The 248539-nt window shown below is 42.2% G+C and overlaps 1 protein-coding gene across 1 annotated transcript; it reads left to right on the top strand.

Moving 5' to 3' along the window:
- Window positions 1-51483: 51483 nt before the first annotated feature.
- LOC132397848 (leucine-rich repeat-containing G-protein coupled receptor 5-like) lies at window positions 51484-232704 on the top strand. Its single transcript, XM_059976598.1, has 18 exons — window positions 51484-51683; window positions 105154-105225; window positions 129006-129077; window positions 140078-140149; window positions 178995-179210; window positions 182286-182357; window positions 189323-189391; window positions 192185-192256; window positions 201538-201609; window positions 201716-201784; window positions 201892-201963; window positions 204794-204859; window positions 205694-205765; window positions 219840-219911; window positions 223955-224080; window positions 229977-230119; window positions 230700-230780; window positions 231611-232704. The coding sequence occupies exons 1-18, from the start codon at window positions 51484-51486 to the stop codon at window positions 232702-232704; spliced, it is 2712 nt and encodes a 903-aa protein (XP_059832581.1).
- The last annotated feature ends 15835 nt before the right edge of the window (window positions 232705-248539 follow it).

Raw genomic sequence — 248539 nt, 5'->3', positions numbered from 1 at the left:
TAAGAATCAAGAAGAAATAGCTCTATCATTGTCTAGGGGATAATGTATTGTATGATGGAAATATAAAAGTCACTGTTAGTTCGTTCAAGCTGTAGCATTTTGGGTTTGAGAGAAAGACGGGTTAAACTTGCCCAGTTCTTTTATGATGCCAATCCTTCGAGTCGTTGGGAGTTGGTTTCCCCGTTGTTAGCTAAAGGCCATTTTTCCATGGTAAAGGGCACCGGTTCACAGGGCAAATGGAACCGAACGCACGTGGCCTCCCCACCCATAATTCTCCACCTTCCTCCTAGCCCATTTCCCTCCAGCCTATCACTTCCCAGCTCTCTACTTTATCCCTCCCCCCACTTCTTATCCCCCCTTGACCATCCCATGTTACTTCACTCCTGATGAAGGGTTTCAGCCTGAAACATCGTTATTACCTCCTCCCATAGATGCTGTCTGGCCTGCTGAGTTCTACCAGCATTTTGTGTTTTTTACAACCAATTCTCTATTCATCTGAACATTACCTACTGCTCTTTGTAGCCACATATTTGAGGTAAACAGTTAGCAAAACACTTTACAGTACCAGCAACCAAGATTCAATTCCCACTGCTGCCTGTAAGGAGTTTGTACGTCCTCATCATAACTACTCGGGTTTCCTCCGAGTGCTCTGGTTTCCTCCTACAGTCCAAAGACGTACCAGTCAATAGGCTAATTCAGGGGTCGGCAACATTTACCACTGAAAGAGCCAATATGCACCCATTTCCCACAGAAAAGAAAACACTGGGAGCCACAAAACCCGTTTGACATTTAAAATGAAATAACACTGCATACAATGGTTTTTTTGCCTTTATGCTATGTATAAACAAACGATAATGTGTTGCATTTATGAAATTGATGAACTCCTGCAGAGAAAACGAAATTACATTTCTGCATGCAACAAAAACATTTTGAACTCCGAAAAAAAGACGTTGGGTTGAAGGTTACTCCATAGTTAGCCTACCTTGGATCGAAGAATTAAAAGAAAGCGCACACTGTCGGGTGTCAGGCATTGGCAGTGGTGATGTATATTAATAGCGATAAAAAACACGGTGTAGCGGTGTGCTACACGCAACGCTAAAATAAAGACACTGCAGTCAAAGGTAACTTTATTCAAACTAAACAGCCTTGCTTTAAAGCCTCCCTCAACCCGTCCCCGTGGGCGCGGATGCTCCAAAAGACATGTACTCACAAACCCCCATAGGCTATCTCCCTTAGCCGGAATGGTGGCTAATTGTGAGCCGGTTCGGATGTTCGGTTCTTTTTTGGAACAGGACAGCGAGGCTTGAGAGGAAATGTGGCGGCGGCCATTTTCAAATTGTCCAATTGCTTCTCAGATCGGAGTTCTGAGAGGCAGGACTGCGCAGACGCGTGAAGGAGGCCCGGGAAGGAGGGAAGATATATAAAGAACGCCGCCTTAAGAAGCAGGCAGCTTCATTTGCGGGCAGCGGAGTGAGCCGGGCGCAGAGTGTAGGGCTTGGGCTCAGAGGGCTTAGGCGGAAGAGGGCACAGTAGGCTTATCTTTTAGTTCTTGTATTTTCAGTTATTTGGGAGGTATGAGTGTGAGGGCAGCTTGTTGTTCTCGGTGTCGGATGTGGGAGATCCTGGAGTCTCCGAGCCTCCCGGACGTCCACATCTGCGCCAGGTGCGCCGAACTGCAGCTCCTGAGGGACCGAGTTAGGGAACTGAAGCTGCAGCTCGATGACCTTCGCCTGGTCAGGGAGAGTGAGGAGGTGATAGAGAGGAGTTACAGGCAGGTGGTCACTCCGGGACCACGGGAGGCAGATAGGTGGGTTACAGTCAGGAAGGGGAAGAGGCAGGTACTAGAGAGTACCCCAGTGGCTGTACCCCTTGACAATAAGTACTCATGTTTGAGAACTGCTGGGGGGGACAGCCTACCTGGTGGGAGTGACAGTGGCCGAGCCTCCGGCACAGAGGACGGCCCTGTAGCTCAGAAGGGTAGGGTTAGAAGAAAGAGGTCCATAGTAATAGGGGACTCAATAGTCAGGGGCTCAGACAGGCGTTTCTGTGGAGGTGACCGGGAGTCCCGGATGGTAATTTGCCTCCCTGGTGCCAGGGTTCGGGACGTTTCTGATCGCGTCCAAGATATCCTGAAGTGGGAGGGTGAAGAGCCAGAGGTCGTGGTACATGTAGGTACCAATGACATAGGAAGGAAAGGGGAAGAGGTCCTGAAACGAGAGTATAGGGAGTTAGGAAGGCAGTTAAGAAGAAGGACCGCAAAGGTAGTAATCTCAGGATTACTGCCTGTGCCACGCGACAGTGAGAGTAGGAATAGAATTAGGTGGAGGATGAATGCGTGGCTGTGGGATTGGAGCAGGGGGCAGGGATTCAAGTTTCTGGATCATTGGGACCTCTTCTGGGGCAGGAGTGACCTGTTCAAGAAGGACGGGTTACACTTGAATCATGGGGGGACCAATATCCTAGCGGGGAGATTTGCTAGGGCTACAGGGCGGGCTTTAAACTAGTAAGATGGGGGGGCGGGAGACTATTTGAGGAGACTATGGGAGAGGAGGTTAGTTCACCAGTGGAGCAAGTAAATAGACAATGTGTGAGGGAGGAAAGGCAGGTGATGGAGAAGGGATGAGCTCAGCCCGAAGATGTAGGGGAGAAGAAAGAAAAGGATAATAAATTTGAATGCATTGTTAGGGATGGAAAGAGAGGAGGAGATGGAGAGTATCTTAAATGTATCTATTTTAATGCTAGGAGCATTGTAAGAAGGGTGGATGAGCTTAAAGCGTGGATTGATACCTGGAATTATGATGTTGTAGCTATTAGTGAAACATGGTTGCAGGAAGGGTGTGATTGGCAACTAAATATTCCTGGATTTAGTTGCTTCAGGTGTGATAGAGTAGGAGGGGCCAGAGGAGGAGGTGTTACATTGCTTGTCCGAGAAAATCTTATGGCGGTGCTTTGGAAGGATAGATTAGAGAGCTCCTCTAGGGAGGCCATTTGGGTGGAATTGAAGAATGGGAAAGGTGCAGTAACACTGATAGGAGTGTATTATAGGCCACCTAATGGGGCGCGTGAGTTGGAAGAGCAGATGTGTAAGGAGATAGCAGATATTTGTAGTAAACACAAGGTGGTGATTGTGGGAGATTTTAATTTTCCATACGTAGACTGGGAAGCTCATTCTGTAAAAGGGCTGGATGGTTTAGAGTTTGTGAAATGTGTGCAGGATAGTTTTTTGCAACAATACATAGAAGTACCGACTAGAGATGGGGCAGTGTTGTATCTCCTGTTAGGGAATGCGATAGGTCAGCTGACAGATGTATGTGTTGGGGAGCACTTCGGGTCCAGTGATCACAATAGCATTAGCTTCAATATAATTATGGAGAAGGACTGGACTGGACCTAGAGTTGAGATTTTTGATTGGAGAAAGGCTAACTTTGAGGGGATGCGAAGGGATTTAGAGAGAGTGGATTGGGTCAAGTTGTTTTATGGGAAGGATGTAACAGAGAAATGGAGGTCATTTAAGGGTGAAATTATGAGGGTACAGAATCTTTATGTTCCTGTTAGGGTGAAAGGAAAGGTTAAAGGTTTGAGAGCACCATGGTTTTCAAGGGATATTAGAAATTTGGTTCAGAAAAAGAGGGATGTCTACAATAGATATAGGCAGCATGGAGTAAAGGAATTGCTCGAGGAATATAAAGAATGTAAAAGGAATCTTAAGAAAGAGATTAGAAAAGCTAAAAGTGGATACGAGGTTGGTTTGGCAAATAAGGTGAAAGTAAATCCAAAAGGTTTCTACAGTTATATTAAAAGCAAGAGGATAGTGAGGGATAAAATTGGCCCCTTAGAGAATCAGAGTGGTCAGCTATGTGTGGAACCGAAGGAGATGGGAGAGATTTTGAATGATTTCTTCTCTTCGGTATTCACTAAGGAGAAGGATATTGAATTGTCTGTGTGGGAAACAAGCAAGGAAGTTATGGAACCTATGACAATTAAAGAGGTGGAGGTACTGGCGCTTTTAAGAAATTTAAAAGTGGATAAATCTCCGGGTCCTGACAGGATATTCCCCAGGACCTTGAGGGAAGTTTGTGTAGAAATAGCAGGAGCTCTGACGGAGATCTTTAATATGTCATTAGAAACGGGGATTGTGCCGGAGGATTGGCGTATTGCTCATGTGGTTCCATTGTTTAAAAAGGGTTCTAGAAGGAAGCCTAGCAATTATAGACCTGTCAGTTTGACATCAGTGGTGGGTAAATTAATGGAAAGTATTCTTAGAGATAGTATTTATAATTATCTGGATAGACGGGATCTGATTAGAAGTAGTCAGCATGGATTTGTGTGTGGAAGGTCATGTTTGACAAACCTTATTGAATTTTTTGAAGAAGTTACGAGGAATGTTGACGAGGGTAAGGCAGTGGATGTAGTCTATATGGACTTCAGCAAAGCCTTTGACAAAGTTCCACATGGAAGGTTAGTTAAGAAGGTTCAGTCGTTAGGTATTAATGCTGGAGTAATAAAATGGATTCAACAGTGGCTAGATGGGAGATGCCAGAGAGTAGTGGTGGATAATTGTTTATCGGGATGGAGGCCGGTGACTAGCGGGGTGCCTCAGGGATCTGTTTTGGGCCCAATGTTGTTTGTAATATACATAAATGATCTGGATGATGGGGTGGTAAATTGGATTAGTAAGTATGCCGATGATACTAAGGTAGGAGGTGTTGTGGATAATGAGGTGGATTTTCAAAGCTTGCAGGGAGATTTATGCCAGTTAGAAGAATGGGCTGAACGTTGGCAGATGGAGTTTAATGCTGAGAAGTGTGAGGTTCTACATTTTGGCAGGAATAATCCAAATAGAACATACAGAGTAAATGGTAGGGCATTGAGGAATGCAGAGGAACAGAGAGATCTAGGAATAACTGTGCATAGTTCCCTGAAAGTGGAGTCTCATGTAGATAGGGTGGTGAAGAGGGCTTTTGGAACGCTGGCCTTTATAAATCAAAGCATTGAGTACAGAAGTTGAGATGTAATGCTAAAGTTGTACAAGGCATTGGTAAGGCCAAATTTGGAATATTGTGTGCAGTTCTGGTCACTGAATTATAGGAAAGATATCAATAAATTAGAGAGAGCGCAGAGACGATTTACTAGGATGTTACCTGGGTTTCAGCAATTAAGTTACAGAGAAAGGTTGAACAAGTTAGGTCTCTATTCATTGGAGCGTAGAAGGTTGAGGGGGGATTTGATCGAGGTATTTAAAATTTTGAGAGGGATAGATAGAGTTGACGTGAACAGGCTGTTTCCATTGAGAGTAGGGGAGATTCAAACTAGAGGACATGATTTGAGAGTTAGGGGGCAGAAGTTTAAGGGAAACACGAGAGGGTATTTCTTTACTCAGAGAGTGATAGCTGTGTGGAATGAGCTTCCTGTAGAAGTAGTAGAGGCCAGTTCAGTTGTGTCATTTAAGGTAAAATTGGATAGATATATGGACAGGAAAGGAGTGGAGGGTTATGGGCTGAGTGCGGGTAGGTGGTACTAGGTGAGATTAAGGGTTCAGCACGGACTAGGAGGGCCAAGATGGCCTGTTTCCGTGCTGTGATTGTTATATGATTATATGTGCCAGGAAATGGGGTCTCCACAACGTTTTTAGATTGTACAAGATCTCCATAATCTTCAAATTTCGAATTACATTTCAAAAACTAACAAACCACGGGGAGCCGCAGCACAGAGATGAAAGAGTCGCATGTGGCTCCGGAGCCGCGGGTTGCCGACCCCTGGGCTAATTGGTCATTGTAAATTGTCCCGTGATTAGCCAAGGATTAAATCCAGGGCTTGGTGGGCTGAAAGGGATTATTCCACGCTGTATCTCAATAGATAAATTAAATAAATAACGATCAGCACTCCATCAAACATTTTGATAGTTTTGATTATTCTGCTCCTTGTGAACTTGTGATTCCAAATGTTCTTACTACTCCACACTCAGACTGGCATGATTCTTGGCCTGTATCACAGTTGAAAAGATTGTGGGGCAGTATCCAAACAAAATGAGGATGAAGTTGCAAAATATTTGAATTTTTTTTTATTTTATCACACAAATACTATTAATACAGTAGACCAAATGCCACAAATAATGAAGAACGTCACATCTGTATTTAACATGCAATATCAAGATCACTTAGCCAAGGACCGTTTAGTAGCTTACTTGTGTTGGTGCATGGCCAAGTTAAGACATTCATCTAGAGATCTGAAGGTCGCTAGTTTGAGCCTTGGCTGAGACTGCGTGTATGTCCTTGAGCAAGGCACTTAACCACACATTGCTCTGCGATGACACCGGTGCCAAACTGTATGGGTCCTAATGCCCTTCCCTTGGACAACATTGGTGGTGTGGAGAGGGGAGACTTGCAGCTTGGGCAACTGCCGGACTTCCATTAAACAAAACCTTGCCCAGACTTGCGCCCTGGAAACTTCCTAAGGTGCAAATCCATGGTCTATCGAGACTAATGGAGGCCTAAACATACACTACCTAGTAGCTTACTTGCATTTAGTAGGTTTAAAACAACTTCTAGTGGTACAACGTGAAAATATTTATCTAACATAATGCTATCCACACCAATCTGAGAATTCTAGAGCTCCATTAAGGAGCAAATTTAACACAGAAAGCTAGATGGTGCGAAACTAAATACAGTTGGCGTCACAACTGGTAATATTTGTGTTGAAGCTGTTGACAGCCTGCTTGGAACACGTAGTAGAACAATAATTCCAGGTTAAATTTTTTTCTTCTGTCTTCTTGAGTCAATGCTAATTTATTAAAACCAACACGATATTTATGTGGCACCTTTAATGTGGTTAGATATCACAGGGCATGTCACAGCAGTATCATCAAACAAAACTTAACATTCAATCACATAAAGAGATTGGCCAGTGAAAAACATAATGTGCACCATGGAAACATTGGATTTGGTGACACCAAGAAACTACAGGGGGTTATAGACACAGCTCAACACACCACAAGAACCAGACTCCCCTCTGTGGACTCTGTTTATACTTCTCACAGCCTTAGTAAAGTAGTCAGCATAATCAAAGACCTTGCCCACACAGACATTCCCCTTGGGCAGAAGATCTATCACTGGGCCCAAGGACAGCTTCCATCCCACTGTTATCAGGCTCTTGAATGTACCTCTTGGCCTCACAATCCACCTCATTATGATCTTGCACTTTACAGTATTGTTTATCTGCTTACTTACTTACTGCTTGTTATGCCACTGGCTTTCAGGGCAGCAATGAGGGTCCTCTGTCTCTGGTGCTGTTCAGGGCTTCTGTCATCATGTCAGTAGCTTGGTTTTCACCACTGTCAGTCAGGGGAGTCCCTGGTGGAGACTCGGGAATACTGTTGCACACAGATGTAGAAGGATTTTTCATTGCTGTTTCCATAACAATTTTGTTTTACCGTTCAGGATCGTTAGCCCTGAGCTGAATCCCTGAACCTGGAGGACAGGTGGACCACTCTTAGTCTGGCCTCTACCCTTTGACCTGTTCGGCATGGGTGACCCTACCAAGAGCCAAAGCACAAGGTCCTGACTCCAGCCGACATGGCTCTCCGGGTCGTTGAGGCACAAAAGCCCCCAAACTTAATGGTAAGGCTGTGGTCCTCTTGGAGGTGTTTGCCCACATTGCATTTTTGTTTTTCGTAGCTTTTACACTTTATTCTGCATCATTATTGTTTTAGCTTTATTCCAACTCAATGGCCTGGGCAATAACTTAATCTGTATAAGCAGTATATAGGATAAGCTTTTCACTGTATTTTCACACATGTGACAATAAAAACCAATGCTAATACCAGTGATATAGATTTTATAGAAAGTTTTTCAAGGAGAGCCCGGCTGGCAGCCAATGGGGTAACATTTTTTAAAATTTTGCTTCTACCTTACCTATCTTTTATTTCCTACCAGTTTTTTGAAACATTATAAATCTGAATATTGCTCTAATACGTCTTTGAGAAAGACAAGAGCCTCTGCAAAAGAAAAAGAAAAAGACTCTCCAACTATTTTGGAATCAATTGGAGAGTTCCTTAAAAAGCAAAGAACAGAACTCTCTGAGGAATTTCAACATCCTAATGTTAAGTTGGACGCTATTCAACAAACTTTAATCAAACATGAAAAGTGAATTAAAGAGAATAAAGAAGCTTTGTCATTACTGGAAGTGGACTTAGAAGACATGAGCAAACACGAGGAAATCTGCAGATGCTGGAAATTCAAGCAACACACACAAAATGCTGGTGGAACACAGCAGGCCAGGCAGCATCTATAGGGAGAAGCACTGTCGACATTTCGGGCCGAGACCCTTCATCAGGACTAACCGAAAAGAAAGATATTAAGAGATGTGAAAGTAGTGGGAGGAGAGTGAAATGCGAAATGATAGGAGAAGACCGGAGGCGGTGGGATGAAGCTGAGAGCTGGAAAGGTGATTGGCGAAAGTGATACAGGGCTGGAGAAGGGAAAGGAACATGGGACAGGAGGCCTTGGGAGAAAGAAAGGAGGGGGGAAGTACCAGAGAGAGATGGAGAACAGGCAAACAACTAAAAATATCAGGGATGGGGTAAGAAGGGGAAGAGGGGCATTAACGGAAGTTAGTGAAGTCAATGTTCATGCCATCAGGTTGGAGGCTACCCAGCCGGTATATAAGGTGTTGTTGCTCCAGCCTGAGTTTGAATTCATTTTGACAGTAGAGGAGGTTATGGATAGACATATCAGAATGGGAATGGGACATGGAATTAAAACGTGTGGCCACTGGGAGATCCTGCTTTTTCTGGCGGACCGAATGTAGGTGTTCAGCAAATCGGTCTCCCACTCTGTGTCGGGTCTCACCAATATATAAAAGGCCACACCGGGAGCACCGGACGCAGTATACCACACCAGCCGACTCACAGGTGAAGTGTCGCATTGACTTCTCTATCTTCCATTAATGCCCCTCCTCCCCTTCTTACCCCGTCCCTGACATGTTTAGTTATTTGCCTGTTCTCCATCTCCCTCTGGTGCTTCCCCCACCACCTTTCTTTCTCCCTAGGCCTCCCATCCCATGATCCTTTCCCTTCTCCAGCTCTGTATCACTTTCGCCAATCACCTTTCCAGCTCTCAGCTTCATCCCACCCCCTCCAGTCTTCTCCTATCATTTTGCATTTCCCCCTCCCCCCACTACTTTCAAATCTCTTACTATCTTTCCTTTCAGTTAGTCCTAATGAAGGGTCTCAGCCCGAAACATCAACAGCGCTTCTCCCTATCGATGCTGCCTGGCCTGTTGTGTTCCACCAGTATTTTAAAATACTATATGGTAAAGTACTCTTTTTTTTCACTTGTTTTTTTTACCAGCCAGCTTTGTCTTGGTAGGGGGTATAGATTATCTTTATAATATACTTAACCATATTATTGTATTTCTTCATTCAATTTATTTAATTTGTTTGATCATCATTATGGGATACCATCATTGTATCAGTCTGATTTATATACAGAGTATTTTGTGCTATTTTATTTTGATTTATAATAAGTATCCTAATGAATTCTGTGTTTGTGTATATCAAACTTAATTTTAAAAATTGGGGAAAAAAAAGAAAAAAAATGTTTTTTAGAGAAGGTGGGGACTTTGTCAGCTGAATAGTGGAATGTTAAGTTATTTCTGATCAAGGGCATGCTATTAGAGGAACACAGCTACCTGTACCAAGAAAAGTATTGAGACAACAAAAAATGTTGTTATGGGTTTTCCTGTATTGTGTGTGGCCTCCATCAGTTGTGGTCAGCCATGGGTACTGCACCTCTGGTAGTCACTGGTTTGTCATGCAGCGTTGACTGTGGTTATTGAGGCCGATTCTGGAACAGCAGGCTCTGCCGCAGTTGCTGCAAGTGTAGGGCGTTGTGGAATTGTTATCTGCTGTCCGCTGTGCTCTCTGTTTAGCTCTCTGCTCCTCAAACTGACTCAGGATCACTCTTTCACCTTGCTCTAAGTGTTGCTGAAGAGTAGTTCGCCATTTGTTGCAGTCATCTGCTGTGTCCTCCCAGCACTCTTTGTTTCCTGTAATGACGTAGTTATTATTAGTTCAGATAAAGTCTGGAGTATCACTTGCAGCTTCCTGTTTCATGAAGTTATCTATACCTTGCTGATTACTGTATTTATCTTTCAATCATGTTTCCACTCCTTTAGAAGAGTTCTGGGAGTTTTTTCATACTTTAATAAACTTAGTAAGTTAGCAGTTAGTTTTATTATTGTCATATGCACCAAGTTACAGTGAAACCTTGTCTTGGATACCATTCATACGGATCAGTTCATTACAGGGAAAAACAATATCAGCGTGCAGAACAAGGTCTTGCCATTATGGATAAAGTACACTGCAGGTAGACAAAGGGCAAGATCATAACGAGAAAGATTGTGAGATCCAAAGTCCATCTTATCATATTAGGGAATCGTTGGGGAGGAGAAGGGAGGCAGTAGGGGTATGAGGAGGGGAGGGGGAGGGAGAGGGAAGAGGGGAGGACAGACAGGTGGAGTTTGAGTGAGAGAGAGAGAGAGATTGAGATTAAGAGTGAGGGAGAAAGAGAGAGAGTGAGAGGAAGTGAGTGTGAGAGAGTGAGAATGTGAGAGTGTTAGAGAGACTGAGAGAGTGAGAGTGAGTGAGTGAGACTGAGATTGAGAGCGAGAGAGACTGTAAGTGCAAGTGCGGGTGAGAGTGAGAGGGAGTGTGAGTGTGAGCGTGCAAGTGTGAGTGCAGGTGAGAGTGAGAGGGAGTGTGAGTGTGAGAGAGTGTAGGTGAGAGTGAGAGGGAGTGTGAGTGTGAGAGAGTGCAAGTGCAGCTGTAGATAAGAATGAAAGAGTGTGTGCAAATGCAGGTGAGACTTGCGATTGAGAGTGAGAGAGAGTGTAAGTGTGGTCACTGCGACAGGTTACACCTGGTGCCTGATCAGCAAGGCCATTCATTTCACTAGATCCCACAGCTGCAGACAGAGAAGGGAAAGAGAAAGCTTCTGTTTCACTTACTTATATTTGCTGTTATGATATTATGGAGACTTCAAGTAGGCAAGGTAGCAAAATACCTGGTACTTCTTCCTCCCCCACATCGCACCTTATTCTGCCTTCTTCCCCCTTCCTTTCCAGGATCTCAGCCTGAAGCATCGACTGCTTATTCCCATCCATAGGCGCTGCCTGACCTGCTGAGCTCTGCCAGCACACTGTGTGTATTGCTTTCGATTTCCAGCATCTGCAGTATCTCTTGAATGTAAGATTTTTATATTGTTTATATTTTAATAAAGGCATTCACAACTTTAGATTTAAATTCAGCCAAATTTCACGAATTGTATTATCTGTATTTTGGTAGAGTGTGTTCTAATGGGCAATGAGCAGTGAGGAGCAGGTGTTTAAGCCATTCAGCCCTTCAAACCTGCTTTCCCATTCAATATCAACATGGCCTCAACTCCTTTTCTGTGCCACTTCTTCATCACCTGCAATTACTTACCTTCACGTTAAAGATCTATAATTTAGAGGAGCAAGATATACCAGCTAGTTGAGTGCTGTCGCAGCAACAACCTTGCATTCAACGTCAGTAAGACCAAGGAACACATACCAATCTTCATAGAGGGATTAGAAGTGGGGGGAGTGAGCAATTTCAAGTTCCTGGGTTCAATGACTCTGAGGATCTATCCTGGGCACAACGTATTGTTGCAGCTATAAAGAAGGCAAGACAGTGGCTATATTTCATTAGGAGTTTGGGGAGATTTGGTATGCCACCAAAAACACCTGCAAATTTTTACAGATGTACCATGGAGCATATTCTAACTTGCTGCATCACCATCTGGTATACGAGAGGAGGGGGTGGCTATTGCACAGAATTGAAGTAAGCTATGGAGTGTTGTAAATTTAGTCAGCTCCATCATGGGCACTAGCCTCACCAGCATCCAGGACATCTTCAAGGAGCGCTGCCTCAGGAAACCAATGCCCATCATTAAGGATCTCCACCATCCAGGACATGCCCTCTTCTCAATGCTACCATCAGGAAGGAGGTACAGAAGCCTGAAGGCAGACTGTCAACAATTCAGGAACAATTTCTTCCCCTCTGCCATCCAATTTCTGAATGGACATTGAACCAATGAACACTACCTCACTACTTTTTTCTATTTTCTATTTCATATTTTTTGCACATTCAATTTAACTATATATATATATTATATATAGTTCCATTGGTGCGTGGCCAGGTGGTTAAGGCATTCGTCTAGTGATCCAAAGGTCGCTAGTTCAAGCCTTGGCTGATGCTGTGTGTGTGTCCTTGAGCAAGGCACTTAACCACATGTTGCTCTGCGACGACACCGGTGCCAAGCTGTATGGGTCCTATTGCCCTTCCCTTGGACAACATCGGTGGTGTGGAGAGGGGAGACTTGCAGCTTGGGCAACTGCCAGTCTTCCATAAATAAAACCTCGAAGGTGCACAATTTTCCAAGGTGCACATCCATGGTCTATCGAGAATAACACATATTGTTAGTTACATTTACAGTTTATATATTATTCAATTCACAGTTTTCTTTATCTCTCTATTATCATGTATTGCAATGTACTGCTGTCACAAAGTGAACAAATTTCATGACATGTGCCGATGATATTAAACCCAATTCTGATTCTGATTTTAATTCTGATTCTTGATATGATCTCGTGTATAGAATTTTAGTGATTCTTCACCATCTTTAAAAAGAAATTTCCATGCGCCTTCTGTTTAAATGACTAACTCCATGAATGATATCTATGCCCCCTCATTCGGGCCTTCCTTTCAAGCATCTCAACATCTACACTGACATGCTTCCTCAAGACCTTATCTCTAAAAGATTACGCTGTTCATCATAGCAATAGAGCCTCATTCTGTGATGTGGGTTTCTATAATTCAATGAAGATCATTAATAATTTCTCAAATCATTTTGATCCAAAAGACTCTCTGTTTAAAACTGCTCAAACTTTGTAAAGTGTGTGTCCTCTATTCAAAACCACTTCCATGACAGATTCAATCATGATGGTTGCCATAGTGATGTGATCTCTAGTTCGGCTAAGTCTTTCAAAATGATCTTATATTGCTGGTGACAAATTTGTAATTATTTTAACATGACATTGATTTCTATATGGAGCTGAGTTATAAATGCCTGCAAATTTTCTTCCATTCAGCTGCACATTCTGAGACGCTGCAACCTGTAGAGTGAGAGCCTGCCATGACATCTAGTGGCCACATGGTCTTAGTCAGGTGTGTCAGACATGGCTTTAATTCAACAGAAACAGTTTAAAGATAAAAAGGAAACTACACTAAGAGGCCACTCTAGTTACATGCACGTGCAGTTCAACCCTTTGAGTAATTATGCAGAAAGTTTGCAGTTAATAACTCATCTCCTTCTACCCAAGGCCACGAACTTATCAATTACCCATCTGTGGACACTTTCTGGAGGTCCAAGATCCGTATGCTCCACGACTGCTGGACTAAGAGTGTAAATGCAGGAGGGGGCTTTGTTTTGAAAAATAAATGTGCTAGGTTTTCTAAAATTGACTCCTTCTACCTTAGGCCACAGATTTATCAACCACCCCTCGTAGTTGGCACACAGTGTTGAACTCAACATAAGACTACCTTAAGGACATGAGGTCCAGATTTTTCCCTCAGTGTTTACTCCTGAAGCCTCCCTGTGTGTAGGCATAGCTGCAAGGCAGCGGAGAGTTGAGATCAGAATTTTCTTACTCCTGAGTGAGCTTCCAACCATGGCTGACAAGCTCCATCTGCCCAAAGCAACTAGTTTTAAGGTGCCAGTAACCCACATTTACTCCTTCTCCTGTCAGTAGAAGTGGTTCTGCTGGGCTTAGTAGCTAAGCCATCCGTGAAGGCCAGGAGCTGGGCTTGGTTGTCAGAGGCTATTTGAAGTGCATGGTATTGGGAGCATTTGATAGATATTGAGGTTTTGTCCCCATTACTTTCCCCAGTTATAACAACCTTAAGGAATCTAAGAGCAAATTAAATGAAAAGAGAGCAAAATAAGTGAGAAAATTACAGACTTATACAAGTCACTAACTTAATAGTTCAATATCTATACATAAGAAATTATTAAGTGCAAACATTTGGACAATTCCAGCATTCATTAACAGTGATTAAGTTAGTTGTAGTTTGGGAGTAATTTCTCATCTTAACTGTAGATCACAAACTCAAATCTACATCCTCTTGCAACCACGGCGACATCTCCCATTACTATTATTGGTAGATCTAAGTGCAAGAGTCTTGGGATCCATATGCAGGGATTGATCAGAAAGGCTCTGGACTTGTTTTGGTGGACTTTGGGGTTCTTGTTACGTGTGTTCCTGGATTCTGGTTACTTCTGTTTGCAGTTTTTGAGCAGTTTGATCGGGGCGATTGAAGCAATTGGGGGCACTTCAGCAAAGAATGCTTTGCCCTGCGGCCTGCAGTGGGCTAGCAGCGCGAAGTGGAACTGAGCTAAGCTCCTGAAGTATTACTGGAGTCCTGGTTTGATGCTTGATATTCTGCTTGCTCCTTCCATTTGCGCAATGTGTTCTTTATTTTGTATGTTGGGAGTTCAGCATTTTCTTGAATGTGTTTCATGGTGTTATGAATGTACCACAGCTCTAAGGGGCCGAAGGGTGCAGGGTAGCCCCCTCCTTTGTGAGAATCGCAAGATCACTATTGAGTCCATTCAGGAGACCCAGGAAATGGGAGAGAGAGACGTGCCGAATATCTCGTTCCACTGCAAAATAATGCGACATTGACCATTGTCTCCTGGAGACCACGTTTGTGGATTGGGGACTATGCTACATGCAAGCCCTCGGGTAAAGTGGGCTGGTTGAGAGAGAGATTGCATCATCCCAACCTGATTGACACCTGCGATCCCGTGAGGAATTATAAAAGAGGGTCTGGGGGAACACCCCCTTCAGACGCACCAGAAGGAACGCTAACGAACCCGTAGTAGCGGGAAGCCATTTGAAGGCAGTCACGTGCGTTCGATTCTGTTGCTGGAATCGGTGACTGGAACCACGGAAACCAGCTTTCAGCTAACAACGGGGAAGCCTGCTCCCCTGATTCAATGGATTCGCTTCATAAAAGACCCGGGCAAGTTTCTTTTCTCACCAATCTCTCTCTCTCTCTCTCTCTCTCTCTCCAACAAGTGAAAGCCCAGCGGTCCCCCAAAATGCTGAACTGAGTGACTTTTATATTCCATCGGACAATATATTATCCCCTAGACAAATGATCAAGCTGTTTCTTATTGATGGTTATTATTAGACCTGAGTAGATTGAGTAGTGACGACATATATTATCTGAATGTTTGTATTAATCTTATTTTTGTGACCCTTCATAAATAAAGACTTTTAAAAATAGTACCATCAGACTTCAACAGACCTCTCTATCTTTGCTGGTAAGTGATCAAGTTACGGGATTTTGTAACAGTGTTTCCTTGTTCTGTGGCTGCTGGCAGGAGAATGAATCTCAGATTTGTATACTTTCATAATAAGTGTACTTTGAATCTTTGATACATACCATAGCGAAACAGGATTAAATTAATGGGCTCTGAGATGATTAACTTCAGTACGCAATGTAATGTATAAGTGTATGATTAAAATCTCATTTCTGGTCAAGCTATATCATCCTTCCTGTGACCTCTGCACAAGACATCCGAAGCTCCAAGGGCTACAACCAGGAGTGTAGATGAGGGATCACAAGTAAAGAAGGGAATAATAAACACAAGGTTCCTTAAGGTTGTTATAGCCAGCGGTAGTAATGGGGATAAGCTCCCACTACCTATTAAATGCTCCCAATGGTGCGTTTCTCAAATAGCCTCTGACAACCATATCCAGCTTCTGGTCTTCATTTGTGGCTTGGCTACTAAGCCTAGCGGAATTGCTTCCACTGACAGGAGGAGGGGCAAAGATGGGTTACTGGTGTCTCAGAACCAGCACGGGGCAGACAGGGCTTGTCAGCCGTGGTTGGCAGCTCACCTAGAGAAGGAAAACTCTGATCTCAAGCATCCGCTGCCTTGCGGCTGTACCCACTCATGGGAAGGCTTCGGGAAGAAACACCAAGGAAAATCCAGAGCTGGTGTCCCTAAGGCCGTCCTACGTTGAGTTCAAAGCTGACTGGAAACTCAGGCGACACCTCTCTGCTGCCAATATCGATCTCTGCCGTTCCTTTGGATTCATCAGCTGCGTGGAGAGGGGGAGCCTGCCACTTGTGTGACAGCTTGTACTGCCCTGGCTTGTATTCCGGCTGGTGTGTCACATAGACATCCATGGGCAACGAAGGGTCTCGAAAGCAAATACGTGATCCAGAATCTGAACGTCGTGCTAATGTGTCAGCAATTTCCCATGTAATAACTTCCTAGTCTCTGGTTTGTTAGTGGGAAAGGTGCCAAGCAGAAGTTGCATCTTTCAATATCTGTTCAATTTAGGACCAGTTCCAAGAAAAGAAGTTGTCACACACAAACCACTGGAGCAATAGATGAAGATATTAAGGGCAATGCACTGGTCAAGGAAACTGGCTTTTAGGCCCGATACACTGAGCTATGATACTTCTTGTGACCCAGCTATTGACTCTTCTCCTATCATCCATTTACAGCTGCCTGCATTGAAGCTCCAGACACTGGATACTGAGACACAAACAAGAGAAAACATGCAGATGCTAGAAATCAAAGTAACACACACAAAATGCTGGAGGAACTCAGCAGCCCAGGCAGCGTCTATGGAAAAGAGTAAACTTCCAATGTTTCAGGCTGAGACCCTTCATCAGAACTGGAAAAAAAAGAGATGAGAAGTCGGAGTAAGAAGGTGGCGGGAGGGAAGGAAGCACGAGGTAAGAGGTGATGTGTGAAACCGGGAGAGGGGGGTGGGTGAAGTAAAGAGCTGAGAAGTCGATTGGTGAAAGAGATACAGGGCTGGAGAAGGGGGAGTCTGATAGGAGAGGACAGAAGGCCATGGAAGAAAGGAAAGGGGAGGAGCACCAGAGGGAGGTGATGGGCAGGTAAGGAGATAAGATGAGCGAGGGAAATGGGAATAGGGAATGGTGAAGGTGGGGGGGGCATTACCAGAAGTTCCAGTTATCAATGTTCATGCCATTAGGTTGCAGGTTGGAGGCTATCCAGACGGAATATAAGGTGTTGCTTCTCTAACCTGAGAGTGGCCTCATCACACCACTTGACTCAAGAGCAGTTACTGTGCCCAAGCTATCAGGCTGATCAATACCTCCAATTCATTAACCCACCCCACCAACCCCAACACCACCACATACACATCACCTAGCGGCACTTTATGTACATACAAGCAGTCTATGTATATAAGTCATTTGTACATTGTGTTTTATAGGATTGGTATTATTTTATATTTACTATATATTTTTGTTTCCTACTGTGATTGTTATGCTGCATCAGGTCCAGAGTAACAGTCAGTTCGGTTTTCCTTTACAGTAATGATAAACAATACTAAATATACAATTGAATATATAAAATGTTTCAGTCCGAAACATCTGTTTACTCTTTTCCATAGATGCTGCCTGGCCTGCTGAGTTCCTCCAGCATTTTGTGTGTGTCTCTTTGAGTGTGTGTCGCTTTGATTTCCAGCATCTGCCGATTTACTCTTGGATATATTTGGGAAACCTGCAGATTTTTTCACCTTGCACAGCAGGCGGCAGCACTGTTGCAGAAAGTGGTCTGTTACAATCACTGCAATGGGAACCTTTGGTTTATACCAGCATTTGGATGAGTACAGCACCCAGCCAAAACATGAGGAATAAAAATTTTGTAATTCAATGTGTAACCCTATCATGTTGTTGACTGTGTACTGCACATCTATAAGAGAGGAATTTTGCAACAAAAGTTGGAGTTACAATTTCAACTTTCCCATTTCATAAATCTAACAATAAAATCACATGAATGAAAGCATACACGAGGAAATCTGCAGATGCTGGAAATTCAAACAACACACACACAAAATGCTGGTGGAACACAGCAGGCCAGGCAGCATCTATAGGGAGAAGCGCTGTCGACGTTTCGGGCCAAGACCCTTCGTCATTCCACCAGCATTATGTGTGTGTTGAATGAAAGCATGATAGCATTAGTTGGTTAGTAAGTTTCATAAAGTATACTTGTGTGACTAGATGATTTATACTAAAAGTTCTTTTTTAAGTAAACTTCTTAATAAAATCAAACTTAACAGACAGGATACAGTGATTCCCGGAGACGGAAACCTCAGAGGGACAGTGCCTGCTTTGTTCTAAACATCAAAAACAGACGGTGGATACTTTTGGTGGCTGTTTTACAATATTTATCAGTAATCAGAGGGCTTCTGGAAATGAATAACAGAAGCAAGAACGTGATACTCTTTGCCAACTTTGCCAGCCCCACCTCACTTTGTTCAACTGTAAACAACGTGGAGTGGAATGAAAAGCAACAAAGGAAAGAGGGGGGAAAAGACATTTGTGTGCAGGAGCAAGAGGTCCAAACGATGCATTCCGATTGATTGAGTTTATTAGATAGAAGCGTACAGCACAGAAAGTGATTCTTTCATCCCAACTCGTCCTTGTCATGTGATGTATATCTAGAGTAACCCCATTTGTCTACATTAGGCCCACATCCTCTCTCTCCATTCCTGTCCAAGTACCCGTCCAAATGCCTTTTAAATACTGTAATTGTACCTGCCACTATCACTTCTTCTGAAAACTCATTCCATAGATCAGCACCCTCTGTGTGGAAATATACCCTTCAGATCTCCTTTGGATTTCTTTCCTCTCACTTTAAACTTATGCCCTCTAGTCTTAGATACCTCCACCCCAGAAAACATTACTGTTCTATCTATGCCCTCCTCCAAGAGGACCACAACCTTGTCATAGGGTTTGGCTCCTGTACCTTAGTGATCTGGAGAACTATGTTGGCTGGAGTCAGGGCTTTATGCCTTGTCTCTTTGTAGGGTCACCCATGCCAAATAGGTCAAAGGGTAGAGGCCAGACTAAGAGTGGTCCACCAAACCTCCAGGTTCAGGGGTTCAGCTCAGGGCTAACAACCCTGACTTGTAAATCAAAGTTGTAACAGAAACAGCAATGAATATCCTTCTACATCTGAGTCTGACAGTTTTCCTGAGTCTCCACCTGGGAGTTGCATGACTGACAGTTGAAAACTGAGAGGAAGCTACGGACAAGATGAAGGAAGCCCTGAACACCACAGCTGCTAGTCTTAGATACCTCCACCCCAGAAAACATTACTGTTCTATCTATGCCCTCCTCCAAGAGGAGTATTACTGTCCTGAACACCAGCGTGTAACTGGCAACTTATTTATCTATGCTCTGTGTAATTTTATAAACCTCTATAAGGACGTAAACCAGCCTCCTATATTCCAGTGAGAATAAACTCAACCTACACATGCTCTCCTTATAAATCAGGCTCTCTATTCCAGGGAGAATCCTGGTGAATATTTTCTACATTCCACCTTTTGCTGCTGTATACCTTCTGTACTACAATGACCAAAACTGGACACAATATTCCAAGTGTGGCCGGACCAATGTTTTGTAGAGATGCAACAGGACATCCAACTCTTATACCCAATGCCACAGCCTATGAAGGCAAGCCAGCTGAATGCCTTCTTCACTACCAAATCCATCTTTGTCGCTATTTACAAAGATCTATGGACTTTCATCTATTAGGTTTCTCTTGAAGTACCTTCCTTTTACTGTACTATGTGTGTATACATATATATACATACATTCACACACATACATGCCTAAGAAATTTGCACAGTACTGTATATGACAGACAATAGTCCCCAGCACTGATCCTTGCAGTACCCCACTGCTAATGATTCATCAGAAAAACACCCACCCTCTACTACCATCTGCCAATTCTGTATCCAGTTTACCCACACACTTTGGATCCTATGTGCTCTAACCTTCTGGATGAGCCTACTGTGTGGGACTTCGTCAAAAGCCTTGCTGAAGTCTATGTGAACCCTACCTACTGCACTTAGTTACCTCCTCAGAAGATGCAATCAGATTTGAGAAATAGGTTTTCCTCCGCACAACTCCACATTGACTCCTTCTAATCAGTCCCTACCTTTCCGAGACATAAATCCTGTCTCTTTAATGTTTTTTCCAGTAATTTCCTGCTATTGATGCTTGGCTTGCTAGTCTATAATTCGGTGGCTTATCCCTACTGTCGTCTATGAAAACGGGAACAACATTAGCTACATTAGAGCATAGAATATCGATGACCATTGGAGTTCATCGATGTTTCTGCAATCTATTGTATCCACTGTACAGGGTTTGGCCTATAAAACTTCACCAGAGCCCTGTTGGCCGGCCTTAGCCATTTCCACTTCTCACGATGGGGGTGTACAATTAACATATGCTTGCTTCCTTCTTATTTCTGATCAAACCTTCGATTACCTTTACACGAGAAATTCTTCAGATGCTGGAAATCCAAAGCAACTCACACAAAATGCTGGCGGAACTTGGCAGATCAAACAGCTTCTATGGAAATGAATAAATGGTCGATGTTTCAGGTCAAGACTCTTCTTCAGGAAATTTGCCTTTCAAATTTCCTTAGTTAATTAAGATTCTCTAATGATGCCATCTTTGCTTCTGCCATATTGACTCTGAACTCTTACAACCATGCCATTAAACGCCACCCACTTCTCAGATGTTCTTTTTCTCCCCTCTAGCAGCTGCTCCCAATCTTGTTTACAAGATCATACATTACACAGTCAGTCAATTTAGTTATTTATTTAATGAGATACTGCGTGGCATTGGCTTTTTCAGCCCTTCGAGTTGCACCGCCCAGCAGTCCCCCAATTTAATCCCAGCCTAATCAGGGGACAATTTACAACGACCAATTAATCTACCAACCGGTCTGTTCTTGGGCTGTGGGAGGAAACCAGAGCACCCAGAGGAAACCCACACAGTCACAGGGAGAACATATACCTCCTTACAGACAGAAGTGGGAATTGAACCCGGGTCACTAGTACTGTAAAGTGTTGTGCTAACCACTACGCTACTGTGCCACCCTAATACTTAATATCTTTATTCCAGAATCAGCCTTTGTACTTCTCCATGACTACCTTGAAGGTTAGTGAATTTTGGTCACTGTTTCCAAGTGATCATTCCCAAAGGTAACACTGAATACAACCCTTTCCAGTAGGGGTCTCTGTATTCTGCTTTAAAAAACCCTCTTTAATCCACTTCATGATTTCCTCCTTATATTCCTCCTATGCCCCTTATATTAAGGCAATTCTAGTCAATATTGGAAGAGTTAAAATCACTCACCATTGCAACCCTATTTCTTTTATACAGTACCTTGCTGCACTTTGCTTACGTACATCAGAATCAGAATCAGGTTTAATATCACTGGCATATGTCATGAAATCTGTTGTCTTTGAGGCAGCAGTAAAATGCAATACATAATAATAGAGAAAAAATGAATTACGGTAAGGATATACATAATAGTTAAATAAGTAGTACAAATAAAAGGTAGTGAGGTTGTGTGCATGGGTTCAATGTCCATTCAGAAATCTGATGGTAGAGGGGAAGAAATTATTCCTGAATCGTTGAGTGCGTGCCTTCAGACTTCTGTACCTCCTTCCCGATGGTAACAATGAGAATAAGGCATGACCTGGGTGATGGGGGTCCTTAATGATGGATGCCGACTTTTTGAGGCATTGCTCATTGAAGATATCCTGGATACTACGGAGGCTAGAGCCCATGATGGAGCTGACTGAGTTTAAAACTCTGTGCAGCTTATTTTGATCCTGTGCAATCACCCCCATCCCTGTATCCTATCTGTTTTAACTCCATCTTAATATTGGGAGGCCTACAGTATAACAGTATCAAAGTTATTACTCCTTTCTTATTTCTAAGTTATCTCCATGTAGCCCCATATCCCTCCAGGATATCTTCCCTGAATGCTGCCATGATGTTCTCCCTAACCAGCAGTGCAATGGCCCATTCCTTTTATACCTCCCTCTATCATGTCTAAAAACTTCTGTACCCAAGCTACCAGCCCTACCCTCCAAAGAGAAAAGCCCAAGCTCACTCAAACTTCCCTCGTAAGACATGCTCTCTAATCTAGGCAGCATCCTGGTGAATCTCCTCTGCATCCTCTCTAAAGCTTCCACATCCTTCCTACAATGAGGTAACCAGAACCGAACACAAAGCTCTGAGCGTGGTCGAACCAGAGATTTATAGAGCTGCAACATTACCCTGTGGTTCTTGAACTCAGTCCCCTGACTAAAGAAGGCCAACACACTAAGTGCCTTTTAACCACCATGTTAACCTGTGCTGCAACTTGAGAGATCCACGGACACAGCTGAGAAACCTCCATTAACAATGTATTCTACCTTCAAGATTGACCTTCTAAAGCGAATCACATCAAACTTCTTCGGATTGAACTCCTTCTGAAAATCCTCAGCCCAGCTCTGCATCCTGTCCATGCCCCATTGTAACCTACACCAACATTCTACACTATTCACAACACCACCAACCTTCAGGACTTCCTCATCTCAGTGACTTCTAAGTCACAAAGAGCAGGATACAAGAACAGATCCTTGTGGACCAGCAGTAGTCATGGACTTCCGGGCGGAATACCATCGCCAGCCTCTGCCTTCTGTGGGCAAGCCGCTTCTGAATCCACAAAGGTAAATTTCCCTGGATACCAAATAATGGTCATCATTGTAGGGATGCCAGGCAAAGGTGTCCCTGAGGAAAATATATCAGCCATAATGGTCTTATTGTAATTCTAAAGGTTCTTCCTTTGAACTTTCTTCTAAAGTCCCAAGTTTTCTTTGTAGGATGTCATTTTTCTTCTGCACTGTGATTATTACCAACTTGCACCATGTCCTCTGGTTTATTACGCCTCCCCCTCCCCTCTGAGTTGATGTGTACCCTGTCCAAGACAGCTCGACCGTGGCACAAGAGAGGCAACATACCATCCTAGAGTCAGTGAAATGCCTGTCTGGCCCCCTGTCTGGAGTCTCCAATTACTACCGCTCATCCAGATCCTGTCCTTTCCTGCTGTACCAGACAGCTGGTCATGGGGTGGAAGGAGCTAAAGATGGCGCCAGAGGTTTTTGCGGACCTGGGCAATTTCTTCCAGTTCATCCACGAAATAGTTTAAATCTCTTGTTCTCTTGTCTCTTTTTCCCTTTTCAAGGTGGCTGGGGTCCTGTTGGAATCGATGATCTACATCAGAGAGGGGAAAAGCCACAGGACTCTTTGCCTTCCCATCCTGACCATCACCCACCAACATCTGGCTGAACTTGTGGTGTCTCCACCTCCTTGGAGATCCCACCTATTGCACTTCCTGCATCTTGTACACTCCACTGTGAGGCCAAACATCACTCCACTGACTGATGCAGTTTGAGGGACACAATTCCTGCATACGTAATAAGAATGAATTGGGTGAAATTGTTATGGGAAACAGAGAAATGGCAGAAGAATGTAATAAGTACTTTAGATCTGTCTTCACTAGGGAAGACACAAGCAATCTCCCAGATGTGTGGATGGGCCAAGGACATAGGGTAACAGAGGAAATGAAACAGATTGACATTAGGAAGGAAATGGTAATGAGTAGACTGATGGGACTGAAGGCTGACAAATTCCCAGGTCCAGATGGTCTGCATCCTAGGGTACTAAAGGAGGTTGCCCTGGAAATTGTGGATGCATTGGTAATCATTTTCCAATGTTCCTTAGATTCAGGATCAGTTCCTGAGGATTGGAGAATGACTAATGTTATCCCACTTTTTAAGAAAGGAGGGAGGGAGAAAACAGAGAACTATCAACCTGTCAGCCTAACATCAGTAGTGGGGAAGATGTTAGAGTCCATTATTAAAGATGAAATAGTGGCATATCTAGATAGCAGTGATAGGATTGGGCTGAGCCAGCATGGATTTACCAAGGGTAAATCATGCTTGACAAATCTGTTGGAGTTTTTCGAGGATGTAACCAGGAAGTTAGACAAGGGAGATCCAGTGGATGTAGTGTACCTCAATTTTCAGAAGGCACTTGATAAGGTCCCATATAGGAGATTGGTGGGTAAAATCAAAGCTCATGGCATTGGGGGGAAGACACTGACATGGATAGAAAACTGGTTGGCAGATAGAAAGCAAAGGGTAGCGGTGAATGGGTGTTTCTCGGAATGGCAGGTGGTGACTACTGGGGTGCCACAGGGCTCAGTATTGGGAACACAGCTGTTTACGATTTACGCCAACAATTTAGATGAAGGCATTGAGAATAACATCAGCAAGTTTTCTGATGATACTAAGCTGGGTGGCAGTGTGACATGTGATGAGGGTGTTAGGAGAATTCAGGGTGACTTGGATAGGCTGGGTGAGTGGGCAGATACTTGGCAGATGACGTTTAATGTGAATAAGTGTGAGGTTATCCACTTTGGGAGTAAGAACAGGAAGGCAGATTACTTGAACGGTGTAGAGTTAGGTATGGGAGAAATACAAAGAGATCTAGGAGTCCTTGTTCATCAGTCACTGAAGGTGAATGAGCAAGTGCGGCAGGCAGTGAAGAAGGCTAATGGAATGTTGGCCTTTATTACAAAGGGAATTGAGTACAAGAGCAAGGAAATCCTCTTGCATTTGTACAGGGCCCTGGTGAGACCACACCTGGAGTATTGTGTACAGTTTTGGTCTCCAGGGTTAAGGAAGGACATCCTGGCTGTAGAGGAAGTGCAGCGTAGGTTCACAAGGTTAATTCCTGGGATGTGTGGACTGTCTTACGCAGAGAGGTTAGAGAGACTGGGCTTGTACACGCTGGAATTAAGGAGATTAAGAGGGGATCTGATTGCAACATATAAGATTATTAAGGGATTGGACAAGATAGAGGCAGGAAATATGTTCCAGATGCTGGGAGAGTCCAGTACCAGAGGGCATGGTTTGAGAATAAGGGGTAGGTCACTTAGGACAGAGTTAAGGAAAAACTTCTTCTCCCAGAGAGTTGTGGGGGTCTGGAATGCACTGCCTCGGAAGGCGGTGGAGGCCAATTCTCTGGATGCTTTTAAGAAGGAGCTAGATAGGTATCTTATGGATAGGGGAATCAAGGGATATGGGGACAAGGAAGGAACCAGGTATTGATAGTAGATGATCAGCCATGATCTCAAAATGGCAGTGCAGACTCGAAGGGCCAAATGGTCTACTTCTGCACCTATTGTCTATTGTCTATTGTAGTTGACAGAGACGCTGGACTTCTACCTGATGTCCATAGAAGGATCATACTACTGCACTGCATTTCCATGCTGTTCTGCTGAACGTTGTGGGCGTGCTCAGTTTGCACTGCAATGTCATGGCGACACAATGCACCATGTTGGTGTGTTGGCTGTTAACACAAATGACACAGTTCACTGTATGGTTTCGATGTATCTGTGATAAATAAATCTAAATTTGAATCTGAATCTACCTGCTATTTCCACTCCCCATGTTGCCTTAAAAGAAACTTGTTTTTAAAATGCCTTAAATGAAAACGATAGCTCTTACCTTACTGTTCAGACTCCCCACCCAGGCTTCAACGACAAATCAGCTTCAACGACCCACCCAGGCTTCAACGACAAATCAGCTTCAACGACCCACCGAGGCTTCAACGACAAATCAGCCTTCAAATCAGCCCAGGCTTCAACGACAAATCAGCTTCAACGACCCACCCAGGCTTCAACGACAAATCAGCCTTCAAATCAGCCCAGGCTTCAACGACAAATCAGCTTCAACGACCCACCCAGGCTTCAACGACAAATCAGCCCAGGCTTCAACGACAAATCAGCTTCAATGACCCACCCAGGCTTCAACGACAAATCAGCCTTTCTCAAAATGGCCACTCCAAAATGTCCTCTCAGTCTAAGCCTCAGAGTCTACAGCTTGTTGTTCTTTTATATGGTGTCGCTTAATTAAGCTAAAGCTTAATTACTTATATACGGTTCACAGACAGAAAAATAACTGGAAAGCTTCTGTGTGGAATACCAAATGGCCATAAAGATAGGAATTAGTAAGAAAAGACTGGTAATCATTTTGCTGGTGTAATAGTACAGGCAGGTCGAGTGGAGGTTTGTCTCTACAAAAGGAGGTGAAAGGTACTCCTTCCCTCCACTAGTCTGCAGGTTACCCTTGGGCAAGGAGTGGCATTTGCTTAGGCCCCTTATGATCACATGAAGCCTTGGGAGCAGGTGGTGGACGGTCGCTTGAGCGGCTGGTGCATATCGCAAGTCCTGGTTATGCAATCATTGACGCCAGGCCGACAATCTCTGAAGAGTATTGATAATGATGGGGTCTTGTTAAGGTATTCCCAGAGGAAGACAATGACAAATCACCTCTTTTCAAGGGAGAGTTAGCAAAAATTCAAGGACAGCATATCCTAGGGTCATTATTTTGCGACTTCACAGAACACTGATTTTGCCATATTTGGGGTACTGTGTGTACAGTGTTAATGCCCTCACTATCGGGAGGATATGATCCTACTGGAGAGAGTGGAGAGAAGATTCACCAGGCTGTTGCTTGAATTGGTGGATTTTAGTTATTGGGGAGATTGGATGGGTGAAGCTTCTTTTCCCTGGAGCAAAGGAGTCTCAAGGGGGTGACCTGATGGAGGCATATAAGATCATTAGAGGCATTCATAGGGTCAAAACTTTTTTTAATGGCAGGGGATTTAAAAACAAGAGGACAATGGTTTGATGTGTTGGGCTGATGGGCCCAGTTCTGTGCAACTCTATGTCTCTAAATGAACTCCGGATGTAAAGCCCTAAGTGTTATTATCTCTGTGGATTCTGCTGTTTGGCAAATGTGGGGTTTAATAAATGTAGTGGTGTTGAAAGTATTTTATATGTATAGTTGCAGATCTAATTTTTAAAATTGTGAATGTAATATCCTATATATTATACGGTTCCTTAAGATTGTTATAACCGGGGGGGGGGGGGGTAGTAATGGGGACAATCTCCCACTACCTATTAAATGCTCCTAATGGTATGTGTCTCAAATAGCCTCTTACAACCAAATCCATCTCCTGGCCTTCACATGTGGCTGAGCTACTAAGCCCAGCGGAACCGTTTCTACAGACGGGGAAGGGGAAAGGTGGGTTACTGGCACCTTAAAATCAGTTGCTTCAGGCAGATGGGGTTAGTCAGCTATGAGAAGGAAAACTCTGATTTCAAACCTTCGCTGCCTTGCAGCTATACCCACTCATGAGGAGGGCTTTGGGAGTAAACCCTGAGGGAAAAATCCAGAGCTAGAGTCCCTAAGACAGTCTTACGTTGAGTTCATGCTGACCGGCAACTCCTGCGATGGTGATGCAGCCAGTTGGAATGCTGCCTATGGTATATCTGCAATAATACATTGTCAGAGTTGGGATGAGACATCAAACCCAAATCCTGGTCAACTCTCACAGGTAGATGTAAAATACCCCATGCTCCAAAGCTGAAAACATCCTTGGTGACCTGTCCAATACTTATTTCTATTCTGTCATTGCCAAAATATCCAACACACTTCTTTTCTTATGATTTCTTTAGCTTTTGAAGCACTTTCTGTCATTCTTGGAGATTTCTTTGGATTGATTCGCTGACCTTATATTCCATCATGGGGACTTACTAATTCGCCTGAAAAAGCAAAAAAAAAAATTGTAAATTCTGAAAATATGAAATAAAAGAAAATAATATGCCAGAATTATTCACATGAGAAAGTCTGCAGATGCTGGAAATCCAAAGCAACTCACACAAATGCTGGAGGAACTCAGCAGGTCGGGCAGCATCTATGGAAATGAATAAAAAGTCCATGTTTTGGATCGAGACCCTTCTTCAAGACTGAGAAAGAAGGAGGAAGTTGCCTGAATAAAAAGGGTTGGCAGGGTGGGGGGCTGGAGGAGGCTAGCTGGAAGGTGATAGGTGAAGCCAGGTTGGTGGGAAACTGAAGGGATGGAGAAGAAGGAATCTGATAAGAGAGGAGAGTGGACCATGGGTGAAAGGGAAGGAGGAAGAGACACAGGGGGAGGTGACAGGCAGATGAGAAAGGTAAAGGGTCAGAGTGGGGAATAGAGGAAGAGGGAATGGTTATGCAATGGGTCAGTCAGCATTTTTGGAGACAGAAACCAAATTAACATTTCAGTTCAATGACCTTTTAGCACTTCATGGCCTTACTAGTTCTGAATCTTTGTGTTTTCCACTGCATAACAAATCTTATCTGTTCTCTATGATGTCAGATTTGTTTCTGGAAAAAATATTTTCTCACACTCCCCAGTCTGTAGTTTCAAGCACAAATCTGTCACTGAGTATTTCTTCCACATAAAATTCACAACTTCAATTATTTTTGCAATGTTATTCTACAGGGATCTTACAGTTCTCCTGTAAATTCAAAGCTCTCAAAGGAATTTTGTTTTTGCAGTTGTCTGCACTGAGAAAATTTCCTCTTTTTTGGTCTGATTCATCAAAGTAGTAAAAACATCACGTTTCCCGTCCTAACCCATGGACTTTTTCCATTTCCAACCCCATCAACACAACGTACACTCATGTACCTCCTGCACCTAATAAAGAGGTTACTGAGTGTATATTTGTGGTTATCTGCTGGCCATTCTCCTCTGACCTCTCCCACTAACAAGGCATTTTTGCCCACAAATCTACTGCTCACTGAAGATTGATTTGGTTCTCTCACCATTCTCTGTAAACTCTGGAGGCTGTTGTGTGTGAAAATCCCAGGAGATCAAGTTTCTGAGATTCAAACCACCCCATCTGGTATCAACAATCATTCCACGGTTAATGTCACTTAGATCACATTCTAACCCATTCTTACATTTGGTCTGAACAACAACTGAACCTCTTGACCATGTCTACATGTTTTTATATATTACGCTGCTGCCATATGATTGGTTGATTAGATATTTGCATTAATAAGCAGGTATACACTGAGTGCAATTTTGGTAAAACTACCTTGAGTATCCTGCACCTTTCTACAACAACTATGTTTTTGAAAACTTGTTGGGCTGGTAGTGCACATCTTGGAACCATCATGCACACAATTAAGAGTTCAATTAATTTTAAAATATCACGACTGACTCCAAGATATTTAACAAATCAATATTGTCCACAATGCATCATTTCCTCTTGAATTATAGTTTCAGCCAAGATTTGTCACAAAGAGAAACTGGCTAAAGTTGTGTAACTTCATTATTTTTGGACAGTTTAGACTGCTGATTTCACTGGGACAATGCAAGTGTACAAATTTACTCTGACCTCACTGCAGTAGGACTTACTTAGTGAGGACATATCATTTTTTAAATTATTTATTTGTTTTTGTTTTGAGACATCAGAGTAACATGCCCTTTGGGCCCAAGTTACACCCGTGTGACCAATTAACCCACTGACCTCTGTGTCACTGGGATGTGGGAGGAAATCAGAGCACCCAGAGGAAATCCGCATGGTCACGGGGAGAACATATAAACTCCTTACAGGCCGTGGTGCAATCTGAACCCCAGTTGCTGGCGTGGTAAAACATTACACTAAGCACTACACTGCCAGACAGACAGACAGACAGACATACTTTATTGATCCCGAGGGAAATTGGGTTTCGTTACAGCCACACCAACCAAGAATAGTGAAGAAATGTAGCAATATAAAACCATAAATAATTAAATAATAATAAGTTAATCGTGCCTCTGGCTGAATGTACTCCTGTGCCTAACCAGTACATTATGGAGTGGATGGGAGTCATTGTCCAAGATGGCATGCAACTTGGACAGCATCCTCTTTTCAGACACCACCATCAGAGAGTCCAGTTCCACCCCCACAACATCACTGGCCTTACGAATGAGTTTGTTGATTCTGTTGGTGTCTGCTACCCTCAGCCTGCTGCCCCAGCACACAACAGCAAACACGATAGCACTGGCCACCACAGCCTCATAGAACATCCTCAGCATCGTCCAGCAGATGTTAAAGGACCTCAGTCTCCTCAGGAAATAGAGACGGCTCTGACCCTTCTTGTAGACAGCCTCAGTGTTCTTTGAGTAAGCAAGTTATACATTATAGCTGGGGACGCTTTATATGAAAGCTTTATTATATCTGATTTGCATGCAGCAAGACTCCACAAAAAGCGATAAGATAATGACTTGAAATTGCTTTTGGAAGCTGGCCCAGGGATGGATGGCGTCCTTAATACTATCAAGATCTCCTCGAGTTTTCTTCACATAATGTCATGGGAGCTTTGATTTGCAGCTGAGAAATTTGAAGGGGCCAAGGTTTAAAGTGTCATCCAAAAGAAAACAGATTTGCTAGTAAAGGATTCCTTCTGCACTGTGCTTGAAGTGCCAACTTGGTTTGAGTTCGGGCCAATAAATAAATTCAAGGCATAGTTATTAGTTTTTGAACCACCACCTAGCTGCTCACCCATTCCTGCCAAGCAGAGGCCCTGACCAAGTCTCCTTTCTGAAGCTCCTACTATCTCCGTGTCCACTGTCTGCCATGAATTCCAATAGACTGAGTGATGCACTGTCCTGGAGATAAACCAGGGAAGCGATTTGTTGAATTATTCTCACTCCCACAGATCTTCTTCTAAATAGTGCACTCTGTGTCACTCTCTGTGGGTTCTTGGGGAATCCCACTGCAACTTTAATTCAGAATTCTTATAACCTGATCGCTGACTTTTCTCACATGTGATCCAAAACATGGATTGTACTTACTGTTGCAGTCCAGTTAAAGCCCAACTATGACAGTAATCTATCAATTTACTAAAGTTTATCATTTAAATTGTTTCCAGTTTCATAATGATTATCAACTATCTTCAAAGTTCAAAGTAAATTTATTCTCAACGTATACATTCTGTATCTCACAGTGTACCTGAGATTCATTTTATACAGGCATTCAAAGTAAATCAAGGAAATACAATGGGATCAATGAAAAACTAGACAAAGACTAACAAACTGTCAATGTTCCCCCCACCCCAGGAGAATCACAAACTGTTACTGTTACCACGCTGCTAATGAGAGAGAAAGAGATGGAACAAAAATATGCCAGAACATCTGCTACTGATAAAAGGGGGGAGAGAGACTTGTTGACCCACCATATTATGACTCCTGAAAGACTTATGACTCCGGAGAGGGCTGTTTACTTGGTACCAATCTGTTCATTAAAATTCCTCAGTGGACAGCCGGTGTGGGCTGGTTTGATGGACTAAGCCATTCAAAACTGATTGACACCTGAGACCCTGTGAGTGGGGTGTTATGAATGTACCACAGCTCTGAGGGGCCGAAGGGTGCGGGGTAGCCCCCTCCTTTGTGAGAATCGCAAGAGCATTATTGGGTTGGGTCAGAGGACCCAGGAAATGAGAGAGAGAGAGCCATGGCCATTGTCTCCTGGAGACAACATTTGTGGATTGGGGACTATGCTACGTGCAAGCCCTCGGGCAAAGTGGGCTGGTTGAGAGAGATTGCATCATCCCAACCTGATTGACATCTGAGACCCCGTGAGGAAGTATAAAAGAGGGTCTGGGGAACAACCCCCAGAAGCACCAGAAGAAACGCTAGCGATCCCGTAATAGCGGGAAGCCATTTGAAGGAAGCCACGTGCGTTCGGTTCCCTTGTCTGGGGGCTGGTGGCTGGTACCACAGAAAACGACTTGGAACTAACAACGGGGAACCAACTCCCTCGACTCAACGGATTGGCCTCATAAAAGACCCAGGTTTAAAACCGTCTCTCTTAAACCCAAAGAGCTGCAGCTTGAAAGGACAGTGACTTTTATCTTTCCATCGGACAATACAGTATCCCCTAGACAAACGATAGAGCTATTGCTTAACTGATGATTATTATTATACCCGCATTTTTAGATTGAGTATTGATGACGAATATTATCTGAATGTCTGTATTAATCTTGTTTTGTGCCCCTTTATAAATAAAGACTTTTAAAAATAGTACCATCAGACTTCAACGGACCTCTCTATCTTTGCTGGTAAGTGATCCAGTTATGGGAATTTCATAACAGGGGATAAAAGTGAGGTCTGGGGAGACACCCCTCAGACACACCAGGAGACACACTAGTGAGCACTGCTTGAGTGTTGGAACCCACGAGAAGGTGTGGGGCATCAGGGACCGAACAAAGAATTGGTCAGTTTAACTCACAGTGTTTATAGCAGGGCCGGTGGGGGCTTGTGTGTGTGTCCACCCTTGCCTGGGTGATGAGTCCACCACAGAAGAATGGTCCAGCTGAAGGACAGAGGGGTCGTTCCTGAATGGCCACAACAACACATCAACAGATCAAAAACGTAAAGGAAGGTTTGCCTGGCTGTAGCTGTTACTGTTTGCTCGCTCTCGCTCTCTCTCTCTCTCTCTCTCTCTCTCTCTCTCTCTCTCTCTCTCTCTCTCTCTCTCTCTCTCTCTCTCCAACAATTACAGCAAAACCACCAACAACTACCTCAGCCTGTATGAACTGAACTGAACTTTATATTCACCTATGACAATTCATTTTCCCCTAGACATCGATAGAGCTTGTTTATTATTGATTATTATTATACCCACACTTTTAGGTTGAGTATTGCTAATGTGTATTATCTATATATTTGCATTGTTGATATTGATTTGTATATTTTACTAATAAACAGTGTTTGAAAATAGTACCACCAGACTCCAACGGATTCTTCTATCTTTGCTGGTAAGGTACCCAGTTACGGGATACATAACAGTCTTGTCATGAAACATTGACCATTCCTTTTCCTCATTAATTCCTGTTTAACCCATTGAGTTCCTAAACTGTTTTATGTTCTGGCATAAAAGCATGCAGTCTCTTGTACCTTCGTTTGCAAAGAAAATTAGTTCTCTTACACCCATCTTAATTTTACTTCGATTTCTATGCTATTTAAAAGCCTCCTTCTCCTTCTCCTATAACTACACTTTTAATGTGTTTCCACATGGTTTATTGTGACTTTCATTTGGTTAACCTCACCCCAAACGTTTCACTCACAGGTTTTCAGGTCATTCCTTAAGCAACAGTCAGAAAAGGCCACATTTGAAGTTTTAATTCTTAAGTCCAAGGTGATAATTTTGGGAATAGTAAACAATACCCTCAATAATTTTAATACTTTTTGTCATAAACATGAAAATCTGACTTGAGTTTTGGCTCCTTTTGCTGGATATGTTCTAAATTATCGACCCTTACTTTTAGTACTTCTCAAGTTATTTCAATTCAACTCACTTCAAGTGTAACTGTCATCCAACCATACATGATTACTCATGAATACAGCCAAATGAGACACCGTTACTCCGGGGTCAAGGTACAAAACACAGAACCAACAGTCAAGCACAGCAGAAAGCACACACAAGGTAGCAAGCCCAAATGGTATCATAATCATGCAATAAGATTCTTAAAACCTGTGCGCACCATCAGTCTACAGTCGACCACAATAGAGGCTGTCTCCTGCTGAGCAAACTCAGTGTAATGCACCAGTCCCAATGCCCCCCCTCGCCCCACCGCTGGCCCCATGACTTGCGGCCTAGTCTTCGCACATACAAAGTAACAAGCGAGGCAGCAAGGCATAATATGTCTAAAGTTATTGGCTCTTATTTCTAATATTTCCTAAATTATTTCTAATACATTGTAAATTATCAACGCTTGTTTCTAATATGCTTTTAAATCCAACTAACATCAGTGGATCCGTTTTCCAATGGTATCGTGCATTTATTTATTTTTATTCCTCTTTATCGATTTTATGCTCCTCCTGTCACTGTTTAAATTAGACAGCAAACATTAGGAGACACAAGCCAGTTTTAAACCATCACATGGAGCAATCGACATGATCTTCACAATATGACAACTACAAGAAAAATGTCGTGAACAACTTCAAACTTTGTACATGGCATTCATTGACCTCACCAAAGCCTTTGACTTGGTATCAAGGGAACTCCTATGGGATGTCCTGTAAAGTACATTCGAATCCTGAGACTCCTCCATGATGGCATGCTTGCCACAGCCATGGTCAGCAATAGTAACTGTGAGCCTTTTCAAGTTAGATCAGGGGTAAAACAGGGATGTATGATTGCCCCAACTTTGTTCACCATCTTCATTATGACAATCATCCACATTATCAAGGACAACCTACACCCAGGAATTGAAATTGTCTACAGAACAGATGGCAGACTTTTCAATCTTGCCCATCTCAAGTCCAAAAACAAGACATCCACGAGTTCCCTCATCGAGTTCCAATATACAGATGACAACAGTGTTGCAGCTCTCTCAGAAAACCACCTACAACAGATTCTGACTGCCTTCAACCATACATACATGAAACTTGGACTTACCATCAATTCCAAAAAGACTCAGATCATCTACCAACCATCACCAACTGAGACAAATTGGATAGAACCAACAATTCAACTTGGCAAAACAACTCTGGAAAACGTGGACCACTTTCCGTATCTTGGAAGTCACCTCTCCTCCAATGTCGACCTTAATGATGAGATCCAACAATGTTACAAATGCGCTGGAACAGCTTTTGGATGTCTCTGAACAAGAGTCTTTCATGATCGTGACATCCGAACAGACACCAAAATGTTAGTGTACAAAGCAGTGGTGATCCCAACGCTTCTCTATGCATCAGAAACCTGGTCAACATACCAACGACATCGGAAGGCACTTGAAAAGTTCCATCAGTGCTGTCTTCCAAACATCTCAAATATCAGCTGGGAAGATAGAAGAACCAACGTCAGCATACTAAATGAAGCAAAAACAACAAGCATTGAAGCCTACGTCATCAAGAACCAACTAAGATGGAGCAGTCATGTTGTTCAGATGAAAGACGAATGTCTGCCGAAACAAATCTCCTACTCCCAGCTTAAAGAAGGCAAACGTAAAAGAGTCAGACAACAGAAGAGATTCAAAGACGTCTTAAGAGCCAACATGAAGAAATGTAACATTGACATCAACAAGTGGGAAACCAATGCCAAGGACAGGAAGCTCTGGCAAGCCATCATCCAAGAAGGAACAGCAACTTCCGAAGCCAACAGATGTGCAGAATTAGAAGAAAAGAGAAGAAAATGGAAAGAGAGACAGCAACAACCAAAGCCCGATCTGCCATCTGGAACTACCTGTCCTGAATGTGGAAGAACTTTCAAAACCACTTGAGCGTCCATAAATACAAACGTTTGTAGATCAATGGAACCAAAACCATCATAGTTGATCTTGAGGGATAGCCACGGCAACGACGATCTCCTTCTCCCATTCTGCCTCCTGATCCAATTTGTTTCCTCTTATCTACAACATACTGCAACAAAACAAAATGCATTATTAAGAAGTGTCCATCAGCAATTCTACAGAGAAAGAAAAGTAACTAAACTAGGTCTGGCAGAATTAATATTTTCCACCCCATTCCTTGTCTTGGAGCTCCAAGGCACAATTATTTATTGTGAGTTTCTCCTTCAAACTTCAAGGCTTCAAAACATTTCTATTCAATTATCCTGCCAAAACTTGCCCTGAATCATAAATAATGTTCATAGTGCACTAAACATATTTTTGGAATAAGATTAAAAGTTGAATAGAAAACTTCCCTGTTTGTCATATATAAAACTTGCATCTGGATGTATTTACCATCAGATTCCACAATAAATTCCAAACCCCAGTGTTATAAAAGAAACTAACTTTGTAAATTACTAATAGTGTAATTACAATTTCTCATTATTCACTGGTATTGCAGAGACATCAGTATGAATGATTCTTACAGCAACACATTTCCATTATGTCTATCAGACTTAGATTTATAATGGCAATTTAACTATCTGCAGAATACTTCACATTCAAATGAAGACACAGTTACACCTGAGCACCCTGTCTCAATTATTCAGCCAAGTACCAACATGAAATCCAGTACCTGGGCTGTTGAATTTGAATCCAACATCAGCAGCAGGAAAAATTAAGTTAAGTAAATAAATAAATAAATCTGTGATAGAATAATACATATCTGGCTGATATCAATTTATTTAACACTCTGTGTTATTGTAAAATTACCATTCAAATAATCAGAACTAATTGTTTTCCTAGCATCAAATATCATTGCCATAGAACGTATTAATTTATATCTTTGTGGGTTGAACTGTTTTCAAACTTTATTCTTGCAGGGCCTGGTTCTAATTAGTAAATCTTGCCATTAGTCAAAGAATCTATAAAGACCGTAGAAAAATCGCTCCTTTTGCAGTCCCTTACAGTCTCTCCCCTCCAAAAGGACCACAAACTTGTGGTGGTTTGGACATTTGCTTGCCTCATTAACCTAGAGAGCTTTGTTGCTTGGAGTCAGGGCTTTATGCTTTGGCTCTTGGTAAGGTCACCCATGCCAAACAGGTCAAAGGGTAGAGACCAGACTAAAAGTGGTCCATTGGTCTTCCAGGTTTGTTGGTTCAGTTCAGGGCTAACAACCCTGACTGGTAAAACAAAATTGCTACAGAAACAGCAATGGAATACCTTTCTACATCTGAGAGGCCAAGAACAGGCAGAGATGGAGGACCTTCACTGCTGCCCTAAATACCACAGTGTAGCTGGCAGTAAGTAAGTACAGTCTCTCCAACTTTCTTTTAGTTGTCCTCAATAAATTGAACACTTTGATCTTCATCTGTAACAATCTATTCTTTAGAGAATTCTGTAAGGGTTGCATTAGCTCTTATTTTCTGTGCCTTGGTCTCAAGTATTGCCATAATAAACCTTTCATCCAAAGTCAATATTTTCTGCCTTTCTTCACATTTCAAAAATGTGTTTTTGAACTGATGTAGTTATGTCCCATTTCCACTTTCCTTCATTAACTGTGTGTTCCTGTCAAATTTGGCAGCTTGAGAAGTAAATTTTCCAGGCCTATAAACACCACCTACAACAAATTGAAATCAGCCATTATGCCTTCCTTACCAGTCATAAAATCTGATTTCTTTTGTTAGCTCTCTATGAATCCCTCTAGCCCAGAGGCTCCCAACCTTTCTCATGGCATGGGCTAATGCCATTAAACAAGCTGTCCATGGATCCCAGGTTGGGAACTTGTGCTCCAGCCTTAAAAACTCATACCTTGCAAGATTGTTAGTGTCATTGAGCTGCGAGGTGAGATGTAGGTGAGGCTTTTGTACAGCTGTATGATAACTTTCACCCCTCCCCATGTAGTAAAGTAATGTTCCTTTGATCATATTGATTACTTTCTGTGTCTTTCTGTGACTTTGGGCATTATGGTAGCATAGTGGTTAGCCCAACGCTTTGCTGTACTGGCAACCCAGGTTCAATTTCTGCTGCCGCCTAGGTGGAGTTTGTACGTTCTTCTTGTGATCGTGTGGGATTCCTCAAAGTACTCCTGTTTCTTCCCATTGTCTAAAGAATTACTGGTTGGTAGTTTAATTGGTCATTGTAAATAATTATGTGATTAGGCTAGGGTTAAATTGGGAGATGGTCGGACAGTGTGACTCGAAGTGCACAAAGGGCCTGTTCCACACTGTATCTCAATACATTAATAAATCTTGCTGATCCATAGACATACTTTTTTTTAAATTTCTTTGGACTTGAACTATTCTTATCTTTTCTGATGGGCTTTCTCTTTAACCGAATGATAGAAAATAAAACTGATAGAATGATGGAGAAGGAATTGGGCTAAATTAGAGTCAAATTAGAATTAAGTGGAAAGAAAAAAGAAAGCAGTGGAGTGAAGAGAAAATAACAAGAAAGGAAAGCACCTTTTAAAAAGGACTAATTGAAAGAATATATTTTAATTCAATTGTGAGAGTTAAATGTTGTTATAGTCTATAAGAAACTAAGTGGAAGGCAGGATAGTTGTGCAAAATAAACCACGAGGTATTCTTGAGCCATGAGGTATTGAACTCTCCCAAGATAATTATGAACAGTATTTTACTAAAATAATGGAAATCCAACTGGAACAAAGGCAGAACCATTTTATTTACCCTCCAGCATGCTGCTGAATAGTGATATGGAGTTGTTGACTCATCACATCAATCAGTCTCAACTATTTATTTTACACTAGGCTCAGAAATGAGTGGGAAACCCCAGTTTTTGGGAATAGGGGTGAAGTCATCTGTTCCTCCCAAGCATATGACACCTATGTCTGAAATGTATGTATGTCTCAAATGACTCAAATAATGTAATTTTTTAAAGATACTGATTTTTAAAAAAAAAACTTTTAATGCTCTCCATTACTTCATTAATTTCTAGTTTTCTGGTCCCAGCCAGTTCATTTTCATCACAGACTTACAACACCCTGGTACTTCCATCCCAAATCAGGAGTGCGTGAAGGTGCTCTTCCTCTTTTTGAAGAGAGGCTCAACCATTTCCCATTCATCAGCACACATAATGGACTGGTTGAACTCATCTTTGCATTGAACAACTTCTCCTTCCACTGCAATGTTTTCCAAATCAAACACATGATTATGAGTACTCATCCGTTCCAGCTTTTTGTGAGACACATGGGAGGATCTTTGTTTCAGTCCTACATCATTAATGAATACACTGTCTCTGCTCCTGCACTCAAATGTGGTCACTTTCCTGCCCTGCCCTCACCTTCACCTGCTCCATCTCTGGTTCTTCCGTTCTGGGCCTTGCAGTCACCATCTCAAGGATGGCCATGAATATCTATAAAAAGCCCTCAAACTCCTCAACTGTCCTGACTACGCTTCCTCATACTCTTCCTAAAGAACATTTTTACAGTCCCTCCATTTCCATCACAGGTGCTCTGATGATGAAACATTTGACATGCCTTCTGTTGGCCAGAAGAAACTATAATCTAATCAAGGACAGGGGAGGCAGACAAACCAGTTGTCTTTGTTTCCCAATTGTGTGGACCCTGAACTGAATAGTGTTTCAGCATAATCTAATCAGAGCAATTGAATGTGGACACAAGAAGCTTCAGGTAATGGCCTGCTAAATCTGAGGCCATTCTCAGAGGAGTAGCTACTTATTACCTAAAATGCCAGACCCACCAAAGAAGCAATCTGTGATCTCATTTGACTTCAGCTGAGTTGCCTCATTTAACTGGTTTGGACCAGTCAGAGCGTAAAGGCACAAGTACAGAAGGCTGGGGTGGGCAGCACCATGAAGCAATGTTGGTTGTAGCCCTGTAAGAAGATGACCCAGGTAGGTCAGGTGACCTTCAGCCAATGGGATGGAGATCCACCAATTCAATTGATGAGGGACTCTATAAGAGTCAGGAGCTCCAAATACGCAGAGACGATAACTCTCCAGCAACCAACCATCGCGGATAAGGAGGACGCCACAGACCATGAGCAACACCTGGCCAGCACAGACTCCTTTCCCAGATAATACCTTTTCTCTTCATTGACTGTTCCTGGGGTGGTCAGGGATTCTGGTGGGGTGCACACAGGTAGTTAGTTTGTGAACCCATGTGCTTTTTTAGCTGGGACAACAAAAGTTACTCATTGGAAAATATGGAGTCTATCGATCTCACTGATCATTATTACAAGGGGCGATTCTTGTAACACTTCCTTCTTCCTGGACAATGCCTGCCCCTCTAACATAGCAACAGAGCTCTTGACTACATGTTTCTATTTTCTGCATGTATGCTCTTGCATTCTCCTTCTCAACAGAGCAGGAACAAACATACCATGGTCCTCATCTTGCACCTCACTGCACTCCAGTTTCAATGGATTACCATTCTCAGTTTTTGCCAGTTCCTCATTGCACACATATTCCTCTTCCTTTCCTTTCAGTGTTTTGAAGGGATCAAGCAAAAGGCCTCAAGGGATCAGCAGTATCTATGGAATAGGCGTCATTATGGAAATGAATAAACAGTCGTCATGTTAAGCCGAGACCCTTCATTAGGACTGGAAAGGAAGAGTACAGGTGCCAGAGTAACAAGGTGGGGGGGGGGGGGGGGAAGGGAGGAGATAGTAGGTGAGTGGAAAGGTGGTGAGTGAGAGTGTGGAGAATGAAGTAAGAATTTGGGAGGTGATAAGTGGAAGAGGTAAGGGCTGAAGAAGGAATCTAACAGGACAGGTCAGTGGACCATGAAAAGGAGGTGGGCAGGTGAGGAAAAGTGGGTGGGAATAGAAGAAGAGAGAAACAGGGAGGTGAAATTGATGTTCATACCAGCAGGTTTCGGTCTACCCAAACGGAATATGAGGTGTTGCTTCTTCAACTTGAGTTTGGCCTCATCATGGTGTTATATACCTCTAGGGTTCATCTTTACTGTGGACTGTCAGTTTAAAATGCCGATAGAATGAGACTGACTTTTAGACACTGTTGGATTTCCGCTGACTATGAAAATCGCTTGGTTACTACGGTGAGAGAGGTGGAGTTATTTGATGAACAATGAATGTTTATGGCTTCTCGCAGCTTGTTTTGAATAGACAAGGACACACAGGCACACACATTCAGAGTCAAATGCACTCAGTCAATGGAAGACACCGGTGAGTCTGTCGCTGGTTTAAACTTTCAGTAGGCCAAAGGGGTGAGTTGAGATCAATCCAGAGTATTGATAAATGTCTCTCACAAATTGCTGCAACTAGAAGCAGTTGCAGGAAGAAAGGGGAGGAGAGGAAGGTTTGAAACAGAAGAAACCTAGTGACAAAGAGATCACTGTTTGGACTCTCTCTCCAAGTAGCCCGTACGGGTGAGTTTGTTTCTGTTCGGATATGAAAGTGTGATTGTCACTTAGTTAATCCACAGAAGTGGGTTCTCTGGTGAGGGGAAAACCTTTGTGAATACCACATGTGTGTTTACCCTTTGTCTGGGCATGATTATTCACTGAAGAAAAGCACCCATGTGCCAAATCACTGTTGGAGTTATTTCGTATGTCGTGGAACTGGGTAAGTGGCTATCACATTGTGTGAGATTGGGGTAACCTTGTGGAATCTACCAGTGTGTTCACCCTTGCCTAGGTGGTGTTCCCTTGAAGATGGTCCCCTTTGTGATAAGCTGCTGTCGGTGATATTTTGTGTGCGGATTCAGAGGACAACGGAAGATCGAAGACACCTGTTTGTTTGGATTACAAATATCTCTCTCTCACCAAGTTCCATGGATTGAACTGAACTGAACTTTGTTACATACCATCGTAAGACTGTAACTCTTGCCACTCTTGAATAAGTTTGGGAACTTTATTTTTTTCACCTATATATGCACAACACTGCTAACCCTTGGTTCACCTGGTTTCAGTTACTGTATTACGTAGATACTAATAAAATAGTGTTTGTTAACAGCAAAACCAGACTCCAGGTGTGTTCTGTTGCTGCTGAAACTTTTTAGTGCTGCATGCATGTCAGAGGTACTTTCCTCAGGGTTGTGTGTACATAACAATGGCCAAGAACAGATCTGTCGGAAATGAAATGAGTAGCCACTGTGATGTCCTGTCCTTTGCAGTAGACAGAGGGAAGATGCTCAACAAAGCAGTTCCCCAATCTGTGTTGCGGCAGATCTATTATGCCACAATGAAGCCCAAAACAAGCCTGGAACATAATACTTAATCTTCTGTCTGTGCATGTTGCAGCCCTTCTGACAAAGTATTGAATTCTCTAGCTAAAGGTACCTCACTCTGTCCTTATGTATCAGAGCTGGTTGCTTCAATTTGTCATCATTTTGCCTCAATTTCACTAACTCCGTTAGTGAAGCTGGAGTATTGTGTTCAAGAGCTGTAAGGTAATGTTCCAACTCTTTAAAACTTGATGGAAGTGTACAAGATGATAAGAGGGATATATTGAGTGGATAGACAGAGACTTTTTCCACAAGGAAGAAGTGGCTAGTATGAGGAGGGCATAATTTAAGGCAAATGAAGGAAAGTATAGGAATGATGTCAGAGGATGTTATTGTGTGGTGAGTGGATGAAACGCCATGCCAGAGATAATGATGGAGGCAGAAACATCAGCAGCATTTAAGAAACTCTTAAATGAGACACATAGATGATAGAATAGGGAGGGCTATGTAGGGGGGAAGGATTAGGCTGATCAGAGAGTCGGTTAAAAGGTTGGCATAACATCTTTGGTGGAGGGGCCTGTACTGTTCTGTGAAGCTCGTGTCTGGCTTGCTGGCCACGTCCCACACTTGCTAGTTTTGCAGCACCTAATCTGATTCTAAGGGCAACATCAACTCCTTTGGTTTCGCCCTATTAGAGATATTCCCTTTGCTTGAACCCCATTTTCTCTGCTACTGAAAACTAACATGTTTTCTTTCTACCCGTCACTAAGGGGTCTATGACTTGACACATTAACAACTTTTCTTTCTAGAGATCCTGCGTGACTTCTACATTTCCAGCAATTTTTATGCTTGAAATATAACTATCTGGAAAAAGTCCACTTGCTTTGCATTTATGAGTTTCAACTTTACATCCTGAAAAATACTGTCATTCAACACTGAGGAGAATGAGTGGAAAAACTGATAAATAAAGCCAAGGGCAATAAAGCCATCTGGCAGCTGTTCATGACTTATAGGAGTTCTGAAGTTCAGTTGGGAGACTTGGGTGTGATTATATTTTCACGAGTGAAATTGTTTTACATAACGTGACATATTGGAACTCAGGCCAAAGCAGCTTCATAACTGCTCTCCAGAGAATATTGCAATTCTCCTCTACACTGGGGTGACTAAACATCTTTGGCAGCCCCTTGGAATTGAGGATTCCTTGCTTCCAACTCCAGTTGTGCCTCCATAATCTGTCATCTATGTGTCTTATCTAAGAGTCTTTCTAATGCCCCTAAAGTATCTGCCTCTGCCATTAATCCTAGCAGGGAATTCCATACACTCACTATTCTCTGTATAAAAACTTCCCTTGGACATCCCTCCAATCACCTTAAAATTATGCCCTCCCCATACTTGCCATTTCTGCCTTGTGGGAAAAAAACCTCTGCCCATACACTGAATTTGTTCCTCTTTTAATCTTGTGCCACAAAGACCAAGTGTGAACTGCGGGTTGTCTACTCGAGCATGAGGAGATGACTGACAGGGCAGGTGAATGGTAGTTTGGGAAGTGCTGTGTTCCTTCTACCACTTGTGTGTGGGTTCCTGAAACTGGGTCCCATAGCACCATCCCAAAAGCTCCATCGCCACTTCGAATGGTTATGACCAGAGATTCTCAGGAATCAATGGGGGGTGTGGATTTGTTGGAGGAAGCGTTGAACACAGCTTTGAAACTTTATCTCTTCTGTTGGTCTTCTCCCAGGGCAGTGCTGGGAACAGAGCAGTTTGTTTGGGAGTCTGGTGTCAGGCACGCAAGTAACTAATCAAAGGCAGGGCGCTCACCTTGCAGAACACCTCAGGTCAGTGAACCCATTCCTGCCCAATCTTACTCGGACCTGTCTCCCACCGGCCTCATACACTGTTCGAACGAAGTCGGCACACGTTAATTCTCTGACACAGCACGGTACAGCCTTACAGATTCGGCCTTAAGTCCAACAATTTATTTAAAAGAAAAAAAAGGATTAGCTTTATCTATCACGTGTACGTCGAAACATACAGCGAAATTCGTCGTTTGCGTCAAATCGAATCAGCGAGGATCATGCTGGGCGGCCCGCAAATGCCGCGTGCAGCCGGCGCCAACACTGCATGCCCACAACTCACTAACCCTAACCCGTACGTCTTTGGAATATGGGAGGAAAGCAGAGTAACTGGAGGAAGTCCCGAGTCTCGGGGGAAACGGCGGGACTCTCCCACATCCACCCCACCCCCGTCTCCGCATTTTTCACCTTGTGCTATTCCTGACGAGTCCCAGTTGAGATCGAAGTTAAGTTTATTGTTCTCCACACAATTGCTGGCTGAGCATTTGCAGCATTTTTGTGTTTTAGTTCAAATTTAAAACACTCGTGTTATTTTGATTTTATAGTTTGCTTCCTTACAGGTTGATGGATTCCGGATTGCCAAATTTTCTCCAGCTATTTTTTTTCGGGCAATGTGGTTACTTGGCCAAGGAATGTGAGTGGCAGTGAATAGTTTACAGGGTGTGTATGTGTGGGGGAAGGGGGTGACGGTTGATTGAATTGCTCTGAGAGCCTGCATAGACTTGATGGGTCGAGTGACCCCCCTACGTCCTGCCCCTCGCGACGGGATTGTATGAGAAGGACGAAAATGGGGGCGGGCGGGTGGGGGGGAAGCGTTTCTCATCCGTGGCTTCTATTGCCAACTGCATCTTAACACTTAAAGCCATCGTAATAACTTCAGCAAGGGGTGGGGGGGGGGGATGTTTTACATGAAATAGCCTGCCCACTACTTTGAAATTTTAACTGGGTTACGGCTGGGGTGTTACCGAGGTCGCCTGTAGGAATTAAAATCGCGGTTAATTTTATGAAATCATGATGATAATCTATTAAGTATTTCATTGCAGTTTAGGTTGAAAGCAATCCCGTTTGAAACAATAAATGCTGCAACTTAAAGGGATGCCATGAACGGCATTGGGCAAGGTTGCATTTCTAACATTAGTGGGTCCCACCAGGTGATTCTTAAATTTGAAGCCCTGTGAAAACAGAAGGGTTCTTTGACGTTCTGAAAAGGCAACTCACAAAGGAGGGGGGGGGCGGAATTGTACAAAAGAAAAACAAACTGCACAAAGCTGCAAGACCTTCCCATTATCTCAGCCCCAGGAATACATTCCACTGAAGTTCGGAACCTTCACTCCCTCCCTCCTGCTCGCTCTCAGCCTATTGCTCACTCAGTGTCCTTCCGTAGTAGGAATGTAAGTTATGTCATCTCCGGGACGGGAAGCAAATTACACACATTTTTTTTAAAAAAAGAGAGAGAAATAATGACTAATCCTGGAAACATTACACCAGGTGCGAGGCCTTTGTCTACCAAGAAGCTTATAATTAACAGAGCAGATCGCTGAATGCTCAGGGCATCAGTCATCCAATAGAGAAACGCTACCTCTTCCACTTCATAACTGGCGAGCTGCGGCCAATGTCTTGGAGCCAGCAGGGAACTGCAGGCTGCATTGTATCGTATCCAGCACCTGGATGTTATCACATTCCCACGAACGGAGTTACAAAGAAAATGTAAACTTCCATCTACATTCAGGACATTGTTTCCGGGGCTACGTTGTTGCAACTACGCGTCTAGATGACAGAGAAATACTTGATTGCGCGATGTCACAACCATTTCCTTCTCCTTTGCTCAGTTAGAAAATGATCGAAAGTAAAATTGTAAACACTATTGATACAAATTGATTAAATAACACATCTAATATATTCGGCCTAAGGCAGATTCGATATTTTCTAAGTGCCAATAATTCCCGCGGATTGTCGCATATGTGACAGTCCGGGTTAAATGGTGTGAATTAGGTGATGCAATTTAAATTTAAGAAAACTTGTATAGAACGTGCATTTAGTTAGCTGGGCACACAAAATGCTGGGGGAAACTCAGTAGATCCGGCAGCATCTATGGAAATTAATAAACTCGACGTTTCAGACCGGAACACCTCTTCAGGACTAGCTAGTTCGTTTTAATTTTGTTAGTCTTCGCTTTCTTTCTATACTGTATACTATTCACGTTTAAATATTTGAAAATAATTTTGTGATAGAGCAAAATGGACTGGCCTTCAGCGGTTAGTTTTAAGATAGAATCAATGGATTTTTGTTTCATTCTGTTAGACGGTTTGTTGCTCTGGTGTGCGTACATAAACAGTCGTGTTGCAAGCTCACGTGTTTTATATGAAGGAATAATATTAATGACATTAATCAAATCTATTGTCATAATTTTTAAACATTATTCCAATATAGTTTTACATGGGAAATTGGTAAAGCGAAGAACAAAAGCCCTTTTAAGTAACGATGTGGTGATTAATTTCACACATTGAGGTAGAAACTATTTTCCATGTGTTAATTTGGCTCCTCTTTTTCCGTAGTTTCTAATGCTCTTTCCTTACCTTTCCCTGCCTCTCATAGCTTGCCAGTCGCAGTGCCTGAGTCCCAAGATTTAAATGTTCCGGCATATCTACCAGTTTCTTGAGATTTAGAAGTGGCACCAATAACAACTTTCCAAAGTAGTGGAAATCTTGGTAGCTAAATGCTAAAAAGTTAAAAATGCTAAATGTTAAAAAAACTCTGAAAATGTAAACTTTATTTATTTGTTTATTTATCTGTCGAGATACAGAGCAGAATATGTCCTGCCAGCCTTTCGAGCCGTGCCTCCCAGCAATCTCCAATTTAACCCTAGCCTAATCACGGGGCGCTTCACAATGACCAATTAACCCCTGCTAAGTCTTTGGACTGTGGCAGGATATCGGAGTACCCGGAGAAATCTCACGCAGTCCACCGGCTCCACCGCTACCACCGCCATGCAGACGATGCCAAGATTGAACAACAAACTCCGGCGCCCCGAGCTGTAATAGTGTCGCAAACAAAACCTCCAAAAATTTAAACTTTAACTTCACATATCAAAGCGGGACTTTTGGCAAGATATCAACGAACACATAATTAACGGAGCAAAACACACAAAAATGCCGGAGGATCTCAGTAGGTCAGGCAGCATCTATGGAAACAGTCGACATTTCGGGCCGAGGTCCTTCATCAGGACTGGGAACAATAAAGTGCTTAATACAGGAAGGAAACGTACAGGGGGCTCTGGGGCATGTTCTGGGTGTGGGTGTAACTGGTGGCTCTAAAGCGACGACGAACAAAACGTTATGTTTAGTGCTGCGCACTATTTGGTTGTTATATACTTACAGAAGACTCTCTCCATTGAACCTTCTCAAAACATAGTCAAAGTAAAATTTATTATCGAAGTACGTACATTCTATGTTACCTTGATCTGCATCTTCTTGCAGGCGTCCACGGAAAATCAAAGGAATACTATAGAATTTACGAAAAAAACCATTTAAACAAAGACTGATAAATAACAAATAGGTTAATACTTTAAAAACTCGATTAAATCGTATTTAGAATGAATATATCTAAAATGCTTTTTTATTACTACCTTCTTGCCGCGGAAGCCTAATTAATCTCCGTAGTTTATTGGAAATTAAATAAGCTTTTTTTTCTCTCTTAGAATTCTGACGCGGATTAGGTTCTTGTCTGAGATTTTAAACAGACCCTCCGATTTGGAGTGGAACAGCTCCTTTTGTATATATCCAAGAAAAGAATTACTATGACTTCCAGAATTTTAAATACCGTGCACTCACATTAAATAAAAAGCTATGCAAACACGGCCACCGCAGCTGACATCTCAACTGCAGGATTTTCCTTCCCTCCCACTCTCAGAAGGAAATGTCAGCGCGGCATCATAATGCGAGTTTCACCCGCAGGCGGCTTGAAGTGGAAACGCGAAGTTACAGATTATTCACTGAGGAGACTACAAGGTTCCAGGATCACCGCGGTCCTGGGACCTTGTAGGTCGTGTAATGGAATTGTACCGCACGGGGTCGAATGTGCATTGAGGCAGCTATTAATGTAATGTATCCAACATGCGCAATGTATGCAGAGCGGTGCACGCTGGGTTAGGTACAATATGTATTTGGAAGGATATGCATTAAGACAGTTATGCGCTGTGGCTACATCACTGTGATGGATGTGCATTGGTGACTGTGCGCTCGGATGGGCATTCGCTGTCAGAAATCGGCCCCGCGACATTCACACGCAGTGATGGATATGTTGTGTGCCTGGAGCTTTGTAACTTAATCATCTGATTTTATGTAAATTTCGATTAGATTATGATTTATTGTTGTTATTATCATCATCATTATTATGTGTCGTGTCGCATGACGTGGACGATCATGGTCTATTATAAATTATAGATTTGGTTAAAATGTTACTTATTTCAATAGAGTCGCCTCTACTTCCTGAGGAGACTGGGGTTCTTTGGAGTGTGCAGGCCTCTCCTTCACGTGTTCTACCAGTCTGCTGTCGCCAGTACAATCTTCTATGCGGTGGTGTGCTGGGGCAATGGCATCAACACGGGTGATGCCAACTGGCTTAATAAACTGATTGGAAAGGCTGGCACTGTTATAGGAGTCAAACTGGAGGTTGTGATACAACAAAAGACTCTGCGGAAAATCCTGGCAATTCTGGACAGTGTTTCACACCCTCTGCATGCCACTTCGGCTGAACAGAGGAGCACTTTTAGTAATAGACTAAGACAACTGTGCTGCTCCAAAAAGCCCTATGAGAGGCAACTGTTACCCTCGGCCATTAAGCTCTATAAAAAGTCAACCTACAGAACTGATGACCCGCCCCCCCACCCCCACCCAACCTCCTGTTAGACTGAGGTAACTTATTGTTTATTCTTTCTTACTTCTCTTCCATTATTTGTATGTTTGTGCACTTGTAATTTCCACTGTGACACTGTAATTTCCTCGGGGATCAATAAATTATATATCATTCTGTCCGTCTTGAGTTATCAAATCGAAACAGTGAGATTATTGAATGTTTATCATCGACTTAGTTGGTTTTCAAGGTACTGTATTACTAAAGGATGAAATCCTGAGTATGCAATCAGGCAGGAGTTTGTCCCAAAAAGATCAGACTAGAGACCGGAATCTGAAACAACAGACAAGGTGCTGAAGGAAATTAGCGGGTCGAGCAGCATCTGTGAAGGGAAATGGACAGACAACCTTTTGCGCCAAGGCCCTTCACAGTTTCCATTGTCCATTTTCCTCCACAGATGTTGCGGGGCCCGCCGAGTTCCTCCAGCATCTTGCTCGTTGCTCGACTAACTCCGAGACGTTTTTTCCACCTCCCTGGAGTTGGTGCGCCTTTTTGAGACGAGCACATGTTGTGGTAAATCAACATTTTCCTGTTGATTTTCTGGGGATTTATTGGCGTGCTTATGACGAGTATCTAATGCCAGACGAGCGTCAGTCTTGATTCTATGAGATTCGCTCTTCGCCACCCCCGGCCGGGTCCCCAAGCCTTCCACGGCAAACTATGCCTTCCAACAATACCTTGAGATTGCTGACTTTCGTCGGAAGTGCCCGATTGTGCTTTGTTTCTCTTATCCATCCATGACATCTTCCTTTCCCTCCATTCGCTCCATCCCACCTTCATATACTCCACCCCCATCGCCACATTCATCCCTCATCCCAAAGTCACCAAGCTTCCATCCGGCTCCATGTTGCTTCACCACTTCAACCAGAATCTCAGTTTTTTTTACACAGAGAGTTCGCTCTATTAATATCTATCTAAAAATCTAGTGTACTAGGAGAAGTTTATAGCAAAGTGTGATGGTTATCCACCGTGCTCAACAACCTGTGTGGGAGAGTTTTTAACGTGGAAAGGCAGTTGTGCAGGGGCAGTTCCGCCCTCTCGACCTCAGAAATCCATTCCCAGTGGTACAAACAAGCGTCGCAAGGTCTCCTCCTTGGTTGTTGGGGATGACCATGACGCCTTCTGTACCTTGTCATGCCCTCAGCTCTCCACCGAGCGTTGGGTCTCACTGTAGATCTCATCCGCCGGAGGTGACAATATGTATGGTCAGATATTAACAAAAATGTATTTTACTTTCAAGACGCGACATTTCAACTCAAGTATATTTAACATTTAGCGTACAAAATACATTTAATTTTAAGAAGCACGAATACCATTGACCGTATAAGTTTGACGTATTGGAGTTGTAGTGCATATTTGCAATACAAGACCATTAGCCTTATTTTTAATTAATTTTATTACGTTGAATGCGACATTCGAGGATACCAAGTCCAAACGATTCGAGATCCTGTAAATGTTTATAAAAGTTCGGAAAGCAGTCCTGCCCATTTTCAAGCAGATCTTCAAATGCCTCCCCCCCACCCCCGCCGAGTAAACTGGATTTCATTCGTAAACGGAACAGCCGACCTCATTTTTAATGCGAGTGAGTTTCATTCGCACTGTTATAAGATAGCAATGGCCGAACGTTGGGAGCTTGCGGTAATGTGAAAATTAATGTGCGGTAATGCGGCAGGTCGGTTTGTTCACGAAGAAGAGTACTGGGGAGACGTTGATCAGAATCAGAATCGATTAATTATTGCCGGTATGCAAAACATACCAGAATTGATTGTGGTTCGGGGCCAAGCGTGAAACACCGGACAAAACCATAACGAACAACACACTAGCAACCAACAATTTATAAGACAATTGTGCAAGCAGCCCTGAGCAATCAGCAATTAACAGAACGGTCACATGCACAAACTTCAATAATCCGACTTAAATAAATGTGAACATGTGAATAGACTCAATAATTATCAACAGAACACGGAGAGCAGGGAAGACCATTTAACGGAAGTTGTGCAGGGACAGTCAGGATATTACACCTGAGTGAGTTACGTTGAGAAGTTGGCTAGCTAAAGGAAATAGGAGATACTGTAGTTTCGGAGATGTGTAGTCCTACTCAATTTTGCTGCGTGCCGTATGATTTATGTATTTGATGCCTTGTCGAGGCATGATTACCAATGGGTATTGCTTTAATGCCTGCGCTTTGGGATGGGATGTGTATGCATTTTCACTGTGCTTTAAGACGAAAAGGTAGAAGTTTGCGGTGACCTTTGCCCACGCCCCGATTCTCCGCCTCCATCCCCTTCAAAACACTTGTTATCCCACTATGTCTTAGAGACAACTCCGGTTAGTTCCGATTCCCTTTTTAAAATTCATTCCCTCTGCCTCAGCCGCTTAACGCTATATACTTGCAAGTGAAGTTTGATACTACGTGAGCGTTTGAGAGTTTCGACTGCACGGACAATACTTGTATGCATTGATAGAATCACATTTTTAAAATAAAGTTCGAAGTAGATTTTATTATCACAGTACATGCGTATATGTCATCATATGCGACCTTGCGATTCCTTTTCTTGTGGGTACACTCAACAAATCCGTAGTTATAACTATAACAAAACCAATGAAAGACCGCCCAGCTAGGACGTTCAACCAGAGGGAAAAGACAACAAACTGTGCAAATAAATGCAAAAAAAAGCAAAAAGAAAAAAAACAATAATATAAATACTGTATATGCACCAATAAATATCGAGGACATGAGCTGAAGACTCCTTGAAAGTGACTCCATAGGTTGTGGGAACAGTTCGGTGATGGGACAAGTGAAGTTGAGTGAAGTTATCCCCTCTGGTTCAAGAGCCTGATGGTTGAGGGGTTGTGACTGTTCCTAAGGCTCCTATACCTTATTCCTGACGGCAGCAGTGAGAAGCAAGCGTGTCCTGGGTGCTCAAGAATCGTTCACATTTTCCCAAGGTGGTTCATATTTTCTGGAAGGCATCCAGCGTGCTCAGGTTTGTATTAACAATCGAGTAACTCTTTTGAGTTAGCAGGGTGATTGACAACCTGTTATTGGTGTGGAAATGGGTGACTGACAGCTACCCCAGGGCCGGTGGGTGACACTGGGGCGCACTCACGCGTGTGCGCTGCTGCCCTTTGCCCAGGAGAGCGTGGATTGGGAAGTGGGACAGGGAATGGATGGGATGGGGACAGAGGTTTGGAGAAGAGCGCTCGCCTCTGTGTGATGTCAGAGATGGGCGGGGCGCTTATTTAAAGGGGCCATGCTACCACCGCTCTGGAACTTGAGGCTGGCGCCGGCGCGGCATGTGGCTGCGTGGCCGGAGTCCGAGCCCCTTCGCCGACTGCCCGTAGAGACATGAGGCGGCCGCGATTGCTTCACCTGTCCCTGCGCCTGTTGCTGGCTTTGCCGCTCTGCTTCCCCTCCTCCCAGCCAAGGAAAGGCGGCTGCCCGTCTCCCTGTCGGTGCGAAGAGGACGGCATTCTGGTACGAGTCGACTGCTCGGATAGTGGGCTGACGACGATTCCTGTAAACCTCAGCAGTTTTACCAGCTATCTGTAAGTGTGTTTGATACCCAACGTCGGCTGAGTCGGGGCTTGCAACGTAATTATGTCAGGCATTTAATGAATGAAGTAATAACTCAATGGCTCCTGTCCCGAAAGTAGTACTTTGCAGGTAACCCTTTGCAATAAAAGTAACTTGGACTCCTTGAACTGCATGGATTTATTTACAGCCACTGCGTTGAAATCAGCAGCATTCGCGGTCAAAGCAGCTTGGCGGGACGAAAATCCGTGACACCTGTAAGCAAGTGTGGGGTGCGAGAGAAGCGCATAGGGCAAGATCCCTGGTTTGCTCATTCAGAAGCTGTCGACGAACCGCGCGAGCAACCAAACGGGGAAGAAGAGCAAACTTCGCCCCAGTCTGCAGTTCGCCTCCCGCTACGGCCATTAGTTCCGCGCGTGTAAAACGGCGAGTCGATAACTGCTTAGCGAAGAATGCGCGTTGTGTAAAAAAAAATGTACTTTCAAAAGGAACTTACCTTGTCAATAACTGTGCTATTTTACACCAGAACTTATTGATTGTCGTGAAGGGAAGTTTGGTTGTAAGGTTGTGAACTGGGTTTGTTTGCTGGTGAACAGAAGACAAATAATTCATTCGCTGTTATTTGTACACGTTTCGATGCTTTGACGTGAGAGTAAAACCGAAAAAGTATTGAAGGCAGAAGGGGTAGTAACTTTCAACTCATCTTGAAAGGGCTATTGAAGTTGAAATGTTCTGTTAAAGAGCCAGGGCAGACCGCCGGCTGTAGATATCGACTGGTCTTTTGCAGCGCAGTCTAATGCTCCGATTCCGAGCGGCTTGTTCAGGCAAGCCACGGTTTTGCTGGGCGCTGTGAAGTGCGGACATGAAATGTCCCTCAACATTGTCTGATTTTTTTTTAAATCACGCTACCTGACAAAATGCCTGTGTGCTCGTGATCTGAGGCGTCCCTGCACCTGTTTGATGTCGGCATTCGTAATATAAGATTTACGGGACAATGTGTAACATTGGAAATCATCTGGAAATTCATGCGCTCAGCACCGAGACTCTGCAAAGCGGCAAGTTACTCGACTTACCCCGCGATGTTTAAGTGGGCGATTTCCCCGAACACGAATGAAAAAAACCGGAGAGGAAGGAGCGAAATCAAATAGAGCGAAAGCGACTTGAGGCTACGATGCGACTGTGAAATCTTGTCAGGTCAGGTTGCTGTTCTGAATATCACCGAGTAAACATACTTAGTGATTTAGATCAGCACTGAATGTGCATTTCATTATAAATTAAAACATCCACTTAGCAAGTTAGAACCAATTAATATTTAAACCTTTTCCGGTGGTCATTAAACTTAAAAGCTTATTTTTCTTTACAATAGTTTCCTTTTGTTGTTAATGAACGGAATATACTTTAAAAGTTATTCGCCGCTGAATGCTGCTTTCTCGAAGCAGCAGGGCTGAAGGGGATTCGGGAGCGCGCGGAGCCACCTCGCGGGTTCGTTCCTGATCTTTAGCTATCGCTTTCACCGAGACTGAGAGAGAAAGCGATCGGCCTGGGCTGAACAGTGGCTCAAAATAATCATCTTTCACACTTCACTGGAGGCATTCAAACGTGTCCTTCAGAGTTCGGCACCAGATACAAATGGCAACGTGGAACCCCTTTCTAAAATAAATCCTCGGTCAATTAATCGAAAGACAAAGAGCAGCCGGCGCGTAACATGCCACAAACTGAAGAATTGCGATGTTATGCACTGGAAAAGTCAAAGACCATGGAAAAGTTAACTGCCAACTGTTAGGTTGGAGACAACAATCGTTTTTCTATCTACATTGGGATTGAATTTTATCTGGAAAAATAGAAGTATCTAGTAAAGTCCTGCTGAAGGGTCTCGGACCGAAACATCGACGATTTACTTTTTTCCACAGAAGCAGCCTGGCTTGCTGCTTCTTCCAGCCTCTTGTGTGTGTTGCTTTGGATTTCCAGCATCGGCAGATTTTGTGTTTTGGTTAAAGTTAACTGTTCTTCAGATGATTTGGAAATTATTAAATTGATGCCTGTACAGTATTTAGTTCTCGTACGTTCTATGAGTGGTTAAGACGTAAATCGTAGGGCCTAATGTGACTGAATCCCGGGTTTCGTGTGATTTCTGTTGGTCCGCCGGGGTCAGTCCGTAATCATTCAAATCCAGCGCTGTCGAACCCACGGGTGGGCTTTTCAACCATATTTCCTATTAAATAACTTAACAGATTACCACTTTCTTTGAGAGGGATGCAGTTCCTTGTAAATAGCCTGACCCCTCAGTTTGCTATTTCTCTCGGAATGCAGAAATATTGGACATTAGTGTTAGTGTTCCAGGAATCTGAACGGTGACATTCATAATGTCTGTCCTCACGTGGGTGTGTGAATAGATCGAGTGATGGCAGATGCCTCGTTAACTTCATTTGAGAATACAAAAGGAGCGTTTTGAAAACAAACCAGACAATGAATGCTTATGGAATCAAATACCAATCGCGTATAATGGGCTAACCATGACTCATTCCATAGATTTCTGTGGTATAATGAACGGCTTTATATTTTCTAATACTCCTCTTTAACGGAGGCGCGCGGAAGAGTCGGTGCAATCTGATTCTGTCCGAAATATATCAACAGTTCGCCTGTGTACCTCAAGCACACGATGAAGTAGATATAAATGCGTCGGTTCCCTGGCGGGATAACATAAGCAGCCCATTGTTTTCTGTATTCTTGTTTAAGTGTGTTTTTTTTCGCGCACTGCAGTCTCGCGATATGGATTGCAGTGAAATTCCAGTCGGGGGTGGGGAGGTGTTTTCCCTTTCAGACCCTAACAATTAGGAATTCTCACCCAAGGAGTGGGTTGTTGCGATCATATGGTGAATAATGTCACACATTATCTCCTGCATCAGTTTGACGGACAGGCAGACAGGGAAAACATAAGGTTCTGTGCCGGGACCACACAATGGAAGGCTGCAAATTGGAGAGGATGGCGCTTTCGTTGGCTACTTGGAGCTCTGGTCGGAAGTGGGCTGTTGAAAGCAGCAGCCGACTCCAGCGGTGAAGGTGTGGCTCCTATTGAGCGGGAACCTAACGTGCTCGGCGACCTATTAGCAGCCATGAGCCAGCCGCAAAGGTCCTCTGAAACTCACGTATCCAGAAAGCCACGTTGTCACTTGTAGGCCCGTAAAAAAGAAGTTAGTGCAAGGGACAAAGGCTCTGCGATTGATATATCCGAGGATGAGAATCAATGCTGACTTATATTTAGAAAAGAATGGAGAGAAAAAAGTAAAACGGTTTACTAAACCCTTAAAAATAAACTGAGATATAACAAGATGGCTTTGTTCATTTCCCTCAATCTTCACCGTTTGGATAAACGTTAATCTTAGTCTACGCATTAGAATATGGAATGGGCTGGGTTATTAGACTCAGAAGTCCAGTTCGAGTGTCCACGAGATGTGGTAACCAGCGTACAAGAACAATAAAGTAACTTAAAAGTAAAAGAAGCTACAGAAAGTTGTAAAATGACGCAGCACCATCTTGGGTACTAGCCTCCGTAGTATACAAGAGATCTTCAAGGGCCGTGTCTCAGAAAGGCGGTGCCTACTATTTAGAACGATGATCACCCAGGACATGCCCTCTCCTCATTGCTGTCATCAGGAAGGAGGTGCAGAAGCCCGATGGCACACACTCAACGATTCGGGAACAGCTTCTTGCCCTCTGCTATTTGATTGCTAAATGGACATTGAACCCATGAACATTACCTCGCTCTTTAATATATATTATGTCTGTTTTGCACGATTTTAATCTATTCAGTATACATATATACAGTTACTGGAATTGATTTATTTATGCAATTTCTTTCTATATGATCATGTATTGCATTGTGCTGCCAAGTGAACAAATTTCACCACATGCCGGTGGTAATAAAGCTGAGACGGGTTTATTATCATAAAACAGAAAACATAAATATGCCACACAGAATACTACCTAGCAAGTTACAAAGATTTCAGAGCTCAGGTTCCTCAGCCGACACTTCATTGTCGCCTTTGCCGGGGGAAGCTCCGAATTCCGACATGTGAAATCACCCTGGGTCCGTCCTTCGGCACCTATCGAGCGGAATCTCTAGGCGAAGTCCCAAGAACTGAGTGAAAGGTGCTTCAGTAAATCAGGGCTCAATCCGCAAACACACAGAGATAAATATTTTGGTTTTTGGTTCTCCAGCCATTAGTGCCTGAGGCTAAGAAAGAATCCAGGGGCTGTTAGCAAATATTTAACAAAACCTATAGTGTAAGAATACAACAGCTATTAACAAAACATCTACAGTGTTTAACTTGTATAGACACTTTATATGCTGCAGGCTCACAAAGAGCTAAAGTGTCTCTTGGAATTGTTCAGACTTTCATCTAATATTTTTACAAAATTTAATACGACAATATCTGATGATATTCATTCACTTTGTTGTAAACATTAAAGAATGCATTTGGATTTTAGTACCTTTCACATTTAGGAGATTATGCACAGAGCTTTACAGCTGCAGAATTATTTCAGTAACTGGTTGCAATTGTAATTAGGCAAATGGAAATGCAAAATGCACAGAACAATATCCAACAGAGCAAGAAATAAATGGCCAGTTCAGTCTAACAAACCATCACAGAAGATCCTTCAAAGACACCCGCTCATCTCATCATCATCATCATCCATCTATTTAGACTAATCCTATAATTATTTATTTGAGTCATAGAAATGGTCCTGTTGGGCCATCACATCTATGCTGACCCTAATCCCATTTTCCTGCATTGGGTAACATCTTTCTGTGCCTTGCCTATTTGAAGTGTCTGCCTAAATGACTCCAAGATACATTAATTTTACTGACTCTACCATTTCCTCTTGGCAGGTGTTCCAGGTATCAGCAACTTTCTGTGCTAAAAATAATTACAACCAATCCCTTTAAAAATTCATTCCTCTCACCTTAAAACTATGTCTTCTAGTTTTTAATGCCTCTCATCATTATGTGCCTTGTCATATGACATGGACAATCAAGGCCTTCCATCTGTCTTTAATTTGAGAAGTTCTAATAAGCTCTACAAAACTTTTGCACGTCCAGCCCTTAATGTAACTCGGAATGTCATGATAACTCTACCGTGGGAAAAAGATTACGATTTTGTGTCCTTTCTATACCTTTTCAAATTTGATATTCCTCACTCACGTCATCCCTTAGTCTGCTTCTCTCAGGGAGAAAAAATCCAGCCTATTCCCTCTCTCCCCATAACTAAAGACTTTTAATCTAGGGATAATCCTGGTTTATCTCCTCCAGTTCTTCTTATACCATGGCAACTAGAACTGCACACAATACACTAAATCTGGTCTACCTAGCTTTCTGTAAAGTTGGAACATAACATCCCAACTTATATATACATTGTATGTGTCCTGAGAACAATCTCAATCTCAATGATCCACATCTCCTCCTGCACCGTCTCTTTAGCCACACATTCACCTACCTTATCCTCATCCTTCTACCCTCACAGGAAATAAGCCCAAAATTATGACCCTAAGACTCCTAGTTCTGTTGAACTCTGCAAACTCACTTTGTTGGACAGTATCCATCTTTCTTCCAATGTCTAATGTATACCATGACCTAAAGCTGTTCTCCCTTTCCCATTCACAATGTTTAGCATCCAGTCTGAAACATTCCCAACCATTCCCACAGTTTCAACAACTGTCCTCGAATCCCACTGCTCACATACAAACTGGGCTAGTTTTCCATGTGGCCAGTTTACAATCCATAAACCTTTGGGAGGCGAGAGGACTACATGTTCATAAGGGAAGTGTGCACATCCTATGCATACAGCATCCAAGGTCAGAACTGCAGCAGGGTCTTTCATTGTAAGTTAGCAGTTCAACTAGCTGCACTGTTGCACAGGCCATTATGTCCAGCTAAACAAGCTAAAATAGACCATAAATCACAGGAGCAGAATTAGGCCTGGGTTCCCAACCTTTTTATGTATGGACCCCTATTGTTAGGCAAGAGGTCCATGGACCCGGGTTGGGAACCCCTCAATTACACCATTCAGCCTATCAAAGCTGCTCCACTATTCCATCATGGCTGATTTATTATCCCTCTCAACCCCATACTCCTGCCTTTTCCCCATAACCTCTGACTTCCTGATCCTGATGAAGTGTCTCAGCCTGAAACGTCAACTGTTTCTTTGTCTCACAGACGCTGGCTAACCTACTGTGGGCTCCCCAGCACTTTGTGTGTGTTGACAGAAATGTCAATTGCTTTTCCACAAATGGCAATTGACATCAGGTCAATTTTAAATTTTGGAATTTGAGACTGAAAAAAATTGTTTAACTTCTTTGATAACCTGGAATGCTATGAGATAAAAGGTAAAGTTGCGGGATATGGGGCAATGGCAAACATCAGCCATGTTCCCATTCGATGGTGGAACAAGTTTAAATGACTAAATGGCTGGCTCCCACTGCATTGAACATCTGAGCATGGGAGAAGATTGGGAGGTCATTTGATTATTATTTTCAGAAATCCAAAGAAAACAGATACGGCAGGCCATGACAAGTTATCTTGTCCAGGGCAGTAGAACCAGAACACTGGGCCTCCACTTGAAGGGATACATTTAAAACAGATCTTTGGAGTTATGAACAAGTAAGACATCTGTGAACCAGACTCACAATGAAAGCATTGGAAGTAATTACATGGATCTGTTCAGAGCATATTATATACTTAATATTCAGGAAATGTCAATTGGAATAAACTATCTGAGTAATTTGGAGATGATAGGGTAAGTGTTTGGGATGAACAAATAAATCACTTGGTCCTGAAAACCTGTTATACTGAGGTCTTGGTGGTCCCTTTCTGGATCTGTGCAAATGAATGGAACGTAACTGATTACTAATTGAGCAATCATCCACATCTCATGGCTCTGCTAAGAAGGCAGAGGATGACCCAGCAGTTCTCATGTTTCAAATAATGTTTAAAGCTCAAACTAGAGAACATCTGCTGGAAATCCAAAGCAACACACACAAAATTCTGGAGGAACTCAGCAGGCCAGGCAGCATCTATGGAAAAGAGTAAACGGTCGACATTTCTGGCAAGACCCTTCTTCAGGATTAAGAGGGAAGGGGAGTGATGCCTGAATTAAAAGGAGGGGGGGGGGGTGTGGAGGATAGCTGGAAGATGGTAGGTGAAGCCAGGTAGCTGGGAAAGGTCAAGGGCTGGAGAAGAAGGAATCTGACAGGAGAGGAGAGTGGACCATAGGAGGAGCAGACCCAGGGGGAATTCATAGGCAGGTGAGAAGATTGTTGGCAGGTGAAAGCTGACTGTTATGCATAATAGTTCAGTCAGTGCCACATGCATCTTTGCTGGGCATGAATATAAAGCAGGGATATGTTCCAAGCTGAGCTGTAAGAGGAATGCTGAAGATATAGTAGCGGTTACCATGCCATTCACTGGTTTGTTTATTATGTGTCGTATCTTATGACATCACCATTATGTGCTCTGTTGTACAACACGGGCGATCGTAGACTTTCCATGACCATGATTGCTCTGGGTTAGTGGTCATATAACCAGGATTTGTGATATGCACCAGCCATTGGTACCAATGATTAAAAAAAACATTTCTAGTAAACTAGAAAGTTTTCAATTTAAATACAATCTGCCTTAATAATCATCAAATATAAACTTGTTACACTTTATAGATTGAGTATTAATGTGTTCTTCATCCATAACAGATGGGACATAGCAACCACGAATGATTGAATATTTTCAGATAATTTACATTTGTGGTTGAATTTTCTACAAGATAAACACAAAATTGTCTTAGTAAGCTAATTTTCAGCAAAGTAACAGCAAATTATTGTAACACACACAAAATGCTGATGGAACACAGCAGGCCAGGCATCATTTTGTGTGTGTTGCTTGAATTTCCAGCATCTGCAGATTTCCTCGTGTTAGCAAATTATTGCTAACACGAGGAATTAGTTTTCATCTTTGGGAGGAGTGAAAAAAGAATGCTTTCATGTAACTAAAGATGAAGGTTAGACCAAGATTGAATACCAATTAGAGGCCATTGTAGAACATCGAAGAGTACAGCACTGGGATAGACTCTTCAGCCTGTGATGTGCCAAACTATTTAAAGTAATGATGCCTAAGTAAACTAATCCCTTCAGCCTCCACGTGGTCACATCCTTCAGTCTCTGCAGATTCATCTGCCTATCTAACAGCTTCTTGAACTCTTTGTCATATCTACCTCCATGGTGGTGCATCCAGGTATCTACTACTCTGGGCAAATAAAAATCTCCTTTGAACTTAAATGCCTGCTCTCTGTTATTAGACATTTCAACCTTTGAAAAAAGATATCGATTATTGGCTAGAACCATACTGAGATCCCGGCACTGTTTAGAAATGTTCAAAGTAGTCAGGTGGCAGACCTGCCCCTGTGGACACCTGTTCCTAAAACAACGCCAGGAATCCTGCCTTTCGGCCGATGTAATTTTAGTGGGATGCATTGCCTGAAAATTCAACCCTTAAGAGTTCCTGACTTCAAGTGTTACTGTGTGCTATTAGTTTGCTTACTTGGAAGAACAGTTGGGGTGTTAATTAATAACCCCAACTAAGAAAAAGAGAAAACAAAGACAGCAGAATTCTTTGCTGAGACGCTGAGACTCATTTCATCAATTAGACAAAATAATCTGTCTGATTGCAGTCATATACCAAACAGCTTGCTGCTCCTCCCTGTCATTCTCATTGCTACCATCAGGGAGGAGATACAGGAACCTGAAGGCACAAACTCAACAATTCAGGAATAGCTTCTGCCCCTCTGCCACCAGATTTCTGAATGGACATTGAACCCATGAACACTACCTCTACTTTTTTTAAAATCTCTTTTTGCACTACTTATTTTATTTAACTATATATTATATATGTACTGTAATTTATTATGTATTGCAATGCATTGCTGCTGTAAAACAACAAATTTCATTACATATGCTGGTGATATTAAACCTGATTCTGAAAGACTGGCAAATGAAAATTATGGTTGTGCTAGGTATGAGATGATGGCCAGCCACTTCTGAAGTGAATTTCCATTTCAGAGAAGCATAGAGAAGATTAGAGAACAGAGAAGGACTGGGAGTGAGGTAGAGTGGGGCAGTAGAGGTAATGGTGAGGAGGAAGGGGATTATATGAAGCTCAAGGCTGATAATAGAATGGCTAGAATTATAAAACGGCACAAAGTAAAATGAAGATGGGGAACTGCATGTCTTCAAAAGTTGACATGGTTTATTGTTTCAAGAGACCAGCTTAATGAATCATACAGCAAGCTGTCTGTGGTCACTGATTTCATCCCCAGATTGGTGCATGTGTTTAAACTTCCACTGACCTGAACTAAGTTTTAGTGCATAAATGCCATTTCCAACAAACATAAAAACTATACATTCAAGGATTTAATGTATACATGTCAGATTTTCACTTTATATACAGTGGTGCTCTGTTTTTCTGAACTGAATATTGTTTGAATGGATCAGTATCATTAGAACTTTTGAACTGACAACAGCTTGTGTTCTTAATTTTCAACTGTAAAATTTCACTATGTAAACACACTGAAAGTTTGGCTTAATTACCATTTACATTACTGGGTGTAGTCCTGTGGCATCATTCCTTTATTAACCCAGCTACTTTGAAATGGTTAATAATTCTGCTGTAGAAAAGAACACTGGCTCAGTAACACTACTACTGAATGAGAGGGTTATGAGTCTGTGCTGTACTCCAAATAGCAAATAGAGACCTGAGTCTTTGTATATTGACTTGACACCCAGCAGATATTTGATATCGTTTGTGTAGTTTAAATTTTAAATAATGGTCAATGGTTACTAGCTTATCCAACAAGCAGTGCTTTACAGCACCAATGAACCGAGTTCAATTCCCACTGCTGCCTCTGGTTAAATCAGGGCATTGCTAGGTGGCATGGCTTGAAGGTCCCAAAGGGCTTATTCCACACTGCATCTCGAGAAAAAAGTAAGTAAATAAACAAATGAATGAAGGGAAGGGATTGCTGGGCATCACGGTTTGAATGGTCAGAAAGACCTGCGCCCTGCTGCACGTAAATAAAAATATAAGTTAAAGAAGGCTGGCCTGGGGACCAGGGTGGTATCTGGTCTATCCTGGGTAAACTGAGAATAGCATTAGGTGCTTTAGTCCCTGTGTGTTATGAAGAAGAGCTGCAAATTAGCAAATTGGCTGCAAATTAGTAGTGCCAGTAGGAATGGGTAAGTGCATAGGTTAGCATGGTGTTCATGGCTGTGCTTTGATTGATTAGCCTACAGCCACTGGTTGCCAAGATAAACAAGCTGTACTCTTCTTCTGTGAACTATAGCAGGAATCCTGTTGCATCAATCAGTTAACATCTCCTGAACATGTTGAGGAGTGGAGGTGGGAGGAGGTTGAAAAATGAATGTTGGAAATTTGGCAATTTGTGTCCTATTGGCTGATGAGGCTGAGTTAAAGAGATAGACTCTGCACAGCGAACACATGGTCACTGGAAACTCATTTATTTACTTAAGCGAGTTGGACTGAAATGTGCTGGAATCCTTCTCGCACTATGTCCTGGAAGACATTTAAACCTCCCTCCTGATCTTCGCAGGAGATAGCATGAGTACTGGCATATGGGGAGATTTGGCAGTTGTGCTGAGTATGATGGGCTTAAAAATTCTGCTAATCTTTAATCCACTTTGTATGTTTGAAGCTACATCCTTTTAATGTTAGCATGTAATTTGAGACAATATCCAAAAAAAAGCGCTATTCCCTCTAAGCTGTGTGGATGCACGGCCACACAACAACTGAAATGCTCCCACGCACATAGTCTTTGTTGCCATGCAGGCTGGAATGTTCTCTTATAGAATACTAATATAATTTTGAACTCTAAGTTAACATAATTATGAAATACCCTGTAGAAAATTAATTAGAATTAAAATTATTTTTTCTTAGTTTTAGAAACTTTTTCTTAATTCTAGAAAATTAACACATTATTAATTGTGTTAATGAATGTAATCCATAAATTTTCTAAATAATAAATGTACCACAACCTTTACTTCGACATGTTTTAGAGCTACAATGTATTTACATTGTGTTTCAAGTTACAACTCTGTAACAAATTGTAACAATATACACAGAATGGAAGTCGGTAGCTCTTTGTTAATAAACCGCCAGCCTGCTGACTTCTGAAGCTGTAACATACATTTTTTTTTTATAAATTTAAGTGCCGCGCAGTTTTCAGGTCATGCATAAATTTTCTGCTCAGAGCAATGGCTGGTCTGCAAAACTGTAAAAAAATAGAGGGACCATTGAAGAAGAGCATCTTCCTATCAAAACTTCCTTGTTTGTTTTTTTAACAACTATATAGAAGCTTATAAGAGTTGCATCAAAGAGAAAAATGGATATTGATGATGGCTAGGAAAAATCAAGAGGCAAGGGGTTAGCCTCAGATGTAGACCATTAGTGGTGGTTGCAAAGAAGCTTACAAGGCAGCCCTGTGGAATCTACAGTGACTCATTGGAATTTGTTTTCTGATCTTAATCTTAATGATTGCCTTTGATCATGATGATTTAATACTATTTATAAAAGCACAATAAATTATTCTAAACACACCATCTTGTTGTTAGTAAGTAATATTCACTGATTATCAAATAAAGCAATATGGGAAAATAAATACTTTACTTTTATTGCTTTGATAATTAAATATTCCAGTGTTATAGCTATATTTTTATGGAGCACAAATTGTACTTTGAACCCACAGCTTGGACTGATGAGGATACTTTGTGCACACCAGTACTTGGCAAATGATGTTGCTTACCGCCTCTAGATGGGAAGAGGGTAAAGAAGCAACTATCCTTTTTAAAGCAAGACCCATCAGTAAAACAAGAAGGAATGCACCAAAATTCAAGACATTTCATCTCCTCTTTATGTACGCACTGAACCAGATAAAATCCTGAGCAAAGTTCAAATGCTATTACTTTGGGGTTTGAGACTATCTTGCCAACAGGGATAATGCAATTTCTGCATGACATTCAGCACTGATAACTGAGGCTGAACCAGACTCAGTTAAAGTGTAGTCTTTGTGTTTCACAGAGCATTGAACTCTACAGTATGCCATAACCAACTCTGCCTCTCTTTCAGTTCAATTGTTGATCAAGCCTACATAAATGGCTCTGTTACCTCTGATTTGAGTACTCCAAAGCAACCTTAACCATTATTTCTCATTATATGTGCTTCTCCATTGGTTGTCACCTTGTCGTGGTGGAGAAGCTTATGTGGTCCTGAGATCCCGAGAGCGATGCCGTCTGGAGCTATGCTCCTGATAGGGTCACCCGTGGTGGTAAGGTCGAGGGTGAGGTCCCTGACAACGAACAATCCAACCAAGACCTCGACGGCGGAACAGGCAGACGAAGTTACTTTGAACTCAACGCCTGTGAAGACGGATGAAGGCTGCAACAAATCCATCAGCTCCAATCATCAATGGTTTCCATGCCATTGGAATCAGTTGGTTGTGTTGTGAAGTATCGTGTGCACGTTAAACAAATACACGCACAGGCGTCTTTGCTCTGTGGAAACGCAACAAAGACCATCATCCTCGACCTCAAGGGATAGCCACGATGCGCTTTAATTAATTTTCTCAAAGCTTCATTGCACATGTTTCAAGAGTGACTATATTCCATCCACCAGTCACTCCTGTGCTTAAGACCCAATTTGGATCCTAGTTCACAATACTCATAAAACCACAATTTTTTTTCAATTCCTTCCATGTCTCTCATATTTCTATACTTCCCTCTGGCCTCACAACTGTACAAATTACTTATTCTCCTGCTATTATGGAAGGAGAAATTGATATTCATGTCATCAGGTTGGAGGCTACCAAGATGAAATATACGGTTGGTACACCGCCTCATCTTGGCACAAGAAAAACCATATACTAACATGTCAGAATGGGAATGGGAATTTAAAAATTTGTCTACCGGGAATTTCCCTTTGATGGAGCTCAAAGCAGATGGAAGGTATCTTAAAAGGGCAATATAATACATATTGTGCTAACTTCCTATGTTTGTCACGATCATTTGAATTGATACATTTCTTTGATGTGTACTATATTTGATCTTCTGCTTAGTTTTACCATCTTTATGCATCACCTTGACGCACCAGCTAAACAACAGTTAGATTTGTTCCTCCAGCATCTTGTGTCTGTTACTCTGGCTTTCCAGCTTCTGCAGAATCTCTTGTGCTAACAATGATCTATATTTCAGTGCTCAGATCCAGTTCATTAACATTCTCTTTACATTGTGTCTCTAACTGCATTGGAAATTGATGAGTAATTTTGACGTTCAAAGTAAATTCATTATCAAAGAACATTTATATCACCATATACAACCCCTGAGATTCGTTTTTATTTTATTGAGATACTGCACAGATTAGGCATTCTGGCCCTTCAAGCCATGCCACCCAGCAATCCCCCAATTTAAGCATAGCCCAATCATGGGACAACTAACCTACCTTTGTTTGGACTTATGGGAGGAAACTGGAGCAACTGAAGGAAACCCACATCGTCATAGGAAAAACAGGCAGCAGGAAATAAGCCCAGGCCACTGGTACTTTAAAGCATTGTGACTAACCACTACACTACTGACATCCCAATTTTCTTGTGGGCATACTTAATAAATCCAAACAACGTAATAGAATCAATGAAAGACCACTCTAACAAGGCAGACAAGCAGTGTGCAAAAGACAACAAACTGCAAATACAAAAAGAAAAAAATAAATAAGCAATAAATATCGTGAAAAGAGTTGAAGAGACCTTGAAAGTGACAAAGAGTGTGGGAACGGTTCAGTGATGGTGCAAGTGAAGCTGAATAATAATATTAGGAGTCTAAAACCAGAATTCACAACCTTATTGGATTTTCAATGAGTGGGTTGAATGACAGTTAATTTAAGCATTTCTTACTTTATTTCCTTTTCTATTTAGAAAGTGATTTTGCTCTCTCTTGTTTCACACCATCACTAATCTTATTTGTTTATGTTCAGACTTGCAACATTCCAATTTGTTGAGATAATTAACTTGTTCCTCATCCTTAATCAGATACTTTAATAAGTCCTTCGTCTCATGGATTTAGGAGATCTCCTTGTGTGAACTGTTTGGAGAAATTGCTACTTGTTAGGAGGAATTTACACTTCAAGATGAAGTCGCATTGTTACCTCTTTAGGTTAAAATCTGGTCCTTTGGTGGTCAATTTCTAAATTGGATCAAGCACACAAATCAAAGCACTATTTGAGATCATAGAGATAACTTCTAATTAGCTATTTTAAAGTAATTAGAAAAGAATCCTATAACAAATAAAAAGACCATGCATTGGGCCAGGACCTTTTATCAGGTCAGGGAAGAAAGAGGTCATAAATCAGAATAAAAAGGGTGGGAAGAGGGGGAGGAGCTGGAGCTGGCAGGTGATAGGTGAATCCAGGTGAGAAGAGAAAGATGCTGGCAGATTGTACTCTGAAATCTCATTCTAGAATATTGGCTTCAGGCCATTGTAACACTCTTCATTGTCTCAGGTTACTGTAAAACTCCTCATTGTTTGATTACATTCTGCAATGACTCACGATTCAAGACTATTTGTTTTTCAATCTTCAGTACACTAGTGCAATGGAGAGCAAAATGATTGTTACTCTGGATCTGATGCTGTATAAAACAAATTGCATTTGTTCTAAGCTTACAAACAAAAATTAAAAAAACACAATAAATATAAAAGCAATCCTATAAAATGGTGTACAAGTAACCGTGGCAAACATAGACTGTATGTAGATAAAGTAACACCAGTTGATGTATGTATAGTGGTGGTGGTGGGGTGAGTTAGTGGGTGGATGTGTTGATCAGTCTGACAACTTGGGGGAAGTAACTGTTTTTGAGATCAATGTTCAAATTAATTAAAATTATTATATCATTTATACTATATTTTATTTTCAATTGTGTTTAGAAAATAGAACATAGAATAGTACAGCTGTGTATTAGCTATGTAAAAACAGGATACATGTGAACTCCATAAAACTATGTTACATTGTATTTAAATTCTAATATGTAATTTATCATCATTGTCATTAAGATTATGTCTATGCTTTCAAGACTGCTGTATACTGTATGTGAATAGGTAAGGGGGCAAACAGTTTGAGCATTAAATCGGTTCTGAAAAGACTGAGATGTAACTCCTTTTCAAGTCTCGGATTTTTAAGATTAAATTCTTCACTGGGCACACTGTTTCTACAGCTCATGAATTTTATTGAACACCACAGAAACGCAGTGATGTGTAGTCACCTAACTGTGTTTGTTTTACAGCTTAATAGTCTCTGCTGGTAGCCTTAGATGTGTATTCAATTCATTAACATTGAATCAACAATTAGAGCTTCTTTCTTCTTTTCTTTAGTGGGATTAATGGATATTGGCAGGGTTAGTACATCCACCAGTGCAACCTCTTGCTGGGAAAGCTAGCAAGCTTGACTAATTCCCAGCAGCACTAACTTCATGACTTTATTCTGTGCTTTTAAGTTTGACTGAGGGGTTTAAAGGTAATGCCATCATGCTGTTGCCTTTGTAAATGGGGCAGTTTGCTCAATAATGCATTGTGAACATTGTATAATCACTAAATGGGAACCGCACATTAAATTGCAATGTAAAGTACTTCTACATTGTATCAAAAAGAGACTGTAATGCAAGCTATCGTGTTAAATTTGGAATTTATTTCTGTACCAAGCACTAAATTTTTCAATTTCAATTCGATTTGTCTATTCAACAAATCTATCAACTAATCTGATGAAATTAAAACATCCTTACAGAGAAAAATTGCAAATAGTGTTTCCTTTTGACAAAACTGCCAAACAGCTATTGAGCAGAGTGGAATTAAATCCACACAAAAGACTGTGCCCAAACACTGGTGTGACAAATGACAATCCTGTCCATTTATTACGATTTATTTTCCTACTAAAAATGCAATTGCCAATGTGTAATTGCCAAAAGAAAAGTTCTGGCTGAATCGTATTCTCTGGTGCCTAATTAACAGCCTTGGTCTGAAAGAGAGACCCTATGACTATGCCATGAAATGTTGCAGCTGCATTGTTCTTCCGCTTCATCAGTTCTCTGAAAAGTCGGCTGGACATTGGCAGCGGTGTTAAAAGAAAATTCAATAGGTGTTTTGTATTGTGCCAACTGAAGTGAAAAAAGGCAGCGATTAAACTTTCAAATGGGCAGCTGCAATCTGCTCGTTAAATGGAGCTAAATATGAGATTTACAGTTAATTCATAGTAATTACATATAAATAAAAACAGCAACAATATCTTTATATATGCACGAGAGACTGGGGCAGTTTCTAAATGCAGGAAAACTGCATTTTAGTTTAAATGTTTATAATTTACTCCGTCATTTAACAAGGTATGATATTCTCAATTCCCAACAGTGAATAGTTATTATTTAAAAATACAAATTAAGAGTTTAATTCATGTCATAAACTCTTATAAAACGGGAGCATGCATTCAATTTAAAGTAGACTTTAATAATAGACTTTAAAATAGACTTTTATTAATCTCAGATTAAAATTGTACAAATATTGTGTTTGCTGCTTGTGGCCTTTTTAAAGCAACTTAAAACGTTCAAATGTCAACATCTTTTAAAAAGCGCCGTAATGACGGAATAAAGACGACATTTAACTTTGCCCAGATAGAGCTTCCATTTTAAAAATGCAATTAAAATGATTTAAATTTAAATGTTTGATGAAATGTTAGCAGAGAAGTTCGTAGCTCCCACTGCACAAAGGCTGAACTAAGGAACTTTGGTCACTGTATAAGAACCATTGTCCTGGTCGCTATGTCGGTTAGAAATAGAGTCCAGCCTGGTCGTGGGAAATACCTACATATCTGACACTAGACTCATTTCTTTGAGAAAAGGGGTGGAATAGAAAGTGTGGTAATATTACTGTTGCATTCCAATCAGCCATGGTCTGCCTAATTTTCTTTGATCTGTAAGATAAACTAATTTTCTTATAGGCTGGACAAAAGTAGTTAGCTATGTAATGCTTTTATGTTGCCTGAATGGTGTATAGAGAGAGGGCAGGAATAGTAATGGTGGGAGCACAACCTTTCTCTCAAACTCATCCGCAGTCACTACTGTTTTGAAATCAGAGCCACAAGCAAAAACTACTGGAATGGCATCAGCTGTGCAGTCTTCCCTGATTGGTAACTCGTAAAATAAAGAGCGGTTATATTAGCGTTGGCTGAAATGGAGTTTATTTAGCCAAATGTTTTCTGTTTGCCTCAAGAACTAACTGTGATAATTAGATTACATGTGTGAAAACACTCGCATTGAATTTCAGCAGTCTTTCTGCATTACAAGGCAGACAACTTGCTTCTTAATTTTTCTTTAGCGCAAGCGGGAAGAAATTTTCTAAAGCATGCAGACATTGCATTCTTTTTTTTTACGCACAAAGTAACAGAGAAGAGTTTTGTTTCAGGAAAGATTTAATCTAAGTGGATTGCTTTTCCTGTCAAAAGGCATAAAAGGAAGGGTTGACACAATGAATTGAGTAAAATACCGGATAGGAGATTAAAACTGGCCAGAGAATGGGTTTTGTGAAGAATCATACTCAATAGTGCATCCAACCAGGAGTTTAACAGATACGCCGGCACTTAGGTTTATTGTTCATTGTGTGGATCAAGTGCCTTTTAGACTCCTGAAAAAGTATCTTCTGTTGTGAAATTGAAGTTGAAGGTTACATTTGCCTTATTTCTGCAGAAATACCGAAATGTATATTCGAGTAGCACCTTTCTTTTTCCTTTCAGAATGATTGACCAACATTGCAATATCATTTTTGAAATGTAGTTATCCCAACATAGAAAATGTGAGGGTTTGTGCTAGTCTGCAAATGACTAGATCCCCTAAATAACAATTGTGCTAGTGAACAGAAGGAGCATTAAGTTCATGTATAACCAAGCGAGCAGAGATAACTTTTCCTCAAAGTAGAGCCGTGCCGTATTTTACATTCATCTGACAGTGGCATTTCATCTGAAGAGTGACACAGTATGCTTTCAGCATCATAGCAGTGTATTAAAAATCATAAATAAAGAACCAGGACGCTTACTCAGCTCTACGCTGAACTGAGTTTGTAGCTTTACGTCTGTCGACGACGACTCTCTTTCGTGTATTTTAAACTTTGAACCTCAACGTGTTATGGAGTTACGTTTGGGCAGAAACAAGTCCTTCAACCTGCAGGGGTGTGCTGGACATCATTCACTCCACTAAAACCATTTTATTCTAAGATTCAAAGTGCATTTATTATCAAAATATTTATAGTATACAGCCCTGAAATTCATCTTCCCCATGGACATTCATGAAACAAAGAACAAAAATACCATGCAACTCGTTCAAAGGAAAACATCAACCCCCCCTCCAACACGCAAATGGCAAAAAATGAGTGAAAGACACAGAATAGAAAACATCACACCACAGAGTCATTGAAACAGTCTAGGAACGTTCAGTTCATTTTAGTTCTGTGTCATTCATGGTCTGCAGGCCTCAGAGTAAGGATGCTCCAATCAAAGTCAAAATTCTTCCCACGTGCTCATAAACTCCCTGCAGACTCTACACCTGCCAGCACACTAGGGACAATTTATGGTAACTGACATTGGAGAGGATCCAGAGGAGATTCACAAGATTGATCCGAAGGTCGAAAGGGTTAATTTACGAGGAACGTTTAGTGGCTCTGGCCCTGTATTCATTGGAGTTTAGAAGAAGGAGGGTGAATCACATTGAAAGGCCTAGATAGAGTGGATGTGCAGAGGAAGTTTCCAATAGACAATAGACAATAGGTGCAGGAGTAGACCATTCGGCCCCTCGAGTCTGCACTGCCATTCTGAGATCATGGCTGATCATTCACTATCAATACCCAGTCCCTGCCTTGTCCCCATATCCCTTGATTCCCCTATCCATCAGATATCTATCCAGCTCCTTCTTGAAAGCATCCAGAGAATTGGCCTCCACCGTCTTCCGAGGCAGTGCATTCCACACCTCCACAACTCTCTGGGAGAAGAAGCTCTTCCTCAACTCTGTTTTAAATAACTGACCTCTTATTCTCAATCCATGCCCTCTGGTACTGGACTCTCCCAACATCTGGAACATATTTCCTGCCTCAATCCTATCAAATCCTTTAATTATCTTAAACGTTTCAATCAGATCCCCTCTCAATCTCCTCAATTCCAGCGTGTACAAGCCCAATCTCTCCAATCTCTCTGCGTAAGACAGCCCTGCCATCCCAGGAATCAACCTAGTGAATCTACGCTGCACTTCCTCAATTGCCAGAATGTCCTTCCTTAAACCTGGAGACCAAAACTGTACACAATATTCCAGGTGTGGTCTCATCAGGGCCCTGTACAAATGCAAAAGGACATCCTTGCTCTTGTATTCAATTCCCCTTATAACAAAGGCCAACATTCCATTTGCCCTCTTCACTGCCTGTTGCACTTGCTCATTCACCTGCATTGACTGGTGAACTAGGACTCCTAGGTCTCTTTGCATTTCTCCCTTACCTAACTCGACACCGTTCAGACAATACTCTGCCCTCTTGTTCCAGCTTCCAAAGTGGATAACTTCACATTTATTCACATTGAATGACATCTGCCAAGTATCTGCCCACTCACTCAGCCTATCCAAGTCTCCCTGTATTCTCCTAACGTCCTCCTCGCATGTCACACTGCCACCCAGTTTAGTATCGTCAGCAAACTTGCTGATATAGTTTTCAATGCCCTCATCTAAATCATTGACATAAATTGTAAAGAGCTGTGGTCCCAATACAGAGCCCTGTGGTACCCCACTAGTCACCTCCAGCCAGTCTGAGAAACACCCATTCACTGCTACCCTTTGCTTTCTATCTGCCAACCAGTTTTCAATCCATGTTGAAACCCTGCCCCCAATGCCATGAGCTCTGATTTTACTCACCAATCTCCTATGTGGCACCTTATCGAATGCCTTCTGAAAATCTAGGTACACAACATCTACTGACTTACCCTCGTCTAACATCCTTGTTACACCCTCAAAAAACTCCAACAGATTAGTCAAGCATGATTTGCCCTTGGTAAATCCATGCTGGCTCGGCCTAATCCTATTTCTGCCATCTAGATGTACCACTATTTCGTCCTTAGTAATGGACTCAAGCATCTTCCCCACGACTGACGTTAGGCTAACAGGGCGATAGTTCTCCGTTTTCTCCTTCCCTCCCTTCTTGAAAAGTGGGACGACATTAACCACTCTCCAATCTTCAGGAACTGATCCTGAATCTAAGGAACATTGGAAAATGATTACCAATGCATCCGCAATTTCCTGAGCCACCTCTTTTAGAACCCTCGGATGCAGACCATCTGGACCCGAGGATTTATTAGCCTTCAGTCCTACCAGTCTACTCATCACAGTTTCTTTCCTAATGTCAATCTGTCTCAATTCCTCTGATATCTTATGACCCTGGCCCATCCATACATCTGGGAGATTGCTTGTGTCCTCCCTGGTGAAGACAGATCTAAAGTATGCATTAAATTCTGTTGCCATTTCCCTGTTTCCCATAACAATTTATCCCAATTCATTCTTCAAGGGGCCAACATTGTTCTTAACTATCTTCTTTCTCTTCACATAGCTAAAAAAGCTTTTGCTATCCCCTTTTATATTCCTGGCTAGACTGAGCTCATACCTGATTTTTTCTCTCCGTATTGCTTTTTTAGTTAAGTGGGAGATAGTGGGAGAGTCTAGGACCAGAGGGCACAGCCTCAAAATACAAGGATGCCCCTTTAGAGCAGAGGTGAAGAGGAATTTCTTGAGCCAGAAGATGGTGAATCTGTGGAATTCATTGTCCCAGATGGCTGTGGAGGCCAAGCCATTTGGTATACTCAAAGTGAAGGTTGGTAGGCTCTTGATTAGTAAGGATGTCAAAGATTAAAGAGAGAAGGCAGGAGGATGGTGCTGAGAGGGATAATAAATCAGCTGTGATGGAATGAGGGAGCAGACTCGATGGGCTGAATGGTCTTATTCTGTTCCTATGATTTATGGTCTTATGGTAACTAATTAGGCAACTGAGGAGGATGTCTTTGGAAGGTGAGAGGAATTCAGGTAGAGCACAAGACCAGGTCACTGGAACTGTGAGTCTTTACTAGTTGTTACATTATTCTAGCCTAACATTTTCTGTCTCTGATGACTGCATCCAGCTGCAGCTTCTACCAATCTGTGCAAAGAAGTTGGAATGAGAATGGGATGAACTCTAGATCATTCAGGAGACTGAGGGGATGATAGGTAAGACATACAGAGAGCTAGTTACACTCAGGGTGCAGGACACAGGAAACTGGGTGACAGTCAGGAAGGAGAAAGGGGGTTAAGGATCCAGTGCGGGGTACCCCTGTGGCCACCCCCTCAACAACAGGGGATGACCTAATAGAAGAAAGTCACAGTGGTCAGGTCTCTGGCACTGAGTCTGCCTCTGTGACTCAGAAGGGAAGGGGGGGAGAAGAGGTGCACTGTGGTGATTGGGGAATTGTTAGTTAGGGGAAGGGACAAGAGGTTCTGAGGGTGAGAACGAGATTCCCGGATGATATGTTTCCTCCCAGGTGTCTGGGTCTGCAATATCTCGGATCAAGTCCTTAGCATTCTTAAGTGGGAGGGTGAACAGCCAGAAGTCATGATCATGACATGGGCAGGATGAGTGACAAGGTTCTGCACTGGGAATTCAGGGAGTTAGGTGCTAAGTTAAAGGGCAGGAACTCCAGGGTCATGACCTCAGGTTTGCTACACGTGCTAGTGAGGCTAGAGCTAGGAAGATTATACAGTTTAATACATGGCTAAGAAATTGATATAGGAGGGAGGGAGGTTTTTGGATCACTTGGCCCTCTTCCAGCGAAGGTGGGAACCGTACAGAAGGGATGAATGCACCTGAAGTGGGGGGGGGGGGGTATCTAATATCCTAGCAGGAGGTTTGTAAAGCTGCACGGTGGGGTTTAAACTACAGTTGCTGGGGGATGGGAACCACGGTGACACAACAGTTAGTGGAGAGGTTGTGGAGGCAAATGTTGGTAAGACCTCAGACAAAGTTAAGAATCGAAAGGTTGAGCGTGGTGTGACGAGTGTCCTGAGCTGCAAGAAGTATCACAGGAAAGGTGGACAATAGTGCTGAGGATGATGTAGCTGGTTTACAAACAGAGGCAGTGTGTAGCGAGGAGAGGCTTTTCAATGGGCCAAATGGTCTGGTTCTGTTCCTAGATCTTATGACCTTATAAACAGAATTGCTACCAACTAAGTCACAGCTGACAATTATACAGTACTACATTGCTTTCTGTCCATGAGTAAAAGTTGTAATCTCAGCATTAAATCTAGCTGACTTGTTGTGCATCAGTATTTACCACATTTACAATATTAAAGCTTTAATAATTTCCTTTTCCATGCAATAAATGGGTGTTTTCTTGTCTGAAACTGAAGATAATCTGTTTAACCTCAAGGCATCTTTTCCTTGTAAACAAGGTACTAGATACCTGGACCAGCTACAAAACTTGTTGAATGTTGAATCTATTGCAAAGCTGGAATGATGAAGAAGATGTTTAACATTAAGAATATTTTCTAAATGATTTTTTTTTAACTTTTTCTGCAATTTGCTTCAAATTTGTGGCTTTATATCCTTTATTAAACTGAAGCATCATGTGTTCATGGAAAAATACTGTGTTGTGCTTTCACAAACATGCAAAAGCCTGCAGATGCCGGAAATCCAGAGTTACACAGACAAAAAATGCTGGAGCAACTCAGCAGCTCAGGCAGCATCTGTGGAAATGAATAAACAGTCATGTTTCAGGCTGAGACCCTTCTTCAAAACTGAGAAGGAAGGGGGTCAAGAATAAAAAGGTGTGTGTGGGGGGGGGGGTGAAGGAGAATAGCTAGAAAGTGATAGGTGAAGCCAGGTTGGTGGGAAACGTCAAGGGCTGGAGGAGAACGAATCTGATAGGAGAGGAGAGTGAACCACAGAAAAATTCGAAGAACGAAGGGACCAGGGGTGGGGGGAGGGCGTGAAGAGGCAAGAGGCCAGAGTGGGGAATAGAGGAAGAGGGGAGGGGGAGGGACAAATTTTTTACTGGATGAAGAAATCAATATTCATGCCATCAAGTTGGAGGCTACTCAGACAGAATATAAGGTGTTGCCTCTTCACCCTGAGGTTGGCCTCATCTTGGCAGAAGAGTTGTACTTTCAGTTGCCAGGAAAGATCTATAAGGTTCAAGTTCATAGTTTCATACTTTTCAGCCTCCTCAATGCATCCTCTGCTAAAAAGTCAGCTGCTGACTGCACTGAATTTTATAGCAGAGGGAATGCATTTGCACTGGGAAAATGTGGAGAACCATAGAGACCTGTGGCACAAAGGGAAAGAATTTAGTCAATCTTGTCTGCCGACACAGAGAATGCTATTCACACTTCTTGTCTATTTGATTCAAATATCTGTCTATTCTCCCTTTGCACATTATTATAATTGCAAACAAGAGAAAATCTGTAGATGCTGGAAATCCAAGCAATTGGCTTTATGCCTCCTTAATGCACCAAAGTTTTAATGTAAATATATTTCTCCTCATCTTGCTGGTAACCTCATTGTTGTCCTTGTCTCATCCTCATTGAGTCTACAACCAGTAGAAATAGATATTGCTTGTTCACATGATAAACTCTTCATAATTTTGAATCCCACCCTATTATCTTTTGGTTTTGAGGCACATCACTGACTGCTTTGTAGACCACAAACATAATGCAAAAGATTAAAAGATTAAAAGAAACAGGTTTAATGTCACTGAAATTGTCACAAAAATTGTTGCCATGGCAGCAGTACAGTGCAATGCCTAAAATACTATACAGTGCCTATAAAAATATTCACCCTCCCCCCCCCCCAGGAAGTTTTCATGTTTTATTGTTCTACAACCTTGAATCAGAGTGGATTTAATTTGTTTTTTTGACACTGAAAGACTGTGTCCGTGTGTGTCTCTCTGGTGGATGCCTGGAACCTGGTTATGGTGGTAGAGGCTTTTCAGAGATGTTTGGATAGTTACATGGATGTAAGGAGCATTGAGGAATATAGATATGGTGTAGGTAGGCGTCATCAGTATTTGGGTGTTTTCGATTTGCTTTCTAACTGGTTCAGCATAACATTGTGGGCTGAATGGCCTGTTTCTGTGCTGTACTGTTCTATGTTCTATGGATTTATTTATTTATTTGCTTGTATATACACAAGCACACACAAACACACTCACACACCAAAATACAAAAAGGTTGTCATCTGAGAAGAAGTGAAACGGCTTGGGACTTTCTGGAGTTTAGAAGAATGGGAGACAATTTTATTGAACCAAGTGGAAACTATTGTTGTCAGAACTCCAGATGGAGTCGAGAGGGCGTACAGTCGCGAGGTATATCAGCTGGTTGAGTGGTGTTGCAGCAAGAACCTGGCACTCAACATCAGTAAGAACAAAGAACTGATTGTAGACTTCAGAAACGGTAAGATGATGGAACACATACCAATCGTCATAGAGGAATCAGAAGTGTAAAGAGTGAGTAATTTCAGGTTCCTGTGTATCTATGTCTCTGAGGATCAATCCTGGCCCAACATATTGATGCAGCTACAAAGAAGGCATGACAGTGGCTATACTTCATTAGGAGTTTGATGTGTCGCCAAAAACACTCTCAAATTTCTACAGATGTACCATGGAGAGGGTTCCAACCGAGCGCTTCACTGAGCAGCTACATTCCATTCACTAGAGAAAGTAGGATCGCCCAGTGGCCACCCATTTAAATTCTTCTACTTCCCCTTCCCATTCCGATATGTTAGTCCAGGGCCTCCTCTACTGCCATGTTGAGGAGCAAGACCTTGTATTCCATCTGGGTAGCCTCCAGCCTGATGGCATGAACGTCAATTTCTCAAACTTCTGGTAATGCCTCCCCCCTTCTCCATTCCCCATTCCATTTCCCTCTCTCACCTTATCTCCTTACCTGTCCATCACCTCCCTCTGGTGCTCCTCCCCATTCCCTTTCTTCCATGGATTTCTGTCCTCTCCTAACAGATTCCCCCTTCTCCAGCCCTTTATCTCTTTCACCAATTGACTTCCCAGCTCTTTACTTCACCTTTCCCCCTCCCCCAGTTTCACTTATCACCTTGTATTTCTTCCTCCCCTTCCCCCTTCTCATCTTTTTTTTTCTCCAGTCCTAATGAAGGGTCTCAGCCCAAAACGGTAACTGTTTACCTTTTCCCATAAACAGTGCCTGGCCTGCTGAGTTCCTCCAGCATTTCATTTGGATTGTTTGTGTTGTTTGGATTTCTAGTGTCTGCAGATTTTTCCTTTGTTCCTAATTTGGAGTATTATGTGGACTTTTGGTCATCTGCCTACAGGAAATATGTAAATGAGGTTGAAAGAGTACAGAGAAAATTTACAAGGACGTTGCTGGGTCTGGAGGACCTGAGATATAAGGAAGGATTGAAAAGGGTAGGACTTTATTCTTTAGAACATAGAAGATCAAGAGGAGGTTTGATATTGGTGTACAAAATTATGAGAGTTATAGATAGCGTAAATGTAAGCAGGCTCTTCCCAGTGAGGTTGGGTGGGAATACAACTAGAGTTCATGGATTAAGTGCGACAGCTGAGAAGTTTAAGGGAAACATAAGGGGAAATGTCTTCACTCAGAGGGTCGGGAGTGTGGAATGAGTTGTCAGCACAAGTGGTCCATGTGAGCTTGATTTCAATGTTGAAGAGAGGTTTGGGAGTAGGCAGTTTAAATGATTTGGCATGGAATAGATGAGCTAAAAGGCCTGTTTCTGTGCTGCACTTTCCCAAAACCTATAAATACTGTGACTGCAAGAGCAGCTCAGAACTGGATACTGTTGGCCACTGACACGCCAGGAGGTGCAAGTCAGGAGTGAGGTGGAATATTCTCCACCTGCTTGCATGTATGAAGCTCCAACAAGACTCAGAAAGCTCCATCCCATCCAGGGCAAAGGGGCTACCTGACTGATACCCCATCCCTTTCACACCAGCATGTACTATCTACAAAATAGACTACAGCTCCTTGCCCAGGCTACTTTGACAACACTTCCCAAACCTGCAACTTCTCACACCAAGGACAAGGCTTGAAACACAGGACAGCAACAGCTGACTGCAAAATTCATGCAATTTGTAGGAATTTTCCTGGATTGAAATAAAAATCGTGTTGGCTGAGGTATAACAACAAACTGTCTAACACTTTTATTTTGCTTTGCACTAGTTTGTGATTCACAACTTGCCTCATTTGGAAAATAATTTCTCCCTAGAAATGGAGAAACATGTTCTAGGCACCTAGTGAGGTTGAGGTGAAATAGCTTGGAGAGTGTAGAATTGTGATCATTGGCCCAGTCAGTAGATAAGTGGTTGATCACTTAGAACTGAGGGGAAGAGGAGCATCTTCACCCTGACATTTGTGAACCTATGAGATTTTCTGCCTCAATCCCAGCGACTGTATACTTTAAATGAAAATCAATAGGTTTTTGGAGATCAACAGAATCAAAGACAGTGGTGATTATATGTGATGGAGGGAGTGTTGCTCAGCTTATAACATTCTCGCCTCTGAGTTAGGAGATGGTGTGTTGAAGTTCCAAACCACAGAAGCTCTGGCTGATATATCCATAGGACCATAAGGTATAGGAGCAGAAGTAGGCCATTTGCCCCATCAAGTCTGCTCCACCATTCAATCATGGGCTGATCCAATTCTTCCAGTCATCCCCACTCCCTGGCTTTCTCTCCATACCCCTTGATGCCCTGGCTAATCAAGAAACTATCTATCACTGTCATAAATGCACACAATGACTTGGCCTCCACAGCCACTCATGACAAGAAATTCCACAGATTTACCACCCTCTGACTAAAGTAATTTCTCCGCATCTCTGTTCTAAATGGACTTCAATACTGAAGTCATGCCCTCTTGTCCTAGACTCCCCTAGCATGGGAAATAGCTTTGCTATATCTAAACTGTTCAGGCCTTTTAACAATATCAGTGGCGAATTGTGTAGTACTGTTGAAAGCACCATCTCTTTGAGATATATACATGAAGGAGAGGAAGAAATGCAGACCTGGATACTAACCTAGGTCAACGGTTATAAGATAAAAAGATGAATATTAGCTTTATTTGTCACTCATACATCGAAGCATACAATGAAATGCATCATTTGCATCAACCAAAAAACACATTCCAATAATGTGCTGGGGACAGCCTGCATGTGTCACAAGGCTTCCAGCATAAGCATAACATCCCCACCACTCACTAACCTTAACTTGTGTACTGCTGGAATGTGGGAGGAAACGGGGGCACCTGGAGGAAACCCACCCCGTCACAGGGAGAACATACAAATCCCTTCCAGGCAGTGGCTGGAATTGATCCCTAACCGCTGGCAAGGTAAGTATTGTGCTAACTGCTATATTACAGTGCCAATTGTCCATGCTATGCAACATTACCTTGTGTTCTAAGCATCTGAAATTGCAGAGATTTAAATTACAGGCTAAGTTGTGTAATAAAGGTAAATAATTGCAATGCCCCTCAGAACCAAAATTGTATCTTGCATCATTAAATCTTTTGCCTTTGGGTTCTGGAGAAAGATTGCCACTATACATTAACATCATCTAAGCCTCTTGTGTTTTTCAAAAGTGATTAAAATAATTCACAAAGGGAATTCATCATTGTCCTGTCTACCATTCTATTAAAGAAACTTGATAACTCGAGTGGAGAGTCCTTTAGAAGGTTAATTGCAGGAACATTAAAAAAGAGGCCTTCAGTAATAAATTGATTCTGACAAAGTAACTTTAGCAACTGCAGAAGTGCAAGTGAACAGGAGGACAATAGGAAAGTGTTCTGGTTGGATTTCACGTCCGTCGTTTTGATAACTCTGTCCATTCCCGGCATGTTACCACAATTGACATTCTTTGTATCGGTGTTGCAGAAGAGACTACTGAGGTGTTTATTGTTTTTGAAATCCATCCTGTAATATCTTATATATCCACACACTCACACCTTCAACAGAATTATCAATTTTAATACATACCGGAAAACTCAAAGCTCTATGAAACTAAAAAAACACGTTGTGTAAATGAGAGGTTTCTACTGTGGCTTCTTTGTTGCCCGAGTCAGACAATGGTGAGTCAGAAGGTTGTGAACCCCACTCCAACCTGCTGAGCTCACTTACTTACTACCCATTACGCTGCTGGTCCTCCATCTCTGGTGACGTTCAGGACTTCCTTCATCCTGTCAGTAGCTTCCTCTTGGTTTTCACTACTATCAGTCATGCAAGTTCTGGATAGGGACTTGGGAATACCGTCACACTCAGCATTAAAATTATCGGCAAGATCACAGAACACAGAACATTTCAGCACAGCACAGGCCCTGTGCCTACCTTTTAACTTGCTCTAAGATCAATCCAGCCTTTCCAGAGCCCTCCATTGTTCTGTGAGTTACTTACTGCCTGTTACACTGTTGGGATTTAGGGAAGCAATCATGGACCTTCATCTCTGATGGCATTCAGGGCTGTCTTCGTCATGTCAATAGCTTCCTCTCATTTCTCCCTACTGTCAGTCAACAAGTCTATAAGACCATAAGGTATAGGAGCAGAATTAGGCCATTTGGCCCAACGAGTCTGCTCTGCCATTTCATCATGGCGGATCCAATTTTCCTCTCAGTCCCAATATCCTTGTATCCCTTCATGCCCTGACCAATCAAGAATCTATCAACCTTTTCCTTGAGTATCCCCAATAACTTGGCTTCCACAGCTGCATGTGGCAACGAATTCCGCTTATTGACCAATCTCTGCTTAAAGAAGTTCTTCCTCATCTCTGTTCTAAAAGGAGCCCCTCTATTTGGAGCTTGTGTCCTCTTGTCTTAGACTCTCCCACCATAGGAAAAACCCTCTCCACATCCACTCTATAAGGCGTTTCACCATCCTTAGGTTTCAATGCGGTCACCCTCATTCATCTGAATTCTAGTGAATACAGGCCCAGAGCCATTAAATGCTCTTCACATGAGAAGACATTCAATACTGGAATAATTTTCATGAATTCCTTTGAACCCACTCCAGTTTCAGCACATCCTTACTAAGATAAAGGGCCCCAAACTGCTCCCAATACTCCAAGTGAGTCCTCACCAGTGCCTTATAAAGTCTCAACATTACATCCTTGCTTTTATATTCGAGTCCCCTTGAAATGAAAGCTAACATCACATTTGCCTTCTTCACCACTCAACCTGCAAATTAACCTTTAGGGAATCCTGCACAAGGACTCCCAAGACCCTTTGCACCGCAGGTTTTTTTTTGTGTTTTACCTCCATTAGAAAGAAGTCAACCCTTTCATTTCTTCTCCCAAAGTACATCACTATTTACTTTCTGACACTGTATTCCATCTGTCATTTGTTTGCCCATTGTCCTAATCTGCCGAAGTCTTTCAGCAGCCTCCCTACTTCCTTTAACCTACCATCCCCTGCATCTTTCTTCATGTGGTCCACAACAAAGTCATCAATTCCATCATCCAAATGTTTGACATATAATGTAAAAAGAATCAGTCCCAACACAGACCCCTGTGGAACCACTAGTCACTGGCAGCCAGCCAAAAAAGGCTCCCTTTATTCCCACTCTTTGCCTTCTGTCAATCAGCCACTGCTTTATCCATGCTAGAATCTTTCTTGTATTACCATGGGCTTGTAGCTAGATGAGCAGCCTCATGTGCGGCACCTTGTCAAAGGCCTTCTGAAAATCCAATATACAACATCAACCAATTCTCCTTTGTCTATCCTGCTTGTTATTTCTTCAAAGAATTCCAACAGATATGCCAGGTAAGATTTTCCCTTGAGGAAACCAAGCTGACTATGGGCTATTTTATCATGTGCCTCCAAGTACACTGAGAACTTGTCCTTAATAATCGACTCCAACATCTTCCCAACCACTAAGATCACTAACTGGCCTATAGTTTCCTTTCTTCTGCCTCTCTCCCTTCTTGAAGAGTGGAGCTACATTTGCAATTTTCCAGTCTTCTGGAACCTTTCCAGAACCTAGTGAATTTTGAAAGATCATTACTAATGCTTCCACAATCTCTTCAGCCACCTCTCTCAGAACTCTGGGAAGTACACTATCTGATCCCGGTGACCGATCTACCTTCAGACCTTTCAGTTTTCCAAGAACCTTAACTCCAGTTATGATAACTTCACACACTTCATCGTCCCTGACCCCTGGAACTTTCACCATACTGCTAGTGTCTTCCACAGTGAAAATGGATGTAAGATACTTATTCAGTTCATCTGCCATTTCATTCTCTCCCATTGCTACCTCCAGCATTCTTCCCCAGTGGTTCAGTATCCACTCTCACTTCTCGTTTACGCTTTATGTATCTGAATAAACCTTTGGTATTGTCTTTAATATTATTGACTAGCTTACTTTCATCTCCCGTCTTTACCTTCTTAATGACTTTTTAATTGCCTTCTGTTGGTTTTTTAAACTTTCCAATCTTCTAACTTCCCACTAATTTTTCTTCTATTATATGCCCTCTCTTTGGTTTTAATATTGGTTTTAACTTCTGTTGTTAGCTGTAGTTTTGACACCTTTTCTTTAGCATTCTTCTTCATCTTTATGATTTTATATATATATATATATATATATATATGTATGTATGTACGTCTTTCTGCCTATCCTTTCGATACAATGGACATTTAGTTTCCAGTTATAATCTTTCAGCCATGATTCAGTGATGCCTACAACATCACACCTGCCAATATGCAACTGTGCTGCAAGTTCATCTGCCTTATTCCATGTACTGCGCACATTCAAATATAACCCCTTCAATCCTTTATTCACCCTTTTCGATACTGCCTGCCTTTTACATTGCAATTCATCCTGGTGACTGCAATTTTTCCCTATCAGCAGCCTCTCCTCACTACACACTGCCTCTGTTTGTAAACCAGCTACCCCATTGATTTACCTCAATGTAAATCATTGTCCGCCTTTCCAACGATACTTCTTGCAGCTCAGGACACTAGTCACACCATGCTCAACCTTTAGACTCCTAACATTGTCTGACGTTTTACCAACGTCTGAATCTACAACCTCTCCACTATCTGTTCTGGCACTCTGGTTCCCATCCCCCTGAAACTCTAGTTTACACCCCACCGTGCAGCATTAACAAACCTTCCCTCTGGGATATTAGTCCCCCTCCAGTTCAGGTGCAAACTGTCCCTTCTGTACAGGTCCCACCTTCCCTGGAAGAGAGCTCTATAATCCAAAAATCTTATGCCCTCCCCCTACCCCAACTCCTTAGCTATGTATGTTGTCTCTACCTCGCTGTGCAGATCTAAAGAAGAGGGAGAAAAGACTTGAGCTTTTCTTTCCTTTGCTTTCTCTGAATGAAGCCTCAACAAGCTAAAGCCTCAGGATCACCACCCTGACTACGATGTCCACCACTGCACTGCCCCGCCTTCATTTACCTTGCATTTACTAATCAATCCCAAACACCGTTTGATTGCTGGTCAAAGTCCCGGGTGGAGATTCAGGAATATCTTCATACTCAAATGTTAAGGATTCTCATTAATGTTTCCGTAACATTCTGTCATCAGAGAGACCCTAATGTATCTGCGTCTATCACCACCCCGGTTCAGCCAGAACCACACTATACATTTTTCCAATCACCTGAATATTATGTCCCCTCATATTAACCATTTCCACTCTGTGGATAAAGGTGTCTGGCTATCCACTGGATCTGTGCCTCTTATCATCTTGTACAACTCTACCAGGTCACCTCTCATCCTCCTTCACTCCAAAGTGAAAAGCCCTGGATCACTTACCGTCCTCCTGAAACATGCTCTCTAATCCAGGCAGCATCCTGGTAAATCTCTCCTGTGCCCTCTGCAGAGCTTCCACATCCTTCCTATAATGAGGCAACCAGACTGTTTAGCAACACAGTCAGCTTCATAAATTGAAATGGCCCTAACACTTAACTCTTGCTGCTTTTGAGAGTGCAAAACATCTGCCCAGTTTTCTTCATTACAACAGCAATTGCGCTTTGAAAAATTACTTCACAGACTGTAAATAGCTTTGGCATTTATGGATGGCGCTATCTAAAGGCAAATCCTCAAAAGTTTTCAGATTTTGTATTGTCACCAGGTCAAAGTTTTAGATCTGACTTTTAGGCATTTCTATACTTCCTTTATTTAGCAAAAGCGTGTTGCTGTCTGGCTATTCACTGTTACAGAACTGAGGCATTCTGTGGAACCAGTCAAGCAGGTTTTAGATTTACACTTATCTATTGCATGCCCTCAGAAAGGGGAGATGTTACTTTCATTATCAACAAAGAATTGCTTCAGCTGGTTGTTATTTAGACATTAAAAGGGATTACGTTTTCAAAGGGAGGAATAGTTACCCCTAATGTAAGACTAGGTTTACTTGAAAACTTCCCAACTTGCCGTCACAAGGCACCCAGTGTTGTTCATGACACAAATGCGGACTGAAATATTCGCTGATAAATGTCGCTTGTGAAATGGCTGTGTACACAAGGTAAAGGCTGAAGCCTTCCCTTCTGAATGGACCTTTTAATCCAGGCATTATCTTTCCTTTGACAAAGAAGAAAGTTTTCGGTTGCTTGATGTACAGATTAATGGAACATGCCAAGGCTTCGATTTTGGGGCTATTTGCGAAAAAACAGTTTTAAGGATTTACAGGCAGTTGACAAGTGCCATTTATTCTTTCAAAGTCTTCGAAATGTCATTGAAAAGAATCTGAAGGGAAAGCCTCCCACCAAAGAAGAGAAGACATTGGAAGGATCTCTGTGTTAGCTTCTTTTGCCCACATCATTCATTGCTTCGCTTCAGGAGAAAGAATTGTGAAGCGCGTGGCTGTGGAGCAGGGAGAGTAAGGCCCTCTCTTAAAAACATTGGAATGAAATAGAATGTGCCAATCTGCTTTTGTTAGTAACCATGAGAACTGAATACAACTGTTTCCACAAAAACTGCCTCTGTACTTGTGGGTAGGCCTTTAAAAGGCTCTGAGCTCGTTTAGTCTGGTAGAATGGAACACAGGGAACACCTTTGTTAAATGCTGTATTCACCAAGAACCAGAAAAGGCTGCTTTGAGAGTCAATGTTTTTTTTTCCTTTCCTGGCCTAATTCTAGTTGTTTATAATTCTGTGTTGATTCAAACATCTTTCTTATTACTTACTGAATGGAGAACATTTTGTTGTTCTCAACTCTGCAGTTTTAGGCTTCATAGTGAAACTCAGGTTGTTATGTGGAAAAATAAAAATACTTGCATTTGCACATAGTGGCCACTTTATTAGGTACCTAACAAAGTAGCCACTGAGTGTATGTTTGTGGTCTTCTGCTGCTGTAGCCCATTCCCTTCATGGTACGATGTGTTGTGCATTCAGAAATGCTCTTCTGCTCATCCCTGTTATATGAGTTAATATCGATTCCTATCAGCTTGAAGCAGCCTGGCCATTCTGCTCTGACCTCTTTAATTAACAGGGCATTTTCACCCACAGAACTGGTGTTCACTGGATATCTTTAGATTCTCGCACCATCTCTGTAAACTCCAGAACTGCTGTGCGCGTAAACCCCCGGATATCAGCAGTTTCTAAGATACTCACACCACCCCATCTGGCACCAACCATTGGTCAATTTACAATGACCATTTTACCCACTAACAGGTACATCTTTGGATTTTGGGAGGAAATCAGAGCACCTTGAGAAAACCCACAGGGAGAATGTACAGTGGATGCCAGGATTGAACTCTGAACTTCTGTCCCCTGAGCTGTAATAGCATCGCACCAACCACTAAGCTGCCAAAAAATACTAGGATCATAATATTGATCATATCTTAAACATATTTTCTTTGCATGGAAATCCCAGTTTGAGCCAGATTTGTCCTGTTTGTATTTGATCCTCTATCCTGACGGATGCCAATCTCATTTGCAAATTTTCTCTGTGAAATTAGTTCTTATTTTACTAATTGCTGGCCCATTGGCTGTACTTTTGATGTTCACACACTTGTCATACTGTGCTGCATCCTATTAGTTTCCACGAATGCACCTTGATCAAGTTCTTCCTGCATTTCAGAGAATGTATGCAGTACGCAGCCTGAAATTCTTACTCTCCACAGATATCTACAAAGCAAGAGATCCCATAGAATGCACGATAGGGACATCAGAATCCCGAAGCTGCACCCCCCCATTTATGTCAGAGATGTTAGAGCATCTGGAGTTTTTATTTGCTTTCCTGTTGTTGCACAGCTTCTAATCTTGACAAACCTGTTTTCTGGAGGTTGTAATCAAACATGGCAGGATTGTTTAGGGAGAAACTGGTCTTCAAAAATGGCTGGAGGATTACCTATACTATTGCAGAATACATTACATATCTGTAACATTTTACTAATCAATAATAATATTCAACATGATTTGTTGCTGGCATAAATATACAAGGGTCATCATCATTATCATTTTGTGCTGTGTCATATGACATAGATAATCATGGCCCAGTGACCATGATTGCTCTTGACAAATTTTTCTGCAGAAGTGGTTTGCCATTGCTGCTTTCTGGACAGTGTCTTTATAAGCAGGTGACCCCAGCCGTTATCAATACTCTTCAGAGATCGTGTGCCTGGCCTCAGTGGTCCCATAACCAGGACTTGCAGTATGCAAACACGAGGAAATCTGCAAGTGCTGGAAATTCAAATAACACACACAAAATGCTGGTGGAACACAGCAGGCCGGGCAGCATCTATAAGGAGAAGCACTGTCTCGGCCCGAAACGTCGACAGCGCTTCTCCCTATAGATGCTGCCTGACCTGCTGTGTTCCACCAGCATTTTGTGTGTGTTGCTTGTAATATGCACCAGTTGTTCATAAACCATCCACCACCTGCTGCCATGGCCTCACGTGACTTTGGTCGGGGTGTGGGGGGGTGGGGGCTAAGCAGGTGCTACACTTTGCCCAAGGGTGACCTGCAGTCTAGTGGAGGGAAGGAGCTCCTTACACTTCCTTTGAAAGTGATGTATCTCCACCCTGCCACCCAAAACGTCATGCCATCTTTCCTAATTACTTGCTGTGCTGGGCGGCATGGTAGTGTAGCAGTTAGCGTAAAGTTACTATCATGCCAGCAAGATGGGGGTTCAGTTATGCTGCTGGCTGTGAGGAGTTTGTACATTCTCGCCGTGACCACATGGCTAAGCAGGTGCTACACCTTGCTGAAGGGTGACCAGCAGGTAGGAAGGAGTACCTTGCACCTCATTTGGTAGAGACATATCTCCACCCCACTACCAACAAAGGGCAAGAGCACAGAAAATTGTTCTATAACTAAAATGTAATTTTTTTTAAGTGATTGTTTATTTATTTAGAGGTATGGCACGGTAACAAGCCTTTCTGGCTGAACAAATCCATGTACACCCATGTGATCAATTAACCTACTAACCCGTACGTCTTTGATATGTTGGGCAGAAACCAGAGCATCCAGCGGAAATCCATGCAGTCATGGGGAGAATGTACAAACTCCTTACAGAAAGTGGCAAAGTTGAACCCTCTCGCTGGACAGTAAAAGCGTTACGCTAACTGCTACACTACTGGGGGTTGCGCCTCCAAGAGGACCACCACCTTGCCCTGCCTGAATGACCCGGAGAACCACATTGGCTGGAGTTTGGCAGGGCCACCCGTGCCAAACAAGTCAATGGATAGAGGACAGACTACAAGTGATCCACTGGTCTTCTAGGACCCTGACTGGACAAAAAAAATTGTTATGCAAGCAGCAATGAAGAGTTCATCCATATCTGTGTGCAACGGTATTCCTGAGTCTCCACCAGGATCTGCATGACTGACATAGTGAAAATCAAGAGGAAGCTACTGGCGGGATGAAGCCCTGAACACAACTAATATCAAGCTTGCCAAGAAAGATCTCAAACCACACCCTACTCCTTCCATATCGTCAAGGGGACATGGTCGTAATCATCATGAGGAAAAGGAGATGGATTGGGCACGTGATGAGAAGAGAGGCCAACTCCATCATCAAGACAGCACCTCATTGGACCCCTGAAGGGCAGAAGAAACATGAGAGACCAAAGACAACTTGGCACCATAACATGGAGGCAGAACCACTGAACCACACCTGGTGAATAGTGAATAGTGAAGCAGGCCAAGGACCAACAGAGATAGAGGACCTTCATTGCTGCCCTAAACAACAGCGGCATATCAGGCAGTAACTAACTTTGTGTTGCACAGTTCTGCACCAATAGAGTTGCAGCATTCCCGCAGGAGAAACCTTTATTCAGTCCTCCCCTTGAGTACTGTCTGTTTGAAGCTTACACATTCTCTTTCCAATAATGTGGGTTTCCTCTGGGTGCTCCAGTTTCTTCCCTCATCCCAAAGACGAGCTGGTTGATATGTTCTTTGAGTATTGTAATTGTACGTTGTGCAGGTGCGTGGTTGAATCTGGTACATGGGCATGGGTGGGGGAGAGGTTGGGGAGAAGTTAATGAGAACATTGGGAGAATGAAAAATATAATTAATGTAAGATTAGTGTAAACGGGTGGGTGGGTAGTTAATTGCTGTTGAAGAATAAGTGGGTCTATTGGACTGATTCTGTGCCATAGCTTTCTAAATTTTTGACTGCAAGGAGTCTTTCTAAATAAGAGAAGGTTCACATTTATATAGTGAGGAGTGGGGCTTTCTTTAGACTTGTGGCCAAAAGTTTACAATTTCTCTTCTAATTGTAGAATTAGGAGATGAGTTGTGATCTTAAATTGAAGTTGAAGACATCCAGAGTTAACAGTATAGTTAATGCCCACTATGCCACTGGCATTTAGGGCAGCAATGAAGGTCCTCCATCTCTGGCAGTGTTCAGGGCTTCCTTCATCATGTCAGTAGCTTCCTCTTCAGTTTTCACTCCTGTCAGTCATGCAAGTCCTGGGTGGAGAGTCAGGAATACCGTCACACTCATATGTAGAAGGAGTCTTCATTGCTGTTTCTGTAACAATTTTGTTTTACCAGTGAGGGTTAGCCCTGAGCTGAACCCTCAAACCTGGGGGACCGGTGGACCACTTAGTCTGGCCTCTACCCTTTGACCTGTTTGGCGTGGGTGACCCTAGCAAAAGCCAAAGCAGAAAGCCCTGACTCCAGCCAATATGTCTCTCTGGGTCATTGAGGCACTCAAGCCTCCAAGCGTTATGACAAGGTTGTGGTCTTCTTGGAGGCTGAGTTACAGGGAAAGGTCGAATAGGTTAGGACTTTGTACCCTGGAACATAGCAGAGTGAGGGAAGAACTTATAGAGGTATACAAAATTATATGTTGTAAAGCTTCTTCCTCTGAGTTTGGATGAGAAAAGGCAAGAGGTCAGATTTAGGGAGAAAGGTGAAACCTGAGGAGGAACAACTTCTCAGATGATGCAGAGGTGAAATAAGCTGTCAGTGGATGTGATAGGTGTGGACTCAATTTTAACACTGATGGAAAGTTTAGACTGGTACTTTTATGAAAGAGTATAGAGGGTTGTGGTCTGGGAGCAAGTAGATGGGACTAGGCAGAAAAATAAGACAGCATGGACTCGATGGGCTGAAGGGACAGTTTCTGTGCTGTAGTGCAATATGATTCTGTCACACATGCAGTGGTCCAAAATAATAATATACTGGGGTTTAGTGACAATCGGAACACTAATGCAACCTTTCCCAGTTCTGACTGTACTTGCACAGCAGAAGAAATTGTCAAAGAAAACATACCATAGAGAAAACTGATCATTTCAACAAAGAAGACAATAATACAGAGGGCAAGGTAGGCAACTATTCACGGTACAATTTTTGCAAAGAGGACAACACCGTATGGTTAGTTTTAAAAAAGCACATTAAAATGGCCAGTTCCTACTTGCATACTGACTTTGTATGATCAAATTACAGGCTAAAGCCAGCACTTCCCCTGAAATGCTCAGGTTCATCACCAGATCTAGTGTTTCATTTCAAATGCAGATGACATATGCCAACAGTACTAACTTAACCACAATATACACGTTTGTATAAATGTAGTTGCTTCACATATAGATACTGAAAACTAGGGTCTAGATTTTCAATTATCTCCTCTCAACAGCAAGTCTCTATGGAGCTGACAGGTTCTTGGCAAATTCACAACTTATTTATGAACTCTGTGTTACAATTCTTTCATATATGGCTGACACTTTACAAATTAATTTTAAAATGCACATTTGCAGCATTACAACAGTGCTCTGCTTATTGGAGAGTTATGGTGGCACCCCCCCCCCCCCCCCACCACCCCGTTAACACAAAAGCTATTTCCCTGCATTCTTGACACAAGGCTTCAGACCTTTAAGTTCTCAAATAATTTTGATGTGAAATCTCTTCTTGTACAGTGAACTCATTCACACCATCTGCAATCAAGCAGAAGTGTCTTTGTCAATTTTGTTGGCACTTTGCCTACACCATGCATTTTCTGTTTGATCTTCAATCTCTTCTAGTGATTGCTTCTTTGTCCTGCTCCCTCTACTGGAGTCTGGGCCATACTGAATGCCAGAATATCACTTTATTAGGTACCTCCTTTATTAGCTGGTCCTCTGCTACATCGTGCACTCGGACATCCTTCTGCACACCACTGTTCTATCACGCACTTATTTGAGTTACTGTCACCTTCCTGTCAGATTGAACCAGTCTGGCCATTCTCCTCTGACCCTTTTTCATTAACAAGATGTTTTTCCCACAGAAATGCTGCTCACTAGAAGTTTATTTTTGTTTTTCTCACCATTCACTGTAAACTCTAGAGACTGTTGTGCATGAAAATCCCCATGTGGTCAGCAGTTTCTGAGATACTCAAACCCCGCTCCCCACCGTGTGGCATCAACAATTGTTCCACGGTCATGGTCACTTCAATTACACATCTTCCCCATTCTGATATTTGATCAAACAAACCTCTTGACCATGCTTTTTATACATTGAGTTGCTTCCACATGACCTGATATTTGCATTAACAAGCAGGTGTACAGGTGTATCTGATAAAATGATCACTGAGTGTATATTGTGCCCTTCACAGACTAAAGAAATGTTTACGGCCATTGAAGTACCACCAGCGTGGTGTAGACAATATGGCAGCCAATGAGTGCACAGCAAGTTTTTATTTATTTGATGAAGTAGATATGGGTATTTGTTAGTGAGAGAAACCAGGGGAGAATGGACATCCCTGTTCTCATTGTTACCATTGGGAAGGAGGTACAGGAGCCTGAAGGCACACACACAACAATTCAAGGACATCTTCGTCCCCTCCATTTGATTTCTGATTGGACATTGAACCCATAAACACTACCTCACTACCTTTTTATTTCCGTTTTTTGCACTGCTTATTTAATTTAACTATTGTGTGTGTGTGTGTGTGTGTGTGTTTGTTGCACACTGCGATTCAGGCAGCATTGACTTGGTGATGTCAAGTCAAGTCAAGTCACTTTTATTGTCATTTCGACCATAACTGCTGGTACAGTGCATAGTAAAAATGAGACAATGTTGCTGACGAGCCTCTGAAGCATTACCTTAGCCTGGACCTTACCAGCAACAGAAAGGTCTGTTGACAGTACTCACTGTTGGTGATGAAAAGCTGTCAGTGGTGCCATCTTTTCAAATATCTGGGGAGCATTCTCTCTGAGGATAGCGGCATTGACAATGACATCCAGAGCCACATTAAACAGGCATCAGCTGCCTTTGGGAGACTTCGGCATAGAGTCTTTCAGAACAAGAGACTTCATCCCTCCATAAAGGTCACCGTATACCAAGCGGTCTGTGTCACCACCCTCCTTTATAGCTGTGAAGCTTGGGTAACCTACAGCCATCACATCAAGTCCTTGAAGCGCTTCCACATAAACTGCCTTCAGTGCATCCTGGGAATTGCTTGGCACAAGCAGGTGCCTCACACTGAAATACTTGTAAACCCAACTGCAGAAGTATTGAGGCCATGATCACCCAGCATCAGTTGCAGTGTCTGGGGCACGTGATAAGGATACCCCCATGTCGGCTACCCCTCAGAGTGTTGTACGGGCAGCTACATTATGGTCGACGCTCAGCTGGGGGACCGAAGAAGCACTATAAAGATCAGATGAAGAATGCTTTAAGGAAGTGCAAGATTAGAACTGAGGACCTGGAGGATGTTGCTGCTGACCGTAACACTTGGCGATAGCTGAGTAGGGATGGGGTTCGTATTCTGGAGAAGGAAAGAATAACCAGAAGACAGCAGAAGAGAGCCAGGAGAAATGCAGCCATGGTTGCCATCACTACCACCACCACTACTACATATACATTTCCCACCTGCAATAGAGCTTGTGGGTCCAGGATAGGACTGTATAGTCATCAAAGATCTCACCATTAAAGGAGTGGATGGATTCCAAAGAAAGAGTGTGTGTATAATACATATAATATTTGTCTCCATTATTATGTATTACATTGTACCGCAGCAGCACAGTTAATAAATTTCACAACCTATGCCTGTGATATTAAACCTGATTCTGATGGCCTAGCATGTAATGCTCACCCCATGTATGCATGCTTTCATGCATGGAGTTGCTGCCACATGATTGGCTGATGCGATATTTACATTCATGAGTGGCCACTGAGTGCATTTCCCAAACTGATTAACCATCCACTCAATTCATGCCCAACCTAGTCACAGAGCTCTATCTGGTTACTATCTGACCCTTGCCTTTGATTTTTCAGATGTTTACAATCAAAGCCATATAAGTGACATGCAGATGAAATCATAATTGAAATGGCAGACGAATGGAGACTATTCAACACATTGCACCTGCATCTCTTCTGGCACTTACCTGCAGCCACGCACTCCCATTTCCCTCATAACTTCATGTCTTTTCCTTTCAAACTCTTATTTCAGCACCTATTAAATCATACCATAACCTTGTTTTTTTTATTTCACATGTGCTTCCCATGGCTGCAATATCTCAATCCACACATAATATAATTTCATTGTCGTCCAATAATGTATGTGTCAAAATTACATTGGATTTGCCATGGTGCCTCTGTGATAAAACCCAGAGTGGTATCAGAATTTTTACTGTTCTTTTTAGTACATTCCATCCTTTTAACATCTATACACCTCCTGTCCAGATCTCTTATTACTTAGGATGGGCATCCTTTCCTGCCTCTTTTATGCAAAATGATCTTATTCACATTTATTGATGCCAAAGACCCATCTGCCTGCATTTTTTAGTCTGATATCTATCTAACTGTTCTGTTTCTTCCTCAAAGTTTATTGCCTAGCCATTTTGGATCATCAGTAAACTTTCTTTTGTGAGAAATCCTCCAAATTATTTGTTATTATTTTCATTGCACCTCGCTGACGATCAATGCACCTCAGGCATGCCCACTGCTATATTTTCTCAGCATCCATGACTGTGTGGCGAGGCACAGCTCAATTGCCTTCTATAAATTTGCTGAGGAGATCTTCAAATGGTGGTGAGAGGGCGTACAGTACTGAGGTAAATCAGCTAGTTGAGTGGTGTCACAGCATCAACCTTACACTCAATGTCATTAAGACCAAAGGACTGATAGTGGATTTCAGAAAGGGTAAAATGAGGGAACATACACCAGTCCTCTGTGAGGAATCAGAAGTGGAAAGAGTGAGCAACTTCAAGTTCTTGGGTGTCAATATCTCTGAGGATCAATCCTGGACACAACATATTGATGCAACTACAAAGAAGGCATGGCAGTGGCTATACTTCATTAGGAGTTTCAAGAGATTTGGTATGTCACCGAAGACACTCACAGATGTCTACAGACCTACCGTAGATTCTAACTGGCTGCATCATGGTCTGGTGGAGGGCCGACTGCACAAGATCAAAATAAGTTGCAGAGAGTTGTAAACTTAAGCATTATGGGCACTGGCTTCCATAGTATCCAGGACATCTTCAAGGAGCAATGCCTCAAAAAGGTGGCATCCATCATTAAGGAACCGCATCATCCAGGTCATGCCTTGTTCTCATTGCTACCTTCAGGGAGAAGGTACAAGAGCCTGAAGACACACACTCAACAATTCAGGAACAGATTCTTCCCCTCTGCCATCCGATTCTTGAATGGGTATTGAACCCACGAATTCTACCCCATTACATTCTTATTTCTTGCACTACTTATTTAACTAATACATTATTACATATATATATTTACTGTAATTCAGGTTTTTCTCTATTACGTACTGCATTGTACAGTTGCCATAAAGACAACAAATTTCACAAGCTATGCCAGTGATATTAAACTTGATTCTGATTCTCTCAAAGAGTCAAACATCCATAAAATGTGCAATTTGACCCCAATGTTTCTGTCCTCCAGTTTTTCCCCAGGGTTTTAATTTTCCACATATTCTTTGCAAAGGTCTTGCAAAAAGTTAATAACTTATTCATCCCATTTACCTCCTACCTCATCTCCATTCAGGACCCCACACAATTCTGCAGGTGAGGCAACACTTCACCTGTGGATCTGTTGGGATTGACCATTGTATCCGATGCTCCTGATGCATCCTCCTCTGCCCTGGTAAGAATCGACATAAATTGGGGGACCACTTTGTCGAGCACTTCTGCTCCATCCGTAAAAGTGGAATTTCCCGGTGGCCAAACATTTCAATTCCTACCCCCATTCCCATTCTCACATATCAGTCCATGTCCTTCTCTTCTGCCATGATGAAGCCCCGCTCAGGGTGAAGGAGCAACACCTAATATTCCATCTAGGTAGTCTCCAACCTGATGGCATGAAAATTGATTTCTCATTCTGGTATATTTTCTCTTTCTCCCCCACACCCCCATTCCCTATCCTGGCCTCTTGCCTCTTCTCCTCACCTGCCTATCACCTCTGCCTGGTGCCCTCCTCCTTCCCTTTCTCCCATGGTCCACTATCATCTCCAATCAGATTCCTTCTTCTCCAACTATGTGCCTTTTCCACCTATCACCTCCCAGCTTCTTACCCCCTCCCTCACCCACCTGGCATCACCTATCACCTTTTCGCTAGTCCTCTTTCCCCTCCTCTCACCTTTTTATTCTGGCATCTTCCCCTTTCTTCTCTGGTCCTGAAGAAGGATCTCGGCCCAAGACATTGCCTGCTTTTGGATGCTCCCTGACGTGTTGAGTTCCTCCAGCATTTTGTGTCTGTTATTTTGCTCTGGATTTCCAGCATCTGCAGAATCTCATGTTTTGATTATTCTGGCTGCTTTACTGAGGCAGTGAGAAGTGTAGACAGAATCTATGGAGGGGAGTTTTTTTTTAAGTGTTTCTGCTTACTGAGAACAATGAAGAAGTTGATGCAGATGTGGTGATGGAATGACACACGGAGCTGGTGAGGCTTGAAATAGTTGCAGACGGCCATCACTAAGCTCATCATTTCCACAACCGTTACCAGCTACTCAGCAGAACTTGGGGTTCTAATTATGTGAGAAACCTCAAGTGTTTAATCAATGCTAGCTGCTTGATTACCTTAAGGAGCTGAGACAGAATTTCTTGGTGTTCTTCCTGTAATTGATCACAGTTTAATTTCAGTTTCTTTTTCCAGAAATGACTAATCTCAGTAAAAACCTGTTGTGCAAAGCTGCATGACTAATGGACCACAGTGGTTTTTCCAACACTTTATTATAGTTAGTTGAGAAACTTGTACATATTTGCATTGTTTTAGGAGACTATTTTAGAAAATGCTTCAAAAATGCCAGCAAGAAGTTGGTATTTTAATAATAATAATTTGATCTCCTTGCAGATAATCTTACACATGTGCAACCTAAACTGCTCCATTAATAATTTGTAAAATCTGTGCTCAGTCAAACAGTGAAAGGCAAAAATGTCTTGTTGAGATACAGATTAGTGGGTGATGCGTTAGGGCACATTGAGGGAAAGAAGGGTCAATGTAAGGTTCAATCCCCATAGTTTTATTGCTTTGTTGTAATCACTCATTTATAAAGTATATAAATTATTTTAACTAATTTTCATATTCTGCATAGCTGGGAGGAGATTGCAATCTGTACTGTGGACGTACTCAAAGAGAGTGATGAAAATATCATTGGAAGACTACCTTAAATACATAGCATTTTAAAGCAACTTTATGAAATCTTTGCTTTCTGCACACCTTAAATTACAGATAATAAAATTCAGATTTATTTATCATATGTACATGGAAATATACAGTGAAATATGTTATTTGCGTTAACTTCCAACATTCCTGAGGCTTTGTGGGAGCAGCCTGCAGGTATCACTACAATGATTTATTTTATTTGATTGCATTGATTATAGATTCCCAACCTGGGTCCATATGTTGCTTTATTAATGGCTTTGGTCGATGGCATAATAATAGAACAAAAAGTTGAGAACCACTGTTGTAGAGGGACCTTGAAGTTCAGGTACATGGTTCCCTGAAATTGGTCTTATGGATAGACAGGGTGGTGAAGCATTCTTTTGCACACTGGCCTTCATCAGTTTGAGTATAGAAATACTCAATATAGAAATTGGGAGGTTATATTGCAATTGTACAAGATGTTGATGAGGCCACCCTTGGAGTGTTGTGTTCAGTTTTGGTCATCCTGCTATAGGAAAGGTGTTATTAAACTAGAAAGAGCGAAGAAAAGATTGACAAGGTTATTCCCAAAGCTCAAGAGACTGAATTAAAGAGGGAGGTTGAAAGGATAGGACATTTTTTCCTTGGAGCATTGGAGATGAAGAGGGGCATGAAATTGTGAAGACCATAGATAGGGTGAATGCACTTAGAAACATAGAACCAAAGAACATTACAGCTCAGAAACAGGCCTTTTGGCCCTTCTTGGTGGTGCCGAACCATTTTTCTGCCTAGTTCCACTGACCTGCACCTGGACCATATCCCTCCATACACCTCTCATCCATGTAATGCTGAGAAGTGTGAGGTTCTACATTTTGGCAGGAATAATCCAAATAGAACATACAGGGTAAATGGTAGGGCATTGAGGAATGCAGTGGAACAGAGAGATCTAGGAATAACAGTGCATAGTTCCCTGAAGGTGGAGTCTCATGTAGATAGGGTGGTGAAGAAGGCTTTTGGAATGCTGGCCTTTACAAATCAGAGCATTGAGTACAGAAGTTGGGATGTAATGTTAAAATTGTACAAGGCATTGGTAAAGCCAAATTTGGAATATTGTATACAGTTCTGGTCACCGAATTATAGGAAAGATATCAATAAATTAGAGTGCAGAGACGATTTACTAGGATGTTACCTGGGTCTCAGCACTTAAGTTACAGAGAAAGGTTGAACAAGTTAGGTCTCTATTCATTGGAGTGTAGAAGGTTGAGGGGGGATTTGATCGAGGTATTTAAAATTTTGAGAGGGATAGACAGAGTTGACGTGAATAGACTTTTTCCATTGAGAGTAGGGGAGATTCAAATGAGAGGATATGATTTGAGAGTTGGGGGGCAAAAGTTTAAGGGAAACACGAGGGGGTATTTCTTTACTCAGAGAGTGATAGCTGTGTGGAATGAGCTTCCTGTAGAAGTAGTAGAGGCCAGTTCAGTTGTGTCATTTAAGATAAAATTGGATAGGTATATGAACAGGAAAGGAGTGGAGGGTTATGGGCTGAGTGCGGGTAGGTGGGACTAGGTGAGATTAAGAGTTCGGCACGGACTAGGAGGGCCGAGATGGCCTGTTTCCGTGCTGTGATTGTTATATGGTTATATGGTTATGTATCTGTCCAAGTTTTTCTTAAATGTTAAAAGTGAGCCCGCATTTAACACTTCATCTGGCAGCTCATTCCACACACCCACCACTCTCTGTTCCCTTTATACTTTTCCCCCTTCGCCCTTAACCCATGTCGTGTGGTTTTTTTCTCCGCTAGCCTCAGTGGAAAAAGCCTGCTTGCATTCACTCTATCTATACCCATCATAATTTTATATACCTCTATCAAGTCTCCCCTCATTCTTCTACGCTCCAGAGAATAAAGTCTTAACCTTTTCAATCCTTCTCTGTAACTCAGTTTCTCAAGTCCCGGCAACATCCTTGTAAACCTTCTCTGCACTCTTTCAACCTTATTAATATCCTTCCTGTAATTCGGTGAGCAAAACTGAACACAATACTCCAAATTCAGCCTCACCAATGCCTTATACAACCTCACCATAACATTCCAACTCTTATACTCAATACTTTGATTTATAAAGGCCAATGTACTAAAAGCTGTCTTTACTACCCTATCTACCTGTGACGCCACTTTTAGGGAATTTTGTATCTGTATTCCCAGATCCCTCTGTTCTACTGCACTTCTCAGTGCCCTACCATTTACCTTGTATGTTCTACCTTGGTTTTTCCTTCCAAAGTGCAATACCTCACACTTGTCTGTATTAAATGCTATCTGCCATTTTTCAGCCCATTATTCCAGCTGGTCCAGATCCCACTGCAAACTTTGAAAACCTTCTACACTGTCCACTACACCTCCAATCTTTGTATCATCAGCAAATTTGCTGATCCAGTTTGCCACGTTATCATCCAGATCACTGATATAGATGACAAATAACAATGGACCCAACTCTGATCCCTGTGGCACACCACTAGTCACAGGCCTCCACTCAGAGAAGCAATCCTCCACTACCACTCTCTGACTTCTCCCTTTGAGCCAATGTCTAATCCAATTTACTACCTCACCATGTATACCTAGCAAATGAATCTTCCTAACTAACCTCTCATGCGGGACCTTGTCAAAGGCCTTACTGAAGTCCATGTAGACAACATCCACTGCCTTCCCTTCATCCACTTTCCTTGTAACCTCCTCAAAAAACTCTAATTGATCTGTTAAACATGACCTACCACACACAAAGCTGTGTTGACTCCCCCTAATAAGTCCCTGTCTATCTAAGTACTTGTAGATCCTATCTCTTAGTACTACTTCCAATAATTTGCCTACTACCAACGTCAAATTTACCGGCCTATAATTTCCCAGATTACTTTTAGAGCCTTTTTTAAACAATGGAACAACATGAGCTATCCTCCAATCCTCCAGCACCTCACCCGTAGATACCGACATTTTAAAAATATCTGCCCAGGGCCCCTGCAATTTCAACTCTAATCTCCTTCAAGGTCCAAGGGAATACCCTGTCAGGTCCTGGGGATTTATCTACTCCAATTTTTCTTAAGATAGCACGCACCTCCTCCTCTTCAATCTGTATAGGTTCCAAGTCTGAGGAATCAAGAAATAGAGTGCATCAGTTTAATGTGAGAGGAAAAAAGTTTCATAGAAATTTGAAGGACACTTTTTTTATGCAAAGGTTGGTGTGTAAATGGAACAAGTTGTTGGAGTAAATGGTTGGTGTAGATACAATAATAACTTTCAAAAGACATTTGGGAAAATATGTGGGTAGGAAGAACTTAGAGTGAGGTGGTGCAAACACAGCAGATGGGACTAGTCTGGGTGGACATCTTGGTCAGCATAGAGCAGTTGGGCTGATTGGCCAGTTTCCATTATGAATGACTCTAGGACTCTGTGAAACATAATCAGTTTGTAGGCTGTTTAAGAAAACTTCCAAAATATTTGTGAGGATTTAGCTGAACATAAGAAAATGATAAATTATTCACGCATTCCAATGTTCTGATTTCCAAGGTTTTCTCTCATTTTAAGAGTTCAGTATCAGCAATAAAAGCACGCGGTGTGCTATGTAAAACTGTGGGTACTGGCAGTGATCAGTGGCGTTGATCATAAAAGTTTCGTTCAATCAGAGTTGTTTTCTATTATCTCTTGTTGATATTGTCAAGGATTTTACTTTACCAGTTCAACTTTGACTCAGATTTCCTGCATTGGGCAGTTAAAACATCTGACAGCTTTCTGCCATGGTCTGTAGACTACATGATAACAAAGCAAATGCAAGATCATGTTGCTCAAAATTGTAGATGCTTGGACAACAATTGAAGCGTCGGCTGGATCGGAAAGGTTGAGTACAGGCTGAATCAAAGAGTGGGTTTGGGCCACAGAATGTATCAAAGTGATGGAACATGATGCTTGGATGATAATTTAAGCACTGGGCTGAATTGAAAGGTCAGGTACAGGCTCCAGGAGCATGACAAAGTGTCTGAACATGATGTTCGGACAATTTGTGTGCCAGGCCAGATCGAGATAGTTAGGGTGTTGGGGCCCGAAGCAAGAGATGGGCCAGTTCAGTTGGCTGCCCTTCTCTGCACTGAACCAGTGGTCTCTGGACAGCACTGTCTTTGTGGACTTCTGTTCAGAATGCTAATTGCTTATGTTTATTGTTTGAATGATTCATTTTATTTTCTCTGCACATTGGGTGTTTGATATAGTCTTTTCCTTTTAATGTGTTCTTCAGGGCTTCTTTGTTTTGTGGCTACTTGTTCATGAGATGAATCTCAAGGTTGTATAATGTTTACAGTTTGATATTAAATGTACTCCAAACTTTAACTCCTTTGACAGCTCTCTTACTAGTTTACTTCATATATATTTTTAACAAAAAGTATTTCATACCACTGATCCAAAACCATGGAGGATTTAGCTGATTTTACCTGCCCAAGAAGGACATGCAGGAACAGTGTTTGCATTCAAATATCTTGAGACAAAATTATCTATGGCATTTTCTCTTCTGGTTCTGCAGCCTGAAGTTAACGAATGACACAGAGCTAGATTGAACTGAACTGAGCTGAGCTGAACCGAATATGTCTGGACTGCTCCGATGATTTAGTGTTTTATATTCTGTGTTTTTTGCTTTTTTTTAGCTGTTTGTATGATTTGTTCATTTCTTTTTTCTTCCATATTAGAGGTCTGATGTTTTTCTTTGAACGGGTTCCATGGTTTTCTTTGTTTTATGACTGTCTGTGGGAAGATGAATCTCAGGGTTGTGTACTGCATACATACTTTGGTAATAAATGTACTTTGAATCTTGGAATCTTCAAATGATCCTGAATGTCATTTTCATATGTAACATGAAACACTTCAGAAAGCTGTTGGTTGATTTTAGAAGGAAAACTTTGAAGACCTTTTCAAACAGAATTGACCTTGAAATGAGTTTATTGACCCCGTTCCACATTGGACTATCCAATCCAACCCTGCAGACAAGCCTTGCAGGCCATTTATGAATTCAAACTTAACCAGTCCTCAGAAGCAGAAGGAAACTCTGTTGAAGTTCTAAACCATGGCAGAAAGAAACCATCTGGAGAGATATGGTCAACTGTCAAGAATCCTCTGAGTTACCACGATCATGACAACCATCAAAAAGGGAGATGTCTAACTGGTAACTTCAGAGGGTTGCCTTCCTGTCAGCCACAATGAAAGTCATCGTCAAAGACCTCATCAAGTATTCCTCACATAGGCAAAGAGCTACTCTTGAACAGTGGTGTGGATTCTGGCCATCTAGAGAGACAATACACATAACTGACAACTCTAAGTAAAATACAAAGTGCGATTGGGTCCTATTCATGACCTTCCTTGCTCTCACAAAATCCTTTGATACCATAAGTCAAAAGAGACAGCAGGACATCTTGCTCTCTAGAAATTAGTTTCTGTCCTTTGTCTACTTCGTGCTGGTATGTCAGCTGCAATCTCAACTAGTGGATTTAACGGAGACCCCATCACAATGTAGACAGTGTCATTGCCCACACACTTCAGAATCTTTGTTTCTGCGATTGTCACAATGAGTGCTGGTAATGGTTGAAACCAGGTGCAGAGGAATGGGTTCAATTGTTGCCTGCACTCTATAGAAAGAGGTTATACATGGGAACTTCAGCTGAACATTGGTGGTACGACGGAGTGACAATGTGAGACCAATCATTCTGAACTCAAGGATCCCATGATGAGTGCCAAACAAGAGTTGGCATTAGATAATCATAGAATGCGGAATATCTGTGCCAGTCACAAATAACTAACCAGATTAATAGGAAAGCAAAGGGCTTAATGGCTCTAATTAAGACAACAATTAGTAAATACAGGTACTCGAGAAACCGAGAAGTCCAACGCTGCATGGATCACCACAGAGGCCTGCAGGTCTCATGACAGTGAAGCTGTCCATTATATCCAGTAAGCTTCCCACTGGTGTGAAGTTAATCACATGGGAAAATGTTTAGTCCTGAAGAAGGGTCCCGGCATGAAATATTGGCTGTTCACTCTTTTCCCTAGATGCTGCCTGACCTGCTGGGTTCCTCCAGCATTTTGTGTGTGGTGCTTTGGATTTCCAGCATCTGTAGACTTACTCGAGTTTGGAAACTGTTCACCTTTTCTTGCCTTTGCTTGAGAGCAAAGATCACTTCAACTTCAGCCAACAAACTGCAGTTTGCAGATGACACTTACATGTGTATATGTTTCAAGGTCAAACTCTAAGTCATTGTGGACTTGTTTGTTACTGTGCATGGAAGAATACAAGAGCTACCTGTAAGGAGCTTGTAGCTCTCCCCGTGCCTGAGTGTGTCTTCTCTGGGTTCTCCCGCAGCTCACAGATGTGCTGGTTGGCAAGTAAATTGGTCATTGTAAATTGGGCAGCACAGATCGAAGGGCCTATTCTGCATTGTATCTGAGCAAACAACAAATAAGAAAGGACCGGATGAGGAGACCAAGCTTAATGTGGCTACATTTAATGGTAATACTGAGCAGGATATTTGTGTCTCTGTGTGTGTCTCTCCACCTGTGGGACGGACAGTAGTTTTCGATAGACTCTGGATCACGGTATACATACCCTGATATCATATTGAACCTTTGAAATGTACACTCTCTGACTTTTGCAGAAAAAAGTATTTTTTAAATAATGGGAGTCTTAAAGATGTTGGTGTTAAAATGGATTTTGATGTCTTTGAATTTATTTAAATCTGTCCCACAACGTGAGGGAGTAAATATCCTTGAATTATGACTCTGAATCAATGTACAGGCATGTGGATTTATAAGTCTAATGGCTTGTAGAATGAAGCTGTCCTGTAGCCTGGTGGTTTTGTCTTTAACACCATGGTACCATTTGCCAGACAGAAGCAGTTATGGTTGTGGTGACTGGTGTCCCTGATTAATTTTCCAGGCCTTCCTAATGCACCTGCTGCTGTAAATGACCTCATTGGAGGGAAGTTCACATCCACAGATGTGCTGGACTGTCTGTAGCACTCTCCGCAGTGCCCAGTGATCAAGGTTGGTGCATTTCCCATACGAGGCAGTGATACAGCCAGTCAGGATGCTCTCAATGGTGCCCCTGTAGAAAGTCTTGAGGATTTGGGGCTCATGCCACACTTTTTCTGTTACCTGAGGTGGAAGAGACACTGCTGTGCTTATTTTGCCACACAGCGAGTGTGCACAGACCAGCTGAGATCTTCAGTGACGTGTATACCGAGGAACTTGAAACTACTCACCCTCTCAAATGCAGGCCCATTGATGTTGATCGGGCCAAGCCTGTTTCCATTCCTCCTGTAATCCACAGCTCTTTTAATTTTTGGACACTGAGGGAGAGGTTGTTATCTTGGCGCTACTATGTCAGGGTGTTAACCTCTCCACTGTCGGTGCAAATTTGATCAGCGGGTTGGAGCTGTGTGTGGCAGTACAGTTGTGGGTGTACTGCCACACACAGGAAGTAGAGGAGGAGACTCAGGACACAACCCAGGGGTGGGGGGGGGGGCACCTGTCTTGAGGGTCAGAGGGGCAGAGGTGAGGGAGCCCATCCTTACCGCCTGTTGGCGATCCTATAGAAAGTCTAGGGTCCAGCTGCACAAGGCAGGGTGCAGACTGAGGTCTCTGAACTTCCTGTCAAGTCTGGAGGGACTTACAGTGTTGAATGTTGAACTGTAATCCAGGAACAGTATTTTAACATGTGCATCCCTTCTGTCCAGGTGAGTAAGGATGGTGTGTAGCGCTGTGGCTGTGGCATTGTCGGTAGACCACTGAATGAAAACGATCATGCCGATAGAACAAGCAAAGCTACTCCCTGAACCACATCCTGACACCTAGACCAGGGGTTCCCAACCTCTTTACGTCATGGATCAATGCCATTAAGCAAGAGGTTGGGAACCCCTGACCTAGAAAGAAAATACACAATGCATATCAGCAACTAGTAAAGCAGGCAAGGAATGCTGGATGCTGAACTCTGAATGCTGGAGGAACTCAGCACATCAGGCAGCATCTATGGAAATGAGTAAACATTTTAGGCCAAGACCCTTCTTCAGGCCCTGTGTGGGTTACTTTGCATTTCCAGCATCTGCATACTCTCTCATGTTTGTAAGGCCTTATTCCAAGAGGATTTCAATACAAAAATGAGTATGTTAATAAGTTATACAAGACACTGATGAGGCAATACCTGGAACATCGTTCACAGATTTGGAGTGACATACTTATGGTAGAGGATATGCAACCGGTAGAGGGTATGATTGATTTATGGGATAAAACGTTTGTCCTAAGAGGAAAGGTGATTAGGGGTGATATGGATACTGCTTTCCTATGACAGTGTTTCATGTAGATATGCTCAGTCATTGGGAGAGCTTTCCCTGTGTGGGCAAATCAATTTCTCTATGTTGAGTATTAATAAACAATGAGCTAAGGTGTAGCTTAATGGGTGCATCAAGAAGTAAGGGATATCCTTTTAAAGTACAGGATTTAGCAGAACTCGAAGTAATTCTACTGTTAAATTTTCTGTAAATTCACTTTGTGATACACTTGATTAAATTCTGCATTACACAGATATTATTAATTTCCTGTACGAGGAACTACTGTGGAAGACTATCAGGAAATGCTATATATAACTGGATACACATTTCACTAGCTTAATTCATAAACTTCCTTGCAAAAATAAACACTTTGTTTATGCAGAATCAGTTAAGTATACAAAACAAACATTCCTTTTTATAATTACTTTCAATTGTTTTATTTTTAGTAATAGCTATATTATATATTGCAACTTTACAGAGATAATTTTCAAGATATTAGCTATTTCCTTTCTGTTTCAGCATAATGTAATTATTGTTGTCCTACTAAGTTTAACCTTTATTTTGAAGTCGTTAAAGGCCCATGTATATAAGATGTAGAACAAGGAAAAGATGCCTGTTGTACTATTCAGTAAATCTTGGGAGATCTTAACCTCATCATCACTTTTCTCAGTCTCGTCGTATTTCATGATTTCTTTAGAAGCCTTCTTATAGGTTATGGGGAGAAGGCTGGGGAATGGGGTTGAGGAAAGAAAAAAAAAGGATCCAAGAATTCCAAAGATTCACAGGCTCCAGAATGAAGAAACTTTTCATCTCCATGTGAAAATCCAATTTGAGTCCAACACTGTCAAAGGCATTTTTGCATTAAATTTTACTTACCAATTTATTAAATAGATATTCACAATTGTTGAACATTTTAATTTTATAGAATAGCGGCAACAAATTGTCAAAAGCTGATTGTGAATATTGTGCAATCACTTGACGTATTCTCACTTTATTTCCCTCTCTTAGAGATCTCAGCATGAACAATATTACCGAGCTGCCCCAGAGAGGCCTTAGCAATGTCCATTTCCTTGAGGAGCTGTAAGTATGACAATGCTGCTGTTGGTCTTAAAAGTGTCACATTTGGATGTGAAAATTACAAAACGTTTGGTTAGAGTTAATTATTGGTATTTGTAGATCGGAGTACAGGATGTTGAAACAGCTGCTGATGAAGAGCAAGACAAACAATGACTTTCCTTCTTATTCATTGCTGCCAAACTCACCTAAATGCCTTCAATCCAAGTGCCTGGCTGGGACACTTCAGAGGGTAGTAAAGAATCAATCACATTGATGTAGGTCTGAAGTGACACATATTACAGAATGAATGGAGACAACAGACTTCCCTAAAAGATATTGATGAGGCAGATGTTTTTTTCTCTGTCAATAGTGTGTTAGTTTCATATTCACCAATGCTAATGTTGCTATTTTTCAAGATTTATTTAATTAATCAACTTTTCCACAGCTGCTGGAAATCTGTAATGCAAATAAGACCATAAGACTTAGGAGCAGAATTAGATCATTTGGCCCATCGAATCTGCTCCACCATTCCATCATGGCTGATTTATTTTCCCTCTCAAACACATTCACTGCCTTCTTCCCGTAACCTTTGACAACCTTACTAATCAAGAACATATCAACCTCTACTTTAAATATACCCAATGATTTGGGTATACCCAATATACCCAACAGCTGTCTGTGGCAATGAATTCCACAAATTCACCAGCCTCTGGCTAAAGAAATTCCTCCTCATCTCTGTTCTAAAGGAATATCCTTGTATTCTGAGACTGTGCCCTCTAGTCCCAGACTCCCCAACTATAGGAAACATTCTCTATGTCTACTCAAAAAGTTCAAGGTACATAAATGTCACCATATACAGCTCTGAGATTCAATTTCTTTCAGGCCTACACAATAAATCCATAATAGAATCAATAAAGACCACACCACTTGGGTCTTTATCAACTCTATCCAGGCCAGGGGTTCCTAACCTTTTTACGGCTTTAATCAATACTGTTGAGCAAGGAGTCCTTGTTGGGAACCCCTAACTTTTAATATGCAATAGGTTTCAACGAGGTCCACCTCCCCACCCCCATTCTTCTAAATTCCAGCGAGTACAGGCCCAGAGCCATCAAATGCTCCCCATATTCCCTTTATATCCCCATATATACCCTTTAACTCCTGGGAATATTCTTGTGATACTTTCTTAGATAAGGGGCCCAAAACTGCTCACAATTCTCAGTGAGATGTAGGGAAGGTGCAGGAAACCACATAATGGGTTTGAAGTGGAGATTAGTCATGATTTTGCCCAGTTGGAGCCTGGATAAAATGAGGAGGAGAGACATCTTTTCCTTAGCCAAGGGATCAAAAAAATAAGAGCAATTCATTAGAAGAGACAGGACAAAAAAACTCTAAAGCAGGGCTTCCTAACCTGCAGTCCTTGGACCCCTTGGTTAATGGTAAAAGTTCATGGGATAAAAATGGTTGGGAACCTCTGGTCTAAAAGATTTTAGGAGCCTATTACTCACAGCCTAAAGGACAGTAGAGGCAGAAACCCTCCAGATATTTAAAGTGTATCAAGGAAATGTGAGCTGCAGACCACGGCCATGTACTGCACTGTGAGGCAAGGCTACACAGCGCCAAGTGACCTCTTCTGTCTTATGGCTACCTCTGAATCTTTGATCTTAAAGAACTGAGGTTCCCAACCTGGGGCCTGTGGCCCCCTCGGTTAATGGTAGGGATCCGATAAAAAGAGATTGGGATCCCTGTAATAAAACAGGAAAAAGCCCTTCAGCCCATCATGTCTCTGCTGATCATGATGCCAATCAAAACCAAACCTATCTGCATGCATTCATTCATTATGGGCCATGTCGTATGACATGGGCGATCATGGTCTTTCCATAACCATGATGGTCGTTGCCAAATTTTTCGACAGAATTGGTTTGCCATTACCTTTAGGGCAGTGTCTTTGCAGAACAGAAGACCCCAGCCATTGTCAATTCTCTTCCGAGATTGTCTGCCTGGCACCAGTGGTCGCATAACCTTGCCCAAGTCTGACCTGCAGGCTAGCAGAGGGAAGGAGCACCTTGCATCTCCTTTGGTAGATACCCATCTCCATCTCAGCACACTGCCTGCACGTGGTCCAGACCCTGTGGGAATAGACCCTTCCTGTCAATGTGTCTGTCTAAATGCTTCTAAAGCTGTTGCTTCATCCACCTCACAGCAGGTTCCAGGTATTTACAAGCAACACACACAAAATGCTGCAGAAACCCAGCAGGCTAGGCAGCATCTTACCACTCACTGTGTAGGGGGAAAATATTGTCCCTAAGTCACCTTTAAACTTTCCTTTTTTTACCTATGCCCACTATATTTTACATTTCCCGTATCTACTGTATTTATTAGAGTGACGGGGTGGAGCTATGAGTGGGATTAGCATAGATAGGTAAATGGTTTTAGCTCAGTCATCATAGGCCAAAGGGTGTGTTCCTATGCTACGTGAATCCATTATGACATATTTGTGCATTTGGCAGCACATGAATAGAAGGCCCAGATCGACTTCCATTTAAACGGCTTCGTTTCAGCAGCACTGCTTGGAGCTGTTGACATGTCAAGATTCTTCATCATCTCCTGCTTTATGTTTCACACTTCTGACAGGTGTGAGTTTCACAGTCTGTGTTGGTAACTGGTTGTGCCTTGAGTTCACAAATCAGGCACTGTCCTGTCAATGATCAGATTTGTTTTATTTTTAGCAAAATAACATCAAAGCGACAAAAAATGGAATGAAATGTTGGCATTACTATTTTACCGGATTCAGAGAGTCTTTCACTGACTGGTCCGTCATTCAAAGGATGTAACATGCAGGGTGACACTTAAAGAGATGTTTGGTTTGATTTATTGACCAAGGATTGAGTTGAGCAGGATTGGCAGCTGCATTTGAAAACCTTGCCAGCAATACAGGGCTTGGACTGGCTTTATGTTGAATGCCCAATTTCAGTTTAAAAATATGTTAAGTAGGCATTTTTACAAAGAGTGGCTTCACGTATCATGGAACATAATCCATTTGATGTATTTTTACCACAAGACCAGAACAGGTGTTCTCAGGAAAGCACTGAAACCAATATCAGCAAGTATTCTTTCAGAGGAACGAGTGGCTTTTGTCTCCTTGGATAATAACTTCGGAGCAAACTGCCTACTTACTTCAAATAACACCTGTTCCTCACAAAATTACATATAAACATAAAAAGAATTAAACTCAAACAGAGTTGGTGTGGACAGCAGGTAAATCTGTATGTGTGCTATATGGAGAAAGACTATAGAGCTGTTCTGAAATGTAGGATTGTTGAGGTTCCCTTCAATCATCGAAAGCACAGAGGACTTCAACCTGAATGAAACATTTCTCAATTGGTTCAAAGTTCAAAGTAAACCTTATTGTCAAAGAGCATATGTGTCACCATATACAATCTGAGATTCATTTTCTTGTGGGCATACTCTATCATGGTCCGGATCGGTTCCCCTTTAAATTTAGTTAGGTTGCATTATGATCCGGACCATTGACCCTTTGTTCCCTTCTAATTCCGTTTCACATGTCCCTTGAGCTTGGCAATTAAGGTAATCTACTCTCGACCCGAACTGGCAGTTTATAAACCCCTGGCTTTAGCCGTTCGGGGCGAGAGTGTTAAGAAGCCTTAGCAAGTTGCCACCGCTACAACAAGCCAGAATTATCCAGCCCGCATCGGAGTGCCAGCAATTTGCATTCTTTCGCCAGAGTGAGTCCGGGCAAGGTCAATCTGCCAGGGGTGAGTTGAAGGCGGAGTCCTGGCTTGACGTTCATGTCCATTGTCCGTGTCTACCCCTCGAAGAGTCCCGGCTCGATGCCTGAGTGGAAGGCGGAGTCCTGGCTCGATGTTCATGCCCATTGTCCATGTCTACCCCTCGTAGAAGTCCCAGTTTCCAAGTCCCAGGTCTGCGGCGATCCAAGTCCCTAGTCCCCAGTCCGAGGTTCGTGTTCCTCTTTGTCCTCCTTGATTTCCCGATTTTCTGTGTAGCGAGCAATAAACGCTATTTTATTGTACCTAAGAAAGACGTGTTTGTGTCCTGCTTGTGGGTCCTCTTCCAGCACCCTTGTCCCCACCTCGTGATGTACTCAGCAAATCTATAGAATAGTAACTATAACAGGACCAGTGGAAGATCAACCAGAGATCAACAAACTGTGCAAATGCAAATATAAATAAATAGCAATAAATAACAAGAGTGTGAGATAATGAGGTAAAGAGTCCTTAAAGTGAGATTGTTAGTTGTGGGGACATCTCCATGGATGGGCAAGTGAGTCTTTTGTTCAAGACCCTGATGGCTGAGGGGTAGTAAGTGTTCTTGACCCTGGTGGTATGAGTCCTGAGGCTCTTGTATCTTTTACCTGTTGGCAGGAATGAGAAAAGAGCATGGGCTGGGTGGTGGGGATCTCTGATGATGGATGCTGCTTTCCTATGACAATGTTTCATGGAGATGTGCTCAATAGTTGGGATAGTGTATATCCATGATATACTGGACTAAGTCCATTACCTTTGGTAGGATTTTTCCATTCAAATACACTCTCTGCTTTACATCTTCGAAGTTTGTTGAAGTCTTAGATGTCACACCAAATCTCCGCAGATGCCTAAGGAAGTAGAGATTCACAGGTTTCAGTTTCCTTCTGAAGACTTGAGTACTCTAGCTTTATACTGCCATTTCCTCCCAGCAATTCCTGAGGATGAGAAATCAATTTGTACGGGTGGTTTCCTCTTTTTCATCCAAGCATTCATCAATCACTTGACAGCATGTCTATTTTACCTAAATGACACAATGGCTGAGTGTGTTCTGGTTCCCTTCTGGTGCCCACACCCAGTAACTAGGAGGTATCCACTGTTCAGGTGCAGCAAACCTGTCATAACTTCCTTGTTTTGACTGAGAATACCCTAATTCAGCTCCTGTGTCTTATGGTCTTATGGCCTAAGACTGTTTCACCAATCACAGACTGCATTTTCAGATGTGGAAGAGAACTGCAAGTTTCAATACCTCTGAAAACCCTGACCCCGATGTTCAGACTATGTCCCCTGGTCCCAGAAACTTCAATCAGTAGAAATTGTTTCTCTCTACCACGAGTTCCACTTAATATCTAGAAAATTTCAAGCAAGTCACTTAATCTTCTGAAGAGAAAAGCCCTAGTTTGCTCAACCTTTTCCATTAAGATATTCTTTCCAATGCAAGATCCCCTAAAGATAAACTTGCAAGTTAGTTGCTAGTATGGAAGGGGCAGTCAAAGCAGTGTCTTTGAATGTTTTTAAGGACAAGGTAGATTCTTGGGAAGTGAAGCAAAGCAATGAAAGGTTATGAGGGGTTGGCAGGAATGCAAAGCCGAGGTTTCATCCAAATCAACCAGATCTTACAGAAGGTGGAGAATGCCAAAGAAAATGAGCAAACTATTCCTGTTCTTAATAGGCACATTTACTGTGGAAGAATATTAATAACATCAGTAGTGATGCCTGCAGTAATGGCAATCACACACACCACAACTGAACCATGAATGATTGTCTAAGAGTTTTATTCAAAGCATTCTTCAAGTCTAATGAAGAACAGTTTTACCATCATTGCCATGTAGGAATCTGTTTCATCGCTGGTTCTGAGAATTTCCTCTGAGATCTTCCTTGAGACTAGTGCAGTGGTGACCCTGGCTTAGATCAACCTAGAATGACTCCATGATTGACGACAGTAGAACAAATATCTGCTGGTCAAGAAATATTTGGGATCTGCTGTGTTGATGACTATTGGGATGACACCATAGCGGCAGAGTTTAGGGGAGGTTGCTTAGATTTTTGACCACGTAGGTAGCAGATCTCCCAGTCAGATATCTTCTTTAATAGTTATATAATTTCCAGTACACGTGTAAAGGATAACAAAATAATTGTTACTGCGGATCCCACGCAGCACAAAAAAGAACGCAATTAAATAAAGAGCACAAAAATAGAAAAACACAGTGATAAATTGGCTTCTATCCAAAGATTGAATGAGTTTCCAAGATCAGGAAGCATTTTTGTTGACAAGAAACCAACAAAAAGAACAGAAGTTTTAAAAAGCAATGTACATTCAATTTATGATCCATGGAGTGTAACTTCATTATATTGCCAGGATAACAATGTGTGCATTACATGGTGAACTGCCTTTGTGTTTGCTCAGTTCTGAGGAAGCCGCTGTGAAAAATTATTCCTTTATCAGAGAGAGATGGATTCTTTAAACTTTAGAACAAATGATTCAACATGATCAAGTGCATCATTTAATCATTTCCTTGTTTTACGTAAATGAGTTATTGTGCAAGCCACTCAGAGGAATATCAAAATTACCCAGACCTTAATACTTAAATTTCATAGAAAAAGGTCCAAGGTTAAACTGGTCTAGTAATTTTATGTTGTGAATATCCATGCCTTTGCTATCTGAGATCGTCAAACTTACATTCAGTAATTGTCTGAAATTCCAAGGGATTTGTCATTTGCCCATTATTTTGCGGAAGAACATCTGGGCCCCATATCTCAGAAATGATGTATTGTCATTGGAGGGAGTCCAGAGGAGGTTCACAAGGATTCCAGGAATGAAGGGGTTAACACATAAGGACCGTTTGGCCGCTTTGGGCCCAGACTCACTGAAATTTAGAAGAGGGTGGTGGGGGGGTGGGGAAATCTCATTGAAACCTACTGAACATTGAAAGAACTAGATAGGGCAGATGTGGGAAGGATGTGTCCTACATTGGGGCTATCCAGAACTAGAGGGCACAGCCTCAAACCTTTTAGAACAGAGGTAAGGAGGAATTTTTTTTTAGCCAGAGAGTATCTGTGGAATGCTCTGCTCCAGATTGTGGTGGAGGCCAAGTCCATGGGTATATTTAAGGTGGAAGTTGATAGTTTCCTGACTGGTCAGGGCATCAAAGGATATACTGAGCAGGCAGGTGTATGGGGTTGAGTAGGATCCGGAATCGGCCATGATGGAATGGCAGAGCAGACTCGATAAGCTGAATGGCCTAATTCTGCTCCTATGTCTTATGGTATGTGGTTTAATTTGTAGTGGGCATTTCTAACAAACCAATTGCCACTGCTGGTGACCTACCATTGTTTGTTATCCTTGTATGACACACCCACTGATCAGCCCTGTAATGATGTTCCACAAAGTCGAAGAACTGTATTCAATTCTTTATTAGCAACTAGCAAAACATACTATCTTGAAGTTATGTGATTAAGCCTAATTAAATGGCCAACAAAAGATGTGACACCCAGTGGTCCTCAGAACCAACTGCGCAAAATGAAGCATGAATACGTAACTTATTCCCTTGCAATACACAAAATGTGCTGGAGGAGCTCAACAGGTCAGGCAGCATCTATGGGTGGGAATAACCAGTTGACATCTCGGGCCAAGACCCTTCATCAGGATCTTCACTCTTACCATGTGACTAATTCCCACAATAAACTTAACAAATGTGCAGCATAGGATACAATGCAGATAGAGAACAGATGTATGGAATTTATCACTTGGCCATTATTTTGCGAAAAGTTAATTGTTTAATTCATGCAATAAATCTAAGTTAATTTAATTTGGCCAAGATCATTTGGTGAGAGAGCTAAACGATCTGTTCATGTGATATTGCCTTTCTTGATTCGAATGCCAGCAATTGCATGAGTTGGTCTAAAAGGTTAAACAAAGTTGGGTTTGAGGGCCTATTAAAAGATCAGATTTAATGGGGTCATTAACCATTTATGACCTTGTTGCTAGCAGATGTTGGTAAGATTCTGTGAGCATTTGGCACCTAGCCTATCTGTAATGAATGTTACCGAAGATTGCATGGAGTGATATTTCAAGTCAAGAATGTATTTTGCTTACTCCTTTCACAATTTGACCCCAGGCTTGGATACCAGTAGCCATTTCCCGGCGAACTCCAGAGATGCCCTGCTCCTGTAACCTCTGACAGTGTGTCAGGGTTTCCAGGGTCTCTGTGGATGCAGGCTCTCTGCCTCTTCTCCACCTACCCCACTCTGTTTCCATAGTTTTATCCAGCAACACTAGAGCCTGTTCCCTTCTACATCAAACATAGAACATAAAGCAGTGCAGCACAGTGCAGGCCATTTGGCCCATGGTGTTGTGCTGACTCTTTCTTTAACCTACTCCAAGATCAATTTAACCCTTCCCTTCAACATTTCTATTTCATCCACTTGCCTATGAGTCTCTTAAATGTCCCTAATGTATCTTCCCCTACCACCATCTCCAGGAGTGTGCTCTCTATCTAAAGAAAACCTACTTCTGACTGTCCCTTATACTTTCTTCAAACACCTTAAATTATGCCATCTTGTATTTGCCATTTCTGCCCTGAGAAAAAAAATGTCTCTGGCTGTCCTCTCTATCTATGCCTGTTATCATCTTGTACATCTCCATCAAATCAGCTCTCATCCGCCTTCACTCCAAAGCCCTAGTTCACTCAGATATCTTCATAAGGAGCAGGGGGCAGGGATTCTGATTTCTGGATCATTGGGACCTCATTTGGGGCAAGAGTGACCTGTACAAAAAGGACGGGTTGCACTTGAAACCCAGGGGGACCAATATCCTGGCGGGGAGGTTTGCTAAGGCTACTGGGGAAGAGTTTAAACTAGAATTGTTGGGGGGTGGGAACCGAACTGAAGAGACTGGGGAAGAGGAGGTTAGCTCACAAATAGACCATGTGAGAGGGAGGATAGGCAGGTGATAGAGAAGGGAAGCACTCAGACCTTCTGAGAAGGGAGGCAAAAAATGGTGGGGGCGTGGCACTGTTGATCAGAGATAGTATCATGGCTGCAGAAAAGGTGGACACCATGGAGGGATTGTCTATGGAGTCTCTGTGGGAGGAGCAGATAGGGAAACAGATCCTGGAAAGGTGGAATAATAACAGAGTTGTTGTGTTGGGAGATTTTAATTTTCCAAGTATCGATTGGCATCTCCTGAGAGCAAGGGTTTAGATGGGGTGGAGTTTGTTAGGTGTGTTCAGGAAGGTTTCTTGACGCAATATGTAGATAAGCCTACAAGAGGAGAGGCTGTAGTTGATTTGGTATTGGGAAATGAACCTGGTCAGGTGTCAAATCTCCCAGTGCGAGAGCATTCTGGAAATAGTGATCATAATTCTACCTCCTTTACAATAGCATTGGAGAGAGGTAGGAACAAACATGTTAGAAAAGCGTATAATTGGAGTAAAGGGAATTATGAGGCCATCAGGCAGGAAATTGGAGGCTTAAATTGGAAACAGATGTTCTCAGGGAAAAGTAAGGAATATATGTGGCAAATATTCAAGGGATATTTGTGTAGAGGGAAATTATGGTAAGGTGCAGGAACCATGGTGTACAACGGCTGTAATAAATCTAGCCAAGAAGAAAAGAAAAGCTTACAAAAGGTTCAGAGAGCTAGGTAATGTTAGAGATCTAGAAGATTATAAGGCTACTAGGAAGGAGCTTAAGAAGGAAATTAGGAGAGCCAGAAGGGGCCACGAGAAGGCCTTGGTGGGCAGAACTAAAGAAAACCCAAAAGCATTCTACAAATATGTGAAGAGCAAGAGGATAAGATGTGAAAGAGCTATGAAGTGTGACAGTGGGAAAGTGTGTATAGAACTGGAGGAAATAGCAGAGGTACAGATGTTGTACTTAATGAATACTTTACTTCAGTATTCACTATGGAAAAGGATCTTAGTGATTGTAGTGATGACTTGCAGCAGACTGAAAAGCTTGAGCATGTAGATATTAAGAAAGAGGATGTGCTAGAGCTTTTGGAAAGCATCAAGTTGGATAAGTCACCGGGACCAAGACGAAATGTACCCCAGGCTACTGTGGGAAGCGAGGGAGGAGATTGCTGAGCCTCTGGTGATGATCTTTGCATCATCAATGGGAGAGGTTCTGGAGGATTGGAGGGTTCCAGATGTTGTTCCTTTATTCAAGAAAGGGAATAGAGATAGCCCAGGAAATTATAGACCAGTGAGTCTTACCTCAGTGGTTGGTAAGTTGATGGAGAAGATCCTGACAGGCAGGATTTATGAACATTTGGAGAGGTATAATATGATTAGGAATAGTCAGCATGGCTTTGTCAAGGGCAGGTCATGCCTTATGAGCCTGATTGAATTTTTGAAGATGTGACTAAACACATTGATGAAGGAAGAGCAGTAGATGTAGTGTATATGGATTTCATCAAGGCATTTGATAAGGCACCCCATGCAAGTCTTATTAAGAAAGTAAGGAGGCATGGGATCCAAGGGAACATTGCTTTGTGGATCCAGAACTGGCTTGCCCACAGAAGGCAAAGAGTGGTTGTAGACGAGTCATATTCTGCATGGAGTTCGGTGACCAGTGGAGTGCCTCGGGGATCTGTTCTGGGACCCTTACTGTTCATGATTTTTATAAATAACCTGGATGAGGAATTGGAGGGATGGGTTAGTAAGCTTGCTGATGACACAAAGATTGGAGGTGTTTGGATAGTGTGGAGGGCTATCAAAGGTTACAGTGGGACATTGATAGGATGCAAGACTGGGCTGAGAAGTGGCAGATGGAATTCAACCTAGGTAAGTGTGAAGTGGTTCATTTTGGTAGGTGAAATATGATGGCAGAATATAGTATTAATGGAGGATCAGCAGGATCTTGGGGTCCGAGTCCATAGGACGCTCAAAGCAGCTGCGCAGGTTGACTCTGTGGTTAAGAAGGCAAACGGTGTATTGGCCTTCATCAATCATGGAATTGAATTTAGGAGCGGAGAGGCAATATTGCAGCTATATAGGACCCTGGTCAGACCCCACTTGGAGTACCATGCTTAGTTCTGGTCGCCTCACCACAGGAAGGATGTGGACGTAGAAAGGGTGCAGAGGAAATTTACAAGGATGTTGCCTGGATTGGGGAGCATGCCTTATGAGAATAGGTTTTCTCCTTGGAGCGAAGGAGGATGAGAGGTGACCTGATGGAGGTGTACAAGATGATGAGAGGCATTGATCGTGTGGATAGTCAGAGGCTTTTTCCCAGGGCTGAAATGGTTGCCACAAGAGGGCATAGGTTTAAGGTGCTGGGGAGTAGGTACAGAGGAGATGTCAGGGGTAAGTTTTTTACTCAGAGAGTGGTGAGTGCGTGGAATGGGCTGCCAGCAACGGTGGTGGAGGCGGATATGATAGGGTCTTTTAAGAGGCTTTTAGATAGGTACATGGAGCTTAGTAAAATAGAGGGCTGCAGGTAAGCCTAGTAATTTCTAAGGTAGGGACATGTTCGGCACAACTTTGCAGGCTGAAGGGCCTGTATTGTGCTGTAGGTTTTCAATGTCTCTAAGACATGTTCTCTAATCTAGGCAGTATTCTGGCAAATGTCCTCTGCACTCTCCCTGAAGCTTCCATGTCCTTTCTATAATGAGGTGACCAGAACTGAACACAATATACAGAATGGGAACTAACCAGGGTTTTAAAGAGAATTGTGCCATTTTTCATACTTCCCAGGTCAGAGTCTCTTTCTCTGTAATGGCCACCTCCATAGTGCATTTCCTCTTTATGGGGCTGACATAACATTTAAAAGATCAGCTTTAATTGTGCTAGCAAGTTACAATACTGGTCAATTCTTGGATCCATATTGTTAACAAGGAACACTGTTAGCACTGGGCGCATGCAAGAATCACTATAATAAGCAGCCAGCACGAAATTGGCAAGTGTCTTACTTTGCAATCCATGTGGGTTAATTAAGTATCCTGATCTCTGCGCCCATCTTTAGGGAGTATCTTGTTTAGGCAGTGTCATGCCAGATGACATTTGTGCCTGAGGAACTAAGGTCACAAGAGATGCCAAAACATTCCCGGATTGATTATGGGCCGGGGGACTTTCAATGTAAAAAGTTCACTGCAAGTCACTTAATCAATACCAGATTGATCTTTTGGATTAATGTAAGTGGAAAAATTCAAATTCAAAGTTTAAATGATTACAGCCATGCTGCTTCTGGACTACAGCAATCTTTCTTCTCTCTGGGCAACCAAACACCAAATAGCTACAGGGACCCAAGATCGATCTTGATATTGCTCCTGTCTGTGTGGAGTTTGCAGGTTCTTTCTGCGGACGTATCTATTTCCTTTAGGTTTTGCAGTTTCCTCCCATATGCCAAGGTAATCCTCATAGGTTAATTACTCACTGCAAATTTTCAATTACTGTAGGTTAATAGCAAATAGAATCAGAATCAGGTTTAATATCATCGGCATATGTCATGAAATTTGTTGTCTTTGTGGGAGCAGTACATTGCAATACATCATAATAGATAAAAAGCTGAATTACAGTAAATATATAAACTAGTTAAATAAGTAGTGCAAACATAGAAATAAAAAAGTAGTGAAGTAGTCTTCATAGGTTCAATGTCCATTCAGTAATTGGATGGCAGAGGGGAGGAGGTTGTTTCTGAATCACTGAGTGTGTGCAAAAAAGCATTGTACAAATGTAAATAAATCCACCCAGCCTAGCATGCACTTTTCTTAAGGATCAAGGATCAACTTCATTCACCCTATGTTTTAGGAATGTGTGTAGGTTCGACGTCCAACTAAAAAAATATATCATTCAACAATGAGAAAGAATTACAGAAAAATAAAGCTAGAAGTATAGATAAACTACCCAGGCTGCAGGAAATGGGCCACAGTCATGGCACCAAAGCAGGGGGTTCCCAGCCCGGGTCCACAGAGTCTTCAGTAAATGACTGGGGTTTCTGGCATAAAAAAAGGTTGGGAACCCCTGCTCTAGAGCTTAGAAGTGCAGTGACCTCATTCATCAAGAGATTGAGTCTGGGAGAAATAGCAAAGCATCACTCTCTTAACCTTCTGCTTTCTAAGTCCATTCTACCCAGAGCTCGTCAGTGTATGCTGTTCTCCTGCTCCTGGTTACATCCCACCTTCCACATCACCTGCCCACAGGTATTCCATCTGTAATGTAAAGTGTATTTGTGCCTTTGTTTCTGACACCTCCAAAAAAATTAATACACCTGATTGTTGGCTTAAGCACAAGAGATGCTGGAAATCCAGAGCAAAACACAAAAAATGCTGGAGGAACTCGTCATGTCAGGCAGCATCTATAGAAATAATTAAACAGTTGACATTTTGGTCGTCAGGGCTGGAAAGGAAAGGAGATTCTGACTTCTTTCCCCTTCATCTCCCATCCTGATGAAGGGTCTGGGCTGGAAGCATTGATTGTTTACTCCTCTTCATGGATGACGCCTAACCTGCTGAGCTCTCCCAACATTTTCTGATTGTTGGGTTACCAGGTGAAGAGATTTGCCTTTCTCTTAAGTTAACCCTTGATCCACAGTCTCACAAATTTAATCACCATGAAGTATTTATTGCTTCTTGCAATCCCAATGAAAGGTCATGTATAATTTGCTGTGCTTCCTAGGTAATGATTTGGAGAACAACTGATATAATTTTACTCTCTGTGATTCCCTTGTCCATTTATCCCCCTGAATTGCTCTCTCTCTTGGCATTTACCCCTGCCAGTAGAAAAAGTGCTACACCTGTTCGTTCACCTCCAGCCAAGGCACCAAGCTATCCTTCCAAGTGAGGGAACACTTCACCCATCAGTATGCCAAGATTACCTACTGTATGCTGTGCTGCCTCCTCTCCATCAGTGAAATTCAACTTAGAAAGGGGGACTGCTTTGACATTCTATCCACAACAAGCTGGATTTCCCTGTGGCCAACTATTTTAACTCCAATCCCCATTCCTATTCTGACATAACAGTCCATGGCCTCCTTTACCATCACAATGAGGCTAAACTAAGATTGGAGGAACAGCACCTCATTTTTCATCTGGGTAGCCTCCAACTTGACGGCATAAAATTCAGTTTCTCCATCTTCCAGTAGGATGTCTCCACTCCCCTTTGTCTCTTCTTCCGTTCCTCATTTGGCTCCCCTCTTAGCTCTTCTCTTCTCCTCACCTGTCTATTACCTTCCCCGACGCCCTTCCTCCTTCCCTTTCTCACAGATTCTTCAGCACTTTACTATTTCCCCCTATCACCTCATTCCCTATGACCCATCCATTTACCTTCCCCTCACCTAGCTTCACCTATCATCTTCTAATTTGTATTTCTTCCACTCTCCTCGCCTTCCTATCATGACTTCACCTCCCTTCCTTTCTAGTTCTCATGAAGGGCCTCAGGCTGAAACATCAACTATTTATTCATTTCCATTGATGCTGCCTGATCTGCTAAATTCCTCCAGCATTTTGTGTGTGTTGATCTGGTTTTCCAGCATCTGCAGGACCTCTGGTGTTTATGATGTGATTTCACACCAGGATTTGTTATATCGTTGTCAGGGTGTAGCTACATCCCTACCGAAGGAGGTGTAGGGTGCTTTGTCCTTCCATTAGCCTGCAGGTCACCCTTGGGCAAGGTGTAGCACATGCTTAGCCCCTGATCAGGGTCATGTGAAACCACAGGAGCAGATGGTGGATGGTCGTATGAGCAGCCGGTGCATATCACAGATCCTGGTTATGCGACCACTGATGCCATGCAGACAATCTCTGAAGTATTGGCAATGGCTAGTGTCACCTGCCTTGTAAAGGCACTGCCCAGAAGAAGATAATGGCAAACCAAATCTGTAGAAAAATTCACCAAGAACAATTATGGTCGTGAGAGCATGATTACCCACATGGTACAACAGGACACATAATGATGACGATGCCCTGAAGTTCTTGTCTACAGCTTGTGAAATTGCTTACTAAACTAGGCAGGTTGATGTGAACGACAGTTTGTAACCTTGTCTGCAAACTTTATTATATGCTGAGGTCACTAAAGGAGCTATATAAATGTATTTCTCCTTTTTCATCTGATAAAACATTAACAAAACAGAAAAATAGAGGGCTAGGTAATTTCTAAAGTAAGTTCATGTTCAGCACAGCATTGTGGGCTGAAGGGCCTGTATTGTGCTGTAGGTTTTCTGTTTCTATGTTTCTAAAACAGAATTAGAAGTTGCAGTAAGCGTAGCAGTGGGCAAAACATCTTGTATAAACATTGATGGTTTTGACCTTCCTGAGTTTATGTATTCAATTAGAGCTGCAATTGCAGTCAATTAAATTTAAAGATGTTAATACAGAATAAAATAAAACTGGATTGTAAAATGGAAAGTTGAACTGATCCCGTCATTTCCTTCTATGCCGCAAGGTGATTTATGTGACTTTTTCCACTTTCTAAAATGGTGACAAAGAGTTTACAAAACTTCTTAGTCCATGCAGAGTTTTCCAGTTTATAGCAGAAGTATGATTAATAAATGGCAAGGAATGACAGTAGTCAACATTGTTAAGTCCTGTACAGAGAAAAAGTGGAAGAAGAAATGACCAAGGTTCAAAGTATGTATACAGTATACATCTCTGAGATTCATCTTCTCTAGACAGTCATGAAACAAAGAAACCCATGGGTGCTGTTTAAAGAAAAGCATCATGCACAAAAAAAGTCCCTCAAAATGACAAGAAGAACATCACCCCCTCACACAAAAAACAACAAATTGCACAAACAGCAAGAAGATTAACCGCCCCCACAAAAAAAAAACAACCAAATGTACAAACAGCAAATAGAACATTAACCTTCCCTGCACAAAAAACAACAGATTGCGCAAATGGCAAGAACATTAAACCCCCCATTAAAAATAGATTGCACAACCAACAACAGCAACATTAACCGCCCCCCCACACAGGAAAAAACAGATTGCACAACTGGCAACAAAAACCTTAAAAGCACCCCCCCCCACACTAAAATACAATAAATTGCACAATCAGCAACAAGAATGTTAACCCCCCCATCCACACGATAAAACAATAAATTGCACAAGCAGCAAGAATATTAACTCCCCCATCACACTTAAAAAAACAAGTTGTGCAAATGGCAATAAGAAAGAATGGACAAAAACACAGAATATAAAAACATGAAATGGAAAGAGTCCAGTTTGAACTCTGTCCAATCCATAAATTGCAAATCTTTGGTAGCAATTTATTGCAAAGTGATGCCTACTTCTTCCACCCATAGAGTAACAATCGAACTTAAACATGGACGCCAGGTATTTATGGGAAAAAAACTACAAACTCCATGTGAAGGAATTAAAAATTAGTGAGTTCACATGGTCACATTCCTTCAGGGTTATACTGAAAGAGTAGACAGACATTATGCGCCGTTGGGTGCTGCAGTAGGGTAGCAGTTAGCACAACACTTCACAGTTTGGGGTGTTCTGGAGTTCGGAGTTCAATTCGGTGCCGTTCTGTAAGGAATCTCTGCATGTCCTCTCTGAGGGATGCTTGGATTTTCCCCAAATCCTCTGGTTTCCTCACAGAGTCCGAAAGTGTACTGGGTAGGTTAATTGATCATTGTAAATTGTCCCGTGATTAGGTTGGAGTTAATCAGGTTTATCTGGAGTTGCTGGGGTGGCATGGCTCCACACTGTACTGCCTAGTAAATAATAAATTATTTTAGACCTAAATATCCTCCTCACACGTGGGTAGGTGACAGGGCCCAAACCTTATCCAATGCAGTGACTGGAAAAGCAAATTCACATCCTCTTTCTGTATTACCCCTCACCCTGTGGCTCTTGAACCACAGGAGATAACCTCACTTGACCCATCATTGAAATGTTCCCACAACCCATGGACTCACTTTCAACGACTCTTCATCATCCTACATTCTTGATATTTATTACTTATTCGTCATTATCATAGTATTTGTACAGTTTGTCGCCTTTTGCACTCTGGTTGTTTGTCCGTCCTGTCGGGTGCGACTTTCGATTCTTTTACTATATCTGCCCACAGGAAAATGAATCTCAGGGTAGTGTATGTGATACACGAGGGGTGATTGATAAGTTCGTGGTCTAAGGTAGAAGGAGGTGAGTTATACAGTTCTTGTTACATGCACATGCAGGTCAACTCTGAGTGATTATGCAGGAAGTTTAGTTAATAACTTACCTCCTTCTACCTTAGGCCACAAACTTATCAATCACCCCTGATGAGTTATTAACTTCAAATTTTCTGCATAATCACTCAAAGAGTTGAACTGCATGCGTATGTAATGAGAGCTGTATAACTCATCTCCTTCTATCTTAGGCCAGAAGCTTATCAATCACCCCTGCTGTGGACACTTTCTGGAGGTCCAAGATCCGTATGCTCCACGACCGCTGGACTAAGTGTGTAAATGTAGGAGGGGGCGATGTTGAAAAATAAATGTGCTAGGTTTTCTAAAATCGACTTCTACCTTAGGCCTCGGATTTATCAATCACCCCTCGTATATGTACTTTGATAATAATTTTACTTGGAACTTCACTGTAAGTATTGGTAAATGAGAGAGATAACTTTACTCTCCAGCCCAGCTTACACTGGCAGCAGTGCAAAACACCGTGCTTTTCTGCTTGGGTTTAATGTAACTGAACTTCTTAAACTTTAACAAATTGCTACAAATGTTATATATGTATCCATCGCTTAGTGCTGCCTACACTCTGTTAACGCAAAATGTAAAGGACAAATGCCAAGTTTCTATAGATGTGTGATGGGCAGTATCCTGACTTGTTGCATCACAGCCTGGAATGGAAACAACAATACCCAAGAATAGAAAGTCCTCCAAAAAGTAGTGGATCTGGCCCAGTCTATCTCAGGCAAAGCCCTCCCACCAGTGAGCACATCTACATGGAGGGCTGTCACCGGAGTGCAGCATCTATCATCAGAAACCCTCATTGTCTCTTCCTGCTGCGTCACCAGGAATGAGGTACAGTACAGGAGCTTAGGTCCCACACCACCATTTCAGGAACAGTTATTACCCTCCACCCATCAGGCTCCGAACTTCACTCACCACAACACTGAGCTGTTCCTGCAACCTCTGAACACACTTTCAGTGACTCTACAACTCACGTTCTCAGTATTCTTTTTTTGCATTTGCACCGATTGTCATCTTTTTCACATTGGTTGTTTGTCAGGCTTTATGTGCAGATTTTCATTGATTCTATTGCATTTCTTTGTTATGCTGTGAATGCCTGCAAGAAAATGAATCTTGGGGTAGTATACAGTGACATATACGTGCTTTGATAATAAATTTACTTTCAACTTTAAAATGTGGAAGACATGTTCTCACACGCAAGCCTTTTCCTGAATCTGTACAAATCGGAGCGATATAAGGAAGGCGGAAAGACTGACTGAGACTGGTATCCTTATCGTGACTACACTCTAAGGGTCTCGGAGCAGCCTGTAATGTAACGATGTGAAATCCGAAGAGGAAAGGAACTTTCTTTCCAATGTTTCTTTTAGAGTCATTGTGCACAGGAAGTCTGGACCATTGACATTCACAAGCAGCCAATTCACAAACATCTAAACAATATCAACCCACCAGCAGACACATCAACACATCTGTCTCGCAGCTAATGGCTGAGTAATGGACACCAGGTCCATTATAAAAAAAGCCACAGGAATGCAGCCAAGAAATAAAAGAACCTCTACCCCTCTGGCCAGGCTACTGGAACTTATAACAGAACCAATGATCCAAGACAGAGAATTTTTAAAAAAAATTAGCGTTCATAAACACTGGAAAAAAAGAAAAAATATTTAAGGTTCTAAACCTCATGGCTCACAGACACTCACATTGAGGATTATAGTTGATGAGTTAGGTTCTGTGTTTATTCCTGTGTGCAGAACAGTGGGTAAATTCTTCCAGCTGACCAAAATTGCTAAAGAAAATTTCCAGATGCCACTGAAAACAGGATTAAGGTGGAAACAAAGTACATTGAAAGTAATGTACATGTTAATCACCACTGAATGCTAAAAAACAGAATTACCCAGACTTTAGAGAGCAAATTTTGCTCACCAGTGCCCAAGCACAGGAGTCAGGAAGTTTTCCTTGCTCGCTCTCAGGTGGATAGAACGACACCTGCCCATTCACTTCCTCCATTACCTCCATTCAGGGCCCGAAACAATCCTTCCAGGTGAAGCAACACTTCACCTGTGAATCTGCTGGGGTCGTCTATTGTGCCGGGTGCCCCTGATACGGCCTCCTTCTGCGTTGGTGAGACCCATCATAAATTGGGGGCCACTTTGTCAAGCACCCCAGCTCCATCCACCAAAAACAGAACCACCCGGTGGCCAAACATTTTATTCTCATTTCAACATGTTGGCCTTTGGCCTCCTCTTGTGCCAAGATAGGGCCATCCTCAGGGTGGAGGAATACCTTATATTCTGTCTGGGTAGCCTCCAACCTGATGGCATGAATCTCCTTCCAGTAAAAAAATCACCCCCCACTCCCCTCTTCCTCTGCCCCCCACTCTGAGCTGTTACTTCTTCATAACTGCTCATCACATCCCTTTGGATCCTCTCCTCCTTCCCTTTCTCCCGTGGTCCACTCTCCTCTCCTATCAGATTCCTTCTTCTCCACCCTTGACCTTTCTCACCCACCTGGCTTCACCTATCACCTTCCAGCTAGCCTCTTTGCCCTCCCCCCACTTTTTATTCCAGCAAGGGTCTCGGCCTGAAACGTTGACTGTTTATTCATTTCCACAGATGCTGCCTGACCTACTGATTTCTTCCAGCATTTTGTATGTGTTGCTTTGGATTTCCAGCATCTGCAGATTTTCTCATTGTTTATGAATAGAACTAACATTCAGGACATGAAATTTCTTTACTCACCTTCATAGCAAAGGAAAAAAAGCTATATTTTGGCTATACTTTATGTGTGGACTAATTCCCTCAGAAGAGAGCTAGTATTGAAAATGTATTAATTATTTCTTTTCATCCATCTTTTTTCCTGTAATTTTGATTCATGTACATAATTCAAATCTCATTTATTCTTCCTGACATCCTCAGTCACAATTCTTCATCTGAGAGCAGCAGTTCAAATCAGTGTCCCTTACCAATTTTGGCTCCTATCTGTACTTTCAGTGATCACATTGTTTCCTCACACACGCCAAAGGTGCTGGTTGATAGGGTAACTGGCTACCCTAAATTGCCTCCTATTGCAGCCAGGTGACAGGAACATTGGAGGAAGAGTATAGAGAGATGAGAGAGGAAAATGGAATTAGTGTGATCAGGGTTTGTTGGTCAGTATAGATAGCAAAGGCCCTTTTTTTCACTCTCATTCCATGACTCTTTGAGCTTTTGAAAAGACATACTCTGCTTTACCTTGCTCACAAACTGCTATTGATAATGAAATATTAACGTCAGTCTGCGCTCCCAGTGCAGCTTCCTCTACTTTGCTGAGAGCCATCGTAAATTGGGGTACCGTTTCATTGAGCACCTCTGCACTATCTGCCAAAAGCAGGATTTCCCACTGGCCAATCATTTTAATTCCGATTCCCATTCCTGTTCCGACGTGTCAGTCCATGGCCTCCTTGTGTGCCATGATGAGGCCACCCTCTGGGTGTAAGAGAAACTCCTTCTATTCCATCTGGATACCCTCTGACCTGATGGCATTTTCAGTGAACACAACTCCCCCTCTGCCTCCTCTATCCCCTGCTCTGACCTTTCATGTCTTCTAACCTGCCTATTATTTCACCCTGGGTCCCCTCCTCCTTCCCTTTTTCCTGTTGTCCACTCTCCTCTCTTAACAGATTCCTTGTTCTCCAACCCTTGACCTTTTCCACCCATCTGGCTTCACCTATCACCTTCCCCTAGCCTCCTTCCCCTCCCCACACCTTTTCCTTCTGGCCTTTTCCCCCTTCCCTCTCAGCGCTGAAGAAGAGTCTTGGCCCAAATCTCGACTGATTATTCAGTTCCTTAGATGCTGCCTAACCTGCTGAGTTCCTCCAGCATTTTGTGTATGTTGCTTTGGACTTCCAGCATTTGCAGAATTTCGGGCTAAAGCGCACTGATAACCATTATAACCAGTTGTCACTTAAAACCTTTCGAGAGTCTATGGACATCCATCAGAGGAATAGCTATTGAACACCTTTCTTCTTTGCTGACTAGCAAATTGGAGAGTAAGAGAGAATAATCAGCAAAGCTCCAGAATTTTCTTCAAAACTTATCTAAATAGTGTATCAAATGATTCATTAATACACTCATTGCGGAGAAAATATCATTTGTCTGTAAATTATGAGGATTCATAAATAAATCTAAACTCATGCCTGGTTTAATACTTAATTCCTTCAATCATTGGCTGTGTTTACCCTAGTTTATGGCCCTTTAGGTAATGTCTACCTACTGCTCCTCAGAATGAAGGACATTTCTGCGGACGTTCATCAGGGTGGTGGCCCAGGCTCAAGTAGTTTCTGCTTCTTTACCCATGAGCGTAGCTCTGTCAAAACATAGGGTTATCTGCTGATGTTTGCACAGTATCTTGTTCCAGTGGCAGCTCCTTTGAAAATCAATACCTACATACTGAAAGACTTGGGCTTCTTTCAGGCTTCAGCTACTAAACAGCAAGTTCATTCCACATCTGTGCCCACCCAACAATGTCTGACAACAGAGATTGTAATTATGCCCACTAACACTGAAGCTCTAACAGCATTGACATCCTGAGGGGTCATAATTGACCAGAAACTTAACTGGAACAGCCATATAATGGCCTTTGTCGATGAGGACATCATGTGGTAAATGGCCAAACTCCCCATTCTCCATAGCCTTTCCACTCTCCACAAGACACAGGTCAGAGGTGATTGAATAGAGCCATAGAGTCATAGGAAAGTACAGCACAGAAACAGGCCTTTCAGCCCATCTAGTCCATGCTGAACCATTTAACCTTCCTACTCTCACTGACCTGCACCAGAATCATAGCCCCTCCAGACCCCTACCATCCATGTACCTATCCAAACTTCTCTTAAGTGTTGAAATAAGTAGTTTCTGAGAAACACAAACCACTCCATCTGGCACCAACAATCATTCCAAGTTCAAAGTCACTTAGGCCACATTCCTTCATCGTTCCGATGTTTGCTGTGAACAACTACTGAACCTCTTGACCATATCTACAATACTTTTATGCATGGAGTTGCTGCCACTTGAGTGGCTGATTAGATATTTGCATTGACGAGCAGGTCTACTGGTGTCCCTAATAAAGTGGCCACTGAGTGTACATTACTCTTCAGCTTTGTTAGGGTTAATATCCTGGAAACCCCCATCCTATCCCAACATCAATAAATGAATTTGTTCAACATCAAGGCTGCAATGATTCAATAAGGTGTCTCTCCACCCCCTTCTCAGGGACATTTTGGAATAGCACCAATACCAACCAACTATTAGAAAATGAAATAAACATAGAATATTGAACATAGAAAAATAAAGGTCCATTTGGCCCATGATACTCTGCTGATCCTTTAACCTACTTGAAGATCAGTCTAACCCTTCACTTTTAAACAGCCACACACACAAAATGCTAGTGGAATGCAGCAGGCCAGGCAGCATCTATAGGAAAAGCACTGTCGACGTTTCGGGCCGAGACCCTTCACCAGTCCTGTGTGTGTTGCTTGAATTTCCAGCATCTGCAGATTTCCTCGTGTTTGCCTCTTAAACAGCCTTACCTTTTCTCTTTCAAGGATCAAAGATGAACTTTATCCACTGTATACATTTACACGTATTGGGAATTTGGTATATTGGTCAAGGTGCAACGACATCTAACAGTTATAAAGACTAAAGAATTAAATAAAAATAAAGTTAGAGGTTAAAGTACAGACATGGAATAAAATATGCATAAACACATAAATGCCGGTATTTATTTACAATGTAAGCTGCATTATAAAAAGTGGTTTAATATATTTATCGTGCAGTAATAGAGGGATAGAGGAGGGTGGGGTGAACTAACTAGAATGGTCGATCAGATGATTCTAACTGGAATTTGATGCTGAGGAAGAAACTTTTAAGATTGTGTGAAGTTTTTTTTTTGGTTTTAATAGCCCTATAGTGTTATCCAAAAGGGTGCCTTTGGGTGGGCAGTGTCTGCAATGATTTGTCCTGCCTGCTTCTGTGTCCTGCAGTGATGGGAGACTGCAGTCAATGACCTTCTCTGCTGACACAACAGTTCGCAGTTGTCCTGACGAAGGGTCTCGGTCCGAAACGTCAACAGCGTTTCACCCTATAGATGCTGCCTGGCCTGCTGCGTTCCACCAGCATTTTGTGTGTGTTGCTGACAGTTCGCTGTAGTTTTTGTAGTGGATGTTGCACCAACCAGACAGTAATGGTTGGTGTGAGGCTGCTCTCTATGTAGTATAGAATTGTATACTGAGGAAGACATAATTTTACCTACTGGCACAAGAAATGCGTTCTGTGCTGAGCCTTTTTGATAATGAAGGAAATATGGTTCTCCCACATTATTCCTGTGAAATAATGATTCCCAAGAATGTGAATGTTGCAAAGGTGCTAACTAGAGTTGTTGATGATGAGTGGGTAGAGAGGAGACTCATTTCTCCTGAAGACGATATGCATTGTCATGGTTTTGGGGGCATTCGGCTCCAAGTTCTTGTGACTGCACCAGGGCACCAGCTTGCTTCTCTTCCTAGTGGTGCTTGGATTTGTTACCTTTGATGATTAGTCCAGACTGATGACAATTTCATACATACACCTAAGAGTCTCTTAAATGCCCCTAATGTATCAGCCTTGCACAACGTATCAACCTCACAATTTTAATGCCATTTATTTCTTAATTTAAGTATAAAATGTTTTTCTCAATGCATGATGCCTTTATTTTCATGTACTTTGAGGATTAATGTGGCTTTTACTGAGGAACTATTCACTGCAGTCTGCAGAGATTTTTTTTATAATGGAAATTCTTATTTTTGTGTATTTATGTTGCAATTCTTAGCTTTTAAATGAATTCCACATGAAGAAATGTGTTTGATTATTCTCCCCCCTCCTCCCCACAGGCGTCTTGCAGGAAATGACTTGACGAACATCCCTATGGGAGCATTTGATGGTCTTTACAATCTTAAAGTCCTGTAAGTAAGCTTTTCCTTTATTTGCTAACTTATGTAGCTTAGATCGTGAAGTTTTTTGTTCATGGACCAAACAACAAAAATGATGAAATTTGGCTTTGTCCTCCAGAACATTTTGACCTGAAACTGAATTGGATTTCATTCTCAAAAGGTTAAATTAGACTTAGCTGTTGGGAAACTGGTATGATCTGACTCAGCTGATACTGCTGTAGTTTAAATTGCTCTGCTTTAAAAATGTGGCCATTTATAAAATTATCTTTTACCAATGAAAATTACCTTCCCAAGCGTAATTTATGATTAACATTATGAGGTGCAAATGGACTTGGGAGTCCTTGTGCAGGATTCCCTAAAGGATAATTTGCAGGTTGAGTTGGTGGTGAGGAAGGCAAATGCCGTGTTAGCATTCATTTCGAGAAGAGTGGACTAGAAAAGCAAAGGTGTAATGTTGAGGCTTTATAAGTCACTGCTGAAGCCTCACTTTGAGTACTGTGAGCAGTTTCGGGCCCCTTATCTAAAAAAAGGATGTGTTGACGTTGGAGAGGGTTCAAAGGAGGTTTACAAAAATGATTCTGAGATTGAGAGGCTTGTCATGTGAGGAGTTTTTGATAGCTCTGGGCTTGTACTCACTGGAAATCAGAAGAATGAGGGGGAATCTCCTTGAAACCTGTCGAATGTTGAAAGGCCTTGATAGAGTAGATGTGGAGAGAATGCTTCCTGATTTGGAGAAGTCCAAGACTGGAGGACACAGTCTCAGAATAGAGGGATGTCCATTTAGAATGGAGATGAGGAGGAAATTCTTTAGCCAAAGAGTGATGACTCTGTGGAATTCTTTGTCACATGTGGCTATGGAGGATAGGTCATTGGATATATTAGAGTCAGAGGTTGATATATTCTTGATTAATCAGGGTACAAAGGGTTATGAGGAGAAGAAAGAGGTTGAGACTGAGAGGGAAATACATTGGCCATGATGAAATGGCAGAGCAGACTCAATGGGCCAAATGACCTAATTCTGCTCCTAGGTCTTGTGGTCTAAACTTGCCATGGACAGGTAAGGACAATGAATTTGATCATGTTGGTCCATCTGACTGGGCCTGGAGTTTAAATATAAAAACATAGGGACAAATATGTGGTAAAAAAAACTTTGACAGATTTTCGAGAGGTGTTATCACATTTGTAATGTGATTAGCTTAACTAGTATTATTTTCTACAATTTATTCGTAGTCATTTTTATTGTTGACTACTGTTACATTGTATCTGATTGTAGTGAATATTAACCTTGCAGAAGATCAGGTCAATGTTCACTTAGGCACAACATAACGGAAATGTCAAAAAATTAGCATCGCCTTGTATTCCTGATTGTTAAAGGGTACAACGATTTTGTTTAAAAAGAGTGTACTTCATATCTCAGGACCCTTTTAGCCACAACATTTTTTTCTGCATGTGTGCATGTTTGGAACTACTAAACAGCATATCAACATTTTATCCTCGGAGAGCACCAAAACCTTGTCAATGGGCTTGGAGGATTGCGTGCCTCAATGACCCACAGAGCTATGTTGGCTTTATGCTTTGGCTCTTGGTAGGGTCACCCAAGCCAAACAGGTCAAAGCGGTGGATGCCTGACTAAGATTGGTCCACCAGTCCTACAGGTTCCGGGGTTCAGCTCCGAGCTAACAACCCTGACTGGTCAAAAATAACTATTATGGAAACAGCAATGAAGAATCCTTCTACACCAGAGTGTGGAAGTATTCCTGAGTCTCCACCTGGGACTTGCATGACTGACCTGAGTGAAAACCAAGAGGAGGCTACTGACATGATGAAGGAAGCCCTGAACACCTTGAAAGATGGAAGACATTCATTACTATACTAAACATCAGTGGCATAACAATCAATTGTCTCTCTCTTTTCAATGTTATATATTAAAACATTGAATTGGTAAGTGAGTCTAGAACTAAGGGACATAGCCTCAAAATTTGGGGGAGTAGATTTAGGATGGAGATGAGGAGGAATTGCTTTTCCAGACTTGTGGAAACTGTGTGGTGGTTTCTTTCGAACTTATAGTCTTTTAACATCTTTGGACTATTTTTACCATGCCCATGGTCTGTTTTTTTAAATCAAATTATGGTATTGTTTGCACTGTTGTAACTATGTGGTTTTGTGCAGGTCTTGTAGCTTTAGTTTTTGGTCTTGTTTTGTCTGGTGGATTTGGAGCTCCTTTCCGGGGCACATACTAAGATGGTAGTGCGATATTGATACGCAGCAGCCTCTCCGGACTCTGGATTGTGGATTGCCAAACGTCATGTGGATTTTCTGGTGTAGTCTGTTTTGTCATGTGCTTTGTTGATATCATTCTGGAGGAACGTTATCTCATTTTTTAACTGCATTGCATTTGTGGTTTTTAAATGACAATAAACTAAATCTGAATCTGAAATCTGAAATCTGAGCAGTGATTCAGTGGAATTTTCTGCCCAATGAAGCCATGGAGGCTACCTCAGTAAATATATTTAAGACAAGGTTGGATAGATTTTTGCAGATTAGGAGAATTAAAGGTTATGAGGAAAAGGCAGGTAGGTGGAGATGAGTCCATGCCCAGATCAGCCATAATTTTATTGAATGGTGGGGCAGGCTCGATGGGCCAGATGGCCGACTCCTGCTCCTATTTCTTAGCCATAAAATTTCAATGTGAATGAGTGGGTATTGCAGTACACTTTTCCAGAGAGCCTATTTGAAGCTAAGTGAAAGGGTTGTAATTTGAGGTCTGTTCATTAATCATCTTCATTCTGCCTATTAGGAAAGTGTTTGTTTCTGCTGCCGAATACACATCGCATTGAGCCAGAGAGGTTTAGAACATATACTCCCAAGAGGGATACATAAAAGGTCTTTGTCAAGTAAACAGTTGTTGACAGATAATGTATTTGGTTTCTGTAAAGGAAGTGGGGCAAGGTGTGAAGAGAATTGTTCAAAAGAGGTATTTAGAAGCAAAGAGAGATAAACTCAGACTTAAAATCCTGGTTGGGGGTGGTGGGGGTTGAGATAGGAGGTTGTTTGTTTGGAGGAATATTATAAAAGTGGTATACTATTTTCTTCTAGTTATTTTCTAGATATTTTTGGAAGGGGCTTAATCAAGGGCAGCAGATGATCTGTACACCATTGTGACTTGTATAATTGTATGTGTTTGATAAAATTAATTTTTGGTCGATTTCAAAACCATGGTTGTGATACCTTAGTTTTAAATTTTATCCATATTTTACTAAGTATTACTTTTTAAACAATAACATTGTAAAACATAATTTATACATTATTAATCAGAAAAAATGAAGATCCAAATTTTGATTTTTCCTATTACAGAGTCATACAGTAATACAGCACAAAATCAGGCCCTTCAGCCCAACTCATCCATCCTGACCACAGTCCCTACCAAGCTAGTCTTGTTTCCTGTGTTTGGCCCATAGACCTCTAAACACCACCCCTCCATATACTTAGCAAAAATGTCTTACATTATAAAAAATTATCAGCCTACAAGTTTATTGAGGAACAGCTAGAAGTATTCTAAACCTAATTCTAAGAATAAATGGAATTACTTATGTACCAGATTTTGGAGTATTCCGCAGATCTCAAAATCATCACAACCCTATTTAAATTAATGACATTAACTTTCTATTGCTGCTGGTTACAGGCGAGTTAATCATTGTCATCTTTCAACATGCAATCTCAACAAAGTAAACAAGTGTCTTGCATAGCAAACGTCCTTTGAAGGTGCTGCTGAGATTCTTCCTCCAATTGCATTATAGATCTTCCCATCACCAATACTTACTGCAGTGACCTGAATAATGTCTAAGTACTCAAAGTATATTTATAATCAAAGAATACACATGTCACATATACAACCCTGAGATTCATTTTCTAGCGTGCAGACTCAGTAAATAAACATAGTTGAATTAATGGAAGACTGCACCCAACAGGACAAGCAAACAACCAAGAGACAGCAATCTGCGTAAATACAAAAGAGAGAAACAAATATTAATAATAGAAAGAAGAAATAAAAAACAATGATAATAAATACATAAGCAATACATATTGAGAACAGGAGATGAAGGATCCTTGAAAGTGAGTCCATAGGTTATGGGAACAGTTTAGTGATGGGGCAAATGAAGTTGAGTGAAGTTATCCCCACTGGTTCAAGAGCCTGATGGCTGATGGGTAATAACTGTTCCTGAAGCTGACGGTGTGAGTCCTGAGGCTCCTGTATCTTTATCCTGATGGCAACAATGAGAAAGAGAGTATGTTCTGGGTGGTGGGTGTCCCTGATGATAGATGCTGCTTTCCTGTGACAACACTCCATGCTCCATGTAGATGTGTTAAATGGAGAGGAGGGCTTTACCTGTGATGGACTGGGACATATCCACTACTCTTTGTAGGCTTTTCCATTCAAGGGTTTTGTGTTTCCATACCAGGTTGTGATGCAACCAGATAATCTACTCTCCACCACACATCTATCGAAGTTTGTTTAAAGAGCAAACATGAGGAAACCTGCTGATGCTGGAAGTTTATCCAAGTTTTAGATATTCCCTTATAGCATCAAAGAGATCTATTCAGCTTTCAGCACGATCCCATTCCACCACTTATTTTCCTGGAAACCATTCTGTTCACTCCTGGTTAGCACAACGCTTTATGGCACCAGCAACCCTGGTTCAATTCCCGCCGATGCCTGTAAGGAGCTTGTACATTCTCCCCGTGACCATGAGGGTTTCCTCCAAGTTCTCTGGTTTCCTCCCCCAGTCCAAAGACTTGCCAGTTGGTAGTTTAATTGGTCATTGAATTCCGCGATGTAGCTCAATAAATAAATAAATAGTACAACCCCCTCCTCCACCCCCGCTAATCCTGCAGATTCTCCCACAAGCCACCTACACTTGGGACAAATTGCAGTGGCCAGATAGCCTAACAATCAGCTCTTCATTGAGACGTCTGAGGAACCCCACACAGTCACAGCGAGAATGTGCAAGTTCGACTCAGACAGCACAAGAAAGCAGAATCAAACCCAGATCACAGGAGCTACGAGACAACTAAACAATCCAGCTTGCCACTGAGCCCCCATCTGTAAATGCAACTCAAAGTAATGGATTATATGTGTCACAATTCAGAGTATACCTTCAAACCAACAGCCTCAGGTCACTGAGGGAATTAATCGCCCACAGAGAGGTCCGCATGTTAACTGAAAGATTAACATTGGCTGAACCTACCTACCATCTGCCTTTTTAACGTAATCTAGCAAAAATTGTTTATGAAACAAAATGCCTCCATCCAAGGTTACAACTCATGGAGTTAGAGAGTATGATCAGGGAACAAACGTAATAAAATAAACTTATTTTTATTTTTAGGATAACTTCCCTCAAGATTATAAACTACCTTGCTATAATAAATTTAAATCATTCAATAAACTCTAAAATACAATGGTATAGAGTTATTCCAAACAATTTATGCTGGAAAACATCCTGCTCATGGTTTTATTTTCAATTGAGTTTGACTGCTTATGCAATGGTTAGCACATTCAGATCCAGTTATTGGTTGCCAAAGGCAAGCAATTGAGACCAGGTGAAATGTAGTGAAATATCAGGCTTCTCACTGTGCCAGCAATTAAAGCATGCAATGGATTCTGAAGTCCACACAATGTCAGTAAACTGCCCAAGCTGGACTATTAATGACTTTTGTAGAAACTCATTTCCCCCACAGTCTTACTGGTGCCAAATGCACTGTATGGCTGCCAGCATTGACTTAGTGAGTATTTCTGAGAAAGATATCGCTCTGTTTTCAATTCATTATCAGTAAAAATATGTAAAAGCCATGACTTAGCAACATTTTTGCTAAAAAGAGGAAGAACTTGGGGATTTTTCAGTGTTTAAAACCTGTTAAGTCCAAAAGCATCTCATAATAAATGAAGTACTTTTTAAACGGCAGAAAATGCACCAGTCAGGAACAGGATCATGGTAAATGACTTAATAAATCAGAGTAAATTGTATTATCAAAGTATATATATGTCATCATATACAACCCTGAGATTCATTTTCATAGTCAGCAAATCTATAGAATAGTAACTATAACAGGATCAGTGAAAGATCAACCAGCGTGCAGAAGGCAACAAGCTGTGTGAATGCAAATATAAATAAATAGTGAGAACATCAGTTAGAGATAAAGGGTCCTTAAGGTGTGATCATTGGTTGTGTGAACACCTCAGTGGATGGGCAAGAGTGTGTAGTTATCCCCTTTGTTCAAGAGCCAATGGCTGTGGGGTAGCAACTGTTCCTAAACCTGGTGGTGCGAGTCCTGAGGTTCTTGTACCTTCTACCTGATAGCAGCCAGATGGCCTGAGTGGTGGGGATCTCTGATGATGGACGCTGCTTTCCTATGACAGCTTTTCATGTTGATGTGCTCAGTGGTTGGGAGGGTTTTACTTGTGATATACTGGGCCAAATTCACCACCTTTTGTAGGATTTTCCATTCAAAGGCAAAGGTGTTTCCATACCAGGCCAGTGACCAGTAACTTGTTTAAATGATGTTGGTAGAACTTCCCTGATCTTCCATGATTAGTGGTTCACTATCTTCTCATGCCTCTGAAAAGGTATTTGAAAGAAGGTACTATAGCACCCCCTCATTATTGAACTAACATGCGCGCATAGAGTACAACTTGCTTTCTATTATTACCGTCACATCTGGGCAGATATTGAGAGAATCTTTTTCATTAATAAAAAGTACTTATGATGAAAAGTCATCACCCTGAAACATTCATTGCCTCTATTTCTGTCATCACAGTTCTGCTGAACATGGACTCTAAGATGGTGCTACCAAACGATTCCTTGGGGAGCATCTTTCAGATAGCAAATCTATCCAATTACTCCACTTTTTCTATGCCTTTCGCTTGTTCTTTTTGTCTTGTTTGTGTTACGGAAACTGTTGCAAGCCTGCGACTTAATATAAGCATAGAGACTCTCACAGCTACCTGGACTATTCCTCTTCCCACCTTGTCTCTTGCAAAAATGCTATCCCCTTCTCACAATTCCTCCATCTCTGCCTCATCTGCTCTCAGGATGAGGCTTTTCATTCCAGGACAAAGGAGATGTCTTTCAAATCTCTTACTATCTTTCCTTTCGGTTAGTCCTGAAGAAGGGTCTCGGCCTGAAACGTCGACAGCACTTCTCCCTATAGATGCTGCCTGGCCTGCTGTGTTCCACCAGCATTTTGTGTGTGTTGTACAAAGGAGATGTTTTCCGCTTCCCTTCTTCCACCATCAACTCTGCTCTCAAACACATCCCTCCCATTTCCCGCACACCTGCCCTCACCCCATCCGCCTGCCACCCTTGTCCTCACCTACCACCCCACCAGCCTCCAGGTCCAACGTATAATTCTCCATAACTTCTGCCACCTCCAACGGGATCCCACTACCAAGCACATCTTTCCCTCCCCCACTCTTTCTACTTTCCGCAGACTCCCTTGTCCATTCGTCGTCGTCGTCCCCCCCATCGCTTCCCTCCGATCTCCCTCCTGGCACTTATCCTTGTAAACGGAACAAGTGCTACACCTGCCCTTACACTTCCTCCCTCACCACCATGCAGGGCCCCAGACAGTCCTTCCAGGTGAGGCGACACTTCACCTGTGATTCAGCTGGTGTGGTATACTGCGTCCAGTGCTCCCGGTGTGGCCTTTTATATATTGGTGAGGCCCAACGCAGACTGGGAGACCGTTTCGCTGAACACCTACGCTCTGGCCGCCAGAAAAAGCAGGATCTCCCAGTGGCCACACATTTTAATTCCATGTCCCATTCCCATTCTGATATGTCTATCCATGGCCTCCTCTACTGTCAAGATGAAGCCACACTCAGGTTGGAGGAACAACACCTTATATACTGGCTGGGTAGCCTCCAACCTGATGACATGAACATTGACTTCTCTAACTTCCGTTAATGCCCCTCCTCTTCTTATTACCCATTCCCTGACATATTTAGTTGTTTGTTTTTTTTTCTCTCTCTCTCTCTCTCTGCCCATCACTCTGCCTGTTCTCCATCTCCCTCTGGTGCTCTCCCCCCTTTCTTTCTCCCAAGGCCTCCTGTCCCATGATCCTTTCCCTTCTCCAGCTCTGTATCACTTTTGCCAATCACCTTTCCAGCTCTTAGCTTCATCCCTTCCCCTCCGGTCTTCTCCTATCATTTCGCATTTCCCCCTCCCCCTCCTACTTTCAAATCTCTTACTATCTTTCCTTTCGGTTAGTCCTGACGAAGGGTCTCGGCCCGAAACGTCGACAGTGCTTCTCCCTTTAGATGCTGCCTGGCCTGTTGTGATTCACCAGCATTTTGTGTGTGTTGTTTGAATTTTCAGCATCTGCAAATTTCCTCGTGCAAGCCTGTGACATATAGTTAGGAACTCGATCGAACTATCCAGTACTATGCTGTGTCTGGAGAGCTGCCTCTGGAGATCAGAGACAAGAGGCTGAAAGGGTCCGAGAACACAAGCTAACTCATGGAAAAAAACCCAAGACACAGTGCGGGGTCATGAATTACCCCATCTGAAAGTGACAAGGAGGACTGAAGATTCAAGTTGAATGCAGAGGGGGTCAGAGATGACTCCCAACAGATTTATTCAGCAGCCAGATTGGCATGTTCGATATGGATCGATGGTGTTTGGACCTGGGTCAGCCTGTTCAGCCCCGGATCGGCACATTCGACCTGGATTGGTGGCGTTTGGTCCTGGTTCGACATGTTCGAACCCAGGTCGGTGATCACCCTTTACGGAAGGACTGAGTTCATGCAGCTGCTCTCCTCGTGTGCAGACGAAATGATGTTTCTCATATTCTGAGGTTTATGTGATTATTGGACTGTACTTTATACTGGGTTTCCTCAGTTTTCTTTCTTGTTGGCGGGCAGGTGATCTGTTAATTTTTGGTGTGTGGAGGGGGGGGGGGGGTTGGGGGCTTGGTGCTACTGTCTCTGTTCTTTTCTGTGAGTGAGGGTGTCAGGGATTGGAGATTGTTTTTTTGGGGGGTGTCATTGACTGTTATTGTGGCTGTTCTTTGCAGCAGAGGAGCGGGGAGTTTTGGAACCCATGAGTTTTGTTTCTTTTCTTTTTCATATGGTTGGAGGGAGTTGATGTCTTTTCTGTCATCAATACCCATAGTCTTTCTGTATTTCATGACTTTCTGGGTAAGACAAATATCAGAGTTTTATTGTACGTGCATACTTTACAATAAAATGACTTTGAGGTGGGGAGGGGGGCATTGCCTTGCTGCTTGTGCAAGGGAGGGGGGAACTGGGGGGGGGCTTTGGGGTTCTAATGTTTAACTGACAGTCATTCTTTGGGGCACTCCTCTATTTTCGTGGATGCTTGCGAAGAAAAAGAATTTCAGAATGTATTTTGTATACACTTCTCTGACATTAAATATACCTTTGAAACCTTGGAACCTTTGAGTGTTTCCAGAATTTCCTGCTTTGACTTCAGAGTTTTTGCATCAGCAGCTTCCCGCTTTCAAAAATAACTAATTGATTTGCCCCTTTCTTTTAACTGGTGGCCAGGTCAGAGGTTGATAACCACACCAGGTACTTTGAATTTATTTATGCGAATTCAAATAGACCCAGTTTACAATGATATGTCTAGTAATTCATCTGCACAACCGCTAAAAGAAATGGCTAAATTCTGCTGCAATGTCTAATGGTTTCACTGTGCTGGGAGCGCCAGGTACAAGAGATGACCCCAGCGTTCTTGTAGGTGAAGAGTTGCCTCACCTGGGAGGATAGTTCGGGGCCCTGAATGGTAGTCGAGGAGGAGGTGTAGGGGCAGTTGTAGCTCTTGTAACGGTAACAGTGGTAAGTGCCAGGAGGGAGATAAGGGGTGGGGGGGGAGGGACAAGTGGACAAGGGAGCCATGTAGAGAACAATCCCTGCAGAAACCAAAGTTTACAGGGAGAGTGAAAGGTGAGTGATTGGATCCCATTGGAGATGGTGGAAGTTGTGGAGAATATGTGCTTGATAGTGAGGCTCATGAGGTAAGGGTAAGGGGAGTCCCTATCCCTGGTATGACAGTGGAGGGGTGAAAGGATGGCTGATATGCAGGAAATAGAGGAGATATGAGTGAGGGCAGTATTAGTGGTGGTGGAAGAGAAATCACAATTGTTTTAAAAAAGGACATCTCAGATGTTCTGGAACAGATGCAGCAGAGACTGAGGAACTTGGAGAAGGGAATGGCATTTTTGCAAGTGATTGGATGGGAAGATTTATGGTCAACAGGCTTGTAAAAGATGTCAACGGACAGACTCTGGAAATTGAGAAAGAGGGAAGAGAAGTCAGAGATGGCCAAGTAAATGTGAGGGCAGGGTGAAAGTTGGAGGAATTTCCCTTACCTGGTCTCACCTATCACTTACTAGCTCATACTCTTCCCTGTCCCCCAGTATTTTAACCTGGCTTTTGTTCCATTCCTTTCCTGTCCTGATGAAGGCTCTCAGCCCCAAACATTGACTGCTTATTCCCCTTCTTAGATGCAGCCTGACGTGTTCACCTTACCCTTCCCTTTCTTCCATGGTCTTCTGTCCTCTCCTATCAGATTCTCCCTTCTCTAGCCCTTTATCTCTTTCACCAACCAACTTTCCACTCTTTACTTCATCCTGTCCAGTTTCACCTGTCAGCCACCCTCTTATACTTATTCCTCCCCTCCCCCCACCTTGTTACTCTGACATCTCCCCTTCCTTTCTAGTCCTGAAGAAGTTGTCTCGGCCCGTAAAGTCAACTGTTTACTCTTTTCCATAGATGCTGCCTGACCTGCTGAGTCCCCCCAGCATTTTGTGTGTGTTATTTTCCAAAAGATTGTCTCACGTTGCAGAGTATCTCCAGCATTTTATGTATGTTGCACAAGATTTCCAACATCTGCTGAACCCTTATAAACTTGTTAAGAATTTAAATGTAAGGAAATAGCACAGAATGATGGCTCGTTGTCCTGACCAATTGATTTTTTTCTTTCCCAAATAATCAGCATGTTGCAGAATAATCAGCTATGGACAGTTCCTGAAGAGGCACTACGGAATCTGAGGAGTCTTCAGTCACTGTAAGTACACTGTAACTCCTTGAGCATACTCCAGGATATACTTCAGTATGAAAGCTGCGCTGCCCTGCCATTAACTCTCTATCCAGAACTTGGTGCAGGACAATCATAGTTGCTCTCTTTCCTTTTCTACAATGAGGATGAAACACTCGTCATTACTTTTTCCTGGACCTAACAAGGAAAATTAGTGACAACTTTCTAAACCATTAATACATCATACTTGAAACTACTGCCAACACTGATTCTCATCTTTGTGTGGGAACATTTAGCTTCCAGCTGACATTTGAAAATTTCAGTGTGATCAGGCAAGATTAGCTTTATTCGTCACGTGTACAGCACATCAAAATATCAGATCATACAGTGAAAAGCATTTTTTGCATCAGCACTGTCCGAGGATGTGCTGGGGGGCAGCTCTGCGAGAGTCGCCATGCTTCTGGTGCCAACATAGCACGCCCACCACTTAGTAACCCGAACCTGGGCATCTTTTTCATTCAGAGTGTGGGAAGACACTGGAGCACCCAGAGGAAATTGACGCCCTCACAGGGAGAACGTACAATATCCTTACAGATAGTGGTGGGAATTGAACCCCGTCTTCTGATCATTGGTGCTGTAAAGCATTGTGCTAACTGCTATCTGCTACCCTACCTTGCTGCCCTCGCAACCTTAGAACAAGTTAGCCTGCAGGCGTGATCCTATGTCCCACACTTTGAGATGCCTTAATGTTCTAGGGCAGTTTTCAGCCATATTTTATAACCCCCAATAAAAATTCTGTTTTATTAAAATCATATTTATAGCAACATTTATATCAATAAATGTTATAATGTTCTATTCTCTGTCAGTAAGAGGAATAGAGGTTCTATTGCAGGATACACCTAACATGATTTGCCACAGATACGAATCAGAAACATAAAGTTGTTATTCTTTCTATTTTGAAAGGAAGGGCTTATTCATTAACTTTGTAGCAATGGAAGTTTACATCAATAATGACCTTGTGGTGCTGGAACAATCCAGTTGCACCCACTGATGCTTAAATTGAGATTATTTTGAAGACAGGATGTAGACAGTATTGCGTTAGCAGTTTTGCATCTGTCAGCCAACAATGGATCTTCATCCTCAAAGATAAAAATGCATTGATTCTTTCCAGCATCATAATGAAAAAAGCTCTTTATATTCACACCCACACACAATTTGTACTGTGTACTGGGAATATATATTTATAACACACTGCTGAAAAAGGGCCAGAATCATCATGAAGGTTAGCAGCTACGCTGCTCATGGACTGTTCATCCCACTCCCATTGGGAATGCGGCTCCATCGCATCCATGCCAGACCTGCCAGACCCAAAATCAGTTACTTTCCCCAAGCAGTAAGGCTGATCAACACCTCCACCCACCCCTCCATACCCACAACCCCCACTACTTCGTCACTTCCTGTCAGTCACCATATGGACAAGCACTCCTCTGCCACGTACAAACACGCTGGAGGAACTCAGCAGGTTGGGCAGCATCTGTGGAAACGAACAGTGAACGTTTTGGGCCGAGACCCTAGGTCAGGACTGTCGAAGGAGGGGGCAGGGTGGGAAGGAGAAGGCTGGTAGGTGCCAGGTGAAAAACCAATCAGAGGAAAGTTCAAGGGGTGGGGGAGGGGAAGCAGGGAGGGGATAGGCAGGAAAGGTGAAGAAGGAACGTACAGGGAAAGCACTATGGGTAGTGGAAGAAGACAGAATCATGAGAGAGGTGATAGGCAGCTGGAGGAGGAGGCAGAGTGAAAGTGGGATGGGGGAAGGGAGAGGGAGGGAATTACTGGAAGTTAGAGAATTCGATGTTCATACCAAAGGGCTGGAGACTATGTTTCCACGGATGCTGCCCGACCTGCTGAGTTCCTCCAGCGTGTTTGTACGTGTTGATTTGACCACAGCATCTGCAGTGTTCTTTGTGTTTACTCCTCTGCCAAGTGTCAACTTATGGTCATACAATCAATTTAAGCTCTCTAGTATATTTACATTTATTGCATTCTTTATCATATTGTGTTTTTTTGGGGCTGCATTGGATTTGGAGTAACAATTATTTTTTTCTGCTTTATGTTGTGTACTGGAAATGACATGAAACAAACTTGAATCTTGAATTAGAACCAGTCAAAACCAAATATCTGACTTAGTTTTCCAGGGTAGTGGATCATTGTCAGAAGCAAACCTGACCCATTTATAGTTGCGTGCTTGTGCTTATACGTACAGTACTATGCAAAAGTCTTAGGCACATGTATATGTGGTGTGCTGTGGGAGTGGTGTGAGGCAGGTGGCAAAGAAAGAGTGCCAGGGTCGGGTGGTGGTGAGGGTGCAGACACCCTGAGACACCAGGGAAGGTGATTCCAAACAATTGGTTTATTGATCATTACAGAATGTCTTTCTGTGCTTCCCGCACCCTCCCCTCTCCATTCCCCTTTTCCTAACCATGATTCTCCTCTCCCTGCCTCTCAGTCCACGGTAGAGACCCATATCAGAATCAGGTTTATCATCACTCACATCTGTCGTGAAATCTGGGTTTTTTTTTTGGCAGCAGTACAGTGCAATGTAACAGACTGTAAAAGACTGTAACAGTCTTAGGCACCTTAACTATATATGGTACGTGTGCTTGAGACTTCAGCAGAGTACTGTATGTAGTGACATTCAGTGTAGAGACAGATCTCTTTCCAAATTATTCCTATGCTGACCATCAACAACCTACAGACACTCATCCTTGTTCACCAGCAATTAATCCATTGCCTTCTACACCATGCCAATTCAAGTGCTTCTTTATACATTCACCTCTGTAACTTATATGTGATATGTAAATCTTACGTACGCGAACCGTAATTGTTCCTGCAATGTTGTCACAGCTTGAGGAATTGTTTCCTGTGACTGATTGCAGACAAAGTGTTGCAGTGGGTTTCGGGGATAGAATAAGGTGAGTGTAAAGAGAGCGACCTTGAAGATGGAGCTGCACTGTGGTCTTCCATCAACGAAATAACATCGATGATTTTTTACATCCGTTCACTGAGAGACAGAGAGAGTGAGAGAGGTGCCAGTGAATGAATAAAGCTTTATGGGGATACAACAGCTGTATAATACAACTGAAACAGCAGCAAAGAAGAAAACATAATAATCAGCACAGAAGAAAACGCATTATCCCTTTATGGATTTTTAGCACAACAATGGAAGTGACTGGTGGAACTAAGTGTGTGTGTGTGTGTGTGTGTGTGTGTGTGTGTGTGTGTGTGTGTGTGTGTGTGTGTGTGTGTGTGTGTGTGTGTGTGTGTGTGTGTGTGTGTGTGTGTGTGTGTGTGTTTGTGGGTGTGTAACTGCGGGAGAGTGTGTATATGTGTTTCCCACTATTTGTACAGTTGTGAGTGTTTATGGCAATGTGTGCAACAGTACATTTCTGTGTGTTATGTTTTGTAACTTCAAAACATTCAACTAATTCAAGGGAAGTCCTGAGATTCTGAAATGGGAGTCTAACTTTGTGTTTTACTTGAAGCGAGGCGCATGTATCACGAGGTAGAGTGATGGCATATGCAATTCACGCATCTATACCTGTAATGAATTATTTAAATAGGCAGGAATACTTAATCAACCAATTTCTATACAAGTTTATTCAAATATTACTTAAATATAAAATACACAACACTGCGAATTTCTGCATTTTTGTGCACACGTGTTTCTCCATTTGCACTCTATGCTTCTCTGTGAATCTGTCCACATGCATTTCTTTTGTGTGTTCATACAGGACCCCATGTTAAGTACTGCTAATAATTAAAGGTGCGCCTGCCCCCTCCCAAAAAATTCCTGTTTTAGTTAATGATGTAGGGTGTTCTAACTGCAACAAATCCATCCATTCAATCTGCACTGAAATCTAAAGAGTTCTATTTTTTCTACGATCATGATTTTGGTAAGCACAATCAAATTCTGATCTTTAATAATCAAGACCTTTTTATCAAAGAAATCCCCAACTTGACATTTATTTATTTATTGAGATACAACGTGCAAAAGGCCCTTCCAGCCCTTCCAGCCGTGCTGCTCAAAAACCACCAATTTAATCTTAGCCTAATCAAGGGACAATTTACAATGACCGTTAACCTACAGGCCGGTAAATCTTTGGATTGTGGGGGGAAACTGGAGCACCCGGAGGAAACCCACACAGTCACGGGGAGAACATAAAGACTCCTTGCTGGCAGTGATAGGAACTGAACCTGATCATCTGCAGTTTAAGAAGCAAAATGGAAATGAATGTGGATTTCATTGGGATGAAAACACAGTTAAAATGGCTGCAAGGCAGGACAGTCACAGAGAGAAACGAAAGTAAGCAGGTAACAGATGATTGCTTAAAATTTACATCATTATGTCATCCTCCCACATGGATGAAGGTGTTTGATGGGATTGCGTTTACCGGGCACAGATATCCCACTAATCAATGTAGTGTGTGTGTGGTGTGTGCGCGCGCATGTGCACCTGTGCCCTTGTGTACCATGGCCAGGAGAATCAAGCTATCTGTAAAACTACAGCAGGAGCTAATGGGACCCTAACAAAGGACATCTGTTACTCATTAGGAAAGCAATCTACGTGTGTTCAGCTTCTAGCCAAGCATTTTATACCTTTGTGCTCAGTGTCACAAACCAAGATATAATTTTCCCGTTTGATTTTATTGATGCAATCCATTTCTCAGGCAGAGTGGCAGCTAGCTCTGTGCTGATTAACAGCCTCGAGCTAACCAAATGGCCTCAGTGATCCTGGCCAGTTCCACCCTGGCATTTTGCAAATGCCTGACATATGGCAATATTTGTCCCAGCATTCTTGTCAGGCTCCACCTGGATATTCATTATAATAGACCTGAATGGGGAAAGATGACCAAAAGTCAATGCAAAATAGCAGGAGTTATTGTCAGCTCAAGTTAACAAATAAAAAATGTGTGGTGCAAAGCTTAATCAAAGTGATCTCTGCAAAACTGACAGGGTCTAGGTGGGAAAAGGAGGCCTGATCTTTGTTAACGTGTTATCTCCATTCTTTCCTCATGCTGCACATGGTTTGAGAAATCTCTTTTCCAAGGCAGAGGTTGATAGAACCTTGATTAGTCAGGGAATGAAGGGATATGGGGAGAAGGCAGGAGATTGGGGCTGAGAGGGAGTGGATCAGCCATTATGAACTGGCAGAGCAGACTTGATGGGTCAGATGGCCTAATTCTGCCCCTTTATCTTATGGTCTTATGGTCTAAACAGACAGCACTCTTGGGGAAAGGAAAGAGAGTGGAAAATAATGGTTATTTTACATAGACACTGCTGGTTGGGGTTGACCATGGATGCTGCATCCTGGCCGTCTATGTGATAAACAAGCCAGCACAGTACATTACAGACAGCAAGCTCCCCCTCTCCAAGTGGCTGATGAATCCAAAACAGCTGCAGAGACCAACACAGTTTGCACCATCAGCATCGCAGGAGTTCTCAGTCAGCATTGAACTCAGCGTAGGGCTGCCTTAGGAGCTCCAGCTCCAGAATATTCATCGAGGTTTACTCTCGAAGCCTTCCCCATGAGTAGGTATAGCCGCAAGGCAGCGGAGGTTTGAGATCAGAATTTTCCTTCTCCACGATGAGCTGCCAACCGCGGCTGATGAGCCCCATCTGCCCAAAGCATCTGGTTTTAAGGCATCAGTAACCCACCTTTGCCCTTTCCACCAGATTTAGTAGCTAAGCCACACGCAAAGGCTGGGAGCTGGACTTGGTTGTCAGAGACTATTTCAGACACATGCTATTGAGAGCATTTAATAGGTAGTGGGAGCTTATTCCCATTACTTCCTCTGGCTATGACAACCTTAAGGAATCAATTTTACTACTTGACATTAAATAAACACATATTTTCTTACCCATTCCTGGCATAGTGCACTGTGGAATTTTCTTTCAACTGGTTGCTATCACAGGAATCATTGAACAACATTTTAAAATTAAGAGCCATTCTCCCCACCACCTTCCTCAACCGTAGACTGAGCTAGACACCTTACTTTCTCCATGGTTTGGTTCCTTTTTAGAGAGCTGTAGGTCCCACGTCAATATTTCTTTTCATGGTCCGTGACCTCCCTATTCAGTCTTTTGACTACTTTTTCTCACTATGTAGAAGAAAACATTGATTTCCTAATATAAGTTATCACGTACCCTGTGACCGGGTTAAGAACCAGCAGAAATGAAAAACACTTTGGAGTCTGGTATCACTGTAAACTAATAGTGGTTATTAGTAAACTAAGCAATACAGTACTATAAATGCAAATGTATCAAACAGGTTAGCAATGATATGGATATATGTATATGTGTGGAAATAGGATTAAAACCAGGCTCTTTCAGATATCTTACGATATGATGCAGAGTTCAGTTCAGTTCAGGTCGGGGTAGTTGTTTGAATATTGTTGGAGAGAGAGAGAGAGAGAGAGAGAGAGCACGGTGATGAGAGGTGATGCCATTGCCGTAGATCTTCCTGTTGTGGTCACCGACTATGACCATACCACGTACGACCGTTCTTCAGTGGCAGAGCTGTCACCCAGGCGAGAGTGGACACGCAAACAGTTCCCCACCGGTCGCACCTTGTTACACTGTGAGCCACCTTCACATGAGTGCACAACGCTTGTTCAGCGTCCCATGGTGCATTTGTCTCTCTCTCTCTCTCTCTCTCTCTCTCTTACATCTGCGCTGGACGCCTCCCAACCCCTCTCTCAATAGCAGCACAGGTCAATAGGGTCAACTAGACCTCATCTCAAATTCGGTTTGCCCATCACAAAGTAAACTAATTCTATCAAGATATTCCTTCATATAACTTAGAAATAATTTCAGTTTTGCATCTATAGTGTACCCTTTGATAATTTATTTTGAGAATAGGTTAAAAATTTAAAGTACATTTATTATCAAAGCAACGCACACAAAATGCTGGTGGAACTCAGCAGGTCAGGCAGCATGTATGGAGAAGAATAAATAGTCAATGTCTCAGGCCGAGACTTTTCATCAGGACTGGACAGAAAGAGGAGAAGTCACAGTTAGAAGGTGGGGGAGGGGAGGAAGAAGCACAAGCTGATAGGTGAGAGGTGAAGCTGGGAGAGGGGAGGGGATGAAGTGAAGATCTGGGAAGTTGATTGGTGCCAGAGATAAAGGGCTGGAGAAGGGGGAATCTGATAGGAGAGGACGGAAGAGCAAGGAAGAAAGGGAAGGGGGAGGAGCACCAGAAGGAGGGGATGGCATCAAAGTATGTATCCAGAATAAAACTCTGAGATTCGTCCTCTCGCAGGCAGCCACGAAGGAAAGACCACGGAACCCATTCAAGGAAACATCAAACACCCAATGCGCAGAAAAAGACCACATTGCACAAATGGCAAAAAGCAAGCAGGCGTCACACAGAATATCAGACTTCAAAGCAGGAGTGCGTTGTATTCAGTTCAGTGCTGTGCCAGGATGCAAGGCAAAGCATTCTTCACAGAAGCACCAAACCCCACTGATGGCCCCGATCAAACCGCTCAAAACAGCAAACAAAGAGTAATCAGAATCCATGCTCCCTTTAGATCATGTCTTAACCACTCTCTTTAGTTAATTGAAAGGAATGATGTTGGACATCTGGGATTCCAACTTAAGCACAACGTGTACATTTTAAAGTGTGTTTGGCACCACTTCCAATGTTGTGACTCAGTGTGGCCCACATTCATTCTCTATGGGAAATAGTTGGTAATTTCGGTTCTCAGTAAAGTAACTCTATTAATGAAATGTGCTATGGAGCCAGCCAGCATTATTATAGTCACCTTCATTGCAACTGCCTCCTCCTGGAATGCTTTTCCTGTTGGGATACTAACCAGCAGCTTGTAACATGAAACAACCTCGAAAAGGTTAATGTATGAAAAGAATAGTTACCCACAGTCACAAACATGAGAAAATATACAGTTGCTGGAAATCCAAAGCAACACACACAAAATGCTGGAGGAACTCAGCAGACCAGGCAGCATCTGTGGAAAAGAGTAAACAGTCGATGTCTCTGGCTGAGACCCTTCATCGGGACTGGACAGGAAGGGGGAAGAAGGCAGAATAATAAAGTGGGGGAAGGAAGTAGTACAAGGTGGTGGGTGATACCTGGAGAGGGGGAAGGGGTGAAGCTTGGAAGTCGATTAGTGAAAGAGATATATGACTGGAGAAAGGGGAATCTGATAGGTGGGGACAGAAGATCATGGAAGAAAGGGAAGGGTGAGGAGCACCAGAGGGAGGTGATGGGCAGGTAAGGAGATAAGGTGAGAGAAGGAGACAGGAACAGGAAATGGTGAAGATGATGATGATAATGACGTTGACTCAGGACTGAGAGGCCAGTGTCGGGCATTTTCATACAAGGCATGGAACGAAAGACTGTGTGGCTTGCCACTCCTCAGTCCTCACAATGGTGAAGGGGGAGGGGGAGGGGACAATTACCAGAAATTAGAGAAATTGATGTTGTTGCCATCAGCTTGGAGGCTACCTAGAGGAACTTCGGTTGTAGAGCCATCAACTTGTCTCTGAAATGGCCTCGAGGGTCATTGACAATGGGCTAAGTGCCAGTCTTGCCAACCACATCCATCTCTTGTTTATTTATTTAGTGTGGAGTTGGCCCTTTTGGCCCTTCAAGCAATGCTGCCCCAGCAACCGCTGACAAACCCAGTTAACCTTAACCTTAATCACGGGACAATTTACAATGACCAGTTAACCTAGCTGGTACGCCTTGGGGCTGTGGGGGGAAACTGGAACACCCTGGAAAATACACAGGGGGAGAGATGTACAGAGACTCCTCACAGAACGGCGCTGGAATTGAACTCCAAGCTCCTGAACACCTCAAGCTGGAATAGCGTCACACTAAGTACTACGTTACCATGGCACCCAACTGGAGTATTGAGAATGGATACTCCAGTGATCTGACTGGAAGTGCCAGATGTGGAGGAGGTGAAGGAATAAGCAGCCAACTGGCAGTCAGAGAATGGAAGGAATGGGCCAATGGGTCTCTCCCCACAGGGCCAGTCCTGGAGAAAAGATGATCCTTCCTGAAAAAGGGAAATGGAAAAAAAAGAGAGAGCACTTAAAAAAACTTCAAAGCATTTTATTTTCTGGTAGGTTTAACAATTTCTCCTGTCCCTGTCAAGGTCTAGTTTCAGATAAATTAGGTCAAACTCTTAATGCAGCATTTTGTATTGAGTGTCCCCTTGTTAAAGTTTATACTACAAAGAAAAGAGGTAATCTGTGATTGTTCACGGTCAAACTATTCACCATATCTACTGTTCAAAGATAGCTCCCAGTAAAACAAAGGGTCGATTGTTACACGTTTGAAACCTGATGCAGATTCCAAATGATGAGACAGCATCGCTTCTAATTCTTCTGTAACCTGAAATCTCTTCCCGTTGAAGAAATTAAATAAAGCTGTCAGGCCGGGAGAATGGTATTCAGTGACCACAGATTGAAATGTTCTGGTCAATAGAAGCCTCACGCCAGCTGGGCAGCAGACTCGGAGATAGAATGATAAAAAAAACTGTGCAGCATGTGTGCTCTTGGCAAGAGTAACTCTAACAGACAGAGAGAGAGAAAGTAAAGCAGCCATCTTTTGTTCATCTGGAATTGGGTTGAGCTGATCAGGTAAAGATGTGCTGAGGTTTGGTTACATACTCCGTTTTGAGATTTTGATCGTTAAACGCTCAGTGGAAACTTCGAGCAGTTTCAAACTCCTGGGAGTGTATACCTCACGCAAACTCACACAGTCCCAGAACACGTTCTCCACTTAGACTTTCTGAGGAGGTTGAGGGGAGCTGGTCTGTGCACGTCAATACTCACGGCCCTCTGAGGATGTGCGGTGGAGAGCTGCATCGCTGTGTGGTGCGATGGACAGTTAAAACTGCCCAATGAAACACCAGCACCAGCCTACCCACTGTCAATGACATGCATACAGAAATATCATGAAGGATCCCGTGAACTGTTGTCCCACTCCCATCGGGGAGGAGGCTACATAGCATCCACGCCAGACTCAAGAACAGTTACTTTCCCCAAGCTGTCCGGCTGATCAACACCTCCACCTGTTAACCCACCTAAACCACCACCCCATACACATCATTAGTATCACTTTATGTATACTCAATCAGTTTATGTATATAATAATTACCTGTGTATTGAAAAAGACAAGAAAATCTGCAGATGCTGGAAATCCTAAGTGCACATATAAAATGCTGGAAGAACTCAGGAGGTCAGGCAGCATCTGTGAAAAAGAGTAAACAGTCGACGTTTCAGGCCGAGACCCTTGTGCTTTATTATAGGATTGCTTTTATATTCATATTGACTGTGTTCTTCGTGCTTCCTGTGTTTTTAAATGCTGCATCTGATCTGGAGTGACAATTATTTTGTTCTCTTTGACACTCCTGTAATGACGAATGACAAACTTCATTCCTGAATCTTTTCCTCAGACTTCCAAAGGCTGCACTAGTGCATGTAGGACCGTGGTGAATTGGATCATCGGTGTCTATGCTTGTTGCGAGGTAGCTCCCAGGATATAGGACGTGGCTGTTGTTTTTCCAGATTTTTTTCCCACTATGCCACTGGCATTTAGGGCAGCAATGAAGGTCCTCCATCTCTGGCAGTGTTCACAGCTTCCTTCATCATGTCAGTAGCTTCCTCTCAGTTTTCACTCCTGTCAGTCATGCAAATTCCAGGTAGAGACTCAGGAATACCATCACATTCCGCTGTAGAAGGATTCTTCATTGCAGTTTCCATAACAATTTTGTTTGACCAGTCAGGGATGTTAGCCCTGGGTTGGACCCCTGAACTTAGGGGACTGGTGGACCACTCTTAATCTGGCCTCTACCCTTTGATCTGTTTGGTATGGGTGACTCTACCATGAGCCAAAGCATAAAGCCCTGACTTTAGCCAACATAGCTCTCTGGGTCATTGAGGCACACAATCCTTCAAACCATGACAAACTTGTAGCCCTCTCAGATGTGCTTTTCAGAGTTTCCCTCAATTAAATACTTTACCAATCCATCTGCTCCTACCCTTGTCTAAGGCCATAGTAAATGTGTAGGAGTTGTGGTCATTGTCTCCAAAATACTCTCCTACAGAGAGATCTGTCACCTGACCAGGTTTGTTTCCTAGTACCTGATCCAGGAGAATGAATTAGTTATGGGCCTTAAAGCAGAAGGTAACCCTTGGGTTCTGGGCAGTGCTGATGTGGAAAATGTCTGCTGACATGTTCTCTCTGTGTGTTCGTGCTTCTCAGCTATATGACATTATGCTCTCCCCTAGCTGATGTATTTGGAATATATGGAAGTGCTTTCTGTTCTGTTGTGGAGAAGGTCTGTGTTGTTGTGGGAAGGTGCTGTGCTGCCAAATCCCACGCCCAAAAAGCTTCATTCCTAGATGAATTAATACCATACCTGGGTCACCTGTCTGATGCAGCAGTGAGCACCAAATCAGGAACTATGACAGACATCTGCTGAGTGAGATCCCATAGTGAGGAAGCTGAGAGTCAAGGTGACTTTGACCTCCTAGAAGAGAGCAGTCCAGATGCGAGCTCTAGCCAACAATCTTTCCACAACATTTCACAAACCTTGGTGATGTCAGCCCGGGAAAATTCAAGCCTGGTTTGTTGTTTTTTGTCAGAGAAATCAAGTGGATTTGGTGCTTGTAGAATGTTGTAGCAGGAGGTTATTCACTGAAGGGCACTTCTTTGCCTCCTTCTTTGAGATACAAGAGGTCTGCCATTGCCACAATGACACTTTGAAGACAGACGTATGAAGTGAGAACCACAGCAGCTGAGAATGGAGAAAAGAAAGAAGGTAAGAAAGAGGCAGTGCTGGAACTTCTGAAAAACATTAAGATAGGTAAGTCTAAACCCCAGTTTATTACAAGACGCAAAAGAAGAAATCTCTGTTAGTCGTGGAAACATTCTGTAGACTTCAGAAAGTGTCTGGATAGACTGCAGTCAATTCTGAACCTGCCCAGTCAGATCTGTAGCAGTCTGTGGAGTGTCCCTTTAACTACCAGGAGGCTTATCAAAGTAGAACAATGTAGTCTTCAATGGTTCTTCAACAAAAATTGTAGCTTGCACCCAAAAGCTTCAGTTTAAGGATATGAATTGGTGATTCACAAATTACTGATTCATCTATGGATTTATTGAGTATGCCCACAAGAAAATGAATCTCAGCGTTGTATATGGTGACAGATATGTAATTTGATAATAAATTTACTTTGAACTTTGAACTATTCGGACACCAGATAAACATCAGACACACTAATGAATAGCACATGAGATGTGATGCCCAATTTCCTGATGAACGCAACTTCACCCAGACCAGTTAGCATATGCCAGACAGGAACTACGTGATCCAAGTTCCATACAGTATAATGTTACTGTGCAAGTAAATATACATAATTGCAAGTTGCAACAGCAGATTAAATCACAATACAATATTTAAACATTGTCAGATAGTTTCAGTTATTTTCCAACAGAAATATCAGGCAAGGTTCCAAAGTCCTTATGATATTTTTCTAAAGAGCTTTATCATCTGGGCCTCCTGATTAGATTTCTTAGTAAACCCCCACCCCTTGCTGCTGAAGGCACTGATTCCTGTCTGTGTTATTCAAGGGTGTTGCCTAGCATCTGTGGCCTCACCCAAGTGACGTGGTGGCAAGATTACAGCAGGCCCTGGTCCTACTCCCACTCATCATCCACATCTGACTGTTCACTGGATGCTCTGAAGGGCTGTTCTCCTTTATCTCAGCAACTGTTGTCAAATGGAAAGCATTTATATAGCCACAGGGGAGTGTGTGATAGTCAGTGAAGTACATTTGAAGTGTTGTCACCATTAGGATATAGAAATGGGGCTGCCAGTTCCACAAACAACAACTTGATTATTTCCAAATTATGCTGAAGGTTTGTTCACATACAATATAGAACACTGCAGCACAGTACAGGCCCTTCAATCCACGATGTTCTGCCAACCTTTTAACCCACTCTAAAATCAAGCTAACCCTTTCCTTCTACATAGCCCTCCATTTTGTGATCCATGTGTCCATCTAAGAGTCTCTTAAATGGCCCTAATGTATCTGCCTCTACCACCCCACCCTCCTGACAGGGTGCTCCATGCATCCACCACTCTGTTGGTAAAGACATTCTCTCTGAAAACCCAGCTATGCTTCCCAACAATCACATTAAAGTTATGCCCCCTTGCTTTAGTAATTTCTGCCCTAGGTGGGAAAAAGTCTCTGGCTCTCCAGTTTATCTACACCTCTTATCATCTTGTACACCTCTATTAAGTCACCTCTCATCCATTGCTGTTAAGACAAAAACCTTAGTTCACTTGAAGAAAGTGATGTTGTATTATTTAAAATCAGCTTAACCTGGGGTAGACCAATTTTGCACACAATTATTGTGCCAGGACACCTGTCATTTGACCCCTCATTTTCCTGGGTTCAATCCTGGCCCTGTGTGCCATCTGTATAGACTTTGCACATTCTCCTTTTGATTTGGGGCAGCATGGTAGCACAATGGTGAGCACACCGCTTTGCAGTACCAGCAACCTGGGTTCAATTCCCGCCACTGCCTGTAAGGAGTTTATACATTCTCCATGTGACTGCAGGAGTTTCCTCCCTCAGTCCAAAGAAATACCAGTTGGTATTTTGGAATAGAAGTGACAATCTCACACTATTCCACATTAATCTCACCTGCTCTGTGTTTGACTGCTCACCCAACCTGTCCAAGCAATACTGCGGCCCCTTCGCACCCGCCTCACAGCCCACGTGCGTGTGTACGCCCACCCGTCTCACAGCCCACGTGCATCTGCACGCCCACCCGTCTCACAGCCCACGTGCATGCGCACGCCCACCCGTCTCACAGCCCTCGTGCGTCTGCACGCCCACCCGTCTCACAGCCCACGTGCATGCGCACACCCACCCGTCTCACAGCCCACGTGCGTCTGCACGCCCACCCGTCTCACAGCCCACGTACGTGCGCACGCCCACCCGTCTCACAGCCCACGTTCATGCGCATGCCCACCCGTCTCACAGCCCTCGTGCGTGTGCATGCCCACCCGTCTCACAGCCCACGTGCGTCTGCACGCCCACCCGTCTCACAGCCCACGTGCGTCTGCACGCCCACCCGTCTCACAGCCCACGTACGTGCGCACGCCCACCCGTCTCACAGCCCACGTGCGTGCGCACGCCCACCCGTCTCACAGCCCACGTGCGTCTGCACGCCCACCCGTCTCACAGCCCACGTGCATGCGCACGCCCACCCGTCTCACAGCCCACGTACGTGCGCACGCCCACCCGTCTCACAGCCCACGTGCGTCTGCACGCCCACCCGTCTCACAGCCCACGTGCGTGCGCACGCCCACCCGTCTCACAGCCCACGTGCGTGCGCACGCCCACCCGTCTCACAGCCCACGTGCGTGCGCACGCCCACCCGCCTCACAGCTCTGTCATCTGCTGCAATAAAAGCCCTTCTAAAGATGAGCTTTATTTGTCACATGCACATCGAAACATACAGTGAAATGCATGGCTTTGCATCGACAACCGACACAGTCCGAGGGTTGTGCTGGGGGCAGCCTGTGAGTGTTGCCCACATAACATACCCACAACTCACTAACCCTAGCCCGAACCATGTATGTTTGGTCTGTGGTAGGAAACTGGAGCACCCAGAGGAAAGCCACACGGTCATAGGGAAAGCATACCAACTCCTTGCAGTGGGAATTAAAGCCCGACTGGTGATGGCTGGCACTCTGAAGCATTATATTAGCCACTCTGCTACCATGCATGTGTTACGTTTAGTTCCCTCATTCAATTTACTGTAACTAGCCGAGGCCAGGATATTCTTACACAAAACCCACATGTCATTGCCTATCACCCAGATTCTGTCTCTCAACAAACTCTCACGCTGCACCAGTACATACTCATGCCTCCTGTTCACATATGCTTTAATTTTGCATATTAACTTCAAGTTCAAGTTTATTCAACTATACACACATATACAGCTAAACAGAACATCGTTCCTCTGGTGCTAAGGTACAAAACACAGTACATGTAGTTACGATCCAGCTATATGTGAAAGATTTCTTATGTCAGACCTGATCAAAATCTTTCCAATCCTCCTAATTCTTCAGCCTATGAGTTACATCTTTAGAAATCTCCAGTAGATTTTATCAACATTGTTCCCCTTTTAGAAACCTGTACTGAGCTTGTCCAATCCCATTAATGCAATCCCAGCGTAGCGTTGTTGCAACTCTTCCCACTATTTATAGACTTACTGTCCTGGAATTCCTCATCTTTTTTCCTTCCTCTTTAAGATAATCAACATATATTTGCCATCCTCCTATCTGCAGAAATGGAAACATTTTTGGAAGCTGACCCCCAACACATCCATTTTTTTTTTCAGCCACTTCCTTTACTAATCTGAGATGTAGATCACACTGGGCAACACATTTTTTCAAGTGTTCCTTCTTCAGAATTATGTTTTGTTTATGATACATAATTTAAGCTGAACACAAATATAATTTCAGACTACTCATACCATATAGGAATTTGGAGAAACAAATTAACTTTTATTGAATATAATGCATTTAATTACACAATGGTGCTGACGCTTTGCAATCGTTCAACTAAGCAAAAAAATGTTTTGTTGATGGTTTTCATTTGTGCTCAGTGTCTGACACTTCTCACTTAAGTGTCCAACAATAATCAGCCAGCAGTGATGGATTCCAGTTGCCATGAGACCAGTTCTCCATGTTTGCAATGTCCTGGTGAAACCTTTCGCCATGCTCATCACTGACAGTGACAAGGAAGAAGTGACATGTTGCACTTCATGATTTTGTGTGCTTGAAGCATGTTGTCAACCAGTTGCACGTAATTTGGTGCTCTGTAGTCGCTAAGAAATTTTTCAACCACATCCTTGAATGCCTTCCATGTGATTTTCTCCCGTCCCACTAGAAGTTCTTCTAATTGCCTTTCATTGATGACCTGTTTGATTTGTGGACCAACAAAATTGCCTTCCTTAGTCTTGGCATCAGTTATTCAGACTTGAATTATGAAAACATTGATGCCTTCAAAAAATGGTGTGTGATAGGGAAATTGCATGGTGATTTTCATGACCATCAGCCCCAAAATCCATAAGATGCACCCAAAAGTACTCAGGAAGCAAAATCTTTATTTTCTAGTGTTATTGGACCCTGGGGATTTTGTTAGTTTTAGCCCCAATGATTTCCCTAGCAATGTTTCTTTATAATGCTGTTTTCCATCAGTTACTTCCTTCTCTCTCCAGACCCTTGGTTACCAACATTACTGGTTCATTCATTAGGATTCATTAGGATTCATTAGGAAGAACCTAAGTATACTGGATGCCATGGTTAAAACAGAAGTATGTTCCAGTTCTGTTGAACCCATGAACCCATTGACATGACTGAAGACTTAATGCTTCACTGTGTGTAACGATAGCAGTTGTCCTGAGAAGGTGCCTTGATGCCACTTAACAAAAAATTTCCTACAACAAGAGCTCTGTTTTCTGAGGATACTGAAGTTGGCAAAGGACTCAAAAACCTGTGATCTCGATAGAAGAAAATCATGCAGAAACTTAGCACAAGATGTATAATGGGAAACTAAATCTCCTACAATGGAAATAGAAGAGGTATTGTTCGGATAAGTATGGCAGGCAAACAAAGAGAAGCCATTTCTATAAATCCACACTAGCAGTTATGTACTTTTAACTGAACTAGCCAAGCAAGTCCAATATAAAAAAAATTATCATTGTAATATATCTTAACATAATGGCCTGTGCAAGATGAAATTATAGCTTCTCAATCATGTTTTGTCTGTCCTTATGAAGCACTTTAATTATGCCATAGGAGGACAAGGTAAATTATTGAGGCCGTGCAATTTAATTTCCTGCTCAATCTACTGTAAGGTTTAAATTGCAGGGGTTGTTCCTATATGGGGTGTCATAGGCCACCAAGTCGAATCCATTCTCAGTGGGAGCTGAGACAGACCTCACTTCCCGGTTAGTGAACAATCGCTAAGTAACACACCCTCAATGTTATTTCATCAACTTAATTGCCTTCAAGAAGAACAAGAGCAGAACAATAAGGAGCAAAGTCCCCTGTTTTCATGGAACAGTGTTTTTAAAAAAATAAATTACGTCTGATTATTTGTCCAGTTTACAATAGTTTACAATGGAGTAATCAACAAAGTGCCACACAATAATGTTGTAGAATGAACAAGGCAAGGCTTCAAATTAACAGGAAAAATCCATCCAAACGTACTATAAAAATTAACTTTCCTTGTAACCTGTGCTGATGATGTTCATAGTATTCCCTTTCAGCAGATGGACAACTCAGCATTAGTATTATGTATTAGGAAGATATTTCTTTTAATCTGAAATTCTTGCTTTTCGTTAAGCTTTCTTGCTTTCAATTTTGTTCCTGAAAAGCATTTATCTAACTGGGTGCCACGGTAGCATAGAGGTCAGTGTGATGCTAAAACAGCGCAGGGTGTTCCAGAGTTCAGAGTTCAATTCCGGCAAGGAGTTTCTGTACGTCAACCCAGTGTTATGTGTGGGTTTCCTCCCACAGTCCTAAGATGTACCAGGTAGGTTAACTGATCATTGTAAATTGTTCTGTGATTAGCTGGGGGCTATCTGGGGTTGTGAAATTGCTGGGGGAGCATGGCTCAAAGTGCCAGAAGGGCCTTCTCCGCACTGTACTGCTAAGTAAATAAGTAAAGTTTGGATGCGCTTACATCCTCCTAGTCCCACGACCTTGCTCTACTGTTGGATTGTAGTGAAAAGCAGGAGCTCCAGGCTTCATTCACCTAGTGCAATGCACTTCTGGTGATGGAATTGACTAGCCATACTCTCCTCCCTAGCAGCGGGATTCTCGGAGACACAGGTGATGGCAGATACTGGAATCTGGAGACTGCAGGTGCTGGAAGAGCTCTGCGGGTCAGGCAACATCTGTGCAGGGAAATAGACAGCCAGGTCCCTTAGAGAGGCGAGTGGGTGGGGCAAGCGATTGGTGAGTCTGTGTGAGGAGGGTTAATAGGCGGATGGAGCACCGAAGAGTGGAAGGATAAACTGCTTCTGTAACGTTCTCCTTCGGGTGTAACGAAACGCCGAATTTAACGTCCGGATAAACCACAGTTAATAAGAACCAGATCGCAGTAAGATTAACCATTTACTGTTCACTCTTCACATTAACATATGGTGAAAACTGTTGATAAAACAATACAAGATTGATACAGTATTTGTTCCTTCCTTAATATCACATTTCAAGTGTAAATACTTGCAAAGGTGACTATAACTACATTACACTAAGGTGCAGTATACAGGGAGAGTTTACCTGCTCCATTGACTACTTTAAATACACTTCCATGCAAACTATCCGCGACTCTTTAACTAACGAAAGCATAAACATTATCTACCGTCGTTACTTCTAACAGGATCAGCATTAACATCTTAGTTCAATATATCGATTATCTATTAACTTACAGAGTTGCTCTCACTGTGATTTCTCATGCCTGCAAAACTACTTCTGCTCAGGTGAGCCTCGTGGAAAGCCCCCACCCTCGCGCTAATTTCAAACCGGTGTTTTCCCACAAGACGCGGCGAAACCGGATGTGACGTCATCGCATGCCGATATATTTTACATGCAATGAATATACTTTAAACACTCCTAATTCTAACTAGAAAATACTATTGAATGAATTACTAAGCGAAAATATTATAAACTAAATAACTGTCGTAAAGACAGCACACTCCCCGCTTGACCTTCGTAAGGTCACAATGAGCAGAGTACAAAACTTAGTCTCTTAATCAGTCATTGGGTAGAAGTAGAATAACTTCTGTAACTGGCCCTTGGTAAATTTTCACATCGCCTTGGTCGGTAGTCTTCAATTCGATCTTCCTGACATGTCCATCCTCGCTAGGGAATGTAGCAGTGATTCTGGCCATTGGCCAGCTGTTGCGGGTGATCTGCTTGTCCCTGAGCAGGACTAGGTCTCCGACTTGAAGATTCCTGCGGGGTTCTGTCCACTTTTGTCTCTGTTGCAACAAAGGTAGATATTTTTGTCTCCAGCGAGGCCAGAACTGATTTGCCAGAGCCTGGACTTGTCTCCATTGCTTTGTGTACAAATCCTTGTCTGAAAAGTCTCCTGGTGGCGGAGGTGCTCCTGCCTTCTGCGTAAGGAGCGTTGATGGCGAAAGTATAAAGGGGTTTTCTGGGTCAGAAGACACAGGTAGGAATGATTGTGCGTTTATAATGGCTGTGACCTCTGCCATTAGGGTGCACAGTACCTCGTGGGCCAATCGGGTGCGTTGCTGTATCTCAGGTTTCCTTTTCCAGGTTTTCCGTAAGGACGTGAACCGTTTGACTGCCTGCTCTTTGTTATCTGGTGAGCGCTGGCGTGGTTCTCTGATTGGCAATGGAGCAACCCCATTATTTGCTTCATCTCTGAAGACCTTGGTGTCTTTGGGTTTTAAAGAAATGGTATCTTGAGCTGATTGTGCAAGTTTGTTTCCGTGCTCGGTTTGAACGAAAACTGACTGACCTAGCGTCTCGTCGGTTACTTTACGCTTGGTAATGTCTTGTTGTGCTTCTTTAGGGTACACCTCAGTGAGGCAGATCTCGGAACAAGAACGGCTTGACTGAGTTTGACCGCAAACTTCTGTACAGTTCGAGCTGACAATTGTTGTCCTGGAGTGAACCTCTCCCTCCCCGCCGTCCTGTTGTGGGGGTGAAGGAGCGTTGTCGGTTCTTTCATTCTTGACTTCATCACGGAGCCGTGAGGGTAAATTTCCTTCCTCGTATGGATGTGATGCAATCGTGACTCTCTGAGGTTCCTCGTAGCTGGGGAAGTTATCGAATACGTATGGAGAGGGGAGACGAGCCTGCCTGTCTATTTGATATTGTACATAGTCGCTTGTGCGTTCCAGTCTGGTCCTTTCTAAAGTAGATCTTACTTCGGTCAGATCACGCGACCCTTCAGCTTGTTCTATGTACTTTGCTTCCACCCTGGCAGCTTCTCCTTCTCCTTCTAGCTGCAGCACATGCAACTCTGTCGATATTTTTGTCATTTCCAACTGGGTTTCGGCTTCTCTGGCGGCCTCTTCTCTTTGTCTGGCGGCCCTTTCGGCTTCTCTGGCGGCCCTTTCTTTCTGGATTTCGGCTTCTCTGGTGGCCAGTTTCATTTTCAAAACTGCTTCTTGTCTGGCGTAACGCAGTAGCACCTTGGCGGCTTCTGCCTTTCTGGCGGCCCTTTCGGCTTCTCTGGCAGCCAGTTTAATTTTCAAAACTGCTTCTTGTTTGGCGTAATGCAGTCGCACCTTGGCGGCTTCTGCCTTGGCTCTTGCCTGTGCGGACTTACTTGATGTCGTTCTACTGCCCTTGTCGCTGGGCGCCTTTGACTTGATGCTGGATTGAGCTGACATTGCAGCACTTGAAACACCTGATAATGCCGCTTTTTCACTGTAACGTTCTCCTTCGGGTGTAACGAAACGCCGAATTTAACGTCCGGATAAACCACAGTTAATAAGAACCAGATCGCAGTAAGATTAACCATTTACTGTTCACTCTTCACATTAACATATGGTGAAAACTGTTGATAAAACAATACAAGATTGATACAGTATTTGTTCCTTCCTTAATATCACATTTCAAGTGTAAATACTTGCAAAGGTGACTATAACTACATTACACTAAGGTGCAGTATACAGGGAGAGTTTACCTGCTCCATTGACTACTTTAAATACACTTCCATGCAAACTATCCGCGACTCTTTAACTAACGAAAGCATAAACATTATCTACCGTCGTTACTTCTAACAGGATCAGCATTAACATCTTAGTTCAATATATCGATTATCTATTAACTTACAGAGTTGCTCTCACTGTGATTTCTCATGCCTGCAAAACTACTTCTGCTCAGGTGAGCCTCGTGGAAAGCCCCCACCCTCGCGCTAATTTCAAACCGGTGTTTTCCCACAAGACGCGGCGAAACCGGATGTGACGTCATCGCATGCCGATATATTTTACATGCAATGAATATACTTTAAACACTCCTAATTCTAACTAGAAAATACTATTGAATGAATTACTAAGCGAAAATATTATAAACTAAATAACTGTCGTAAAGACAGCACAGCTTCCTTCATGCCCATAAGGACAATTTATTTGTTGAGATTTAGCGTGGAGTGGACTCTTCCAGCCCTCCGAGCCGTGCTGCCCAGCAACCCACCAAATAACCCCGGCCTAATCACAGGACAAGTTACAATGAATACCAACTGGTGTATCGCTGGACTGTGGGAGGAAATCAGAGCACCAGGAGGAAATCCACACAGTCACGGGGGAGAACGTACGAACTCCTTACAGGCAGGAGTGGAAATTGAACCCAGGTCGCCGGTACTGTAGAGTATTGTGCTAACCACTATGCTACTGCACCACCCCAAGTTCCAGATGAAGAAAAGAGACTAAATAGTGAAAACCTTTTCCCCAAAGCAAGGAGATTTAGGGGTTATGCCTCACTGGTTTCACATGCTGCCCTGTGACTGCAACAATATTGGAGGTGGGTTTTGCTCATTGTTGGGTCAGTGCAAGGGAAACCAACGGGTGATGGAGTGTCTGAAAGAAAACCTGAGACCAGGGTTACGCACCAGGCATTCTCCTATCCAAAGCTAGTGTGGTGGGATCGATAACTGGGTACAGAGTTAGACACTATGCAGATAGGACAAAAATTGGCAGAGTCATTGATAGTGTGGAAAGAGGTCTTAAGCTGCAGAGAGATCTCAATTTGCTCATGAAATGGGCTGAAAAAATGGCAAATGGAGTTAAATCCAGACAAATATGAGGTGGAACATTTTTGGATGTACTACTGAAGCTGGTGGGTGGATGGGTGAGGATACGTCTCCACCAAAGGAAGTGTAAGGCACTCCTTCCTTCTGCTAGCCTATTGGTCTCCTTTGGCAAAAGTGTAACTCCTACTGTCCTACTCAGCCTCCAATCAAGGTCACGTAAAACCATGGGAGCAGGTGGTGGATGGTTGTATGAGCGGCTGGTGCATATCACAAGTCCTGATTATGCGACCACTGACACCAGGCAGACAAACAATCTCTGAAGAGTATCAATAATGGCTGGGCTCACCCGTCTTGCACGGACACTGCCCAGAAGAAGGAAACAGCGAACCATTTCTGTAGAAAAATTTGCCAAGAAACAATCATGGTCATGGAAAGACCATGATCGCCCATGTCATACAACATGGCGTGTGATGAACAAATGAACGACATACAGCATGAATGATAGTGTCCTGGGGATTATTGAGGAACAGATGGAACTTGGAGAAAAAGTCAATAGATCTTTGAAGATGGCAAAATAGATAAATAATATGGTTAGGAAGGCATATTAGACACTAACTTTTATTAGACAAGATAATGAATACAGACTTTGGGAGGTTATGCTCCCAACTTTATAAAACCTTCATCAGACCACAGTTGGACTATTGCCTGCAGTTAAAATCACACACTATAGGAAAAATGCTGGAGATGGTGCTGGAGAGGGTGCACCAGGATATCTCCTGAGATGGAGCAGCTTCATTTCAACTGCAGAAACTAGGTCTGCCTTCACTAGACTGGATGAGGCCAACCAGGGATATAATTGTGGTATATGAAATTATGAAGGTTATAGATAGGATAGACTGCAGGAAACCTTTCCCCATATCAGAGGACAAAGATTGAGGGTAAAGTGGAAGAGATTTGGATGGGGATTGAGGGAGATCTTCAATCAGAGCCAAAAAGATAGTTGAAGTTGGGTCAGTGACAACATTTACCAAGTAACTGGATTACCCCTTGGATCTCTTAGGATTAGAAGATGGGATTAAAGGAATGGATGCCACTGGTTAACGTAGACGGTTTGGGTAGAATGGCCTTTTTTCAAGCTGTGTCATTCTGTTACCCCATGGTTGCCATGATCCCAAAACCTGTAGTAATAGAAGGCAGTAATGGAGAGGGGTGGGGATGTCCTAGGGTTTGCTTCACAGCTGGAAATGATGGAGAAAGGCAACCCAGGCTGATGAAGTGACATCCTTAATGCTGTCTCCTTCCCTCCACTATTCCTGCTTCTCTGTGGGTTTTCACAAGGAGGATTGATTGGGGGTTGAACAGCCCCCTCCCCAACCCACCATACCACTTTGTAACATTCACCAACAGTTCTGCAATCTGGAAACAAACAACACTGAAAAACTCACAAATAGATAAGAAAGCAATAGTTATCTTTCTTTGGAATGTTGGCCAACATCAATTACATTCCAAAGGGCTACACAAAGATACCACAGCAAAGGCAGAGGAAAATACACTTTCCATCTGCTTTTCTCATTATTTTGAGCAATCTTCATTTCTATGGAGCATTCTACCCAATAACTCAAAGCACATAAAAGCTCTGAAAATGTAGTGAAGACATCATTTAATACTGTTAAAGCACACCTGAATTTCTTTACTGTGAAGCCATAGACCAGAAGACAAAGCAGCAGAATTGGACCACTCACCCCATCATGCACCATCCCATCATGGTTGATTTATTATCCCTCTCAAACACATTCCCTGCCTTCGCTCCATAACAATAGACAATAGACAATAGACAATAGGTGCAGAAGTAGACCATTCGGCCCCTCGAGTCTGCACCGCCATTCTGAGATCATGGCTGATCATTCACTATCACCTTAACCTATCACTATAACCTTTGACACCTGTACTAATCAAGGACCTATCAACCTCCACTTTAAATATATTCTTTGACTTGACCTTCATGGCCAGCTGTGGCAGTGAATTCCACAAATTCAATACCCTCTGGCTGAAGAAATTCCTCCTCAAGTCTGTTCTAATGGGACATCCTTGTATTCAGAGGCTGTGCCCCCTGGTCTTAGACTCCCCTACTACAGGAAATATCCTCCCCATGTCATTACCTTTGAAATCATTGTTACAGAAAATGTGTAGGTTAACCAGTTAATTCACCAACTCTCATTTTCTCATTCAGTGAGGAAAATTAAGGACGAGCAGCTTTTAATTTGGCTTTTCACCTTTAGAAAAGATTAATATCTGTGAGGGGAGGAAAGAACGTATTGAAGGAGTTACGACAGGTGAATAGAAGTTTGGTCGGAGTGAGCTTCTTTGACTTTTTGAAGGCAGGGGAGGAGGTGACAAGCTTGAGAGGTTTAGGGAGGGAATTCCACAGGTGCAGAAAAGCACTCGGCTCTTGCTGGAGCTTTCTGGAAGCAACCATGAAAAAAAATGAAGGACCAGAGAGTAGGAGAGCAGGGTCACCCCATTCCACATCATCAACCAAGCTTATAATGGTCTTGAGAACCAACAGTTATCTCCAAAGAATACTAACACATCTTACCTAGCAGGTATTCCACCTGAACAGACTATGGTCACTGTGTATTTCAGGGCAATTGTTCTTTTAGCAAAACTAATTTTGAGGTGAATAACTAAAAATGATTAAGATTTAAGAAAACTATTAGTTTTATTTGTCACATGTACACCGAAACATGTCATGAAATGCGTTGTTTGTGTCAAACCAAATCAGCGAGGATCATGCTGGGCAGCCTGCAAGTGTCACCACATGGCACTTGTGATTAGGGTGGGGTTAGCTGAGGTTGTGAGGTTGTTGGGGTAGCATGGCATGAAGGGCCAGAAGGGCAAGTGTTACCAACATAGTATGACCACAACTCACTAACCCTAACCTGAAGGTCATTGGACAGTAAGAGGAAACCAGAGCACCCAGACGAAACCCATGCCTTCATGGGAAGGACATACAAACTCGTTACAGACAGCAGTGGGAATTGAACCCGGGCCGCTTGTGCTGTAAAGTGATGTGCTTACCACTATGCTACTGCGCTACAGCGCTGCATGTAAGAAGTTTGTACGTTCTCCCCATGACCACATGGATATCCTACATGGTAAAAAAACGTACCAATTGGTAGGTTAATTGGTCATTGTAAGTTGTCCTGTGATTAGGCTAGGATTAAATTGGGGGATTGCTGGGAGCATGGTTCGAAAGGGCAGAAGGGCCTGTTCCACACTGAATATTGATAAAGAATTTCCAACCAATTTATAAGCAGAGGACAACTGACTGCCTGGCTCAGTGGAGTTGATGGTGTCACATGACAACAAGAGACCTATTAATCCTTCTTTGAATCATTCCTTGGGATATTTTCCATTCCTCTCAGTCAGCCACGTTTTCAATCCAACTTTGCACCTGAAAGGTATTCCTTATTGTCCTTCAGTAAGTAATTACTACACTTGTTTGTCTCCATTGATGGGCCCGACTGCATAAGGATAGTAATTTCCATCGCTGTCGCCCCCACCCCTGCTGGATCAAGCAGATATTTAGGACAATCTGATAACTTCGTGTCTGGAGCTCCTAATGCAGTGTCCTCCACATTGAATGGACCCATCGTAAATTGGGGGATCACTTCGTCGAGGCTCTCCACTCCATCTGCCGAAAGTGGAATTCCCAGGTGGCCAAACATTTTAGTTCCAATTCCCATTCCCGTTCCAACATGTTGGTCCATGGCCTCCTCTTGCCCAAGATAAAAACACCTCAGGGTGGAATAGCAACTCCTTACAATCCATTGGAGAGTAGCCTACAACCTGATGGCATGAATATCAATTTATACTTCTGGTAAAAAAAAATCCCTCCCACTCCCCTCTTCTTCTATTCCCTACTCTGGCCTCTTACTTCTTCTCACCTGCCTATCACCTTCCCCTGGGTCCCCTCCTCCACCTCCTTTCTCCTATGGTCTACTTTCCTTTCTGATCAGATTCTTTCTTCTCCAACCCTTTATCTTTCCAACCCACCTGGCTTCACATATCACCATCTAGCTACGCTCCTTCGCCTCCACCTTGCCTCTTTATTTTGGCGTCTTCCCCCTTCCTTTTCGACCCTGAAGAAGGGTCTCAGCCGGAAACAACAATTGTTTACACTTTTCCATATATGCTGCCTGACCTGCTGAGTTCCTTCAGCATTTTGTGTGTTGCTTTGTATCATCTGTATGAATGCCAGGCTTTTATTTGAAGTTCGACATGATTAAACTGAATTTAAATGCCACATCTCTTAATTTTACACAGATCTTTGGATTGTTAGTCTGGCAACATAGCCATAGTAAAAATTTGGAAAGAATAACCATTAAATTATATAATCCCTTGTCATATTGCCTCAACTGAAATGAACAATTACCAGTTTTTTTCTCAGCCTATAAATTCAAGTGAACTCTGAAGTGCCCAGTGCTGTGTCAGCAAACTAGTCAACTATCAGATGCAGCGGGGCTCAAGTTATACAGAGAATAAGATATATTGATGTATTAAACCTCAAAGGAATTCCTCAATTTATGGATATTTGATTTATGAATTTTCACTTTTAACCCTTTGATTTTTGGAGGTACTGTATGTACGTTTGTTCCTCTGAAGGTACTTTTCTCCAACAAACGGAGCACAACAATCCCCACCTTTGAACACACCTACACAGCATATGGTTAGAGGAAAGCAGCATCCATCATTAAGGACCCCCACCACCAAGGCTTTCTTTTCACTGCTGCCATCAGAAAGAAGATACAGGAGCCTCAGGACTCACAGCACCAGGTTGAAAACAGTTATAACCCCTCAACCATCAGGCTCTTGAACCAAAGGGGATAACTTCACTCAATTTCATTTGTCCATCATTGAACTGTTCCCAAAACTTTCAAGGACTCTTCACTTCATGTTCTCGATATTTATTGCTTATTTATTTGCATGTTTGTTTATCTTTTTATTTGCTCTATTTATTTTCTTTTGCACACTGGCTGTCTACCCTGTTGGGTGTGACCTTTCATTGATTTTATCATGGACTAAAGTGATAAGCGACTCCAGCCTTTTTCCTTTGGTCATACCCACATATCTAACAGATGGGCTTCGGTGATGCTGAAGGTGGAACATAGAAGATAGAACATTGAATAGTACAGCACATTACAGGCCCTTTGGCCCACAATGTTGTGCCGACGCTGAAACCCTGCCTCCCATATAACCCCCCACCTTAAATTCCTCCATATACCTGTCTAGATCTCAGAATGAAGCCAAGATGAATAATTTATTCTGCACTCCCAGCTGAACGTAGTGAGGAATGCTTTAGTCTCACCTTTACTATCCAGATGGTGCGCACAACCATCATTGACAATGGGATATACATGGTGTTTTCTCCTCCTCCTCCTCCTCCTCCTCCTATTGGCTATTTAATTGTCCACCACTGTAGTCTGATCTATTGGTTGTGAGATCTCTCAGATGTGCCTTTTGCAAGTTTTTAATATTTAGCACACACTTTGTCCTGTGATAAATTTTCAAGAGGCTGGCAGCTATTTTTCTCATGACTCAAACTAAATTTTGAAAACTTGATTGCAACTTATGTATGTATTTGTTAATGATAAAGGAGAAACACATTCTGCAGTGGGCCATGTTTCAGTGACCAATGATGTTCAATATAATTTTATTATAATATTGATTGGAAATTACTTCTCTGAGTTACTTCAGCCCCAGAGTTGACTGTTGTAACATGAACAAAGTCACTGGAGACACACTGAAGCTAGTGGATATAGAAGTGATTTATTCAATAAAAATGAGCAATAGACAGCATACTGAGACCTTCTTGGAAGAAGAAGCCTGCTCGACCCAATATTACATGACATTTTTATATGCTAAAGATCAAAGGTAACAGCAGGACAATTCTATAGTTACACTATATCTACAATGCTTCCTTTGAATTACATATAGTTTTCACACACCTCCTTCATACCCATACTCCAGACACCTACAATTAATATTAATCAGCAACACGCACAACACGCTGGAGGAACTCAGCAGGTGGGGCAGCACCAGCTGAGTTCCTCCAGCGTGTTGTGTGTGTTGCTTTGACCCCAGCATCTGCAGAGTATATTAAAGAGCATTGTCTGGTTTGCAATCAACTCCAGTCCACAGCTCCAGGAAAGTTATTGTTTAGGGTGGCATTTCAAATTCAGTCTACAATCCACATTCACGTCTGAAGACTGGTTGCTGGTGAAATTAATATTTGCTATATACCCTAACTTTAGAATAAGCCCTAACACTGATAGTACCCTGTAGGCAATGGTACAAGTGAAGCTATTAGGAAGGGCAACACAAGGGTCAAAGATCTGAGTTTACCTCCTTTGCTGTCTTCAACATGTGCCGTGTTTGGTGCTAATGCTCCCACAAAAAAATCACAATGTTGGGTAAAAATGTGAAAGATATATGATCTAAATCAGGATCTGTAACCATCAGGACACAGCTGTCACATCATTGTCACATTGACCACTGCATCAGAATCACGGTTATTATCACTGTTAAGTGATGTGAAATGTGTTATTTTGTGGCAGCTGATAGGGCAAATCCTGGTGTTAAGGTATATAGCAAATGTTAGTTTTTAACAGCAACCAATCTTCAGACTTGAATGTGGATTGCAGATTGAATTTAAAATGCAGTTCTGAACAATTAGACCGCAGATGCCTGCATAGGCGTGAATACAGCCTAGAGTCAGGAATTAACATTCATTTGGGTGCCTGGAGTATGGGGGTGAAGGAGGTGTGTGAAAACTGTATGTAATTCAAAGGAAGCATTGTAGATACAGTGTAACTATAGAATTGTCCTGCTGTTACCTTTGATCTTTAGCATATAAAAAGGTCATATAATATTGGGTTGGGAAGCTTCTAAGAGTGTCTCAATCTGATACCTACTGCTCATTTTTTTTGAATAAAACACTTCAGTGTCTCCATCAGCTTCAGTGTCTCTCTGGTGACTTTGTTCACATCACAACAGCAGCATTACAGTGCAAAGACATAATTATTTTATAAATTGCAAAATAAATAATCAGTGCATGAAAATAAATAATGAGTAGTGCTTATGGGTTCATGGACTATGAAAGAAAGTGATTGACTGAGAGGGAAAAACGTTTCTGAATCATTGAGTGTGGGTCTCCAAGCTCCTGAAACCTTGATTCCACGGCATCAGCAGAGGTGGAGAAGACTCAGGGGTATGGGCACACGGAAGTCTCTAATGTGTTTGAGACCTCCTCCACCCAACCCCAAGCAATGAACTGACTCAATTCCACTCCCCCCACCTTCAGAACATTTACAAAGACATGTATGCAAAAAGGGCCCGAAGGATCACTGGGGACCCGAGTTACCCCAACCACAAACTATTCCAGCTGCTACCATCCGGGAAATGGTACCGCAGCACAAAAGCCAGGGCCAACAGGCTCCGGGACAACTTCTTCCACCAGGCCATCAGACTGATTCATTCACGCTGATACAATTGTATTTCTAGGTTATATCGACTGTCCTGTTGTACATACTATTTATTATAAATTACTATAAATTGCACATTGCACATTTAGATGGAGATGTAACATAAAGATTTTTACTTCTCGTGGATTTGGAGGATATAAGGTTTAGTCAATTCAATTCAATTCCAAAGTAATTTGAGCCAATGATTGCTGCATCCGGACACCAATACAGTTTAAAAATCAGACTGTGCTCAGTACAGGGACTTCCAGGAAATTATTTAACACTGCACTGATCTTTGGTTAAAGAATCGTGAACAATGCAATGTGTATGTGCTTTGCCTTCATTAGTGCAAGAATGAAACTGGACTAATGTCAGCCATGTCAAGGGGAATCGTGCACGGATATGTTTCTGAGCCAAATCCTGATGGTTGCATCTCAGCTTGAATGACGCTAGCACCAGCTAATATGCATTAAATGTTTTTATGTATTAATGACATATAAAAGCATGCAGTAGGGTGTCCAATATTGAGGCAATAAATTGTTTACAGTTATAGTCATTTCAGGAGCTCTTTGTGATTTCTCCAGGGCCAGAATTGCAGCTTCCCAATGAGTTGATAAATGTAATCAGAAACATGCCAAAGAAAAACAGGCTTCTGATTAGAAGGAGCCAGAAAGCTGATACTGTAATCTTTATGCCAACCATTACTTAGCTGATCTCCACCCTAAGACCACATTGCAACACTGTGAAGACTGACTTTGCATTGCTGATCAGTCAATTTCTCCCAGCACATAATCCCCCATATCGTCCGTCATCTCCAGCAGGATCCCACCACTAAGCACATCTTTCCCTCCCCACTCTTTCCGCTTTCTGAAGGGATCACTTGCTACACAACTCCTTTGTCCATTCATCCCTCCCCACTGATTTCCCTCCTGGTATTTACCTTTATAGGCGGAACAAGTGCCACACCTGCTCTCTCACAACCATTCAGGGACCCAGGTGAGGTGAGACTGTTGGGGTCATCTACTGTACCCAATGCTCCCAGCGTGGCCTCCTGTGTATCGGTGAGACCCAGGTAGATTGGGAGACTATTTTAGCTACTTTATCTCTTTCACCATCCAAATTCCCAGCTCTTTACTTCGTGCCCTTCCCCTCTCCCAGTTTCACCTACTCCCCCCACCTTCCTACTCTGACTTCTCCTCTTTCTTTCCAGTCCTGATGAAGGGTCTCGGCCCAAAATGCTGACTGTTTATTCATGTCCATAGATGCTGCCTGACCTGCTGAGTTCATCCAGCATTTTGTGTGGGTTGCTCTAGATTTCCAGCATCTGCAAATTTTCTCTGGTTTGTGATATAATGCCAATGTTTGCTAACATGCTGAAATATGTAACTTCAGCCCATTAGGGCATTTCTTGGGCACCTACAATGCAGTGAGGGCTGGTCATGTTTTTATGCCTGCTAGTTAACACTACTGACCAGAACTCACTGATGTTTCTTTGCAAATGCCCAAGTTGTTCTCTGGGAGAAAGAAATCTTTGAAATGACATCTCAGTAGCAGGATTGCATCTCGTTCCTTAGCTATAAAGGAAAAACACACTGTGCAGTTGGCTGTGTCACAGTGACCTTTGATATTCCTTATGATGTTATTGCGTTATTGATTAGGAAGCTTCCCAGGGTCACAGCAGAGCCTGGGCTGAGAGTGGTTTCCAGGCAAATGTTAACATGTGAAACTATTTTGACACATCAAAAAATATAAGCTGAAAGGCTGAGATGTGTCTTACTGGCATGCTGGTTACATTTCCCTGGCTTTAGGCTTCAACTGCGATCAGTAAGTTTCAATAGGTGCATTTAATGTCAGAGAAATCTATACAATATAAATCATGAATAAAAAACACAAGATGCTGGCAGAACTCAGCCTCCTGATGAAGGGTTTCAGCCTGAAACGTTGTTATTACCTCCTCCCATAGATGCTGCCTGGCCTGCTGAGTTCTGCCAGCATTTTGTGTTTTTTATTTATTTCCAGCATCTGCAGATTCACTCGTGTTGCCTTTGAATATACATTGTGGCGACCCATTTCCTGGCACATCCGAACTGGCTCACAATTAGATAGCCTACGGGGGTTTGCGAGCACAGAGCTTTGGAGCCTCTGCGCCATGGGGGGCAGGTTGAGGGATGCTTAAAAGTGAGGCTGAGGATTTCGAATAAAGTTTTTCCTTCGACTGCAGTTACCGACTCCGTGTCGTAATTTTAGCGCTGCGTGTAGCACACCGCTACAACATCATGAAATTCTTTTTCTTCGCAAACATCCACAAAAACAGAGGAGTGCCCCAATGATGAATGACAGTTAATGTTAGAACCCCAAAGCCCCTCCCAGCAACTCCCCCACCCATGCAGAAGTAGCAGCAAGGCAACAAACCACCCTCCCCCACCAGTAAAAAAGCATCAGCACCCTCCGCCAAGCACTCAAGCGTGCAGCAAAGCATCAGTAAAGACATAGACCCCAAAGACTATTCCTTCACCCGGTAATTCGACATACCAGAGGCTCTCTCTCTCTTCCTAATACTGGAGAAAGAAGTGTCCCCGTTTCACAGTGAGAGGGGAGACGTAACAAATAACTCGCTGATTTACAATGTTAAAAGTCCGTTGCGTTGCTTTTCTCAAGCTCTGCGCCCGAAAGGCGCCAAAAAGGTGCAACACAACCCCCGGCGGCTAACTCAATGTTCTATGTTCTCCTGCGATGTTTCAGTCAGTGGTACTGGTCCAGAATCAGCATGGCCCCAGAACCACGAAATCCCAGAACCCTGAAGGTGCGCTTGTCCTCCAGGCCAAGTCCTTGGGATACCAGAAAGCGGCCAGTCATGAGGCCCAGAAAACAGGTCCCATTCCCACAGAGAACTGAAGTCAGAGTGTAACTACATGTCAGAGTCTTCAAAAGAACCCCCCACATCCTGAAAAGGAAAAAAAAAAGAGATATCAAAAATAGAAATAAAGCTGTTTCTGAAGATGCAAGCGAAGGAGTCGCTGTTTAGCGGCATCTTAACTTCGCCCCGCCTCCAGTCAGTGTGGGTCTCAGAAATGGAAGGAGAGCAAGAGATCTGTGATGTTTACTTGTTCAATCTAACTGAAATATTCTAGTACATCTTCAACATGGGCGTCTATTCTACACTATGGAAAATTGCCAAATACATTATCCCATCTTTGCAGTTATCACCTCATTATCTACTCAGTGGTGATAGAACAGTTTTACTCAAGTGCTTTCCTCATCTATAAGGTCAGAGTTGCTCAGCTAGGGCTTTCATCTCTCAGCCTCATGATAGTTTGCTTTTGATGTGGACAGATAAGCAAAATTCCTGTGGTCACTTCTAGGTATCATTTGACTAATGTCGGAATTGGGTGAAAGTGTCCTCCAGAAAGTACTAATCCTAGTTATTTGAGGTCCATCATCTCAGATGCTAGATAGGTTTACAGGAGTTCCTTAACCAGAAGAACATAAAGCTAGACAATTTGACCCAGCATGGATGCACCTCCATTCAATCAGATCGTGGTTGACCATTGAGTTCATCTTTCCTGCGCTGTATCTATACTGTTTGATTCTTCTAATGTCTAAAAATCTATTAACACCTGTCTTAAATACACACCACAGCTGGGACTCCAAACACAGTACTTACAAAGATTCACCCACCTTTTGGCAAAGAAGTTTCATCTCATCTCTGACCAGAACAGCTGGCCCTCTCTTCGGCTCAAACATCTTCAGCAATTGCCTTCCCTCCATCATATGACCAGAAGGCAGTTCTCTATTAACTGCACAACTTCCTGTTCTAATTCTAGTTAACAACTTGCTGATCTATCTCACTCCTGTACGCCCTCTCATCACAATCTGAAATTCTGCCAACCATAGTTGTATTGCCAACAATACTACCTCACTACTTTTAAACTTCTATTTTTGCACTACTTACTTAACTATTTAATATAGATATATGCTTACTATAATTCACTTTTTTCCTGTTATTATGTATTATACTGTACTGTTGCTGCAAGGACAAAAAATTCACCACATATGCCAATGATATTAAGCCTGATTCTGATTCTGATTCTAAGTCAAGGTTCCTCAGGAGTTGAAGCACGATGTCTTCCGCATGCAAGACATGGGGAATAGGAGTTTAGTGCTGAAACTCAGCAGTCCAACTGATTCCTTTTGTATGTAATGATATTTCTAGTGCTGAGTCCCCACCTCGAAATCATCATGGACTATAAACTTAACAGAAGTATTGTGGTTGCAAGAACAAGAGTGTTAAGTATTCTGCAGCAAATTCCTTAAGCCTTTCCACTTTCTCCGAGGCTGATCGGAAGTGGAATTCTTCCAGTTAGCAAGATACTTTCAGCTCCAACCATACCCAAGAAATTCAAATAATTCTGGATAAAACAATCCAGTAGAATAGTGCTCTATCCATCACACAGAGACTATAACTGCATTTCTCTTTCTCCGCCATCCTGGCACTAGTCCAGCTTCTCCATTCAACGAACAGCTCACTGATAGAGTAGGCCTGGGTTGTCCTGTGATCATAAGAAACACTTTTAACAAAGAGAAAAGCACCTTTGGTTGGCCCCTGAGAAGTCGCTCCATGGTTTTATACATATATTTGTTTTTCTTTTGCGTGAATATGCTTTTTTGCTTGCTATTTTGTTTGTTTTGCACCTTGGCCTCAGAGGACCACTGTTTCATTTGCTGTACCTGTGTATGGTTGAAAGATAATTAAACTTGATTTAATTGCACTATATATAGCTTGAATGGCATTTGATTGCCAAACAGCACCTCCCAAATTCTCAAACTCCAGCACCTAAAAGGCCAAAAGAACACAGCATTTCCAAGTGTCCCTCTGAGTCACACACCATCGTGACTTAGAGTTCTACTGGTGCTCCTTCTCAGTGGCTGAAGTTCCAGCAATGCCCTAACACCACTAATGGAGCGCATTCAACACTTGGGCTGTAGACTTTCAGGGAAGGTACGTAGCTCACAACCAACGTTTTGTTAGGAATGGACAATGCATTCTGCCTCTGACGATGGTCATTCCATGCTCGACTCTTTGCTATTCTACTTTGCCTACTCTCATGACCTGTTAATGGCCTTATTCTGTTCCTATGCCTTATGGTCTTACGGACCGTGAGTCCAGGCACAGATGAAATACCATCTATAAATTTGTTGATGATACCACTCTGGTCAGTATAGCCTCAGAAGGCAATGAGAAGGCGTACAGGAGTGAGATAGATCAGCTGGTTGATGCAGTCACGAAGAAGGCATGCTATACTTCATTAAGAGTTTGAGGATGTTTCATATGTCATGAAAGTCCAGCAAATTTCTACAAATGTACAAGGGAGAGTATTCTGACTCTGCATCACCATTTGAATCAGAAGTACCAATGTGTAATGAGCTCTTCGGGCTTGTGTGAGGAGGCGGAGAGCACTGGGCGCCGAGGTTTTTAGAGCTCCTGAATTGGGTAGTTGTTGTTTACCAACATTCATTAAATATTTAGATTTCCTTGTGTTTTTCCTCGAGTGACTCGCTCTTTGTAATGCGGTCTCCTGGTGATTTCTGTTTAAACTTTTTGTGTTTATTTTGATAGGCTGAAGATGCACACTCATCATTGCTTCTTCCCCTCAGCCATCAGATTTCTGAGCTGTCCACAAACCCATGAATACTACCTCACTATTCTTCTCTTGCATTATTTATTGATTTATTATCATAAATTGCAGTAAATTTTTTATCTTGCTACCCCAAAACAGCAAATTTCATGACAGGGTGCTCCCCTCCCCCTTTCTTTCTCCCTAGGCCTCCCGTTCCATGATCCCTTCCCTTCTCTAGCTCTGTATCCCTTTTGCCAATCACCTGTCTGGCTCCCACACCCTCCAGTCTTCTCCTATCATTTTGCATTTTCCTCTCTCCTCCTACTTTCAAGTCTCTTACTGTCTTTCCTTTCACTTAGTCCTGACGAAGGGTCTCGGCCCGAAACGTCGACAGCGCTTCTCCCTATAGATGCTGCCTGGTCTGCTGTGTTCCATCAGCATTTTGTGTGTGTTGCTTGAATTTCTAGCATCTGCAGATTTCCTCGTGTTTAAATTTCATGACATATGTCAGTGATAGTGAATGTAACTCTGATTCTGATTCTAATTCTGAATAAATAAGACAAGCACTTTCAGCTCGATGTTCCTGACATTGCTTAAAGTCGAAGTATGTGCCTGAATATTTGGTACCCAATAACTGGGTCCTATATATCAGAAATATGTGTTTTCAGAAATCTGGGTTAATTCTAATGTTCTCATTTTTAAATTGGCAAGCCATTGGTAAAAAAAAACTTACAATAAATGAACAGTTTATAGTTGGATCTTATTTATATTTTTTACAACTAATAAATTTCTGAGAAAATTAAAAATTAAAGATATATGAGAGGAAATGGCAAGAGATTTATGATGCAAGACAAACCAACTGCAAATCCAATAAACTACCAAATAAAAAAAATTAATAAATGGTTTCCTCTTTCATGTTATAGAAATATAAACTAACATCAAAAGCCATACAACCCAGTCCTGATGAAGGGTCTCAGCCTGAAATAGTGACTGTTTATTCCTTTCCCTCGGTGCTGCCTGACCTGCTGAGTTCCTCCAGCATTTTGGCAGTGTCGCTCTGGATTTCCAACATCTGTAGAATCTCTTGTGTTTATCAAAATCCATTAGCTTTATGCAAAACATCTGATTTGCCCTTCAGTCTTAAATAAGTACAACTTGTGGATTTTGGGTTGACTATTGAAGTATATGGGTGGCAGGGTGGAGATATGTCTACAAAAGGAGCCGTAAGGTGCTCCTTTCCTCCACTAGCCTGCAGGTCACTCTTGGGCAAGGTGTAGCACCCCTATTCCCTCCCCCAGCCGGTCAGAGTCACTTGAAGCCATGGGAGCAGGTGGTGGATGGTCGTATGAGCAACTGGTGCATATCACAAGTCCTGGTTATGTGGTCACTGACACACAGACACCAATCTCTGAAAAGTATTGATAATGACTGGAGTCAGTCATCTTGTAAAGACACTGCCCAGAAGAAGGCAATGGAAAACCACTTCTGTAGAAAAATTTGTAAAGAACAATCATGGTCATGAGCCATGATCACCCACGTCATATGACACAGCATATAATGATGATGTCATATGACATGGCATATAATGATGCTGATGATGAGATGGTGATATTCTATCAAGTTCAGCATGTACTTTTCATAGCTTTCACATGAAAGTTCATTGTTTGTAAGGTTATCTTTGTTTCTCTCTCCAGATATGCTGCCTGAACTGTTGAATATCTCCAGTATCTTCTGATTTTATTTCAGCACACCAGCAACTGCAGTATCTGGATTTTGATTCATTCGGTTTTAATTATCCAAGTTACAGCTCTCACTGTGACATCCATCGGCCTTGATCAAAGCACAAAATTGGTGGGATTGTAGGGAGATTAAATGAGATTGAAGTAGGATTAGTGTTAATTAGGGGCTCCCAGCCTGGAATCCACAGACCCACAGTTAATAGTAAAATTGGGGTTCCCCGGTGTAAATGGCTCTTGATGGTCAGGGTAGTCTTAGAGGCTGAAGGGTATTTTCAAAGCTGTATGACTCAAAGAATATAGAATAAATCTAATGTCCTAAAATTGGATCTATTAGCTATGAAATGATTTAACTATTTTTATGGAATGATTTAAACTTTCGAGTGGGATGTGTAGCGGTTATTTGAAAACAAACCAGAACTGCTCAGAGACTAAGCAGGATACTGTCGTTGATACTCTATGTCACGCAATCCACAATAACAAAGTTGTGTAGTCAAGGAAAGTACATTAGATTCTTTATTAGGAAACCAGCAACAACGAAACAACCTTGAAAAGATAAAAACTAATGAGACTGAAGCTGGCAATATAATGAAATAAACAGTTTTAGCCTATTTAAACATACTTAAGCCAAGCATTCTTAAACATATTTAATAGTATTTAGTGGTCAACAAAAAAAAATCACCCCTGGCCCATTCTCTGGCTCTACCCAAACTAAACTGAACTAAAGATGAAGCATAAATACGTAACTAAACTCTTCATTTGTACCAAGCCCAACCCATGTGACTAACTCCCCATAATAAACATGTAATGCAAAATACAATAGAAAATAGATATATGGCTCCTGTAGTGTGTTAAAGATTGCAGTAAAATCATAGCCAAAGATTTTTTTCTTTTGTTCAGAGCTCTTTGATTAATTGTTTCGGTTGGTGCCTGAAAGTTGAAACGCATTCTGAATGCGATTAAAGAGATTTGCCTTATTTGTCACATGTGCATCGGAACATACAGTGAAATGCATCATTTTGTATCAATGATGCATGAAGTAAGCAGGAAATTATAAATAAAAATATAGATTAAAGGCTCCAATGTTCTGACTGCTACTGAGAACTTAGTCCACGCTGCTCACAATTGTAAGTGGAACAGAAGTTAAATGTACAGTACCAGGCTACAAAGTCTTTCCAAAAGGTTGGGAAGTTATTGGAAGAGGAGGAGTGGCTGTATTGATTAAAGATATGACTTCAGCACAAGATAGGATATGGAAAAGGGAAATCCATTAGTGTAATCTCTGTAGTTAGTATCAAGTAATACAAAACAGATTTCAAACTGTAATTGGAGTTATCTATAGATGTTCTGATATTGGCCACAGTATGGCAGATTGTATTAACTCAGAGATTAGAGGATTGCAGCCAAAGCAGATTTGATTAAATGGTGACCCCATTTTCATTCAGATGTGAAAAAGCAGAACTAAAGTGAGAAAGGCATTGTTTATACAAAATGGTCTTCTGGGGCAGTACATTCTTGAATTCACGCATAGCACATTCCGTAAAGAGCACTCGTCAAGCATAATTACTAACTAATTGTAAAGGGACAATTTGCCATCTAAACACTAAAAATGTCAAACCTTTAATGATTTATTGCAATTGTCACCCACTCTTTTAGACTTTGCAAAATATTTATTAATTCCTTAAAGGACATCCTGCCCACATATTGTTTATAAATGTTTCAATTATTAAAATTTACATGACTACGATTGTTAGCAATGAAACCTACATACTACCAGTTTATATCTTGTGTGGTTGAATAAAATCAAATGCATCCAACAAATAAATACAGCATAATGTGTTTGCTTATGCGTAGACTCCAGTATATTGTATTTAAAATAAAATTGATTCTGGTAAATGTTATGCTGGTCTTGAACATTATTGAAGCTAATTCCGCTTTACCAAATTCATGTAAGATATTATGCCTGTCACCTACACAAAATCTACTAAAGGCAATTCACACTGTTCTTAAAGAAACAGCAAAGATCGACATAATTTGGCTGAAGTGAATCTGGCAGAGTGGCGGTATAAAATTGAAAAACAGAGCGTAGTTTTGTTGGACAGAACATGGATATTTCTGGAAAATAAGTCTCAAACTTTTTTTCATTTTCTAGACGACTGGATGCGAATCATATCTCCGTTGTGCCACCGAACTGTTTCAACGGGCTGGTTTCACTTAGGCACCTTTGGCTGGATGACAATGCTCTGACAGATATTCCAGTTAAAGCCCTGAGCACTTTACCTTGCCTACAAGCCATGACCTTGGCATTGAACAGAATTACTCATATCCCAGACTATGCATTTAGGAACCTTTCCAGTTTGGTAGTTCTGTAAGTAATTTTACTTTATTTCACTTTTGACAATTCACAATGAGAAGATCTTGTAAAAATATTTTCTGCACAGATGTGCTAATCTTTTATTTCAGTCAATAAACTGCGGTTTTTCTCAATTTGCAGTTCAATAAGAAGTCATTTGACATGTCACACAGACAAAATAAACAGTTCAAATGAAAGTAGGTCTATTCATTAGGACATTAAAATTGGTTTAAAATTAAAATTAAAATTGTCTTGGTTCTACACTGAATATGCGTCAAAGCAGGTTTAACGTAGTTTACCTCAGAAATGTTAATGCAAAATGTTTTGTTAATGTTACATTCAATATAAGACCATAAGACATAGGAGAAGAACTAGGACATTTGGCCTATCGCATCTGCTCCACCATTTAATCATAGCTGATCCATTTTTCCTCTCAGCCCCAATCTCCTGCCTTCCCCCCAACCCATGTCCTTTCATGCCCTGACTAATCTAGGATCTATCACCCTCTGCTTTAAATCCTCCACAGCCACCAGTGGCAATGAATTCCACAGATTCAGTGCCCTCTGACTAAAGAAACTCCTCCTCATATGATCATGGCTAATCAGCCCCAATTCACCTTAGCACTGAATTCCCCCAATTTTTCAATTATTATCTATCTCTGGGGCAGAGATTCACAGTTGAAGTATTCTATCAAGGAAATGTGAAGCATGAATGACAACAGAATATGTGAAATTCAGCTCACCGCCTGAAGTTGTTTGAATTTTTTTTCCCGTATGCAGGAGCAGTGTGTGGTTAAGTGTCTTGCTCAAGGACACACACCCTGTCTCGGCTGAGGCTTGAACTAATGACCTGCAGATCACTAATCCAAAGCCTTAACCACTTGGCCACATGCCACACACAATAGTAGGAAAAGAAGTTGCTCTTCAGTTTTGTAAAACCTTCTTACTGATTTAACTCACCTTTCATGCTTAAATTGTTTGTCAATAATGGGATTCTCTTGTTAATCTGTGCCGGTGCCTAAACCAAAGATCTCACTCATTACAGTTACTTCTCCATTTTTGATTTGCACTAGAAAATTAACTACAAAATAATTTAACTTCCTATTGCTGCTACTCAATTGAACACAATGTACGTTATTCATCGTCAGAAACCCCCACCACCCAGGACATGCTCTCTTCTCGTTTCTGCCATCAGGAAGAAGGTACAGGAGCCTCAGGACTCACATCAACTGCTCAGGAACCCCTCAATCATCAGGCTTTTGAGCCAAGGGAATAACATCATTCAACTTTGCTTTTGCCCCATTATTGACAAGTTCCCAAAACTTTTGGACTCACTTTGAAGGACTCTTCATTTCACGTTAATCATATAACCATATAACAATTACAGCACAGAAACAGGCCATCTTGGCCCTTCTAGTCCGTGCCAAAAGCTTACTCTCACCTAGTCCCACCGACCTGCACTCAGCCCATAACCCTCCATTCCTTTCCTGTCCATATACCTATCCAATTTTACTTTAAATTACAATATCGAACCTGCCTCTACCACTTCTACTGGAAGCTCGTTCCACACAGCTACCACTCTCTGAGTAAAGAAATTCCCCTTCATGTTACCCTTAAACTTTTGCCCCCTAACTCTCAAGTCATGTCCTCTTGTTTGAATCTCCCCTACTCTCAATGGAAAAAGCCTATCCATGTCAACTCTATCTATCGCCCTCATAATTTTAAATACCTCTATCAAGTCCCCCCTCAACTTTCTATGCTCCAAAGAATAAAGACCTAACTTGTTCAACCTTTCCCTGCAACTTAGGTGCTGAAACCCAGGTAACATTCTAGTAAATCTCCTCTGTACACTCTCTATTTTGTTGATATCTTTCCTATAATTCGGTGACCAGAACTGTACACAATACTCCAAATTTGGCCTCACCAATGCCTTGTACAATTTTAACATTACATCCCAACTCCTACACTCAATGCTCTGATTTATAAAGGCCAACATGCCAAAAACTTTCTTCACCACCCTATCCACATGAGATTCCACCTTCAGGGAACTATGCACTATTATTCCTAGATCACTCTGTTCTACTGCATTCTTCAATGTCCTACCATTTACCATGTATGTCCTATTTTGATTATTCCTACCAAAACTTAGTACCTCACACTTATCAGCATTAAACTCCATCTGCCATCTTTCAGCCCACTCTTCTAACTGGCCTAAATCTCTCTGCAAGCTTTGAAAATCTACTTCATTATCCACAAAGCCACCTATCTTAGTATCATCTGCATTCTTACTAATCCAATTTATCACCCCATCATCCAGATCTGGATATTTTCTGGATATGTTCTGCTTATTTGTTTATTATTCTTATTTCTTTCTTTTTGTATTTGCACAATTTGTTGTCTACTGCACTCTGGGTTGAATGCCCAAGTTGTATGGTCTTTCATTAATTCTCTTATGGCTATTATTCTATAGATTTATTGAGTATGCCTGCAAGAAAATGTATCTCAGGGTTGTATATGGTGCTATATCAGTTCTTTGATAATAAATTTACCTTGAACTTTGAAAGTGTGAAGGCTCAAATCAGGAGTACAATGGAATAACTGCATTTGTAAAAAATAAGGAGAAAGTTAAGATAAATATCCACAACAGTTTAAACTTTGTTTGGAATGAAACCTTTTTGCCGTTTGATTTAACCTCAGCTTTAAGCCCATAATGTCTGATGTGAATTTTCAGACATATTTCAAAGGGATTGGAATTTAATACCATAATTTAACACCAGAACAAATGTGAACCTGAGCTACTGTATAAATGTAGGGAGTGTCATTACAAACTCCATTTTCTTGACCTGGGGCAATGATTTAAATTAAACCCCAGCATTATTTTCTTACTGTTTAAAACTGATTTTGAGCATACATCTCCTAGTGTAGTAGTTACTGTTTATATTCCAATGAGTAGCCTATGTATGACCTGCATGAAGTGAGTGAAAAGAATGAGTGAGGTACAGGGTTCTTTTGATACAACCAGGGAAAAGTTGGCATAAGCCTGCTGTGTGCATTGTCTTTTCATGACTGTGCAGTTAATATTACCCTACAGGCATCTCCACAACAATCAGATTCACACCCTGGGAAAGAAATGCTTTGATGGTCTTCACAGCCTAGAAACATTGTAAGTTGACCTCTGATTTTTTTTTTGTTATTCTCCTTGAGTTTTTCAGTGTTTTAAACCAAAATTCAAAGAAAAGATTCCAAGATTAAATCATTTTTAAGTATAGTGAGAAAAACAGCCAATTTATTTCTAATTCTTTTGTTCTGTAATGTAAAAACATACTTCATACTTGAGCAATAATGGAAAATTCACAAGAGCTACATGATATGTAAGCCTATCAAATTCAGGACGTATGCAAGTGGCCTCAGTTTTGCACAACATTCTGTTTGGGTTGCCGACGTAGTTCTCCATTGCTAACTAAGAAAACATGACAGGACAGTTTGATTGTTATCTAAGACCAATGCTTCAGATGTTTGGGCTAATCAGGAAGCAGAAACTATGGAACTTTTGGTGTTTTGACTTCATTCTTTGATTTGGAAAATATTCCACAAACTTAATTAAAAGCAGCCTTCATTCACTTGATACCCAACTCGGTCTCCTTGGGTTGAAATCCCAGAGACCTGAGGATGAAAACCAGGTCTAGTCTAGACCAGAAGAGATCAGAAATCAAGGACCTGGTGGTTAAGTGCCTCCAAGAGAACCACAACCTTGTTGTGGTTTGGAGGCTTGCGTGCCTCAATGACCCAGAGAGCGACATTAGCTGAAGTTAGGGCTTCCTTCATATGTCTCTTGGTTGGGTCACCAATGCCAAACGGGTCAAAGAGTAGAGGTCAGACTAAGAGTGGTGCACCTGGACCTCCAGGTTTTTGGATTCAGCTCAGGGCTAACAACCCTGACAGGTGAAACAAATTGTTACGGAGACAGCAAGGAAGAATCCTTCTACATCTGAGTGTGACGGTATTCCTGAGTCTCCACCTGGGATTTGTATGACTAACAGTAGTGAAAACAGTGAGGAAGCTACTGACATGATGAGGGAAGCCCAGAACACCATCAGAGATGGAGAACCTTCATTGCTGTCCTAAATGCCAGTGGTGCAATGGGCAGGAAGTAAGTGAGCAGTGTCAATTGGCACCATGTGTAAGGGCATTAGACATTGTACCTCCGGTATCTTCACCATTGCTTATCCTTCAATCATCATAATTAATTATTGGTTATTGTGATATTTCTGCCTGTGGAATCTTGCTGTGCAGAGATTAATTAGCCCTCATTACCTTAATGATTCCAGATCCTTAGTACTTCATTGAGAACCATTTGCAATAACCTAAATGGGAGATAAAGGACATTGTGGAAGTACAATTCTTTCCTTTAAGACCATAAGATATAGGAGCAGAATTAGGTCATTTGGCTCATCGAGTCTGCTCCGCTATCTCATCATGGCTGATCCATTTCCATCTCAGCCCCAATCTCCTGCCTTCTCCCCGTAACCCTTTGTGCCCTGACTAATCAAGAATCTAACAACACACCCACAGTGAATTCCACAGATTCACCACTCTCTATCTAAAGAAATTCCTCCTCATCACTGTTCTGAAAGGACTCCCCTCTTTTCGGTGGCTGTGTCCTCTGGTCTTAGACCCTCCCACCATAGGAAACATCCATTATACATCATTAGATAGGTTTCAATGAGATCACCTCTTATTCTTCTGAATTCCAGTGAGAAGAGGCCCAGAGCCATCAAAGACTCCTCATATGACCAGGCTTTCAATCCCAGAATCATTTTCATGAACCTCCTTTGAACATTCTCCAATGTCAGCACATCCTTCCTTAGGCAAGGGGCCAAAAACTATTTCTTCATATTTCTTTATGACACAGAAAGAGCTTATTTGGCTCATCAGGTTTATAGAAGATTTCAGAGCAATCTTATTATTCTGATTCCCCCACTTATTTCCCAGTAATCTATTCTCAGTCAGATTCCCATTCGCTCCCCACCTCTCTACACTAGGTGCATTTTACAGTGGCCAGTTAACTTACCAATCAGTACATCTTTGGGATGTGGCAGGAAAACAGAGCCCCTGCAATATTTCAGGCTGTAGCAAGTCCTGGTTATACGACCACTGATGCCAGGCAGACTATCTCTGAAGTGTATTGATAATGGCTGAGGTTGCCCATCTTGTAAAGACACTGCCCAGAAGAAGGCAATAGAAAACCACTTCCCTAGAAAAATTTGCCAAGAACAATCATGGTCCTGGAAAGACCACGATCACCCACATCATACAACACATAATGATCAAATGGTAACTTCACCTGATGGTGGAGATGGGGGCCTCAGTTTAATGTGCCATTCAATAGATGGCACCTTCATGAAAGCCAGCCCCTACAGGAAGACAGTGAGAGCCTAAATTACTGTGCTTTAATCTCTGGAATGGAACAAAGCCCCAACCTCGGGCTCAAAGGCAGAAGTACAAGTTAGGCCACAGCTGAACCTTTTATAAGGCATTGTGTATACAACTTTTTACCAGAATGAGTCAAATCAAAAGGGCATCTCTGTATGTAAGTCTGTGCACCAATGAATAAATTAATTCAGTTTTATACGTGTGGGAACTGAATCACAAAAACATAGTTGAGGGACCACCAGTGCTGTACTGGCTAATGGAGAGTGAAGCCAAATGGCTTCAATTCAAATCAAATGGTTCAATTTAATATCACAGAATTTATATAGTATACAACCTGGAATTCTCTGTCTTTGCAGACATCCATGAAACAAAAGACCCCAAGGAATGAATAACAGAAAGATCAGAACCTCAATGTGCCCCCTCCCCACCTCCCGTGCACAATCAGCAGCAGAAACATCAATTTCCCCCTCCCCCGTGTTACTACAAGTTTACCGTAGCAGTGATAGTCCTCCATCTCTGGCGGTGTTCAGGCCTCCTCCATCGTGCCAGTAGCTTCCTCTCGGTTTTCACTACCATCAGTCATGCAAGTCCCAGGTGGAGACTCAGGAATACTATCGCACTCAGAAGTAGAAGGATTCTTCATTGCTGTTTCCGCAACAATTTTGTTTTGACCAGTCAGGATTGTTAACCCTACGCTTGAACTCCCAGACATGGTGGATTGCTGGACCACTCTTCGTCTATCATCTACCTTTTGACTTGTTTGGCATGGGCGACCCTACCAAGAACCAAAGCCTAAAGTCTTGACTCCAGCCAACATAGCTCTCCCAGGCATTGAGGCACGCAAACCTCCAAACCACAACAAAGTTGTGGTCGTTTTGGTGGACCCCTCCCCCTTGCACCAGTAAAAGCACTGAGCCCCCACCATGCTAGCAACAGCAAAAAGCCCCCAGAGACCCTGATCTCAAGTCCATCAAAAACTACAGCTCAGATAGGTTCTCCCTCAACAGCGAGGGAAAGAGACTGCTCCAATTACGGTGAGAGCAGGAGACCAGCAACTCGCTGTTCCAAAGTTACAATTTCTTGTGTCACTTCTCCAAGCCCCCCAACTTGAGGACTGACCAGCGTTTCGACAGAACGTTTCAAGGACCACACTACAGATGCGAGAAGTTACTTGACAGCTTGCTACCAACTGTAGGTTTTAAAGGTTATTGGAAAGAAAGAAAGATTAGATAGGCTTTATTTGTCACATGTACATTGAAACACGCACTGAAATGTGACTGTTACGTCACATCAACGAACATTGGACTGGGAAGCTTGCAAGTTTAACCATGCCCACAACCATTAATTCCAACCATATGTCTTTGGAACATAGGAGGAAGCTGTTGTGTTTGGAGTAGATCCATATGGTAACGGGGAGAATGCCCAGACTCCTTACAAACAGTGGTGGGAGTTTAACCCCAGTTGGTGATTACCGCTGCTGTAATTGTTGGGGGCGGCACGGTAGTGTAGTGGTTAGCACAATGCTTTACAGTACCAGTGATCCGGGTTCGATTTCCACCGCTGCCTGTAAGGAGTTTGGACATTCCTCTCCATGACCCCGTGGGTTTCCTCTGGCGGCTCCGGTTTGCTCCCACAGTCCAAAGACGTACCGGTTGGTAGGTTAATTGGTCATTGTAAATTGTCCCGTGATTAGTCTAGGATAAAATCAGGGGACTGCTGGGCAGCGCAGCTCAAAGGGCCGAAAGGGTTATTCTGTGTTGTATTTCAATAAATAACGTTCCTCATAGGGTAAGCCTTAATAATAAGAAGAATAATTATTCAGAATAATTACTCCAGAATAATTTTTGTGAACTTCTTTTGAACCTTCTCCAGTCTAAGCATATCCTTTCTTAGATAAGGGGCTGAAAACTGCTCACAGTACTCCAAGTGAGGTTTCACCAGTGAGGTGCATTTGGAAGAGGTGTCTACTGTGTATTTCATATTTCATTAATCTTTGACTTCTATTGTAAATATATTGTTTGATTAAGTATTCTTTGTTGCGTGCATAATTCATTATGGGTTATATATACAAGTATATGAATGGCAAACGTCATCATGTCTCCACGTCACAAGTGCGCACCTCACAAAGTAAAAATGAAGCGTACATGAGTTATCCCTGGCTCCGTGTGTTATTTTGATTAGTTTTATGTTTGGAATTACTTAGCAGTGTCTGCCAGTGCCTCAGGCATCAGCCTTCATCACAGGCCTCTGGCTGCTAAGGAGCTCAGCATCATTGTTTGGCCACCCATACCGTGTGGGTCCATCATGTAATTTCCTGCTTACTGACACGTGCACGGATTTATTAGTGGCATGAGGATTTGCAGCAACCCGAACAGTAGGTAACAAACCACCAAACGACTAGAACGTAAAAGCAAGGCTGTAATGTTGAAGCTTAATAAAGCACTGGTGAGGCCTCACTTGGGATATTTTGAGCAGTTTTGCAGAAGTCTAATTTACGTCATCATCATTATGTGTTGTGTCATATGACGTAGGTCTTTCCATGTCCATGATTGTCCTTGACAAACATTTCTACAGAATTGGTTTGCCATTGACTTCTTCTGGGCAGTGTCTTTCCAAGACGGGTGATCCCAGCCATCATCAATACTCTTCAGAGATTGTCTGCCTGGCGCCACTGGTCGCATAACCAGGACTGTGAGATATGCACCAGCTGCTCAAACAACCATCCACCTCCTGTACTCAAGGCTTCACATGACTCTGATTGGGGGGCTAATCAGGTGCTACACCTTACATAAGAAACATAAGAAATAGGAGCAGGAGTAAACCATCCGGTCCATTGAGCCTGCCCCGCCAGTCAATAAGATCTGTCCGTAAACTTAGCTCCACCTACCTGCCTTTTTCCCATAACCCTTAATTCCCCTACTATGTAAAAATCTATCTAATTGTATCTTAAATATATTTAGTGAAGAAACCTCAACTGCTTCCCTGGGCAGAGAATTTCACAGATTCACCACTCTCTGGGAAAGACAGTTTCTCCTCATCTCCATCCTAAATCTTCTCCCCTGAATCTTGAGGCAATGTCCCCTAGTTCTACTCTCATCTACCAATGGAAACAACTTTCCTACTTCTATCTTATCTATCTATCCCTTTCAAAATGTTGTATGTTTCTATAAGATCCTCTCTCATTCTTCTGAATTCCAGAGAGTATAGTCCCAGGCGACAATCTCTCCTCATAGATTAACCCCTTCATCTCTGGAATCAACCTGGTGAACTTCCTCTGCACTGCTTCCAAAGCTAGTATATCCTTCCTCAACTATGAAAACCAGAACTGCACACAGTACTCCAGGTGTGGCCTCACCAGACAACTCCCACCAGTGATTTTTTTCCCTTTACAATTCTTAAACTCTACCCAGATACACTCAACATTCTGCTCTGTAGATCTTATATTGTTTCTCACAATCATCCTGATCTCATCCTTAATTGAGCGCCACCCCACCTCATTTGCCTTCCTGCCTATCTTTCCAAATTATCTTATATCCTTGCATATTTAATTCCCAGTCATCTCCACCTTGTAACCAGGTTTCTGTAATGGCCACTAAATCATATGCCTTGGTACTGATCTGTGCCACAAGTTCACTATCCTTGTTTCTAACACTACGGGCATTTAGATAAAGTGCCCTTATTCTCATTGTCCTTTTAGAACCTAGAGACCTATGTGATTTTTGCTTTTTACTTTTATGCAATGTACTCTTACTTTTTTCTTCACTAACTCTAGCTTTTGTCATTACTCCCCTTTTCTTTTCTCTGTGGGTTCCCATCCCCTGCCATATTGTTTTAAAACCTCCCTAACAGCACTAGCAAACTATCTTCCTAGGACATTGATCCCGGCCCTGCCCAGATGTAGACCGTCCGGATGGTATTGGTCCCACCTTCCACAGAAGTGGTTCCAATGCCCCAAGTATCTGAAACCCTCCCTCCTTCACCACCGCTCAAGCCACATATTCATTCTAGCTATCCTGCTATTCCAACTCTGGCTAGCATGTGGCACCAGTAATAATCCTGAGATTATTACCTTTGTGGTCCTACTCTTTAATTTATCACTTTGCTCCCTAAATTCAGCTTGTAGGACCTCATCCCGCTTTCCTCCTATATTGTTAGTACCTACATGCACCATGACAGCTGGCTGCTCACCCTCCCCTTTCAGAATGCCTTGCAGCCTCTCCGAGACATCTCTGACCCTTGCACCTGGGAGGCAACATACCATATGGGAGTCCCGTTTGCAGCCACAGAAGCTCCTGTCTATTCCCCTTACCATGGAATCCCTTACCACAACAGCTCTGCCACCCCTTTTTCTTTTTCATGCGCAGCAGAGCCATCCACGGGTGACCTGCACGCTAGCAGAGGGAAGGAGTGCCTTTCTACTCCCTTGGTAGAGATGTACAGTATCTCTGCCCTGCCACCTGAAAAAAATCCAATAGATATGCGAAAAGAATCTATATAAATCTATCATCATTTTAATTTATTCATTTATTCTATTGGATTAAAAATGCATATGCTTGTAATAATGTCACAAAAAGTGGAGCTATAATGAAATGCCTCAACATCAGTAGCTTGACTATCTTAGATTCATGTGAAATTTAACAAAATTCATTCTGATTACATCTACAAATAGCTTTTTTCATTCATTTCCTGATACAGAGACCTGAACTATAACAATCTGGATGAATTTCCTGTTGCCATGAAGGTTTTGGCCAATCTCAAAGAATTGTAAGTAGCCATTGCTTTTGATCATTGCAACTCAGCTAGTTGTGGTCTTACAACTAAAGTATAGCTAGCTGAGTGTATGTGACAATCTGGAACATAATCAACCAGACTTTTTCTTCACTAGGTAAGGGTACCACCCCCACACACAAGTTTTCCAGGGCAGGGGGCAGGCATTAGGAAAAAGAGCTTCAAGTGGGGCTTCCATCCATTGAAGGTTGTTGTTCCAACCCACTGTGGCCCATCTCTCAGATCTTGGCACTCTTACCTTTGTGCTCATTTGCAATATTGCAAAACAACGCAACAAACTAGTTTTGCTGCTATGGCTAGTAATTACCTGACTCCAGTCTGGGAAATAACCAAATCAGAAGACAAAATAAGCAACTGAGACAAGATTGCTGTAATAATTGTGCCAAAATGAGGCAGTCTCAATGTGGAGGAGCTACACCTCATATTCCATCTGGGTAGCCTCCAACCTGATAGCATGAACATTGATTTCTCCTTCCTGTAAACAAATCCCCACCTTTCGTCTACTCTCCACTCACACCTTGTCAGCTACCTATTACTTAGCCTGAATCCCCTCCATCTTCCCTTTCGCCTAGGTTCCGCTCTCCCTTCCTATCAGATTCTTCCCTCTCTAGCATTTGACCTTTCCCAGCCAGCTGGCTTCATCTAACATCTTCCAGCTAGTCTTCTTCCCTTTCCCCTACCTTTTTATTCTGGCATCTTCCTCTCTCCTTCTTCAGTCCAGAAGAAGGGTCTCAGCCTGAAACGCCAACTGTTTATTCATTTCCTTAGATGCTGCCTGACCTGCTGAGTTCCTCCAGCGTTCAGTGTGTGTTGCAGTTTATTCTTTGGTCTGTTACCTTGTCTCTGCAATATTTTGCTGCTCTGACCTTCTGTTGGAAGTGACTGTGAACCATGTGGATTCTAAAACTATCAGTGGAAAGTTCATTGGTAAAAGTTGTACAACTTCCAGCAACTATTAAACAGTGCTTCACACCAATAAAACCCCAGCGCAGTGAATCCCAGTGATCTGACATCCTCATCACTTGGATACGTTCAGGATTTGTGGATTTTACACCTATAATATTCCAATAAATGTGATTTTACATGTTACGTAGCAGAGTAATACATTTTCAAGTAAGTTTAAAAGGAGTGGGATATACACATTCCAGACCCTGATCCTGGCATAAATGTATCCATGTTCCTCACTCCTGGTGTTCCTGACTCAGCCTGACCCCAGTTGTACTAATCCCTGGACCTTGGGCTCATGGTCTAAATGAATGATAGAATCAAATGTCAAACTCTCTGAATCAAAATGAGAATCAGGTTTAAAATCACAGGTATATGTTGAACAATGGAATGATTGATTGTCAGAATATTACTGTCATCAGAAGTGGGATAGAACTATTGGGAGGCCTCACCTGAAGTAAGATGCCTCACACATCGGGTGGACGTGTCTACAGTGGTGCAAGAGGAAGAGTAATGTTGAGCAAAGATCAAGTCCTCTTCACAAAAGACTAAGGAACATTTGGCTTCAACAAACCTGTGGAGAATGTTCTGGCAAAGCTCCAGATAGCAGCTCTAAAGTCTATTGGCAGAAACAGGTTGTCCACAGCAAGTCCATGACTTCGGGAGATCAGGGTGATGAGGGAGGGAAAAAAACTAAGAGGAAGAATATTTCTAGTTCAAGAAAAAGTTTGAAGGTTTTCCATTTCAAATAGATTATCATGCAGATCAGTATTATGAGAATTTTGAAACCAACCCTTTAACAAAAACAACAAAAATAATTCCATTGTAAGATATAAATGATGAGACTATTTCAATGCCCGTTTTATTGTCCTCTGGGGAACCACACTACACTGGATCCAGAACCTCACCCAGCCCCCTGTCCTTCCCAGTCTAGGCACTCTACAGCCTCAGCTGTTCCTCAGGTCACTGCTACCACAGCATCATAAAACTTCCACACTGCTGCACTGACTGCTCACTTCTGTTCCACTGACGGCAGCAAAGAACTTCAGCTATCTTGCTTCCTACACCCAAGGGATCCTTCACCCACGTTCCTTCGCCTTTCCATATCTCTTCTAACATTTGACTGTCTCCTAAAACCCATCTCCCTCCACCTTGGGATGTTTGTTTGTTTATTTATCTATGTTTCTATTTACTTGTTTACTTGTTTGTATGTTTGGAGATACAGTGTGGAATAGACCCCTTCAGCCCTTCGATCCTCACCACTCAGCAACCCCCAATAACCCCTGATTTTACCTCTAGCCTAATCACTGGAAAGTTTACAATGGCCAATTTTTCTACTGATCAGTACTTCTTTGGACTGTAGATGAAAACTGAGAACCCAGAAGAAACCCACGCATTCAATGGGGAGGACATACAAACTCAATACGGTGGACACTGGAATTGAACTTGAACTCCGATGCCCTGAGCTGTAATAATGTCACGCCACCATGCCACCATTGGTCATGTGATGTCTGTTGTATCTGCTTAAATGAAACTGTAACCTGCTGTTAATGTTGAAGGGGCTCTTTTTATGTCTTGGATATAGGGATACTCTTCACATCAGAATATCTCAAGATATTTCACACAAGTGAAATGCAGGGTGTACTATTACAAATAGGAAATGTATCTTAAGAGGCCAAGATTTAACATAAAATTAGCCCTTACTTATAAATCTGCAAATGAATGCCCAATTTTCAAAAGAAAGGTTAAAAATTTTGAGTTTATCTTGACGTAAGTAATGTGTCTGGAAGTCTAGAGTATTTGTATGTGTTCATTATCTTTCAGAGGATTCCACAGCAACAACATTCAGTCAATCCCTGAACATGCATTCTCCAATAATCCGTCACTTACAACAATGTAAGTTTGCTCACAAGGTTCATTTTTCTAAACTAAGTCTGTGGAATTTGCTGGAATGCAACTTGGCAAAAATCTTAACAGTTTTAATTAGTGTTCACTTCTTTAACAATTACCATTTGATAAAATGTATGCCATATGAGAAGTCAGCTCTTGAAGCATATGATTGCAGTAATGTTCTACATCTGAGCACCTGGCTCACTAACAAATAAAATCATAAGGGAAGGATTCTTAATCTGCAGTCACATCTCACTCCCATCATTTTTGGGAACGATGATGTTTATTCTGTTCTCCAGTTTTGAAATATCTATTTCTTTTACAACAGTCCTTTATATATCTTTGGCTTGTATTCTGATTCATTGCTCATTGTATTACCACTAACTGGTTATTTCATCAAGGCCTTCTGCTTGTATTCCAAAAGCTTTTTTAGTCTGGCTCACTCACGTCTTGGACCTGAAACAAAGTAGTCTTCTCTTGTGCCTCAACTCATACACCCTTTCCCTCCTGCACCAGTCCTATATCTGTGGAGTAATTTTATCCCACTTTCCCCTTCTTCATTGATGAGTGTGAGACACTGGGAGCCTGGAGATGGCCATCTTATGGGTGCTGAACTCCCATAAGTCTTCAGAAAGTGGACAGTTTCCTGCTGCTAAAGCAACAGAAATCCGTTGGTTTTACCCTCAAAATCACTCTCTTGGAACCAGTGAACAAAGAGAAATGTATGCCTCCATTGTATTGTGTGTTGTCCATGTGATTATATGAGTTTCCCTCAGAAACCCTGATCTTTATCCATCTTTCAAAGATGTGCTGGCTGTTGGGTTAATTCGCTACAATAAATTGCCCCTAGTGCAGGTGGGAGGACTGTTGGTGAGGATGTAACAGATACAATTTGAGGAAATGGGGTTGATGGGAGTGCTCTGAGAGCTAGCTGAGACATGATGTGCTAAGTGGCCTCAGTCTCTATCCTTGGGAAACTTGGAAAAGGAAATATCCATGTCAACATGGGCCATGACATTTTGCCACACTTTCTTTCCAACTGTTTGGCCAACCATCCAATGTCTTGCAGAGCAGAGCCTAAGACTCCTGGTCTCAGCTAAATAAAGTCTGTCTTAAACAGTCTGTCTTAAACCTATGCCTATCTTGGCGTATTTCCCAAGAGCAACCTTCTCTGACATGGACTTGTCTCTCACCAGGTGTCCATTGGATTAATCCCTGCAGCCTTGAGAACTCCCTTTCTTTTTCCTTGGAATTGGAGCTGGAATTGGCTTATTATTGTGACATGTACCAAAGTACAGTGAAAAGCTTGTCTTGCATATTGTTCATACAGATCAGATCAAGTCCTTTGAGGTAGTACAAGGTAAATCAATAACAGAATGCAAAAGAAAGTGTTACAGCTAAGGAGAAGGTGCAGTCAGATAGGCATTAAGACCACAAGACCTTAAGATATGGGAGCAGAATTAGGCCATTTGGCCCAATGTGTTGGTTCCGTCATTTCACCATGGGCGATCCAGTTCCCTCTCAGCCCCAATCTCCTGCCTTCTCCCCATATCCCTTCATGCTCTATTTAATCAAGGATCAATCAACCTTTGCTTTAAATATACCCAAAGCCTTGGCCTCCACAGCCGCCTGTGGAACAAATTTCACAGGTTCATCACTCTCTGGCTAAAGAAATTTCTCTTCATCTCCATTCTAAAAGGACACTTCCCTATTCTGATACTGTATCATCTGGTCTTAGACTCTCCCACCACAGGAAACATCCTCTCCACATCCACTCTATCAAGATCTTTCACTATTCAATAGATTTCAATGAGGTCACCCTCATTCTTCTGATTACCAATGAGAAGAGGCCCAGAGACATCAAATTGTCTTCATATTAAGGTGCAAGATCATAACAAAGTAGATTGTGAGGTCAAGAGTGCTTCACATAGGACTAGGGAACCATTCCGTAGTCGCCTAACAGCAAGGTAAAGCTGTCGTGAAGCTGGTGTGAAGTGCTTTTAGGCTTTTGATTCTTCTAGCCAATGGGAGAAGGCAGAAGGGAAATGCCTGGTGTGTGTGGGTTCAAATGCTCAGAAGCATCTTTAAAGATTACCCCAGTCTCATTCATAGCTAAGATTTTTTTGATGGCTGTATCTTACTGATATCTTTATGTGCTTGCTATCTTGTACGTGCTATGTGTGCTTTGTGCTGTGCGTGACTGTTGGTTCTGTGTCTTGTACCTTGGCCCTGGAGAAACACTGTCTCGTTTGGCTGTATTCATGGGTTTTCATGTATGGTTAAATTATTATTAAAATGGAATTGTTTTGAAGAGAGAGCAAACCGGAAATCCTCCTATAGTATTGCAACTATGTCCAGATGTTGTTTAGCCCAGCATTTAAAGGAATTAATTTACATCACATACTAGATGTTACACTGACTTGGGATATATAATGAATCTTTAATGCTTTGTACGGTTGTTTTTCACACACTTCCAGGTGGTTCTGCTTTCCTGTACTGGGCTAAAGTAGTAAGCACTGAACTAACATCCACATCTCTGTGGAATTTAAATTCATGAACCTGAACTTATTTAGAATTTTTAAAAAAAGTTAGTTCCAGTAACTGGAAATAACTGGATTGACTTTAAAAAACCAACAAGTCCACAGATGTACTGCAGGGACAGAATCATGCCATCCAAACATAGCCTGGTAAAGTGTAGTTTCAGACCCTCGGACCAGGAAGAATACAAATGAACAAGAAATGCTAACTGCCAGTGACATCCATATCCTGAATAAATATGAAATAGTACAGCATTGACCTGAACAACAAGAACATCTTATCCTGAGATTGCCAGGTCTTTGCTCTCCTTTGACCTCTTCCAGCTGGTCACAGAGCTGTTGTAACTCAGTTCAGTGTAACGCTGGCTTAACTTCCAAATGCTGGCCTTTCGCAGTGGATTAAACAAATAATCCAAGCAGCAGCGCAGGAGTAAACTACCATTCAGTGAGTAATCAAACACACTTCTTGTAGCTATCTACCACCACCTCAGATTGACACAGAGATAAACACCCATAGAAAAGTAACTTTAAATAAATCCTTCCACTCAACTGTTGAAATATAACAAATGAGAACTAGAATATATATATTAAATCTTTAATAACACACACAAATTGCTGAAGGAACTCAACATGCCAGGCAGCATCAATGGAGAAAAATAACGAGCCAATGCTTTGAGCCAAGCCTCTTCACTGGGATTGTAAAAAAAGATTACATTTTTAGGACGCTTGGCCCAATTGCTGACAATTAGGTCAAAAGCAAGACCATTCTGAACTTCAATTCTGCACCCAAGTCTTGAAACTCAGCACATAGATAGGAACAGAATATGAAAGGCCCGAATGCAGCTTTCAGTTCAGGTGGCCACTTGGCTGAGGTACTGACAATTCTCCGGGGGCCCCCAACCTGGGGTACACAGACACCTTGGTTAATGGTAGGGGTCCATGAGATAAAAGAGGTTGGCAACCACAGCTCCAGAGGGAATCAATTAAGGAACTGGAAGAGGAGAGAGATTTGGAGGAGCTTCCACTAATTTAAAGCAAAAACATTTAACCATATAACAATCACAGCACGGAAACAGGCCACCTCGGCCCTTCTAGTCCGTGCCGAACGCTTACTCTCACCTAGTCCCACTGACCCGCACTCAGCCCATAACCCTCCATTCCTTTCCTGTCCATATACCTATCCAATTTTGCTTTAAATGACAATACCGAACCTGCCTCTACCACTTCTACTGGAAGCTCATTCCACACAGCTACCACTCTCTGAGTAAAGAAATTCCCCCTCATGTTACCCTTAAACTTTTGCCCCCTAAGTCTGAACTCATGTCCTCTTATTTGAATCTGTCCTACTCTCAATGGAAAAAGCCTATCCATGTCAACTCTATCTATCCCCCTCATAATTTTAAATATCTCTATCAAGTTCCCCCTCAACCTTCTACACTCCAAAGAATAAAGACCTAACTTGCTCAATCTTTCCCTGTAACTTAAGTGCTGAAACCCAGGTAACATTCTAGTAAATTTTCTCTGTACTCTCTCTATTTTGTTGACATCTTTCCTATAATTCGGTGACCAGAACTGTACACAATACTCCAAATTCGGCCTTACCAATGCCTTGTACAATTTTAACATTACGTCCCAACTCCTATACTCAATGCTCTGATTCATAAAGGCCAACATCCAAAACTTTCTTCACCACCCTATCCACATGAGATTCCACCTTCAGGGAACTAAGCACCATTATTCCTAGATCACTCTGTTCTACTGCATTCTTCAATGCCCTACCATTTACATGTACGTCCTATTTTGATTATTCCTACCAAAATGTAGCACCTCACACTTATCAGCATTAAACTCCATCTGCCGTCGTTCAGCCCACTCTTCGAACTGGCCTAAATCTCTCTGCAAACTTTGAAAACCTACTTCATTATCCACAACGCCACCTATCTTAGTATCATCTGCATACTTACTAATCCAATTTACCATCCTATCATCGAGATCATTAATGTATATGACAAACAACATTGGACCCAGTACAGATCCCTGAGGCACACCACTAGTCACCGGCCTCCAACCTGACAAACAATTATCCAGCACTACTCTCTGGCATCTCCCATCCAGCCACAGTTGAATCCATTTTACTACTTCAATGTTAATACCTAACGATTGAACCTTCCTAACTAACCTTCCGTGCAGAACCTTGTCAAATGCCTTACTGAAGTCCATATAGACAACATCCACTGCTTTACCCTCGTAAACTTTCCTCATAACCTCTTCAAAAAATTCAATAAGATTTGTCAACCATGACCTTCCACACACAAATCCATGCTGACTGTTCCTAATCAGACCCTGTCTATCCAGATAATTATATATACCATCTCTAAGAATACTTTCCATTAATTTACCCACCACTGATATCAAACTGACAGGCCTATAATTGCTGGTTTTACTCTTAGAACCCTTTTTAAATGGAACTACATGAACAATATGCCAATCCTCTGGCACCATCCCTGTTTCTAATGACATTTGAAATATTTCTGTCAGAGCCCCTGCTATTTCTACACTAACCTCCCTCAAGGTCCTAGGGAATATCTTGTCAGGACCTGGAGATTTATCCACTTTTATATTCCTTAAAAGCGCCAGTACTTCGTCCTCTTTAATCGTCATAGATTCCATAACTTCCCTACTTGTTTCCGTTACCTTACACAATTCAATATCGTTCTCCTTAGTGAATACTGAAGAAAAGAAATTGTTCAAAATCTCCCCCATCTCTTCCGGCTCCACACATAGCTGTCCACTCTGATTCTCTAAGGGACCAATTTTATCCCTCACTATCCTTTTGCTATTAATATAACTGTAGAAACCCTTTGGATTTATTTTCACCTTACTTGCCAAAGTAACCTCGTATCTTCTTTTAGCTTTTCTTATTTCTTTCTTACATTCTTTATATTCCTCAAGCACCTCATTTACTCCATGCTGCCTATATTTATTGTAGATATCTCTCTTTTTCCTAACCATGTTTCCAATATCCCTCAAAAACCATGGCTCTCTCAAACTTTTAACCTTTCCTTTCAACCTAACAAGAATATAAAGATTCTGTACCCTCAAAATTTCACCTTTAAATGACCACCATTTCTTTATTACAGCCTTTCCATAAAACAAATTGTCCCAATCCACTCCTTCTAAATCCTTTCACATCACCTCAAAGTTAGCCTTTCTCCAATCAAAAATCTCAACACTGGGTCCGGTTCTATCCTTTTCCATAATTACATTGAAACTAATGGCATTGTGATCACTGGACCCTAAGTGCTCCCGAACACATACCTCCATCACCTCACCTATCTCATTCCCTAACAGGAGATCTTCTCTAGTTGGTACCTCTATGTATTGCTGCAAAAAACTATCCTGCACACATTTTACAAATTCCAAACCATCCATCCCTTTTACAGTATGGGCTTCCCAGTCTACGTGTGGAAAATTAAAATCTCCCACAATCACAGCCCTGTGCTTACTACAAATATCTGCTATCTCCTTGCAAATTTGCTCCTCCAATTCTCGCTCCCCATTAGGTGGTCTATAATACACCCCTATTAGTGTTACTATGCCTTTCCCATTCCTCAACTCCACCCAAATAGTCTCCCTAGATGAGTCCTCTAATCTATCCTGCCAGAGCACCGCTGTAATATTTTCTCTGACAAGCAACGCAACACCTTCCCCTCTCGTCCCTCCGATTCTATCACACCTGAAGCAACGAAATCCAGGAATATTTAGTTGCCAATCACACCCCTCCTGCAACCATGTTTCACCAATAGCTACAACATCATATTTCCAGGTATCAATCCATGCTCTAAGCTCATCCACCTTTCTTACAATGCTCCTAGCATTAAAATAAATGCACTTAAGAAATTCTCCACCTCTTCCTCTCTGTTTATCTCTAATTGTACAAAGAACTTTACTGTCTTCTTTTTCTTCCTTCTCCCATACATCTGTTCCTACACTCTGGTTCCCCTCCCCCCTCGTATCTAGTTTAAATCCACTGGAGCCTCTCTAGCAAACCTACCTGCAAGAATATTTGTCCCCCTCCAGTTCAGATGTAAGCCATCCCACCGGAACAGGTCCCACCTTCCCTGGAAAACTGCCCAAATATCAATAAATCTGAAGCCCTCCCTCCTGCACCATGTCTTCAGCCACATGTTGATCTGCGCTACCTTACTATTTCTAAACCCACCTGCACGTGGCACTGGTAGCAATCCTGAGATTGCTATCCTGGAGGTCCTGTCCTTTAATTTGGTGCCTAACTCCCTAAACTCACCTTTCAGGACCTCCTCACTCTTCCTACCCACGTCATTGGTCCCTACATGGACCACGACATCCGGCTGCTCACCCTCCCTCTTGAGAATACTGAGAACTTGATCCGAGATGTCGCGGACCCTGGCACCAGGGAGGCAACAGACCATCCGGGATTCTCGATCTCTTCCACAGTACCTCCTACCTGTCTCCCTAACTATCGATTCCCCTATCACTACTGCTCTCCTCTTTTACCTCCTTCCCTTCTGAGCTGAGGGTCCAGTTTCGGTGTCAGAGACGCAACCACTGCAACTTGTCCCTGGTAGGTCGTCCCCACCAACAGTATCCAAAACGGTACACTTATTGTTGATGGGAACAGCCACAGGGGTGCTCTACTCTTCCTGTCTATTCCCCTTCCCTCTCCTGACAGTCACCCAGCTACCTGCCTCCTGACTCCTAGGGGTGACTATCTCCCTGTAACTCCTGTCTATTTCTGCCTCTGCCTCACGAATGATCTGAAGTTCATCCAGCTCCAGCTCCAGTTCACTAACTCAGTTTGTCAGGAGCTGCAGCTGGATGCACCTTTTACAGTTGTAGTCATCAGGGACACAGTGCTCGCCCTGACTTCCCACATACTGCAAACAGAGCACTCAACTGCCCTAACTGCTGCCTCCATTACCTACTCCTAATCTAATTCAATTAATTAAAGGAGCTTACCCAGCCTTACCTCACCTGGAGTGAAGCTCGTACTCAGCCTCTGCTCGCTATTTAAATTCTCCCGCTGCCTCACGGGCTGACTGTCACGTGCTTGCGCAGTTTTGCCCCATTCAAGCCTCGCCTCTGCCTGTTCTCACCGAAGCCTGATTGAGCCAAAGCCGACCCACTCCGCCTCAGTCCACTCCGACGATGGCAGCTGTATATGGTGGTCTTTCTTTTTAAACCTTTGGCGCGCTATATCACGCGCCTGCGCAGTCTAGCCTCTTTGCTGCAATCAGTTAAAAAAGAAACAGCTTCTCTCCGAGCTTCTTTTACCTCTTCCCTCTCCGCCTCTTGCTGCGATTTAAATAACCGTTGAAAACTTCCTTTCATTTTTAAACCTTTGGCGCGCTACGTTTAATGTCCTTTGGTCTTCTGTTATTTTTTTAAACTCCATGTGGTGTCTGAGGTAATTCTTTGTGTGTGGCACAGAAACATATTATAAAATTGTAAAGGGAGTCTAGACTGCACTACAAGGAGCTGGGTGCAGTGGTTTGTATTTTTTTTATTGAGTTAAGCGTGGATTAGGCCCTTCTGCTCCTTGAGCCACAGCACCCTGCAAAACCCCTGATTTAATCCCAGCCTAATCACAATTAACAATGATCAATTAACCCACCTTTGGAACTTTGGACTGTGGGAGAAAACGAGAGCACCTGGAGAAAACCCACGTGGTCACGGGGAGAACGTACAGACAGCAGCTGGAATTGATCCTGTGTCACCTGTACTGTAAAGCACTGTGCTAACCACTACACAACCGTACCACCCCACAAAGTGAAATGAAGAGGTAAATGTTTCAATGTAAGTTTGATCCCATACTTTGAAACCTTTTGCCTGATGTTTAAGAAATTACTGTATGAGATTCCTTATACAATAAGGCCTAGTTACGCCATTCCATTAAAAAGTTGTAGTTCGCAGAGGGGAAAATATAAACATGATCTATATGACGTATCCAAAAATTAACACCAAACAATCTTGATTTAGTTGTATCGATAGCCTAATTTGGGCAAACATGAATTGAAAGCTAAGTATAAATTGGGGGAATTGCACCTCCGCTCCATCTGCAAAAAGTGTAATTTCCTGGTAGCCAACCACCTTAATTCCTATCCCCATTCCTGTTCCAACGTGCCAATCCAATGGTGTCCTCTTCTGCCACAATGAAGTTGGAGAAGCAACACCTCTTATTCCATCAGGGTAACTTCCTACCTGATGGGATGAATATCAATTTTTCCAGCTTTCTATTCCTCTCTCCTTCCCTCGTCTGTTCCACACTCTGGCCTCTTACCTCTTCTCCTCACCTGCCTATCACCTCCCCCTGATGCCTCTCCTCCTTCCCTTTCTCCCATGGTCCACTCTCCTCTCCCATCACATTCCTCCTTCTCTAGCCCTTTGCCTTTTCCACCTAACACCACCTAACTTCTCATTTTGTAACCCCTCCTCCACCCACCTGACCTCATCTATCACCCTCAGGCTTGTCCTCCTTCCTCTACCCTCACACCTTTAACTCTGGCATCTTTTCCCTTCTTTTCCAGTCCTGTAGAAGGGTCTCAGTCCAAAATGTCGACTGTTTATTCATTTCCATAGATGCTGCCTGACCTGCTGAGTTCCTCCAGCATTTTGTGTGTGTTGCACCGAACTGAAAGCTTTTTGAAGCAATGAAAATTTTTGGACTCACTGTTAGAAACATTGATATAATAGAATGTTCTTTCTTTTTAGACACTTCTATGACAACCCCATTCAATTTGTTGGAAGATCTGCTTTCCAACATCTACCTGAATTACACATACTGTAAGTAGATCTGTACAATGAAACCCTTTCCCCCAGTGGGAACACACCTAATATTTACATGGGACAAGATCTGTTTCTTAATTATTGATTCTATTTCTCTATCTAGCTCACTTAATGGAGCCACAGAAATAACTGAATTTCCTGACCTTACTGGGACCATCAATTTGGAGAGTCTGTAAGTTTGCCATCATGAAATTTTGAGTAATTTTATTCAAAATACATCTGTAAGAGAAATCTTATCAACTGACACATGCGTCAGAGTAACAACTTTTACTTTGTCAGGACTCTGACAGGAGCACGAATTAAGTCCATTCCGAGCACTGCTTGTCAACAGTTACTGAATCTTCAAGTCTTGTAAGTTGTTCAGCACCATTTTGTAACATGTATTTTAATGCTATCCTATATGTGCTTGCTATCTTACCTGTACAAGGACCAGGCCTCAAGCTGTCGTGTCACCTTTTACGGCCACCAGGAGAGAGCCGTTGGAATTGCTGCGCTCCACCGGGGGCAGTGTGGTGCCGTGTCCAGGCTGGGACCAGTGCTGCCCCCCAGTGTCCACTCGGCAGAAGACAGGCTCTACTGTGGTCGACTGTAGCTTGGACTCTTTTAATGTGTGGCTCAGTCATGCTGATATCTTTACGTGCTTGCTGTCTTGTACGTGCTATGTGAGCGACTGCTGGTACTGTGTTTTGCACTTTGACTCCAGAGTAACTCTGTCTCGTTTGGGTGTATTCATGGATATTTATGTATGGTTGAGTGACAACTAAACTGGAATTGAATTAAACTCTATCACTCAACACTGTGTATGAGTAATTTCTGGAATTGGACATCTAAAGGATTTAAAATATTTTAAAGAATTTCAGGAATTATAAAACTGATGGCCTCTTCATAATGAATGATAGTTTCTTAGGTCAGTGCCAACAAGGTGGGAACGTATCACATTTGGATATCTCGGTATTAAATAATTGAAGTAGTGAATGACTGAATATTATTTAAAAGTGACACTCACTCTCAGTGTCTCATATACCTCGTGCAAGTTTAGGAATTTGGGCAAATTCTGCAGGGCAACTGCTCACTGTGGGCTGTGTGCAAGTTCATAAGAGAAGAAAACCAGATGGAATACAAAATCAAAGATCAACTTTATTCACCATTTACAGCACTGTACAAGTGTCTTGGGCAAATACAGTGTATGTTACTAGGGAGTCTAAGACTTCTGCACAGTACTGTACTTGTCAACATGGAGTAGAGAGTGGGTTTGTAAATTTGGTAGGAGCAAAAGATATTGGGAATGGTGAGGGTAGTAATTTTATGTATTGCACTGTACTGCTGCCACAAAAAAAATCAAATTTCATGACAGATGTGAGTGATGATAAACCTGATTCTGATATGGGTCTCTATTGTGGACTGAGAGTGGGAAGGGGCCAGGAAAAGGGGAATCATGGTTGGGAAAGAGAGGGAGTGGGAAGCACCAGGGAGACATTCTGTAATGATCAATAAACCAATTGTTTGGAATCAAATGACCTTACCTGGTGCCTCAGGGCTGGATGTGTCTGCACCTATACCAACCCCAACCCTGGCACTCCTTCTCTGCCACCTGTCTCACACTCTTTCCGCAGTGCTCCACCCTCGCCATTCCCTTCCCAACATCCTTTGCTCCCATCTGATTTAGAAACATTCCACATTGACAGAAGTCCTGGGCACCCTAGCTACATATACAGTATGTGTCTAAGACTTTTGCAAAAAAGAGTACCGTACATTTACATGGATTAGGAATTTGTCATGGTGTGTTGGCCAGGGCAGGACATGGAACAAAAAAAAACAAATTTCACGAATTATAAAGAATAAAGAATTACATAAAATCAAGGTTAAAATTAGAAGGTTAGGGCGGCAAGGTAGCGAGCAGTTAACGTGACAGTTGAAGATGAGGGCACTCCAGAGCGCAATTCCAGCGCTGTCCTAAAGGAGTCTGCATGGAATGCATGGATTTTCCCTGGGGGCTCCAGTTTCCTCCCACTGTCCAAAGACATCCAGATATGTTAATTGGTCATTGTAAATTGTCCTGTGATTATGTCCGGGTTAATTGGGATGGTCAGGTGCTGCTGGGGCAGCGTGGCCCAAAGGAGGGGAAGGGGCTACTCCACGCTATATCACTAAATAAATAGAAGTATAGATATGGAATAAAATGTGCATAGGCACACCCGCGTGCATTTACAATATAACCAGCTTTATAAAAGTGCAGTGTAGTGGCAGGGGTGGGTGATAGAGGGGGTGGTGGGGGCTAACTAGAGTGGTTGATCAGATTAACTGCCTGGGGGAAGAAGCGGACAGGAAAAGAAACATTGTGACACTATCCACCCTGTAAACGGTCTTTTCCAAAAGCTCCTTCTGGCAAGTACAATAGGGCTATTAAAACAAAAACTTAACAGTTTTAAGATGAAGTAATGAAGTTTCATTGGGCTTGATGCAAACTGGGAATGATGTCACACTTCATTACAATTTTAATGTTGTTGGATTTGGGTGGCAGGGTGGAGATAAAGGAGGTGTCAGGGGCTTCTTCCCTCTGCTAGCCTGTAGGTCACCCTTGGGCAAGGTTTAGTTCCCCCCCGCCCCGGATCAGGATTATGTGAAGCCACGCTAGCAGGTGGTGGATGGTGATGCATATCACAAGACCTGGTTATGTGACCACTGCCGTCAGGCAATCTCTGAAGAGTATTGATAATGGTTGGGGTCACCCATCTTGTAAAGACACTGTCCAGAGGAAGGCAATGCCTTGTCTTGTCTTGTCCATACCACACCAACCACCGCCACTGGGCTATAAACGTGCAGTGTGTGGTTAATTGGCTTGCTCAAGGGAACACACGCTGCTTTGGCTGAGGCTCAAACTAATGACCTTCAGATTGCCAGCCCAAAGCCTTAACCACTTGGCCACGCGCCTCACACAATGGCAACCAACTTATGTACAAAATTTGCCAAGAACAGTCATGATCATGGAAAGACCATGTTCACCCATGTCATACAACATGGCACATAATGATGATGACAACCATAATGATTGCTGGATTATTTCCCTTAATGATTTTAACTACATATTTGGGAAAAGAACTTAAATGGCTCTCTGGCAACACTGCTTTAGCTGTATGTGTGCTCATCAGCTGGCTGAAATGTATGATCTTATGTTTAACAGAGATCTATCCTATAACCGGATCGATCATCTACCAAGTCTCAATGGCTGTCAAAAGCTTCAGAAACTGTAAGTTAAGAGGGGAATGGGGTTGATGTAGTGAGGTATACTGAGATAAAAGATCAGTCACAATGTTTTTGAATGGTGAAGCAGGCACAGTGGGTGAATGACAATCTCCTGCTTCTGTTGTTTATATTTTTATGTAAGCATGCCTCTGTTTGTGATAGAGAACAACTTTAGTCCATCAGACCAAAGCTATCAGAGCAGAATCAGGCCATTTGGCCCATCAAGTGTCCTCCACCATTTCATCATGGCTGACCCAATTTTCTCTCTTAGCCCCAATATCCTACCTTCTCCCCACATTCCTTCAAGCCCTGACTAATCAAGAATCCATCAATCCCTGCCTTAAATATAACCAACGACTCAGCCTCTATGGCTGCCGGTGGCAACAAATTTCACACATCACCACTCTATGCCTGAAAAAATTTCCTCATCTCTCTTCTAAAAGGACAGGGGTTGAGGGCTTTATTCTGAGGCTGTGTCCTCTGGTCTTCGACTCTCCCACCATAGGAAACATCCTCGCTACATCCACTCTATTCAGGCCTTTCAACATTCAGTGAAGTCACCCCTCATTCTTCTGAATTCCAGTGAGTACAGGCCCAGAGGCATCAAACTTTCCTCGTATGACAAGCCTTTCAATCCTTGAAGAATTTTCGTGAACCAGTTTATGCCTCTTTACAATAAACATGAGGTTATTTGCAGTAAACTAAAGGTTCATGCAAGGAAAAGACAGTCTGTGCAGAAGTTTCTGTCTGGCAATCTTTCCCATTAAACAAGCAAAATTTCTCCAACAATTGGAGTCTGGTCTTTAAAATTTATTTCTCAAACTGTTTCCATTTTCAGTGACCTGCATCACAACAAGCTTAATGAAATCCAGCAGGGTACTTTTCGACAACTCACCGCCCTGAGATCACTGTGAGTATTCCCTGGTTCAGTTCTCCAATGAATTTCTTGTTAATGCCTTGAATCAAAAGAGGTTCAGTTTGGAGTTCAGTAAGAAAAAAATGTGTTCCCATCAAGCAGTGAATCAGCAAGGTGCAGAAGGCGGGTGTGTCAGTAAATGTGATCAATATGCTGTAGATGGGTATTTGATGGGCAGCATTGATGTGGTGAGCTAAAAGGCCTGGCTCTGTGCAGAGTTTACAGTATAACAGTAATTCAGCTCACCATATATTTCAAACACAGAACATAGTACAGTCCAGGAACAGGCCATTCAGCCCACAATGTTGTGCTGAATCAGCTAAAAAGCAAATCAAAGACACCCAAACACTAATCCCCCCTACCTACACAATATCTATATCCCTCCCTCTTCGTCACATCCATGTACCTATCTAATCATCTCTTAAAAACCTCTGATGGGTTCGCCTCTATCACCACACCAGGCAGCGCATTCCAGGCATCCAACTCTCTCTGAGTAAAAAATTTACCCCTCACATCCCCCTTGAACTTACCCCCTCTCACATTCAATGCATGTCCTCTGGTATTAGGCATTTCTACCCTGGGAAACAGATACTCCCTGCCTACTCCATCATCTTATAATCTTATATGATTATAACCTTATAAGCCTCTAACAGATCTCCACTTAGCCACCACTGCTCCAGAGAAAACTCGAGAGGTTTATACAGCCTCTTGTGATAGCACATGCCCTCTAAACCAGGCAGTATCCTGGTAGAGCTCTTCTGTACCCTCTCCAAACCCTCAATATCCTTCCTATAGTGAGGCAACCAGAACTGTATGAAATACTCCTGATGATTGAAGTTCAAAGTAGATTTTATTATAAAAGTACACGTCACCACATAAAACTTGAAATTCATTTTTTGTGGGCACAGTCAGCAAATCTGTAGAACAGTAACTATAACAGGATCAATGAAAGATCAACCAGAGTGCAGAAGGGAACAAACTGTGCAAATGCAAATATAAATAAATAGCAATAAATAATGAGAACATGAAATAACAAGATAAAGAGTCCTTAAATTGAGATCATTGGTTTTGAAGATCCTGAGAAACTTTAATCCTCTAGTAGGCAAAGCTGTTTATAACATGACCCGACCAATTTATTTCTCTCAGTTTGGCATTAAATGCTTCATATTTTCAGAAATACGCATACAAAATTTTGTATAGTATCATAGTGGTTATAGAGTCATATAGAACGGAAACAGGACCTTTGGCCCATCTAGCCAATGCTAAACAAGATTTCCATCTAAGCTATTCCCATTTGCCCACTTTTGGCCAAGATCTCTCTTAACAGAGGGGTTCCCAACCTGGGGTCCACAGACCCCTCGGTTAATGGTAGGGGTCCACAGTATAAATAAGGTTGGGAACCCCTGCTCTAAGATGTTCATATCCATGTAACTGTCCAAGAACCTTTTAAATGCTGTTAATGTACCTGGCTCAGGCACTTTGTCTGGCCGCTTTTACCATATACTGGGTGAAAGAGTTTCCCTTTAGTTTCCTGTTAAAACTCTCCCTCTCACATTAAACCTATGTCCCATCCAGTTCTTGGTTTCCCCAACCCCGGAAAAAGACTGCACGTTCAACCTATCTACAGTATACCCCTCATGATTTCATACACCTCTAAAACCACTTCTTATTTTCCTATATCTAATCCAAGCTATCAAACCTCTCCATAATTCAGTCCCTTGAGTAGCAGGAACATCCTCATAGGTCTCCTCTGCACTCCTTCCAGCTCAATGGCTCCTTTCCTAGAGCAGGGTGACCAAAACTGGACATAAGGTTCCAACTGCCTGCCCCACGTGGGTGTGTACTGAGCCCACTTTTCTTCTCTCTCTTCACCTATGGCTGCACACCTGCTCATTGTACAAAGTCAATCATCAGATTTGCAGACGACACAACCGGGATTGGCCCCATCACAAAACAGTAACAAATCTGCCCATAGAGAAAGAGGTTGTTCAGGAAACACAACCTATTAAAAAAAAACAGCAAGAACATCAAGAAGACGAAAGAAAGATAATTGACTCAGTTAGGCAAGAGGAAATGTGAGCCTAACTTCAAGTTCACTTTAAGCGAGACACACCTTTCACATGGTAGTGTGATGACGTATGCAATTCACATGTAACCCATAATGAATTATTTAATTAACAAGAATGCTTAATCAATATATACACAAAATTTCTCAAATATTACTGAACTATTAAATACACAAATGTGTTGTGGTTTAGAATGTTGCTAAATTATGAATGTAAGTATAAGACGCAGGAATTTGATTTATCTTGTAACAAAACAAGCTGATGAATCCTGCACTATGCTTAACAAATTGTCTGGTGCTGTTATCAGAGAAGAGGAAAAGGAAGTGAATGGGTTTGGGGTTTGTGAGTGAGTTTTCAGTCAGAGATGGAAGTAATTTGGAGGGTGTTTAGAGACAGGACAAAGATTGCTGGGCTCAATTGCTTGATGTTTCTAGACTTCTGTCCCCTCAATTAGCAGTACTATCCAACCCCACCATCTCATATTCTCAGACAGTGATCCACCTCCAGCAATCAGAAATCGGGGGGGGGGGGGGCACAGTAACAAAGTGGTTAGCAGAATGCTTTACAGTACCAGCGACCCAGGCTCAATTCCTGCCTCCGCCTGTAAGGAGTTTGTAATTTCTCCCCATGACCACCTCCCACAGTCCAAAGACGTACGGGCTGGTAGGTTAATTGTTCATTGTAAATTGTCCCATGATTAGACTTGAATTAAATCAGGGGATTGCTGGGCAACGTGGCTTGAAGGTCTAGAAGGTCCTATTCCACAATGTATCTCAATAAATAAATAAATACATAAATCCACTCCAGAACCGTAAAATTAAAATAGTGTAGTCATGGGTTCATCATCATCAATATGTGTTGTTTTGTAAGATGTGGGTGATCATGGTCTTCCATCTGTCATTAATCTGCTTATAAGCTCTTCTTGTTCTTTTCTCCATCCATGACCGTAATTGTTCTTGGCAAATTATTCTACAGTTGCCTACTTCTGGTCAGCATCTTTACAAGACAGGTGACCCCAGCTATTATTGATACTCTTCAGAGATTGTCTGCCTGGCATCAGTGGTCGTATAACTAGGACTTGTGATATGTACAAACTGCTCATACGACCATCCACCACCTGCTGCATGGCTTCACATGACCCTAAGCAGGTGCTACACCTTGCCCAAGGGTGATCTGCAGGCTAGCCTTACATCTCTTTTGATAGAGATATATCTCCACCCCACCACTCCTAAGAAATTATTCAAAAGAGAAACACATTATTTAGCCAACACAATGGGCTGAAGGGGTTGTTTCCACTCCAAGTATGTCCATTCCCACTATATTAACAAAACCATTTAGAAGTACTCAGCAGGTGAGGCAACTTATCAACAGAAAATAGTTTGGATTATTTTAATTAAAGGAGCATTATAAGAGGAGCAGTGTGCAGTTATACTGCACATTTGGAGAGGCAAAGTGTCCCAAGGCATGTCATCAATAAAAATCTGACACCAGGCAGTGACAAAACCAATGATCAAAATCTTGGTCAAAGATGTAGCATGCCAAAGGGTGAAAGGAAGGTAACAGGGAGAGAAGGTTGGGGAGGCAGTTTCTGAGACAAGGCCTATGCACTTAAGGATATTAACTACTCATGGTGGAGTTGTGAACACTGGGCATGGAGACAGTGTCAGTACTAGAGGAGTTCACAGCTTGGAGGTTAAAGAGATATTGAGGGGCTAGAAGACAAGAGTGAAAATTTTGATATGGACCAGCATATTTTGATATGCACTAGGCAGGAGATTGGGGCTGAGAGGGAAGTGGATCAGCCATGATGAAACAGTGGAGCAAACTCGATGGGCCTAATGGCCTTATTCTACTCTCATACCTTATGGTCTTATAGTCTAAAACTGAGGTTTACCAGACCAGGAGTCCATGTAGGTCATCAAGGGTAAGGGTGAACAACAGCAAGGCAGCAGAAATATTTCAGCAGTTTGGTAGGGAAGTCAGACAGTGTTGAAGACATCAGGTCTTGTGGTGAACTACATATACCTGTCTGGACATGCCCCCTGCTGACTGCTCCTGTGGCTCCTCCCACAGACCCCTGTATAAAGGCAATTGAGGCCTGAGTCCGGCCTCTCAGTCTCCAGGATGTAGTATGGTGGTCAACCACTGCTTGTTCCTTCTTCCCATCAATAAAAGCTGATATCTCGCCTTTACGTCTCAGAGTGAGTTATTGATGGTGCATCAGGTCTATATAAATGTAAGCTTCTCCACAAAGTTCTCTTTTACTTCACAGTGCCCAGGTCACATTTCATTTGATTGGTGAGTTTGCACAGAAACAAGATAAAATATACAAAATGGCCTTAAGAAGGGACCCATAAGGATAGGGTTGTCTCCTGAGATGCGTGTGATCTCTAACCGTATTTTCCTTGCTGTGCAATTCAGCCTTAACACACAAGATCCATTAAATATTAATAAAGATACTTAGCCAAGGAAAGTAAACCCATGTTCTGACAGTCAAAACACTTACTTTATTGTTAAATTGAAATCTAAGATTTCAGTGAAGTTCCCTGAACGATTCGGTAAAATTGTTGCCCTCAGGCCATCGTTCTGCATTCTGTGATGTTCTAAATGACTCTGGCAATTGCAGTGACACTAATTCAGTAAACTCACTTTTAATGAGAAGATTGGATGATCAGCCATCCAATCTTTCCAGCATGTGTCTCTGTGAAGTGGATCATAAACTCCAGCTATTTATGGAGAGCCGTTGCCACTTAAAGATGAAAATTCAAGTATACCCTGGCTTTTAGCCAATAAAAAATGAAAAATAAAATCTCCAAGAGCCTTCTTAGATTACTTTTTTCTGCCTGTAGAACTTGAACTTGGCAATAAATGCAAACAAGCAGAATTTATATTGATGCTCATTTAACTTTAACAAACCTTAAACTGGCTTTCAAGTTGTTCCACTGACCAGGTGTATTTGTGTGGGGATCGGACTGGCCATTGGGATGACACCATCGAGAAAGGGCAGAAATGTAGAAGAGGAATTGAGACAGAAATCAAAATTGTTTGCAATCATAAAAAGTAACTGAAGATTGTGCTGAAGAAACAGTTAAAGTATGAGCCAAACTAATCTGTAGTTGTTCACCATGACATGAATTTTGAAAAGACCAAAAGATGAGCATCTGCAGGGTTGAATTTTTTTAGTAAGCAAGGATACCCAGTTTTGCTAAATTCTGACAGAAACATGAAAAACACATCTGAACCGCCAAAAATAAAAAAAACAATCAAATTAAACATCAGATTATTGTATACGGTGTGGTTCCTCTTTAAGAAATGATGTGACAACTTTAGGGAGAGTAGACAGATACTGAAATAATGTTATGGAAGATATTGTTACCATTAGATACAGTAAATTCAACTGGAGTTATTATTTAAATAGAGATTTGATTTTTTTTTTAATTGAGATCCATGTGGAATAGTCCCTTCTGCCACCCAGCAAGCCCCAATTTAACCCTAACCCAATCATGGGACAATTTACAATGACCTACCAGCTGGTATGTCCTTGTACTGTGGAAGGAAACAGCAGCACCCGGAGGAAACCCACGCGGTCACGGTAAGAACTGCATATAGGCAGCAGTGGGAATAGAATCAGGTCACTGGACTACAAAGCGTTGTGCTTAGCACGAGGTTACTATGTCACCCAAGTCATTTCAAATAATAAAGGGTCAGCACAAGTATAGATAAAGAGAAATTGTTTCCAGTGACTGAAGGGTGAGCAGCCAGAGGGAGGAGATTTGTGATTTACCGGAGGTTAGAGATGCCAGAAAGAAAATATTGTTTATCTAATAAATGAATGGGATTTGGATTGTATGGCCTAGAGGGCATGGAACGTCAATTCAACAGAATGAGTTGAAGATGAACTGGATAAATACTTGAATTACAGGGCTGCTGAGAAAGAATGGATGACAGGAACAATTTGTTTTGGATTTAGAAACACTCTGGCTCAAAGGTCTGGATGGGCTTTTTTTAAAAAAAAGCACTGCATTGTGATTCTTCACCTTTATCTGCATCTCTTTCAGCATCCATTGAGTGCCAAGGGAATCAAAAACAAAACATAATAGTTATGGAAATAATGAGTTTTCACTTTAAGTGCTGATATAATCTGACAGATGGTCTCATTTCAAAATGTTTATACCTTACCACTACACCCATGTGATATCAGTATTATATCGTAACACAATATTAAATACACATGAGAAATTCTGCAGATGCTGGGAAATCCAAAGCAATATGTACAAAATGCTGGAGGAACTCAGCAGGTCAGGCTGTGGAAGGGCCAGACAGTATTCTATGGAAATGAATAAGCAGTCGACATTTCAGACTGAAATCCGTCTTCAGGACCGAGAAGGGAAGGGGAAGGTGCCAGAATGAAAGGGTGGTGGTGGGGGGGGAGGGGATGGGGATAGCTGAAAGGTGATTGGCGAAGCCAGGTGTGTGGGAAAGGTGAAGTGCTGGAGAAGAAGTTATTGGTTAGAAGATTTTTGAGAGTAGGAGAAAGAGGAGGAGGAGGGGACCTACCTTATCTTTAATGCCCTATTCCCAATTTTTCTGATGCTATTAGATCGGAGACTGTGGATAATTCCCCAACTGCCTTGCCATTGCGCCGATTTTAACATGAATCTATTATTTGGTCTTGTTAGCTCTGACAGTTACCTCTGAATTTCTATAGTTACATGCATGTCCTACAAGTTGCTGAAAGGTTTCCTTTGCTCTCCTGAATGTAAAAATTAGGATACTTGCTTCAAATTTGAGCATTGCCTAAAAATAATCTTGTGCAAATACAGGATAGTCTTGAATGATTTTTTTTGCTGCGGCCTGTTCTATAAGAAAGCTGCAGAGGCCCACGTTCATAAATGTTTCAGATAGTATTTGATTTTCTTCTCTATTTAAATTAAGTGGTGTGGTTAGCACAGCACTTTACAGTACAGGTGACATGGGTTCGATTCCCGTCACTGCCTGTAAGGAGTCTGTACGTTTTCCCTGTGACTGGGTGGGATTCCTCTGGGTGCTCCAGTTTCCTCCCACAGTCCAAAGACATACCGGTTGGTAGGTTAATTGGTCTTCTCCTTGTCAACTCCATAGTGAAGTAAGTTTCAAATTCTATTGGAAAAACTCAGATCTTCGAAGACATCTATTCTGCGCTTGCTGCAAAACATCACCTCGGCTACATATTTACTGGGGTTTTTCCTTCAACATGTTGGGCAATTCCTAGATAAATGAAATCAAATCAATGGATTCAATATAATTAAATCAGGTTAATTAGCATTTTGAAGTTTATAAATTAAAATCAAGCTAAAATGACAATGCTGAAAATCTTACATGAAAACACTGTCCAATGGAACCAGTCAAAATGCTCAGCATCACCAGAAAGAGAAGCAGAATTAACAGTTTCAGGTTACAGATGAAGGATCTTTGACCTGAGACATCAATTTTGTTTCCATTTGGTGTTCCTGTTTTACATAAATTTATTTCTTAAAACCTAGATATTTGAGTTCCTGATGCAAATGTGCGACAGGCATTTGTTTACACCAAAATATTTTGGGGAATTGTGGATAATTTTGGTACAATTTTGCCCAGCAAGCCCATCCTAATTGGAATGCTCCTCCCCTTTAGCTGCAGTCCTTTGACAGAGAGCTGAGAAAGTTCAAAGTAAATTTATTATCAAAGTATATGTATGTCACAAAATAAAACCCTGAGATTAATTTTCTTGCAGGCATACTCAATATATCCATAAATATAGGTAATTAAATACAATAAATATAATAACTATAACAAAAAGATTATCCATCTTGGGCATTCAACCAGCGTGCAAAAGACAACAAACTTTGCAAATACAAAAAATTTAAAAAATGATAAATAAATAAGCAATGAATGTGAATAATTGTGTTTTTTCCCCATTTCAAAATAAACTTTAATTATAAAAACCTACAGGAAATACAACAGTAGTAGTTCATGTCTTCCTTTACATTAAAAGTGTCCAATCCATCAAATCCGTCCATTCTATTTACGAAGTACTGTTATTGTTGTTGTTCAGACTTCAAATTCGACTCTTCGTGTCCTCATAGGGTCCACAGGGTTTTCATGACAAGATACAGAAGTAGATTTCCAGGACTTTCTTCTGTGCAGACACCGTTAGGACCTGGCTGGGTTTGAACTCAGGACCATTTGCCCTGAATGCTGATGCCACTACACTACCACCACTGTTACTCAATACTTTTCCTGACTGAAGGGCTGCTGTACTGGACAAAGCCCCTCAGTGTCCAGTGACAGCAGAGCCTTAGATGGCAGTCCATCCACACAAAGCCTTTGAAATAACAGGAGGTAAGAGAAAAACAGCTTTGAGAGCCAGGCAGCAGCAGAGGTTATTGTGAAAACTACCACCCTACACAAGTAACATCACAGGACACATGAATCCAGCACAACAGAGTTCAGTCTTTTCTTTCCAACTTCATAACATAGCATAGGCATCCGTTAGTCTCGAGAGAACATGGATTTGCACCTTGGAAAGTTTCCAGGGCGCAGGCCTGGGCAGGGTTGTAGGGGAAACTGGCAGTTGCCCATGCTGCAAGTCTCCCCTCTCCACCGAAGTTGTCCAAGGGAAGGGCAAGGGCCAATACCACTTGGCACCAGTGTCATCGCAGAGCAATGTGTGGTTAAGTGCCTTGCTCAAGGACACAACATGCTGCCTCAGCTGAGGCTCGAACTAGCGACCTTCAGATCACTAGACCAACACCTTAACCACTTGGCCACACGGCAACTTCAACTATGTCCCAAAAGGGAGAGGGCACCATTTCCAGAGGCAACACAATTCTGGGTGGATTCCTAAAACCAAAGATACTCATCAGATACCGAAACAACAAGATGTCTTTATTTAAAATATCAAACTAAAAAATACGTATGTACCAGAGCCACAAAAGCAGAGCATTACTTTCTTTGCATTGATGCTGACGTCTGGTCTATACTTTCATAGCATTATCAAGGTTACAATCTTTATGTGCTCCTGAAACTACCTGTTAGATGTTCTGACAAGTTTGCTTCTGCCATCCCCTTGGTGAAAATTAAACCCTTCATCTTCCCTCAGATTCTAACTGGGTGAGTTTCACTTTTACTGATTGCTTACTGGTCAGTGTCTCACTGAGGGCTTCCTTACCAGCCAGGCCACATTTCATTAACTTCTTGCTTTCCGGTGAGATGACAGAGTGCCATCCGAAGGATGCTGTCACAGAACACGCATTCAGCTTGCATTGCCACTCGCAGTCTGATTGGGTGAAGCATTTGAAGAAACAGTATAAAGCTTAGGAAACCGAAAAGCTGCGGATGTTGGAAATCTGAAATAAAATCAGGTAGTCCTGGAATTACTCCGCACATTAGACAACAGCTGAACAGACAGAAACAGAGTTCTCCTAGACAGGTCATTAACCTGAAATGTTAACTCTGTTTCTCTCTCTACAGATGCTGTCTGATCTGCTAAGCATTTCCAAGATAATGTTTGTGTCCATGAAATCAACATGGTGGTGCAGAAGTGAGAAGCAGATAGATTGTAGAATATTTATGCCCATTTGGCCTATATTATATATAAAAGGCCATTTGGTCTATTGTGTTTGTATAAATCAAAAATGAGCTACCTAGCCCGAATCCAGCAGTTAGGTTCCTAATCCTCCAGGCCAGTGTTCTGCAGTACGCCTACAAGCAAATGTGATGAAGGCTTTATCCCTCTAACACTCTTCTACACAGTGAGTTTGGGACTCCAGCCATGAAAACTACCTGTTAAATATGATGACGTGAAAACAGAAAGCTCATCTTTCTGATCATTCTGCCAATTGCTTTGAATCTGTACCCTTTGATCCTTTTACTCACTACTAATGGAAGTCTGTTCTTCCTATTGACTCTCTCCAGGACCCTCATAATTTAGTACACCTCAATTAAGTCTCCACTCAAATTCTTTTGCGCTAAAGAAAACAACCCCAGCCAGTCTAGCCTTGCCTTATAGATAAAAATTTCCAATATTGATGTTAGCCTGATATGTCTCTTCTTGCTTGTAACCTATCCGATCCTCAACATTCCCAGTGATTCTCCCACCATCCACCTTCAAATAACCTAGACAATGGACCTTGCAACCAGTCTGTGGATCACAGGGGAGGAAGCTGGGACATGCAGAGGAAAGCCATGTGGTCACACGGAGAATGTACAGGCAGCCCAAGAGGTTGTAAACTATGCTGTGGTCAGTTTATTTCATGAGCAGGGAGGACTAACAAACAACAAATTTATCAGGTCAAAAGCCCAAAATATAATTTTTGTTTTTTTTTCTTCTAGAGTAGGCGTTCCCACCCTTTTTTATGCCATGGACCAATACCATCGAGCAAGGGGTCTGTGGACCCCAGGTTGGGAACCTCTGATTTAGAGTTTTTCATTATGAATTGACGTGGATTGAATTTATTCCTGGACTTTTTTTTATTGTTAATGTCCATGAAGTTGCAGTAAGTTTATGTCCTGAAGCATTAAATTCCCAGGGAACATTTGAACCCTAACTTACCAGTCATGAATAATAATAGGCAATTGGCTTTAGCAGCAGTGTTTATAGTTGACAGAGTTGGAATGATTAGTACTAGTGCTTTCCATTTGGCAGTGGTAACACAGCTGAGCTATCAATGTGGATCTGATTTTACACCAAATTTACTGCTAACTGTGAAAGGCAGCTGTCAGGATTCAGTAAAAAGGCACTGGTTGGAAGGAGGGTGGGGAATTTTTTTTCAACTTCAAGATCAAACCACAGTTTTAAAAGTAGCAAGGTTTTCTCTACTGCACCCTGACATCCCTTTGTACACCTTCCAAGTTAAAAGCTCTGTGTAGGGTTTGCATTCGCACAAAGCACACAAGATTGTGTTTTCTCTAAAAACGCATTGATCCCTGTGTGGGCATGTGGCCACTGGCTAATGATACAACTGTTTTCATGTTCCCTTGGTTGAGTCAGTTGCAATAACTTCTTGACTCGGACTGGTTACTCGGCTGAGATGATCACAAACTACTTGCACTTACCACAATCATCAAAATAACAGATAATTAAAAATCACAAACGCAAATGCAATATTCATCCTGACTAATGGTCCCTGTAATTTTTAGTTGTCAGCATGCCCAAAAATCTTACATTGTGCAAATTTTTTTCCTGTGACAAAAGAATGTGCGCATTGAATGCACACATGGCACAGTTTATGTAGGTTTACAAAATATTTGACATAAAACTGCACAGAATAACAACAAAATAACATAAATATTTAAGTCACTCAGTTATTTTTTCTCTCTCCCATTTTTGGCATTTACCCATTTTTTGTAAACTCTATCTACACTAATAGAACTTCCATCCAATTGATAGCTTTTGATTCTCATTAACATATCCAAATAACATTCACCTAAATGGTTTCTCAGCTTGTTTTTGAGTTGATTCATTAGGCTAAAACCTCGCTCACAGTCTGCACTAGACGCAAGAAAGGTTCCCCCAATGTCCATCGACTGTGCAAGGTCGCAAAATTATTCATTTTGAAGTACAAATGCCACCATTTGAGCAAAGTTTGGAATGAGTTTGGATTTAATTTTTTCTTGCACGGAAAATTTGAAATCATTAATTAGTGACATGCACTGTGGTATTTGAAAAACCAACTAAGTAGTTAACAGAAACATTTAGCTAAAAGATTATTTTCAATAAGTATAATTATTAATTACTACATTATTTTAGGTTACTAACCTTTTGTGCGCACATTAATTCCCTTTGTGCGCTGGTTGAGAAAACTGTGTGCGCGCACAGCTTAGTGGGAACATAGATCCTGACCTCTGCACTCAGGTGATCAATGAGTAGCTTCTTGTTTCTAGAGATTATGCCACTTAATTAGGTTATATAGTCATGGCTGGTTCTTTGCTTGTGAAGATCAGGAGGGAAGAAGAGTCCTCAGCAGCAACTGCGCGATTGTTCTTCCCGCCTGCGCCACGTAGGTTTATAGTGAGGATCGGTGCGTGCGGATCGATTCCACCCTTTAGACCAGGGGTCATTCCACAATGGCACAGTGACCTGCGATGTCTGCGGCAACCGCAAGGCTGTAGGTTGAGTATCAGAGTTTCCCTTCTCCTAGCCAGACTGTCTGGCAAAGCTAATGAGTCCCATCTACCTGGGTTTCAAATAGAAATTCTCCTTCTCCCAGAGTGCCTGCCCAATTATACCACTGGACACTCGGTCATGCCATGACGTTGCAAACTCTGTAAAAAGAGGGATGCCATGTGAGGGCGTTGCCATAGGCACAGTAGTGTAGGAGAGGCCATATACGAGTTACCACCTGCATGGCAAGCCAAACAGTGGTCCTGTGGCGATGACTACACCCGGAAAGGAGAGGCTAGTGGAAATGCTTCACCTTCCTTAAGTGAGCAGTACGTCCAGCCCAGGACTCATCTGTCCCCAAATATAAATAATTAATTATTATATAAATATCTGAGAAGTTATGAGTTCAATTGTGCGATCAGATATTTGAAATCAAAATTCAAAAACAATAAATGAGGATGATGGAGAATATTAAAGAAGACAGCATGGTCTCATATATTTTGGAACTATCTAATACTGTCAAGTATGCAACACTGGACCACAAAGGTTTTGCTTCCGGAATACTTTTGGGTGTATCTTATGGACTTTGGGCTGATGATCATGAAAATCACCATGAAGTTTTGCTATCGTGCACCGTTTTTTTGAAATAACCAATGTAAGTTATTTCAATTCATAATTCAAGTCTGATTAACTGATGCCAAGATTAAGGAAGGCAATTTTGTTCATCCACAAATCAATTTGAAGAACTTCTAGTGGGACCAGGGAAAATGGCATGGAAGGCATTTAAGGATGTTGTTGAAGATTTTCTTGGCAACTACAGAGCACCAAACTACGTGCAGCGGGTTGACAACATGCTCCAAGCACACAAAACCATAAAATGCAACGTGTCACTAAAGACTCATTTTCTGCTTTCCCATTTAGACTTCTTCCCTGCAAATCTTGGCACTGTCAGTAACAAGCATGGTGAAAGGTTTCACCAGGACATTGCAAACATGGAGAAATGGTATCAGGGCAACTGGAATCCATCACTGCTGCCTGATTATTGTTGGACAATTAAGTGAGAAGCCTCAGACACTGAGTACAAATGAAATCATCAACAAAACATTGTTAGCTTAGTTGAACAATTGCAAAGCATCAGCACTGTCATGCAATTAAATGCATTATATTCAATAAAAATTAATTTCTTGTTTCTCCACACTCCTACGTGATACAAGTAGTCTGAAATTATATGTGTTCAGCTTCAAGCAGTCTATCATAAACAAAAAAAAATTCTGGGGTTGCAACACTTTTGAAAAAATTTGTTGTCCAATATAATCTGATTTGCGTAGTCATGTTGATCATTTTGCATACCATAATATCCCACAGAGGAACCATGATGAATAGGCCAGTTAATTGATTTTGGTGTTCTTAAATGAGAAGAAAAATCACTCAGTTGAATCCATGCAAACTTTTGACTTGGAAGGAGCCATTTGGCCCAAGCCAAAGCCAATGGTAAATCCAGTTGGGAAATCTGATGGGAAAACCAACAGATTTAGCAGATTACTCACTGACTCTTAATCCAAAGATCAACCACTCAAAACCTTTATACTGTTTCTCTTTTCAAAGTGGCTATCTAACCCCTCCTGGTGTTTTAGTAAGATTTGTTTAAATCCAGCATTCGCCATGTTTCACTTCTGTAAACACAACAGAAAAAAATTATATTTTTATTTCCCACCAGAAGTGTAGTGTGGTGACATTTTTTCTCTAATCCAAAGCAGATTCATGAAAAGTAGTGTAAACATTCCCTGTTAGAATGCATAAACGCTGCATTGCATTAAACGTAAATTCACAGAGATCGTCACACCTCACTGATAACCTTTGTTTATCTGTCCACTTCTAGTGACCTCAGCTGGAACAAGATTGCATTTATTCACCAAGAAGCATTTACTTCTTTACCGTCCTTAATCAAACTGTAAGTGTCTGCTCCTCTGATTTGACTAAATATAAATATTTAGAAAAATGTTTAAATATGTAATAGCGACATTTTTCTCAAATTTTATCTTTAATATAAACTGTAAGTTTGGATAACTTTATGGCAATTAAATTGTCACAATTTAAGTCTATGTCTTACAGTAGAAATTTATTGGATTAAAATCTTGATTGAGTTTGGCATGCGCCGAAGGCAGTCTTGAACTTTGTAAACACAAGAGAGTCTGCAGATGCTGGAACACACACACAAAATACTGAACGAACTCAGCAGGTCAGGCAGCATTTATGGAAATGAATAAGCAGTCAACGTTTCAGGCCGAAACCCTTCTTCGGGACTGAGAAGGAAGGGGGAAGATGCCAGAATAAAAAGGTGGGGGGAGGGAGGGGAAGGAGGATAGCCGGGAGGTGATAGTCATGCCAGGTGGGTGGGAAAGGTAAAGAGTTGGAGGAGAACCTCTGCTAGGTTGCTGGCAGCATCTATTTGTTTTTCTCTTTTTCCTTCTTTTTGAGCTCTTCGAGCTGCATTTGTATTAACCTTCTTTGCACCTCTTCCTGCTGCTCAGCTAACCTTTGTTTGTCTTTCCGGTATTTCTCAACCGCATGGACTATTTGGTCTCTAAATTCTTGTGGGGTCTTTGACGTTAGCCCAACCACTTCCTCCAGTTTGGATTTTACTTGTGGAGGCATTGCATCCAAAATGCTATGTCGGAACAGTGTGGTGATAAATAAGCTATTCTCCACCTCTTGCTCAGTCTCCAGTCTCCACCTTTTCAACTGGTTTTCTACGTAGGCTGCTGGGATTTCAGTGTCTCCCAGTGGATCCCCTTTTAAGGCTTTGGGGTCCACTTTGGGTGGATAAAGCTTTCTGAGGGCCTGCCATACCCTCTGCCTCACTCTGTCAAACCCGTCTCCATCAGTTCTCGGGTCGTTCGAGTTTACTATGCCAACCATTTCTATTAGTTCGTTAAATTTGGAGGTTCCCATCAACCTTATCAATAGTGCCTTCAAATCTCCCATCGCCAACAATCGTCCCGCCATTTCTTCTTCAAAGGCTCTAATCCATTTCCCTGCTCCTTCATGTAGATTGGGCAGAGTGTTTTTCAGCCCTTCTAGTTCCTGGGATCCCCAACAGATATACTGCACTTGTCCTGATCCTTTTACTAACAACGGCATCATTCTTCCTCCTTCTTCCCACCTGCCCTGGCTCTCCTCCTCACCTGACTCCCCATCTGTCTCAGGGTATGTCTTTACTGCCTCCCACACAAATGTCTCCGGGGTCCTCTTCTTCCCTCGGTCTCCCTGTGGAGTCCTTCCTTTCTGTCTTGATTCAATACTTGGTTGGCCCCTGGAGTATTTTTTGCATCTCTTCTGGTAATCCCCTCTCAGTAACTTATCTGGCTCTCTCTCTACTTCCGCAAGTTGCTCCCCTACTGCCTCCTTCTGCTCTTCTGGGCTTCTGCCTCCTACCTCTTCTCCACAAATTCTCACATCCTCTCTCTCTCCACTTAACTCTTGCTCCTCCAATGAGTCACCTTCTTTTCTAGTCCGTTTATTTCTATAGTATAACCGATACTCCTCATACTCCTTTTCCTCTCTCAAGTATTTCATCCGTTCAATCCCTTCTTCCATTTCTCTCTGTGCCTGTTCCACCTTTATCCTTTCTGCCTGTATCTCCTTCCATATCGCCGCTTTTTCCTTCTCGTATTGTTTTTTTTCCTCCTCATTATCCCTAACTTGTACTTCTCCCTGCATGTTTACTGTTCCCGTCAGCAGGGGGCACTGCTTAGGGGTTCCTTCCTCATTATAGGGAGGGGGTTTTTCCTGTTTCTTTCGCATCCGGGTACGGAGCTGAAGCCAGTTTCTCACTGTACCTTCCTCTCTCTCTAACCGGCTGTTTCTCCAGCACCTTAGTCTCTTCCTCGCTTGTAATTAATATTCTACCTGTCCTCAGCCTTTCTCCCTCCGTTCTGAAGAGTTTTAGCACTTCCATTTCTCGTTCTCTTTTTTGCCCTCTTTTCTTAGATTTATCTTTTGGTTTGTAATTTTTAATTAGTCCCTCCATTTCTTCGCACAAGCTTACATAAAACGTTCCTTCTCTTGGCCATTTTGTGACCAGGTTTTTGGTTCTTTTTTCCCATTTTTCTGAAGATTTTGTGATCTCATTTTTATTTATCGGGAATTTTTTGCTCAGAATCTCTACCTTTACCTTTACCTTTACCTATCATGTTATTCTCTCTTTTTAAGGTATTTCAGAGATTCGCAGTTCGTTTACTGGATAATATTATTTACTCTAATTCTATGCCTAGTCTATCGTCTATCTACCAGCCCTTTAAACTATATATTGGACGGTCCTTGTTTCCTATTCTGTTCTGCCCGTACAGACCGCTACTCGGAGTGGTATCCACAGAACTTGCTCTTTGCACCTCGTCTATTCAGACCCTTATCTCTTAAGGCGGTATCCACGAGGATTTTCTCTATTTTTCCTTTCCCTGCCCGTTCAGACCTTCATTTTATACGAAGCGGTATCCACAGGGACTTACCAACACCACGTGGAATTTTTCTTAACTTAACTTTTTATTAACTTATTTGTACTTACCCTCACTGCAGTGTTCTTGATCAATCCTCTCAGCATCCTGTTAAACCCCAATTCTGCCAGATTCTTTGGACCAGAGAGACCCTTCGGCAGTGGTTCCACACTTCTGAGACTCCCAAGACCTCCCCAAAACCAACAGAATTCTTAGTCCAAATTGTCGCAAAAAGCACTTACTTTTTGTTTGGGTGCACCCTTTATTCAGTTAGCCTTGTGTTGGGAAGTGTCCCCAATCTGCCGTTTCCTTTCCGCGGGTCTCTTTCCGGTCCTGCCGCGGTCGCCAATTATGTCGTGGTTTCTCGTGCCCCACAAACGACCAGGAGACGCAGAAGATTCTTCAAGAAGTATTAAACTTTAATTTGCAAATCAAAGCTGAGACAGTCATTGAGCTAGTCACTGATTGCCCACCGATCCTTGGACATAGCATGTTTTATAGCAATCTCCTGGTTTAGTTGCATTAGCATATGCAATCGGTCTATAGTTGTGTACCACACGTACATCCACTACTATTGTTTCTGCCCATTGACTTAATCATGTTCTAATCTACATCTCTTAGCTACCTTTCATTAACACACCATTGTCTTCTACATTCTTAATATTTCATTCTCCTACTAAATTGGGTACATGCATAGCAAATAGCAAACTCAGATTACATAATTTACATCTCTTAGCCTCCTCTTATTAACACAACATTGTCTTCTACATTCTTAGGATTTCATTCTCTAGCAAATAGCAAGTTACAACGTTTATACTCCAATAGCTGCGGCATTCAATCCGCCAGGCCATGGCTCCATTATTGACACTCTTACAGTGGAGGCAGACGCTCAGATAGAGACTTAAACTCAAAAAAGCTGATATGGGACTAAAAGATTGGTGCACCATCAGAGGGTCCACCTTTTAGATAAGTTGTTAAGGTGAAGCCCTGACTGCTCTTGCAGATCCCAGAGCAGTAACTGGAAAAAGAGCAGAGGATTATCGCCGACATTGTGGCAAAAGATCCCTCAATCGATATCACAATATATTGTACTTGCTGTCTGTGTGATCTGGCTCAGCCCTACACACGTCCTGTCCTGTGTCTGAGAGTATTCAGGAGTATTTCGGAAATGGGGCCTCCTAAATTGGAAGTGTCGGTGCTACGTAAACACAAGTTATCAACACGCTTCCAGAAAAGGCAGTCACTTGCAGGTGAACTTACACAATTTCTGTGCAGCTGCTGTGAAATTTCGGCATTTTCTCTGCTGTTGACCCATCTCAGCAAAATTACCTGTGTCAGGCAGCTCACACTTTCATGAGAGTTGGAATTTTCTTTACAATCTCATTTCTTAACATAGTATTTTTATTCACTTACATCACTTAGAAGGAACACTGGCATTCCAGTGTACTAAATGTTGCATATGTATGTAATTGATTCACTTCCTGAAATTAATTTCTTGCAGTGACCTTACCTTCAACCTTCTGACATCTCTTCCTCTGTCCGGGCTAAGTGGCTTGACACATCTGAAACTAACAGGCAATCAAGCTCTGCTGGACTTGCTGCCCATAGAGAGCCTCCGTAATCTAAGGTGAGCACATAAATAAGACTGTCAAACAATCTCCTGGAGGAACTGGGTGGGTTAAGCAGTGTCTGAGGGGCATGGAAGGAATTGTCAGTAGTTTGGGTTGAGAGCCTATAGTTTGGTTTGAATTCACTGAGCCCAAGGACTGATTCAATGAATGGTTACAACAAAACACATCGCTGGAATGGCCGACAAAGCAAAGCCAATCAAACTCACACAATTTTTAAAATAGCACTTTGAAAATTAAAGTCTTTCTACTTGATTTATCCTCCTTGGAGTACAAAGTTTGTAAATGTGCTTCACCACCCCCTGAGCATAAGACCATAAGATATAGGAGCAGAGTTAGGCTATTTAGCCCATTGAATCTGCTCTGCCCCTTCATCATGTCTGATCCATTTTCCTCTCAGCCCCAATTTTCTACCTTCTCCTCATATACCTTCATGCCATACTGAAATGAAGTCAGAAAGGTAATCGAAGAAGAAATATGATACAAAGTTATCTTTCCAAAGCTTATACAGTACATAGTAATCTATTTTATTTCCTAAATACCTTCAAAATTTGTAACTGTTTCACTAATCATAAAAATCAGGTCTTGAAACCTATTGTGAACCAACCGTATCTTCACTGAACTAAGTTAGGTTCGCATTTTTGTAATACATTACACTTATCCCACATAGTTTGAGTTTAAATGAGCAGTCTTATGTCAAGTGTCTACTACCATATTGTGGCGACCCATTTCCTGGCACATCCGAACCGGCTCACAATTAGCCAGCTTTCCGGCTAAGGGAGATAGCCTACGGGGGTTTGCGAGCACAGAGCTTTGGAGCCTCTGCGCCACGGGGGGCAGGTTGAGGGAGGCTTAAAAGTGAGGCTGAGGATTTCGAATAAAGTTTTTCCTTCGACTGCAGTTACCGACTCCGTGTCGTAATTTTAGCGCTGCGTGTAGCACACCGCTACAATTGGTGACCCCGACGGTCCAAACGATTTTTGGACCAGAAATGACCGACGCCGCCTCTGTTCATGCGGTTTCGTTGAAACTGCCGGGTTTCTGGACACAGCGCCCGAACCTATGGTTCCAGCAAGCCGAAGCCCAATTCCACGTTCGCCAGATCACCTCAGAAGACACCCGCTACTACTACGTGGTGAGCTCCCTCGACCAGGACACAGCGGCCCAGGTCGCGGAGTTCGTACAGTCGCCCCTGGCAGACGGCAAGTACACGGAATTCAAAGCCCTGCTCCTCAGGACTTTCGGACTCTCTCGGAGTGAGCGGGCTGCCCGTTTACTGCACCTGGATGGCTTGGGAGACAGACCTCCATCGGCTTTAATGAATGAGATGTTGTCTCTAGCCGACGGACACACACCCTGCCTCATGTTTGAGCAGGCATTCCTGGAGCAGCTGCCCGAGGACATACGCCTGCCGCTGTCCGACGCGGATTTTAGTGACCCCCGGAAGGTGGCAGCCTGGGTGGACTTGCTGTGGAACGCCAAAAAGGTGAGTGGGGCGTCCATCGCACAGATCTCCTTCTGCGGGCTGGAGGAGACCGTGTACCACATGTACATGGAGTGTGTGAGGCTGCAGCCTCTTTTTGCATATTTGCGTGGGCTGCTTCTCGCCTTCTGGCTGCATTTTAGTCCCACCCTGTTTATATTTGGTCATCCAGTAAGGAAGGGGGCATGGAGGGATAGGATGTCCTAGTCAACTTGCTCCTGGGGCTGGCGAAATCCGCCATCCGTGGGTCTTGGAAACGGGTGGCGGGAGGATCTCCCCGGGCAGACTGCCTGGCAATGTTTAGGGGGTATGTTCATGCCCAGGTAACTATTGAAAAAGAACATGCGCAGTCCACAGCGGCCTTGGAGGAGTTTCAAGACCGTTGGGCTCCGCGGGGTGTAAATGCCATCGTGGATAGGGATGGCAACATTCTGGTGTAATGTCTATTGTCTATTTGTAGTGCAGTAATTGTGTTTGCCACTGTTTTGTATATATTGTATAGCACCGATATTTGTAAGAAAGGATTTTGTAATAAAAAAAAAGAATGGACGCCCCTACCGCCCTCACAGTGGACGCATCTAACACGGCAGTCGGTGGGGTACTGGAGCAACTCATCGCAGGTCGCTGGCAACCCCTGGCGTTTTTCAGCAAACACCTGCGGCCACCCGAGCTCAAGTACAGTGCTTTCGACCGGGAACTGTTGGCGCTCTACCTGGCAATCCGGCATTTCAGGTACTTCCTAGAAGGTCGGCACTTCACCGCGTTCACGGACCACAAACCGCTTACCTTTGCGTTTACAAAAGCGTCCGACCCCTGGTCGTCCCGCCAGCAGCGCCACCTGTCCTACATCTCTGAATACACGACAGATGTCCGGCACGTCTCGGGTAAGGACAATGTCGTGGCGGATGCGCTCTCTCGCCCTACCGTTCATGCCCTTTCCCAAGGGGTAGACTTTGAGGCACTGGCAGAGGCACAGCAGGCAGATGAGGAGATTCCGAGTTACAGAACCGCAGTCTCCGGTTTGCAGCTCCAGGACCTCCCCGTGGGCCCGGGTGAGAGGACCCTACTCTGTGACGTCGCCACCGGCCAGCCCCGTCCCGTCGTCCCGACAGCCTGGCGGCGCCGTGTTTTCGACTCCATTCATAACTTGGTGCATCCCTCCATCCGGACAACTGTCTGGATGGTTTCCAGCAGGTTCGTTTGGCACGGACTCCGCAAACAGGTCCATGAATGGGCCAAAACGTGCATGCACTGCCGGACGGCCAAGGTGCAGCGGCACACCAAAGCCCCACCGCAGCAGTTCCATCCCGCCCACCAGCGTTTCGACCACATTCATGTGGATATCGTGGGCCCCCGCCAGTGTCGCACGGAGTGTGGCACCTCCTGACTATCGTGGACTGGTTCACAAGATGGCCAGAGGCGTCCCGCTCACCGACACCACCTCCGAATCTTGCGCCCGAGCCCTGATCACCACTTGGATATCTCGCTTTGGTGTACCGGCCCACATTACCTCTGACAGAGGCGCCCAGTTCACCTCCAGCCTGTGGTCAGCTATGGCCAGCCTTTTGGGGACTCAGCTGCACCACACAACTGCCTACCACCCACAGTCGAACGGGCTAGTGGAGCGTTTCCACCGTCACCTGAAGTCGGCCCTCATGGCCCGCCTGCGAGGAGCCAACTGGGCGGACGAGCTTCCCTGGGTCCTACTCGGCATCCGCACAGCGCCCAAGGACGACCTGCACGCCTCGTCGGCCGAGTTGGTATACGGCGCGTCCCTGGTCGTCCCTGGGGAGTTCCTACCAGCCCCACGGGGGCAAGAGGAAGATCCCGCAGCAGTCCTGGGCAGACTACGCGAGCAGCTCGGTAACCTACTTCACAGCATGGGCAGAACCCGACCTGCGTACCCAAAGACTTGCAGAACTGTAAGTTTGTGTTTGTACGAAGGGGCGGGCATCGGCCACCGCTGCAGTGGCCATACGAGGGGCCGTTTATGGTGCTCCAGAACAACGGGTCCACGTTCGTGCTGGACGTTGGGGGGAAGGAGGAGGTTTTCACGGTGGACCGCCTCAAGCCGGCCCATGTGGACCTGGCACAACCGGTCGAGTTTCCGGCGCCTCGGCGCAGAGGCCGACCTCCCAAGCAGGTTCCAGCCCAGACTGTGGACATTGGGGGGTGTATCGCCAGTTCTGGGGGGGTGGTTATGTGGCGACCCATTTCCTGGCACATCCGAACCGGCTCACAATTAGATAGCCTACGGGGGTTTGCGAGCACAGAGCTTTGGAGCCTCTGCGCCACGGGGGGCAGGTTGAGGGAGGCTTAAAAGTGAGGCTGAGGATTTCGAATAAAGTTTTTCCTTCGACTGCAGTTACCGACTCGGTGTCGTAATTTTAGCGCTGCATGTAGCACACCGCTACAATATGTCCTTTATTCCCAAGATCAGCGTCAACATAAATAGTGGAACTCAACATCTATTTCAATAAATAGGGCTAATATCCATCCGTGACTGCCCAGCACACTGAGTGACCTTCACCAGGACTGCACCTCACCACCACCTCCTCATGGAATGATGAATAAATGCTGCTGTTACCCAATACCTTCATCCAAGAAAAGAATGAGAAACTAACACACCTTTGTAACTTTGTGTCCGCAATTAAACTCTTTGAAGATGGATGAGGAAGGCAGACTTTCAAGTGAACATCATTTTTCACAAACTCAGGCTATCCTATTATTTTAAAGTGTAGTAATGTTATAAATATGCTTTCAGTTTGTGTGCATTAAGATTTCCAAACTGCAATAAATAGAAACTCTATTCCAACAATGCTGACTTGAAAAATTAATACTAGCCATGAGACCTGGGAGAGTGTTCTTTCCTCTTATTCAGATAGAGCCTTCTGATCTTTAGTGGGGCCTACATTTAAGGCTCTGTCTAAAAAGACATCAGCACTAATAGTCTTGCTGTAGGGGTTGTGGTGGCACCTCTGTAGTGGTACTCGAACTCGCGACCTTCTAACCCACAGAATGAAATGCTGTCAAAATCAGAATCAGATTTAATATGTTGGAGTATGCTGCAACACATAATAATAAAAACTGTGAATCACACTAAATATATATATATATAGTTAAATAAGTAGTACAACAAAAGTAATGAGGTAGAATTCATGGGTTCAATGTTGATTCAGAAATCTGAGCCACAACTTACACATTACACCTTCCATTCAAGGTGTCACTGGATAACTTGTTCTTTACGCTTCAATATTTAATTTATACACTTTACTTTGCTTATTGATGTGTAATTCATTGTAGATTTAATTCTTACTTTCCTAAGTTATTGTGTGTTACATACATTACTACGCTTTACACCCTGACAGGAGAAAAATTGTCTTGTTTGGTGGTATACATGTACATAGATAAATGACTATAAACTTGACATATAAATTCTTATGAACCACTCCAGATTACACAGACTACTTCTTTAATTGCTCAGTGACTTGATTCTTTAACTTCAATGTATAACACTACACAACAAAGATTTTGCTTCCTGAATACCTTTGGGTGTATTGTATGGATTTTGGGCTCATGAAAATCACCATGAAATTTCCCTATTACGCACCATTTTTTAAAAAGTTACCTGTATTTGTTATTTTAATTCATATTTCAAGTCAGAATAACTGGTGCCAAGATTAAGGAAAGCATTTTTGGTGATCCACAAATCAAACAGGTCATCAATGATAGGCAATTCAAAGAACTTCTAGTGGGACTGGAGAAAATCACATGGAAGACATTGAAGGGTGTTGTTGAAAATTTTCTTGGCAAACTATGTGCAGCTGGTTGACAACATGCTTCAAGCATACAAAACCATGAAGTGCAACATGCCACTAAAGATTCATTTATTGCTTTCCCATTTAGACTTCTTCCCTGTAATTCTTAGCACTGTTAGTGATAAGCATGTCGAAAAGTTTCACCAGGACACTGTGGTCTTGGAGAAATGGTATCAGGGCAACTGGAATCCATCAATGCTATTTGTTGGAAACTTAAGTGAGAAGCCTCGGACACTGAATACAAACAAAAATCATCAACAAAGCAGTTTTGCTTAGTTGAACAATTGCAAAGCGTGAGCACAGTTATGTAATTAAACACATTTTCAATAAAAGTTAAATTTTTGTTTCTCCAAATTCCTACATGATACAAGTAGTCTGAAATTATATTTGTGTTCAGCTTCAAGCAGTCTATCATAAACAAAAAAAATTCTGAGAAAGCAACACTTTCATAAAAATTTGTTGTCATGTTGTAATTACAGCTTTCCAAACACATTCTTTAACACCCCCAGCACAAAAAGCAAATAAGTATTTTGCATTCATTTTGTGAAATTGTTTTCACTGTGTTTTAATACATTGATTTTAATACATTCACAGGGTACTGGAAATGCCATATGCTTATCAATGTTGTGCCTACACACCTTGTGAAAGTTCCTACAAACTTGCAAATCAACAGGAGCAAGTAGAAAATAACAGTGATGAAACTTACAAACGGGACGCTGGAATGCTATCTGGTCAAGGTCGGTAATACAGGAAATTGGTGGTAACACTCAGTAGGTCAGGCAGCATCTGTGGAAAGAGAGGCAAAGTTAAAGATTCACATTAAAAATCTTTCATCCGAACTTAGAAAGTAAAATCAAAGTTCCCCTACATCTCTACACTTAAAACGGATTTAATTTTCCTCTTTCCCAGTTCTGATGACCTGAATTGCGAACTTTATTTCTCTTTCCACAGATGTTGTCTGGTCTGCTAAGTGTTCTCCTTTCTGTTTTAATCTCAAATTTCCATTTGATTTTCAGTTAAACATTCACATTAAATTTACTTGATATTTAGATTTAAGCTTCATTGAATGTTCTGGTTTAACTCAAAAGCATTGCATCTATCTCTGTTCTAATTATTGTTAGAAAATAAATAGCACAAACGTTAACATTTTAATTTGTGATTCAGAGAACGGATTTAGAAATTGCCAGTGAAATTAAGATGTTTATTGCTGTTTTAAACTATTTAAGAAAATAAGTTTTACAAATTGAAAAACTGACCAATTGCTGAATGTTTATACATATATTATGATGTGTAATTATTAAACTATGTGATGTACAGATGATCAGGACATAGATGATGCATTCATGGAACTTGAGGAGGTTCCAAAAGTCCATTCTGTCCAATGCACTCCAACTCCAGGTAAGGAAGGATGGTTTTGCAATTTTATTGTAGAATTAATCTTTTCTACAGAGCATTGCAATGGTAAATTGCCAAGAGAAAGGCTAAGGTTAAGTTTTCCCAGAACAATCTGGTCTTTCCATCCCAGCATCCAACTGGGACTGCTGAAGGTAGATCAGCAACGCAGCTTGATCTGTCAGTGCTCAATTCTGCGTGTTATTGTATTCTCTCCAAATATTACACCTTCCTCCCCCGTTACCATTCTGCTGTTCCCACAGCTGCCAGGTCCCAGTGTTTGAGGGGCTATTCCCCAACTCGCTCTCCCAAAGTAGACTGGCAAACCAGTGCTGTCTAGTGTACTGCTGGGAACAATTATATTTCTGGGAAATTAGATTCTCAGCTTCATTCATATCTTTCCCAAATTTTATGTTCATTGACAAGAACAGTTACCACCTTTCAACCATCAGGTTCTTGAACAAAAGGGGATAACTATACACTCTTATTCATCCATTCCACAACCCATGATCTCATTTTAAGAACAGTTTATCTCAAGTTTTCATTATTTATTGCTATTTATTTTATTTGCATTTGCACAGTTTGTTGTCTTCTGCACTCTGGTTGATCTTTCATTGATTCTGTTATAGTTACCGTTCAATAGATTTGCTGAGTATGCCTGCAGGAAAATGAATCTCAGGGTTGTATATGGTGACATATATGTAGTTTGGTAATAAAATTTTCTATGGACTTTGTACAACTGATCAACATCTAAAAGTAATCACATTCTGTGGGTTTCTCTATATATGAAGTTAAACTGATAATATATTTACAAAAATTATTTTTTTTAATTTTAGGACCCTTCAAGCCTTGTGAACATCTTTTTGGCAGCTGGATGATACGACTTGGAGTTTGGACCATTGTTCTACTCTCTCTGGCTGGTAACTGCTTGGTCGCCACAACTGTTTTTGGATCTCCAGTGTTTATTTCCCCACCCAAACTTCTAGTAGGGCTCCTGGCAGTGGCAAACTCACTGATGGGCACCTACAGTGGTATATTGGCAATTGTGGATCTATTAACATTAGGCAAATTTGCAAAATATGGAGCATGGTGGGAGAATGGAATTGGCTGTCAGGTCGCAGGCTTTCTCTCCATCTTTGCTTCTGAACTGTCCATTTTCCTGCTGACGGTTGCAACTGTTGAACGCAACCTATCCACAAAATGTGACATAAGCCAAGGGAAAACCCTAGCTAGCATCAAACTGGCAGCAACATTCTGTGTGATTCTGGCTTGCATTGTAGCAATGCTTCCACTGTTCCACGTTGGAGATTACAGGATCTCGCCACTTTGTTTACCATTACCCTTTGGGGAGCCTTCCACTTTAGGCTTTCTTGTGGCTTTAGTCTTGCTGAACTCTCTTTGCTTTCTTGTCATGACAATAACCTACACAAAGCTGTACTGCGGTTTGGAAAAGGGAGATGTGCACAGCTTCTGGGACTGTTCAATGGTAAAACATATCGCCTGGCTGCTGTTCACTAACTGCATCCTGTACTGCCCTGTGGCCTTCCTGTCATTTTCTTCCTTGCTCAACCTCATGATTATCAGTCCAGACGTAGTGAAGTCAATACTTCTAGTGATTCTTCCGTTGCCAGGGTGCCTAAATCCCTTGCTCTACATTCTTTTCAACCCACATTTCAAAGACGATTTTGGGCTCTTGAGGAAGAATCAGCGATTATGGAAGAAATCAAAGCAGAGAAGCTTGGCTTCTTTAAGCTCAGAAGATGCTGAGAAGCAGTCTTGTGATTCTACTCAAGAACTTGTTATACGCTCAGGCAGCCATGCAGCCTCTGGCACGTCCTGCCACTCAGTAAACAACTGTTCAGTGCAGACAACTTACCAGATGATGGAGACCTGCCAACACCCATCAGTAACATTCACTCACTGCCACTAGGGGGAAGCACTGAGAAGATCAATCTTGCCTCATGAAATTGCTATAGATAGTTGTGTGTGTGTTTTTTTAAGGATACATTATTATGCCTGCTGCTTTCTGACAAAAACATTCAATGTGCAGAAGGAACAGATTATGTTCTGAAACAGGACAGGAGATCCAAGAAATTATTTTGTTCATTCTGTGAGGTTCCCCAATGGACAAGTTCGCATACCAATTACTGCAGTAACTTTGTCATGAAAATATGATTGTTCTACATGAAATTTCATGTTCACCAATTAAGTATTTGACAACTTCAACATTAATTTGGTGGATTCAAAAGTTGGGGTGGCACGATAGTGCAGTGGTTAGCACAACATTTTACAGTACAGCCAACCTAGGTTCAATGCCCACTTCTGCCTATAAGGAGTTTGTGCGTTCTCCCCATAACCACGTGGGTTTCCTCCGGGTGCTCCAATTTCCTCCCACAGTTCAAAGTTGTACCAGTTGGTAGATTGATTGGTGATTGTAAATCGTCCCGTGATTAGGCTGGGATTAAATCAGGGGATCGCTGCACCGCATGGCTCAAAGGGCCAAAATGGTCTCACTAAGTAAAGAAATAATAAATAAAACCTATTAAACAGCCTTTAACATTAGCTGATAACTTTCTCCATTCAGCCTCACAGATGAGAGGTATAAAAAGACTTCAATATAGGTGATACTATTTCAAAGGAAAGGAGTGCTTTATCTTGTAATTGCCACAAAATGCTGCATTCTTTGGGTTCAAGGCTTTAACTGTAAATCCTGTTTTCTATTTGTGACACATTTTGTGTATCAGGTGTATGTCCACGTCATAGTTTCTGAGGTGTAAAATCCCCTTTTAAACAATTTGATCTTATACAAAAGTAGTTGTTAACAGCAAGACTTTTCCCATTAAGACACACAGGTAACAGCTCAGTGGTCCTTCCGAGATGCTTATATGAGAGGAGGGACAGGTAAACGCATGATTTCATCTGCAACTCATAATGAGTGCTATGTTTGATGGCTATTGTCTCTTTCCCATGTCATTCATTTTGTGCAGAAATAGCTGAAGGGGGCAATGAAAAATCACCTTGCCTAACTAACATTAAACAAATACTGTACATTGGACAAAAGAACTCAGCATGTCAGGTTGCATCCTTGGAAAGAGAGAGGAACAGTGAATATTTTATGGATCAATGTCCTTTCATCAAGATGATACATATAGAACAACCAACATAAATATTCGATTTGCTTGATTTCAGTGGAATTGAATGTTGAGAGTGCTGTTCAGTCAATGTCTAATACTATAACACCTATCAGAACAAACAGAACTCCGCTCCTTGCCTTTGCCTTTAAGCTTATCAACTTTTGGGTGCCACTAGGGTGAAGCAGTTAGTTGCATCACAACATCTAATAACAAGGTACATGAAAATATTAAGGCATGAAATTTTGCAGATGTTGGAAGTCCAAAACAATTCACACAAAATGCTGGAGGACCTCAGTAGGTTAGGCAGCACCTATGGAAATTAATAAACACATCAATGTTTATTCAGGACTGGAAAGGAGGGGGGAGGATGCCAGAATAAAAAGTTGTGGTGTGGGGAGGGGGGTGGAGTGGAGAAGGAGGCTAGCTGGAAGGTCAAGCAACACACAGAAAGTGCTGGTGGAACGCAGCAGGCCAGGCAGCATCTACAGGAAGAAGCGCTGTCGACGTATCGGGCCGAGACTTTTGTGTGTGTTGCTTCAATTTCCAGCATCGGCAGATTTCCTCGTGTTAGCTGGAAGGTGATAGGTGAAGCCAAGTGGGTGGGAAAGGTCAAGGGCTGGAGAGGAAGGAATCTGATAGGAGAGGAGAGTGGACCATAGGAGGAGCGGACCAAGGGAAAAGTAATAGGCAGGTGAGAACATAAAAATGTTTGATTACACAGTCTTAATTGGTCATAACACCAAAACTTCCTTCAGTGATCCAATGGGACAGAGCGCATAATTCCAGACTTTAAAACACTATAGCATGTTATCATTTAACTTTGTACATTTAATTCTCATTACTTCATTAAAAATATAGCTGTGGTTTTATTTCCAGCATTACAATTCTATGATGAAAATCTTCCTGGCTTAAGATAACTGTGGCATAGCAGTGTTTGTATTGTGTAATTCCAGCACCCTGAGTTCAAATTCAGACCTTTTTTAAACTTGATACATTCTCCATGGGTTTTCTCTGGGTGCTCCAGTTTCTTCCCTTATTACAAAGACATGCTTGTGGGTTAATTGGCTACATTCAATTACTCCTTTCTGTAGAATGGTGGGAGGAGAATTGGGTGGGATTGATAGGCATGTGAGAGAGGGAAGGTCACATGGAGAAAAGGGGAATAATGGGATTTCTCTGAGAGCCAGCATAGATTTGACAGGCTGAGTGGCCTCCTATTATGTAAAGAAATCTCAATAGGTCACATATTTATTCATGTGTTAACTTAAATTTGTGTTTCTTATGCAAATCACTTTGGTGATTACTGCATCTTTGGGTCAAGAGAACGGCACTTTTCCAAAACTAAAATAGTAAGTAGTTTAGCAACAGTTATAGGGAAAGAATTTGAATAACATTACACCCAATTAAAAATGCACATTCCTTCCAGACTTGCAGTATATCTTTGCATAATGCAACAAAAGAAAAAAAACAATAAATATTCAAAAGCAATTGTAATTTTTTAAAATCCAGATGTCTATAAAATATATGTACATTTATGATAATAAGAATGTATTTATTTCTGTTATAAGAACAATTAACAATTTTGTATCCAGTATGATCTCAAGTAACCTTTGTCAAGAAGAACAGAATCATAAATTAGGCCTCTATTGTTAAGTGTTACGTTCTTTGTGCATTTTTAAAATCCTGAATGAAGAAGGAATATATTACCATGTATTAATGTTTGGGTTGTATATAATTTATGTAAACATTTAGCTGTAGATAGTTTGGCTACTTCAGAGTGGAAATAAGGAAACAAAAATAAATACAATAAGCAACATCTTATTCTACCATCTCTGTCTGTCCATACTGTCACACACAGATGGAGAACAATTCTTCATTGCTGTTTCTGTAACAGTTTTGATTTACCAATCAGGTATGTCAGCCCTCAGCTGAACACCCGAACCTGGAGGACTGGTGGATCACTCTTATCTGACCTCTGCCCTTTGACCTGTTTGGCACGGATGACCCTATCAAGAGCCAAAGCATAAAACCCTAACTCCAGCCAACATAGCACTCTGGGTTACTGAAGCACGCAGGCCTCCAAACCACAACAAGGTTGTGATTATCTTGCAAGTCATAAGCTGTGCTGTCATGAAATTTCCTTGTTAGCTACTATAACAGCAAAATGGGAAGTAGGCCCAGTTACAATGAAGATAGAAACTGTGTGCTTTAGGCAGGAACTTCCAGAGTACTCAAAAACCTTTGAATAAATTATTCCAATATGCAAAGTGCAGGTTTTATTGTTCTTGAGGCCTTGGTTAAGAGAAGGCACCCTGACTTCTGAATCAGAAGACACTTAAAAGAGTCATAGAAAAGCACAGCACAGAAACAGGCCCTTTGCCCCATCTAGTCTGTGCCAGACCATTAAACTGCCTAGTCCTGTCGACCTGCACCGGGACCATAGCCCTCCATACCCCTACTATCCATGCACCTAACCAAATTTCCCTTAAACATTGAAATCAAGCTTGCATGCACCACTTGTGTTAGCGGCTTGCTCCACACTCTCACACCCCTCTAAGAGAAGAGTTTCCCCTCGTGTTCCTGTTACAACTTTTCACCTTTCACAGGTGGGGTGGGAGGTTGTGGTTGAAGTCTTGGTCTGCAAGATCTGATTGAGAAGTGAAACTATCAACAAAATATCCTTCACTGAAGTTTTGTACAAGCAGTGTCTGGAAGAAAAGTACATCAAAAGTATACCATTTGGAATATTCATATCTTAGAAGTACTCTTAAATACCTGACAGGTGTGAAGTTGGGAAATTGCTCTGGACAATATCCATCATCCAGCACTACTGTAGTTTGCAAGTTGGTGCTGAGTAGGTATTGACAGCAACAATTCCCTAAATTACAAGCAGGTGTACTTCCAAAGCAAGGTGGATACAAGGAGACTGCAGATGCTGAAATCTGAAGGACCTCAACAGCTTAGGCAGTACTTATGGAGGGAAATGGACAATATCCATTTGAGGTCAAGACCCTTCATCTTTTAGTGGTCTCATCTGTCCCTCTCTTCAAACTGGCTATCTTCGCTTTTCGTTCTCAGTCCTGAACAAGGGTTTTAACCCCAACCCATCAAAGCCCTCAGATGCTGATCAACCTGCTGAGTTCCAGCAGATTGTTGCGCCAGATGGCAGCATCATTGGTCTCTTGTGCCTCGCTTTCTTCATGACATCCTGACTCATTCTTCCATTTCCACTGACCAGAATCTTCATGGGACTTACCCATGCATGTTTTCCCCTGGTTTCTCCCCACCATCCATGGAATTGTTCTTCCAGATCGGGGGTTTTCAATATGATCAAGTTCACTTTGAAATCTGACAAGGAGAAACTAATTTCCAATGTGTTGGTATCTCAGCAGAATAAAGGAAAATAACAACCCCATGAGAGGGGAACTGGCCAAAGCTGACTGAGAAGGGACACGAGCAAGAAGGACAGTAGAGCTGGAGTTTCTGCAAAAAATGAGGGAAGTGCAAGACAGATATATTCCACATAAGAAGAAATTTTCAAATGGTAGAAGGACACCACCATGGCTGACAAGTCAGAGCCAAAGTAAAAGCAAAAGAGAGCATACAAGGAAGCCAAAGCCAGTGGGAAGATAGAGGATTGGGAAGCTTTTAAAAACTTGCAGAAGGCAGCTAAGAAGGTCATTAGAAAGGAAAAGAAGAATTATGAAAGGAAACTGACAACTAATATCAAAGATGATACTAAAAGCATTTTTTAAGTACATTATATAAAGGGCAAAAGAGAGTCGAGAGTAGATATAGGCCCAATACAAAATGACACTGGAAATATTGTAATGAGAGATGCAGAGATGGCAGAGGAACTGAATGCATATTTTGCATCAGTCTTCACAGTGGAAGACATCTGCAGTATACCGAACATTCAAGAGTGTCAGTGACGAGACATACATGCAGTGAAAATACGACTGTGAAGATGGTCAAGAAGCTTAATGGTCTGAGGGTGGATAAAGCTCCTGGACCTGAAGGAATGCACCCTTGGGTTCTGAAAAAAGTAGCTGGAGAGATTGCAGAGGTATTAACAATGATCTTTCAAGAATTGATAGATTCTGGCATTTTACCAGATGACTGGAAAATTGCAGGCGTTACTCCGCTATTTAAGAAGGATGGGAGACAGCAGAAAGGAAACTATAGACCTGTTAACCTGACATCAGTGGTTGGGAAGTTGTTGGAATTGATCGTTAGGGATGAGATTACGAAATATCTGGAGGCACATGACAAGATAGGCAAAAGCCAGCATAGTTTCCTGAAAGGAAAATCTTGCCTGACAAACCTACTGCAATTTTTTGAGGAAATTACAATCAGGGTAGACAAGGTGGTGTACTTGGATTTTCAGAAGGCCTTTGAAAAGGTACTGCACATGAAGCTGCTTAGCAAGATAAGAGCCATGGAATTGCAAGGAAGTTACTATTGTGGGTGGAGCATTGACTGGTCAGTAGAAAACGGAGAGCGGGAATAAAGGGATCCTATTCTGGCTGGCTGCCGATTACCAGTGGAATTCCACAGGGGTCAGTGTTGGGACCGCAGGTTTTTACAATGTATGTCAATGATTTGGACTATGGAGTTAATGGATTTCTCACTAAATTTGCCACGATAGAAAGATAGGTGGAGAAGCAGGTGGTGTTGAGGAAACAGAGCCTTCAGAGAGACTTAGATAGGGGAATAGGCTAAGAAGTGGCAAATGAAATACAATGTTGGAAAGTGTACAGTCATGCACTTTGGTGGAAGAAATAAATGGGCAGACTATTTTTTAGATGGGGACAGAATTCAAAATTCAGAGATGCAAAGGGACTTGGGAGTCCTTGTGCAGGATACCGTAAAGATTAACCTCCAGGTTGAGTCGGTGGTGAAGAAGGCGAATGCAATGTTGGCATTCATTCCTAGAGGTATAGAATGTAAGAGCAGGGAAGTGATGTTGAGGCTCTATAAGACACTCGTGAGACCACATGTGGAGTATTGTGTGCAGATTTGAGCTCTTTATTTTAGAAAGGATATACTGACATTGGAGAGGGTTCAGAGAAGATTGACAAGAATGATTCCAGGGATGAAAGAGTTACCGTACGAAGATCATCCAGCAGCTCAGGCTGTATTCCCTGGAGTTCTGGAGAATAAGGGGGCATCTCATAGAAACACTCCGAATGTTAAAAGGCCTGAACAGATTAGACATGGCAAAGTTATTTCCCATGGTAGGGCAGTCTGGGATAAGAGGGCATTACTTCAGGATTGAAGGACGTCCATTTAGAACAGAGATGCGGAGAAATTACTTTAAGTCAGAAGGTGGTTAATCCGTGGAATTTGTTGCCACGAGCAGCTATGGAGGCCAAGTCATTGGATGCATTTAAGGCAGAGATAGATAGGTTCTTGATTAGCCAGGGCATCAAAGGGTATGGAGAGAAGGAAGGTGAGTGGGGATGACTGGAAGAACTGGAGTAGCCCATGATTGAATGGCGGAGCAGACTCGATGGGCCAAACAGCCTACTTCTGCTCCTATATCTTATGGTTAATGTAAGGCTTCATGGCATAAAAAAGGTTGGGAAGCCCTGTTTCTAGATGAATCAGCAATTCACTCATACTTCTTATAATCTAGTGTTTTGCATTCAGAGTTCATGATGCGGTCTCCTCTGCATCAGAGACATCAATTACAAACTGAGTAGTTGTTTTGTAGAACACCTCTATTCAGAGCACAAGGGTGACTCTGAACTTCTAGACATTATAATTCCCCATCACGTTCCCACTCTGACTTCACTGTACTTAGCTTCCAACACAGTTCCAAACAATCCCATCATAAATTCACAGTACAGCACTTCGGCAAATTCCATTGCAGATTGGGATTCAATGTTAAATTCCACAATTTTGTGTTTGCATCAAAATTGGCTGATTTGGGCACAAGGTCAATTCTTGTTTCTCCTTCCTTTAGAGCAAGCAATTAATTCCATTGCATCATCATCCTCGAGGCCTGACATGGCTCTTCTGTCAAAAACCTCAAAGCAGATGTTCTTTGAGAAGACTAGATTGAGGAGGCTTTTGAGTGTAAGAAGGCCGAATACCGGAAGCTGGTAGAGACAGGGATGGAGGGAACAATGGTAGCCTGTAGAGGTTGGGTGTAGAGGTTTTTCTGGCTGCTCACTGTGAAGAACTTCCTCTTTGCTTGGATTTACAAGGATTGTAAAGAAAAGAGCTATCAGGACTGTCACAGTGGCACCTGAACAAGCCTCCAGATGGAAATGGATCAAGAGGTGTGATCCATGGACCAATGCTGCTGGGACACAAGCCAAGGTCTGATCAAGCCAGGCTGGGTCACCTGGTTGAAAGACCCAGGTCAATTTCATTACTTAATGTTGATACTAAAGTCCTTTCTAAAGTTCTGGCTTGTAGGATTGAAAATATTCTACCTTCTATTATTTCTGATGATCAGACTGGATTTATTAAAAATTGACATTCCCATTTTAATACACGCTGTGTACTAAATGTTATTTACTCTCCCTCCCAGGAGATATCGGAATGTGTGATATCCTTAGATGCTGAGAATGCCTTCGATCGGGTTGAATGGAATTATTTATTTAAAACCTTAGAAAAATTTAACTTTGGACCAGATTTTATTCAATGGATTAAATTACTTTATCTATCTCCTTCTGCTCGGGTTCTTACTAATTTTCAAAATGCCAAACCATTTAAACTTCATCACGGAATGAGACAAGGCTGTCAGTTGAGCCCTTTGCTCTTTGATCTAGCTTTAGAACCCCTTGTCATTGCTTTTTGAGAATCTAATGACATCTGTGGTATTTTAAGGAGACGTATTACTCACAAAATTCCACTTTCCGCTGATGATATATTGCTGTTTATCTCTAATGTTGAGACCTTTTTACCTTGCGTACTTTACTCTCACAGTTTAGCCAGTTTTCAGGTTATAAATTGAACCTACATAAGAGTGAATTACTTCCTTTAAATAATTTGGTATCAGATAATACAAATCTCCCTTTTAAAGATGTAAGGAATCAATGTACTTATTTGGGTGTAACAGTCACTAAGAATTACAAGCACCTGTTTAAAGAAAACTTTCTTACTTTATTGAATCATGTAAAAAGGATATCATTAAATTGGTCACCTCCTTCAATATCATAAGATTGGACAAATTAATTCTATTAAAATGAATATTCTAACTAAATTTATATATCTTTTTCAGGCTTCACCCGCTTTTATTCCTAAATCCTTTTTTGACTCTCTTGATTCTATTTTATCCTCTTATATATGGAAAAATAAACACCCTCGTTTAAATAAAGTTCATCTTCAAAAATCTAAAAAGTCTGGTTTAACCTTACCTAATTTTAGGTTTTATTACTGGGCAGTTAATATATGATATCTTACATTTTGGTTAAGATATATAACGATATCTTACGTTATATTAAGATAACATAATATCTTACGTTATTTCTATTACAAATAATAGAAATAATTTTCTATTATTTCTCTTCTTGGATCCTCATTTCCTTTATTTGTAAGTAAACAAACTGATAATTGAATAGTTAAACATACTCTGAGGTTCTGGATACAATTTAGAAAAGACTTTGATTTATTGAGATTTTCCCTTTCAATTCCCATTAATTCTAATTTTTTTAAACCCTCCATGACTGATTTAGTTTTTAAAGAATGGAACATGTTGGGTATTAAATGTTTTTGGGATCTGTTTGTTGGAGGAAACCTTTTTTCATTTGAGCAACTGTCAGCTAAATATAGCTCACCTGAAACTCACTTTTTTAGATATTTACAAATCAGAGACTTTTTAAGATCTCAATTATGCACATTTCCTATAAGCTCAGATAAGAACATACTAGACGTAATTTTTAGTTTGACACCTTTTCATAATGGTTCTGTATCTAAGATTTATGGTATGTTACTGGAGACGAGGAATATTCCTTTAGACAAAATTAAGAATCTCGATTTACAGACATTGATATCTGAGGAAACTTGGAATGAAATTTTTAAACTGGTTAATACTTCATCACTATGTGCTTGTCATTCCCTCCTACAATTTAAGGTGGTACATAGAGCTCATATGATTAAGGATAAGTTATCTCTTTTTATTCGGATATATCTCCCTACTGTGACAGATATAATAATGGAGAAGCTTCATTAATTCATATGTTTTGGACTTGTCTGAATCTTGGAAAATATTGGAAGGAAGTTCTTCAAACTTTTTCCTTACTTTTTAAAGTCAATTTTTAGCCTAACCCTCTGATGGCCCTATTCGGTATTGTTGTAAGACAAGATATTAAGCTGAAGACAACTGATTTACATATTTTGACCTTTAGGTCTCTTATAGCTGGGAGGACACTTTTGTTTAAATGGAAAGATGTTCTTCCTCCTACTCATGCTCAGTGGTTATGCGACATTATGTCATGTTTAGACTTAGAGAAGATTCAATGTTCAATTTCTGAATCTCGTCAAGACTTTCAAACATTGTGGGGACTTTTTCTGAATACACATTCAGAACACACATAGGTGTAATTCCAGTGGGAGAATCCTCTCAGCCACCCCCCCCCCCCCACAACTAACTGCTTTCTACAGGGATCAGGCCCTCTGTGACTCACTTGACCATTCTCCGCTCCCCACCAATCTCCCTCTTGACAGGTACAGTATCTCAGCAAGCGTCAGAGATGCAACACTGGCCCATTCACCTCCATTCGGGGCCCCAAACCATCCTTCCAAGTGAGGCAACACTTCACCTGCAAATCTGTTGGAGTCACCTATTGTATCTGGTGCCCCCGATGCTGCCACCTCTACGTTGATGAAACTCGACGTAACTTGGGGGACCGCTTTGTTGTGCATCTCCACTCCATCGGCCAATAGCAGAACTTCCCAGAATGTCCCCATTCCCGTCCCGACATGCCAGTCCACAGTGTCCTCTTTTGCCATGACGTGGCCACTTTCAGGGTGGAGAAGCAATACCTCATATTCCGTCTAGGTAGCTTCCAACCTGATGGTGTAAACATTGATTTCTCTTTCTTGTAATTTTCCCCTTCCTCTTCCCTCTTCTTCTGTTCCCGACACTGGCCTCTTACCTCTTTTCCTCACCTGCTTATCATCATCTCCCCCGGTGCTCCTCCTCCTTCCCTTTCCCCTATGGTCCACTCTCCTCTCCTATCAGATTCCTTCTTCCCCAGCCTGTTACCTTTTCCACTTATTACCTCCCAGCTTCTTACATCCTTCCCCTCCCCCCACCATTTTACCTCCTACCTCCTTCCTTTCCAATCCTAAAGAAGGGTCTCAGCCTGATACGTCGACTATTTATTCCTTTCCTTAGATGCTGCCTGACCTGTTGAGTTCCTCTAGCATTTCATGTGTATGGTTTTGGAATTGCAGCATCTGGAGAATCTCTTTGTGTTCATAAACTGCATAGAAATTACTTTTAAGAAATAACATAATTTGTCAACACCTTATTTTGTATTCTACACACCATGAATGAAATTATTCTCAACAATTTAGGTTTTAATAGGATGCCCTTTTAAATAAAATGATTATAAACACCAATAAAATGGAATTAGAAAAAGCATATATGTTAATATCATTTATGCTCTCAAAGCTTTATAAGCAGCTAAGGAAATACTTTTTAAGTATTGGCATTGTTCTGATGTCGTAAATGCAGCAATTTGCAAATAGCATGCACAGACAGCAACTTGGTATGTGGCCAGATGGGTGTTGGGTTGTGAATAAACTCTACTCAAATCATAAAGAAACTCTCTATGGAACCCAAGCCACCATTTGAGGGAGATGGTACCTTGATTCATTACCTTGCCTAAAAGACAGTCTTCTAAGAGTGCAACATTCACTCAGTTCTGTACTGCGGCAAGAATCTAGATTCTGCGCTCGAGTCTGTGGAGTGAGATTTGAACCTATCAGAATCAGAATCAGGTTTAATATCGCCAGCAAATGTCGTGCAACTTCTTAACTTTGCGGCAACAGTAAAATGCAATACATAATAATAGAAAAAACCTGTGAATTACAGTTAGTATAAGAACAGATTAAATAAGTAGTGAAAAATAGAAATATAAAAAGTTAGTGTGGTGGTGTTCATGGGTTCATTATCCATTCAGAAATCATATGGCAGAGGGGAAGAAGCTGTTCCTGAATCGCTGAGTGTGTGCCTTCAGGCTCCTGTACCTCCTTCCTGATGGTAGTAATGAGAAGAGGTCATGTCCTGGGTGATGGGGGTCCTTAATGATGGATGCCACTTTTCTGAGGCATTACTCCATGAAGATGTCCTGGATACTACGGAGGCTAGTGCCAATGATGGAGCTGACTTAATTCACAATGTTCTGTTTGATCCTGTGCAGTAGCTGTTCCTCGCCCCCACAGCAGACAGTGGCACAGCCAGTTAGATTGCTCTCCACAGTACATCTGCAGAAATTTGCGATAACCATAACCTTCTCACTCAGGATAATACTACCAGTGAAGGCATGACTAGTATTAATACAACATAAAACTGAAATGATCCAGAAATCTAACCCAAATTGCACTTTAACACGTCACTGTAGAAACATCGAAAATGGATCCAAAGAGTTGAATTGAAAAGCGTCATAAACATCTTAAAATATTTGACAAGTGCTTTGACATTTAGCCATAGACTCAAAGCATGAGTTTGAAATAAATATCCAAAGTAACCACTACCTCCAAGTATTTAGAAGGGACAACATAAGCAATATGCTGTTCCTAAGCAAAAACATCCCAAGTAAAATCAACCACTTTTCTCGGAATGAGTTGTAAGTCCAAGACTTTGTAAATGGGCTCAAAACAAATAATTCTTCCACACAGATGTTTTTTATCACTGAGTGTTGAGTGAGATCGGGGAAATTTGTGAGGCACTGACAGCCATTGAGTACGTCAATGGGCACTATGAAGAAGAAAGTTCGACTGTCTGCATCCTCTTCTCCTTAACCCTTACAAGCCCAACCAATTTTCTCTTCAAGGTTTCTTAGTTTCATTGTCCAAAGTTCTGGAGTGATAGAAAACAACATGCAAATGATTATTTAGACAAGAAATGATTATCAACATCTGATTCTGCAGATGTTGGTAATCCAAAACAACACACAAAAAATGCTGAAGGAACTCAGCAGGTCGGGCAGCATCAATGGAAATGAATAAACAGTCGAAGTTTTGGGCCGAGACCCTTTATCAGGACTGGAAAGGAAGGGGAAAGGGGTCAGACTAAGGTAGAGGGAGGGGAGGAAGTACAAGGTGGCAGATGATAGGGGAAAATGGGAGAGGGGGAGCACAAGATGACAGCAAAGAAGGAAGGATATATGTCTGTGGTAGTGGATCTGGGTGAGCATATGGTCAAGAAGTCAGAGAACAGCAGAGATCACTGATGGAGAGTGGTGATAGAGGGTTTCACTAAACTCACGTTAAGGAAAAATTTAAATTTCTTCAGAGTAAATGATTATTGACATGATTCAGTCTGTGGGGAGAGGAAAAAGTATCTCCTTTCTGTTACTTTTTACCCATGACTGTTTCAATTTAATTTAAGTCACCAGAACTAAATTGATTTCAGAAAAATTGATTTATTATTTGCTTACCACTTGTTATGTGACTGGCATTTAGGGCAGCAATGAAGGTCCTCCATCTCTGTCTGTTCAAAAAACAATTTTGTTCTTAGTCTTGGCAGTGTTCAGGGCTTCCTTCATTGTGCCAGTAGCTTCCTCTTGGTTTTCACTACTGTCAGCCTTTCAAATTCTGGATGTAGGAGGATTCTTCATTGCTGTTTCCATAACAATTTTTTTTTACCAGTCAGGGTTGTTAGCCCTGAGTTGAACCCCTGAACCTGGAGGACTAGTGGACGACTCTTAGCAAGTCCTCTACCCTTTGACCCGTTTGGCTAGGGTGACCCTACAAGAAGTCAAAGCATAAGACCTTCATTCCAGCCAACATGGCTCTCCAGGTCCTCGAGGCATGCAAGCCTCCAGACCTTATGAAAAGGCAGTGGTCCTCTTGGAGACATATGGATTTCTAGTGTTCTGTAAATGATACTTAAACAGTCAACGATGAACGTGAAAGAGACTCATAGTTGTCAGTAATGTTGAAACACTACAGGGTAATGATGCTAATCAAATATTTAATGGCAGAGTCCAAATGGTCAGAGAAAGGAGTGATCAAATTAATCAGGTTACATCTTGAAGAATGTGTTCAGCTTCGGCTAGCAAGGAACAAAAGATGTTCATCCTCATAGGGAAAATGTAGAGAGCGATTACGCCCATCTCAGGTGCTGGGGGATTTGTGTTATGGATATACTGAGAGTTAGCAAAAGTAAGTGTTAGTGGAGATATTAAATCTACTGTTAAGGTTAATTTTACATTCAGCAATTTGAAGTCAAGGATCATGTTTTACAAGAGGAAATTCCAGAAGCAGCTTATTTTGGGAATGGTTTTAAGAATTGCTTCAGAGAAGTTCTTTGTATGTAACCCCCAGGTTTGCCCACTCGCGTTCATCTAGGGGTACCAGCTTTCCGCCCCACCAAACTGGGTATTCACATCTGTGTGGATGCTGTGTAATGTACCCCGATTACAAACCTACAACACAAGTATCAGACAGTACTCCACATGCAACTAAATGATAGACTTTATGAATCTTAATCTGAATATAGGGTTAGCATGAAAATAAACAAAACAAAAAGAAGGATCCAAATTAAAGTCACAGGTTCAGTTGGAGCTCTCTCAGCAGGCATTCCTCCACCACTGATCTCCGCCGAACATTTCTGACCCTCGGATACTCGGATTCCAGTATATGCCGTCTGGTGGTCTACCAGCGCTCTCCACACGTGTCCTTCCTCCCTCCTCTCCTCAATGAAAACCCTCGAAAAACCCCGGCTCCCAGACACACAAGAAAGAATAACATTTCTCCCATTGGATAGCCACCCATTACCTCTAGTTATAACCCAAACATTGCTGCTAGAGAGAAACCATTACCTCAGCAGTTAACATTAGAAGCTATTACATGTATATGAAATCAATTACCAGATAGAAAGCAACACACACAAAATGCTGAAGGAACTCAGTAGATCAGGGAGCGTCTATGGAAAAGAATAAACACTTGATGTTTTGGGCCAAGACCCTTCGTCAGGACTGGAAAGGAAGTTGGGAAATGCCAGGGTAGAGTTGGAGTACAGCAGAGGTTACAGAGGGGGAGCAGTGAGAGAAGGTTTCACTGAACTCCCATCAAAGAGTAGATTTAAACTTCTTCAGGGTAAGTATCGCTCAACGTGACTTCACAGTGGAGCAGCAAGTCATAAACATAAGAAATTCTGCTGATACTAGAAATCAAAAGCAGCACATAAAAATGCTGGAGTGACTCAGGTCAGGCAGCATCTATGGAAATAAGCAATCGACGTTTCAGGCTGAGACCCTCCTTCAGGACTAAAAAGGAAGGGGGCAATGTCAGAATAGAATTGGAAGACAGCAGAGATCACAAGGAAGCAAACATTTAATTTACTTTAAAGACAGATTGATAACATCTTGCAAGAATGCAAGATCATAAATTATCATCATGAGCTGAATTTGAAAGGGCTTCATCATTCATAAATTGCAATTTTGTAAAATAACTAAGTTTGCACATCTGGAGAAAGCAATGAAATTAATTGGATGGTCTTGGTTAATAAAAAAAATTCATTAACAATCTTTTCTTCAAATACGGCCCTATGATCTTTAAAACTTATCCAGTAGAATGAGGCCTTGTTTAAAGCTGGTTTCAAAACTCAGCACATATGGCAATGTAGGATTCTTTCACAATATTACCTTAAAATCTAGGATCAGGATTAGGCCATTTGGCCCATCAGGTTTGCTCTGCCATTTCATCACGGCTGATCCATTTTTCCTCTCAGCTCAATCTCCTGCCTTCTCCCCGTATCCCTTCATGCCCTGACCAATCAAGAACCTATCAACCTCTGCTTTAAATATACCCAATGACTTGTCTGTGGTGACGAATTCCACAGCTTCACCAATCTTTGGCTAAAGAAATCCTCCTCACCTCCATTTTAAAAGGACGCCCCTCTGTTCTGAAGCTGTGTCCTCTAGTCCTACAGCCTTCCACCACAGGGAACATTCTCTCACTGGAACATCGGCAAGATCATATAGCAAGCCTTCAAAAAAGGGGTTCCCTACCTCTTTTTATGCCATGGACCACCACCACCACCATTAACCAAGGGGTCCACAGACCCCGGGTTGGAAACCCTCGCTTTAATGCATTTCAGCCCAGAGACTCTGATTCTGATGGGAGGTGTGATGGCCTGGCCTCTCACAACTACAACAACATAGGCTCGATCAAATCTCCGGTAGTTTGCTCTGTTCTCTCTGTGACTGTGTAAGTTTCACCCATCATCCCAAGGATATATCTAGTAGATTAACCAGCTGTTGTGAAGAACCTGTGGTGTGGGTGACTGATGGGAGAAACATAGAGTTTGATAGGCTTGTATGAAAGAGAAGGTATTAGGAAATAAATGGGGAATGAGATCAATGTTTATTTTTTATTTTATTTATTGAGGTACAGCACAGAATAGACCTTTCTCGCCTTCTTAGCCATGCTGCCCAGTTATCC

The sequence above is a fragment of the Hypanus sabinus genome, chromosome 8 (assembly GCF_030144855.1).
Source record: "Hypanus sabinus isolate sHypSab1 chromosome 8, sHypSab1.hap1, whole genome shotgun sequence".
Classification (NCBI taxonomy): domain Eukaryota; kingdom Metazoa; phylum Chordata; class Chondrichthyes; order Myliobatiformes; family Dasyatidae; genus Hypanus; species Hypanus sabinus.
This window is presented reverse-complemented; position numbering and strand designations above follow the sequence as displayed.

Excerpts from the sequence above, each read along its gene's own strand:
- LOC132397848 (XM_059976598.1), top strand. The coding sequence starts at position 51,484 with ATGAGGCGGCCGCGATTGCTTCACCTGTCCCTGCGCCTGTTGCTGGCT. Across the intron at positions 129,078-140,077 it reads CTTTACAATCTTAAAGTCCT|CATGTTGCAGAATAATCAGC; the intron begins GTAAGTAAGCTT and ends CCAAATAATCAG. Across the intron at positions 230,120-230,699 it reads TGGAATGCTATCTGGTCAAG|ATGATCAGGACATAGATGAT; the intron begins GTCGGTAATACA and ends TGTGATGTACAG.